Here is a 265553-nt window from a genome sequence, read left to right on the forward strand (position 1 = left end):
CCTTTGTCACCAAGCTGCAGCAGCGTGTTCACACTCAATAATCTCCATTGCCATAGCAACACATGCTTGTCAGATCAGGGCTGAATTCATGCAGGAGCCTCCCTGCAGAAATCTGCTAACCCTTAGATATGCAACTCTAGAATTCACTAGAGTTTCTTTTTACTTTTAGAAAGGTGAAATTATTATGTAATACAAGATAAACGTCTCAACCCATCTGATCTGAATCTCTGTGACTTGCTTTCTAAGAAACAAGAGTTCTAAAGTGCTTAATGCAGCTAGAAACAGAAATAGATTATTCAGGTGACAGGTTTTGATATAGTAAATTGTAAATGAAAATGGAATCATAGATTATGCTGACTTGGAAGGGATCATAGAGTCCAACTGGCCCTGCACAGGATGCTCCAAAACTCCCACCCTGTGTCTGTGAGCATCATCCAAATACTCCTCCAGTTCTGCCAGGCTTGGTGCTGTGACCACTGCCCTGGGGAGCTGCTCCAGTGCTCAAGCACGCTCTGGGTGAAGAACCTTTTCCTAATACCCACCCTAATTCGCCCTCCGGCACAGCAAGAAGAGATCGGTGCTGCTCCTCCACTGCCCCTCCTGAGGAAGCTGCAGCCCACGATGATCTCTGTCCTCAATCTCTTCTCCACACTGAACAAGCCAAGTGCCCTCAGCTTCCCCTCCATTTACCATTTAAATAATAGTACACAAACACTGCGTGTCATCCCCTTCCCTTTGGAGTCAACAGAGAGTCCTTCCCCTTTTTCTCTTTGTAGAAAAATGTTCACTTTCCACCTACAGTCAGTCATAAGACACTCAAGTTCCATTGCCATCATGCACAACTGGATTAAACAAGGTAAGGGTGCAGAGATAAACGATTTGTGCAAATTTGCATATAAAATTGGCATGAGAAGTATTGTTTTGCAGCTCTGGATCAGTTATTACTGCATTTATCATTATTACATATGCTACCATTTATATTTTCATCATTACCTGATTAAAAGAATAATAAAAAAGCAGTAATGAAATCTCTCAGTGGATGTTGCACATTTCATCTGGTTCTGGGAATTCACCACATAGATTGCTAGGCCTGGTTTTCACTCCACCATGGTGTGGTTTAGAGCCTTGGTACTTTTTTAATCAATCATGATCCAGCTGAGTTATCACAACATTCCTAATTCAAGATGTAACATAAATACACAATTTAAATGTTAATCTTTAGAACAGAGAGAATTTAAGGTTTGCAGTTAGTAATCTACTTCTACAGAATATTTCTTCTTTTCAAAAACATGTTTTGAAACCTTTAAAAATGTAGAGCTAATTATGAACTTAATCTATAGTTTTAGGTTTTCTAGTCCTGGGGTCTTATTGGTATAATTGAAATCAGTAAGTTCTACAATACATTTGTATCTGGGTGAGAAAAGATCCCAACCAAGTGTCCTGGGCTCCAAAAAAGTACACTATGCCACACACAATGTGTGTGTCTGTTTATTCAGGCAAGAAAAAGTATGTACACACACACAAATTTATGTTTAATTTGCTATACTTACATACCTAGGTTACCATGCAATAGCAATGTTGCTATGGGAACAGGTTTTAAAAAAAGTAGATCACACATGACAGGCAGCACATTTGTGGATGTTTTTTGTCCATATTATGCCAGGATGGATAGTAAGCATATCAAAGTAAAGGCTAACTTAAAGTCCTATATGCCCTGATCTACTGGGAGATTCCATTGATAATTTTGCATTATATTTTTTAAAGACTCTACAAAGCACTACTTGTTTCCAGGTGTGTAAGAACTCTTATCCCTGATCTTTATATACTTTATATTTAATTTGTCATTTCCTATCTTCCTACTAAGTCCTCTCCTTTTATTTGTTTTTCCCTAAATATGTTCATAATGCTTATTTACTCATTCATTCTTTCTTTCTTTTTCCACTCTTTCTCTCTCTGTCTCTGTGTATATTTTTCTCAGGATTTTGAACACTCTTCTGTGTATTTTGCAGTCTCCCTTTACTCACAGTGTTAACCCCAGACAAAACAGTCAGCATTAGCTCTGAGATGAAGGCCAGCAGATTCCCAGAGCCACTGTAACAATACTTAGAGTGGCATTTTTTCATTCAATAAAACTGGATAAGTGTTTCTTCCTTCCACTTCCTCAAAAGATAACATAAGAGGAAGAGTCACTTCTGCTTTTTGTTTTATGCATTAAAAGAACTATGGCAAAATGACATACACTTTCATTTGTTCTTTCAAAACCTCTCAATAAATCCATTTTTCAGCGTTTATTTCCTTCTGTGCAGAGTAGCAGGTGTGATGTTTTCTGTAAACTGATCCTAGTAGGGAGTTTCAAAAGCTTACATCCCCAAAGCTTTAAAACTGCAAGGTAACACAGGCAGCCAGCTGAAGAACAGCTAAAGACTGTGCAAGTGTAGCAGTATTCCAGAAATCTGTCAATTCCTTCTTTTTAAATGCCCACGAAAATGTTATTAAACATTTTTGTGCAAAGATTTTGACATTAAAAATGGTATTTCATGTCTTAATTTGACTTAATATGCATTGAAGAACTCTCTAGACTAATAACTTGCCTGATGAGCATCCTGTCCTGGGGTATAGAAGCCATATTGTGCTTCATTTGACATTTTGAGCAGTTAGTCAGACACCAGCAGTGTCAGGAAAACGTCATCTGAAGTGGAAGGTAATATATTCAGATCAGTTCTACTTTTCCAGCGTTCTGATTTCTTCCTGTTCCATGATTATTCTTCTGCATCAACATTTGCAGGAATTTGTAATTCAAATATAGAATTTTTCAAACACCAGCAGCCCAAGTTCCATCTGGGATTTGAACAGTCAAGCTGAGCTCCTTCTGCTGCACACACTACTTACACCACCACTGCCAATAAATATTGTGAAATTAGAATTCTGCAGGCAGACTTTCTAATGAACAGAACAATTTGCTCTTTCACACTCTTACTATGATTCTAATTATGATTCCCATAAAAACTAATTTTGTGAGGTAACATTTTTATATCCTAGTCAATCAAAATGTTAGTCACATAACCCTAAATTCATGTGCATACTGAATAAAGTTTAAAAAACTGTGAGTATGAGTGGCATGTCTATATGAACATGCACTGAAAGGTGTAGAGCACCAATTTCCTTGAGTGATAGTGAACTATGGGAATTGTATGAATCACTTTCGATATTTTAAAATTTTTTTGCTTCTTTCTGTTACAGAAAACACAGAAGACTCAGCATAAGCTTTTACAAAATTTAACATGCAACAAGAGCAGTGGTATAATTGTATAATTGGCTTATACATACAAAACCAGGAGAGATTTCAGAGTTACCTTCTTTATGTTTAATGTATTCAATTCATTAAAAACACCAAGATCTGCAGTTTTTTGCTGTATTTCAACTGACATTAATTTTAAAAAAAAGTGTTGCATTTTTGTAAGATGTACCATTTAATCATTTCCATTTATAGTCTAGTACTTCACCTCTGCTAACTCAGAAATACATTGATTCTGAAGCTCACCATCATAGTAAAATTACCCACTATGAGCCATTTCCCTTCTTCAACTACAATCAAGATAAAGTTGTATTTGTCTGGCAAGTACTTGAAATAGTTCCCATTTCAGATGAGATGGCTACCAGACCACAAAGCAAGCTGCTTCTACACTGCCTTGCCTGAAACTTAAAAATGAGGGTAAGCTAGAAAATCTACACAAGCGCAGAAAATAAATATCAGAAGCACAAAGAGCTTGACTATAGTGAATTTCTCCATTTTCACCTCTTGTTTTGAAGGAAAAGAATGACATCTAATTATGTGAATTATTGTGTGAGGTGGGAAAAAAAACCCTCAGGTATTTATAGCTTTGTAAAAGGTCTTTAAGCATACATAACAGACATACTAACTGCATGAAATCCCATCTGTTTGTAGGATAGAAGCACAGTAAGTCAATATTGATCAATTAAGCTTACTGAAAGAATAGACCATTGCATTACAAAATATATTGTGTCAGTAATCCTTACAAAATCTCGGAGGCTATTAACAGTTTTCCCTGTCCAGTTGTATGCATTTAGAAGCCCTTAGAAAATAGTTTTTCTTTATAATTCAACTTCTTTGTAAGTCTAGCATGAAGTGAGCACCTTCATTAAGGATGCTACAGGTATCAACAGTTCCTTAGGCATAAACACCAACATGCATGGCTGCAGCTGGGAAATAATTTTTGAATAGATGTGCATCCACAGACAACGAAGGGTTATTGAACAGAGCACGACATGACAAATATTAAACTAAACAGTCACTAAAAGCAGATGTAAACATTAGTTCTTTGTTGTTTATGCTCAGTTTATTCCTGAACACCCAACATTTCAGGAAATCCCAAGTGTGCCGTTGGTGAAGATTTTGCAGTGTTTCCCTTTTGGGGAGTGTGACACTAGATGGCACATCACACCATGAAATGTGTAATGAAGTGTAAGCAAATGCTGCTTGCACTAGAGCACAGTACTCATTTTAAAAGATCCTTTAATCAATTCAGTAACATTTCTATATCAGACTCGAGGTCTGCTTCTGAAAAAGGTCCTTGAAGAATAAATTTCATACAGTATTCATATGTAGATGTTTAATTTACTACTAAATTAATCTTAACAGGCTTTATTATATATTAAACTTCTATTACATTAGCTGATGCTAAAATACAATTTAATATCCACATGGGAGTCATAGGTATTAAGTTTTGCTTTTCTTTTAAAACCATTTGCAAAATAATACCACCATGGTTTAGTTTCACTAGTGATGAGTTACTGTCTAAACCATTAGTTTAATTCTCATAGCTTTGGGTGTAACTACCAAACTTGAAACTCAGAACTGATAGCAGGTCTCAGAACTCAGTGATTTTTTATGTATTAGAAATTACTAAGACTATAAGGTTTAGCTGTAATCCTCCAGACTTCATTTTTTTATAAAGTAATGTTGTATCACAAATCACAATGGATTCTATGGTCAAAGCTGTACAGCTCAAGGTCTGGAGCTTCCCAGGCAACCAGGATATTTTATTCATAAGGTAAATATTAAGTGTATTTTTAGGCCTGTAAATAAATATCCATGATTCACCTAGGTATTATATTTGTGATGCATGATTGCACAAAACCCTCTAAATTAGATCTGGATCTGTATTTCACATGCCTTGTAACAGCTTGGAAACATTTAAGTAGGAATCTAGCAGGCAGAGTACTTTTAAGCTACGTTGATGTTGGATGCATGAATTCTGTAACAAAATGGAAAAGAATCTCTGAGTAAGAATTGGCATGCACTTCCTTTAAGCTCCACGAATAAAAAAAAGAGAGCTTCTCTTTTCAATGATAGAAATAAAGGAAGGTCTCATAGGGAAATAATTCACTCAGTGGAAAACTGCTTATATTTGCCTTCATATGAAGGCAAGGAAGTGAGAACATTGAACAAAATATAATTTTTTCTGGAGAATAAAAGTAATTTTTATAACTATTTCAACTGAGTCAAAAGCCTAGAATGTTTTAAATGACAATGTAATTGAAAGAAAAAGAAGTTAAATGGTTGCCATGGCTGCCTCCAAATGCCTTCATATGCTTTCCTGTCTTTATTTTTAATCCCAACTCTGAATTTATGTATTTTACTGCCATATCAGCCATTTTTCTTCAGAATTCTATTCCACTGCTTGATATCTTTAACTGGTAAGGCCAGATAACTTTGGGATAGTAAGTCTCCAAGTCCAACATTTCAGTTCAACATTTTACATGTTAAAAACAGGACTGGAAAATAATACTTCAATATCTAGTTCCTCTGCTATGCAAAAATAACTGCAGTTAAACAGTTATATTCTTGTTTACTTTCTCAGCATGATTATTCTTGTCTCTGGGTAGATAGCCAGCCTAGAATAAGATTCTCTTGCTGTATAATATGATTTGCTCCACTTACATTGGTAAAAGAGCCCCTGGTGCTCTAAGCACAGCTGAGCAACCAGCACCCCAACCACGGCTATTTTGGTAGCAACAGCACCTTACAAAGTGGGCTCCACAAAGATAATGTGGTTAAAAGTGTATCACTCAAGGAGGTTAAATTGTCAAAAATAGCTTTCCCTCAAATGCAGAGGGAATCAGGCTTGTATTTGTATGTTGAAATTACAGGCAGTTTTGCATTGCAAACAACTTTGTGGCAAACCAAAAATACAGGGTTTTTTTTTTCCTTTCCCAATACCCACATGTTGATTTATGTTGTCCATTAGGTAGAAGGAAGTTTCCTCTGTCTTCAAAATAAAGCAATCCTTTAATAAAATGAGTTTGGACTTTGAAATGACAAAGTAGTAGCTGGGATAATGTAATCCAAAGACAAGCTCTCTCCTGTCATAATGCTGTGGCTATAACCACCATAATCCCTTGAATTCCATTATTTTTGAACAAAGATCCTGGCTTGTACTACCCATCAATGATGCTCTGTTTCCAACAGAATTACACCCTAATTCACACAGTTTAGAGTATGCCATGTTTTCCTCTGTAACCTAATGGGCAAAATGGAAGTTGAAAGACTGGTCAGCTTTGTCATGATACTAACAAATTATTAATGAAAAAGCTCTCTTTGCTGTTAAGTCATCACAGTGTGAGGGTGCTTTTAACATATTGTATATAGAAATCATGGTTTAATTGCAGCATTATGTAGCATTCCATCCTAGGATGGACAAATAAAACACAAACAATAAGCACTGGGGAGATCTATATTTAATCTCAGCCAGCATCCAGACACATATGACTACATAAACTGACAATTAATGGTGGGTTTGGGAAGACCTCATTTTATTTGTGTAATTTTAGTTAGTGATAGTGTTAGAATTAGAAGCTGAAAATCCAAGGATGCAAAAAGATTCAGAGATAACAACACAGCCCTGAACTAATGACACGCTCCTGTACTGTAAGAGAGCAGTTTAGGCTTCGAGGATAACAACCACTAACAGCTCTACAGTCACTGTAGGATCATGCAGGAGCACAACCTTATGCACAAACTTTAAATAGCAAAGAACAAAGAACATGAAACCAAACAACCAGATTAAAAGGCGACTCTTTCAAAAATCTCTGGGACTGCGTGCTTTGTACTTTACCATTTCAAGCCCAGACTTACAGCCTTGTGTTAGCAAAGTCTGCAATTAAAGGGAGAGATTCTTTAAAGAAGTCAGCAGTTTCCATTTAGGATTAAATGAAAGAGCTAAGTCTCCTAAACTTCTGCTCAACCAGCAAGTTCCAATCAGTTAACGTATTTTTAACATGTCACTATTGAATTTTGAGGTCTAAATAAGAATCAGGTCTTGTTAAATAGGATCTTTGATGCAGTGTGGAGAAGAGGTATTTGAAAAACATTTTCCTTTAAAACACAGTTTTAAAAAACCAGAACCACCCCAACTAAATTGTCATCCAGTCTCTTACTGCAGCCACAGTGTTGCAATGACTGTACTGAAGTGCCACCTTATTTGCAGCATCAAAAGCCCTACAGATCTGCCACCATAAAAGCAGAGTTTTGTGGTATGCCAGCTGGGTGTACTCCTTAGATTTGCATCCTCAGTACACACTAGGTAGTTAAAAATCGGGTAAATTTATCCTGACATTTCTGATTTATTTCTTTCTTTGTAAAGGGTATTTTTTAACATACCAAGTCTATACATCAGCAGAAAGCAAAATTTGCAAAGCTGATCACAGTACAAAGCTGATTAAGGAGGATATAAAAGAAGAAAATGTACATGCTTGGATCAGGAATTTGTTTGCAGTGGTAGATAATTTGTACATATCTCATCTACTGTATTTGAATTTATAGGAAATAAAGCCAAGAGCAGAAGACTACTATCACTCAGGAGTGTAGTTCATGAAGCTACGAAAGTCTGAGTACTTCTTTTTAGTGTTTCAATTTAACTTTACAAATGGTGTTCTACATTTTTTGCACTCATTGTAAACTACATAATTAAAAGACATCATACTCTGCCACTAAACAATTCTTTGTTCTCATTCCTTTTCCTAGAATAAATTCAAGTTAAGATACATTATTATTATGGATGTCTAGGAAAGTAGAATACATCTAAAGCTTTTAAGTGCTCTTTCCCTAATTCAGTTATTCACATTAAATTAAAAACTTTCACTTCAAAATGTGCAGTTGATATTGCTATGGCAACGTTAGAGGAGTGAATCCAATTTTTGGAAAGATTTGCTATCCAGATTTGTTGCAGTATGACAAGCCAGTGGTTCCATTCTGGGACCCAGTGTTTCTTACCACACTCAAGAACGGGGGATTAAAAGAACTAAGCAGGACGCTCTGCTGGACACTGCAGACGTTCACAGATTTAACAGTGGCCTAGCAAAAAGCTGGAAATCAAAGGTAAAGACCAGGCTACTGATACCTTACCCAAAACATGTCAGTAAATTCCCTCAGTATAGGACAGCAAGCAATGACAGCAGAAGAGTGAAGTCTTCCAGTCCTTGAGATGTCACAAATTTATGGACAACAGAGTAAGTCAGGTTGGATTGCAGTTTATTCCAAATTGAATTTATTACCAGCAGACGAGATTTGGTGTTTTCACTGTGCATAGCAATTTTTTCCAGTAACTCTCTGGAAAGGTTCAAGTAAACAGGAACAATTTGTTCAAGAAAAATCATATCTCTGACTGTTATAAATGTCCCATGTCATCTTCTTATCTACAGCAAATACAAAGGAAGAAATTTAAATACCTAATACCAGAAAGAGACTTTACTTAGACATATGTCAACTATACCAGGCTTAGCTGAACACCATATGCCATGGACACATGACTTACATTCATATCCATATGCAAGTTATGTGACATTTCGCTTCTCTATCAAATTAATATTTTAAAGGATATTGCAGAAATGGTGGAATAAGGGTAAAAATCAGATTATATAGGTAGATTAGTCTTTGGCATTCTCATTATTAACTTTAAAAATACTTTCATATTGGTCTGTATAATTTAAGAATAATTCTTTAAAGAATAGAAGCGAAGATATAAGGAAAATTTAGAAATATATTCCATTTAATAAAATCTTACCAGATCAAAGCCACCCTAGGCTTAATTTGAAATTCATATGTTTAAAACCACAGAATGGAAACTTCCAGTTATATTGAAAGCCATGTCCTGCATATAGCCTTTCCCTTTTGGAAACTGGAACCACAGCCTTGCTCTTTATTTACTGAACTTTCTCTGTACTTGCTCATCCCTGCAGTCTGTCATTACAGACTCTGCATCGTTCCAGGCCAAAAAGCAGAACTATTTCTGAACCTTTGTAGCAGCAGGGGTAAAATAGGGATACAAAAAGGAATTTAAGGCATGTGTTAACATTCAGGATCTTGAGCAGAATTCTTTAGGCAAACAAGAAGGCAAACAAGAACGAACTGCAGATACTGTGTACATTAGTCCTAGACGAACATATGCAGCAGAATAAAATGAGCTGTCATTCATTGACTTTACTTCTATTTTTTTCATTTTCATTTCCAAATGAACACCTAGTTTGAAAAGAATCCTGTTCCCTGATCTTCACTATGATTTGCCAAAACTAGAAAACTTGCTTGAGGTGTTTTCATGAGAAGTGTAGTTTAATTTTTTCACTTTTGTTCAGTTTTGAAGGATCAGTGAGTGAACAACAACATATAATTGCACATCTATCAGTGTGAGGGGAAAAAAGTAATATTTCTTAATAGTGATGTTGTAGCTATGCTGACGTAGGGATTAAGAAACAATGATTTTATGGTCTAAAAACTGCATGAACAAACAGAAGCTCAGCAAGTAGAAAATTGTCACTAAAATAAAAAGTCAATCTGGTACATGCTAACTAAAATCAGACATATTTAGCTGTTAATTTTGCCTTAGAAAGCACAGTGATTATCTATCCTTATCACAGCTCTTTTTCAGTTTACTGCTTACAACAAAACACTGTTTGTTAATGTAATATCAACATTATTACAGTAATATTTTATTGATGCATGTCTGTGTGTGGAACAGAATTCACTGGTTAACTATTGTTATGATCCTTCAGCTTTTTATGGCTTAACAAGCAATGTGTACTCACAAGTGTTCACAGCCTAACTGTGCAATCTCCTTTAAGGATCTTATTATTAGCTGGAATTTGATTTATTACTTCTAAATTTAAATTTAATTGAAGTTTAGAAGATTTCTAGTGTATTTGTATGTCAATTGTAACATTAACTCTTCATTCACAAAATTTTCCTTTTGGTGCCACATGTCTTTTTTTAGGTGGTCATCTCAGATGTTTAACATAAAATAACTGGGAAATTCTACATGGTTTGAGCAGGATAAACCAGCTTTTGTAGTTATAAAAGACCCTCAGGAAGTGCAAATGAACAGTTCTACATATTTTCCATGAACGAGCAAGCGAAATAACTGTGTAACTATGAAAAAATAATCCTATTATTGGAATTCCAAGAACAGCATAAGTAACCTACATTCCTTTTTTTCTCCATTCCACACAAATTCTCTTGATAATCTTCCTTCCATCCAGAGATGAACTATCAAAGGAGTAGTAGAGAACATGCATACATACATATATAAGAATCATCAAAATCCAAATGAAGAATGTACAGAGTACATTCTGACTTCTCTGTTTTTCAGATCTCATAAAATCAGATAACATAGTGTCATTATGTGCCTTAAACAGAGCTTTTTATTCCATCTGTGCTCCAGAAGAGGAACTATCTTAGGTGGATTTGAGTATTGCTCTTTTTCCATGAACAACAGCAATCTTAATTCTTCCTGTTCTATTTAAATAGTTTCCTTGCTGGCTCTGATGGCAGTCACGTAATCTCCTAATTCACACGTAATGTAAAATCTGGCTAATGAGTGGCAAGATTTATATTCATATAACTGACTACATATAAAATATGCAAATCTAGATGCTAGAAATATTCAGCATCTTAACTCTTACTTAACTTTTCTGATTTGCTCAGTTGAATCCCCTTAGAAATGGAGATAATATTAGTTGAATATTTCAGACTTTGAATAGAATGCTTGCTTATCATCTAAAATACAATTATTTGCATTTTTAAAGAAACATGTCTGTGTTCATCACTATCATTGCCAGTGCAGAGAGTACCTGCTTTAAACACTGGGAAGCACAATAAAAAAAAAAAAGAAAAAGAACTCAAAACATCCACATGCATTAAAAAAATACAGTTTAAATCAGCAGTGTAAGCCAGGGCTTAGAAAGGGGCATTAGGATACAATATGCTTTTGTATTTTATGCTCTACTGCAGTGACATGAAATTTTAAAATGAGCTGGAGGTTAAAAACTTCTCTAAAACACATAGCTATAGACACTCTTGGAATTATTATAAAGGCAAATGGTTTATCTTAGTTTAAAAAAAATCTTATGAGTTCAAGATTGCAGTTAATTATTGCATCTAAAGAAAGAACACCAAGTGACTGAACAGGATGTTTTAGCACAGAGCTCCAATTAAGTTCTCCTTTCTTTGTCTGCTGATGTCTGTAACATGCAAGGAAATACCAGCAGGCACGGATTAGTGTCACACTCCTGAAGCTGTAGGTAACTTGAAGAGAAATTCCATAATCCTTCACTCATGGCAGAGGATCCCAGCTCCAGAGGGGGCACTCTATATATTTAGCACATAATGAGGAGAGAGGCTTTGGGCAAGGCAAGTATGTAGGGAGAGGGAAGGTTGTAAATTATTAAATGTTTCAAGAATTATGACTGTTACTAAATGACTGCACAGTTACACATGATATATCATTTGAAAAGGGAGGTGATTATGAAACAAAGCAATATTAAAACAGAATGCTGAAATCAGTTTAAAGAACTCAAGAACAGTTCTCTCTTGACAGGTTTATACTGTAATATTAATAAAATATCTATAAAGATAGGCTTTTCAAAACCTATCAAAACATTTAGCCACAGCATTCTGCTACTAACAAACAAACAAACTAAATACATGCTAGCTTGGACAGGCTTAAAAATCCTGCAGTATAATAAACATATCCATGAACTAATCTCTTACAGAGTGTTAATACTTTGATGTTCTTCTGAGGAAGAAAGCTCAGAATATCCAACTGTTTTTCATATGATAGTTTAGACCAGGTGTCAAAACAATTACAAAATTTTTACTTGCTATATTTTATATTTTCTCATACTCTATTTTTTCTAAAGCTTCCACTTAAAATTATTTGTAATACACTGAAAAGAAGAATCTCCTTCAAAGAGCGCTAAATTGGGTATGTGTCTACATAACAAAAGTCAAAAATCAACATTCCAACTTGAATGTATGTTCTGCATCTCTTTGTTACTGGTAAAGTACATCTTACCTTTATCTGTGTGCATCATCTTAAACATTATTTCCTCTGAGAATTGCGGCTCTTTGTAAAACTGCAAAAAAATAGAAAAAAGCAATGGTCACATTGTACTTTCTTAAGGTCATAATATAATTTGTCACTCCTGTTACTATAGAAACAGAGTGGATTTCATCATTCTAATGCATGCAGTGATAATTGTTCTGCTCTCAGTCTATGGATAGGTAGTTAATGGTGCCAGTTGCTGTTAGCACAGACACAGACTATTGTCATCTAAGCACAAAGCTGCTGTCTCCTGTTCTGTCACTGTGAGCTTTCCTAACCATCAGCAATTCATAAGGGAACATTCAGGCAGAATGAAGAGCTGTTCACAGGCCTCCATTCTGCAGCTGAAACAGAATTCCCTGCAGGAATTATGTTTTCAAATGAGAATCAAATAAATATGACACAGCACAGAGTGCTTCTTCAGCTTGTCCTGTCACGTCATTGCACAAAAACTGTTTTCTGAGCTGTAGCTTATAAAATTTGCATTGTATTGAGAAAAGCTTCAGTTGATATCCATCTGTAGAGCAAGCTTTCAGTGGTACAGCCAGATACCATGAGCTTACAACACACATCTGTGCAACTGTGTATTTTAACCTTGAGACTATAAGCAGATCAATGGGTACTAAATGAATGAAAATACTACAGCTCTGGGAGATCACAGTTATCCCACAGGTGCTCAAATTTAGGCTCATTTAGAACATGCAAGTGGAAAGCAACACAAAGTGAAAGCAATATGGGATAAGAGCAAAGTCCAAATTCCAGCATGATCCACTCTCAATCCAAAATTTAGCTGCATCTCTTTTACAAACAGATGTACTCTAAAACGAGCAGACAATTGGTTGCTAAAAGTATTGTTATCATTTTTACTCAGGTTTGGCTTAAAATATGAAATATTTATTCTCAATCAGTTATTCTCAGTCCATGTTAATTTGGTGATAATTAATGGAAGTTATGGGGAATATTATGTCCTTATAAGAGATGCAGCTAATGTGTAGTTTAAATATTAATGAGCTTATTCTTTATAAGGATAACTGCAATGCTTAATATAGATTAGTCAAGCATACAGATGCTTTTCTTAAAACTGACGTGCTTCAAATCAATGGGGTTACAGGTTAACTATAAAACACTGTTTTCTCTACTTAGCCTTCCTTGCTCAACACCATGAAATCCATAAATTGCACACAGGATCATATTTCCCTCTGACATACGTCTGTGCAATTTGGTCCTGAAACTCTTTCATAAACCAATACTACATGAAAAGCAATTGGCTTTTCTTGTCAATTTTCCCAGTCTAGAACTGACAAAAGTGCTGTAATGAATTAGAGCAGTGTATCATCAAAAAACAGACATTTATACAAAGCACTATGAAAACTGAATTATGACTGGAATTATACTTGGAAAGGTCTGTTTAGAGGTCCCATCTGTGAACACAGAAAATTATAACAGACAAAATGTTGATGGTGGTATAATTTGTGAATACCTATAATGACAGTAGCTGTTGCTGGATGGATAAAACCACCAAGCCATACAACTCCTGCACAGTTCTTTTATTAATTATTTCTCCTCAGATTCTAAGACTTGTAACATACGGATTGTTATTCATGATATTTTATGCAATGTATCCCTGCATGTCTCTGACTCCTGTGGTTTTCCCAATTCCCCTGGGAATCATCTCTGTTATTCATACATATGTACATACATACCCTACTTATTTTGTATTTAGGTCACATCAGCTATGCGCACACAGCAGCACCAAACAGGTCACCATATGTCCAAAAATTCCACATATATTTGTTATGTATGTGCATTCTGAAATACATTTGATTTACTACAGTGAGCATATACATTTGTTCAGAAAAACAGTAACCACAATTAGAATTTTGGCAATATATCAACTACACCATAAACTCAGTCTTTAGGAGAAACATCAGGGTTACTGCATGAGTGCTCTGTAGTGCACATACACATACAACTTCCTCACAAATCTCAGGCAGATATGATAGCCTTGTGTTTTCTGAAGATTCTACTTTCCTGGCAGACAGCCAGGCTGAGAAGATTCTGCTGGAGCCCTATAAGCCATAGTTGGTAATATCTCGCTTCCTAGCGAGCATATATAAAACTAAGTGAGAGGAGAAACAAGGTTCTAATTCTGCCCCCTTTGACAAGAGCCCAGTGGAAAGAAAAGCAGCAGTGCTCTCTGCCGAGGTGGCTTGCTGCAGAAAGATGGAAATGGCTGTGACCATCATTGCTGCCCTTCAGGCCCTGTTTGCCCACAACCTGGCTCAGGACAGGCATTGAGCTGGGACTTGGAACAGAAACAAAATGTGATCAGTAAAGTCCTGTTGACTTTTTTTTAACAAGTGTTTGCTTTGAGCAAGTATTGCTAAAATAAATAGACCATAATAGGAAGAGAGTAACTTCGGCATGTTTCAGCAGCCAACGTGACTCCTGTAATTCTTTGCTATAGACAATATCAAATACTTTACCTTCATTAATGATATGCAGTGTATCAAAATATATTGTTTTCTAACCTGAAATTGAACCAGAATGCACCACGTGGCAAAAAGACAAATGAAAACTAAGTAAGAACAAATTACATATAGTGGTATGAAGAATAGCAGTACAATTAAAATTTGGAGAGCAATAGTCCAGCAAAAGTTGAATTCTTTTTATCTTCCAAATATCAGGTAGTGAGATCAGTACCTTGCAAGCAAAACTGAAGCATGTAAAGAACCTGTGCCATTTCAAGACAAATCACCTATGCAACTGCAGCATTTTTAATGATGAACAATACAATCATACAAGGCTGAATGAACTCCAAGACAAATCAGTTGGAAAAAGATCACTGCAAAATACATCTACAGTTCATTTGTGAGCTACTAAGATGAGACTGCATCTCTTCTTCAGGGAAAGCTCTGCAGAGAATCTATGTGTGTGATCCAGTTCCTTTGGAAATCCAGACAGATTTTGCACATGAAATAGTATCAGCTTGCTTTCTTACAGGTGTCTTTTGTATGCAACTTAATTTTCTTGATAGCTTTTGTGCTTTCATTGTATTTCCCTATACTTGGCATGGTGGGCAACACCACAACAAAGAGAAACATTCTCACATGTACCAAAATCTAGAGCTCACAGTACACTTACTAGAACTTTTTAGACACTAATATGGAATACTTCCAGGCCATGATCCCTTTACAGATATTAGAGAGGGGATTGAGACAGGAAATTACTTATTAACAACGTTTTAATGTAGGCTGCCTTGTTCAACAAAGCAAATTCGATCTAGGAAGAAACCTTTCCCTATCAGCTCTTAAAATAATTCAGGTAATATTCTGCCTGATCAAAAAGACTAACCAATTTCCTCCTGACCACATCCTTCTCTGTTCTGACAGTGAATGCCATGAAATAGAAGCCTGTTGGCACATGCTGGAGTAAAAATATTTTTAGATTTTTAATCCCCTGGCTGGATACAGCCATATTAAATATAGATTACTTTTTATGACTAGAGATAAAATGCAATGAAAATAAGAAAATTGTCACTGAATAAAAAAGAAGTGTGGCAATGAAGGCATATCATGTACTGTAGATAATAAAGTATAGAGAAAGTTAATGTAGATGTTCGTCATATGAGGCAGAACAATGAAGACAGTATTTCTGATGTATATAATTTAATGTTAATAATTTATAAATATATTCTTACTCTAATTCCATGACAGAACCATTCTTGAATTTACAGAGCCTCATTTTAAAACGTCCTTCATACAAAATGAGATTCAAGCCCTGCAACTGCCATTTACATAGTCATGTCTTGGGACATAGAGAAAATATAACCATTTTCCATTTTAAAAAATTCTAAAACTCAGTGATATTTGTACTTAACAAACAATAATTCAGTTCCTTTGGCTAGTCTTGCAAAACAAAACAGTCCCATTGCAATGAAGGATTGCAAATGCAACCTAGTATTATAAATAGTATGATGAGCTGACCTTTCAACTAGGTTTTCACTGTACTGATACAGTCAACAAGTTGGAGATTTCCTGTTATAATTATAAAAATATATTGGCTTTCCATTGAGGCTTCAGGATATGTCCTTCTGTTATGGATAACATTTATATTTTCTAGAAATACATCTGCCTTTAAATACAGAAGCACCAATCAAGTAAACCAGTCAATCCTCTCTGTGTAGCTGACCACCCAAATGCCAAGAATCCAACGGGAGGGAACTGTGCAGCTGCAGTGAGCAGTGACTGCTGGCAGGGACCACTGTGCAAATTGTGTGACTACCCACTGAAGAGTTTAGCAGCAGACAGGGAGAAAAACATTAAATGCTATGTTTTAAAATATCACTCCAATTTATCCAATTTATTGCAAGATTCACATAGCCAATCTTTCCTGTCTGGAGCAGAGTGCATATAGGATGGATTGGGGAAAATGAAGGTGTTACAAAGAATGGCTCATAACATTCGTGTTACCTGTGAAAATGCTTCTTTCACTATTCCAGAATCCAAATTTACTGAGTTAGTCTGGAAGCTTCCTTTCATTTATAAACTTAATATCTTTTTTTTGGTACATCTTAATGATACATATAAAAACCCAAGGGCAAAGAAAAAGGGAAAAAAAATCAACTCCCTACCCTCTGTGTATATTTCTCTGCTCTGGTTACATAAATTAGCTGTTTATAACAGGAAAAAAAGGAACTAACACCTTCACTTCCCATTCAGGTGGTACTTAACTAGACAGCCAGTGGGGTGGTAAAAGTCCTGCATTTTTTTTAAAAAAAACATTCTTTCATTTTTTTCCCTCCAAAATAGTATAATTTGTGTATGATTTGGTCTGGTTTGTTTTTGTTTTTTTTTTTTGTTTTTGTTTTTGTTTTGGTTTTGGTGGTTTTTTTGTTTGTTTGGTTGGTTTGGTTTTTTGGGGTTTTTTGTTTGTTTGTTTGTTTTTTGTTGGGTTTTTTTTGTTTTTTTTTTTTTTTCCAGAACTAGCTCTTTTCCAAAAATGTCATGGCAGACATCTGAAACAATAATCAACTGAGAGACTGGAAAAGTTTTTAGTGGACACAGCCCTAGCTAGAATTTTCACAGAATAAACACTGACACTTTAGCAGTGACTGAATTTAAGGGCTCTGCTCCAAAAATAATGCAGTACTCCAGTTTTGCCTATTTCATTGAAGGAAAAAACACTGGAGTTCAACATCTTTCTGCTGATGCAAAAGGGTTATTTGGGTTGAAACTCTATATTAAAGTGTAATGTTCATTTTTATAAAGTAAGAATCATTAAATAACACTGAAGCATCTATTATTGCACAGTGTTTAAAACATTTTGAACCCATAGTTTTATTTCTGGGTACTTCTTTGTCCCTGTTTGAAATTTTGAAATTGTTCACAGCTCAAAGAGGAAACTGAAGGCAGCCTTTAAATAATTGTGTCTGCAGATGAAAGATAACTAAATTTTGAAGATCTAAGGAGTCAAGAAGAGCACAGTAGCACAAAAACCCATTTTGATTACAGAGGGTCAGACTAGCCTATGTTTCATCAAGTGTTATACATTCTACTTTAAAAAAACCTTTAAACTTGTGGAAACTTTCAATATATTACAGTATGTAGACTTGAGAGCATAATCCTTCACCTCTGATATTGAGCTGTCTTTGCAGAATTTCTCTCTTAAAATCTCTTCTATGAAGAGTTCATATTAGCTAAAACTGTGCTCACAGAATTCTCCTCTTTTCATCACTCTTCCTAAGAAACCAGTGTCAACACACTAAAATTACTTCTGTTTGCAGCGGTGCCTGCCCAGTTGTGAGCTCCATTTTGCAACTTCTGCTATTTTATTTCTTCTCCTATTGGAAGATCATCTTCTACCATTGAGAGTCTGAAGGGAGGGTCATTTGGAAACCTCACCAGGTATGAGGGACATAATTGTGCTCAATTTGGACACTGGTATAAACCAGCAGGAGTCAGTAGCTGGGCACTGGCTCATTCCAGAGCTGAATTTGATACTTTGTGTTTACATTAATTGTTTCACCATTTCAAACAAATGTTTATTTAAAGCTGATTGAGGTAAGAGCTGACACAGTATGCCATTTATATCATCAGTGCCTTTGCCACTTCATCTCAGCAGGTTTTACTTTGAAGAAGCAAAAATAGCTTCATCAGACACTGAAAGAAAATCTTAACATTCTGGTTAATCAGCAGCAGTCTGTGAAGAAAACAGCAAAGTAATGAAATCTCCACTTCTGAATAATTGTACTTGGGAAGCAGTGAGATTCCAGCATAAATTAATTCTGAGCATCCAGCTCAGTTTTCAGCTAGAATCAATCAATCAAGTACTGAAAAGAAATTCACAGCTCTTCACAGCATACTTTTTTTGGTAGGATGCAGAAAGATTAAAAAATAAATAAAACTAAGGCACTAAATTATTTTTTTCCTACACAGGAGATCCATTATTTGTACAATAGAAATCAGTTACTGATGTAGAGAATTTTAATAACCTTATGTTCTCAATGTTCCAAATCCAAGTGATGGATACACTGGAAGGCACATTGAGGTATATGCCTCAGAATTCTAACTAAACATGATTTACTACTAGAGAAATATTAGCAATTTACTACTTGCAATTCTATCCTAATCCCCTGCCTCCTGATCTTCTGTTGCTTTACATCACATGCATCTTTGCACAAAGTTCATAAAAACCTCAACTGCAAATTTTGAAGAGGAGCCCACATTAGCCATGCTTCTCAGACTGAATTTATCATTCCAACAGCTTTCAAAAAGTATATTGAAAAGAAAGCAGCTAAAGGGCTATTTAAAATACACCATAAAACTTGAGGCCTTCACCACCTTGAGGTGACAGGAAAGGGAAGGAGCCCACAGCAGTATCTTGTACAGTGTACCCAGTCACAGAAAATGAGAATCGTGTAGATAGAACGCAAGAGTGAGGTGTAAAAATGACATCTGGGTTAGAACTGGGCTGCTATGGGTGAGCCAAATGGAGCTCTAAGATCATTCCACCTTAGCTAATCAGAATTTACAACTCACTTCAATTTGAGCCTCTGAAGTGCCTGAAAACATCTTTTTGTAATTTTATTCCATCACTGCACACATCTGTCTCAAAGCAAAAGTGTCCTTAAATCCATGAATATAACATATGCTACTCATTCCATTCCTTTGGGTACTTGACCAGTCTTCCAGAGCCCAGTGAAATTTAAAAGCCATTAAAAAAACCAGCAGAAATTCTAGACCGATTAGATAAAGGTTTGCTACTTTGCTAATCAAGGACAAAAATTCTGTGGAAGATTATTCTTCTTGTGGCTGGAATTAGCTAGAAAATGTCTCCATTATTCTGCTGTGCTTCAAGGAAAATACCTAAACCTTTAACACTCTTCAAAAAGTTTTAGCAATTTGAACTGTAATTTGTGTAATCCCTAGAACCTAGCATTTTTCAAAGTGGGATTTTTATCTGAAGAGAGACTCACTGTATTTTGTCTTCAGACTACAATTCAATGGCTTCTGCTGAGGGGCTTGTGACAGGTGAGTTCCTGTGGTAAAGAACAGTTCACCCTAGAGGTCAGTAATAATACCAAATAATTTCAATGTATATAACACAAACCACTAAAAAAGCACCCTGACAAAGGAGCATAAGCTGGTTTTTGCTCATCAGGACCATGTTTTCATCTAGAGAGAGGAACTGAAAGTAGGAAGGCTTAAATTTTCTAAAAATTTTATCAGTATTAGAAAATGCATTCCTTAATATAATACATAATTTTATATTATAAAATCATATTGTTTCAAATTTTGATGAATTAAGGAACGTCTCACTGTGTAGTAAGCTCTGCATCTTAAACAATTCATCTCCTCACCAATTACCAAATTACTTAACTAATCCTCATTTGCTTTACAACAGTAAAACAAAGACCTTTGTAACACTATGTACCCAGTGCTGTAGAATTGGCAATTTTTACTCCAGACTCTTCTGATTGAATTTTGTTACCTTGTGGGGGCAGGAAAATTATCTATATCTCTTCTACCCTTTACTGTAAGAAGAAAGCATCCACAATCATTTGCCCTCTGATATTTTTTTCAGTTAGAGATTGTTTATCTGCTAAAAGATATTTTAGACTCTATTTCAGCAAAGTACTGAGCAAATGTTACAAGAATTCCCTCATTTGCTCTTTTTCCTGTACCCTGCTGATGACCAAGGTGTGCCACAGAGACACAAAGAACCATAGGACACTCAACTATGTATCATCCAGACAGAGACAAAACATGCAAATACCCAATATTAGATGAGATATATCCTGTACTGTAAGAAAAAGAAATATCTAGGACTGCTGCCTGAGCTCCCAGTTAGTGACACAAACAGGGGCACTGATCACAGAAAACTAAAGGTGCCCTTCCAGGGAATCCCATTCCAGCCAAACTCTCTGTAGTGCCTCTGGAAGACAGACAGAAGGCAGACATTTTGATGTCCTAGAAGTATAAAAATAAATACTTAAGTAAATAAATACTCGAACACTTGGTTTTCTAACACCACCTTCATTATCTTCTACACGTGCAGCAGCCTCTGCAGGGGGAGACCTGAGTTTTGATAACAGCTCTTCTGGTTATTACAAAGGCAAAGCACAGGACCTACAACACAACCGTGTCTTCACATGACTTTCTAACACCTTCAACGAAAAGGGAAATAAATTAACCTGGGATTAAATCTGAAATTATCACATCAAAGAAACAGATCTGAGAATTAAACAGTTGTGTTTTCTGGAAAAATAACTGGAATGACTGTCAACAAGTAAGCATCTTCCTGAGACTTCTGAGAAATAAACCAATTGGAAGCTCAATAAATGAATACTGCTGAAAGACAGAACACAGGGCACATAAACCTAAATATGATGATTTTGCATAATTGGAACAAGGGTTGTATTTGTAAACTTTCCTCTGCTTGGCTCAGTATTGAAAGTCCTGCTGTAACTGTTTCTAAACCACATAAACTTAGAAGTTGACCAAATATCAATTGAGAGTTTAATGTTGTAAAATGGAGTGTAGTTTCCTTATTTCTCATCTCTCTCTGAAGGATGATGATTCTTCTTTCTCACAGCTTGAGAAGCTGAAAGCTCTCTGTTCATTTGTTATGATATCCCAGGAGATCAAGAGAGACAGAAATTACACTGTCATGACCACAGCTCTCAGCATTTGCTTTCTGACTACAGCATCTCAGATTTCAGTTTTGTTTTTAATGCTCGCCAGTGACCCACATCAATGCAGTTCGAAGACAACATTATTATGTAAAAGTCACTACAGAGTCCAAATTAAAGATCTCATAATTGATCTGAATGATGGGTCTATCCATAGCAGAGGGCTTGGATTGCAAGGCTTGCTTCTCCTTAAACTAATGGTAGACTCCTCTGTGGTCTCAGTTTCACTCTTTATTGCCTAAATTAGAAGATCGAAATACAGTCGTTAGCAAAGATGTTTTAGCCCACACCCATCTCTGAAATTACTCCTGCAACTTGATAAAGTAAAAGTAAGCATTTTTGCTTTAAAAAAATCACAGTGGAACCAGTGTTTTACTATGAGAAGAGCTAATTATTATTATACAGACAGACAGTACATTTAGAAACAGAAAAATAAAGCATAAGCAAAAGCAAAAAAGAAAATATTTAAAACATTGTCTAAGTAGCTGCTGGCCCAACAGATGCCATAAACAAAAAACTCCAACTGACTTAAACGAGTGGTTGTCCACCTTGTGGTCACTAGATCTTAATTTCCATGGTTTGGGAAAACATTTAAACTTGTTTATTTATGGCAAAGCTCAACATAACTGTGAAGGTGATGAAAATTATCATGAGCACAGGAAAAGCAAGGCAGTAAGACTATTGCATACTGCAATAAAATTCTATAAAGAAATGTAGAAATATCTTCCTCAGCAGTTGTTAGCCACAGGTCAGTTTGTCTCAAGCAAGATTTTGTGTGCAAATCTGCCACTGCAGTTGCTACTCAAACTCTATCCAACATCATTGTAAAAGGGATTTTACAAGCAGGAATTATTCAATGTTATAAGTGAGGCAGAACTTTGGCCCTTGTACTTTAATCAATAATGGACCACGTATCACAAGAAGAAAGATGTTGGTGCATCACAGCTGCTATGAGAACTAGCAAAATCCTGGGAGTAAGCAAGGTTGGCAAACTGTAACAGCCAGCCTTGTGATGCTGCCACAGCAGACAAGAACATAAACTTCTTTTTTAAATACTTGGCATTAAAAAAAAAAAGTAAAAATCTATTCCACCTGAATAAACCAGCTCAGCAAAAAATCCCCCTACCAAGGTTATCCATGACTCTTGATTGATTTCTGACATCCTCTAGGATTTAAAGAGCATTATATCTACATAAACCTATGCAGATAATCCTAAAACATCTCATCCATCCCAGTTATTTCAAGCTAGAGATGTTTTAGGGATTCTAAAGGAGGATTCCATGGTAATGCATCTCCACAGCTGTCAGCATCCAGTCAGTCAACAGATCCAGCACCAGGACCCAAGGAAAGCCCCCTCTCATGTCGAGTTGAATAGAACACAAATGCATAATCCCTGAACTGACATGAAAATGCTCCCTCAAAGTGAGTTACCCACGGGTCCCTGCATTCCTACTCTCTCACAATTATTTATTTCAGCTTCCTTCCCTTCCACCAGCACAGACATTTACAGTTAAGAAATCTGGGAGTGGAAAACTTCATTTTCACCAAAGACTGATTTTCTGAAAAGCACAATCACAGCACCACATATGCACCAGTGTCAGACCAGCAGCAGGTTGCAAAGTTCTGATCACAGATGGGTGGGCTTGGCTTCAGTCTCCTAGGAACTACAGCCTAAGTTCTTACTGGTTTGTGTCTTTTACAGTCCACTTCTATGTCAGTAAAACTAAAACCCATTCCTATGTAATGCTCTCCATGGTTTTAAAATCTATTTGTGTATTCCACAGATTCTCTGGTAGGAGCTCAGTGATCCTGCCTGAGGGGGAAAAAAAGAAATTTTTTTAAAGTTCACGTTTACTACATTCAAAATGATATGCTACTGATTTGCTAAGTGGACAGATTAGGCAAAGTGCTACTATGAAACATAACTGAGCTTTCTTTGGCTACTGAATACTTTGGAACAGTCTACAAAAACCCTTTACCATTAATGTCAAGAAAACTTACTGCAGTTCATTTAATCAGAATTCTTTCTAGCACAGGTTCTTGTCTACAAATACTTACAGGCCAAGAAATCACTTACTATTGAGTCATTACAAAACCTCTTCTGGAAATTACTCTCTCTGACAAAAACAAACAAAAACCAAAACTCAATTCTGTATTGTTTAGTGTCCTCTCAGAAAGAGCCAGCATATAAAGATTAAAAAAATTTCATGTGAATGATGAAAGTGAGATTTAATTTATGCTTTATTTTCAGCCTCTTGTTAAACAAATCTTTCATCTGTTTGTCAAGGGAGATTTCATCCTTAGGTCTATTCTTTATTACCATATGTAATCCTCATGTCAGATACTATATGGAATACACATTTGTCGTCCACCTATAAATTAAGCTAAAAAAATGCAACAGTTTTGCATTCTCACATGCAGATAGTTGTGAGTTTTAGTTGGCAAAACCAAAGAAATTGCAATACTCTTGTTATCTTCTGTGTTTTTCTCTAATTTCCGTTATATAATGGCAGAGATCAGAATTAGTCCAAATGATGCAAATAAAGTGACTTTAATCTCATCCAAACCCATACCAACTATGTCTAGTGCATTTATTTACAGAGTTCAGAACTGAAAAAAGAACTAGGATTACAGATGCATAGTGACTTTCCACTGGACTTTTCTTTTTCCTTATGTTATCTTAATCTATTCAGGGTGTCTGATGTTGTAGCAACTTTTATTTTACATTTTTTAGTATTTAAATACTGTTTAGCTGATATTTTATACACAGAGGATTAAGTTATCTACTTGAGCAAAGACTTCAAAATTAGTACTTTCTGATGATATTTTTACTCTACTGAGCAAGAAGCTAGAAAGACAAAAATTGTTATATTAGCTTGATTATGCCTATGATTAGCTCAGTCTTGTCTCCAGTGCTGTCCAATATCAGACACTGATTGCAAAAGCATAAGAATTTTGAATCCATTTTGTAGGCAAACTCGGGAGTTATTTTGTTAGGCTCCAGGCTTGCTGTAGAACTGAAAGTTTTCTAATAATTCTTAAAGCCTCACAACATTAATGCAGTAAAAATCATACGAAAGTGTACAAAGAGGCACTGTAAAAATTCTGTTCTGTAGATAAAACTAGAAAAACTTGGAAACCACACTTCCTAGGTCAGCTTGGAAGTGGCTCTCTTCCAGAGGGCTCTAAAGCCCATTTCTCAACTGTTTAGCAATTCTGCTTCTAGATGTTGGGAGCAATATTTTACAGATCACTAGATGGCCTGGGACCCCACTGAAGGGAGGAGGTAAAATGTTCTATTGGATTTGTGGTAGAAGAGAATTCCATGGCAGATTTAACAGGTCCTGCAGAACCCAGTTGGAATGAACACAGAAAAGTCACAAAACAACCAAGGAAGGTTTCAGAGAAGTGTTTGTAGAAAATACATAGAAAAGGCAATCCTTTCTAAACTGAAAAGTGGGGATGCAAAACTAAGTGTGAGGTTCTGGGCATGATTTTGATCCTCCTTAGGCTGTAATCATGGTGATACAACAGCATCCAGTTCTCAGATCCATCTTATGTGAAAGATATTTACATTATTGTCCTGGAGAAGTCAACACTAGGAGCTTAAATAACAAACTTTAAAAGAATTGCTCTAAGTGCTAATTTCTGTGAAGACTTTAGAGCTCAGACCTCTTTCTCCATAATGCTTGTAGATTATTCCCAGTTCCTGCATATGAATTTCCCAAACCTAAGACCTCATTTTAAGACACCAGAGAAACTCAATCTATTTCTGTTTTCTACTTTCACTATAGTAAGAGCTAGGCTAGATTTCCCATTATATTCTATAAACTACATTTGGATATACTTACCATGTTCCATAAACCAGTCTTTTAGCTTGATAAAACAGACAGAAGACCCTGGAATTGGAGAAATGTATTAGTTTGTTATACCAAGTGAAGTCAGAGTGCATATGAGTAGAGGGAGGGTAAAGAAAAACATGTCAAGGTGACCATCTTAATAATTTGTAAAAGTTTCTGGTTCTACAAATAACATAACCACTTATGTATTTGAAATTAGGTGTTTCTCGTGAATTCTTGTAGCAGCTGGTAAGATCCCTGCTGCAGGTCATGCATGACAGTACAAGAAGAGTAAACAAACCAGGCATAGCTTGTCCCAGTGAAAGGAGATGGGAACATTTTGCCCAGAGATTGCATTTTCATTTGATTAAAACTTCAGCACTTCTCATGGCATTAAACCATTTAATTAATTTACTGGAAGATTAGTTTCAATGCTATGCCTTTTAATAGAAACTTAACCTGCAAGCCAGAATTTCTGAAGTGAGCAAGACAACCAGCATACTTCAAATACCAAAGTAACTCTTATTTAACGAAATATGTATATAATTCTAAAACAATCCCATAAAAATCTACTGACAGCAGGACCATTGTATTAGTCAGGGTAAAGAGAGGAGTTATTATCAAAAGTGAGGCTGGCAGAGTAATGTTTTTCCTATTCATCAGTGTTCTGACGTGAAAAACAAACCATTGCAGATCACAATGACATCAAAGCTTTATATGTGCTCATGGGGTATGAGGGAACTCTTGTCTTGGTATTCACTGCTAAATTCAGATCCAAATCCTTGGCTTATTTAATTCAAACCTGCTGCTAACATCCAAGCTACTGCCCATCCATCCAGACAGAAGGTTTGCCTCAGTACTTCCTTCTTGATGGGATTTCACACCTGAACAGATCAACAAAGAAACAAATACAAGGAGCTGCATCCTGAAAGCAAATCATTTAGAGATGAGAGCTCAAATGCAAACCAGAAGTTCAGGAAAGAGATTATATTTCTCAACGTGCTGTTGACAATGGCTGTTATTAATTTTTGGCTCACAGGTAGTGATTTTCAAGAAATAATGAGAATTTGTTGTGCTCACGCAGAAGCCGTGAAAATACACCGTTGTCAAGATTCACACAGTAAGAAAGAATGAAAAAAAGGATATTTAGCAGAAAATTTCTCCAGTCTGTAGGACAAGCTATGTGTCTACTTCACATTCTCTTTGTTAAAAAACACAGATAAAAGGACTTGACAACTGTGCAGGGCTCCTTTACGTATGTGGAGAGCATATAAAAAATACACATGATTTAAAGATTTTCTGTCTGAAAAAATGTACAGAATATCAACTCTTTATGCTTGCTAGCTCATTCTTAAATCCATTCAATACCCAATTATTTTTAAATAGAGTGAAAGAAAAAAAGAAAACCATCACCAAGCTTTAAAGCTGTTCACTACCTGTGACTAAGAAGTGTTTCCAGAGGACTCCAAGTGTATTTAAACACTTTTTATTTTAGTCTCCTGACTGAAAATTTAATTTATCTTGGTCCTCTGATCTTAGTCTTAGCAGATGATGCCTAATGACAACATTCTGGTGTTTTAATAACAACAAAAAGTACAGCTATCTTATTTTATGACCTATGATTGGTTCTGCACCTCTTCTATATTACAGTTAGATTAAATGGTAAATAAATATATTCCTTGGCAAGTTTTCATATCAGGCGACACTGGATTGTGCATAAATAAATCCAACAAATGTTAACCAACTAAGCAAATCCTGTTAAAGTGCCATAGCATACAGCTTTTGGTAATGATGATTATTGTAATGAACAGTAAAAAAAATAAAATCCATTTTACCAGATTGAGAAAATAGAGAAATGGTTAACCTTATATTCAGTGTCCCAGCTGACTTACCAGAACCACTATCACTCTCTTGGATGGTAGCTTACCTCAGAAGAGCACAGCTCATATCAGAAGGAAGAGAGGATCAGGTACAAAGAAATAGTTTTTTTTTAATGAGGAAATAAATGTGGAAATGAGAATTGATATTGTGTAAAGCTAGTTTAGGTTTGAAATGAAAGTCAGATAATCCAAAGTTATGATTCTCATAATTAGAAATTTATTTACCCTTCTCTGCCATGACACTGCAAAGCACCTGATCACAGGAGCTTCACAGCAAACAGATGAGAACCTCCTGCTCCAAAACCCTCCTGTGAACTCCTAAACCAGAAGATAATGTTCTGCCTTTTATTTGCTGAACTTTGCCGGCATGCAGAGGAGACTGAAATGCACAGCTTCAGTGAGAGCTGATACGACCTAATCCAGTTGGAGTATCCACCCCACTGTAACCTTTTGTTCACATGAGCTCTCCAGAGCCCACGCTTCTTTTCCTGGGTGAGTGAGCACCGAGCACAAACGTGATGGTGCAGAGCAAAGCCCGTGGGTGTGTGTGCAGTTTGCACAAAGGTCTGCTTGTAGAATGGAAAGGTTTCTTTCTTTGCTCTGTACTCATGCTTTGTTCAGCCCTGAGGAAGTGACCGGGAAAGAATGAACTTGTGAGATGTGGGAAATAAAGTTTTAAAGATGCAAAGCACATAGCATTAACAAAAACAGAACTGCCAGGTGGTAAATAAGCTTAATGAAGAAATCATACATATCTTGACAAAATTCTTCTGGACACAATGTACAAAAACAAACAATGAATATCCCAACAGTTAGTCCACTTCTATAGGCTGATATTGAGCCTGCTCTCATTAAAAACAAACTTTTAAAGGAAACTGTACACTAAAAGTTTTAAAGCCCTGTTATATGAGCTAATGCTTTTTTCAGTTCTCATTCCCCCTCCCAGGAGAAATTGTCTTTATACTGCATTCAACAAATATGCATAAGCATGATCAAAAGAGTATATTTTATTTATTTCTGCATAAGTTACAGAATTCCCTTGCTTACTTGGGCACTCCAAGCATTTGAAAATGAAAGCTATTTCACTAATCTGCCGAAATAGGTGACAGAACCTTTGACACCAATGATCTAGGGGGATGCACAACATAAATTAGGCAGGCCCGTTGCAATAAATTGACAAATTGCTTTTAAAAAACTGCTCAGCCCCAAATGGTATATAGCAATTAGCAGAAGAGGTTCCTAGCACCTCATCAACATGAGGAAATTCCACACTTTGGATGTCACTGTCAGTGGCAGGGGGTTGGACTAGATGACCTTTAAATGTCCCTTTCAACCCAAACTATTTCAGAAATAAACACTTCTTCTGAAATTGAAGTATTGTATAATAAAATGTCTACATTTTAAGTATACAATTTGACTATTGGAAAGCTTGCTTTTAGCGGGAAATATTCCAATAGCAATGGTGATTAAACAGCTTAAAATTTCTGGCACTTCTACTGTCATATCCCTTGAGCTGTTGACTTGCTACTTTTCCAGAGCACATGTCTTTATGGAATTAGTGAAGTCCTTATGGAAGCCATTAGTGAATGATGGGGAAAAATTTTCCTTGGAGGAAACTGTGCCCCATTCCCTTTTCCCCTCGGCCCCCTCAGCCCCTCAATTCAATTCTTGATTCCAATTTCAGTGAAGATACAATTTTAAAAATGAAAAATTAGCTGAGAAGGAGAAATGAACAGTTCTTTAAATGGCTTGAAACAAAACCACATTTCTGTTCATTCTCAATTTCACATCTAAATGGCTTGTGGCAAATGCTCAGCATAGATAAAAGTTCATAATCCTTTTAATAACAATTTGCCTGCTGTTCAAATCCATTTTATTTTTTGGTTAACTGAAGATATTTTGGAAAGTATCATAAAATCATAAGAAACCAATTACATTGTTTTGTTGACACAATCCATTTTTTATGTCACAGGATGTGAAACTGCTAAAACACTAAAACTGGAAATTCAAGGACGAAGTCATGCAGAAAAAGAACTCTGAGAAATAAATTAGAGTGTTCAGTGTCATCTTCATATTCTTTTAGTTAGCAGTGGAGAAAGGAAGTGTTTAGCACAGAAATCCAGTCTGCAGCAAACCTTCAGCCTTCAGCTGGCATCCAACATGAACAAGGTTCTGAAGGTGAGATGATCTTGCACCTATTGTACAGTTTGAGGTAGCTCTGCACCTACCACACTGAACACTTTCAAAAAATGCACTCAAGTGCCTGCAGGAGATAAAAGCAAGGAGATTGGCAGTCCATCACTTGAAAAACAAATCTCTCTGATAGTAGAAACCAAAAATGTTTCACTGGAGGAGAATATTATATCAGAAAAAATGTTAACCTCTCTCAAATTCCGAGTCAGCAAGTCATTGGGATTTCTACCAAATTCATGTATTCAGGTTCACTCTCCCTCCTGACTCACTCGTTGAATTGTCCTTGGAGAAATTAAGATTTAAATAATCAGTAAGTTTTTAAAGCCACCTAGCGAGTGGAAAAGTCTTTAATCAAAAAAGTGTAGAATATATAGCTCTAAACACAAAAATCTTTCTTTCAAATCCAGAAAGAATCCCAAAATAAAGCCAACCAGCAAGATAACCCCAAGTAGATACTAATGTCTTCCAAGGCTTGCTTGTGGATTTTTTAGGTTTGCATTTTGTTTGTTGGATTTTGTTTTCCACCAAGAAAATTAGAAGGAAATAGAGAAGCTGTTCAATTTTTGACTTTGATCTGATCTTCTGATTTGTTTTATTATACAAAGTGTTAATTTTGTCTCATCTCTCTAATATTTTTTTCTCAGAGGTTTCTGTTTTAGCAGAAATTGAATTTGTTTAAATAGAGCTCACTAAACTTTTTCCTAACTTTTTATTACAGTCATTTTTTCACTAGATAGGCAGTATATGCCTTCAGTATGGACTAATACCTAATGAATCTTGTTTTAATCAACTTAATTCTTTTCCTCCTCCCTTTACTTCTTAATGATCTATATTCAGATCAAATATTCTTGAAATAATCTGTTATTCAATGTTAATCTGAGAATCAAAGTCAATTTTTTTACTAGAACCTAATAAGGCAAACTGTTTATGGCAATTATTCAATATTAAACTTATTTGAATTACAAAGCATTCTGAAGTTTCCCAACTTGGACGTCCAAATGCAGGCAGCTTGATCTATGCTTAGGAATCTAAATTAATGGTCTGCTTTTTCAAATATGCTAAGTATTTTTTTTTCTCTAACTTAACTAATTAAATCTAGGCTTAACTAATTAAATCTAGCACAAACGTAGTATTTTTGAAGAATTATGAAAGGGACAAACACTTGGGTTTCATTTCACAATGAGCTTGCAAAAAGAACAATGATATTTTAATGTTTTTATACTAAAAAGTAACATGATAAGTGGCTTTCTACTCCAACATAAATAAAACATTAAACAAAACAGTAAAACTATCCATAACATCAATGGAGTTGTCTTCTAAAAACCAAAACATCCAATTCAAATGAATAATGAAAGGCTTCAGCACAGTTTTTACGCTTACAGTATTTACTTATAGATCATCTAATTTCCTCCTAAGGCTAATGTGGAAACTGGAAGCTGCTACCATACACAATCAATAATCCTCTTAGAAGCTCAGTGTGAGATACAGGAGACACTGCCAAAAGTAGTTGGCCAGAAATTAAATTCATTTCAGTTTTGTTGCTGTTGCCGTTGTTTTAAGGAGAAAGCAACTCAGACATTTCCCAGCATCTCTCATTTTGTTTACTGGCTTTTCCTTGCAAAGGATAATGTTCAAATCTTCTAAAGCTTTGTCTGACTGGCTGGGCCTTATTAACACAATTTGAACTTGGAGAAAAAGCAACAAACCTTTTCGTGGTTCATGATTTCTGTGAAATGTTGATTACAACACAGAGGGCAAATACAGCATCTCAGTCATTAAACTGCTTTGGGCCCTGAAGAAGGTCGAGTCACTTTCTGGGGGAAGAAATTTTCTGGTTGACGTAGAAAGTGGAATTCCAATAAAAGATCACATCTGATGAAAGGCACACACATTCTTCCTAGGGACAGCAAGGAGCAGAACCAAGCAGACTCAAATATAAAAGATGTTGCACGTATTAACCAATGCTGTTCTCTGACAACATCAATACCCCAATGCTCTGTGAGGATCAGCCTCTTGCACGCTGAACCCATTTCAGGCCAACATGAAAACATCCAGTTATGTAAAGCAACTTAACTGGACCTCTGAATTTAACTATAGAGTCCAGCAGTATTTTCCAGTTTGTGCTCTTGAAGTCAAGAGCTACTCTTGTAGAAGTGATGCAGCCTGACTCGTTAAGATGATAACATTTTCAGAGAATGATCTGTATGGGCCACCATTAAACAGCTGCATCAGACACTCCCAAGGAATAAAGCCTTCAAAAGCATTCACTTTCTCTAGAGTCACTTAGATGTCTAAGTTATCAAAATATACATCCCAAGTGTTGAGTGACAGATCTGTAGGCATATTTAAGCTTTCCCAACACTGGGCCATCCAGAAAAATAAACATTAAGCATGATTTGGAGAGGTTTCAAGTCAAACGTAAGAACAAAATCTTAGATTCACTTACAAATTATTGCTTTAATGTTATTTTTTCAAGCTTTGAACAGAAACTCTGCAAACCTCTTGTCCCCCTAAGGCAAATTCAGACACTAAAAAGTGAAGGGAAATAATCAATAAAATGTGAGTTGTAAGGAGAAGGCAGTCTATTATTTTGAAATATCTGTAATCCTCAAAACTTCATAATGTTATGCAAGGGGAGAGAACTGCCAAAAATCAAGTTAGGAGATTGCACCTACTGCTTAGTATTACTTTCAATTCTGATTAAAAGGCAAGCCCAAAAATCAAGAAAGGACAAGCATTTAAAAAAAAAATCAACATAAACTAGTAATCACTTAAAGGACAAATCAGAAAAAAAAAGACTAATTAGAAAAATCCTTAAATTTAGTAACTGAGATATAAGAGTATTTAGTGCACTGTGCTGATTCTGGTTTGTTTTTGTTTTTTAATTAAGGTTCCCCTTTACTGGGGACTTTCATATGTTATATAAATCCAATATTGAAGGAACGTGTCTGCGTTCCCAAGGATGGACAGTGAATAAGAAGGAATACAGATGAGTACAGCTCCAAACAGAATGATCAAAAATTGGAGACATTTTTATTTGCCCAGAGAAACAAGGTCTGTAGTGCCTATTACACGTCATTAAAACTGTTCACAGGACAAGAGCTTGAGATGCCCTGATGGTTCTGGTTATTAGGACAAGACTAAAAGCAATCATCATCCTCTATTGCTCACTTGGAAGCTACAATTATCCTGGCCAGTAGGACTTGAAAAAGGATACCCATCCTCCCAGAAATCTGAAGCATAGTCTACTAGTCTGGATAATTGCACTGCTTAAATTGCAGATCCAACCATAATTATTCAATTTGCTGAGCAACAAAAAGATCTGAAGCTGGAAATAAACATTTGGCTCCTGGTTTGCTGTCTTTCATACATTCTACCTAGAAACATAAGATTAGATTGTGTCCCTTTAACCTAAGCTTATGTGTTTATCTGAATGATTGTCTAAATTTAATCCATCACTTTTACATTTTCTTCCACTAGGATCTTTCTAGATCTCAATATATTTGTCAGATGGGCTTTAAAATGAGATTTCTTAGACTTCTAATGAACAAACAAGAGAAATACAGGTCAAGAGAATGAAAAAAATAAATATCAGACTGCTTTCCAATCCTGATGAAGTAAAAACAACCTACCTACAAGCTTCAGAACATCTTGTTCCCTGAAGATATCCAGATACTGGATAAATCATTCACCCTCATTACCTTATGAGAGGTAACAAAACCTCTTACAATTTTGAACTCAGTAAATTTTTTGGCATCAGATATTTGATGATAGCTAACTAAGTTAAGTGTAATATTGCTGTCTTGAATTTAAACTCTGAGAGTTGAAAGAAATATTAGGTGAAAAAAAGTACAAGAAAATTGCTTTAATTATGCTATTTTTAACTTTCAACATTTTCTAAATGCAATCTGCTCTATGCAGTTGATTTGACTACAATTTATATTAATGAAACAATTCAACAGCATACTGCTATGCAATAAAAAGCATGTAGCTACAAGCACAGCACTGATTAAAATGAAGGTTTTGGTGGTGTTCTGAAGAAAGCTTTGTTGGGTTGCACCCAGTAACTGAGAGGGGTTGTGGTGCTTTTTTTCCCCCTACACGAAAATAGAAATAACCTGTCATGGTTAAAAATGATCTCAGACTAAAAGTATTGCATTTTTTTTCCCTGTTAGAGGAAGATAATTCTCACCCATACCCATAAAAAATTCCATCCATAAGTTATAGGTGGCCTCAAGCTAACTCATGTACCATAAATACCAAAAGAGGATACTCACTGTCAACTACCAGATGTCTTCATGTCTTGAACTATGGTAACTTGCCTTCTGGTTGTGTGGTCCAACAGGTGATTTAAAATAAATTTTGTAAGGCTGCAATAGTGGTTTTGTACATTGCAGGCCTTCAGCTCTTGATGGTAAGCTGGACTTAGAAGTAATTGTTACTCTCTTGTCAAGCAAATCCAAGTAATTTTGAAAGCCAGGGTTTATGGACATTATTCTGATTGCATTTAGGAAGAGGAATGAAATTATTTTATTTGTAAGGATTCAGTGTTTAATTAGCACACTTGTTTTACTAAACTCAATTGTAGGGATATGATATATTTGCCTGCCTTTTGGAAATTGACACTTGAAATGTTACTGTGCTAAAGATGTTGAACTAAAAGTGCAGCAGGAGATTAAGCAAACTTGCTTTTGGGGGACCATGTCAGTAAAATATTTTCATTATCAATACAGCACTAGAAATGAAAAACCTACCTAACTTTACTCTCCAGATCAACTTTCACCTTCTACTACCTTCAGATACAGTTTAATCATTATGAGACCCCTTTTCCTTCCTTGGTGACAGCAGGACAGTCAATAGAATCCCTTCTCTTTTCTTTACACAAAGCACATCTCCCTTATGATGAACAAGACGTAGAATTTTTTTTTCCCCATAGAAAAAAATATTTCTCCTTCAAGTTTCTGTCTGTTCATGTAGGCTTCACAGTGAGGGTGTCAGAAGCCACAGCATAAAGTTAGATTGGAAAAATTAATTTCCCACTCTGGATACTAATAAATGGAAGTATGCAATTAAATCAGATCATAACTAAAAAATGTCTATTCATAGCAGTTAACAGAACAAAAATTGCTGGCAACAATTCCAACACCTACCCTATTACTTTACTGTGCACTACAGATTGCTTTCTCTGCTTTTTTAATTCTCTACTTTTATTCCTTTATCTGACTTTCTTCCCAACAATACAGCTCAGAGATACTGCATTGTGCTCCATTTCATTTCTGCAAATATCACAGCTGGTGTCACCCTCTGTGAAGACCACTTGATCACCTTCGTGGATTCTCCAAATCTCAGAGAACTACGGAAAAAGATTGGACCATCTAATTAAAGTCTTTTAGCATTATTGTCTGACAATTCCCTGTCATGATTCTGAAGTCTTGCACGTTTACAACTATTTCACACTTTTTTTTTCCCTGGTTTGTTAACTGATGCTCTAAAATCAACTGCTTTCTCAGTTCAGTCTATTCTGTCTGTGCATTTGACATCTACGCTTAAACAGTGATAAACAAACCATTACAACTCCATACATAGAATACTGTGCCACATATCTCTTACTGATAAAACATTGAACCTCCAATGGCAGAAACATGAAAGACTTATGCAAGACACATCAAACCAAGTTGCAGTACTCTCTATGTGAATTGGAAGGTCTAAAAATAATTTCAAAGCCCTATTTAGGTAGTGACTACTTAAGGCCTGATCAAGGCTGTATCTATGAATTTTTAAAAACAGTTATATTTTTGAGTAAATACCTAGAATTTCTTCTTTTATATATAATTTCAGTTTCTGAGACTCTAACTGTATATGGCTGTGCCATTTATTTTAGCTATAACATTTGGTGCAATCTCAGCTTTTCTATTCTGTTAAAACTTAAGAGAAATTATTCTTACTTAATTCTGTCAGTTTATTTCTTTGCAAGGAAAAGAAAATTTTGGCCCTTTATGGTTATAATTTACTGAGGATGAGAAAATGGAGGTAGTGAGGGTGAATCATCACATCTGCTGTTCTTTCATTTAATAAGAACAAACCTTCGAAAGCATAATTGGGCAGTCCTTAGACAGAATGATCAGTGATCCTTCACTATGTCTAATTAAATGTTTACTAAGACCATCAATAAGAATCTGGATGTACAAAATCTAAAAAGAAGGAACACATTGTGGTATCTGTTGGAAATAACAGTAATTTTTTCTTGCTTTCCTCCATAAGATAGATGACCTACTGAGATAAATGCAGGGATTTCATTGAAATTGGGAAGAAATTTAATCTTCTATCTGGGTTTCCCTGAATCTATTTTATGTGTGCAGGAAAATGGGAGTCACTGTCTCCAGGGTAAGCAGATTGGTTGCTGCTGACAACAGCACACTACAGCTGCTGTTAGCAGAAACCAGGACCCACGAATCCAGTGATTCAGCTGTACTTGAATGGCTGATGGCTCCTCGTGTAAGATCTCAAAAAACTTTTCATATCAGATTTGATAAAGATATTCCAATTTTACTTCCATCTGGAATCAAGTGTAAGTGTAAAAACCTTAACCTAGCCAGATCTAATTGTAGATTTGAAGGTAGTTCTCAGGAAGCAAAGCAATGTTTGCTCTTCGATTTTGGTGGCCAGAAAGTTACAGTTCAGAACTATGGGTATGAAAGAGGAGAGTAGGAATGACGTGAGCATTTTTTTTTGCATCAATGTGAAGGAGATGCCAAATGGAAGAAATTGTTTTCCATAATTTGTTCTTTACTATATCAAATGAACATCTTCAATAATCTCCAGAGTCATTATTCAAAGTGAAGCATTTGGCATAATATTTTCATAAATACTTTCCACATCTACAAAAATGTTTCAGTCAAACAAAAGTTGTAATAAGGTAAATGCTGTTTTAAACTTATCTACTACACTTTGTTAAAACTTTTTAATGCTGAAAAGTTCAGCAAGGTAGGGAATGGAATATGTAATTCTGATCTGAGTGAGTCTTGTGGAAACACTGGGGAAGATACTTCAGGAAGCAATTTAGCAGTCAGCATGTAGCAAAGATGAGAATAATTATCAAACAGCTGTATATATTCCAAAGACTTATGCTGTGATTGAGTTAGCATGCTGGTGGCATAGAATGTCATATCATATCAGGCTTCCATTACAACAAATCTGGCAGCACTTTAAATCCATGAACCACTATGCAAAATGTAACATCAGTGTCAACTTCTCAAGTTTTCAGGACGGCAGCAGAAGAGATCTTCCTCAGTAGGGTGTAACTGTGTGATCCAGTTGCTGTCTGGGAAATCTATTATATTTAAGAACTATCCAAGAAAGCATCCCAAAGTGAGCAAGAAATCGTTGTAATATCCACCCATTGAATAAAAAGAAGCAGTAAACCTAACTCCTGAATCACTGATTCAGAATAAACCACATAGGGATGAAGACAACACAAAGGGAGGTTTTGCTAACACAGTATAAATAAAACATACTGCTCCTTTCATTTGGCTGCCCCAGATTTCTGTCATGTTTCTTGAAATTTGGCGGTACAGTTACTAAAACCTTCTCCTAGATGAGGGCAATGGTTGGAAAAGAGGATTTCAAAGCACCAAAAACAGGGACATTCATGCAGCTCACACATACCAGATCCTCCCCACAAGCCTTCACCATCTTTCAACACCACATTGAAATATGTCACAAATTCAGGGTGAGATGGGAGCCCAAACTTCTAAATTTACTTGTTTACTATTTTTTTTTAATAACACTTGAAAGATTCTTCTATCGTAGTCACTACCAAAAGAGTAAATGAACTTCTAAGTTAAAACTACACTAAATAATGACTTTCATTTTTAATGAGAAAGTAAATAGAAAATGCTTGGAAATACTGTACCATTTCATTTGTAAGCTAACTAATAACACAGCCTGCTTCAGAAAATGCTTCCTAACTACATGTAAAGCCCTGTATAAACATAGATATCAGATATGCCTTTCTAAAAGCCATCTGCAATTGGATTACAGGCTTTTTGGTTACATTTTCTGCGGTGTTTTGCTTTAGGTGAGGCTGAGTCCTGACTCTTTTCAGCTGCTCTGAGCTGCTAAACATGTATCATACAATATACAACATGTATCCTCTATTTCCGCATCTTGGTGGGAGGAAGGGAGGCAGCACAGCTTTCAGGATTCTCTCAAACACTGTTATACTACCCCTTGTTTTTTCTTCCCCAAAAAGCCCTGACAAAAAAGGACAGTCAAACGGTATGGAAATGTTCCCGATATTAAACCAGAAGAGCCAGAAAGACAATTGCTGGGAGCAGTAAGGCAAGTGTTTAAAATCAATTTGCTGTGACTTGCATGAGTTCTGATGCAATTAGAGGTTCTCCAGTCTGAATAGAAATACAGTACTTATATTCAGCGACTTGGCTTTTTAAAATTTTGAATTTTTTTTTTTAACACTAATGCTTAAGGTTCCGATATGTAATTCATTTCCAAGACACCATACATTCAATTTGTCTTACACAGGCTGCAGAGTAGCAGATTCTGTGCTTTACCGTAATAAAAAGAAGTTTTTTTCTGCCGCCACCAAAAAAAAAAATCCCAAAAAAGGACAGAACGAAACATTTCGCAAAGTCTGCACACAAAGCGCAGCGCCGCAGTGCCAACACCCCGGCGCGGGGCAGCCGCGGCTCGGCGGGCGGCGGGGCGGGCGGAGCTCCGGGCTGGGGGGCGGCGGCTCCAGGAGCTCTCCCGGGGGGCTCCCGCCGGGGCACAGGAGCTGCGGCCGCCGGCACCGGCCCCGGAGCGGGCCCGGCAGCGCCCGAGCGAGCCGGCGCTCTCCGCGTTCCGCCAGCGCCAGGACTACAGCTCCCGGCTGTCCCCGGGGCGCGGCCGCCCGCTGTCCGCGGGGCGGCCGGGAAGCGCGGCCGGTGCCGTGCGTTCCGCTGGGCGCCGCCCGGGCCGGGGCCCCGCGGAGCGCAGCGGGCGGGGCGGGGCGGCCGCAGCGCGGCGGGCGGCGGGCGGAGCGCGGCTCCCCCCGCGCCCAGGGGCGGGAGCGCGGCGCCGGCCCCGCCCGTGGCGCTCCGTGGAGCTGTTCAGCGCCCAGGTGCTGAGTCTCCCCGCGGCTTACGGAGGCTCCGGCGGCGTTCCCTTCCCACCGCTCCCCGGTGCAGCCATGGCCCCGGCGCTCAGCCGCCTCCGCCAGGCGTTCTGAGCGCCCGCCCGCCCGCCGCGCCCCGGCGTGGATGCAGCAGCTCCAGACGCCCCTGGCTCCGCGGGGGAAGGCGGCAGGTAAAGCCTTTCCCTCCCCGCCCATCCGCATTGCATCCCCGCCCGCCCTCCGCTCGGAGCTGCCGGCTCGGGGGGCTTCGCCGAGCCGAGAGCCGGAGGCGCGAGTTGTGTGCGGGGAGCGAGCTCGGCGAGGCGGACCGCGGGGAACAAAGCGGTGCGGTCCAGATGCTTTCTGAGTAGTTTCGCTATTTTAGTTTCCGGGGAGAGGGGAAGGGAAGAGCGGGATGGGTGGTTAACTGCAAATACCTGTACTTAGATGTAGGGGGAAAATACCCCCATGTATTTTAATTTGCTCATGGAATCACATTCCTATTCTCATGGTTCAGCAGGGTAAAAGATGTGTTTGTCATACAGGTAAGATAGTGCTGTAGTCAAGACTGCAAAATGGTTTCCTTGAGTACCCTCCTTAACTGTAATGCTTGTATAGATTTTGCACTGCAATAATTTCTTACTTCTTTCCGTGAGGATTGCCAGCCCCACTGAAGAGCTAGGACAAGCAGCAGAAGGTCAGAGTAGCAGCCACCGTGTTTCTGTGACAAGGTGTCAGAAAAAGAGAGGAAAAAATTCCACTGTATTTAAGGCCAAATGGCAAGTTGCATCCTACATGAAGTCATTTACAGCCAAGCATTGTGCTGTTATGCCTGATGCTTCAGGCTTCCTCTTAGTGCTGGGTGATGAATAGGGAATTGAGCAAGCATATTAACCATGCATAATCAAGCAGCAAGTGTTCTTCACTGCTTGTATGTGTAGTACCTTCTGTCACAGGATCAGCAAGTATTCCTGAGCTATCAAAAGACTGTTTCACTCTAAATTGAGTAGGATGCAGCTGCTCCCTTTTCCTGTTGTTTGTAAGACAGGTTAACTTACAGTTCTGAGAGTGGCAGGGGAAGGGGAAGCCTGGCAAAACAAAAACTCAGCACTTTTCTCAGGTGTAGATGGTGAGAAAAGTTTAACTGAGCAGACTGCATGGAGTCAGACCAGGAACTTGTACAGTTTCTGTGCTGATTTTCAAAAGAAACTGAAGGACCAAAGTAATATTTAAAAATTGCTCCCTTTAGAAAATCAAATGCAGTCTAATTAACATACTCTTAGCACTTTGCCTTAACTTACTTCTGCCCTGTATCTAGAATTTCTTTGTTTATTGAGCATCTCCTGCTCCCCATGTTACTGTATCATTGTCAGAAGAAAAGAGCCAGAAAAACAATTGCAGGGAGCAGTAAGGTAAGTGTTTAAAAGCAAAACTGTCGGACTCACATAAATTCTCATAATATTAAAGATTCTCCAGTCTGGACAGAAACAGTACTTTTCATTTTCATTGACTTGGCTTTCTTTTTTAAATTTTTTTTTTTTTTGTAGTAATGATTAGTGTTCAGGTGTGTAATTCATTTATAAGATAGCGTGCATTCAATTTGTCTTTTAGAGCTGCAGATTAACAGATTTTGTGCTTTAATGTAATAAAAAGAAGTTGAACAGGTTGAATGCAGTCTGACAGTCATCTCACATCCAAGAGCTCTCCTTCCAACAGGCACATTGGACATGCAGGGGCATAACATCTGGCTTTTAACAGTAGCCTTTTAGGGATCAATTGAGTTAATAATTACAATAGTGCTTTACTGTAAAATTAAAAATCAATTTGTGCACATGACTGTGTGCAAGGCAAGCTTCCCCTCACACCAGCAGAATTAGATTCCTGGCACAGCTCCTCCCTACCTCTGCCTTTTAGTCTGAGCACCATCGAAGCCTCAGAGCACGTGATCAGCTATGTGTGATTTAAGCGATGCTATTGAATTTTTTCCACAGGGAACAATTACTATAGAGTGACAAGTCAACCATTTTGATCTTAACAGATCCAGCTCTGTTTAGTGATGGTAACCATAGCATACTCTGCCTAACCCAGTCTGAATATCTCACTGTAGCAGTGTGCTTCTAATTTAAAAGGACACTGTTAAACCTTAAAATAGGTTCTCATTTTTGTGTAGGAATAAGTGGCTTTATAACAGAAGGACATTGTAGATATTTCAGCTCTATATTTGCAGTTGCTGCTGCCTGCAACAGCCCTCAAGAAGCCACTAAAATATGAGAGAAGCTAAGCAGCATGCTCTGACCACACCCCTACATTGCCATAATTCATACACCGACACTCTGTGCTTGCTGCCACATTCATATTTCTACCTGGTCAGTTAGGACAAAGACAAAGCTGCTTTGTCCTGATGAAGCCAGTGCAGCATGCTTTTAATAGAGCCAATGATCTGGGCTTCCCAAAATATATTAAAAAGGACTCTTGTATTCCCCAACATTGTTTATGCTAAAGGCTATTGCAAATAGAATATTTCTGCTAATTACTTGTATGTCAGCTTGGGCAATAAACAATCAATATTTTACTCATGTAGGATCCACTGCAACTTTCTGTTGTCCAGTTATCATGCATTCAGCACAGTAAATTAAATCTCAAGTTGCAATTTCTTTGTGGAAATGTTTATTTGAACTTCCAAAGGAGACTGCTGAAGTCATGGAAATGTTTCCATTACACTTAAGTAAAAGTGTATTTTTCAAAAAGGCTTGCACAGAAACCTGGCCTGGATATATTTTTAATGTTAGAGCCACTGCTATGATCACACTATACAGCAACACAGTAAGGGTAGGGGCTTTGTAAGGATTAAAAAAATCCTTATAACCATAATCTGTACAAAAATGCTATAGTTAATAATCAACATGTGCTATAGAAAAGCAGATACTTTTAAACTGCTGTCTGTATGAAGGAGACTGACAGGACACATACCTTTATATGATATGGATAATCAAAATACTCTGTATTGCCTAAACATCTTTTAAATATTGTCCTCTAGGTATGGCTGAGACGGCTTATGTATTCTCTACTCTCCAAAAAGAGAAAAAATAATTTTATGTATTGTATAGTGCCAATTTTCTGCTTCAATTCTAGCAATTCTTGGCATTAAACATAACTAGATTTTACTTATCCCCATAAATGCCTGTACATTTCATATGATACTCCCAAGTCTACTCTTTAAAAAAGGCATTTAAATGCACACTGCAATAAGCAATTATATACTGCTTCATTTTAGAAAGGGCCTGCTAACTAAAAAGCAGCAATCCCAGTGACTTCCTTCAAGTAGCAAGTAATATTTTCAGTGATTTTTGAAGGCATAGCTTCTAACTTCTACATATTTGACCATAGTGTTTAAGTATTTGTTTTAAGTTCTTCAAACACTCCACAACAGAAGAAAATTGTAGCTGCACCTCAGGCATTATTGCTGTAATCATGTACTTTTATGTCTCATAGGTCAAAGCCACTCTAAAATCTGGGAAAATGTTAGACTGTGATTGAATTGTGACATTGTTGTAAAAAGGGGCAATCCATAATTTGAGCTGACAGCACAATGCTGACAAGATTTGCAGAAATATTCACTTCCATTTTATTTTCTCTTGAACAAGTAGTTGCTGAGAAATGGGCAGTTTGGAGACAGTATTTATGTAGAATTGCAATGAATACAGGATTTTCCTCCTTGAGTAAATTCTACTCAGCTTTGTTTCTAGTGCTTGGGATGGGAGCAAGAGGAGGAAAAATATGGGACAGAGGGCAAGCCCTGCACATACAGTTGTGCTTATCCACTGGGAAGTCACCAGATTTTGGTGATTCCTGACTTGGTCATACATATCATCCTGCCCTTTGAGGGCTCTACTGTCACAGCCACTCAGCTTTTACTCTGAAAGGAGGCAGAATGCTGTCATACCTTAAAGAAGTGACCAGCAAACATCCTCCTGAGTCAAAGCAGGAGCAAGCAATTTCATGATTATAGAAAATCCCGGTGAATGTGAGGAGATGGAGAAATCTTTCAGTCTTGAATCTTGTGCTGCAAGTTTGAGGTTTAACAAGCATATTTAAAGAACAGAAAGCTCACTCAGTGTGAGCTGACCCCAGTCTCCTCAGTGGGAATAAGTGCCTGGGCAGAATGCCTGCTCCTCTGTCAGTGATGATTATTCTCTCTGACCTAATACCTGATACTTTGCATTCTTCACTCATCTGCTGTTTAACAGAGCAGAGGTGACGAACTTGGACTAGCACCTGTTTGCAAGAACTGCATGAAACAATTTGTTCTGTTATTTTTCAGATTTTTTGCCTTTTTTTGAGATGTGTCTGAGGCTGCTATCAAAAAATTACAGTTGGGTTTTTTTTAGATCTCTTGCTACTTGTCCTCAAAAAATGCATCTTGATGAAATTTGCAAATACAGACAGTATTTGAAATATTCCACATGAAACACACAAGACAAATTATTGAAAATTTCTGAAACAAACAGAATCTCCATTAGTTTCCATTTAAGATGGTTACACAGTCTTTGCTGTCTCAAGGAGTACAGTTAAGGAAGAAGTTTAACGTGGGTTTACTGTACAATCACACCCCCACTCCCTTGTCTTCTAAAAGGCATCAACTTGAACAGTATTCTATTACTGTTACATAATTTCAAAGTTGAACCACATACAGCTGCTTAAATCTGAAAGCTGAGATAATAAATGCAAGACAAGTATTTTCTGAGGTACTTAAGACTTCTGTTAACTACTGTTCTTCAAGTACAATCTATTCCAGTATTAACAATAGCAAAAATACCCTTTAAAGTGACAAGCCATATCTGCCACTCAAAAGTACACAGGCTTTAAAATATTTTAAAACTGACTCAAGTAAAAGAGAGATAAAAACTGGATTCCATCTGTCCCTTTTGACTATTTCGAAATGAGTTAACATTGATTAACCCTTTTGCTTTAACACAGGGTTTTGAGTTCTTTCCCACCTATACTGTGCTTCAAGTACAGTAGAAGCTTTTCACTTTTAAGTAGGATGTCTTGCTTCAATCTTTTCTCTGCCAAAGGAAGAATTAAGTGGTCATTTTATTCCTTTCACTTACTCCAGACACTGGCACAGCCATACTGGAAAAAGGGGTAAAATTCCATAGCTTTTTTTTGGGTAACTGCGTTGCAAAGAGGCTAGCAGTAAAATTCATGATCAGGAAGATGTGACACTTTGTTTTCTTTCTTTACTAAGGAATTACTGCCTGGAGAAAAAACAGAGTTTAATCCTTTGTGGGAAGAGATAATATCTAAGGAATGCAAGCAGCTATCTGTTGAGGGGCTTTAGCTTTCTGTACTGGCTACTCCACCCTTGCCTATTGCTAAGCAGAACTGTCTGTCATTGAAAACAATGAGAAATTCTGTCTCAGTGAGAAAGGACAAGTGAAAATACATCAGAATTATAACTGTGCCCTGAAACACTTCAAATATCACAGACTAGGAGGAAAAAATACTCAGTTCCTGACTCCTTCATCACAGTTACTTCTGTGAAATCAGCACTGCCATACAGATGAGAGATCAAAGATTTATAGCTTTTCCTCTAGGAGTCCTTCACTGAGCTCGAAGCTGAACTTCATTGATGACCCTATCTGCAGAAAGAAAAGAGAAGGAGAGTCTAGAAAACACAGCATGGACAGGAGTCTCTTATCCAAGCTAAGGAGCTAGCAGCGAAAATTGAAGAAAGATAAGAATCTTGTTAAGTTTATTATTTCTTTGTGGACTGGTATGTGTTAGTAGATCTAGCCAGAGGATAGAGAGCAGCTGGTGTTCTCTTGTTGCCATGAGTGAGAGGAAAGAAGGATAAAATCCCTCTCGGAATCCTTTAGTGCCTCTTTGAGAGAGAAAGAGAGGGAGGAAGGGACCCTGACAATATGAATTCCTGTGCAGGTGGGTACAGACACTGCTGGCACCGGCTGGAGCTGGGGGTCCTTGCTAGTCCCAGAGGATGCACGTACTACCCCTTTTTCATGACAGAGCTTTGAGCTGTTGTTACTCTGCAAGCATGGTAGGACAGACTCCATGTCTAAAAACAGCCCTTCATTGATTCTAGTCCTGGATAAACTTTTTTACTCCCACAGCAAAGCTGGAAAAATTCCTGAAAAAATCTAGTCCCGATAAAATGCAATTATGTAAATGACTCTATTTACTGCCAGGGTATCAGTTATATGATAAACATTCTTTTGAAAGGACAATGTACAATGGAAATGAAACACAAGAAGTTGGCTACCACAGCCTGGCAAGCCTAATTCCAATGTGTATTGCTGCAAACAAATGGGAATATCTTGGATATAGAACAATTTGTATTCATTGTGAGAAGGCCTGAACTTGCCATTTCACCTTTCTTGTTAAACTGTTAACTTTCAAATAACATGAGTGACAGAAGTAGGTATTTGCAACTTCTTAAAAACCAGTTTCCTGATAATTCTCAGAACCTCAGCTTTAGCCCAATATCCTCTTCTTTATGTCTTCCATAGCAAAACATAATGTAGCCAAGAGACATAGAGTGAAAAAGAGCAGGCACAGCTAAATCTTTATTGAACATAGGCACATTTATTGAAAGTTTCTCTGATGCACAGGCTGCTGCTGCACATAACTATTACTTCTCACACTATTTTTTCTTGCACAAACAAGTTTCACATATCACATGTAAGAGGAGGAAAAGAATTTTTAGTTTCTTTAGTTATTGTAAATAAATACATCCATTATGCCCATTCACTCCTTCACTTGGTGGTCTGCCAGCAGCTACCTACAAAGGGCTCTATAACACAGCCACAAAGAAAGTTTTCCTCCATGCAATCTCAGTTTCAAATTAATATATTTCCTTCCTATAGAAGCTGGGAAAATCCTGACAGATGGAAGAACCAGTAAACAGCTTCAGTCCTAGAATGGCTGCATATTAACTCTATGTCAAGAAGAGATTACAGCTCTAATTTCATAATCTGCCTCTGAAGAGCTACTTCTGACAACATTGCAAGGCCCAGCTCCAGATTTCTCCATTAAGAATTTACCTATAGTCTTTATATCTGTGCCACAACACAGCTGTTTTTACAGAATATGAAAAGTCACTTAATTTAGCTTCTTATTGAACACATTAGAGGTAAATGGAACAGCATCCCATACCCTGTTTTTAAAAGTATGAAAAAGAATAGTGAACTCTACACAGTGATGTTCCTATTACTTTAGGATGTTGCAATGAGCATTTCTTGCCAACTGGGTGTGACTTGCTCACATAGTTTTGATAAAATGTAAATCTATTTTATTTATAATGGAATGTAAAAACTATGATGAAACTAAAGCCACAATGGAAAGATTTTATTAGCCTAATATAAAAGTTAAGTTTTTATTCACTTCACACTTCCTTAACTATATTGGTAGAAATTCCAGCTGGTGTGTTAGCAGGAAATCTCTTTGGTAACTGAGATTATTTAAATCATAAAACCTTGAAATCTTGTGACTCTTGTGAGGCCTAACTTTTTTTTTTCCTAAGAGGGAATTAATTGAGATTCCTTTTAGTTAATAGCATGCTAAGTAGTAGCTAGCTCCTTCTAGCCTAGCATGTAAGTAGATTTTGTTTGCTCTTAAAATACCCTTCCAATCACATTCTGATGAATAGTTTCATTCTTCTAAAACCAGTTTACATATTATTTCAAGCAGAGTAAATTATCATAGGTGGTGTGTTCACCTAACAGCAGTGACATTTCTCAATGTTCATGAGCTAATGCTTGGTGTGAACTGTCTGCAGAGTATATCCTGGTAACAAGAAGGGAAGATAAATTGTAGCTCACTGGTTTCCTCTGCAGCTTTCTTGGATTTGGGTACTTGCTCTTCTTTGCATAAGACATCTGTAGCTTCACTTAATGAGGGAAAATGTATATCAGTTACCAGTTCACTGTTGAAGATTTCTGGACAGTTTCAAATTTCTTTTCCTTTGCTGGTTATATTTAATCATAAGACTTGCCATGATCACACCTGAGTACCTCACTCAATAGGGTTTTGGGGATAATCTCTGCTGTCACCTTCCTACTGGAAGTCACATTCTGGAGTTAGGAAGTTGATTTACCTGAGACAAAGACAGAAAAGAAATTAATTTACTCTCACTTTCTTCTATGCTGCTGTCTTGTTTGACTGTTTTCACTTTCTGTGCACAAAGGAAAAAAAGGCCTGAGCAATGGCAGAAGAACACCATGTAACTTAGTAAAACTTTTCTGTACCATTGGAATTATTTATTACACTGGCATAAATTCTGTTACCAATATAGTAATACAGCTTTAACTTTCTAGCCCAGAAGGGATGAATGTATTATGAACACACTTCTACCAGAATACGAGCATGGCACTGTGAGAAGACCTGTTTCAGTGGCAATATTTAGTTTGGAAACAAACCTTTCTCAGATGGACAGTCCCTCTTGAGAGGCATTAAATGACAGGTCTGAATTTATCCTGGAGGTCATAAGTACAGTGGGGAAATAAAATCCATCTTACTAATTATTAGTTACAGCTGTAAGTACACTCAGTTTTCTTTATCACTAAGAAACACTAAGTGTGGAAGAAATCCAGAAGATTACAAACAATGACATCTAACATGCAAATCAACTGGGAGATTAATCTTCTGGGGCTTCTTCGTTGTGGACAGCTGCCAGCTGCAGATGCTTGGCTGATTAATTGGCACTAGGAAGAAAAAATATTTGAGTTTGTCCAGGAAAGGAGCAGAAGGTCTGAGAAAGGATTATCAATATACATTAAAAAGGAGAAAAGCTGTTATGTCTCTATTGAAATTATTATCTGTGTGGTTCATTTCTACAACTGAAAATTGCACTAAAACCAAGTAGTTGTTTATAAAGCTCTCAACACTATCTAACTGAATCTTAGCTATTGGAAGATTATAAAGCAAGTATAGTGTACAAAAATAAACCAAACTGCTACTATAATAAGGAATACTATACTCTCAGGGCTTCATAAAGCAATTTTGCATCCAGGCCTGACAGGCTTGCAAGCAAATAGAACTTTTCATCAAAAAGATTGCTAGATTGTTTAGCAATATGCCAGCCCCTGAGCTACAAGGCAATCTATCCTATCTGTAACACTGATACCACCACAAAGAAGTTATTATCTGACTTATTGACAAACAGTAACAATCTTACACTTCTCAAGAGCTATGCCCTCACTCGTGTGCTCTCTGAAAGTACTTAGATCCTTCTTGCAAGTGATTGTAGAGTTACTGTGCCACAACAAACAGAACTGGATTAGGCCTTCCTTGCATTCAGACATGCAATCCCCAGATAGAATTCAGGAAAAAGTTGTCAAATGGAAGAAAATTACTCTAAACTTTCAGGAAAATAAATGAAGTGATAGACAAACAACTTGCAAAGGAACCTGGAAAAAGTAGGATGCAGAAGAAAGCAACCATTAAGAGCCAAGGGTAGGATACAGAAAATTGAAATACAGGATATTCATGTGCTGCAACAATTGTTTTAAAAGCTTCTGAATAAAAAATTAACAGCTGATGGCATACTCCCTAGGACTTACATCTAGTCTGAGAAGGAGAGCTGTTAAGATAGTGAGTGAGCCAGCAAGACAGATGGCTGGTGAAGGAACTGACACTGCAAGAGCTGGAACATTCAGTAGAGAGGAAAAACAACAGCTATACCCATGAAGGGACTGCTGCCAAGCACGTAAGTGAAGTGAGCAGAATCACACAACTTCAACAGTTTCTATAAAAATGTCGACGATGTGCTGAACTGCAAGCAATGTATAGGGAGGGCCCCAAGCTGACAGTTCTGCATCAGTGCAGAAGCAAATAGACAAAGGAATAATTAAAAGGTCATTACCTGAAAAAACAACAGCAAATAGCTCAGATATGTGAAATTATACAAGTTGAGTGAAAGAGATTTTACAAGTGAGGAAATGCTCAATAGGCATAAGCACTGAAGAGATAAATATATCACCTAGAATTCATTTGCAAAAACTACCTCTTGTATTCAAGATGAAAAAGTGTCAGAAGCTAAGGATTATGACATCAACTCACCCCTCCTCACTAATTTAAATCTGTCTCCTAAGAATAAAAGTTTCCACAAAGCTTGCATTTCTCACAGCTACAGATTTACTATCAGTAACATTCCAGACATTCATAACAGTCAACTTTAACACCTGCATCTTGAAACCCACTGAATGTTCGCAGTCAGGTTTCCACATACTTTAAAATAGTTTTAGCATACTCCAATTCTCTTTACACTGACAAAAAAAAAAAAAGCCCAAAAAACCCAAAACCAAAACCTGAAAAATCTGGCCATAATGTATTGTTGAAAATTGAGTGAATTAAATGCACAGGGTTTATGGGTTGTAGGAAGAACAAATGCACAATGAGATGTCATGAGGTCTCATGAAAATTTTGATACCATCATGAGGAGAAAATAAGTCTGATAAAAAAAGAGGGTTAGGATAATATCCCAAATGAGCACCTTATTAAAAAAATACTTTCTACACTGACTTCCAGTTAGCCAAGTTTCTCTTTTATATTACTTTTCCTTATTACTTTTCCAGTCCATTACTGCTGCCAATCATTGAGAACAAGAGGAAAACTGCATCCTTCTTTTGAGTTCTGAGATGGTGTTTCTGCATTTAGCATTTCCACACAGACATAAACTGAAGTACACTTTGTTATCATTAATTGTGCACAGTATAATAAGTGTTTAAACTGTAAGTTCAAGAAAAACAGCTCATTGCTGAAGACAGATCTCCAGAAATTCTTTAAGCACTGATGAGTCTATTACCACTACTGCAGTAGAAAAATGACTAAGGCATAGACAAGTAGAATATTAAAAATCATGTCAAATTTTGTATAGAATATTATTATCTTTCTGGTATTTGGGAAATTAGATTACTTTTCAAGATGCAAAAAGATTTTAATATAGAGGCCAGGCAAATTAATTAAATAAACAGTATGGGATGGCTCCAAAATATTATAGATCACACATTAATGCCAAAAGCCAACATAAATATGAAGAACTTAAGTCAGGCATCAATGAAGGTAGTAGGGCTTATTCATGATTATCAGTTAAGGCACCTTTTCCCTGGTTTAAGAACTGTGTTGTTAGAAGTTTGTTGCATACTATTAGAAAGACACAGGTAAGGTGAAGCGAGGCTATTCCTCAAGAGGGCACTGACACTTTTTTATTCTGAGGCCAACGTTAGATATCTCTGAACAAATATCACACTGAGGTGAGTAATACCCAGACCACACTTCATCTACAGGAGAACAGGGCGGAGGTTTCACCTTTCCCCAGAGCCCCGGACAATTTCTGACCAAACCCCCTGGGCCAGCACCGCCTCAGCGCCATGAGCGGCCCCGCCCCCGCACCGAGGCCCCGCCCCCAACGCCGAGCAGCCAATCAGAGAGCGCCAATCTCCGCCCCCGCTGCCGGGCAGCCAATCACAGCGCGCTCATCTCTGCTCTCGCCGCCGGGCAGCCAATCATATTGCGCGCGGCGGGAAAGCGGGGCCCGAGGTGCATCGCGTGCGGGCGGCTCCGTCGGGGCAGGCGAGGCCCCTCAGCGGGCAGTGCCCGCCGCCATGGCGCTCCTGCGCTGGGCTGCGGGACGGTAACCTTGCAGGAGGAGGGAGAATGAGGGAAAAGAAGCGAGGAGAAAGCCCGAAAAGCGCAGGAATAGCAGCAGCTGAGAGAGGCCGGTGGACGGGAGGCGCCGCCGGGGTGCCCGGATGTCGTGGGTCATCTCCCACCCTCCAGCGGGGCTTCTACTTATGAAGCTCTCAGTTCCCTTTCTCCAGCTTTGTCGTTGTGGAAATTAACCTTACTAGGCAGTATGAAGCAACAAAGTGTTTTAATGGCAGTAGCTTTGTTAAGTAATTACATACTTTATTAAGTAATTCGTTATTTAATAAGCATTGTTTGAACAGATGTTTTTCTGTCGGTGTGCAGATCCTTAGGCAGGCTGTCCCGGGCTGAAATCAAAGGCTGGGTGCAGTTTCTCTGGAAGGGCGGTGCGAGGTGAAGCTCAGGGCATATGTGTCATTCCCAGGGCATCTCCCGAGTGACCAGCCCAGCGCACAGACCGGGCACTTAGACAAAAACAACAAATGATAAATAAGTCTCGCAGGACAATGTCTTTCCTCTGAAATTACTGAGAAGTGATGGAAGCACGGGAAGCACATGGATCTGCCATCCTCTTCTTCTTAAGTGAGTGAACCTGTAAATTGGGTAAACACTCTTAATCCTCGAGGGTAGCCTTGGATGGCTCTTCTGTAAGCCTCCATCAGACTTTATTGAGGCTTTAGGATCTTGGGATCAAATTGATTAGCTATTCTTTGTTGTGTTTGCTCAAGGGACAGGAAGAGAACATTAAATTATGCCAACCTGATGTTACTTGCTAATGAATAATGTAATTATACACCAGGGTATTAGAAGGGCTTTACATTTAATCCCTTTTGTTTTTGTTTTCTCTTAAGAATCATCTATGTTTAGATAAGCTAGAATTAACATTGCCTCTTTACAGAGTCTGTATTTGTGACCACAGCAAAAATAGTTTTTGTTAGGAAAATAATATGTTTAAATTCTCAGGGCAGGTGGCAGAAGTAAAAAGCCAAGCACTTCATACACATGTTTTAAAGGCAAGAGTTCCTTAACAGATGCATGGAGACTTCTCCTCATTGCTCTGATCACAGCAGAAAAATGGTTCTTTTTCTATGTAACAGTTCAGGGAACTAATGCAGAGTGGCTTTCTAGTGTAATAACTATATGAATTGGCCAAAACTGTCATTTCAGTTTTACATTTGAACACAGAAACACAAACAACTGCTGTACTGCTAAATTCTAATATCCTCAAATAAACTCCAGTAACAGAACAACTTTTACTTGTGTATTTGGGACAAAGCATTGTGCTGAAGGCAGAATTTTGGCCTTGCTATTTCATATTTTATATTAAAGTTTAACACTGTGAAAGCTTTCGAATGTGTAATTCGATCTCAACACTTTCTTTTAGGAAGTGAATTCTGGGGTGTGTGTTAAAGCTAAGTGATACCATTCTAGCCCACGTAAATAGCAAATGATTATGTTCTCTTTCACAGCTGTATAAATTTACAGTTGGATGAATATTCTGGTTTTGTCTTTTTTTCCTATGGTGTGTAAACTGGGATAATTTATAGACATTGAACCTGATTTGATTACAGGAAAAGTAAGGTGTGAGGGATTGCTTCATTTTTCTTCAGGCCAGCTCATTGTTCTGGCTTTTACCTACTGTCTCTAGCAGCACCTCAGGCTGATATCAGTGAGGAACTGGCAAAAGGAAGATGTGCTCAGTGCTGGCTCAGAAAGACTAATATGTAAATAAAAAGGAGGCTAAACCTAAAAGTGGATGATGCCAGCAAATTAGTAGTAGTAAGCTTTGTGATTTCAGATAAATTTATTTAGTAGATTTACTCTGTCTGCTCTAGGTTGCCTCATGCTTTATTCCTCCCCTGGTAGAAAAATACTGTCAGGACTCCCTTTAGTGACTGCAGTGTTGGTTTTGAACATATGAAAATAGCTTTTTAAGAGCTTGGAGCCAGGTTTTCAAGTACTTGGCATCTATAATTGGGGCAGATTTTCAAAAGAGGTTAGCACTGACTGTTCTGAGCTCTTGTGAAGATTTGTCCATTTTGATTTCGTGCCTAACTGAACTGATTTGTTGAAAATCTGGTCTCTGTAGCTAAGCATGACATTCTTAGAATGCTGTGATGGCAGCAATAACACTTCCTTTTAAAGGGGGAAAAAAAAAAAAGAAGCTGTACAGCACCCCCCACTCAGTTCAGTACCCCAAAACTGCCACCCGGAGCACAGAGTATGAGTAAGGCAGGGTTGTAAGTTGGTGCGTGCTGCCAAACAGTTTTCTAGGATTTCACAGTGAAAACAAGTATGGTTTTGCTACTTCTGTTCTGGATGTGTTTATTTAAAGTAAAAGCTGTTGTGAAAGGAAGCTATAAATGGTAGTTATAAGAGTGCAAAAATGTCCTATGTGTTTAGGAAGCCACAAGAGGAAAATGCTTAATTAAAATTTACTGTAGGTGTTGTTAATAATATTGTGATAACAGCACTGCTTCTAGAGCTGTGCTGCCTTCTGACCTGGGGCCTGGGATAAACATTTTGATTGTCTATCACTCTAATCAATGCTGTAAGTTGAGTCCTATGTTAAAATAGTAGCAGTATGAACAAAATGAATGTTTTGTATTGGAAAAAAAGGTGATTTAAATCAGCCATTGGCCATCTTTTTACTGATAGAGTTTTTACAGGGTGGTAATATTGATTTATGTGGTCTTTCTGGCTAGTTATGTCACTTATTATTGCAGATTACTGCAGAAGATTCCTATTTCTGTTTTTGAATAATTCCTTTTATTTGAAATTAATTTAGTGTCCATTTCTGCAATGTTTTGGTCTTTGGTCTCTTAATCACTGTGTCTGAAGAATGAATTATTAATTGTTGCAGCTGAAGAAACAAACCAATAATTTTCTGTGGCCTTTTGAGGGGAAAAGACAAAAGAAACCAGAACAGAGGTTTGTTTTTACACACACTCTACTACTTTTGTGCTGCACTTGCACAGTTGAAATAAGGACTTCCAATAATCCAGGATAATCAAACAATAATACTGTCATTTTCATGTAGGAAGTATGGGATACCTGTCTACATGCTGTGGTTGCATTTCTAGAATAGCTGGGTGACCCTCTGATAAACAAATGAAAATAAACTAAAAATTACTATAACTGAGTTGATGACTCTCAGAGCAGTAAGATTCAGAAGCATTCACATAGAGGTGCTAAGGGAAAAGAGATGAGCTGTTGTTGAGACACCTGCTTTACAGACCTTTCATAAAATTGAAAGATTAAGGCATCATGCTATTTGTAGCTTGACAGTGCTGGCTAGAGTGTATTCTAGGCTTAAAAAAATTAATAAATTAAAATAAGATGGTGATTTCAGAGATTGAAAAAACTTACACGAAGGCAGCTGCCCATAAGCAGTCACTGTTCTGTGAGCTCCAGGTACATTCCTGATTTGCTTCCGTTTTGTCTGGGTGGTTGAATGGAGGTTCTATTTTACTTGTTACTTAACTGTCATGTTGTGTCATTATTCTGCTTTGTTGGTATCAGTTGCAAGTAAGTTTAATATTAAAGATTTTGACCAGGCTTTGAGAAGTGTTCTTGTGTTCCTTGTTAGTTATGGACACAAAGTTGTGGGGTTTGTTGTCCTTGTACTGTTGCATATGTGCACACTAACAAACACATGTGATGGGTCTTCTGAAGTCACTGTGCCATATAGATTCTGTATTACTGATACCATTCCACGTAGCAGTTGCTAATATTTCATCTCTTGGTTCATTTATGTTTTAGAAGTAGAACTTGTTCACTGAAATGGCAAAGCAGAGCCTGTCCTACTCTGCAGTTCCCAAAGCTGTTTTCCCAGGCACCTGACTGGATCACTGTGCTTTCTCTCTGTCTTTTATAGCATGTACACCGGGGTCACAGTGGTAAATAAACAGCTTGGGAAAGAGTACATTTTAAAATTATATTTTTTTACTGATCAGTTAGTATCTTTAGTCTTTGTGTTGAATGAATCTCAAGGCTAAAGAAGTCTCACAGCAGTCACAAACCTCACTTTGGACAAAGAATATTTGATGTTCTTATGATAGAAGTGAGCATCCTTTTGTCACACTTTTGGAGTGGGTGGATAACTTAGCTGTGTTTTACATCTTTGTCCCTTGAATGTCCTTCTGCAAACGAAAATTTAATTTGGTGAGGTTAATACACTGAATTTGATTCAACTTGCTCCTCACTGACATTGTGAGCCCATTATGGCATCATTACTATCCAATTACAGGCATAAAGGTGAGAAGTGACCTAGTAATGAAGGGTACACTCACAGAATGGTGTAGTGAGAATTTTACATGAGGCAAAAGGGAAAAAACCTCTGCTGCACTGATATCTGCCCAAAGGCTGTTTGTCATAAGTGACTGCTTTGAAAGAGTCTCCAAGAAGGGCTGTGCTGTTGCTGGGATGTATCTCAAGTGTAGATATCTACAATTTCTGTAGTTTTATGTACTGCATAGTATTTGTACAGAAACCAAGGTCAAGCAGTTCGTGAGAGTAATGTCTAAGCTACAGTTTAAAAAATCTAATATGGAATGAAATTTTCTGCTTCAGTGCTTAATGTTCTTTCAGTTTTGAAAAAAACCAAAACTTGGTGTCAAATATACTCTAGAAAACACAGATATTTATTAGCATTGTTATTTAATCAGTGTAATTGTATTCTGTAGTTTAAGATATTGAAAACTAACTTTGTCTGCCTTTCCAAAATGTTTTTTTCTTATGTGAGTAGAATTTTGTGAGAGTAACTGCTACGAGATCCTAAGGATACATTTTAGAGAAACTGCACCTGCTGTGGGATCACTTTGAGACTGTTCTGAATATGCTGCAGTAAACTGAAGGCTTGAGAGGAAGCAGCAGGATAATAAGTGTCAGTAGAAGGCAGAGTCCATGTAACATTGTATTGAATAGTTTGATACTACTTCAAATGGATGAGTATTTTAATTCACAGAGGACTGGTGGCCAGAGAAGATGGAATAAACCTAAGCAGCAAGGAAACAATTTCTGGTACAGCAAGAAGTGAAATACAAGAAAACTGATAGAAGCAGAGGCAAAAGCTGCACATTCTTTTCAGAAGATGCATCTGAAAGTTGAGGTCCTCTGACAGAGGAAGGTATCCAGTGGAATATAAACAGTAAAGCTGTCAACTGGCAGAGTAGCAAGTAATAGTGAGTTTCATTTAGATTCTTTTATTTTCCTTGTACCAATTTATCTACAAATAGTCACATGAAGATTTCAGCACAGTCAGCTGCAGTGTCATGTGCTGGTGTGTAGTACTTTGGGGATGCAGACCCATGCTCAGTTTCAAGATGATGAAAATCAGTGTTGCTGCACAGTTTTCAGCTGCATCAATTCCTTGGTTTAGTTAACTGTGTGGGGCTGCATGAGGTGCCAGTGACAAGTGCAAAAAATACCATGAAAACACATACAGCAGGCAGGGAAGAGTGCAAACCAATCCTTTCTGATAAAGGTACACAGTGGCCAAGACAAAAGTTCTGTGAAGAGATGAAAAATGGTCTTGCACATGGTTTAGTTACTTCTTGCCATTTGGAATATTTTATTAAATTATTAAATGTCATCTTGCATTTCAATTTGTCCAGCTTTCTGCTCTGGTTTGTTTTCTGGAGAAATTCACTGAAGTTTTCTAGGTGCTATGGAGACCATGCTGATGTCAGAAGTGTTTTCAGTGGGGGCCTGGAAAATGGAACCAGATGGCTGCAGTAACTGGGGAGCCTGGCTGGCTCTTGGTGCATAACCAAGCAGTGGAGTGCAGTGCAGAATTGCTGAGCTGGCTGTGGATGGGGTGAGTCAGACTGGCTGCAAGGTGGAAGAGCCTGCAGAGAGGCAGAGGCTGTGAGCTTTCCCCTGATGCTGAGGTCACTTCTTGCCCTCTGGTGTCCCCACAGCCACACCACATGGCTGCACTGGCTTCAGTTCACACCAGCTCAGGTGCCTCTCATTTGTAGATCTGGCCCAGATTACATTGCCTGTTCCACTCTGGGTTTTTTTCTGTCCCAGGAAATTATGAAGTATCTTTCTGGTAGTTACGTTGTCCTGACTTTTATAGACTTCTTAACTCGAGAGGCTTTTATAAGACCTCATGACCCAGGGATGAATAGACAGTACAGGTGTAGCTTGAAGTGTCTCTGTTAATGAAATAAATTCTTGAGATTTTTAAAGTATTGAACTCTTGGGTGATGTTAGACGCTGCTGCCTTAAAAAACTTATCACAGTATCTTGCACTGACCTGGAACAAAACCAGAAACAGTATCACCAAAATAGCTTTCCAAATTCCAGACTTCTCCCACACTCTGAGAAGAACCTCCTCCTCTGTGAACCTTGAATCCAATTTTGTGCAGCTGCCATCAATGCAGAACTCTGCTGCTGAGGTGGCTCTTGAGGCAGCCACGCTGCCTGGTTCTCCTGCCCTGCCTCTTTAGCACACGAGTGGTGGGATCTTGCCAGCTGCTCAGCTGTGGTCTGCTCTGCCTTATCTATTGTGTCACTTGCTTTTAGTTTCTATTCTGAAGTACAGATGAACAAAGAGTGGTGGTGGTTTATTTATCGAGCTTTCTAACAAGCCTCTGTTGTTTTAACTTTCCTTGTGTTTAGAAGAAGCTGCTTCTAAGTATTTCTTGAGGTCACCTTTCTTCCTTTCAAGTCCATTCCTTTGAAACTCTTATTTGCTGTGGTGCCTGTAAAGACTTTACAGTGATTAAACAGTGCTTATTGTGATGTTCACTTATATTTTCCAGTGACTGTTCGGTTATCTAAAAATAAAATTAAATATTCTGTAAGCTCTTCAGAGCAGAGACTGGCTTTTTGTACAAGTGTTTACCACAGCAGGGCCCAGAAATCCAGGCAAGGGCCTATAATACCACCTCAAGAGAGAAGAAAAAAAAAATGTTTCCAGGTATGAATTATTTTTTCATAGGAAATAAATGTGGAGTGCCTTCAGGGATCATTTCTTCATAATGAAATGTGCATTAAATCTAAGACTGTGCAATGATTTTTAATCAGGCTGACATGTCTACAATGGAAAGATCAAGATTTTTTTATCAATGGTATTCAGGACACCAGTACCATTTATGTGAGCTAGAATGGTCTATGTGCCAAAACGATTCTGCTGAAAGCTACAATTATTCTGTAAACTTCAAAATCCAGAATTCAAGATGAGAAGAGGCTGAGAATTTCTGCACTTGATTGGCTCAGGCTGAAAGCTGGAGAAAAAGCAGTTTGCCTTTTATGCATTCTGTCAGCTACAACAATGCTAACCAAAGAAAGTGTCACCTCCCTAGAGTCTCTTTTGAGACAAATGTGCTATAGGGCAATAATGAATCTTAAAAGAAATTCATGATCAGAAAAAGCAGTGTTTTACATATAAATGTTTCTAATGGAGCTATGAGCATCAGTCTTTTTTTCTATTACTTTGAAAAATACCCTGTGAATCCTTGTAGCTTTTAGTAATTCAAGACATGAAAGGTGTTATTTATTTTTATTTGTGTTGTGTTCCTTATAAAATATTAAATAATCCTGTGGCCAAAAGTAGTATTAACTCTTTGTACAGAAATATTATTCATAACTTCAAAAGCTTAAGTTGCTAATGGGTGACTTGGATTAGCTGTGATCAGCAGAGAGCAATTCCTGCTGATCTCCTAGAAGGGAGTCCTACAGGTAAGTAGGTTAAAGTTTATAAAGAAATTTATTTCTCTAGTGTTGTTGACCTGATGAATTTTTAAAGAACAAAGTTATACTTTAAAGCACCAAATAAATCACTTAGATTTTGAAAATTTTTCTCTCAGTTTTTGTGTCATCTGTCATTATGTTTAGGGCCTACACAGCACAGATTTCCAGCTCACCTTTTTAGCCATGGGGAGTAAACTCCCTGACTATATTTTATTTTAAGAGAATTAAGATCTCTGTAATTTGCTGGAACCTTACAAGAAAACAGTCCTAACTCCAACTATGTTAGAAGTTGTTAATCAAAAGTCAATTAGATCAACATTAAATTAAAAAGAATGTTAGACTTTTTTTTCTGTATTGCATGGGAAATTGATGACTGTTTAAATTGTCCATCTTCATGCCACAGCAATCCCAAACTCTGCCCACAGAGTGTGTCATCAGGAAAATGCAACTGTGCTGAGATTCCACTGCCACGGGTGATTGAAACAAATTTTGACACTTGGAAATTTCACAAGCACATATACAAGCTGAATTCTGTGCATAGATTTTTTTGGACCAAGAAAATATTTTCTGTCTGTACAATTTTTTCCAAATTTGGCTTTTGCAAAATGCTACTGCTAATATTTCTTTTTCATAAAGCAGGAATAAATGGTAAGCTGCACGGGGTGTTCTTGTTTGTTGTTGTTTTTCATCCTTGCAGAGTGCATCTCCAGGGAATGACTATTACAGGATGATCTGACTGGAAAAATCTGTGTTCCATTAAGACTTTGATAGAAGAAGCAATCCAGCCTATTTAGCAAATAGAAACTTTATCCCATTGCCTTGTCATTGTGTTCTAGTGGTGTTGCCTCAGTTACGATAAAATAAAGGGGATTTGAGTTCTAATAAGTGGACATAATGCCAATAGGTACTTTCCCGTGGTTCTGGAAAATACTGACAACAAGTAGTTTAATTTCTTTTTGAGTGTAACTGTGACCTGGTTGCATTGGGCATAATAAGTATTTTCACCAGTTACAGTTTTTCACTGGAAATAAACTTCTAAAATTTAAGTCACTGAGGAGTCCCTGGCACTTCTTGCAGCAGGGAGGGGGTGATAAATGCAAATGACAAGCCCTAATTGCTTACTGTGTTATGTTTTTCTTTGCTATTAGGAAGTGCTGTAGTGATGGCTGTTTTAAGGCTTGTGTGCAGTGATTCTCTTTTCCTGACATAGCTGGGCTCCAGCGGGGACTGCAAATATTTTTGCCTGAAGACAGAGCCAGTTCTGATGTGGCTTGTGCTGGTCAGTGCTTATTTTGCTAGAGTTTGGCAGTCAACAGTATCTGGTTACTGGCTGCAAAAATAGTGTAGAATCCTTGTGATGATAGGACTAAGAAGATTGATTTCAAGGTTTAATTCAAGTCTGAAACTGGGGGAAGTGCACCTGGTGGATAAGATGAGCAGTTGGCTCTGAGTTGCTGAAGTGTGCAGGCATTATTTGCTTTGCCATATGCAACTTATTTATCACAGATCTGAATTCCAAAATAGAGGGGTTTTTTACTTGGTTTTTCTCTCCTAGACTATTTTGATGATTTTTTAATACAAAGTTTTAAATAAAGGAAACAATAAATTAATGTCTGACCTAAATCTGCCTTTTGCCTTTGAAGTCAAGTAGTCGGCCAATAAAAACCTGCAAATAAGTGGTAATGCACTCCAACTTTCAGAGCCAGAGGAATTTGCAAAAGGTTAAAGGCTGCAAATACTTATATAAGTGTTTGTTGCTAGATTATATTTATGGATTGTAAGGTTATAGTGTTCTTTGAAATGTCTGTGGAACTGCTTTCTGTATGAAAAATCTTTTATGTTTTTCTCAGAAACATCGTGAGAGAATAGCAAACACTCTAGAGAGGGAGAGGAGAATACATGTGAAAATAAGATAGGCAGAGGTGGTTTTTTTGCTCCTGAGTATTAGAAATTCACTTATAACTGTATCAAAACCTACCAATATTTCACATTCCTGAATTTTTTGCCTATTAATAATCACCAATGTATTTTTCATTCTTTACTGCTGGCCACTGAAAAAGAAAAAATATAGGCAACATTACGATGGTTCTTATTGATTCTGATAACTTCAGTGTTTTGTTTTAGAGTCAGAAATGCAAGAGTTTTCATGTGTCACATCACCAGAGGAATCCTTTTCCTTAACATGTTATACCTTTTCTCACTTTAATAGTGACATCTCATAGAACTGACAGATTTCTAGTTACTCTTCAATCTCTATAGAAAAATAGAATTTACATGAGTTTCCCATTTCTAATCCCTATTTGAGATAGCATTCTGTGTAGCATTCTTTCTTTTCCTTAGTAAATCCTCTTTGAAAGATTTGGCTGGTTTCAGAAATTAGTTCTGCTCCATTGTTAATTTCACAATTCTTTGTTTTCCTTTGCTGCAAATCTGACTTCTGAAAAGATCTGTTGTTTTTCAGACAAAGGCAAAGTAATACTGTTTTTTACTACCTTTTGTGCATGGAACATTCATTCATACTATACTCCTTGTTATAAAAAATGGTGAGATTTGATTTTAATTAAGTTTTGAGGGAGTGGAATTTATTTCATTTAGACTGCCTTTGTGGTTAAACTGGTGTTGGTTGTACAAAAATGCTGAGGAGGCTTAATGTACTGATTGTAAGATTTAGGGACTGGGAGATCTGGATTCTTTCCCTGATGTTCCTTCATGTTTTCTCTATGTGTCAAGTTGGAATCTTGTTTCCTTTTGCCTTTAGAAATGCTTACAAATTATCCCTGAAAAATGTGCTGATTTCTGGATGATGGACAGTGCACACAATGTTTAGCTTTGGGTTTAGGTGTTTGAGGCCTTGTGCTGTCCCCCTCTTTAGAAAATTATTGTCTTTGAATAGTCTTAACTGCCAGTACTTTCTGAAAATCTAAAGACTTCCTTTAGATACTCAGGTGTTTTTCTTTCCATGATTGTGTTTTTCTACAGTTTAATTAGAGCTGAATTTTTAAACTGGCATGGATTTATCAGTACAGGTGACCTTTTCTGCCAGTATCTTCAAGAGAGCAAGGACAAAGAAACAGGTGTTCTGGCAGAAAGTTCAAAATAGAATAATTCAAAGTAGTTTCAAAGGCCAAGGGAAGCATACAGGTTACATTTCTGTGAGGAGTAGTCAGCTTGTGTAGCTTTGTGCAAGTACAGCATAAAATTGTTGTGTGCACAGCATCTCAGCTAATCCTCTGCACTTTTTTTGGTTTTTTTTTTTCCATTTTCCGTGGAAAGACATGGGCACTTTTGTGAGAAGTGTATTTCAACTTTGCAAGCCTGAGTAAAAATAGTTGCTTTGCAGAGGTCAGAGCAGTGTGCCCTGCTATGCCCAGAACATTACTTGGACATATTTGAAAGTAAAGGAGAGCACAACACTGGCTGGTTTTTTTTTTCACTTCAGATAATGTTTAAACTCAATATGCTCAAATGTAGAACAGTTTTGTTTGGAAAAGGTTTTGTCCACACCTAAATTCTTGTAAGAGATGCATTTGCTAATTCACAGCACAGCTAAATGACTGCCAGCTCCTCACAGGGACTTGTGGCACCAGCAAGACATGCTTAATTTATCACATGCACTTTATATTGCTTTAATTCCAAAAGTGGAGCAGTCTGTATTTACTGTCTGTATTTACTCCTTCTTGATGTCAGGTGGATGTTGATGTGTTGTTAACTCTGAGGCTTGTGCTAAAGGCAACAATTATTTTAAATAATCAGAACTCAAAGAAAATACAAGAAACAACATATCTAGGGAAAGAGAGTGTTGCAGTGTTACTTAAAAACAAAAGCAGATGTCTGATAAAAATAAAAGTTGCAGTTTGCAAAAGGTTACTCCTGACTTATTTGCTCAGGTGAGCTGTAATAAGAAGTGTAAAATATTATGGAAATTAGTGTTTTTCCAATCCTTAAAGACCATTAGAATTATGAATACCAAACTTTTGTAGATTGATGGTAAGGAATAATTAGTTTGCCAATCCTGTGTCCTGCTTATATGTCTAAGGTAAATATTTTACCATGTATTTAGCCTTAATCCAAGAGAAAGTAAACCAGGTTCATATATAAGCCAGTTTGGATAAGCACTGAAAAATAAAAATTCAAATACTTTAAAAAAATTTAACTGATATTTCTGTTGCTCTATAACAGAAGGCACACTGAAGGGTAAGTGAAACTCAACATTTCACACTGGGTAGGATGAAGGGAAAATAAACTGTAAAGGGTATCCATGTATAATCTAGTTACATAGACTGGCAAAGCAGCACCATCCCATTGATACTAATGTGATGTTGATTGTGACTGTTTTGGTGTAAAGTTGGGAATTTCCCACTGCAAACCTTCCATTTTTTAAGAATCAACAAGTAAGATGGTGTGATTTTGCAATTTATTTTCTCTTTTCAGAGTTGTGGGAGATTAGCACATCCTGTCATAGGGTGTGGGAAAAACTGATTTATGCATAGTTATATAGATTGGGCATATGCAATTAAATACATAGCAGAGATTTTAGATTTCTTGTTTGTTTGTTTTGTTTGTTTGGGTTTTTATTTTAATTTCTTAGCTTTAATCTAAAAGCAGTTGTAAGTAGCTCTTGTCAATAGGTAAAGGTATCTTCCAGGACATGTTGGTAGACTGTGACTATCCTGTGCAACAAAACATGAAAAAGAAGTAAAAATCCACATTAGAAATGTATGTTTTAACAGCACCTGAAGATAGGTGCCAATTTTTTTTCAGCAGACCTGAAGTTGAAATGAAGTGCATTGATAAATATTCAGAGTAGTTAAGTGTACTAATTTCTGTTATTACTGCATTACAAACCAAGTACTGGAATATCAACTGCAATGGACTAGTATCTCTCCAGTCTTTTTTGTTTAAATCTGAATAGTGTTTATGCCCATGTTTTGTACTACTGTTCCTGGATATAATGAATTTTGCCTTCATTGTAAGGAAAGCACATTTCAGAAGATAGTTACTGTATATATGCAGAATTATTCAAATAGATATGATTAAGCCTAAATAAAGTGTCAGGTATTTCTGTCAATGATATCACTCAGAAGCTACTTCAGTGTAGGTTAAAAACAAACAGAAATGTGTAGTCGAGCTAAGGATTTGGACTTGTGCTTTCATATTCCAAATGATGACTCAGTGATATTATGGTGTACTGTGGAAATGTGCTCTGACACATGGTCATCCATCACTGTGAGTCTGTGATCCCATAATAAGTACAGAGATTAATGTTTTATTACAGCAAGGTAGTTTTTACAATTCCATATGTAATGAGAGAGGGAGCAGGGGGATTGCAAAGTCTCCATCTTTCTAGAATTGATATGAAACTCAAATGACCTAAAAATGAAGAACATTATGATCCTGGAAAAATTAGCTGGCTTAAATTTCATTCTTCCCCCCTTCATGGCTTGTTAATGAGGAAAATCCTTTCCATTGCTATTTTGTACAAAGTGATATTCAGTGAGAACAGAGAGTGCTGATATCTCCTAGATGACACTGAACCCTCCCAACAGCCATACAGAATAATTTTATCTCTGCAATGAAATCTCTGTAGTTCTCACTATGGTTCTTTCACTGTGGCTTGTAGTAGTGAGGTAGATCCTTTCAAGAGTTGGTTGTGTTCTTCACCTTAGAAATTACTGATAAGGTAGGAAGAACAGCACTATGTCTGCTTGATTCTGCTTTCTGTCCTGCTCTTGGACTATCCAAATTCACAAGCATGATCTGGTATAGAAGGTGATTACTCCACAAGTCAATACTGTTTTCCTTAGCAATTTACAGTTATGAATGGTGGGACACTTTTTGATGTCATCTGTTTATTCCCTCAAATTGACTAGCACTGACTAGTAAAACCAGGTTTGACTTGAATATTGGAGAAGAGCAAGGTAAGGAAATCAGCCCATAGTGACCAGAATAATTCTATTTTGTTGTTTTTTTCTAATTCAACACCAGTTCTGGATATGATAAACAGAGCAACTGATGTGTAGCCTTTAAAATCTGGTAATGGCCACTGAAAGTTACAAGATGAGAATTATATACCTGATTAGGCTTGATTTAGTCACTAGCAGACTCATCAATTTCTCAAGATGCAACAAGACAACTACACATTCTACATCTGTCTCCTGAAATGTTGAGATCAATAGGCCTGTAAAAGGTCAGGGATTGGGGCAGTTTTAAATAACCAGACAAACCCAGGAACAATTCATATTGAAGAAGGGTCATGGATACTTATCCAGCCAGTATCACAGCTTATCAGGGACACAACACTAATGCAGCTAATCCATGTAAACCTATTATAGACAGCAACTAAAAATGGGGGGAAAGGCATGCTCCTGAAACCTGGGGGCAAGGAGAAATCCACCTAGTTATTGATTTGCTATGGATGGTACTTGCCAATGTCAGCACGTTGCAGGCAGTGGATAACTCAGCAGGTACCTCAGTGATTTTATAGCTGACATTTGGGAGGTGGGTGCCGTGGCAGTAATGTTCCTCAGGTCTGTTGTGTGTCACTGTATTGTCACTGTGCAGTGTAATAGGAATATGATTTAGGGAACAGCCCTAAGCTTATTGAAATTGGTAGGTATCTTGTTTATCTGCAACTGTGTGCTCAGGTTGAGTCCTTTAGTGTCCCATTTTGTAAAGCAGTTAAACATTCCTGAACAGTCTTCAAGCTTGTTGCTTCCCCCCCACTGAACTGCTGTCAGGAGAAAATCAAACATAGCATCTGTTTCTCATTGACAGAATTAATAAAATAGAATGCAGACAGGATACAGAGCAAGTGTAATTTCAGCACTGCTCTTATACATCATTCTTCCCAAGCAATGGAAGAGACAAGTTCAACCTGATACCCTGCACCAGCCCTCAAGGTGAATTCCTTTAAGGAAAGCTGTCAATTTCATCATTACCTCTCAAGTTTATATCAGAAGTTCTAATGGAATTATACGTAGCTTTTGTTATCTATTCTCTCACTTTAAAGAGAAGGGAAGGAAAGAGTCTGATGCCAGAGTTGCTAGATTGATGTCAGAGTTCCCTGTTCCACTTCAGGGACCTGCATGCTTGGTTGCCTGCCTGCTGTTAAATGTAACTGGGAACCTTAAAGGGCTGTTAAATTCTGTGGAGGTGCTTGCAGGGTTATACCCTCATTTTTCTTCTGCTCACTGCTTCACTCTATGATGGTTAAAACATTTCAGAACCTAGTTTGAACCATCTGTTAAATACATTTAATATTAAATTTTAGAACTGACTGGATCATCGAATGGGCAGATAATGTTTTGAATGGACATAGCAGCATGTTCAGACCAGGAAGGAAGAAGTGCAGTAGCGAGTTAGAGACTTTTGAGAGTCTGTCTTTTAATTAAACAACCCCCTCCCAAAAAGCAGAATATGCAAAGTGGAAAATTAAACCAGTTCACGTTAGTTAGTGCCTTACCACTAAACAAGTTTTTTTTGGCACCAGAACCAAACACTGTGGGAGATGGATACAAAGCAATTTCCACTTGGAATTTTATTTGGGTAGAGAATTTGAGATAATTATTACAAAATTACTGTGGATCTGTAGGGAAATAAGTCCATAAAAACTTCAGATTTACTGCTTTTTTATTAATATAATTGCTGTCTTGCTATAATAAAATATATTAAAATATTGCTTAAAGTATATCTTGTTAACCTCTCAGCAATCCCAGACATTTTTAGGCAGTGAAATCAACATTTGTTTAGAGCAAATAAAATTTTCAAGTCAGAAAGAACTTATAGAGAGTTACAAGCCATGAAGGATCATTTTTCATCCATTTTTCTTTTTTACCATAGTAATTAGGCAAGGTGCCAGACAGCACGATGGAAAATTTTCTTTAATAGAATATTTTTTTTTACAGACACTGCTGGACACATACAGACATCTCCTGTATTTTTGTTCCTAGTGATGCTCTCTCCCTGGTTGTATTTTCCATGGGAAAGACTTTAGATCATTAATTTCTTTCTAAGTTATCCACAGGCCATTTCGGGTTTGAGCCATGTCAGCTAGTGAGACAACTGCTCACACTGGCCAGAGTCTTTCTGGGGTTTTGTCTCTGAGGTGCCATGAGGATATTTGATGTGGAGCAATGGTCTGGGGTGCTGCACAAAGAACATTCTGCAATAACAAGTGCAGGTAAATGTCCTGCACATTTTCCAACAATGCAAGCATTTGCATGGCTCTAAGAATCCTCCTGCAGCTCAGGCACTCACCTCTGTAGCTCCCTCTGATTTCCAGCATGAATTTATGTTAAGAAAAAATGTTTTACTGCAGTAGTTCCTTAGCTCTTTGTTTTACATTGATTTTCTAACCTTGTAGGACTGGCTGTGTTTTCAAGAGTGTTTTCTTTGGCTGAAATGTTGAGAGCTTTTTTGCAGACAATCAACCTGCAGAGAAGGTTTTTTTTGTGTTCTGTCTCATTTAAAAGGCTGTAACACCATTTAACTCCTGTTATTGACCTATGGTACATGAGATTTCTAGAACCTTAAGTGTGATTTTATGGTATTTCTGATTTTATTGAAATCTAGTCTACATGTGTGGATTTGGTAGTGTCTGTTTTTCATCCTGCTACTGTAGTTCAACTATTAGAGTATGAATAATGAAATCTGGAGTTGATTTTAAAAAAATCAGACTCTCAACATTAGCAATTCACTTGGAGTAATTCAGTTGGAGGTACATTTATTTTCCTTTAAATATTTTTAAAGCCTAAATTTAAGCTTTCAGATATAAAATTTGAGTTGTTTGGAATTAAGTTGGTAGTAAACAGATAATTCGAGTTTAACCAGTTTTGGTGGGTTCGAAATGACCTTGAAAAGGTTTTGTATTGTAGGCTTTTGTCAGCACTAGTAAGCTATTTAGCAGAAACAAACCTCTTCTCTTCCAAAGTCTATTGTGAATCCAAAAGTCCTCTTCTCAGTGCTGTTAATCTTTTTTTACTGTAGTTCAGTGAGTTACTTAGCAAAAATATACCTCTCCCATTGCAGAGGCAGCTGCCTTTTAATGTTTATCGTGCCTTTCAATTGAGACTTCAGTCCCAGTTTGTGTTAATGAAGCCTTTTCACAAGGATACAATGCAGAATATAAAAATTTGTGTTAGATTTTAAAATTTTAAAGGCTTTTTGTGGGTTGAGCAAATTTTATGTTAGGTTTTAGGACTTTACAGGCTTGTTTTCAATGGAGAAAATTCTGCAACTAATTACATCCAAAGAATCTGTGATGTTGGTTACTGAGAGAGCTCCTTCTTTACTTCTCATTACTACAAGTGAAATGCAAACATTTTACATGATTGCTGCCATCTTCCAGAAAATCTGTGTTTCTTTTTGTTTGTGGGACGAGTTGAGTGGTTTTGACCATTTTATATAAGCTCTACAGCACTTGAAATCTCTTAGTCATAGCACAGTAATAAGTGCCTGTGCTAGACTTGATTTCTGTTCAGAGTCTGAATAATTGGAGTCTGAACAATGGATGTTGTGTGTATATATGATTTGATGTACTAATACAATAAATAGTAATAATAATAATAATAATAATAATAATAATAATAATAATAATATGCAAGCTGGTGCAGAACTCGGTCTTGCTGAACTAAAGGGAATTAACTTGAGGGTATAGAGGAAACATTTTCCTATGATTAATACACTGTGGGAGTGGCATGGCCTCATGAAGGATCCACAAAATTCCAGTGACAAAATGGAGCCACAGGGACAGGAATGCCTCCATTGCAGAGGTTGTGCTCCTTCTGCCCTGTGCTTGCAACAAGACCTCAACCCTTCTGTGAGCTGCATCTGAAAATGCTGCTGGGGGAGGATGAGATCTGTAGTTCCAGACAGTTTTCACTCTCTTCATTTCTAGTTATAATGCCAACTTCACCTGGTACACTTAGAGTTGGGAGAGTACAGTTAAATACAGGGTTTTTTTCAAAATTACTTTATTTCCAAATTTGCATTCTAGACATGTTTGGGTTTTTTTCCATTATTTTTTAATATATATTAGAATTCAAATAAACTGAGTGGGGAATTGAGGACATTTTTGTATGCTAAAGAAAGTGATTTTAGTATTAATGTTTCTAAGAGTAGGAAAAAATATCTACAGTTAAAAGTGAATTGCATATAGAAAACTATATTTGAAGTTGCAAGTAAAGAAGATATTTAAGGTTTTGTTCATGGAAAATGTAGCACATCTTCCACTACTTAGCTTCATGTGTATAATATACTGTTTTACTTGAAGATCTCTCTTGGGGTGGAACAATTTCTCCTAGAGTATACAAAACTTACTATTATTGTCTGGCACACATCCTGCTGAAGAACCTGGGAAGTGTCAGAAGTTTGGTTACTCTGGCTGAAATTTTTTCAGTTTCTTGCTTAGTTTCTAAGATCATATAGCACATGTTCTATAGGCATGTCTGTGTATGTTATATATCTGCTGACATTTTTTTATTGCAGAGTGTCTCCAGCTTCTTGATATAAAGTGATCAGATTGACTCCAGAAAAGTAAATTAAAATAGTTGTGAGTCATGTTACTGTATTGAAAGAAAAATCTGTATGTGCTGTTCAGCAATCTAATCACAAAGGCTTTTCCTTACAAAAAATAGGACTAATACTTGAATATTTTTTCCATCTTCATTCCCCCCCTACCATTTTCCCATGTTTATAGATGTGTTGCAAACCAAGTGTTCATTACTTAATCAACTTTTGTGACCCTTTCATGGATGACTTTCTGTTCCCTTAGACTGCAGCTGGCAAATGGGCAAAATGGGTCACAGCCATGGAAAACTGTTCATAGGCCCCAGATATCTAATTTGTTGGTAGCTGTTTAGAAGGCAGTGTGGTACTAAGTCAGAAGAGAAACTGCATCATTTTCTTCCATGGTTCCTCCTAAGGAGCAGTCTGAGAACTGAGATACAACAGCAGCTGCTGAACTTGTGGGCCTCAACACTGATGGGAGTTGTTCCCTCTTCCCTTCAATTCAAAACAGATAACTAACACATTCTGGTAATAACTTTTTAACTTGTAGTGACAGCACGTGTAGAGATATTTCATCTAAAAATTAATCCCAAATTGAAGCCCCTGTTAGGCAGCTGATGCTCGAAATCTTTGCTGCTTGTTTCCTCTTCTGCCTCTGGCTTTAAAATGCTGCTGGGAAGGCTCAGAGGCTTGGTAGTTTTCCAGCCAGTAGGATGAAGTGGTAGCTGCACTGGAGCAGTTCCTTAGCTGTAGTTTCTGAGCCCAAGGTTGGTGCATTCTCTTATTTTACTGTATTAGCTGGAAGTTTTGTACAGACTTAATACAAGCAGGAAGGACCTTCCCTATATAAAGAAGCTGTTTCATTATGTAACTTATAAAATAAGTCTTCTATCTATGTGAAATGTAATCATTTCACAAAATTGGCAGACACTTTAAAAATTATATACAAAGGTATTTTGTTATTTTAACTATAAAATATACAATTGGATTATTTCAGACACCTGTGAACCAATTTAAAATAGAAAACTAATAAGTGCTTTTCATTAAATCTGTTGCTATTTATTGACTGATAGCTATGTATGAATACTTACATTTTTAAGGGGAAAAAATTCTTTCCTGCTTTCATTTATTAAAAAGAAGTTTAATAATCTGCATTTGTTTGACTCAGAGGTGGCTCTTTTTATTAGAGATTTGCTGTCTCATTTTTGAAAAGCCCATTGTTTGCTTCTGAAAGGTTCTTAATAGAGCTTTAACAGGAGACTAAATTTGAACAGCCAGAAATATTTGAATAAAAAGTTTGCTCATTCTTGCTCTGGCTTGTTTAAATTTTGATCTTTAGAACTGCAGCAAGAAGCTTGAAGATGCCTGCACTCTGCCTCTGCTGCAACTTTAGCCTTTGAATTTTTTCTCTACCAACAAAATCTTGTATGTGCTACTGATTATCAACATAATTATTATTTGTTACTATACACATCAGAATTTTACTTCTGAAATTAGATATTAGGAAATGTAATTTCTTTTGACTTTTGTGGAAAAAAGTTATATACCTAGATATTTTACACACACTATTCTAAAAATATTTGAAGTACTAGATTGTTGTAATTCTTGTAATAACTTCTATTTGATCAAAATGATGTTGAGTTACACCTCAGTAACTTTGGGTTGCATAAATCTAATTTCTGCTTAAGAAAAGTTTTGGGTAAGAAACTTTTACAGAAACAAGAGAGGACTGAAAGAACGCTTGTAGCATCAATCTTACATCCTGTTTAGGCAGATTTTTTCACTCCTTTTCAAGATCTTGTGTAACGGTGCATGAAGAACAAGGCCCAAGAAACAGGCTGAGTTATCTGGGTTTTTTTTTCCTGAGGAAAAGATGTTTGTTTTATTCATAAATGTGAAAAAAAATGGATTAGCATTTCAGCCCTAGCTAATAGTTAAAGGAGGAGTTGCAAACACCCAGATTCTATCTGTGTTTCCTAGTTGGGGATCAGAAATTTGTCATTGCTTAGTAAATTTAATGTGCAGGGAACTTGTATGCAGTAAACCAAACTGTATGATTACATTTGTAGCAATGTCACTAATTCCATGTAGTGTGAGAATGGAATTGTGTGCCTGATTGCACAGGGGAAATATAAACCAGAACAAAGTCTACTGGTCCAAATGTTTGACTGTTCACCAGCTGATGGTGAGCAGGTGCTTTAGAGCTGTGTCTGCACAGCTGAGAAAAGCTGCACAATAGGCTCACAATTTTGAAGTATCTTTTGTGCTTGGAAACTATGATGCTTATGTGTAGGGAATCTTTTAATCTCTCAAAAGTTCACAGGCATTGTGGGCCTGGGTTGTCAATAATCAGCTCAGCCATACTCACAGTGAAATGTTAAAATTGTATTTGCAGGTGTTGCTTGCATAAAGCCAAATGTAATTGCTCGAGAAGTCAGCAGGAAATGGAATTCACTTGTACGTGTACCAAGCTCACAGGTGACTGCAGTGATGAGCAGCAGGACTCTTGTATGTCCAGCTGCTCCCCTGCAGAAAGTCTTAGAATGGTTCTAGAACCTGTCATCAAAAGTTTGTCCTATTACTGCAAAGGCTGAACTTCTCCCATGCAGAAGAGTACTTAAATCACTGTTGGTAGTTCCAAGCTTCCCATTTTCTTTGAAGTAAGATTAGACCAAAATATTAGCAACCAGCATGGCTTTTTCCTTTGCTTAACCACAGGGTACAAATCTCAGGTTTTTAACTGCTGCTAATCTGTTGCTGAATCCCACTGAGGAGAAAAGGTTGCTGCGAAATGATTTCCAAATGGGTCTTTAAAATTAGAAAGCAATATTTTTTATTGGGAAATTATAAAAGTTCTTCTTGTCTAATATTAAATATGAAAGTTTTGCATTAGAAATATTTTGTGGAGCGTCAGTTTGCCATGCTGCAGTGCTTTTCAGGCAGAAATTATTTTCAGAGTCCAATAGCATACTCATGGTTTTGTGAGGAAAAACTACTGGGGTTGAGAAAGTCACTTGGTTTTGTTATATTTTACAAATTTTCTCAAGAATTTGGTAATGGAATGTTTACACCAAGTAGCTGTGTAACCTCGATAAAAATATGTTGCTGGGAGGACGTTGTTTCTTTTCAGGAAATCTGTTTATAGCTTTTGAATCTAGAAAGATTGGTGCATGAAAATTGACTTGTGGAAGCAGAGATGACTATTTATAAGATAAAACCTGTGTTAGTAGCACTGCAGAAGCTTTTCCTTCCTTAAAGTTGTATATGAATAGTCATGTTACTCTTATGTGTTCATAATAATTTATATTCCATCTTTCTTCCATTAATAGCTGAGTATAGAACCATTCTCACCTTTGGCGTGCTGGTATTGCTAAAATCAGAAGTGTATGTGCTAGAACCTGGTGAGAATATTCACCTGTGTGATTCCTGTTGGTGTTAACAGAATAACAGAGCAAACCTTTTCAGGAGCCAGCTCCTCAGAGCAGGGAAGTCAAGAATAGCTGTTCCTGGCAGCCAGGGCTAGGAAGGTGCAGTGTTCTGATGTGGAAGTTCCAGGGGCTCTCTCCATGAGGACAGCAGGATGTGGCTGCAGGCAGGATCTCTCTGCAGAACTGCAATAATTATCTGTCACTAGCGTGAGGGGATGTGCTGAAGTCTGCTGCTGAAAGAGGAGGGCTCTGAGCACAGTGCTGGAAATATCCCGAGTTGGCTGCTGAAAGAGAAATGGACGAGGGTTTTTAAAAAAAAAAAATTCATGCAACAACTTCCTTAAACATTGTTTAGGAATATGCATATTGAATAGCCTTTGTTTATTTGTGAGATATAAATATTGTAGAAAATGAAGATTTTTAGCCTTTGAGAAGTCAATGTGTTCAGATACCTGTGGATTTAAGACATATTTGCACATCTTTTTTCTGAGTTATACAAAATGTTGAATCAGTCAGTGCCTCTGAAAACTGATGTGGAGGATATGTCTTTCTGTCTGGCTGATTCAGAATGAAGGAGTTCAGAAGCACAATGGAAAGCAGTCATTGTTTTGTCTTGTCACTTTTGTGCCATATGTTCATTTACTCAACTGAAATGGTGACTGTATAAGATTCTCCAGTCTTCTCTACAGGATTGTCTGGAGCTGTGTAAAGGGTTTCTGACAGGTGTTTGTAGTAACTGTTAAACTTACAACTCAGTTGTACATTTCATTTCGCTTCTGCTTTTGCAAGAAGTTTCTAAAGTGATTGGAGCATATTTTGCTTCAGAAATGTTGATTGTAAAGCCCTGATTACTGCAGACAGTGGATGAGGTGTTCAGTAATTCCAAGCTAAAGACAGCTAAATGTCAAGAATGAGGCACTGACTTAAAGTAAAAGCTTTCATTACCTGATTACCAAAACCAGCTCTAACGACCATGCTTTGGCACGTACCTTTCTCATGCTTTGCTTGGCAAAGGTAAATATATACAAGTCTAAAAATGCCACTGTTGTACAATTCTTTTTCAGCAGAAATCTGCTGTGTTTCCCTTGAACTTTCCTCTTCAAGGCATTGCTGAAATTTATGAGAGAATAGTAAATGTCTCATGTGAATGATAGCAAGGCAAGCATACTGGTCAAAATGTATTTTTTGGTTGAGTTTTTTTATGATTGTTATTTTGTCTGATAGTTTTAAGTCTATTGTAACTGTAAAATGCTGAATTCTCAGCTGTGGCAGAAATTAATGGCAGGGCTGAGTGATGCAGTTGGAAGTACAAAACAAATGTAATGCAATTTATTTGGCTTTGGTGACTTGCACTTCTCAGGAAAATCTGAGGTGTCTATTATGTGTGACAAATGTACTGGCAAATCCAGGCTTGGGAACATAACTTTTGATTACTACAGGGAATACTGTACTTGATTTGTTGGGCAAGATTTGCCAAGAGCATAATGAGAATTGCTTTGTCATTTAATAGATGCTTAAAAGATGCAGTGAGCTTGGATGAGATGTGAGGGATCTCTATTAAGGAAGTGGTTACTGTAAGCCCCAGTGATGCTAGGCTGCTAATACCATCTGCCCCTTTGTCTTCTGATTGTCTTATTTGCAAGATTTCTCTTTGTGTCGTTTTAGAAGCTTCTTGAATCTGCAGGATCTTGTAGCTATAATTGTGTTTTACAATATGGGGGGTGAATATTATTCATGTACCATTTGCTACCTGACTCTAAAGCATGAGTTTTTTAGTGCAGATATTAGTAGAACTGACCTGTGGAACATGTGATATAGATTTGCCAACTGGCATGCCTACATCAATGACAGTGTTTTCTGTCTATATGCATCCCTTCTGAAGGTTGTATGATTACAAGGCATATGATGTTTGACCAACTGGTGAGACATATATGCAGGAGATATTTATTAACTTTTGTATGGAAAATTCTGAGGCTTGGTACTAGATTTTTTTCAAACATTGTTGCTTGTTCTTATCTACAGCACACTGTATAGTGTGCCTGGCAGTTACCTGTGTTTTTTCTAATGGCATCTGAAAATGCTGTTATGAAGATACTGCTGCTCAGGAGCCCAAATCTAAACAGCAACCTCTAAAAGGTCACCTCTTATTCTTTACTTAAACCTACGTAATTTTTGTTGGTTTACTGGAGGGAATTCTCTCATTGCAATTCCAAAATAGAGTAAAGTTTGGATATTGATTTCAGTTTAAAAGGGAAGAGTAATAATAGAAGGGAGGAGGGCATTTCTGAAGTCTAAGTAACTGTCTGTAAAAGGACTGTCGAATTTCCAAAAGAATGGCATGCAGAGAGGTCAAAAATAATAAATAACAGACTTAAAAGATCTAATTAAGCAAGATTAAACCAATAAAATACCTAATGCAAAGGACTGGTGATTTCTTTTAGTCATGTTGGTAGTATTAGCAAATTTCTCATGGAAAGTCTTGGTCAGTTTTAGACATTGACAAATATTGCTGTTCTTTAAGCAGAATTTGTTGGGTACAGAGAACAAATTAGATTATTTATGTAAGCTTAGAGGTTTACTAATATGTAAATCACTATACATATTCCGAGTGATTTCACATCTATGATTCTGTGAAGTGTTAGAATTCTCCAGAGTGAAGAATGAATAAATAAAGTCAGCATTTGTTCCTGAGTGAAAATATCTCTCTCTGTTCTCCACGTGGCTCATGGGCTGATTAAACTGGTATGGGCTATCGACTCTCACAACAAATATTCTTCTTTGGAGAAGAAAAGGGAAGACACCAGGTGCAGGAGAAAATAGGGCTTCTCTTCTTGCTGTGACTGTTAAGTAATGAATGATGACAGACACAGAAACTCAGATACAAAGCTGCCATTGCACCTGTTGCTCTCCTGCTGTGGTATTTCAATGGTAGAAACACCTTCTAACAGTATTTGAGAATAATTTTGGAACCATGTGTTTCCCTTGTTATCTCAGTATCTCACTGTATTTACTGTGGCACTTTGTTGTCCATTTACAGGGATGGACTTCCTGGGAATTCTATTTGAGTCAGTGAAGTAAATTCTGGAAAAGAGCAGCCCTTTCCAGCATCTTGCACCTGACCTTTCAGAAGCTGAGATTCCAATTTCCTGATCCAGATGGTTGAGGAAATAGAATAAGTCCCTACAGAATCTTTACAGATGCAAACAGTTCATTAATAATTCAAATTGCCTGAATTAAGACAGTCATTCCATTCTTTATTCAGTGTCTGAATTAGTGTAATCTTATTTCCTTTATTTCCTGTACTGCCTTTACCAAATCTTATTTTGATATAGCATATGATTAGGCCATGCTATGAAATAATATGTTGGTTGTAAAGGGTTCTATTGAATGACTTTGGTCATAATATTTTAGACAGTGATGAGTAGAATGTATTTGAAAAAAAATCTTTACATAGAAGACCCAGAACAAATAGCTTGTAGTATTATATAATTATGTGCACTCATTTGCAGTTACATCTCAGGGTGACAATCTGGTCTAGCAGTAATTCCAGACATAACTAGGTCTTCTATTGAGTATATTCTGTATATCTGGTTTTATGTAATTTTGATGCTGTTTAAATATTAGCTGTTTTAGCATTCAATTTTAAAATTGTTCATGCTTGTTTTGTCTTAAAAACAAGGTAAAGTTATTATTGTTGCAAATGAGCAGCTCTTTGACGATTAGGTGTTTTGAAATTAATCATGCATTTCCATTTTGGCACTAAAGGTGTCCTCTCTTTCTCACACAGAGGGGTGTGAGAATTCTTAAAAATATTAAGTTACAAAAGGAAGTAGGTGATCCTATGAATTTAATTTAAGTAAATTTTATTAAAATAAAATTTAAAGGTGTTTCTGTCTAATGGGAATACTATGGAAATAAGTGGTAGAACTTAAAATTTATGAGGAAAAAAAATCCATTTTTTTTAAACTCTCGCTGTCCATATAAGAAGTGTTATGTTTAGATGACAAGTTCATTCCAAAGCTGCTGTACAGCTGCTGGACAGACCCCTGGGCCAGTCAGGCAGAAATAACCCATGCTGCCAAGCCTGGATTCTCACACTACAAGAATCAGCTGAGCCCTGCTGAGTGAGGCTTGTGAAGCTGAACTGAGCTCAAGTGGAGGTGAGATACCCTAGTGTCCAATCAAGAGGAAAAGCTCTTAAATACTGATTTGAGTTCTTGATTGGCTTTTGACCACACTTACTTAATCACTATGCTGCCAATAATCTTTACTAGTGAGAACTGGACTCTCCAGGAAAATAGGGATTGTGGATACTAATCAAGGCAGGTTTGCATTTTTTTTTCCCTGATAGTAAAATTGTAAATGCACAAAGCTGCTTCAGTTCTTCTCTTGTAAACATTTATTTTAAACGTAGATAATTCCTCTCTTCTAGCTTCTTGTTTTAATAAAAGGATTTTCTTTGAGAGGGGAAAAAATTGCCTGATTTAGAGTATTTACCTTTCTAATAGACAGGCTCTGTAATGCTATAGAATTGACTTGCAATTAGTTACATTTTCAATTCTACAAAATTAAATGGTAAAGTAACAGCATAAGATGAAAGGCCCAGATCACCCCTCTCACACCTGCAGTCATTAGAAATGCCATTTCTGCAAACATCAGGCACACGGCCCTGTGAGTGACAAGGCTTTCTGGCTTCTCTTTGTCAGGTAGCAATTGTTAGGTTATGTGAACATGAATACAGAAGGATTTCCACATCCACTAGTCACACTGATGATGGCCAAAGCATTTGGAATGCTTTTGTGAAAGGTCAGCTTTGTTGGTGGGAAGCAAGAAAGGGCAGTGGTTTTAGAGATCTAATGTTATGGCAGGTGAAGTGGAAGAACTGGAACGTGGGAGGGATCTTACAGGCAGCCAAGACACTTCTGTTAATTATATTGCTTTTAATTTTTTTTTTCTAAAACTCTAAGGAACTGGAAAAGAATGAAGTTGAGAGTTGATTAATGGTTGCCTAGACTGCAGTTTGAAAGAAATGGATAGAGTGCTTTTGGAATAGATTTGACTTTTAAAACAGAAAGATAATCTGTTATTGCTCTATTTCTTACATCATTGTCTGGCAAATGAGATACACTTTGAAAGAACAAAACATAGCTGAGATACCAGTGTGACAGCACATCTAATTCACAATCACAGAAACTTCCAGAAGGCATCAGAATCATGTTCTCTGTTTGTTTCTGCAAAAAGAGATCACACTACTCCTACATGTGTGGAGAGGCATTGTGTGCTATAGGTGCCTGTAATGCCTGGAGTGTCGTTTTGTTCAAAAATAAACATTTCCTAGGCACTGAGTAAACTCCTGCATATAGAAAAGAGAAAGTTACATAAACCTTGGGATTGACAAGACTACTTAATTCACTCAGTATTTGTCATGGGATATATCATAGCCCCTGGGAATCCCCATAGCACGTCCACTACAAGCAGTGTCCAATAAATTAATAAGATGTTGTTGTGCACCACGGGCCTTTGACTGGATCATGTCAGTCTGTATTGGGCAAATGGAATGTAGAGAAGGGCTGCACTAACAGGAAATCCTTCCTTGGTCATTGAGGCCATTCTGGAGACACAGGTTAATCTGCAGGCATTGTGATTTTGACTTTTTTTCTGATAGTCTTCTAATATCTAGTGTTTCATTAGTCTGCAAGTTATTCTTCTGAGATAAAAATAATGGAAGTATGAGGCACTCTTTTCTTTGTTTTAGAATTTAAACTGCCCTATAAAACTGTATATAAAATTGGAATTACTAAGATGATGACTGTTATTATGATGACTTATTTAAAGACTTTTTCCACTTCTGACCATTCTTCTGCTTTTCTACTAAAAATTATAATGAAGATATCAAATATCAGGATTTAAATATAGCCTATTCTGTCCTTAACATGACTCTGGTCAGATTGGAAAAGTTGTTGATGTATATATTTTCATGACACTGTTTTGAGGAGTAGGAGTATAAACATGTATATATTTTCTTTATGAGGTCTTTGGTTTTTTGTTTGTTTGTTTGTTGTTGTTTTGGTTTTGGTGGGTTTGTTTGTTTGCTTGTTTTTTTCACTCTAAGTTGTGCTTCTCCTCTTTCCTCATGTAGGATTAGTTGTATTTGCACACAAACCCCCTCTTCTATTTTTTCCCCAAATAAGTAGTGCTATCAGTCTAAATTTACCTGATCCTGAAGCTAACAAAAACTCATATGACTGCTAATAGGAAAAAAAAGGAAGACATAGAGCCTGCAGTTACCATGCCAACACTGTTCCCTGGGGTGTAGCAACACAGAGATGGATGCTGTGAAATTAAGATCTGTGTGATAGGTAGGAGGTACCTTTGCATGTGACTGAGCACTACTTGGAGCTTTCACACTGCACATTGTATTTTACCGTTTGTATTTTTGATGTTATGCACTAATCTGATCTTTATGTTGTTCCCTTCACTCTCTGTGTGCACATTCGTTTCCTATTTTTGTGGAATGAGAGAATTTGGTGTTTCAAAACATACAGTGTCTATAGTAAGTTTAATGAAAAATGAATAATAAAATGGGTAAGATTTGGTGAAGAAAGAATGGCTTCTGGCTTGAATTATATCTAGAATTTAATTGTTAAGCTGTTGGAGTGCTGCTCTACTCTCACCTCACATGTGCACAGTCTGTGGGAGCAACACAGGCAATAAGCAAAATGTTTCACAAGAGAACCACTAACAAAACTCACACATGAGAATGGCACAAGACAATTTTTCTGCTTATATGTGGTTTTTCTGTTTGCTTACAGCTGATCTTTATGTATTTGTTAAATATCAAAGACTTTTTAAAATGTACTTGATGTTTACCTAAGGCTGCATTATTTTATGAAGTAACAGCTTGTTCCTCACTACATAAGTACTCCTCCTTCCTTAGATTCAGGAAAAGGGCTCTGTTCCATATCCTCTCTCCCACTCTGTGCTTTGTAGGCTGATGGGATGACAAGGGATTAGGGAGTATAATTCTTAGTCAATATTTAAGACGGCCATAAATCAATAGGACCTTGATTAGAACTGTGTGTTACAATTCTACAATATTGTCCTATTTGAATGTTTTGATTTAGTTACTGCCTTGAAAAGCCCTTTTTTAATACCTTCACACACTTACTTTTTGAATCAAAACCTTTCTGAGTTAAACACCTCAATTTGTTTTTTTTTTCCCTGCTGCTTTATTTGTTTCTCCATCCTCCAGTCACAAATACATGCAAAGCAGAGGCAGAGCTGTTTATAAAATGGTGAGCTTGCCAGGTTGGTTTACTTGAACTTTTTTTGAAGACTCTGGATTGGTTATGCAATAGAAATTCTGTGGGATATTTTACTGACACTTTTTCAAGTCTCTGAGAGGTTACTTTGTGCACTAGAAATGCCAGTCTTGAAGACTGAGACTGAAAGCTGCAGAAAACTCATCAGCTCCTAAATTTAAAGTCTGTTTAGATTTTTTTGTGGGTCATATTAAAGATAACAGTCTTTAACTCAATAGCAGCTAATTAAAAATATTTAAATTGCAGTGTTTTTGCATACTGATTTTTGCTGAGGTCACAAGGCAACAAAGTGATATTCATGGTAACTGTGCTTATATAATGTCCCGATGAGGTTTCCTTCCTTCCAGGCCACAGCTACACAAGAAATGTTCAGCACAGCTGCAAGTGCACTTTGTCAGTGTTAATAATTAACATTCAAAATGCAGATAAAACAAGAACTCAGCCAGAAAGGTAACTAAATCTATTACTGTTAGTTATGTGGAAGTATAAAAGCAATTAATATATGTTGCAATGACATTTTAAAAGCTGATCTGCTACTGGATAGAAACTTATCAAACCAAAATCCATGGTTTGTGGTTTAGATCTGCTGGGTGCAGCTATGTGTACTGGGGACTTAGAAATTAAAATTTAAAAGTAACTGAGATACTAATGCATCTGTGTCCTGCCAACCAGTGGGTCCTTCTGGGAGTGTTTTTTTGAGGTGGCAGCTAGAGCATCACATTTTTAAACCTTTGTACTGAACCAGGCTCAGTGAAGCTGTTCTTGACATCTGCAAGCATCATGTCAATGAGGCTAAAGTATAGAAAGGTGGATGACAGCAGAAAATCTAATTAGGAGCTGCTGCATAACAGCTGTTACATCAAAATATAGCACAGATACAGGAACAATATGCAGATGAGGGGCACTAATTTTGTATGATTAATGTGTATTTTGTGTGTGATGCACATAATTGCCTGTTTTGGATATATGTCTGATACAGTCTGTCTTGGATTGCCTCGTTTGTGCAGTAAACTACTTCTCTGTGACTCCATATGGAGAAGGAATTCCTTGAGCAGTTGAGGCTAGTTCCTTGTTTGTCTACAAAATTTGCCTGTGAAAGCCATGAGAGTTGTAATTCTGACTTAATAAAGATTTTCATTGCCTCAGTTCTTTCCTGTAAACCTTTATGAATTAATTAAACTGAGGAGAAGGATCTGGAGCTATAAGTTACTAAAACTTACTCTTTTCATATTTTTAAAAAATTCCATTGAACATTTTTCAGGTTGTAGTCTGTAGGGGTTGTGTATTGATCAATGTATCAAAATAATGAACTTTCCCCTTGAAAATGTCCATCATCATGTATCAACTTAGCAGAATTTTTCTTGTAATCAAAAAAGCCTTTATCTCTAGTCTTACATCCTCAGTTTTGGATTTCTGTTGCTCTTTTGGCAACTGAATTACATAATGCCAAATTCTGCAGCTGGAACTGGAGTGAAACTCCTGTTGCCACACCGAATGACCACTTGACATTATTCTTGAATGCCTGCTGATATTGTATTAAAAAGAACTCTGCTATGTTTGTGACCCAGCTTGGAGGAAAACTGCTTTTCAAAAAAACTTTTATTTGCTCATATTAGCTAATGAGCTAAGCAGGCCTCAAATGTAACACATTTGTAAAACAATATGTATAAATTTACTTTCTGTAGAGAGTAATGCCACTTTTGCAGCTATGGGGAAAGGCCAGGAAACAGTGGGACATGGCAGCTAGATGAGTCCTGGGTACCTGAAATTAAACTGAAATTTTTAGCCCTAACTAGTGGGGTAAAGCAAAGCTTTTTGGTTGTGAATCACAGAAAATCAGCTCAAAGGGGATACTTTAATCATGTGATGTCAGGAAGAGCACCTGGAACACGATTTGAGTGGTAACTCTAAGTATGGCATCTACCTGCCTTGCTCTGCACAGGAAATGAGCTGGGTGTGTGATGCGTAAGTGAGAACATGCCTCTGGATTAAACCTGTCAGACTGTCTGAATGCAGAAGTTAACCTCCTGACTGAAAGTGTGCCTCCTAAATATTAACTCCAACTGCATTGGCAAAACAGAGAGCAGATGACAACATCTAGTTAATAAAGAGATGCCTTCTCTCCAGTGTGTCACCCCTTATCCACTCCCGTTTTCTTCAGGAATGTTTTCAGAAGGTTGGCACTTGACTTCTCCTGTAGTGGATTAGTTTGTCAAACAAAGACCAGAAGCCTGGGGTTTGCAGCTCGGTGTGCTCCTTGCTAATCTTCATCTGCTGAGCAGCTTTCTGGCTGCAGTCCTGAAAGATGTGCTTAAAATGGAAATTGTACGTTCCCAAATAAGCCTTGATTCGCAGAGTGAAAAGGAAAATCACAGTCAAAGAATGAGCGAAAAAGGAGCTGGGCACAGTTGATCATAATCCAGGGCTGGCAGCAGGGATTATAGTAAAAATATTACCATGTATGACACTGGCAATGGGGGTCTCTCCCAGGAATCTTTTTGCATATTTAAAGTCAGTGCAGCAGAGCTGTGTAATTAGGACTTCCCAAGATGATTGCAAAATCTGTTGAGTATCCCCATGCAATTCTAAAATATAAGAATAAAACTGACCTCCCTTAATTACTGCCCAAGCAAAAAAGCTAGAGTTGAACAGTATATCTGAGAAAAAAAAATTAATCATGACCTCTATAATATGCTTGTAATTCTGATATCATGGGAAAATGATTCTGAGTTTTGCTACGATGCTGCCTGACATGGTTCAGTGCTGCTTGTTTCCTTGCTTTTGCTGTTATTTTGCAACTGAATATCTTATGTTGATGTTGGAAATGGTAAGGAGGGAGCTGTACTTAATGAAGCACCAAATTCTTAAAATTATTTATTGTTTCCTTTTGAGAGGCACTGTCTTAAAGCTAGTGCTTAAAATTTCATTTTGGTAATGTTGGTTACCAGAGTACTTGGACATTTTATATAATTGTCACTCTTCAATGCTCTTGAACATGTTTAGCTGTGAAGAGTGTAGTGACTGTATTAAAAAATTAAAATAATGGTAATGCAGCTCATCCTGAAAAAAAATGATATGCAACAGTCTCACCATAACCCATTGACACACCAGGTAGGTTTGGTCCTAACATATAATTATTTCAGTGTGTTTGATATTGATAGAAATGTTTATAGCGTAATTTTATTAAACTGGAGCTTTATATAGCAGACGTTAAAAATATACATCAATAGCTAAATTAAATATGAATGATTGTAGTGGAGAAATAGAGAAGAAAAATAATGAAAAAATAGTGACTGTAAAAGCAGTATTGAATTTGGATGGGAGCTGATGAGTTAAAAGAATGAAGAACACAAGGTGATCAAGGTAAGGAGAGGAGCAGTTCAAGTGCAATCACATACAGCATCTTTGCCATAAAAAGAATAACAAATACTTAAGAGATGTTATTAGACATTCTCTGCTTTGTGTAGGGATTTTCTAAAACACTTCTTCATGAATGCACAGAAAGTGGAAGGGACCTTTGCAAAAAAAAAAAAAAAATCCAACAACATTTGATCTGAAAACTCTTCTCAAAAGGTTTTGTTTCACTGTCTGTTATGGTGTGAACTATCAAGGAGAGCTTCTGCTGTGGGGTTTTTCTCCTTTATGTTACCCTCTTTTCTTATACTCCTGTAGATTATTTTCCTTTAAGTTTATGTTGTGTAAGTGTTTGCAGGCACAGGTGAGCAGCCAGGCATGCAGGGTTCAGTAATAATAAATAATAATTACATTTTACTTTTGTCTGTACTGTAATAACAACATGTATTCGATTAGCACTCTGTTTGCAGTGCTCTTGTCAAGATTCCTGCTTTTTGCTGCTGGATTCTAAAAGTGCTTGATCAATTGATCTTGAAAAGTGCTGAACTTTTTCCCAAAGTCTTTCATACTTGCTATCATCAACTAAAAATTTCAGCAGTAAGTAAAGGTGGATGAATCAATAAATGTTTAATGATTTTTATTGAACTAGAGAATCAGGAATATATATGTAAGAGAAATTTCTTCTTTCTGCAGTATTTGTTTGTAAAATGAGATGAATAATACAAGGATCTCAATAGAACATTGGATGCTTTCCTTGCAGTCAGTAACTAAAAGTTTATTTTTTTACTTTCTGGAGAACTTCCTGTACTGTATGCTCTGCACTTACTCAATTTTTAAACTTGTGTATTGGTAGGAGGCTTATACTACGTGAGTCACAGGTTGTTTATTTTTCTGTGTTTTAACAGTGTATATTTAAATTTATTTGTAATAGCACATTTTTTTCATATATAACCATGTGCCTAATTCTACTTATAGCATCACCTTGATATAAAATACTGAAGAAGACAACAAATATGATAGGAAAAGCCAATGAATTTTTAAAATTTCCAAAATGTGAAAGGCTATTAGTAAATGGTGTGAGATCCTAGTTCAAATCTACAGTTGCAATGTGACAGTTCCAAACTTTGCAGCTGGTGCTTATCTGTATGTCTGACAGAGCAAAACCTGGACTTCAGTAACACACAGCCTAACAATTCAAGTGTTATTTAGTTTATAAATGCATTAACAAAGACCCTTTGCAGTTGGAGTCATTACTTTGCAATCCTTTTAAGGAGAGCTGTGAGCTTGCTGGTTCTCTGATCTTTATCCTGTTCCAGCCTAATAGGGTAAGAGTAGTTGGGTAAATGACAGCAAAAGCCTGCTAGCAGCCTTAAATAAGAATCAGCCCAAATATAAGCAGAGAAAAAAATCAGAGAAAAGTTGTGACAGGTGTATTTTGGAGAACCCTGTTGTTATACCTTTGTTCAATTTTCCCTGTAATTTGGGGATAGGAAGCAGGGACCTCCCATCTCTCTAAGTGCTTCTGCTTTAGTAAACTCTTTTCTCTATCCCAAATGGAGATTTTGCTTCCTCCTTGCCTATTTCTCTGAGTGATTTTACTGTCTTCTGCTGCATTTTGGAATTGTTTAGACTAATATTCTCTGGGAAGTGCTGTATAGTGGAGAGGTTTAGGTTAAAATTTCCTTGATCCTAAAAAGGACAAAAAGCTAACTGACCAGGTTGATAGATCAGTGGGAGAAGTAGGGAAATCAAATAAATCATTAAATAAATGACTGTTGTGGGCTGATGCAAGAGGATTTAAATAAGAGATGCTTAGAGGAGATTGTTTGAAAAGATAATGATGGAAGCTCTGTGAACCTTGCAAAGCAAAGATGGAGAGTTATTTAAGCTACTGGCTTCTAAGGAAATCAGAAAATCCCACCTTCAATGCTTTGTGTGGGGGGAATTCTTAATTACAAGAAACTTGTTGCTCTTTCTGTAGAGGAGAAACAAAGGACTGACTTGTAATGTTGGAAAAGTCAGAGCTGTAACACTAACTCACTTCCCTGGTGGCTTTCTATCAAAGACATTTTTAAAGGCATTTGAGCACCAAACTGTTCTTTGTGCTTTTGAAAAATCCCTTGTGTGAAAGCAAGGGTGATTTAGAAAGGCTTATCATTTGGAAAACCTTTGATAACACCTCATAGTGGTTTCACAATTTCAGGACAAACAATCTTAATTAATTCTTAATGCAAAATAGCAACCTGCTTACAAACTCACTGGTGCTTTCTCAAATGCTTTCTTAGTAATGAGAAGGCCACAGTGAATGTTTGGATACCTGATGTGATTCCCTGAAAAGGATGGCTTGTGAGCAGTGTACCCTGTAAAAGGAGCCCAAGGAGCAGTGCTTCAGATCCTCGTTGACTGTTACACAAATGTGTATTTCATTTTCCAGCGTGCATCTCCATATTTATTGCAAACTGGATTTGGTGCTGGTGCTTTCTTTCATGTTTCCTTCCTAGCTTTTTCCTGGCTTCTAAACCACGTTGCCTTGGAGCCCTGATGGAGTCATTTGTTTTCTTGGCATCACATCTTAGTGGTGATTTTGTGTAGTCAGGGTTGTCCAGCAGGTTGAAAGTTCATATCCATCTTGAGCTGCACATTAGCACATAACTTCCATGAAGGTTATTCCATGGAATATGCACAGGAACAAATGCTGCTCCTGGGGTACCAGCCTGGTTTCCTAGTACAAAATCAGCTGTGTTGTTCCCTTATACTGCATACCATATGGGGGGTCCCTGGCTGTCCCCCTTGGTGGGGCAGTAAAAGAGATTTGCTGCAAAAAGGTGTAAAACCTTTGAAGACAAGATGTAGACAATAACAATAATTATGTAAGTGCTCTTCGTGTACTTGTCAAATACCCATCTCCACACAAAAATAGATCTTAGTGACTATTTTTAGGATCATCACATCCAATAAAATGCCAGGTTTTTCTGTATTTCATTTATTTTCAATAATCATACATCTGCTGCAGATCTGGGGGAGACTGCATTTATGCCTCTGTTTAATGGTAAAACTAGCTTAATTTTCTGATTTCAGAGCTCGTTAACACAAACTGCATTTGGAAATGGTAATTTTCCTTTAGTGAAATGGCATTAATGGGGCTAAAACTTGCACGGTAGCTGCATGACATTTAAAGAATTCTGTGATTTTTGTGTGCCATGTGGCATCAGTTTACAGTACTCGGTGTCCTTTTTAAGGAATGCAAGACTGGAAGGGACCATCTGGGTTATCAAATACAAAGCCTCACAATTTCAGGCAGAGAGAAACAGACCTGGTGCAGAAAGACCTTTTTCTTTCAAGTATCCTCCCTTGCCAAATACAATAAAGTCATTCCCAAAACCTTAAAACAAAGTAAAAAAAATTAATTAAGAAGAAAGAAAACTACTGTGTCAGGTTTTATCGAGGCCAAGAAGAAAAGCTGAAGTGTAATGAATTGCATACTAGTTGGGAGCAAAGAAAGAGCACTTACAATAACTGAGAACAGGATTCAGAAGACTTGCAAATTTTTCCAGTTTACTTATTGCCAACTGCATTTCTAAAAGCAAAAATGAGCACTACTTGGCACACAGGTTGTGTGTAAATCTCTTACCAATTTGGAAGGGACACCAAAGCTATTGAAGAAGGTCTGTCCAAAGCACAATGAAACTGATTCTGAGACACAAGGAGCATTTCATTTTATAGTATAAATTATCCTTATCTTCAAGAGAAATATAAACTAACAATTATGAGTAGATAGTCTAGTAATGCAGCTATTCATTGTAAGCAATTTTTAGTGGGTTGATTTCAAGTTAATTTTGAAAAACAACATCTTTTGTTCAGAGAAAGGAACTGCATGTGTTACCATAACATTATGCAGATCAGCTGCCATTACAGTAGCATTTATTTTAATAGGAGGAGGTTTTCCTGCTGTGAGGGGGACAGGCAGTTGTTTAGTTGAGTGCAATTCTTTTTTCTATCTTAGTGTCTCTTGAAAGAGATATCCTTTTTTCCATATCTGTGAGACAATGAACAGGTGTATGTATACTTAATGTATCTGGAGTTTCTTCATCCACAGGGACATGTACTATATTGAATTAATCTCCAGAAGAGAGGTACACAAGGGAAATTCCTCTTCCCTGGCCCTTTCTTCTTCTCTGTAAAAAGAAGAGAGAGCTGTTCCTACTGAGGATTAAGTATTTCTTATTCTTTGCATATTATCTGTGATTACTTTAAATTCTTTTTTGTTGCTTTAGGAAGGTTTTGTATCATAAAAATAATTTAATACTATGAAGAAGCGTGAACTGACAGTATTAAACATACAACACAGTGAATCAACCAGTTTTTTCCTACAGCTTTTACATGAGTGATGATAAAATAGCTTAACAGTTCTGCTTATCAATATTAAAAAATGCAAATACATCCAGGAATGTTGGTGCAGACCTACATGCTCATCAGTTCCTATAGAAGAAGCCATGGGTGAGTGAAGTCAGGAGTGTGGTTAGCATGGTACAGAGTAAGTTCCCTCTTGAGGACAAATTTTCCAGTGCTCCTGCTTGGTTTTTGACAGATGTCCCAGCTCCTGCCTGTGACCAACTCCTCTAGCTCTCCTTTAGATATAGTTTATGTCAAACTTTCTTAACTTGATTAGAAATTTTGCCTAGCAGAGCTTGAAAGATTTGTTGCTATGTGTAGTGTTTAATTTATATAGTACCCATACTTATTCAATTTACAATGTAAAAAAATTATCTAAAGACTGTAAAAATGCCTTTTAAACATACTAATATACAATTAGAACAGTAGGGATGGAAGTTATTTAATCACTTTTTAGATGGAAACAGAAATTTTAATTAAAATAATTAGAGTTACCTCATTCTTCCATAAAGCCTGTGTACAATACAGGAAGTACAGAATAGATAATAGATAATATATCCCATAATTTAAGAGGTAGAAATTAAAAAATAAAGCGGAATATATAACAAAAATGAAATAATAATTTTAAAATTCCTGTGTATTTTTTCAGTGTTTGTGGAGCTCTGATATTTTTCTTCTTAATGTAAAACGTTTCTGTCAAGGCAGATTCTTCCCAAACCCTTTCAAAGAAATAGATTCAGATTCTGTTTAATGTCTCATGCACTGTGTAATTTCAATACTGGTAGAGTTTTTGCCTCTTACTATCTACATCTGGTTTTAAAACTCTCCTGTTGGAGAAAAAATTCTGACCAGCATTTCCAGTGCAAGCACATTAAACAAAAAATCTGATAAACAATGCACACTACTGAACATTTAAAAAAATGCTGAGGAGCATTTAACACAGGATTTCTTGTAACAGCATTGTTCCTGTGAAAGAAAGGCAGCAACACCCTGCTGGTTAAATAAGCAGCATTGCTGCTTTGTTGGGAGCTTCTTGCATTATTTTTGTGAATATAATATTGCTTGCTTCTTCTTTGAAGTTTCTCATTGTTTCACGTTGCTTTGCTATTGCATGCAGAGGATTATCTCTTGCTAAGTTCCCCTCTCTGTCTGCAGGAGACAAGGAGCAGCTTTCGGGAGTCCCTTTGACATCATGTAGTGCTGAATGCTAGTGGTGCTTTAAATTTTATCTTCGGTATCTCAGGGTGTGATACTAAATATGAGCTGAAGAGTTTCAGCACACTCAGACTGAACAAACCTTCTCTGGCTAAAAATGAAAACCCCAGAAGCACCTTTGAGCAGACAGAGCCTCTTCCTAGGAGATAACGAGGCTGGGATAAATTGACTCTTAACATTTATGTTTTCCCTCAGTAAGATAGAGAAAAAATTTGGAAGAATTAATTTATTTTCATTCCTTCTTCTATTTACTCTATTCCCACATGCAGTTAGATAGAATTAATTTTGAAAGAGTCATTCTGGATCTCTGCATTTGCACAATGGTCTCTGCTCGTTTGGTGGCTGAACTGTCACTGGTGAATGAGGGTTCAGTTACCAGGGGCATTATGAACCAAGGGATGATGCAATTCTGCCTCAAGGGGCTGGTCTCTCTGGGAATGCATTTTTAAGAGGGCCTCAGAAATTTCAGACTGAGAGGTGAAGATTTCCCTACAAGAGACAAAGCCTAGCTGAAGGAATATGAGAATTAATTGTAGCTCTTACCCTGCATGGATCTGATCTTTCCCTTAGTCCTCACGTCAGGACAAGTGATGCTCTTCAATCTGTTTCTAAATGACAATTCACTGGAGGATTCCAATGTGGGTCTTTACAGTGAGTAACATGAATATGCTGAATGCTTCCAAATGGTTCTTCAGGGTATGTGTACTTGTTTGCTTTGTCAGAATTTGTTTTGGGGAGTGGGAGTGGGAAGGGGAAATTAATGCAAAATAAAGTAGGTAACAGTATATGTCTTTAATGTGAAATTGTTATGGCTGCTGTGAGCTGCTGCTCTTGGTATGAGCCTTCTCAATGATCCAAGCATATCTCTGTCTTCCCTGTATTCTGTATTTGCACTGACAAAATGCTTCTGAACTTAGGATCAATAAGCTGAGAGAATTAGTCATTATATAAGAGTATTGTGGTTTTTTCCCAGAGAATTTAATCAGTAATTAATTTGAACAAATCTAAGCAGGGTGCAATGGGATCAGGAGCAAGAATTTATTCTAAAGAGTCAGGCAACACCTACAATAACTGTTCAGATTAAAATTAGAATTTGAATTAAAATTCAAGTGATACCCATTTGCCTTTAACGAATTTCTTGGAAATAATCACTGCTGAAGTACATATTAAGCCCTCTCTCATTAACCTCTAAAAGAATGTCTCTAAGTGTTGCTCCTTGGCTGAGATGTTAATATGCTAGTCATGCTGATGACCTGTTCACAAAAGCTGAATTACCAGCTGCATTTGCATTGATCTACAGATGAAGAGTGCTATTTCAGAGCTATGGTGTTCTCCAGCTACAACTGTATGCAATTATTTGAGTGATAATACAACAAACATTGATTATGTTGATGAAAATGCATCAATTTTTAATATGATGAGTATGAAATATATGATTTTATATAAATGATGGGAAATCTTATACAATGAATAATAATTTTTCCATCAAAGGCACCAAAATAGAGAGTTACTGTGCTCATAAAAGGTTATAGTGAAGGGGTGAGACACAGGGCAAGAAATCGACTGATCTCAGTGGGAAGAGTTGCTTGAGTAGCACTGCACAGATGATTATTGCCTCAGAAATTAAAATTGCCTATTTTCAGAGGACAGTTTTTCTTCTGATACACTGATTGCCTGAGGGTCACAGCTCATGGGTCTGGATCTCCCTAACAAACTGTGCCTAAATCCAAGGTCTATCCCAGCACAGAGCTCAAGCAGACTGGGAAAGGGGGCAGAGGATGAGGAAGGGCACACAGAGGTTCAGGAGCTCCTGCAGGGCAGGAAGGTGATGGATGCAGGGGCAGAACTTCACTCTGCTCTGTCTGTGCCCAGCTCCTGCTGCTGGGAAGTTCCTGCATTGCTGTGTGTGCTTGTGTTGTGCAGTGGGCAAGGGGGCAAAGGCCAGGTGGGTCTGAGCTGGGACCGTGGTGACACAGGTGCCAGAAATGGTGAAGCTTATCCCAAGGTTTGTGAATCAGTGCTTTGTCCTGTACTGCCTGCCATAACCGGTCATTCCTCTGGTCATGACGTTTATCTTCCTGCTACAATAGAAGAAAATAATGCAAATTTTGTAACGTTACAGTGTTGGGTTGCTGTGGAGAGGTCACCCTTTGTTCTGGCCTCACAGTTCAATTAATAGCAAGGATGGAATTAACTGTCTGTTTGAGATGAAAGCTAGTGATGACACACATCTCTGGTTCCTTCCTGTAATATTTCACTTCAATTTGGCATATCCAGAAGGTAGAGTTTTAAGCCTAAAAGCAGGTAGAAGTGTTATGTTGAAAGCAGACATAGGCTGTATAAAGACAAATAAGTAGAAACAAGGTGTATTAGCAGTACACACACGTTTGTGTGCATTAAAAGAAAACCGTGAAATAGGAAACGTTAGGCAGAGTTAAAAAGAAAGGTTTGTTGTAAGATTTGGGCTTCCTTCTATATGAAAAGCGAAGTATTTTGTTGGTGATTAGTTTTTTCTTGTGTAGTTTTACCTAACCTGTTCCTTTTGGGGAAATTTCCATAAAGTAATAATAATAACAATTATTATACTTATGCTCCCCAAATATGAAGAAATATAAGTAAATAAAGGGTTTTTTTTAAGAAAAAAAGGATGTGGTCATAGCCCATAGGAAAAAAGAAATGGGAACAAGTATGTTCAATACCTAGTAAATCACTAAAAACTAGACCCAATAGGTTTGTGTCATAAAGCAAAAACAGTTGAGTCACATATGCTATGTCATGACTACTTTTAGTATTTGATGGGAAAGTTTCTTACATTATCCATTTATAAATAAGATTGTTTTCATTGAATTACAGTGTGAAGTCTGCCCTAGCCTCACTATATGAAATTGCAGTGGCAATAGTTAACCCTGATCAGCTTCCAGCCTCCTGTATGAGGTACAGCATCAAATAATCCTCAACTGTCCCTCATTCAGAATTACTCAAGCCCTTTACTCTGAGATTTATCTTAAATATAGCACTGGTATTGTTGAGTATTAATCTGCTTTTTCAAACATGTTTCAAAACATATCCCAAGATTACAAAAGAAGGTTGTCTTCTGAGCCCCAGTGGGGAGGTTGCTTAGAAGGTCCATGCATGGGTAGAAAAAAGAAAAAAATTAGAAACATTTAAAATTACTTTTAGAAACTTCCCCCCAGAAAGCCAATAAACTTTTGAGTTATTTCAACTTTTCAAATATTATGCTAAGCACAACACAGTAGAGAAATGGTTTGGGTGGAGCTCTGTCCTATAAAATAATTGGTGTCTGTGCTGCCTGGAGTATTTTGGAGTTTGAGGCTCCTGATGTTTTTTTCTCTACCAAGTAAATTTTCCTTTGAAGTACTTCATTCACATGGCTGTTCCCACAAATAGATAGTATGGGTTTCTTCAGAGACTGACTCTGATTGTAGCTGATTTTGGCATTCTTGAAAAGCCACAGCTACAATCTGAAAACGGGTCAGGCCTGGCTGAATTGCTTGTTGCAAATCTGTTGTGTTGACTTGTGGGTATGAGCCATTGTAGGTGGACTTGGTGAAGAACTTTCAAAATAGGCTCCTGACTTAACATACACTGGGAGCTGTGAAGTATTTTACATAAAAAGTCCTGTATAAACATGTGTTACATAACTTGAGCAAGCAGCTGTAATGGAGCTGGGAATGCAAACAGGCTCTGAGGGGTCTGGGACCTGCCTGGAGAGATCAGTGCTAATTCCAAAAGCAGTTGTTTCCTCGAAACTTGTTTGTCACAGTTCTTGCAATTGAAAAGAGGGATGAATGTGATAAAACAAGGCCCTATTTGGTTTCCAAGAAATATTCACAAACATAGAATTAGTGCTTTTATTTGTTGTTGTTCTGCTTTGTTTGTTTTCAGATAATGCTGCAGCACAGAAAATACTGGGTTGTAGAAAAAGGAAAATCATTTAAGATTTCATTTTATGTAGAAAGTGGAAAATTATTTAAACCTGCATTTAAGTTACAGTTGACTTCAAAGAACACCTCTGATTCTGGAGGAGTAGGTTTGGAGCTGAAGTGAATTTACTTTGAATTTACTTAGCTTCTATTCATGCCTTCCTTTGTTCTGCTAGTTGTTTATGATTTCGTTGATGGATCTACCAGTGGTGTATATAAAAACATGGTATGCTAATGACATAATTAATATGCCAAGCAGCACATGAAGGCACCTTGACAGGTCTGTGGTTTACCAACACTGGTTTTACAAGATTAGGCTGGAGCTCTCCAACTGCCTTACGTGAGTTGTTTGCTCAGTCTCTCATAATGCTGAAAATCAAGTTATCAGCTGAGTGAGCAGCAAAGTGTTTCCATCTTCAGTGCTTACCAGTTGGGTTTCTTTGCCTTGGTGAGCCAGTCATAATTTTCAATTAGTTTAAGGATAATAAATTCAGGGAGCAATTTTGATCTCAGCTACAAAATTACTTCTTTAAGTGCTTAACACAGTTTGAGATACAAAGGAAAAAATATTCATAAATAGGAAAAAAAAAACAAAAAACAAACAGAACACAAACTTTTTAAAATTTAGTAGAAGGGTTTTTTTGTCTTTGGAAGGTTGAAATGGCTGGATCTTACAGCTTTTGGCCAGAAGTACAGTCCATCACAACAGATCAATAATCCTTTCCAGCAGAGTGAAGAGTGTAACCAGCTGTAGTACCTGTGCTCAGTGCTCTGTGCCACTTCAGTGATCTCAGCCCAGGTCCTGAGCAGCCTGATAAACACTTACTACAAAATGCAGCAGCAATATTTAGGGACTTGGTGGTTGTTTTGGCCGTAGGGCTCGAGGGTGAATGAATGTGGCTTGTAAATTAAATCCTTCTGTTCCCTAGGAGAAGGTGATTCATTTCAGAGTATTTCAGAGTGTGCAGTGTGCCTTGTGCTCTGCCCAGGTGTGTCTGGGACAGTCTCTGCTGCTAAGGCACTTATGGCTCCTGATCACATTGCAGGTTGTTGTCCTTCTGGTGTGAAAGGTTTGCTGTTTAATTGCACAGACATAAGTGATTTCTCATCACCTGTAGCCAAGGCACAGTGGAATTGGAAGTTCTGCCGTGTTTGCTGTACAATATAATTTTATGTCACTTACACAGGGCCTCAGGTCTCTTGATTTAGCAGCTTAACACCTGTCAGATTCATAGAACAAAGTCAGAATAAAAACTAATGTTCTCTTTTGTGAATTCCCTTCACTAGAGGTAATCCAAAGGCTTTATTTCTTCAGTTTTGCTGGTGCATTTACTGCACATAACAATAATTATCTGAGATAAAAATCTACTGTACTTTGACTCCCGTTGATAGTGAAGCTCATTACACCCCCATTATAATTATTACCCTCTTTATGTATACCTCGTTAAACACTTCAAAAGCTGGCATCCAGGGGATGCTGTTTTAAGAAACTATTTAAGTGATCAGGATGAATTATGTAAGATATTAACAGTATGTTCCTTCTACATCACTTCGAATCTTACAAAATTTGGGGTGCATAATAATCAGAATTATACAAATAATATTATTCTGCCTAACAGTTCTCTAACACTTTCCCAGTATGCATTTGCTTCACTAATGCAAATTTATTTCTGTGAGCAGTCTTACTAAAGGCAATATAGGAGTAAAAGCCATGGATAATAAACAAAGGATATCTCTGCCTGCAATAGTCAAGTAAATGTATGTCCTGAAAAGTGTAGCACAGGTTAGGGGCAGCCAGCAGAAATAGAAATGCAACTAATAGCTAATAAGGATAGTTACAAAAACCCAAAACTCCAAACATTTATCAGTGCTTTATCAGTGAAGCTGTACCTTCAAGACATGGACTCTTGGCTCTTAAGATGTGACAACTTCAGCTGTGTAGTGGGGACCAGATAACCCAAAGCCACAGAGATTACCACTATCAGAAATGTTGCTTTTCACAATTTACACCGTTTTCCTTGGCATTTCTTTGGCAACCGTTCTGTGACATGCAGGAGATAATGCAAACTTAGACTGAAATATGATTTTCATTTCAGTGCTGAAGAGCTTCACTTCCAAGAACACAGCATTCAATATGTGAAAGCCTGCTTTTCTATTAAAGACAATTGAATTTTTAGAAATGTATTTCTGCTCTGCAAAATGACTCTTAAAAATTGAATTCTGAAGTGAATCATAGGGCAAAATGAGTTTATTTAATAGCAGGACAAGGCTATGCTGGTTTGGAAAATGTAGTAAAAGTCTCTACAGTTTAGGCATTGCTATTGACAATCCTTCTGTGTGGGTGCTGTACTGTTTAGCAGTTGCATGAACCTAATAATTTACACAGATGTTTTACATACCTGTGGATGCTCTTTGTAAATAATGGACTGCACAGTTAGTCCAAAGAATAAAACAAACTTGACAAATGCATCAATGCAGGTCTTGTAAAACCAAACCCCTATTTAACTTGCTGTGGTAGAACTAGTTGTGCAGAATTTACTAAAACCAACCTTTTTAGAAATAGTTTGTTGCTTGTGCTGTGAATATGCATCAGAGGTTTAAAAAAAAAAAAGGCAATTTTTTGTTTTTCTGACCATATTTAGACCAAATTTTAATGCACTTAAAAAATTTTACCCCCCTGGAATAGCAGTATATATCCATAGTATTTTTTTGCTGAATTATTGTAACAGCAAAGCTTACCTGAGTGAGTAAAAGGAGCAATAAGATCTAGGATGTTTGCTTTGTATCCTAAAAATAATATTGAGATCAAGTTGTTTACACTGGATGTAGGCCCAGGTCTATTTTGGAGTCATCACTTCTGATTCTCTACAGTTTTGTTATTTGGACTGAAATGTTATTTAGCTTGTTTGATATTCTAGTGTATGAAAATATCATGCATGGAATGCCATGCATGAAAATCTAATCTGGAAATACCACGAATTTGTGCACGCAGCTTCTGGTTATTTATTAAGGAACAGATGTTTCAATTAAACATTTTACTTTTCATCACAATAAAAAACTAGTAATAGTTTGACTCAGTAGATATTTTTAAAAGCATACTAAATATTTAAACAAATTTTTTTCTGCTCATGGCTAAGAACATCTAATGCACTTCATTTGTTGGTGCTCACATAAGAACACTGCAGAGAGTCTTTTCAGATGTAAAACTCTGTCCCTCTTTTTCATTATAGTTCCAAGAGTAAATAAAAAGTGAGATGTAAAATGAAATACCTGTAGATTGCCCTGATCTTTACAAATGCATTTAATAACAGAAAAAAACTACAAACATTTTCTGTATTTTTAAGGAAATAAAAGTCCACAGAATAGTGAGGTGAACTTTGTATCCGTATATGCATACCCCACTAAAGTAGCTGCTCATTTGCACTCATTCCTTGCTTTTATTATTTTAGATTTTTGTCAGATTCTATTTCTGGGTTATGCTATTCTCTTGATTTAAAAGTGGTAAAATATTGGATATTTAGCATAGTTTCTCTTGCTTCTTTTCTATATATGGACCACTTTGAACAACAGCAATACAATTTTGATATTTCAGGTGTGTTATGGATTAAACATACATTTTGTATACTACAAAAAACGAGATTACCCTTTATTCTTGTTTTTCCACAGAGATCCAAAAGCTTCTGGCTCAGAAATAAGATTCCCCTCTCCCTACCCCACCTCAAATTTGGTGTTCACTTTTTTCTACCAAGTCCTTTCCCAGCTCAGGCACAAAAGCAGTGATGTCTGAAGAGTAGAAATCTCTAAAACCTGAACCTGAAATGTAGCAAGTGTCGAGGCATGAGCCAGGATCTGTTCTGCCAGCAGAAAATATGGGAGAGTCTTGGGCAATTTAGAATGCCAGAAACCTGGTTCTTATCAGGCAGTGTCAGAAGGCTTCAGAGGATGCTTTGTGGCTGAACACTGCTTCCTGTGCTGTAACAGTGAGGCATCCAGAACAGACCAAGCTTATTCTCAGTTTGTCAGCACGTCTTGGAGGGCAAAGAGGAAGGATCAGCATTTTCTGTGTAATGAATGGTTAATAAAAAGTGAAGGGAGTTTTAGGATAAGAGGGGAACATATAACAGTCCTTCTGTTGTGTGTTCTTGTGAGAGTCAAAAAGATTTTTTTTCAAGAATGCCATTTTGGTGGCAAACACATTTCAAAAAAACATTGCAGGGTTGTGGCATTCCACCCTGAAGGGAAGCACCCAAGATTTGTATATGCCCGTGGTTGAAAAGGAACCGCAAATGTCAGAGGCTTTAAAAAAGACAGTTTTATTGGTAAATTATACACTTGGCATGGAAATTGGTATGTTAGTCCCTTATCTTCTCGTGTAAACATAGTGGTGGATTTTGAATAAAGGGTAGAGTGAAAGAGAGAGGGAGAGACAGAAAGATCCCCAGTGCTGGCTGCAGCATTGATCCAGCACCCTGGATGTGCACACGGGGCTTTGTGGAGGTAGGTTTTATCGATTTCCTCACCCTGGAGATAACTTCTTCACTTTCTATGCAAGCTGTTGAGTATTTGAGAGATTCGTACTTTTGTAATATCTGAGCTAAATTTAGCTATGCTTTATGTAAAGATGACAACAAGTGTTCTTTTAGAGTGCTAAGTGATTGGATGGGATAATTTAAAAAAATCACATATTGCTTACTGTCTTCCTTTACGTCTTACTCTGTAAGAAGAAAATATGAGAGGATTGGCACACTTTAGTCTACCAGTGTATTACAGTGGCATGAATTTACAAATAAGCAAATATTTTTGCTTGAATTTGCTATCACATTTGAAAAGCTGTAAGTTGAGTGGTCTGGGTTGGTTTTTTGATTGGTGGGGTTTTTGGGGTTTTTTTTGTAAAGAGATTTTTAATAGATGTATGTTTGGCTGTATGAAAAGATGCAACAAATGTACTCAGCCTATCTTGGAGCAGTTTGATCATAAAAATCTTGGGTTTGAATTCTTGCATTTTTGTCAGAGTGGCTTGATATACAGCAAGTTTTGGGGGAAGGGCTTGGTATTTATGTGTTGAACTTTGAGCTATGCTGGTTTTTTATGATTACCACCATGCAATTAGATCTCTGGGACCTGGGGAAATATACCTTTGTCAGTAGAGCTGGAAACTGTGAGTTAAGGAGTCTAGTATTGGGGTTTCCATGAAAACTTACCCAAGTTACAAAAGCTCTGATTTTCCAATTTTCCATAAGTAGAATATGAGTAAATGTACTTTAATTTTCTTTATAAGGGTAGCTATGTTTTAATTCAGTCACACTGTATTTTAATTTCCTTTATAAAGTATTTTGAGAATTGTAGGTAAGCATTTTTTATAGAGGAACAGATATTTATTGGCAGGAATTTGTCTTGGATTTACTGTAGGTTAAGGTAACTTTTCTTTGGCACCTTTAAGAACAATTTCAACAGTATAAAAATATCCACTCTGGGGAAAAATGATTACTTTATACTTCTATTGAGCTGTCTTGGAGTAACCAGAAGCCTGGGGGCTCAAAGTGCTGCTTGAGAAAGTACAGCTTTTCATTTTACAGGGAGTCTGTGCCCCCTGATAATTTATGGGCAAGGCTTGGCTGTAGTCAGACCTCTGTAGGATTTAGATGGTGAAAGATGAGTAGGGATAATTTTATCTCCACTTCTGTCTTGTGCACCTAAAGCCAATATTGTTCCATCTCACTGAGTTTTGTTAAACAAACCATCTACAAGGATCAGATTTATTTAGCCATTATTGAATTACTCCAGCTCCTGTAAAATACGAGGCTAAAGCACACTAAAAGGTGATTTTGTAAATAGAGCCCATTCTGCTTCTATTGTATAAACAGAGCTTGGTGTCACAGATTCATGCTTTTGTAGGCTGCAGTTGTCTCACTACTGGAGTTCACCAAATAAGGTCTCAAAACAGAGAGTGTTTAGCTTTCCAGGTGCTGAGTGAGATCACCGAGTGGTCAGATGAACTTTTTTTGGTCTAAATCTTGCCTGATAGCAAAACTTCTCAGAAAACTTAGAGCTCTCTGTATTTGCATTTATTTTCATCCATCCATATGCTATTGATTCTACTTCTTACCAGTTCCCAAGGCCATAAAATAGGAATTGATAACTTGGAAATAAGTGATTGTCTCCTGTACAAGAAGAGACAGTTCTGCTGATTAGGATTTTTTTGGTATGAATTCTGAAGTACTTACTTTAACAATGCACTCAAATTTATGTTTTAAAGAAATGTCCTAGCAGATCAGAACTGACATTGGTTGTTGTTACTTAGTTTGCATAACCATGATATTTTTAGAAGCATTCATGGCATTGGCCCCTCTAAAATACAACAGAAACTGTCACTTTGCTTCTATTTCCACAGAAATAAAAATAATTGAAGAAAGTTTATGGAGTCCAGATTTTTAGATGAGTCTTCATGCCCTCCAGTGAAGTAGAACTAAATGCCCTCGTAAAAAGTCCCCACATGGCTTGTATTTGATTATTTAGCTGATGTTCACAGGCTGGTACTGGTGCACTCAGTAACAGAATGCACAAAGCTTTGGAGCTGTATTTGAGCATTTGGAGCTGGATTGGTGAAGTTTTCTGGGCTTGGGACAGGCCACCAGGGAGCAATTATTATAGCTGGTGTGTAAACACAGCATTCATTGCTGGGAGTGCAGTCTGTATGTGTGAAGTAAAGAACAAACCTCTCCTAGGCTTGAGAGATGTGATGTGTCCCTGCTGCATTTATCACTCGGGATGTAAGTTTTGAGCCTGTATAATCTGTTGTGTCAGGGTAGACTCAGTGTGTTGCAGGAATATGAAAGCTGATTGTTTTCTGCAATAATGCATCCAGCTTCAATTTTTCATCCATTTTGAAAAAAAAAGGGACAAACCTGACATGTTTTTAACACTTTTCAATGGGTTATAATTATTCAGATCTTTTTTTAACCTGTGCTTCCACAAATTAACATAAATGAATTTATATTTTTTAAATTAAGTTTAAAACATAACCTGATTTATTTAGGTAGCAGAAGGTGTGTGGGTATGGTTTTTGGCCTAGGAATATGGACTACCAAATTCAGCTGACATGCTTTTGGAAATGAGACTCTGTTGCCATGGCCCAGAGCAAGTTTTACAGCATGATCACAAATTTCCAGCACTTTGAGAGAAAAGCTCCCATTTGGGGTGAGGAGGTACACAGTGCACCAGGCCAGCCCAGTTTCTCTGCAGCTGCAGCCAATCTTTGGTCACATGAAGGGGATGACACCCCTCACATTGTCCTTTGGTGGCCACAGGAGCCCTGGTCCCCTCTGATCCAGCTGCAGCAGGATGGGCTCAGCCCTGAGTGACCAAGGGGCTCCTAACCCTGGCTCAGCTCCCTTAAACTGTGCTTAATAACAACCCCAAATCTCCTTCCATGTCCAGCTTTAGAGACATCCACAGAGAAGCATCACTGAGATTCCAAAGCCTCCTTAAGAAAATTTAGCCCAAGTGCTTGATCCCTCCTTGTTTCAAACAGAGATTGCATCACCACAAATCTACTCCCTAAATATGCCAGAGGCTCGAGCAGCTCCCTGAACTTGTGGGGGTGATTGGGGTTTTTTTTTCTGCAGACATGTGCTTAACTGCTGACAAAACACTGGCATTCAGTGAGACTTGTAAATTCACACTTCTTGGTATTTTATTTTTTACAGGTTAGTTCAAATAAGTTGGGCATCTTGTTTATACTCACTTCTTGCCTGATGGCCACCTATGGGCAGAGCCTGAGTGTTTGATTGCCTTCTTTAGACAGGAGGGAGAGACTTCAGGCAGAAACTGGTAAATGAACATTACAATGACAAGTCTGCAAAAACATTGTTCTCCTTCCCTTCTCCTCCTGCCAAATCCTTAGTTTGAATGGGTTCTGCTTTATTCATCAGTACCAGTGATTCATACCTGTGATTCAAATTCAGCTTCTCATACCAAAGGGGATCCATGTTTTTACTACATTTTTACAAATATTTTCCTAAGCTGTAAATTGTTATTGATTTAAGTGGAAGTTAAGGTGAGCCAGTAACTTAAATTCCTTTAGCCTGCATTATGAACTCCTTCATGGGATGAGTCCCAGCCAGGATGACAGGATTCCAGTTAAAACATCAGGCTGTGAAGTGATCACAGGGGAACAAGGAAACATCTTCATTAGAGCCACTGACCCCTTGAGATGGCTGCATCTCTGTAATTACAGTCGTGTAATCAGGCATGGAAAGCAGTTCATGTGGTTTTGGCCTTTTGGAGTAGGATTTTTTCTAGAAGGTTAGTTAGCTGTTGAACTAGACTCTAATTAAAAGCATGGATAAGAATAATCAGGGGAAAGACACTGAATAAAGGAAGGAAGATTTTATGAAGTGTGTCTGGGAGGAAAACCAGATGAGAACAAGGACGAAAGCAAAAATTAAGTTGTGGTTTGTGTAATAAGCCTGAATGATGTGAGAGCCTGAGTGAGAATTCCCTCAGTTACCTCAGCTCTTCCTTTCACCTGTGCTCAGTTACAAACACTGATTTTTGCTGTTTCACGTGGTATAGTGGGACCATTTTTGTGAGATTGTTTTCTCTGATTTAAATTACAGTGACAATAAGGAAATCAAGGCAACAAAAAAACCACAGCCTAAATAAATTGCTTTCCCAGAATTCATTTTTAGATCAATATTGCTACAAGTTTCACTGGAGACCAACTGTCAGGATTCAAGAAATACTAGTTTTAATGAATATATGTAAGCTATGATGTGAAGTTACCTATGGGGTAACTTTCCAAATCAGTCACTTCAGCAGTTTTATTCTGTTTCTAAACAAATAACTGTTCTGCCCGTGATTCACTTATAGTTTAAAAATACAGTTGATATTACTGGCACTTTTGAAGAAATTTTAGTTGTCTGAATTTGAAAGTGTATTTTAGTTTCTAAGCAGAAGGAAGCTAAACTTTTCTGACCATTTCTAGACTGTTCTCATAACCTTATTATTGCAAGATTTGTTGTTTTTCTTCTGTTTCTCTTATCACTTGTTGACTTGTATTGTCCTTTATTTAGTTTGCAAGCAATGCTGGAGCTAGAAACATCTCTTTTGATCTATGATGTCTCTATCATACTTCTGGGCATAATTATAATCATAAAAACCTTTGAAACCTTTCTGCCTGATGTCTTGTTATACTAAAGTTGAGATGTTCTACACTGCTGCCATAAAAAAAAATTAAATAAAGTCTATTTTTAGCCTTCAAACACTCACAAAGTAATATAAACCACCAAACAAGGCTGCAGTTTACGTCTTTGTAGCATACAAAAATATCTGTTTCATTGCAATATCTTAAATTCTCCCTTAATCTCTCAAACCCCTATGAATAAAGCATTGGATTACCAAGTAATACCCTTCATCACAAGGAATTAGGCACTTTAGCTTTAGGCTCCATCTAAACCGTTGCATTAGGAGAGATGTTACTGACGTCATGTTTTCCAAGTTCCTGTTGACTCACATGGTGCCTTCCCTCACCCTTTAAGATCTTGTCGACATCAAATCTGTCTCTCGTGGCCCTCTTAATTCTCTTTTCTTTTGGGTGGCTTTGAGGCACTAGCGTGCATAGGGTTTTCTAGCAAGGAGTAGGAAAGTTAAGTTTCTGTTTGTGTGTGTGCCAGTGAGTCTGAAACAGAGCTTTGGCAAGTTTTGTGATTGCTTTCATCTGTAAATTTAGTAAGTCAAGACAATAATTTTCTTGCAAGAAGAGGGTTTTTAATTAGGAGCTTGACGTGTCTATGTCTTCTGTCTGCAATATACAAAATTTTAAAGGACATCCAGATAATGATTCCCTCTTCCCTTTTGTCCAGCTATTATGTGTTAAACCCTGCTGTGGTACCAGAGTTTTTGAACTTCTGTGCCAAGAGTTGTGGGAATTCTGTTAGAATTTATGGAATAAAATGCATGGAATACAAGTGTGTACTCAAATCCTTATTGCCTTCTCACTTCAGCAGGCTGGCAGTGAGGAATGCAGCTGGCACCTGGTCAAAAACTCCTGATTTTGAAAGATCCTCTCCCTTTTTAAGACAGAGGAAGTGTAGGAGTCACCAATGTGGCCTTGAACCATCATCCAGCCTTCAGTGTTTACAAAGAACCACATTCTTGCTAAAAGCTGTTAAAACAAACCTCAGTCCAAACCAATTTGCTTCATGACGTGTGCTGTGCAATCTTATCCCATGAAAAGATTTGTGATTGCTTTATTTTTTCTTCCATTTTTACAAATACTCAATAGTATGTTGGATCTACAGTAAGCATGAATTCCTTTTACATAGCATGTCCCCATAATCTGGATAATTGCTTTTGTGAAGCTGTTTTAGTTGGGTGTTTCATGGTTTGCTGGACAGCTTTATCTTGTAGATTTATCTTGTAGATAATTGATACTGCAGTCCATAACAGAACTGGCAAGAGTTGTATTGAACTGTTTGGGTTTTTCTTTAAACTTCAGCACATCACCAAGCAGGCGTTGACTGCTCTATCTACAAAACTGTCCCTTGGTTTCAAGTTCCCCAGGGAGCTGTAACATCCTGTCATCATAAACACCTATTGAAGACCTAATTAGGCAACTTTTTATGGATCCATTGTGCTTCTGCATTTTCTTCTGGTGTATTATTTTAAAATAGTAGAAGTCATTATATTGTCTCATACCTTATATTCTGCAACAGTACTACACCTTTCACTGGGAAGGTTGTCAGGCCGAAAGTTGGAATATAAGGTTTGCAGTCTGTGCTCACTTCACAGATCCCAAACACAATGTTCTGTTTACCCTTGGCACTGCTGTAAGCAAGAATCTTTCTGGTCTGCTGAGTAATTATGTAAATAGGGCTTTTATAAAGCATTTTAAGCACCCAGTAGAACAGAATAACTTCTTTGGAGTTTTTTCTTTTCTAATGGTAATTACATAATTGGATAGGTTTTAGGTAATTTTTTTCTATCTGATATGTAGATGCCAGAGTCACTTTTGAGCATTTTTACTGAAAAATCCTAATAATCATTCAGGAAAACAAATCTGCCAGGCTCTCCCCTATTATCAACATCCCAAAATGCCTTTGGCAATGAGTAAATGTCAAGCATTTGTTATTTGGCACTTGACTTGTCCCTTATTTCTTTGAACTCAAACATGTTGCATAAGATTGGTAAAGTTATGCTGAGCTAATAATTGAAACAAAACGAAAAAACCCCCAAATTCTTCCTTGATCCAACCTTTCCAGTTTCCATCTAAAAACGCTATATGTAATAAGCTTTTAGAAAAACTCAACCTGCTTTAAACTTCCAATAAGTGTTACTTAAACTTCCAATATGTTTTGTCTTTTGTTTCTGCAGATTCCTGTTTTGCCCCTGGAGAGTTTCATTATGGCAGCCCCCAGTGAACGATGACATCCTTTGACAAATACAGATGCCAAAAAGCCAGACGAAAACAGTGGCCTTGTTTCATTTTTACTCCAACACAGTGAAATGGTGCTCTTAAAGTTTTGTTATTGACTCTCACTGGAAAAAAAACCAAACTCCTGACTGGACCTTTTTAACCCCCAGCCCTCTCCCCGTGTTCTTATGGATGGTTGACACAGTGACATCATGTAGTAGGCCCTGAAGCGTTGGCATAATTAAGTTGCAATGGTTTTATACACTTCTCCATTTCCCAACAGCTTTCTGTCAGTTCTGCATTCTTTTTCCTGGGGCCTGATTTTCCCATGTTACTGGCTAGCAGACAGGCTCGTGGGCTCTTTTGTTCCAACCACCTATGAAAAACGTCAAAGAGCAGACGACCCATGCTATTTTCATGCACTCTGCATCATTATCACCACTCCCATCTACCTGGCTCTCTTGGTGGCCTCTCTTCCTTTTGCCCTGATTGGCTTCTTGCTCTGGTCCCCGCTGCAGTCAGCCCGAAGGCCCTACATCTACTCCAGGCTGAAAGACAAGAACCATGCCAATGGAGCCACACTGCTCACGGAATGGAAGGCTGCAGGCGCTGGGAAAAGCTTCTGCTTTGGCAGTGCCAACGTTTGCCTGCTGCCAGATTCTCTGGCAAGATTTAATAACGTTTTCAATACGCAGGCCAGGGCTAAAGAGATTGGCAGGAGGATCCGAAACGGGGCGAGCAGGCCACAGATTAAAATATACATAGATTCTCCTACCAACACATCCATCAGTGCAGCGAGCTTCAGCAGCCTGGTGTCCCCCCAGGCTGGAGATAACCGCACTGTTAATGCTGGCATCAAAAGGACAACATCCATGGAGTACAAAGGAGACAACTGTGGCTCAAACAACGGCGAGGAGAGCAGAGAAGATAAAGGTGGGAGTGGAGAGCCACACGAGGGAGAAGAAAACAGTTGCATTGTCCGTATCAATGGAGAGGAGAATGGCCACATGTCAGACACAGAAACAGACACCGTCAACGGCCAGGCTCGTGCCAGTGGCCCAGCAGAGCCCTCACTGGAAGGTGATGCAGAGATCTCAAAAACACCGAACCACAAACAGAAGGAAGGAGATTCTGGGAGTTTAGACAGCTGCTCTGCCTCACGAGAGTCCCTAGTCAAAGTCCGTGTGGGAGATGGTACAGTGGACCAAAGCACTGTCAACAACAAGCTCCTCTACAAAGCTTCAATCATGAAGAAGACTTCAGTGCGGAAAAAGAAACACACGGATGAGACCTTTGATCATGAGATCTCTGCTTTCTTCCCTGCCAACCTGGACTTTCTGTGCTTGCAGGAAGTGTTTGACAAAAGAGCTGCAGAGAAGTTGAAAGAGCAGCTCCATCACTATTTTGAATACATTGTCTATGATGTTGGGGTCTACAGCTGCCACGGCTGCTGTAGCTTTAAGTTTGTGAACAGTGGTCTACTTTTTGCCAGCCGCTATCCTGTTATGGATGCTGCCTATCACTGTTACCCCAATGGAAGAGGAATGGACTCCTTGGCCTCCAAGGGAGCCTTGTTTCTCAAGGTAAGAGCCTTTTTGAAGCTGTAAATATTGACTCTGTATATGTGGCAAGTTATAAAGTTGCATTATTTTTTCATTTCTTTAGACCTCAACAGAGGTAATATTCAGATATAGATTTCCTGATACAACCTAATGGGTTATAGATATAATCTTTATGGGATTTGTAGCCTGAATACTGTGTTAAAATGATGGATGTGTCTGAAATAACGAGGGACTTTTGGAGGTAGAACTCAAGTATAATTTCAAGACTCAAAATTTGAAGTGGTTTTCATGATATTTTAGTTTCTTTCTTTCCAAAAATCTCTGTAATAAAATGCATAAATTCTGAGCCTCATAATATGAGTACAGTACAATGGGCATTTCTGTTGGAAACCAGCTTATACTCGTTGTGTGTTTGTCTGGCAATCAAAAGACAATCAAAGGTCTAAATGTCAGTATAATAAAACTGAAAGAATTGCAGTGAAATGTATGGCTACTCCACTCTTGCTTGCAAAAGAATTAGTAAGGAGAGATATGAAGAAGAATAAACAAGACAAACGTGCCTGGGACACTGGGGAGCACAGAGCTTTTTTGTGTTATTAACACAGTTTACTTAAATTAACTAATGGTAGAGAGAACAGGAAGCCTGGGGTTATGTATCTGTAAATCACAAAAAGCTGAAATGAAAGTCTGCATGCAATGATTTGCTTTTCCAAGACCTACTGGCTGCTCATGCTTAATTCTTAGGAGTATCTGGCTGTGCTCTTTCTAAACTGGAAAGTGGGCTTTTCTAATCTGTGATTAATCAAGAACCAAAACTTTTTGGCAGAGATTCAATTCTGTAGACCCAAACCTAGAAAGATCTGAAAATGTTCAGAATACTGAATTTCAGATTTTGTGATTTAGTCACAGTTTGGAATGGGTTTCACTAGCTAAATCCTGAACTTCTTTTCTAATACTGGCAAAGTACATCAGATGGTCAAATTATATGTACTTTCTAGTCACAAGTCCTCAACAAAAGCCATTAACAGCTGTTGAGAATGTGGACTGTGAATAAGGATCAGTGGGAGGCTTTGTACTCTGTGGTTTTTAACCAAAGCAAAAGCTTTTGGTACTGTGACTTGTGTCAAATATTAGATTTTTGGTCCTGATAATAGTTCAGTATTTCATGTACATTGACATAGACAAAAGCCTATCTGAATACAAGTTTCCAAAAACTGTGTCTAAGCTCTCTATGTTGCACTCTTATGTGTTTATAAACAGCAACAATTTATTTTTTCATCACAAATTGCTGCAAGCGAAGAATGAACATAGATCTTGTGCAGTATAAATATTTCTGGGGTCACAAAGACTACCCTTGAACATATGCATATATCATGGATTAAGAGATTAAACCCAATCTGTTTTTAACTGCCCATTGCTGAGTCATTGATTTGCACCCTGCTAGGCAGGCTGCAATGTCTCCATTTCTCTTGCAGAAAATTAAGCCTCTTTTCAAGATTCCACTGGGATGATGAACTTAATTATGGATCCACGTTGTTAAATAATGTTACAGTTGAGCAGGGAATAGAGGCCAATTATTATGAAGTTCTAAAGATGACTCCATTTTTTTGAATATAACAGAATTCTACCCAGCCATAAGCCTTTTTTTCCTCCTGTTTGTGTCATTCTGATATACTTTTCTTCATACCTAAAATAATTTTCATTCTGAGTTAAGTCTATCTTAACATAAATTTACTTTCTCTCTTAATTGCACATTGAATGACAGATTGTACATAGGTCATTTCTTTAATGACAACAACAACATAGAGTAGGAATAATTATTTAATTTTGTCTTTGAAATAGAGTAGATTTAGAGGTTGTTTTTTCTTGATGTGGTGACTAGTCAGCAACTGGGTGGGTGTGGGCTCCAGAAACAAAAACTACATGCAGGAAGTAAAAGCCTGGCTTGTTCCTGAAGTCAGTGAGAATCAGAGCAGTAAGTTCAGAAGCTCGAGCTGCTCCACTGGGGCAGCTGGCAGAGGGTGGCAGGTGTTGTTCTGGCCAGCACTCTGCCATCCCAATGGACAGCTGATCTCCCTGCTTCCAGGTGGGACTTTTACTGGCCTTACAGAGTTTTGAATGTCTATAGCACCAGCCAGTCCTACATTAGAGTTTCTCAGGTTTTAGAGAAAGTAAGAGAGCCTTGCAGAACAAGAGTGTCCTAATTGCTTCCCACTCCATAGGGGCATGGAGTTGAGCCTCTGTCCTATGCAGACCCTGGGTTTTTAAGTTCCTGGCTCCTGTGGAATGCAGTGTTCCCAGTTATGAAGTAGAAAAGGCATCAGTTGAGCTTTGTTTTGGAAGGATACATGCAAAGACTTCCCCTTGCACAGCTTCCATCTCTGAGTAAAGGAGCAGTTGCTCTCTACATTGGTTAAAAACCAAAAGTTGTGCAAAGCCATTGAGGGGAGAAGGCTCATATGTTTTGAGAATATGGATAAAGCCAGTTAATGTTTCCACTCATGGGGAGGATGAAGCCTTTATTCCAATTATTCTGAACCTTAAGAAACACCCAACATCAAAATTCAGAAGAACGTTCAGAGAAAGAATCTGATTGATGTTTAATAAGTACGATTGTCTCCTTACTACAAATAGAACAGTTAAGGACATAAATTAAGGGTCTCAGAACTAAATATTTAAAGAAAGTTGAAATAATCTGAAAATGACAAAACTGCTTTGGGGCACTCTGACACAAAACAGATCCCTACTGCCTTGATTCAAGTGTTTTGCACGTTTTTTCATTTTAGAATGGGTTCTGCTTCCAGTGAATGAGAAATTATTTTCCATTGCCCTCTTCTTCCCTGCCCTATTTTCACTATCTAGATTGTAAAGTTCAGGTAGAGATTTGGAAGGATTTGAGAGATTTGCTTAGTCATACAAAATTATTTTACCTGAGAGACTTACAGAGCTCAAGGATTATTATTAGTAGCTCTAATAACAATCAGCTCTTACCTACTGCTTTTCATTCCTACGTCTCAGAGTGCATAATGAAGAAAGGTCAATATCTGCTTAATAGAAGGAGAAACTAAAGTACAGGAAGGTAAAGTGATTTGATTGTGGTTTAACACCTAGGGTGTCACAACCGAGGAGCCAAGTTGGAAGTAAATTACAGAGGCTTTTAGCACAGTTTCATGCTACCAGGCAGCTATCTGGAGACTTGTGCAAAGGAAGTCTGCCCCTGTTCTCCTCCTGAGGATGTCTGCCACAAAAGGTGCTACTGCTGGCACTTTCCTGACAGAGATCAGATTGCTTTTTCCATCTGTAGGGGCTGATGCTTTCCAGGTCAGGATGAAGACATGAGGATGATGTAGTTGTGAGGAGCCATTGTGTGAAGTCCATTTTCTGCAAAGCTGGAGGACTAATTTGCATTTGGCACTTGGAACTCTTCAAACTCTACCAGTGCTTTTGTCTCCAATCTGAGGGTCTCATTGGGATGTACAAAAAACACAGCCACAGAAAAAAATAGCATAGATGAAGGGGGGAAATGTCACATCCAAGTGACAATTTCATGTCTGAAGTGTTAAACCATAGTTCCTAGTTGCCACGAAAGACTCAGAGGAGAAGTTGGCAAATCCATAAATCAGCCAATCCATTTTCATACTTGGGCACTCTGGGCCCTTGGGAGACTGTGCTGTGACTGTGTTCTGGCGTGGCATTTCACATTAATTTAAAATGCCAAAGACAAGGGCCCTTGAGCCTTTGTAGGCTTTATAGCCCCCACTGTCTCAGCTGCTGCTGGGCTGCAGAGCTGGGAAGTGTGCCTGGCACAGCCCCTGTGCTGGTGGCTGGCACTGCAAAGCTGGCTTGGGCTGCTCTGTGTGCAGCGTGGTGCAGCTTGCAGTGCTCTCAGCTCCTGTGCAGCTGCAGCTTTGGCACACACATAATGTTAATGCACCGTAGTTCTGATGGATTTAAAGGGAGTTATAAAATACACATCCTTCTCAGAAACTGGATGTTGATTTTACAAATCAGCATTGTCAAATCAAGTTTAAAAGGTGTCAAGGAGTGCTGAGCAGAGATTGTGTAATGCATCACCAGCCTGTAATTTACTAGAAGGATTCAAAATGTCAATGTCCCTCTTTAGACAGAGGATCTAGTGTGGAGCCTTAGTTATGCTGTGCCAGGGATGCTGTGTGAGTTTTGGACAGCAGTGCAACAAAACTGGAAAGCGTCCTTAACTCGACCTGCTGGGTTTGTGCATATTTTTCCAGGTGTAGCAATCTAATAAAACCTCACTTTTGCTGACAAATTTTGCCTCTCTTCTCCTTAAATTGTGATAGTTGTAACAGTAATGTAAATCCAGGCTATCCAAGAGATGTAGATGCACACTCAGAGCAGGGAGGTGAGTGAAAGAGGCATCATTTTCAAAATGGTTGATTGAGAGAGAGGTTTTGGAGGCTCCTTCCTCCCAATGGGACTGGGAGATACAGAAGTGTGGTGTGCAGAAGGCTGTTCTTCCTACTGCTCCTAGTAGGAAATTATTCTGGGTTGTGGCCTCTGCCAACAGAGTCAATTTCAGCAAAACTAAGAATTCTGAGTTAAAAGACATAATGAACATAATGCAAAACTATGGTCTGATGTGGGAAGTTCGAACAGTTAATAGTATTCTTCAAAATCAAAAGGAAAAAGAATGTCTTGTGGATTTTGCTATATTTCTGGAAGAAGTTGTGTTTAATTAATATTAATTCCTAAGGTTATTAACAGATTTACTTTTCAAATTCTCTGAAAATGAAGGCTGTTCTCAGGGAGTACAGTAATTGTGCAGAGAACATGTTATTATTCATTGCTTAAAGGAAACCTAGCAACCTTTGCTTTGTGTGCAAAGCTCAACTTGTTTTCCAAAGAGCTGATATGGTGGTAACAGATGGTAGAAGGAGCAGCAGCTCTGATTGCAAAACTGTTTTGAAGCACAATTTTTACTGTTTTCCCCTCTCGAGGAGCCTGCTTTGTGTGAGAAAATGAGGGTTCCCTGAATTAACCTCTGTGATTCTCCTTTTTGATATTTCTGATGCAGATGCATTTCACCAGGGCAGTTTTAGCTGCTTTGCTGTCCCAAGCCAGCCAGTGTGTGCTGTGCTTGCCTGGGCAGCTGCTGCAGCTCCTCACTGGCTTGAAGGGAAGGTTTTGGACCTCAGGAGTGCACAGAAAATGGGAATGGCAAATTTCTGACCCCAGTTAAAGAACACCTAGAGTTTTCAGTGGTGAGATACCCTTGTCCTTGATCAGCTGTCCAGTACCTACAGTTATCCCAAGATGTATAAAAGAAATGTCTAGTGCTGCTCATGAATTTGTTTAGATGACTCTAAAGCTGTGCCATTTAAGGCAGGAAGGTAACCTAAACATTTTCCACATGCTGAGTTTCAGCTGTAAAATGTTAATGCAAGGATTGGATGAAGTCCAATACACGGAGACTTATTTTAAAAAAGAACAAAAAAAAAAGACTTTACCGTGGCACTGTACCATGTTCCTTCACTTTGATATAATTAATGTTATTAATCACGGTCCTTTTCCCCTTCGTTAATGGGGATAAATAAAAACTGTTGTGCAGAATAAAATACAGATTTGAGAAAATGTGAGTTGTGGGCTTTATCCTCTATAGAAGAGCAAGAGCCCTTCATTTGTGGCACCAATTCACAGCCACTTTCCCTCATATATAAGCTTAATGAAGATTTGCCAAATAACAAATTCTCTGAGTTCATGGAACAGTAATTGTTGCACATAGCAGGTGGGAAAAAATAGTATTCTGAAATAATCAAGTGCAAATGTAGCTAGAAAGAATTGCAGAGCACCATACAATTTTGAGCTGACTTCTATAACATTTTAAACTTCTTTAATATATTTAAATAACATGTTTATTATAATAAATTAGGGATTTAACTAATGTGTCTTCTTTAGAAGCTACTACATATTTCTGAAGGCAAAAGGCAGAGCTGTTAAAGGACGGAAAATAAGATAGATCTTTTTGCACCATGTCTAAGCTAACCAAAAATACATCTTTCTTGGGAGTTATGACTAATCTAAGTCATCTCTGTGGGACAGGAATGTTTGAGGTGGGAATGGGAGCAGCTGCAAGTTTTCCTTGGCATCTTCTCTTAACAGTAACAGGAATGAGGACTGGGGCACAGTTTGGCTGTTCCAGTTAGGTTTTTAATGCAGACTCTCCTGCTTGTATTGGAAATTTGCTGAAATGGGAAAAAAAGTCCAGGAGCGGTGGATACAATTTGGAAGATTACAGAAATGTTGTACTGGAAAGAAAACAATTTGTATTTTCCATTTCTTTCTTTTCCCTTCCTCACTGTTAACTCATCATAATTGCATTGGGTTACATAATGCCATCCCCACTGCAGTGGAGTGGGGAGGTGCAGAGCCTGTCACCAGCACATCTCAGAGCAGCAGCCCTGCAGTGTGTGTGGAAATATCACTCCCTGTGCATGTGCACCTGCTTTAGCCACTGAAATTCAGCTGAATCTCAGGCTCTTTTTAAGGGAGTTTCCCTTGAAACAATATTGGCTGCATATGGTAAAGGAATATTTCTGTGGGAGTAAGTCGCTGTCACATCGACTGTAATTCTGTTCCTGTGCCCTGCACTTACTCTCTGTCTGAGGTGTTTTATTTCCAATAAAAAAGTTACTCAAGGCCCCTGTGCAGATGATATTCTTTACAAATGCCATGTTCATACTTCTGTTTTTAGGGAGAGAGGATATTTTTTCCCCCAGAGCATGCCGAGGTGATTTCAGCCTGGTTAGTTTTTCTTCATAATATGACCATCATTACTGTGGTTCCTGTCATGACTGAATTCATTTCCTGCAGAGCTCTGTGCCTTGGTGACTTATCCTCTTCAGAATAGCAATGCAGGGAGCACTACTGTGGTCCACATTTAATTCAGTGGCAAAACTGACACCTCCATGGTCACCTAAGTGGATGAAATGGATGATTTTGCTCATTTACAGCCCAGGATGTGATTAAGCTGCACTGGCTGAGGCTGGAGCTAGGCTGTGGAGATCCTAATTTACCTGGAGGAGTCTCAGTGTTACAGACAGGTTATTTTTACCTTTCCCAGCTCTGGCTTTATTGGCACATGATGATTCTGGGGTGACAGACTTTGTGAAGAACTTTTCCCATGAGTATGCCAAAATTTTAGCTCTCGTCTGGTTTGCATAGCAGGATTTGCTTCCCCTGAATCAAATCCTGCAATGGCACATGCTTGGACTTGTGTGTAAATAAATCCTTTGTTTTAGAGGGTACAAATTTAAGAAACTATTTTATTTTGGATATTTTTGGATGGCTCTCTCCTGGCAAAGTAAAGCTTCTAGAAAATGTCGCTAAAGATTAAGTTTGCCTCATAACAAATGTTTTTGTTTTGTGTACATACTATTAGTCAGTATTTGATACTCTAGATTGGTTCTTTAATCAAGTGACATTTCTCATGCATAATTGAAATTTTTAATCATTAAAGAACATTTTCTTCAAAGCACCTGACGATTTACTAACACAACAATGAGCTGTCTGAAGCTGTTTTTCAAGGTGGTAAAGAAATACCCCAGTACTGAAGCAGCATTCTCATGGGTTTTGTTTAAGTACCTGTTGATGTTGATGTTTTTCTTGACATCCAGATGTGATAGAATTGTTTTGCACTGCCGGAACAGATGTGTGTAAATATAAACTCTTAAGAGAAAAGCTATTTGTCAAGTTTTGCAGCTTTGTATACTTACTGTGCTAGCATATGGGAAACATGAGATGTGCAAGATTTTCCAGTTAGCCCAGGAAATTCCCATGGCAGCAAGCAGTGTGATTAAATTTAAAGTTATTTTCCCTTGCTGTAGTTCTAAAATTTCTGTTCCTGCTACTCATTAGTTGTTTTTTTTTTCCTATCAACAAGAATCTTTCTGCCATAACCTTGTTGGCATGATTTCTTTCATGAGCCATTTATTACCTGATACCAGTCTCAGTGGAGGGTAAACCACTCCTCAGTCATGCAGGAAAGCTTTTGCAAAACAATTCTAGGAATATCCCCAGTCTTGCACAGCACAGTCCCAGCATGGTCTCTCCAACAGATTGTACTAATGTGCTGTGGCATTGAGATGAAATCTTTTAATAAAAAGTACTTGATGTCAAGTACTTTTGTGTGCTTGACACAGCCAGTACTTGGAAAACAAAAATTCAGAGTGGTCATTTTTGCACTTATTTATTTCATTTACAGGTAGGGGACAAATATAAATATGCAGCAGCAGAAACTGGCATCTTGGATTCCAAACACACTCTTAGCAGGATTTCTCCCTTAAGGGAAAAAATTCCCTTTCCCATCTGTAATGAGCTTTTTATGCTCCCCTCCCAAGTGCAAACAAGACGTAATGGTCAGTGGGTGTAATAGGGATCTATATCCACTCTTAGTTTCTCAATGTTTGACTAATTTACTTATTGCAAATCTAGTGAGAATTGGAATATATATATTGCATATTTCAGTATAATTGTGAAAATGCTAATTTTTTATTTGAAAATTATATAACTGTACATTTTATTAAAACACAAATAAGTTCTGTCAATTTTAATTTTACCTCTAGGCAACACTATTGTTTAAGAGGTTATCACATACCTTTTTCCTCCTGTAATAATTTTAAAATAAATGTTTTAAAACATTGGGACCTTATATTTAGATATGATCTTCCTGTACATTTCCATACACAAAGAGTTCACGGCACAACCACGACTGTAAGACGATTTTTAGAAAGCAGTGCCTGAAGTAGGTCCCTACAGAAGCATGATTCAATAAATGTGTTATTGACACACAGCTACCAATGCAGAGCAGCTGAGGTGAGCTTAAGTCAGGCTTGTGGTGACAGAGCCACCCTGGCTTATTTGCTTACATTTATTTTCTTTGTAAATGTGACTGTGGATGTTTCCTCTGTATTAAGCAGCTAAAATTATGTTTGTGAATTGCTGACTTGGTGTGCTGGAAGCAGAGCCTGCCTGCCAAGGTCCACGTTGGAGGCTGAGCTGAAGGCTCAGCCTTGTCCTCCTGCCACGTGGCTGCCCCAGACGAGCCACCACCATCCAACAGAGCCTGGAAAATGCAGCAGCCTGAAATAGCTACAGTGCTTGGCCACACTAAAGGATGTTTTTATGCCGAATTGTAGGGCTTGCAGTATTTCAGAGGTCAAGTAGGTTTCCTGTCTGCACAGCCCACAGTCCTTGTCCATCTGTGAAATACCAAATTAGACTGAATAAACAGATTTTTCTTACTGTTTTACTTCAGATTGTGCCTCTGCTGTAGCTGGGAACTGTCTAGGAGGATGCAAAGGTATTTATTTACTCTTCTAGTAGCTGTCACAAATATTTGCCTCCATTATGATTATACACCAAATATACTCAGTTTAGTGATTGCCATGAGTACTGCCTCTCAAAAGAAACTACAAGCCCCTAAAAGTCAAAAAAGCTGGAGGAAACGTGAAATCTGGGAGATGAGCTGCTTTGGATCCACTTCCATGCTGGCACTTTCCAAGGAAATTCTAATTATGTTAATGTCTTCAGCTCTTGCTTTTGAGCTTTATTTTTTTAATTAGCAGAGTGTTTATGAAAGCCCCTGTCCTCTCCCCATGGGGCTGTGTGTTCCAGCAGAGCCCTGGGGCACCATCCCTGTGGGAATCTGCTGTGCTCAGCCCCCTCCATCCAGCACAGCCAGCCTTCATCCTGGGCCATTTCTGACAATTCTTTGAGAGCAAAAGATCCCAAGTCCATTTCAGCACAGATCTGTGCTCACAGGCACACTGAACAATGCACATTTATTTGTGATTAATGGAAATTAGTATGATCCTATGCACAAGTTGGTTGAGCAGTAAAAGGCTTTGTCAGGCACTCCATTAAGGCTGCACGGGAAATTCTAAAGCCAGTTTGAGCTGACTCTTTTTCTCAATTGGGCTATATTTTATGTTTGGATGTTCAGCTTTTACACTTAAATCTTTTCTGCCTTTTGAATAGAAACACTGGAATGATTCCATCTGTTTTTGTCAATACGGGGATTATAAGGAGCACATTCCTGCTGCAAGGCAGAACACTTTATGTGCAGTATTTTCCTTCCAGAGAGGTTATGGTGGATGATGATGAAAGGTGTGTGACATCCACACTTGCCCTCTGCTGCAGGAAACACTGCACATTTGCAAACAAGTGGAGACTTTTTTTAGTTTAGGGGTTTTTCTATAGCACTGAAGAGAAATCCTGGTTTTGAATTACTGAGTTTGGAAAATATGGTTCATTCACATGCCTGCCCTAGACAGTAGAAGGAATAAATAAACTGTTTCTCACTTTTCTACTGGAATGGTGTATGTTGCATAAAAGAGTTGGAGAGAAAGCTCCTTGTGATTAGCAGTGGCACTGAGATGCTCAGGCAGCCCCAGGGAGGAGGGAGAGGTCTGTGCAGGGCAGCTCCTGCAGCAGTCCCTGCTCCAGCAGAGCTGCCCATCCTCTGGGGCTGCTGCAACCCTGTGAGCTCAGGGGAATCTCCTGCCAGGGTGGATGCACCAGGGGTTGGCTGTATTTGCCTTGTCTCCCTCTGCCTCCCTGCAGCAGGTTAGCTGAATGGGAACAGCAATAAGAACACCATCAATATCCATTTGTAAAACTGTCTAAAAAAAGGACTGAACAGACTGAGGACAGAATAATGCCAGTTGTTTATTACCTACTCCCCTGGCTGGCACAAACTCTCAAAGTTAACAAGGCATTGTTAAGTACAAATGACTTCCAAATTCACTTACTGCAAAGCTGTCTTTTCAGTTATAAAATGAATCAGATGGTTCTTGAATAGCTGAAAAACAAGAAAACCACCCAAGCTGACAAAATTGTGTCCATATGAAATGGAGCACTGCTTGTTATTTAGAGGTGTCAGATAAAATTTGAGCCTAGCCTTGTGAAGCAGAGTCATCTGTGGTGGTGTTTTCTGAGCCCTGGGTACAGCTTTCCTTTGTGGGCATTTTCTTTAATTCATGCAGTGTTGCCACATAAACTGTCAACAAGAAAACCATGCACTCTAAATAGTTTCTTGCCACAATCCAAAACTTACCCACTTATCATTGGGAATTTTGACTTGCAGCTAAGTCCTCAACTGCCAAAATTCTCAACAGAGTTGAAAACCTAAACCAGAACTTGATTTTAAATTGCTTGTGTGTCTACCTGCAAGTACATTTTTAAAGGATTGTAGCTTAAGATATAGATGAGGAATTATAGTACATTCCAGCTTCCCTGGAAGCCCTTACTCTTCCTTCTCTGTAAGAGCAGGATTCCATGTAGGTTTTTTGTCTGCTTGGCAGGCATGGGAATGCTGCTGTGGGCTGAAGGATGCAAACACTGCTGAAGAACACCAAGGGCCCCAACACCTTTGCAGATGAATGTAAACAATCCATCAAAATCCAAAACTTACTGTGGAATGGAGAAAACATGATCAAAACCAATATTTATTTCGTATTTCATCCTTTTCCCTAGATGCCCTTGGCATTTTTTTCCTTTTACATTCTACTCACACACAGGTAGCAAGAATTAGGCTGCTGGTAATACTGGTTTTATAAGGCACTCGAGTGCTGGGCCTGAATTGTACATAGGAATGAGAGCTGGGACAGGGAACTAGTGGGACTGTGAGCAACAGGAGAAAGTAAATTTTTTTTTACGTGTTGCAGATCAAAATCAAAGCACTGAACATGGTGATGTGCAAAGGGTTGGTGTGCTGGCCACAAGCCCCAGTAAGACCAGTAAGCCTTAGTGTGTGTCTCTGGTGGTTTTTTTCTGGTATCAACATGGAGTTGACTGGAAAGAATGGTAAAAAGGCTGCACAGATGGGCTTGGAAGTATAGTTGTATTAGCTCTTCTATTAATCACCTTTTTATTTCTTCCCTTCCAGGTGCAAGTGGGAAGTACACCTCAGGACCAAAGAATTGTGGGATACATTTCCTGCACTCACTTGCAAGCTATTGCAGGTACTGTCCTATGATTCATATCTTTGTCACTATTTCCACCCTGTGGTGCTATTTGTGTGCACAAGAGTGATGGTGTTGTCCCTCCTGTGTTTCTGACAGTCAAGTGCAGCATGTGCTGCAAAGAGTGGTAGATGAGTATCAGCCCTTCACATCTTCAGTCTCAGAGTAATTATTATAGGGCACACACAGAAACTGTCCCTTGGGAACTTCTCTTTGCTGCCTCTTAACCAAATACTGACATTTTAGAAGTACATTACTATCGTTGTTACTCCACGGCATTTAACAACCCATATTGTGAGTATCAGCATATAAATAAAAATTACTTTGTACATAACTGGGGGATAATCAGAAGATACATGTTGGGACCGTAATTCTAGCTGCTGATTTCTGGTGGGAAAAGCTGAAATTCTCTGGCTTTGGACCTGCAAATTTCGTCCATGAATGACTAGCAAGTTAATATACTCACTGGAAAATTCTCTTGGTCACATGTTTAAAAGCAGTTCTGTACTTGGAGTAGATGTAGTTAGAAAAGCAAATCTACAGACATTTACTTTGAGTATGACCAGCACTGGGTTGGATACCCCTCATGTATTTCATATGACTGTGGTTCCTGTGCTCCTGGCTGCTGGAAGCACGACAGCCCTGCCAGACTGGCTGCTGCCAGCCCCTGTGCTGGGACCAGGCAGGCAGGGCTGCGGTGGATGGTGGAGCTGTGAGCCCGTGTGCTGCTCCCTGCCTCAGCCACACACACACCTGGGGACAGAACTGCCAGCCCTCAAGTCCATTAGAGACACTGGGTAGTTCTAAAAAAGATGAATGAATTTTTCAGCTACTCTTTAACAATGTAAAAGTTTCTGCTTCCTTCCTTCTCTGCTTTTCTATTTTTAACTTACGGCAATGTACTGTGAGATTGCTGAGATTTATGGCTTCTCCAGTTTAGTTCAGGTTTTTGGGTTTTGTTTCTAGTTTCAGTCCTGTTCCTTTTTTTACTGCCTAGTCATGTATTCTCAGCTAGTCCTTGATAACCACATTGTGAAATCCCTAGAATATTAAAGAGGAAGAGGGAGGAGGGAAGAAGAAAGGGGAAGTAATGTTCTATCTTCAGAGTCAGCCTAAAGTTTGTTCAAGGGTAAACCACAACATTTTATTTTCCTGCTTCGTATTTTTAGGCTTATCTGGTTCAAACTACATTCAAATAGAGCAGACAATGATTTAAGAGTCTGTCCCTAGATATATCATATTTGTTTATGTAATGAAATGGAAAACTGAAGTTAGTAAGTTCGGCAGAGCTGTGCTTTCTGATTTGCATCATTTGATTCATAACATTCATGCGTTAAACAAATTATCCAAAAACCCAGTTTAACGATGTAAAGATGTGTATCTATAAAAACAAGCAGTGTTTGAAAGGTCAGCCATTTAAATCATCTTGTCACACGTGGCTGAGTGCAACCTGGTTTCCCTTCTAGGATACATAAACTTACACTTGACAGTTCTGATACTTACATAAGTATAAAGTGAAATGATCCAACTGCTTATGATCAGGGACCAGCTACTAATGCTTTTCTCAAGGTATGTGCTGGCTCAACTCTGTTCTGAGCAATTACTGTTTGTTCAGACCTGACCCTCAACTTCTTCAAGAAACTTTAGAATTAGATGTAGCTTTTCCTCTCAGGTCTCTGCCTGGTACTGGAAGAAGCTCTTTATTTCCACTGTGGAAATAGTTGCATTTCAGTGACAAATGAAGGGATCTTTTAATGAGATTTGATGTAATTATTTTCCAGGGGGCTGTTAATTCTACGTGCTTCTTTCATGTCTGTTGATTAGTCAGTGATTAATGCTCTGGACAGGTTTTGCTGCCTTGAATCCACCCACATCCCAAGTCCTGTTGAGTCACAGCTCTCAGACACCCCACCAAACCATCAGAGTAAGCCCCAAGCTACTCCAGCCCCATTCAAGTGAAGTATCCTGCTGGATCTATCTCACAACTGTTCACATCCCTGTTCTGCATTCAGTGTCAGTGTAGCCACAGAGCTGAAGCAGAGCTCAGCATTGAGAAAGCTCTCTGAGGGTTTGGAATTGTGGTGGTGCAACCAGGAGTAGCTGCAGTGCAGAGCATCCTCAGGCAGTGACTGCACCGATGTTCCTGGAGCAGCAGAGCCTGTGTATCCACAGCAGGGCAGCCTGGCCTTCCCCCTCCTCTCAGCTCTGCTACCCCAGCTGTCCTAACTCTGCTCTACTTGGCTGGGGACCTGACCCAGCTGAAAAGGAACCCAGCAGAATAAAAGGGGACTTTGTTCCTTTGGGTTCTTACTTTGGTTTATTCTTACTTTGGTTTATTTTATTTCCTCAGTCTAGCCTGGATGAAGTGTTACAAGTGCAGGGGTCTGCACACAGTCAGGTGTGACACAGCCTGTCTCACAGCTGAACTGAAGCCTTTGGTTTGTGATTTGGAAACAAATTTCCCCTTGTCATTAGGCTTTAGATCCTACACTTTGCAAGTCTTTTTTTCCCTCTTCTTCCCCAAGCTTCCTGCCAGTATATCCCATACTGCACTGCCTCCACTAGATCTTTTCATGTCCTGTGACTAGGCCTGGATCTGCTTTGTCCTACAACCATAGTGCTCCTTCCAATGTCTTTCAGAATAGGACAGAACAGTCAGTGTGTAACACTTGCCTGAGTTCTAACTGAAGCCAGGGTTTCACTCGAGTGTTTTCAAAGTGAATGGAAAGGGCAAGTATGATTATTCTACAATGAACAAAGGTGAAGTATTTATTTATGCTGGCTGAAGTTTCCCCTATTACCCTTTCATCCTTCTGCAAGATTTGAAGCTGAAAGGAGCTTTCAGAGAATTCAGAAATGCTGGCTGCAGGAACCCATCACGACACAATTATGTGTATTTTTCTGGGCCAGTTACTGAAGAAAAGAGTGCAGAGCAATTAGCACAAATCTGTATTCTTTGGCTAATCCCTGGTAGCAGTCAGATCACTGATTCTATCTGAATGTTTAAGAAGTTGAACGTTTGTTGGGAGTTACTATCTAGTTCTCTTCTGTTAATATTTACTGAACTGTCTGTTCCCCTGATGTGCTGGATGCAACTTTGGCTTCTCTTCTGCTTGGGTGTCTGATGAGCTAATTTATCTTCATCTCCAAAGTTATTGATCATTGGGAGGCTCGGGTCTGAGTAGTAACTTTTGCACATGCAGTACCTGCTGAAAGCTGCAGTGAGCTGGATAACACTAATGTCAGAAAACAATTGCATTCAAGTCACTCATTAGAGGGATTCATTAGAGAGATCCCATCTTGTGTCCTGGAAGTGTAGCTGACTGTATGCCCCTGCTCCCAGTGGTGCCCTGAAGAGCAATAACTTCCATGACCTCTAGTGGGGATATCTAGTCAGGGATGCTGGGCTGCCACAAGTCCACCCTTTGTTAAAGACAGATGGAAGTCATGTTCCCAGAGCTCCAAGGCCCCTGTTTACCTGTGGAGCCCTGAGGTTAAAAGCTGTACAGGGCTGTTACAAAGGCTCAGCATCCCCAGAGAGAAATGTATGTCACTATGCAGTTAATGCTTTTCTAGTGACAACAATGCATCTTATCAGACACATCATTTTGCTTGTGTGTATCTTGTTTTTCTCAAGGTTTTTTCTGTTGGAGAATTTTGCCTTTTTGTGTTTCAGTTAAGTGGGTTTGCTGTATTTTTCACACTGATCTAGGACAGGTTGCTGCCTGAGTTTTATGTCCATGTGGTAATGGCCCTGTTATTTTATTTCTCATTTGATGAAGCCATGCCAGATGGATAATTCACAGAAAATGAGTAAAAAATCCTTGGCCATTCAGGAATGTAAAAGCACATCATAGAAAATGAAGCAATTTATGTAATTGGGATTTTGTGGGGAACGAGATTTTACTGCATTCTTGTCAACAAGCAAGTTATCTTATGTGGAAACAATGGCAGGTCAGAAAAAGTACAACCTAAGGACAGGAGACAGGAGAGGAAGATTCAGATGCTGCTAAAGGAGGACAGTCCATGAATCTGAATGAGCTTCACCAGGAATGAGAAAGCTGGGACAGCTTCAGGTGGAGAAAGCTCTTGTCCAAGTGTAAATACCTGATGGGAGGGTGCAAGGAATGTGGAGGCAGCCTCTCCTCACTGGGGTTCAGTGATGGGACAAAAGGCACTGGGCACAAACTGAAATGCCATTTAAACACAGGAAAATGGGGTTTTTTGCAAGGATGATGAAGCATCAGGACAGGCTACCCAGAGGTTATGGAGTCTCCACCTACAGAAATTTTCAAAACCTGACATGGTCCTGAACAGCCTGCTGTAGATGATCCCTGCTTGGGACTGGATGATCTGCAGAGGTGCCTTTCACAAGCTCCTACATTCCATGAATCTGTGACTTCTCCCCTAAGCAGGATGGGTCTCTTAGTCACGCACACCTTTTGTAGTGAGTGTCACCTGCTCCAGGCTTTATTTATTCCACCTGACCTATTTCCTGTGCTTTTGTTCAGCTCCATCTTCACTGTGGGGCTTTCTTGTGCTGTCATAGCAGGGGCTTTCCCAAGAGTGTCAAGCTGTGTGAGTAGGGTACAATGGGAACCTGAGGTACCAGTAACTAGAAACTGTAGGTTAGGGAATAGATCTGGAAAACACATCTGCTTTTATATTACAGCCCAGCTGGTAAAGGTTTGTTAGGAGTAACACAAACAGAAGAAAAAGATCAGATTTTTTGCTGTTGGAATTACCAGTCTGAAGACATGAGTCAATGTCAGAGCCTACTTTAAACCCTCTTTCCCTAGTCATGGTCTTTTCAATATTGCTTTTAATTATTTAGCATCATATCAAATAATCCTTGGTTGAACATTTCTGATTCTGTTTGTATTTAACTGTTGCTTTAACACCTTCCTGCTCACCCCTGCCCTGAGATGATGTTGAAATTCCAGCCTTTCACAGGGTGAGAGTGGTGGGAAGGTGAAGCCCTAATGGCTGGAGCCTGTGTGTGCTAAAGCAGTGACAGTGCTAAAGCTGCAGAGCTCACTTTTCAAGAGTCTCTAAAGAGTCCTGGTGACAGCTGCAGTTGAGATGAGTGTTTAATAAACTGTGAGGGTGCAGACTTAAATATTCACCATCTCCACTGTGGCCTCTGAAAGCAGCTCTGGACATACATAAATAAAGAGTTTTTACAAAGTAGTAAATTATGTCAAAGTAAAATTCTACTCAGACTAAGTAATTTTGGGCTTGCTGCTTTTCCTTCTGATTCTGGCATTTGAAAACAAATCATTTCTTTTGAAGAGAAGTAATGTTATTCTGACTTCATGTATCTTTAAAAGTCTGAAACAAGCAAAAATATAGCTGTTAACTCTAGGGATAGTGAAACCAAAACAAAAGGAAAGACAATATGGTAAAGAATTGTTTCGAGAACGGATCTTTCTGCTCCTTTGTCCACATCAAAATGATTTGCTGTAATCATTGTAAGAGAGAGACAGTAATAATTTTTTATTGGACTTTGTGTCACCTAATGTGCTGGAAGTTAAGTGTGGTTAGTTGCTGTAATTAAAGAGCTGTTTGGGGTGTCAGATGGTTCCGTTTGGCAACCAATCAATCTCAGCCCTTAGAACAGGGCACATCCTGGTGCAACTCTGGAACTGGTGAACAGAATCTGGTTCTTTATTTCTCTTCCTGAACATAAACAAAACCCTTCCTCAGATGGACTACCACAGTATAAGTAAGATGAATGTACCATTGATGTATATTTACTATTTACACTTGAAAGCTAAACCTTTCCTTTTCAAAAATCAGAAAGCAAAGCAAGATCAAGTGATTTACCTCAGAACATAATGTCTAGTTCTGTCTGAAGTAGGGTTTTAACTTTGAATTCCTGATTATAAATGTACTGCATCAGATTCTCCTATGACAAGAAACATCATTGTTTTGGGTGGTTTCTGCAGGGCCCTTGTTTCTCATTTCTTCAGATGTGCTTGACTCCAGAAAGAGATATTTAAAACCACCAAAAGTGTGGTTCCCAATGGAGTTCCTAACAGGCTCAGCACTAGGAGTCCCCTTTTGGCCACACCATTTCTTACCTTGCAGCCTTTTTCTCAGGATGTCTGCCAATAGCTCAGCAGCTCATACATGGCTGAGTATCATTCTAACAGGATTTTGGTTGTTTGTTTGTTTGCTACAGGAGACACTACTGTTCGATGTGAGCAACTGGATATGCTTCAAGATTGGCTGTCTGAATTCAGAAAATCTACCTCCTCCTCCAGCACAGCCAATCCAGAGGAGCTGGTGGCTTTTGATGTACTCTGTGGAGATCTCAACTTTGATAACTGCTCCTCTGGTAAGACAAGGCTTGCATTTCCTGGTGTCGAGCAGTCCTGAAAAGGAATAGGAATGTTCTTGATCCCTGTGGGCTATAGCAGTATCTGACTATACACTAAATTATGACTGGCTTTTGCTAGGAAAACTTAATTGCTGCAGACATTTCTAAAATAGGTATGAGCTTTGGGTGTGAGCTACTCCCCTTGGCTCATCCCATGAGCTCTGTGGAATTATTAAGCAAGATGGGTTTTAAGGCAGAAGAGCAATAATGAGGACAGATCAAGTGGTTTAGCTTTTCTTGAATTAGGTAAATATTTACTGTCCAACGGTTTTAGTTACTGATGAGAGACATGTATGGGACTTTTGTGGATAAAAAGTAGTAAATTCATGCAGTTAAAAATAATTTGGAAGTACATATATACAGACATAGGAGACTAATGCTGCAGAGAGAATTCAACATTGCTGAATCAGTCTTGGGAAAAATTAACTGATGCTATGTACTTTTGGGGTTTTTTATTTAAAGAAATTTGTTTTTTTTTTCTTTTAATTGGATGCTGAGGGTACTAGAAAAAGAACTCCACAAAACCATAATTAATGGGTGGTGAGTTCACAGAGATGGAAGCTTCTTCCAAACATGAATATTACACTGTGTAACAGTTAAATTGCCAATGTGGAGTGCAGAATGTTGTGTCTGTGTATCCTCTGTGCCTCCCTCAGCACCCAGCAGAGCTCCCTGGATGTCGTGGATCAGTGTCTGGGGCTGAGGGGCCACATCTGGAATGCTCCACACAGAGGGCCCAGGGCAGGTACAGGGAGGGCTCATCACAGGGACAGTGCCCAGGGGAGCTCCAAAGTGGGATGCAGCAATTCAGATCAGGGCTTGTGGATGTACAGGTGAACTTGGGAACAGCACCCAGTGGATTCTGTAGTCTTTATAAGTGTCAGGTAACTGAGACAGAGAGCAACTGCTGTACCAGAAGCAATTTTAACAAAAAGCATTGTGTGACCTAAAAACCTCCAAACTGTTATCTCTAATCTCATTACTTGTATCAGATATAAATGGAGGATTTTAGCAAAGTTTGGTAGAAAAGACCACCACCCAAACCCCAGCCCTTCTCTCACTCGTTTTTAACTCATATATACAAAGAGTAAATCCATCACAACTCAGGCTCCAAACTAAACTCAGAGTGGTCCAAGTGCCCTCACTGGTGGAGGGGAGCAGTAAGTGGCAATGGCTACAGAATGCTGTAGTCAGACAAACACACCTCAGGGTGAAGAATAATGCAGCAGTGGTAGTGGTTTTTGAGGGAATACAGGGAGGAAATGGTCAATCAGAGCTGCCCCACAGGCTGAGGAGGTGCAGCAGTGCCAGGCGAGGGAGGCAGAGCTGGGGACACAAGCAGACACATCTGCTGTGATTTGAGCATTTCACTTGCAGGATTGTTGGCTGGATGGAGTGGCCTGGAGGCAAAGGTGTCCATCAAGGAAGTAAACAAGCTGCTGCAAACTAAACGGGAGAGTGGCCAGTCAGATCACAAATGGAGAGTGAATGGGCTCTGCAGCACGGGCAGAGGGAGATGGCAGTGAAGCTGTGAGGCAGAACATATGGTCAGGACTCTCCACCTGACAAGTGTTGGCTCTCTACCCAAGATCTTGCACAAGAAACACAGAGCATAATTAATGCAATTCTGAGCTGTCTTTTTAATGAAAAAGCAAAAGCAACAATTTGCTTTTGCAAATAATAGTTGTAAGCATTGTAACTACTTCTAAAGAGGATTGAAAAATGGGTTATAAAAATTAATTTTATCTTTGCTATCTCCGACACTTATTTACATCACCCTCCCCTCTAAAATGCACCCAGCCTGGAAACTGGAATTAAGCTGGCTATTTATTTTTTTTATTTTCAGATTGCTTCCTTTCCATATGTACTAAGCAAGATTAATGCAATGTTCTAAAGTTCTCTCTTCCCTTTTTACATTACTCATTGTTTTAGGGACATTTGTTAGCCTTATAGGTTAATTGAGTATCTTAAGGTTTTTTTAAGCAATAATCAGCTTCCTGTAATTCTCTTTGTGATTTTCTGTATCTTTTCCCACTCAACAGGCTGATACAACAGCTAATTAATGTTTCAGTGAATACCAAGCTTCTATTCTTAGTTATATTGACAGTACAGTTTTCTAAGATCTTTAGGTCCATGAGTGACCTTATACTTATGACAAATTTTCTGCAACTCAGTTTTCCCCTCAAGCTTTACAGAACATAATGGCAACATTTGTACAGGGAATTCACATTTAGTGGGAATGTTATCAGAAAGTTACTTATTGTCACGTTGCTTTGGACTGACTTGTGTAAAAGTCTAGTATATTTTAAAACCTTTTATCATAAGAAAAAAAGCCTTCCAATCAGATGGGTAAAATTTTGTGTCATCAGCTGTGACTTGCCATGGTCATCCCCACAGCTGTAAATTAATATTTTTTAATCTGTCTTGGTTTTGAGGGAGATTCTGTAGACATATGATACAACAAGGGAAAACTTGGAGAAATGAAAAAATGACAATGATTTAATCTTCTTCTTTTCCATAAACATTAAAGAAACCAATTGGCTGCTCAGACAGAAAGAGCAATTCTTTGTGTTGCCTACATGGCAGAACTTGGGGAGGATCAGTGCTCCAATCATCTGCCCCAACTCCAGCACTCCCTGAAAAATTAGTTTTTCAATCTCCTTGCAGTTCTGTGGACGTTCTCAAGACTGAGAGCTAGCTGGAAAGATGTGATGAGACAGATGAACTGTCAGTCAGCTGTACTAAAGACTCTGAATAACAAAATGGCAAATGAGCAGACAGCTGTGAGCACAGCACCGCTGCTCTCCTGCTTTTTGTTCAGCAGAGAGATCAGCAGCTTCATCAGTGTTTTACACGAGGAGATTTGATGTGATCCTTGGTGTGTGAGATGGGCTCTGTCTAAGAGACACAGCTCACAGTTCAGAGTTTTGTTTTAGACTTTATTTCCTATTTTTACACATGCTCTTGGCATAGACAGTGACAAATACACAACAGCAGCAGCTCCAAACTCAGGTGAATATTCTACCAAGAGAGAGCTTTCAAGTGTGGCTAAGATGTTCTGGCCTTGTAAAAGGTGCAAGTGCTGTGAGGAAGTTTTCAGGAGCTGTTTGCAGTTTCTTTACCATTTAACAGTAGAATTGTAGATGTTGGTATTTTCAAGCTCCAGTTTTTTCCCTGGTTATGGTGACTGTGCTGATAAGCAGCACACACAGAACTGGACCTTGCTGGTTTGTTCAGGGTCTGAAATGCTGGTGTGTGCAGTTTTGTGGGATTTCTTATCAAGTGATCCTAGGAGCTTGAATTGCTGTATGCTTTCAATGCAAGGAGCACAGTAGCAACGAGGAAGAATTTAATTTAAAGTTTGATAGGTCATGCTGATTATGTTTAGAATGGCTTTAATGCTGTAGATAACATCCCAAGCAATTATCAATTGCCCATCCTTTCTCTTATCTGTTATAACTTGGAAAACATTCAGTCAGTGAATTCTTCTGAAGCAAAGAAAGCATAAGGTTTTATCTTCAAACTTACTGAGATGTGTAAATATGCCCACAAGCAGGCATTTCCTTTGCCATTGGGAAGCCAGCCCAGTCTCCTCTGGGTGTTCTATCTCAACAAGAGTTTTGTGCTGTGTAAGCAAACAATGGCAGTGACAGAGGGAAGAGATACACTGGAAACTTTCATTTCAGCTTAGAGCTAAAAACCACCCAAAATATCTTCCATTGAAAAGACTTTGTAAGAAAGCATGGGAAATCATGGTTAATAGCAAGCATGTGCTGGAATTTCTGACCAAGGCCAGATCCTGCTGCACAGTAAAGCTGTGGCTGAAGTGACTCAAATCAAACCCAGGTATTTAGGATTCTTCTGCTGAGGAGAAACGAGGGCTTGGTGTTGTTCCTGGGGCAGAACACAGAGCTGTGCACAGGGTCACAACCAGGAGCTGATGTGCCTTTTCTTGGGGCTGTTCTTTCCCTGCAGAGGACAAGCTGGAGCAGCAGCATTCTCTGTTTACACACTACAAAGACCCGTGTCGAGCTGGTCCTGGGGAGGATAAGCCTTGGGCAATTGGTAAGACCTTCTCCAGCTCCCAGTGTGGGAACACTCCCCTGTCTGTCACCCACAGCCAGCTCTAAGCAGCAGCTGCCTCAGCTGGCCAGCAGTGAGAGTTTGGTGAAGGACAAATATTTATAAGGTGTATTTTTATACCATAAATTTCATAGACCTTAACAATAGCTGGTGGAATGATAATTAAGAACCAAACAGATCTTGAACTGCAGTCCACATTCTAGAAGTCACACATCAAGCCACCTGAATGCCTTCCCCAATATTCTACTCTTAAAATAATCTCTAGATTACTTGGAGGAGGAGGTAGCCAAATAATTGTTTCTGTACTTTGTGCATGCAGTGAAAGCAGCTTCTGCTCAGAGTGTTCCATTTGGTGCTCAATAAATACTGTCAGTGAGGATGTAACAAAGCAAACCAACTCTACGAATTTGTAAGGTTTGTATTATAAAAGATTTCCTGGAACTCTGAGATATTAATACCTGGTGAGACTCAGTTGAACTTGCTGAAGTTTTAGAACAGGAATTAATACTTGCTCCAGAGGAGCTTTAATAACTGTGAAGATACTAAAGATAAGTAGACCTTTTTAATAATGAGACTTTATTCTATGGTAGGAGAAAAACAGATTAGAGTCATGGGGGCTGAGAAAGTGGAAGTGTGGAGACATTTGCAAGGTGTCAGGCAGCAGGGAGGTCTGGAGAGAGAAGTGAACACGCTGAGCTCTCAGAGCAGTCCCCTCTCTCCCACACACCTGTGCCTCTGCAAGATTCCCAAGAGGCACATCCCAGGAGCCGTGCTGGGACACTCACATCTCCCTTTCTGTTCACAGGTACCCTGTTGGATCCTGAAGGATTATATGATGAAGAAGTGTGCACTCCAGATAACCTACAGAAGTATGAATTCCTGACCTTTCCACATGTTTTAGACAGTTCTATAAAAAGCAAATTAATTGCTTGCTATTTAACATTTCAGATATTCAGACTGAGAGGTATTTTATGGACTGAAAGGAAACAAATAATCAAATTTTTACCAGGGGTGTTTGGGGAAGAGGATAAAAGGGGCAGGAAAAGAGGCTGGTTCTCTAACTCAAATAGGGTCAAAAACAAACCACCAAAACAAAACCTAATCCCCTTCATCCCCTAAGAAAACCAAACCAAAAACAAACAAAAGAAACAAAACCCAAACCAACCCTGTGTTTTAAAGTGACCTTTTCAGGCAATGTGTCACAAAATTCCTTTTGGAGTATTATGTTTTATTCCCTGAAGAGTTACTCGTGTTCAGTAATTGCATTCCACTGACAAATACATGACTGATTAAATAGAGAGCCATCAAATAATCAATAACAAATTAAGAATACTACTTCTGCTACCACTGGGTATGCACAGCACCCCTGGAAAATAGCCCTAAGTGCTGGGAACAGAATATACATAAGGCTTCTTGCCTGCTAAATGTGGTTTTCAATTTTCTGCCATGTGTTCTAGTTCTTTTGCACTGATGAAATAACTTTATATGGGACTGTGATTTCCCCAGGCTCTTTCTGCAGTGGGACAGGGCTCTCTGCATGTGTGCATTCTGGGGAGGTGCTCATGTTTTGGGAGCCATGGTTTCCATGAGAGGCCAAGGGACTCTGTCCTGCTGTCTCTGCAAAGCACTGGCAAACAGGGAATGTGCAAAGAAATCCAGGGAAATTTAAAGCAGTTAATGGAATCTGGGCTTTAAAGCCAGTTAAATGTTAAATAGCACAGTGGCTGTGGGGGCACTATCTAGCTAACAAATATTGTTCATATACACATCAAACCAGGGTACTGCATAGAATTGGTGCAGTCTCAAATTTTTCAAAAATAAACCTTGATAAAGCATTACAGACATTTAAATTGGCAATGTCAGCTATCCAGAGAATTATTTCTTCATCAGCACTCTTCTCTGGTTTATAAATAAAATTAAGTATTTCACATTACTAAAATAAATAGGCCATAAAAGCAGCAGAATAATTCGTTCTCAACTATCTCTTTTGTGTTAAGCACAGTGTACATAAAACATTAGACTAGAACAACAGACTTCATACAAATAATGAGCAAGTCATTTATAATTATCAAACAATTAATTAGCTAGATGTAACAACCTTGGCCCTGCCACAGTCCTGGTAGCCACACAAGCTTCTGCTCAGAAAGGCTTCAAGAAATGCATACAAATAATCCCATCTCACAGAGATGATTGTCATCTTTAAGATAAGCACTGGAGTAAGGTATTTTTATCTCTGAACCTGGACCAGAGGCAGGCCTAGGAGAGCACATTCCAGCATAGCTAAGAAAAAATTTAAATGCAATTTTTTTCCAGTCTCCACTGCTGGACAGGAACTCACAGTTCTGGGCTAAAGGCTTCAATACCAGTGAGAAAAATCTTCCTCAGCTCAGGTGCTTCTGGCCAGATGAGAGGTGATCCCTTGAGGTTTGGGATGAGGGAGTTTTGCTTTATGGCTCCCTTGCAGTCACTGCTCTTGGTGCTCCTTTTCTGGCTGCAGCTGGGTCAGCACCACAAAACCACCCAGCACAGGGATGGGGCTTCCACTCCAGCTCTGGGGTATTTGGGACTGAAACCCTGTCAGGGAAAAACAAAGTTCCAGTTGTTTCATTCTCCCTTTTTTTGTGTCCTATGAATCAAGACAGTTATTCTGAAAATTGAGGTTTAGTTGTGCAACTCAGTCATGTTAGAAATGTTCCCTCCAGTTGTCAGTGTTTAAGTGCCAGCAGAGCAGAGCCAGCTGTGCTGTACCTGTGTCAGAGACAAACAGCCAGCCCCTGTGCACAGAGAGCTGCAAGTGCTCAACAGCAGCACATGCATGCACATTTACAGTTCCATGTATTTGAAATTAATATTTCCCTTCCATGAGCATTGTGCAGGTTAAGTGAAAGCCCAGCACTCACAAACTTTTTAAAAGATATACCTGAAACTGAAAAAAAATCAAGCTTTAAATTAATGCAAGTAAGATTTTTTTGCAGTAGTGCTGCAGAGCTAATTAGCAGTTTCTTCTATTTTGTTACTTAATTATCTTTGCCAAATATAAATACAATTTTTGAAAGAGGTCAGTACCATCAAAGAACTTGCTTCCTTGAACCTAGAAAAACAATCTCAGGAAGTGAATAATTTGCAAGAGCTCTTTGGATAATCAAAATGGGATGCAGACAATAAAGCTAATTTAATGTGAGTTATTGAAACAAAGCAACACATAAAAGAAAGTTTACTTTCATAAACCGATTACAATAAGCTCTAAGAATCTTCAATACCTCCCTAAGTCCAAAGAGGGGTTAAGAAAACTTTGGATCAAATGACTACATGATCAGAGTTTTGTCATTGTTATCTGCTGCAGCACATAACGTGCACCTCAAACGTATTAATTGACCCAAACTTAGAGATTATAACACTGCTGAGACCTAATCGGCTGTAGCCAGTGCTGAGTCTCCTCTGCCACCATCCAGGTCTTTCCAAAACCCAGAATTTGACAAAGCAGCCATCTGAATCTCACATATTAAAACATATCACTTGTCCCTTGTTTTTCCTTCGTTCTGTACTCTCACATGTATCCATTAAAAAAATTCCTGAATCCAGCCCCATAAAACCCATCCAAGTCAAGTCTTAAAAAGCAGTTGATCAAAAATATTTTATTCCAAGGTGAAATTAAAGGCTTTGTGCCTGCTAGGACCCAAGTCCACGGCTCAGTGTTTATCCTGCAAGAGCTGATGATGCAGTTTAATGGTGTCATCAACCCTTACAAGGGAAACCACAGAACTGTGAGCTCAGGTTTTGGCAGGTGAGCAAAGGGAGGAGATTTTTGAGGAGGTGGTTTAGAAAGTTTGTGTTTTAAGACAGATACAGCAAAACCACAGCCTGAGCAGCCCCTGTCTGTGTGGGCTGTGGCACTCACCTGTGCTGGACCTGATGTCCCCCTGCACAAACCCCAGCACGGGCAGGTCCCAGTCCAGTTCACTCTCACAGCTGGGGCTGTTCCCTCGGTGCTCCTTTGGCAGAGCTTTAAAATAGAACACAGGAGGGTAAAACAAGCTTCCTTCAAAATCCAACACAGCAGCAAAAGAACACAGAACAGCACAGGATTACTGTAAAAACAGAGTGACAGGACTCTCGTGGGGTACCTGGTCCAAGGTCATGTTCAAAGCTGGGCTCAGTTCAAAGTTGGATTGGGGCCTTAACAGTCTTCTGCTTAAAACCTACAGGTATTGTTTAAGCACTCAAAATGAGTAATGGGAGAGAAGCATCTTATTTCCTTGAACACAAGATTGGTCCCTAGAAAACGAATTCTCAGTTTTGAGTGCTCTGTATGTGGCCTTGGGCTGGGTAATCTCTTTGCAAGGGGGGCAGTGCTAACACACCTGCAGAGTAACTCCTCCGTGTGGGGGAGTTTGCAGTGCCACATACAGGACCAAACAAATTCGGCTGTCATTTCTAGAGGAGGAAGAGCTTGGGGTCCAAGACACAGTAACCTGGTGCTGAAACCTGCTCAAAACCACCACCACATGCCCAGTTGTGTGTTCCTGCAAACCAGTCCTCACCCATGCCCTGTCTGTAAAGCTGGATGTTGTAATTTCAGGGGTTGGTCTGATCAGAATGGAGAGGTTTGCATCAAAGTGCTCAGGTTTGTACTAAAGCAATCCAGGAAACAACTTCCTCCTGTGCCCGTTCCACCAATGCTGGAAATCAACAGAGGGGCTCTGAGCTGCCTTACAGCAGTGAGAGCAGGGTCCCCTCTCAGTGTTTGTTCTCCTGGTTTCAAGGGAGCTCTAGGACACCAGCAGCAGTACCAAGCCTGCCATAAGGCTTTAAGAGCTCTGTCAGCAGTTAGAGCAGCCTCAAACTGGAAATCACATTTGGAAAAAGATGTGCTTTGCAGGTTTAACAGGGACTGACATTATCCTTACCAGGGATATGGAGAGAACCTTGGGTAATGCATAAATGGCCAGGACGAGCAAACATTTGAACATTAAAACTTGTTTTGTTTGTTTTTTTAATGAACTAGGGTGCTGGAAAGTGAAGAAGGAAGGAAAGGATACTTAGTCTATCCCACCAGCAAGAACCACAGTTCCAGTCAGAAGGGGAGGAAGGCATCACTGAAGGGAAATGGGAGGAGGATTGACTACATGCTCTACACAGAAGAAGGTCTCTACCTGGAATGGAAAGTGGTGAGTTTCAGAGCTGCCAAAAAGTCTGTAACTTGCACACACACTCCTTTGAATGGCACTGCAGCCTGTTCTGCTTGGATTAACACCCATTCTCCTGGGAGGACCTGCTGCTTTGCTATTTCCCACTTCTGCATGTAGGTACCATGTTTGTAAAGCTACTACATAACAAAGTTGAGTTTGAGGATTCCAGGAGCAGCACTGGTAGATGTACTGCTCTTCTAAAAAACTAACCAACTTTGATTTCACTCCTTTTAAACGTTTTCCCAATTGTTTTACTTGATGCTTTTCCCATGCTTGCAGTCCTAACATTTTTTAATCTTTTCAAGTGTCTGGGTGTCCTTTTATGCTCATATAAACCTACCCCAGTTACAACTCTGCAATATGTAGGCAGAAGCTGCCATGAGCTACCCAGAGGGAGAATTTGTAGGGTGCAGTCTGCTTCCTAGTGTAGGGCCTTGCCCTGTACAGAGTTCCATGATGAAAACAAGGAGCTCATTCACATCTATTTGCCATACCATGGATCAGCTACTGCAGCACTGCAGATGGGTCTGTCTGGAACAACAGAGATGTTACTGCAAACGGAAAGAAAAGGTGGAAAATGGAAAGATTTCATCCAGACCAGCTCAGTTGGGTGCCACCAGTGGCTCACCCCATCCTCTGCAGCACACTGCCATGCTCTGAGTGGCAGCTCCCCATCAGCCCAGCCAAACCAGGCTGGTCCCACACCTCTATAATACACTAAGGCAGTTCAAACAGGCTGAGGTCTGATGTGTGGACTGACAGACTGATTTCTTAGCTCCTTACCTTGCTTTTGTTCTCCTTCTGCAGGAAGTGGAAGAGTTCAGCTTTATTACCCAGCTGGCAGGCCTGACAGATCACCTACCAGTAGCAATGCGCCTCGTGGTGTCCACGGGAGAGGATGACCCTTAAAAGTGACCAGCTCTGAGAGATTAGAAGAGGGAAACACGAATGATATTTCAAAAATATCAGAGGATAAGAATGAACTATTCTGGTGCCACGTTAGGAACGATGACCAGACCTGACCTGGGCTACTCCCAGAAAGTACCAACAATGTGGATCTAAAAAGGGAAGAAATGGAAGGGGCTGTGGCCAAGAGCCACTGTGACAAGTGGCTCAGGCAACAGGGCAGGCCTGTACTACAAAGCTTTCACTGTGGACCGAACGGAACCAAGATGGAAGTCCTAATTCCTTCTGAACCAGTGCCATTCTTACTAAAACATGTTTTTATACTAATATATAGCACAATTTAGTTTGTACTTAGTCTGTGAGTTAGTGCCGCTCAATGGTTTTTTGCATCATTTCTTTGTCTAACTCGGAAGCTGCAGCTTTTTCTCTTTCTTTAGCCTGTGACAGTTGTAGCTCGTGCTTGCAGCCGCCGCATGCGCCCGCACTGCATGCACCGGGAGAGCCGGGGAGCAGCCTGGACAGCAGGGAAGGGAGGGCACACACCAGCCCAGCCACGGCCTCCTGGCACTGGAAACCCTTCTGTCAGCACAGGTAGACCTTGAACCAAACAACTCTCTTCAATTTGCAGACCGGTATCTTCCTGTCTGATGTAAGGATAATTAAAAGATTCGGAATTGAGACTTCAAGAACACAGTCCCACCCTTATGCCAGCTGTGTTCCCACTGAAATTATGAACTGTTTTGTCTGAATGATGACTCAAGAATCAGGCCTTCAGCTTTCTAAATGCAACTTATTCCCTTAAGAAGAAATAGTTTCCCTGTAATGTCTTTTCTTTCCCACGTGTGGGACAGTTCTGAATTATGGTATGGGATATGTATGTTACAGTAGAGTGAATAGATTCCTGTAGTACCAGTGGTAACACCAGAGCCAACATTCTGCCTTAGCTAGAAAGGGTAAGTGGGAAATGAATTGTAAAATGCATGCTAGATATAGAGTAAAAATAAACATAAGTGACATTTGGGGGGAAAAGGTGTAGAGCAGTGTACGATTGATAAGGCAGAATAATCTGACAATTTTCTAAAGGAATCAGTATACTTAAAGGGGAAGTGGAACGTGGCCAGCAGGAGAGTAGAGAATAGAACTGTGACTCTTGGCCTTGGGTAACTGCTTCCCAGGAACAGAGGCTGTTTTGATGTCTGTGAGACACAATTCTCCATGTGTTATCCACCCACAGACTTGAATGGGGGTCTTGCCATCTGATTCATAGTTCTTTCCATTAAAGCTCTTCAAATGTGGGGCTCCCCTCTGCCATCTTGTCCCCATGACCTAACTTAACCAGCCTCTGTAACCTTAACAAAAAAAAATGAAAACCTGAGAATCAGGTCCATAATGAGATTTTTTTTTTAAGGATTTAATTTCAGAGGGTTTGTGTTGTTGAGAGAACAATGAGACCCCTTCTATTTTAACCATTATTTAGTTTCTTCTGCCTATCTCCTGTTCAAGTTTAGTGTTATTTCCTCTTGTATTACAAATTCCCTGTGTTAAGAAGAGTTAACCTAATGTTAGATGTACTCCATTAAATAACCTCTTTTAGTTACGCTGCCCACAAACTCCTGAGGACGCTCTTGTTTTGGTTGAGTTTACACCTGCTGTGAATCAGCTTAAGCTAAATCAGAATAGATCTAAATTAGAAATCTCAGTCTGCACAGCCTCTGATATTGCTTAGTTAGCTACAGTAAACAACAGAACTTGTACTTAGATCTGATTTTGCAAATAGGGAAACTCGTAACAGTCATGAGAGTACAGGACTAAGAGTATTGGCTAATTCAAGGAGGCAGCAAGGCCACTGCTCACTCTCCCTCTGCACCTGGTCTTGACACATTTTATGCCTCATTTTCCAGTCCTGGGGTTCCTTCAGCAGAGACTGCCTCTTAAAAGTGTACTGTGCCAAACCGTGGGGCTGTCTGAAGTGTAACCCATGGGGACTCAAAAATGGAACCAGACTCAGCTCCCCTTTTTATAAAATTAGGAATTCAAGTTTACAGAATCAGAGACTTTAGTCCCTGGTGTACCCCAGTGCACCACCAATTTCCCACTTTGTATGTCTGTCTTTATACAGAGGGTGCACATATGTGCAATGTGTTTTTCGGGTTTCTTATTGCTCCACTCAATTCAGAAAAACTTGTACCCAAACCAATGCTTTTTAATCCTGTTTTCTACCTTGCTTGTATTTTATTAATCTTTTTTAAAAAACCCAAACAGTACCAGTAGCAATTTGTGTGCTGTCCAGCAGCTATTTCTCAGTAGTAAGACTAACTACAAAGTACGGTATTTTTAATAGTTTTCCTAACAATGTAAATTACAATTTGATATCAATTTCACCAAGTATCAGTTGCAGGAGCTGAATTTGACACTGTGTGGGATACAAACATAAAACTACTGCCAAACAATGTTACTTTATTTACAGTAAAATGAACATGGTCCAAATTAATTTAAAATTTGTTCTGTGGCTTTGTGCTGACTGAAAAATCAGCCATTTTCATCAACTTTTTGAGATATGCTGAGAAATGTTTTTTCAAATTTGAAGTAAACTGTTTTAGATTTTGACGTTCCTAGTTCCTCAGTGCTCGAGAACTGGCTAGTTGTAAAATGTTCTCTTACACAATACTCACACATCTAATCAGTGTAAGTAATTGTTTCTAATTTACTGTCTTAGGGATGTGACTTTGCAAGGCAGTGATGCTGAGAGGTTCAGCATTGTGGCACCACTGTACAGATGCTCCTGGTTTTTGCATTGATCCTGTGCCTTCTGATGCCTTGGCCATGCTTGCAGGGGTCAGAGAGTGTCTGTAGCAGCGAGCTGGAATGAACAGGCTTCACCTCCCATGACAGTGACCTCCGAGAGGAAAATCAGTTTTGCCTACACCACTCCAGCCACCACAGTTCCATCCAGCACCCCACAGAGAATCCTCTCAGACAATGCCTGTCCTGGCACGATATCAATCATCACAGGCCTTAGGCAGACACTGTAGAATAAAATATTTGCATTAAAAAAAAAGGGGTGGGGGTGAAGAGAACACACCCAGGACATCAAACCCTGGAAGGCTTTTTCAGATGTCAATCCTACTTTGATTATGGATAGCATGACCCAATTTTAAGTAGAATTTTAAGTATTTATAAGAAATCAAGTTAAGCTTACTCTACTATGCTTATCCCACTTTGCACTGGGATTTCAAGCATCTTCAAGAAGTGAGTGATAAAATATGCTTGGTTTATTACCTGCCCTCACCAGGGACACTGCTGATGCAGATGAAGTGTTATTCTTTATAAAAGCCAGATAACATCTTCTGTTTCTCATGTTCAGTTTGCATTTTACAAGAGCACTTCTAGAACAAGTGAACAAAAAGCCAGAGAGGACAGTTGAAAACCAAGCATTTCCAGAAGTTTTGAAGGTGTCAAGTTGGTAACTTTAGATCACTTCAAAAACGCACCCTAGAGATGGAGCCACTGAGCCCAGGGAGGGAACACCCAGCCTCATGCTGGGGGAAAAGGCATTTGACTCATTCCAGTGGTGCCCAGTTTTATTCCACCCCAGCCTGGACACTTGGGAGAAGCTGCCAAAGCACCCAAACAGAAACTCCCAGAGCCTGGCTCCAGGAGAAGGTGTGTCCTGCTGGCTGCAGAAGGAGTTTAGCTGCCTTGTGCCAGAATCATGACAAAGTTTTATCCCCAAAACACTCTCAGTTAGTCTGGCTATACCCTCAGGCCTACATGTTGGGTAAGACAGTAAGATTTAAGGAACATACAATTCCAATGAGGATTTTTTTTTTTTAATGGCCTTTGTTTGGTGGTCCAGATGAAGCCAGTCTGACTGTCCCCAGTTTGGTGTGTGAGCTACCCTGGATCACACAGCAGCAAGCAGTGTCAGCACATATCAGCAGCTCAGAAATAAAGCAGTTTTGCCTCCTCCTGGCACTACAGGACGAGGACAGAAATACAATTCAAGCACTTTGAAAACCTCCCAGTTTTATCCATTATGAGGGTCAAATTGTTACTGAAGGTCTCACTTTTCCATGCCATTTTGTTTTAAATATAATCTTGATGCTTTTAAAGACTTGTATTATTGCTGAGGTTTAGAAGTCCTGTAATAAGAATAACCTTTTTTTATTTCAATGATTTTTCGGTATTGTATCCTTCTGGAACCTAATGTTTTTATATGGTAAGCACACACCTTCTGACATTTTGTTATAAATGTATTTAAAAAAAAAAGGAAAAATTTAAATATTTTCATTGGTTTGTTTACCTGCAAGAAAACCACAATCACAGACCTGATAAAAACAAGGTATTTTAAACAATATGGAGGGGTTTTTGTCTTTTATTGGTGCTGAAAGGAATAACTGGTTGATGCAAACAAGATAATAAAATTTCAAGGCTCAAATGATTCTGTGCAGTCACTTTCTCTGGTTTTGTGATGTGGAGTCTGATGTCACCAGCAGAGATCTGACTCCAAATCACAGTGTGATGGGTGGGTCAAGTACAGCTCACTGTGCTACACCTGTTCTAGTGAACTTGCAGAAAATCCAGGATTAAATAAACGAGTCCAACTCCCCATCCCTCCAGTGCCCCAACCGGCCCTGCACAGACTCCCTGAGCAGTTTTCCAGGGGTGCAGCCTTCCTGCAGAGCACTCCCTGTGCATCTCATGCCAAGTCCCTGCTTTAAGGACAAGGCTCTGCACTGGAGCCTGGCCCCAGACTGCAGAGCAAGGCAGAGCACAGCAGGGCACCACAGCAGAGATGTGGCCCTGGGCTCAGGGACAGCAGCTTTTTATCTCTGTGCTGTCCAGGCAAAGATAAAAAACAAACACCACACCCTGTGTACAACTGTTGATTTAACAGAACAACGTCAAGAGAAAAGAATCCATTTAACCGGTTTAGTCTTCCTGAACATTCCTACAAAAGCCAGGAGGGAACTCCTCCTTGAAGAATTTATTTTTTCCACAATTTTCCACAGTTTCAAGGAAGGATGAAATCGTTGGAATGCAAATGAGTAAGAAAAAGGACAGTGCACAAGTTTCTTGTCGTTGCCTCAGGAAGGCACCACCCCTCCTGTGAGACAGGACATTAGACATGGATTTCTGCAGCTTTCTCCATTGCTGCACAGGTGATTTTTCTCTGCATTCTAATACTACCACTGCATTGTACTTTGACAGACTTGATTTCCTAGTGGCAGATTCCTAGACTGCCTCTCTTGCAATACCTGACCCATTTTCCCATTGCTGCAGTTGGTTATTATGTGAGCAGCTCATGAGTGGGTTCCCTTCCATGAAGTGCTAAGGAGCTACGAGATAAAAACACAGTAATTTCTTGGATATTTGCATACTGCAGACAGTTATAAGAACAAGTACAGAAGACTGCAGCTCTTTCCTGTTCCCTGAGCCAGGAGTTGCAGTGTAGCTCATGATGAACTCATGCCCACAGCTGCCTGTGGGTCAGCAGTGTAACAGTGCTCTCTGTAACATCTGTCTCTTTGGCTATTTTACAGACTTCCTTGGCAAAGCCCAATTATGAAAACACAAACCTCTCTATCCCACTGAAATTCCTGCTCAGAAGACTGCTAAAAACATTATTCTTGTAGCCCTTTCCTTTGACTATTTAATACTTTGGTGTAGCAATTCTTTTTGCAGGAAATTGAAGTGGCTCATCTACATTTTCATGACATTTCAGAAGATTATTGCAGATTTCCCATCTACCACTCCTAAATCTCTATGCCCATTTTCTTCCATACTTTCCCTGACATTTAGGGAACCCTCCAAGAAGCCACTTGTGAAATCAGTGTGTGGGGCTTGCTAGGAAGACTGGGAGGAAAACAACAATCCCATTTCTCATATTTTACATAATGGTAGATTTGACCACTGCTCTTACAACCATTAAATGTGGACAGGAAGAAATATGCATTAATTGAAGGAAAGATTAGGAGAAAATGGGAGGAGGAAAAAAAATCTGGTGTTACACAAAAAGGTGGAATGTCCATCAACATTTAACTCAGGATGTGTATTCCTCCTCCCCAAACGCCCTCAAAACTCCTTCCTGAGTCTGATGAGCATTTTATACTAATGCAGATCACATGAGCTGCTGAGGTTGTGCTCAGCCACTGATACCTCCTCTGTGGTACCAAGAGTCACACCTGAACTAATCAGCAAAGGAGATTAACTATAGATTAACTAGAAAAATGCTACAGCTTTCCTGTGTGCTTTAAAGGATGAGATAATTGAATATAACCACAAAATAAAGGGGCATTTTCCACATGTTCCTATTAACACACCAGCTTTCAGCTGGCTCCCCTGTCTGTAAATGATGGAATTCCTAGAAAACAGCACTGCTTACTCTGCCCCTCTGGAAGTGTCTGTAAGGACCCTTCTGCTGCTCCCACAGGAGCATCTCACCAACTCACAGAGTGCCCACCACTGCCAAACCCTCTCTTCCCCTTCTGTAAGTAAACCTTTGATGTCTATAAAGCCAAACCCAGCAGAATAGCTTCAAAGTGCTTCAAGTGCCACAGTATTTGGTAGCCAGGTGTGTCAGAACATCCTTTGTAAACACTGCAACAAAAGCCTAAAGCTCCATACAGCTTTCACTGTTACACTACAGCTGATACTCCAGGGGTTTCTGCCAAGCTCTGCTAAAGCTCCTCAAGCCACAGCAGTTCGTGTCCAAAGCAACCAAAAGCCTTAAAAGTCCCATTCCTATTTGCAAATGATTTGACCCTTCCAAATCCCAGCAACGAGATGCGTCAGCGTGCTGAGCTCAATAGAGACCTTAATGTGATCCTGAATGCTGGGCTGTCATTAGGACAGGGAATATTGATATCCCTGACTGCTCTCCACCCAGCTGAAATGGAATTTGCCTCACAGATACACACATTAAACACTGTATTAGCTACTAACTGATAGAAATCCTTCTGCCTTAATGAGACCAAACAGAGGATGGTGGCCAAGACTCTGCAGTGCCAGACCAGGGAACCAGAGCTGCCTGCAAAGATCAGAGTCTGCAGGGCAGGGGGGACAGACCCCACAGATGTGACCTGGGACCCACAGATGCTGGCAGGACGACTCATGCAGAGCTCAGGATGCAGCTGTGCTAGGAACTGCTTTATTCCACAACAATACTACTGTAATTTTTAGATCCTGGATTCAGAGGTGTCCCATCCCTGGAAGTGTTCCTGGCCATGTTGGATGAGAGTCTGAGCAACCTCATCAAGTAAATAACATCCTGCCCATGACAGAGGGGCTGGAACTTGATGGTCTTTAAGGTCTTGCATTCCAGCCAAAGTCATTCTGGGATTCTGTGGATTCAAAGACCTGAAGGAGTTTCCAATGCTGCCACAGATCACACGCTGCAGTGGCTGCTCAGAAGCCTCTGAACAATTTAGTAGTGTGATGTGGGAGATCAGAACCTGGAATTCCCCAGTGTATCTAATCTCACCACAATGAACAGAGAGATGAGCATGATGAGGGGAAGATGACATCTTTCTACATCAAAAGTAATTAGGTACCTTTCTTCTCTTTAAAGAGGTTTGTGAACTTCTAAATGAGCAGAGAATTCTCAGTTTGAACACCCAGCCCTGCTACACTTTGGGTAATGTCCTCACTACCTTTTCAGACCTACCTAGGTGTAATTGTTACCTTCTCTGTAACAGGTAAATACCTTCTAAAGGCCAATTCATAATTCTGAATACCAGCAAAATCCAGCTGAATCTTTCTCTACATTTAAAACAATTTTCCTGAGGTCAATTGCTGCACTACCACCAGCTGCAGCAAAACCAACACAGAATGTCTTACATTGCTTTATATTGGGTATCAAGGAACAAAAGGCAGCTGCAAGGTCTGCAGGACACCAACCAAACAAAAGTCTCAGACCTAGCATGGTGCCAAGCACTATGCTAAATATATCTCTAAGGAAAGGTGTATCACACAAGACAAACTAATTCTCAGCATGCAACCTGGTCCATTAGCTCAACCCCAAAATCAGACTGTTATGAAACAGGTATTTAAAACTCTGTTTTCTGTTATTCCTTGGTTACGTTTAATTCCTGTTTTCCGCATTTGCCAACAAAGTTTTTTATAGCCACAACATTCTCAGACTTTTAACCAAACTTGTCTTGTGTGCCACAATAAGCACATAAGAAGCTGCAGCCACTTCATTATAAGTGTTCCTGAAACACTGAGCCACTTCTGAACTCACAGTGCTTACCTGGTGAGATCCTTTTGCCCACAGCTGACCTCGAGTGTCCTTTCACCTCCCTGCAGAAACCTCAGCATGCTGCAGCTCTGTTCCAAAGTCAGTGCAAATTAGAAGCTGTAAAATGCAGCATTTATTATACACTGGCAGAAAGAAATGCTGAGTCTGGTCAAGGGCTGGGCAGTGGCTCCACACCCAGTATAAGGAGTGCTTGTCCAGGCCTGGATTCCTGGGCTGACAATTAGAAGAAGGTTTCTGACCACAAGACCAGGAAAGTTCAAAACCAGCTTCCAAATGACCACAGTGGAATGTAAAATAAACAAAAAAAAAAATCCTCTCTGAAACCCCAATGATTTTAAAACAGAGCTGAATGTATTTTTACAGAGATTCTGTGCTTGAGCCCAGCTGCAGGAAGGGATGATACAGAACAGCCCAGAAGGTCCCACTCAGTCCCATGTTTGGTTTGAGGACAGGGGGAAAGTACAGAATTTCTTCTGCTTCTGGGTTATGCTTATTTATAAGGGAACCATAACTATCTGTTTGGGACCTTCAGTTTGTTATTTAGAAAACCCCAACACTGCTATTTTTACTCATGTTTTAAACGTGGACAGAACTGGAGCTTACAAGCAGAGATCCTTGAAGTATGAATAGCTGCTGTCAAGGCTCTGTGTGAGAAGACTGTACTTAAAGCACAGGGGCCAGGAGGGAATGGAAGGAAAATCAATGGGAGGAGATACTGGATCTGCAGACATACTGCAAAGATAGGAGAACATCTAAAAGGATTTTAAAAATGCAACAAAAACAGTTAAGTACATTAAGAAAGATTAAATGGCCCTTAATTGCTCAGGAAACATTCCCCAGAACACACACTGCTGACTAGTTCTGTTGGTGACAAGCATGACTACACTTTGCCTTTATTTTTAGACATGCTTTTTTGTTAAATCTTATTTTAAACGTAATTATTTGATTAGCTGTTGCCCAGCCAACCCAGGGAATGCAAATACAGACTGTCTCAAAAAAGAGAGTCACAGCTCTCAGCTTCTAGGGGAGGTAAACAATGGAGCAGTGTGTCTTTCCCAGCTAGAGGCAGGGACACAAGTGGAATATTCTCCCTCAAGCAAAAGGATATGGGCAGCAGCATCCAAGAAAGCAGCAGGAAGCTGGCACTAGATGTAAGGCACTGCATCAATCTGAACAGATGATCTCCTGTGAGAAAATCCCAGCATTTATTCAGGGCCTGCCTGCCTGGCTGGCACAGGGACACAACAAAAATGGCACCATTCTAAATGGGGACACATCTGCCATGAGTGGGATAAACAGCACCTGAAAGGGCCACATCACATCCTCACCAAAACCTGCCACTGATAGCTGTGCTGCCACTCTGAACCAGGAGCACACTGCCAGCCAGTTCTGTACATTAACACAGCCACAGGAGCTCAGCCTGGGCACTGCCCTGCTTCTGGAAGCTCTGCTGAGATGTCTGAGGCGCTGGTGCCCCTTTTGGAAAGGAAATGCTGCTTATGCCTCTACCCTGCTGCTTCATTCATGTCACCTGTGAGCATGACACAAACCCCTGAGCCTGGCAGCACCACACACAGGTGAGACTGGCCTCGAAGTGCCTCGTGTCTGTGACGAGCACAAAAGAAAACACATAGAAATTAAATGTTTTGTCAGTAAAGACCCATGAAACCTGTGGAGAAGAACACCCTGCTACAACAGACATAAAGACTACTTTGTATAGAAATATGAAGACATAATCTTTCCTAGATATTTCTCCACCTTCTTCCTTTTTTGAAGACTTTTTTAATGTATATTGTAGGGTATGTGTCAAGATAATGCAAGAAAAGATAAAAACCTAACATTTAACACAGAAGCTGACTTCATAGTTCATTTATTCTGCTGTGCAACACAGAAGGAACTGCTAGTTTTTGTTGAGCACTAGTCAGTATTAGCAAAAAGTAAAGGGGCAGGGCAGGAATCTAAGCCCCTGAAATCTATAAAGAACTTTATTTAATGCATGAAGGAGAAGAGATGCAGCTTCCCTAACAGTTTCATACAAAACAGAAACACATACTAAGCCATTGTAATGCAATATGCCAGCACAGTTTTCCACACAGGGCCATAAGGTGTTACTGCCTGCAGCAAACCCTCCATCCTTTGGCATGCAGTCCTGGACACTCAGGGTCAGAGCACTCTAATGACACACAGGCTGCACCAGAGAGCTGCTGCACCTGCTGTACCACACCTTCCCACAGCTAAAGCCTCTTCAGTGCATTCACATAAAGCTTTGAGGTTGTGCATCAATTCCAGAAGCACAAACTTCAGATGGAATATACTTCTAGGCTCTAGAAAGAGCTTTTGCTGAAGAGAGGTTCAAGTCCCAAATTCTGGGAGACTTCCTGGCTTGTTTTCCCATTGGCTTCTGACAGTCCTGCTCTGCTCTCAGGAGCAGCCTGGCCAACAGAGACACAGGAGCTGCAGGAAGGACAGATGGGACTGATTCTAAGCAAGGCCAAAGCTGAAGAAGAAACAATGTCAACAGGGTCACTTAAGGGCCCACCACCTAAACTACACTGACAGAATGAAACGAGTTGAGCCCAAAGATCATTGTTACCCAATAGAAACAGGCAATGAGAAGCATTATGGAAAACTCTTAAACAGCATCAACTCAGGAGGGACGAGACACAAAACCCCAGTGCTGATGTCAGACAGCAGGAACACGAGCAGTCAGTATTAAAGCCACTGCCTTGGCCCTCAGTACCATGTCCCAGCATGCCAGGACACACACGTGGCAAAACAGCCAGCAAAATTATATGGTCTGAATATTCTCTTCACACCAGTTCATTACCCCTGTGTGTTCTTGGTTCCCTCAGGCTGGAAGTCACACAGATACAAACTCAACTCATGAACTTTGGTTTCTCGAGTCCCACAGTTGCTCACAAAACACAGCAAGCCTCCCGTCCAGCTGCTCTCTCCCTGTGGGCTGGCAGCAGGAGCTGCCACATCTTATTTGGGTAGGACACAGCCCAGGGTGCTGGGATGCACAGGGAGGGGTGAGGAGAGCGTGTCCATCCCCATCTGCAGCTCAGCCCCCAGGAGCCCGGCAGGAAGGGGTGCAATGGCAGCACAGGGACATCCCTGGCCAGCGTCCCCCCGGGCGAGGGTTCCGCGGAGCAGCCACTGCATTCCCAACCCTAGGTGCACTCCCAGCCTTTCCAGCCCTCTGAGGGTGCCTATCCTCTATCACCAGCCCCTGGGCACAAGTGACTTTGCTGCTGCCTGTCACAGGCAGATGAGACACGCAGATCCCTCCAACCATTCCTAGAAACACCGCAGCTGAGCAGGGATATGGCATTTCGGAGTGCCGCAGTGAAGGCTGTTTGTGCCTCCCTCCCACCTCATTCATCGCTGCAGCTTCATTTATTTGCTGATTGTCAGCAGTGTGAGTAATTGGTTTCTTAGATACCCTAACAGGAAGCCAGAAGGCGCCTTATGTGAGGACAGATACAGCAGGATCCAGCACCCTGCAGAAGCAGCAGCACCCTCAGTAACCTCCAGCACCCACTCCTTCTCCCAAAGCACGAGTACATCATTTCCCAAGGGAGTGATGTGCAAGGCAAGAGAGAGCAGAGGCTGTGGGAAATGACAGCAGTGAGAGGCACAATCCACAGCAAAGGGGCTGCTGCAGCTCGTCATGCAGCTGCACTTAGCAAAACCCTGAGGAAGAACCAGAGGGTTCATGGCCAATCTTGTGTAACTGAAGGCCAAGATACCCTGGGACTGTGCCCACAGCTCTGTGAAGAGCAGCCAGAGCTGCAACTGCAGGGCTTTCCCTTGGCACACAGCAAGATCATCAGCTCTCATTCATTCATTAGTGCCCTTGCCCACAAAAGAGGCATCTTCAGGACTCTCACATCCTAGACAGAATCCTGCTAGGGGGGAAAAAAAAATGGGTCATCTTCATGACAGCTTTTGAAAACAAAACCAACACTCTATAGCTTTGTAAATATATATATATACACACACATATATAAAATATGTAACTTCTATATAGTATATTTCATGTGTGTGTTAAAACCCAGGTGGTTTTAATTACTGAGCTATCCAGGGATTTACTGCCTCTGAGTCTTTATCTGCTGCATCTCGGTCAAACCTCATAAGGTTGCATCTGAAATCACACTGTGCTAAGAAAACAAATGATTAAAGCAGAGCTAGGGAGACAGGGGATTAGTCTATTCTGCATGGCCTTGAGCAAGTAATTTTTAGCTCTGAGGCTCTAATCTTATAGTGAGCCTGGGGCAGATGAAACACTCACACACCCACACAAACCACACTTATTTTTTTTCTCATCTGAAAAATAGAGATGACACATACTTCTCTGAGAAGCATCTTAATCACTAATCTGCATTAAATGCTTGGAAATGTGAAGTATTACAATGATTAAGTACCAAGGCAAATTCACATTTTGCAGTGCTATCAGAGTCAATAAGGTAGAATGACAACATAAGCACCCATTGTATTCAGCTCACAATCATCACTGGAAAAATCCAACTCTAGGAAGCTCTAATAGTCTCTTCCCCCCCTAACAACCAGCTGTAACTACAAATAGAATACAAAAGATGAGTGACTAAATGAATTAGTCCTGAACTGCATCCTCTATCTTGTTAAATGCAGGAAGCCCACACAGAGCAGTTTCAAAGGGACTAATGAAGGAGAAAAGCAAGCTCCGGGATCTCAGTCCTTGAACTGCTCAGCTTTCAGACAAAAGGTACCAGTTCTGCAAATAAAGGAACAAATCTTGCAGCTGCCGTGATTTAGAAAACACCCTTTAAAATGCAAGACTTGTCCTTCATTAGGGCATGACAACTTCACTGTCCAAGGAGTACTATTCACTCTGTATTTAGCATGAGACAGTTTGTTTCCTGCCTGCTTAACAGTAGGTGCAGGTCTGGATTAGATTTAGTAGCAGTTATCACTTTTTGCACTAGTTTTCCACTTCTATGCATGTATGTAGAGTGCATCTCATAAAACCACAAGTGTGATTTGCACGAGAAACTGCATTGCAAGCCTGTGCATTTTCCTGATTTATTAAGCACTAGAAATTTAGAAGTGGGTTCTCAGCACCCTCTTGTGGAGCTGTGCTGTGGTAACCACCACACCACACCTTAGTAAAATTTCATTGCAATTCAAAACTACAGAACAGTTACTTCTGCAGTAAAGCCAAAATTGGGAAGTTAAATGTGAATGGCAACACTTGGTAGTTTATTATGACTTTTAATACCTGACTAAAACCTGTGTCTTGCATTAAAAAAGCTGCCCAGCTATACACTGGCTCTATTGCAATATCTGAACTGTAATACTGTTAGTACAGTGCTGGCAGAGCATCCTGTTTCTATTAGAACGTGCATCTGTGCCTGCAGGCCTAGTCATGATCAAAGCTGTTGTCATTTAGAAAAAAAATTGCCTGTGGTGGCAGAACCAAATAAGTTCCTTCCAAGAGAAAATAGGATTCTTGCTCTGCTTATTAAGATGCCCATAGCCAGCAGCTCTTCCAAGTCAGAACATCACTGCAATGCTTCTGTCAGGTCTGGGAACAAATGGGAGGCTGACTGCTGCTCCTGGCTAATGTGTATTTTTGATAAAGTGGCTTTCCTCCCCCAAGTGCATGCCTGCAGTAAAATGCCCTGTGGAAGAGGACAGAGAGAGAAGCAGTGTTTTATTTTGTTCTTGCACACATGTATAAGAAATGGCCAGTGTCCCTCTGTAAGCAGCTGTTTTCCACACAATTTACAGACCGCATTAGGTTTTCAAGCCTAACCTGAAGAATTTATGTAAGTCAAGGAAGATTCATACATACAATAAATAGCCCTAATTACACACACTTGTGGCAAGGGCTTGCCTCAACAGCTCCCAGCAATTTTAACCAAATCCTTAAAGCAGTTGCAGTGCCTGTCTAAATGCACAAGCCAAACCAGCAAGCATTAGTGATGTTGGTAACACTCAGAGTGAATTAGAACATATACAAGGTTTCTTGAGCACATCCATCAGATTTTGCTCCTCAGATTTTGCTCCTCTAAGGAACCCACGGGTGCTAAAATATGCTCAACATTCCATCTTTCCAGTGGTTTGGTTGGTTTTTTGATTTTTTTTTTTTTATTTATAGCAGCAATGTAATTTCTGCTCCAGGCATGCTGAAATTTAAGATGTTCTTCCTTATATGCACACAGCTCACTCAATCCTGGGAACACAGTTCTGCAGATGGCTGCTACTGCATCCAGCCTCTGTCCTTCCCTTTCACTGCCTCCACCTGAGAAGTTCTACAATTCCAGGTCTCAAAACACAAAAAGGGTTTAACAAGGATGCCCCTCAGTCAACATCCCTAATACCCACTGCAGGGACCATGGAACTTCATCATGTGTGTAACACTGATAACAAAACACAAATTCTCACCAGTGTGGATTTCTTCCCTTTGGCATTTTAACAAATTTATTTTTTCTCAGGAAGTACATTTTAGGCATATCCATACACACTTATTTTTGAGAAAGTTAATACTACACAAGAAAATACTGTGAATTTGGTTGTGGTTTTTTTTCCTATTTTATTTTTTCAAACATACAAATTCTAATATATTGCTACTAGTTTTGTATTCCCAATGGAACACTCTATTCTTTTGCTGGATCCAGAATGACTTGTGCAGTTAAATGCCCTTTCGGAAGCTATTTCTACTGCAGAACAAGAACAGCAGCTCATGCTTTCTGTGTCAGGTCAGACACAGGAGTCACAGGACACAGCCAGGAGAAGAGCAGCCAGTACAATGCCAGCCTTTTTCAGCCTTGCACAACTTTTGTGTTGTGCCTTTAAAAAAAAAAATTAAGGGGCAAGCTTCTACTGTTTGAAAGGCTTGGCCATATTACTGTTCCCTTTACAACTGTACTCTGTACAACATGTAACAAACAGATTTGCTACCATACTTTCTGTGGGCTAGGCACAGTGTATCAAAACAAGAACAGTTGTTTCATGAACAGCAACCTATATATTCCAGCAAAGTCTGTAAGAGATAACAGACTAAAGTTAGGCATCTTAAAAGTGCAGTTTTGAAAAGTGAAATTCACAGACCTCAGCAGGAGCTCCAGGGTTTCTGTTTAGGAAAATGGATCTAAAAATATAGGAATGTTTCAGATGGTTTATGGGCCTATAAATATGATCACACTGTTAGGAAAAGGAAAAATTTTTACTCACAAGAATGATGTATTATGGTGACCGCAAAGCAGAGTAGGGGAGGCTCCTACTGCCTCGTGGCTTCTTTATGATATTCCTTTCACTTTGCTAGAAGTGCTGCTCAGAGGAAATAGGAGCAGCTTTGGTAACTGTTATCCCTGTGGATGGCTGACACAATTTGGGACTGGCAGGACATTGATTTTCTATCAAAACCTTAATAGGTCACACACACAAAAGAGATACACCAATTGATTGTTCATCTAAAGCAGAACCCATTTGACACAATGCCATTGTTGCCAACGTGACCTGGAGAGCATCCAAGAAAACCTCAGAAGTGGACATGTGCTACTGCACAGCACCTTACAATTCAGTCAGACTGGCAGGTATTATTTATGGAATAAATGATGGGATGAGTTTAAGGTCACATTTTTATCATATATTGAATATCACATATCTCATAAAGATTTGCTACTTAGACAACAACTCTTCCTTTTGTTTCTGGACAGACTACCATCTGTTTGTTCACTTCCAATAATTTGAATATATACTATTTGAAAATAGAGTATTTTCTAATTTCCAGTGACAGCTTTCCAGATTTTGGGCACTTTTTGGCAATGGACTCTTCAGAAATGCAGCATCTCAGAATATCAGCTGCAGCAGATCATCACTGCACCACAGTTTAATTCACTGGCCATTTCAGCTTAGAACCAGCCACAAATTAGACAAGTCTGAGAGCAGCTAAGCTGTTTCCTTCTCCTTATTAAGTGTACTAATATACATATGTAGCTTGGGATTTTTTTTGTGCACTCTGGAGATTATTTCCCATTTTACAGTGACAAGAGCACAGTCTAGAAATAGATGTGTTTAATTCACTTTTCTCAAATGTCAGTGTAAAGCCTGGTGTCCTCATCCAATAATATGCCATGAAATGAACAGCTGCTATTGTCATATCAACTGTTTTGCAGCCCCTTAACACTATGTGAAACCCTCAAAGAGATGATTAAAAGCATGTGTATATATGTATGTACATATATATGTCTATAAACCCTCATAAGAATACCTGTCCCCAGGAAATGGTTCCTCTTTACCTCACTAACTGTATTTTGAAAACAAATCCAAAATGGTTAGAAGTGTGTTTCAGAACAGTTTGCTCTCTGAACACAATAAAAGAAATCCTCTGGTACAAAAAAAATACTGTATGTTTATTATAAGTTAGGAATATGAGCAAAAGGAAAATATTTTATAATAGCTTAAAATCCATAGCAATCTCTCCTGTCTTTGTGTCAAAATTTATAGCATATGTGACAGCAGTAGGGTCTGACAGAATTTCTGATTCAATAACAGAGCTGAAGAAATAAACAGCTTGCTTGCAGTGGGGATTCCATTCACAGTTTCCCTACAGGAGAAAGTTAAAAGTGAAAGCAGTCAAAATCTACAATATCATTATTATACAGTAACAATGCAGTAAGAATTCTTGCTCCCAGCTGAGCACACAACGCTCAACAGTTATCATTTACACTGCCATCCACTCCACTATGGAACACATAACTTGAAATCCCATCTGCTACACCACACACTGAAGTCACGGAGTTAAAAATGGATTTGGTCAAAGAATATTGAGATAGAATACTAAAAACACTTACTCCTTCCCCTCCAGATTTTTGCTTTTGTTAAACTGAGATTAGGTTATTTGTATCAAAAAACTCTGCTTTGACTTAGCATCCCATTTTAAATTCTGAATTTGATTCTAAACTAGGGAGCATTTGGATGCAAATCAGACTCTCCCATTTTAAGGTACATCCCCTGCTCCCCACAAAAACATGAACAGGTATTTTTAGCAATTCTGATAACACAGTATTCAAACAGTGTTAGAAGGGGAACCACACAACCCAAGCATGGCCAGCAGAGACCCACTGCAATCCTAGAGACTTTGACATAATAAATTAAAATGAAGATATACCTTTTCATTTGAGATTTGCATCAGTCCTGTGCTAACAGAGATATCAGCAGTAAGATGATATTCCATCCACAGAACTGCTCCGTGGCTCTTTCCTTTCCTGGGGAGAGATGCAGGACAAAACCTGTTACTTTACACAATCCTGGCAGCTTCAACACTGCACTAGTGTTTAAGTGAGAGCTGCAAAAGCATGACCAACTTCTTTCCTTGAAAGAAAGCTGAACAGCTGACTGAGTTGGTAATTGGGGGCAGAAACTTTAAAGTATTTGCAGATATGAAATCTAAAAAAAGGCAAGAGAACATGTCATAACTACATCTGCTCAGCAGCACAGCCACTTAACCAGCACTGAATAACATGGCACGAATTGCACAGCATATGCTGAGAACTTCCTTTAGAGACCCCAGTTTCTACTGACTCTGAATTGAGAGGAAATATTTACCACACACACCGTGTCACCTCAAGTGCCTGCTCCACAAGAGGCAGAGGTCATGCCACTGTGCTGCCTGAAAACACAACTGCTGCAAAGGCACGGAGACCCCACACAGATGGCTCTGGAGCCTATGAAAGCTTGAATTTTACTTTGTTTAAAGAGAAACATAGCAATGTTTGAGCTCTAGTTAAAAAATAAAACTTTCTCCTTTTTTAATTCTTAGCAGCATTTCCAGTTTGAACAGAATTAAGTACAATCCACAGTTATACTGGAAAGTGTCTGAGATGTGGCAAAATATAAAGACTGCCAGGATTATAGTTAGAAGGAAGAATAGCATATACATTAGAAGCTACTAACACAATAATTTAAAGCTATTAAACACAATTATTTATTAATTATTAAACACAGTAATTTGACAAGCTAAGTAGAAGCTTTATCTGCAAGAACTCAGCCGTAGGCAACAGAAACATTAAAAACATCCAGGTAATGTTTTATTTTCTCTAAACTGCAAATTAATCTATTTAAATTTTAAATCATGGTGAGAGCTAGTAAAATGTTATTTTTTAAACAGAGGCATATTATCTAATCTAATAATAATTAACATTATTGTGCTACTGTTAGAGCCTACTGTGAATACCCACAAACTTGTGCCAGAGCAACTTTCACAATCTTAGGTCAAATTATTAAAGACTGCCAAGTACATTTGCACCAGAAAGGAGCTCTAAACTCAACTCCTCTAAAGAGCCTGAATAGGAGGTAAAGAAATGGATGATGACAAGAATATTTATTGCAGTGGGAAAACTGACCGTAAGAGCTTTAGAGAGCCCTCTGTGCTGAGACAGTGCTGTGGTACAGTCGTTGTGAAGTCAAATGTCAGAACTTCCTGAGGCTCTGAGAGTGACTTGCAGGGATATTCCCACAGTGGGTGAGGTTCTGCTTCCTTGGATTCCCTAAAATTCAGAGAATCCTGAAGAAAGGAAGGAATAAAATTAACTGAAAACAACAGAAATGCAAACCCAGAGTACTTAAGCAATAGAGCTGCGAGAGGGCAGGACTGCTCTTCTTAGGCAGTTTCACACACGTGAAACCAAATGCTGTGACTGGAACCCTCAGCCCTGAAACAGAAATGGGCACTTTCAAAATAGAATGCATTGAAATGTTCTCCTCCCTCGAGATGAATTCCACTCTACAACTGCCTGTACTCCTGCACAATTAATCTAGAGCAGAGCTCTAGAAACTGATGCAGCTGAATCTCACACAATGGTGTTCTGCCTAATACACAAGTTTTTCAACAGTCGTTAAATGCTTTATTAAGCCAAACTGAATTTTTGTTTTGCTAAGACTTGTGCAGAAACTGTTTTTCTTACTTTAATCATATCATCCATAATCTGGACATCAAAACCTTCACAGGTGCCACATGGACTCCGGATTCTCCATAAGTCCTATAAAAAACAACAGGATTTTGATGGGCTTTATTAAAGGAAACAGGAAATCTTGAAGTAATTTTAGCTGTAGCTTAGACACTTGATAGCAAGCCAGATACTATGTATATATGCTAAACCATTACAACTACTGCAAGCATCAGAAGATAATTGTAGAAAAAGGTTTTTTTAAGTCAGTTAATTCTTTAATCACTGTTTTCAACTCCTCTGAAAAACATTTTAAAAAATTTCTGTGTGTAGTTTACTTTAGAGTAGGTATGGATTTGCCAAGATCTAACCCTTACAGCCCCTCCACTTTCACTATCCAGCACAGCTAAGTGCTCCCATCAAACATCTCATAGCCTACAAGAGAACCACACTTCCCTTTAGCCCCACAAAGTGGAGTGAGATCATTTCAGCCACTTCATGCCATGCCTCTCATTGACTTTAGCAACTCACTGGACACACTGACTCAGTTCAACATTTACCTTTCCTTAGACCTCGTTAATGGTCTCTTACTAGAACACAAACATTCATTAGCTGTGGATATATACATTTTATTAACTGCTCATTCTCACACTTCATCTCAAATGTTCCTGCTTTACAAGCTGGCAGCGAGACTACTGTACATTTACACAAATACTGTTATAATTTCTGCCTGACTACAGCATGAACTAGAGTGACTATCAAGTCTCTGAGTGGTACACCCAGCAGAACTACCAAAACAGACAGGCAGCACCCTGCTCCCTAAATGAAATTATGGATGAAACAAGTTTATAATTGAAGTAATTCCATCAATTTTTTTCTCCTGGATCCAGGAGAAAGCTAATTGCTTAACCATGATGACATATCCATTCTGAGAGGACAGAACAGCCTACAGAACCAGTTCTGCAGGAGACCTTGCAACACTGTGTCTGCTCCCTCTGTCTAAACAAGAACTGGTCAATTCAGAGGTTATTTTTAAAACCCCACAGATGCCAGTCTTTGAGTCTAGATTCACCAGTGAGAGAAGATAATGTAAAATTAAAGCAATAGCTTTGGCGTAGCCTACTGGAAGAAAATACAAGTTAAATGTTCTACCAAAAATTTTATATAGAATCATCTCTGAACAAATACTGTACATGGAAGTGTAAAACTGAAGTTTAGGTGACATGAATGTTACTCTACATTCTGCTGATTGCTGAATAATCTTCAGTCATCACTCTGCATGCTTTGGCTTCCTCATCTAGAAAATGAAGACAATAATGCTTACTTCCTTAGAAAATGCTTTGAGTTCTAGGGAAGTAAATCCTCTAGATAAGAGAGCATGGAATTAAAATTTACTGCTTATTTTAATCTGATTACTGCTGATTACTCTAAATATCTGCTCCCTATTACAGGATTTAGATCTACCTTATTTACTCAGCACATACTTAAGCTCTGTACATTTTTGTAGAAAACTGAAAAATGTGCATCACAGTTGATTAGTCCCAGAGATGGCAGGGCCATTTTCACACGCATAAATCAAAGGCAAAAGTAAGAGAACAAGGTTAAAGAGCATCTGAATAAAGAAACTGTTAGGGGAGAGAAGGCTCAGACATAGAAACCATACAGCTGGTGAGCCAGAGGGGAGGAAAAACTACAGAAAAGACCTGGCATTTCTAACAAATAAACTGAAGGCTATGTTTATGTGAAAATTCGTTAGATTATAGGTGTTTGTATTTAAAATATGTGCATTTATTTACACAATGCCAGAATACAGAGTTCCCTCACTTAAGCTACTGGACTTTGCATATCAATGATGAAAGCATTAAATTTCCTTTTTCATGGTAGGTAAACACAATATTTTGTTACAAAATTCTCAATAAATGAAAAAACTATGTTTATAACTTTGTACAATGTCTGAAAGATGACTTTTCAAAGTATTTTTAAGATGTGCTCATATTCAGAACTGTGCACAGCCTGAGGCAGTTAAAATCCACATGCAATTAGGAATCCTGCCTACAGTCTTACAAAGCCTCATTTCAAAACCTGGTATGTTGCAGAGTATCTACTTTATATGTATATTTCTATATTATATATAAGATACAGTACCTAATTCTATAAATAACTACAACTGTAACATGCTTCACCAATCTCTAATCTAAATAAATACCTTAAAAACATGCAACCCTTTCATTTTAAATGGCAAAACTACTTGAGCTGATTTGCTGACAAGAGACGGCTGAAACAGCAAAATGCACCTTCAAATATTTTTTTCTCAGGTGGTAAGTACAGAACATACTGGACAGTATTAAGATGCAATGAAGCAGAGTACTCAGCTTTAAGTGGATTTGTGTAAATACCTGAACAATCTCACCTGGAACTCCACAATCATCACACGCAAAGAAGCAGACTGAGGGAGGACAGTGACACTGCTGGCAAGGTGAGAGCTCACAGCTGTCCTGGCATACCAGAAATACAGGTTATGCCATGGCAACAAACTCGTTGTGAAAAACGGCTCTCCCACAAGGACAGAAATCTAGACAAAGAAGAGAACAGATAAAAAGTGTTATAATAAAGAATAACAACTCACAACACAGGCTGTTTAGGTTTTCCAATAGCTGCCAGCACAATATATTAAGTGAAATCATCTAGATAAAAACTTCTACTGCTCCCTAGGGATTCAATCACTGTTCACTGCACATACTGGACATTTTTCTGTGGGTTTAGTGACCACATTTTATATTGAACTTTCCCACGACAGTTTGAGAGAAAATATTGCAGTTGGAGTTTGGAAGGCTTTGGAATGAGTCACAGAATTCTGGAGTTCTGGAGTATGTTATTACTTCCAAATAGATTGCAATCTTCTTGAGTGGACTGTGAAAGAGCTACAGCCTTGCAGAACCAGTTAAACTGCCTTAACTACTGTGGAAATTATGCAGTAGGGAAAGCCAGACCCTTCAAAAACAAAGCAACAACCCTCCTACAGTCGTTAGTCTCCTTTAGTTTTAGTGGCAGGTGGTGTGAACCATTTACTCATTACATTCTATATGAATTGGGATATAACAGAATTCATTGTGGTTACAATTCATTTTTACCTTCTGTTCCCTACCAACCCCTGAAATTCAGTACAATATAAAACTGTAACATACCTTTTTATCTTCCAAATGAGAAGGCTTCAGCAACTCAGGACGTGCTTCTATTATCTTAATTTTATCTTCAAGATGATTTGCTTTCAAAAACTAAAATCAAAAAGTAACACACTGCCTTTGTCAAAAGCCACAGTTGAGACCAAAATAGTAATTTTACTGAAACTAAATTAGGAAAAAACTCCAAGCAGACAGAAGAAGTTTTAATAAAACTGCCTGCCATAACTCATGAGGATGATATAAGTCTATTCTTGAAGGGTGCATGCACTTAGAGCCAGTGTGTCACACCTAGGGAACTAAAGCATGTGCCCTCAGTATTCTTTAAATTATCTATATAAAAAGGCAGATAACACAAAAGCTGCCTCACCTTTGTTCATTTGTACTTTGAAGCATATGAGAAGGATAATTAAGAGAGGTAAGAATCATTTCACCTATGTATACAATGTATATTTGGCTTTTCTTTGAGACAAGGTTCAAGTCCTCATTTGCCGACCATCTGGTTTTGTACTTCTGAGCTACAGGCTGAGCCAGATCTCTTTCAAATACACAGCGTCAACCAAAGGAGCCCCAGCCCCATGCTGACTCCAGCAAGCTGCTTCCAGTCACTTCTTAGGCCCCAGCTGTCTCTCCTGAACAGCCTCCACTCCACTGGCAGAGCCTTCTGTGCCCTTCCCCAAGGCAGAGCAAACAGCAGAGCAGGCATTCCCAACCTGTCTGAGCTGCAAGACAGAACTGCTGGATGCTGCTTGCCAGACTGGTGCAAGCTTTGGGATGCTCTCACTAATCCTCAGAAACAAACCTTAAAAAAACTGGCTTTTATCACCAAGGCAATGGCAGCAGCAGAGCAGCTGCTCAAGCAGACAAGCCAAGAGGCATCTGCAAGGAGAGATCCAGCTTTAACAGAAAATGCAATACTCACTTTTTCCATGACAGAACAGGACACACCAGAGTTTTCTAATGTAAACACCTAATGAAAATACAGTTAGTCAAACTAGCTTTATAGTTTTTAATTAAAAGAATATGTAACTGAAGAATGAAGGAACGTTTTGATGCCCTAGTGAACAGTTCATAAGAACCATGCATCTAATTCCAGAGCCCACTATAATGAACTTTTTTGACAACAAAACACCCCCCAAAACTACAGGCTAAATAATTCTGTTTTCATAGCTATACAAGAAAAAAAAAACAAAACTCAATGGAATGCAAATATTTATTTTCCATTTTTAAGTTGCACACAGCATATTAACATTTGTTCTAACCACATATTTACTCATGAACAAATACAAGCACATTACCAGTGTGCCAAATTTTAAATACTGTTTAATATGACCTGATTGTATCAGCTGGAAAGTGCCCAGAAGCCTTTTGCAGTAAGAAAAAAATTTAGCTTTTATCCAAAATTGATGAATTGTTAGGCAATATGCTGCATTCCTCAGGACTATATTACATTACACATTCCCAGATATTCAGTTCAACTCTAAAAGATTTTAGTTTAAAATCTTGCCCCTCTCAAGCAGGGCATTTATGTATGTGAGACAGCCAGGCAGCTCTCAGCTCTCAGTTACACACAGACCCAGTGTTCTTACTGCTTCCTACTTGGCTTTTACAGGTCTTCCACTCAAGACTAGGTATTAAATGTAATTATGGAATTGCAAACATAAAAGAAAAATACCCTGACAGACATTTAGGTCCATAGAGTGTTTTCAAAAAAAAAACAAGATACAAGATGGCAAACAGGAAGCAGTAGGGAATGAGGAACAGCACTTTCCCTCAAAACCACACATTGGTAAATGCCAAATCTGGTAATTATTATCTTCCTTGACTTCAGCTTGACCACAGATGAATTTAACCTCCCCTTTAACACAATGTGACCCTACTCCTCACTTGTGAAGAGGCACTGCAAATAGTTAAATAATGAGCTGGAAATGAACATATATGAGAGAAAAACACCAAGCTAAAATGAAAAGATCTGAAAAAACAGGACCAAGTACTGTACCTGCTTTGCTCCAAGATAGTGAGCCAGCACAGGCAGCAGACTGCCATCACTGATGCAAAGGCAAATACTATCTGTTTTCAGAACCTACAGAAAACAAATAGTCATTGTTATTCTTACTCCAGAGGGAAAAGTTTTCCACACTTTACACACTTTAATATTAAATAATGGTAAAAAAATTCTCATGAAATGCCCTTGGCTTAGGTCTGAAAAAGTTTGCTCAAAATGTATTGGACATTTTATTCAACTACCAATACTATGTCTAACAAACACACAGAGCTGCTACAAATTCTATGCAAAAGTGACTGCTTACCATTTAAAAATTAAATACTAAAGTTTTCAAGACAAAAGTATAACTTCTATCTGCTGATGGAAGAAAAATACACTTTGTGATTAAAGTCCCTTGCAGGGGACAAACAAATTCCATAAGTAATTAAAGCAAATGAAGCAGTAATGAGAGAAGCCAATAAAACCTGCAGGCAACAAGCACTCACTTTCCCCAAGGCCTTGATGTATTGGCGGGTTCGGTTCTGATCGTTCAGCTCCCCAAAGCGGGGCCTGGTCCACAGCAGGTGAGCACGACACCTGCACACAGGGCTCTCCACACGAGCATCTGCTTTATGCTCCTCTTCACCTGCTTTATTCTCTCCTTCTCTGTAAAAAATTTTAATGTAGTATCAACTACAGCATCAGTAACACGTTTTTGCAAACAGGCACATTATACATTTTGGCTGATATGCATATTAATGAATACAAACTCTGCTGTCACTTTTTTGAAGTTACTGGTTCTCCAGAGACATTTCTGTAACTCTGCATTTCCAAATGAAGAGTGATGAAAAAGAATCCTCACCTTCTTTAAAACAAAACCAAGAACCATCCCCCACTTTCCCACTAACTGTGATAGTACTTTAAGCTTTGCCCTTTCAGCAAACAGTTACTTGTTTGGATGTTGGATTCCTAAGTAAAAAAGGCAAAGCAAATTCAGACATTTTAAAGCTAGCACTGGTTTTAAAAATGTTTGCTGCTACTATCATTACAACCAACATGATTAAGCTCTTTTTAATCTGAGCAAAAGGCAGTAATCTCAAAAAGAGAGTGATGACTAGGAAAATAGAAAATGGAAACAGAATGGTAATTATTTCACTTCTTTACCTGTATGCCACTTCAGCTGTGCTGTATTTTAGGATTTCCAGGAATCAAGCATTGAGTGTTTTATGCTTCTTTGTCAGATAATGCAACCAGGTGAGAGGCAGAAGCTTGCAGTCCAACTGAGTTTTTATGCATAATGTGTATTTTCCACCTGTGCATTGCCCATGAAGCAGCCTTTAATATTTTTCTACTCTTTAGGTTCTTATCTTGCTCTTCTACAGAAGGATATTCTCTAAGAACAGCAAATACTCCAGCTTGGAGTAAGATAGCCTTTTTCACACAGAGATTGTTACCTGGCTTTCTGCAGGTTGTACCACACAGAGTACTCGTCACGACAGGCAGTCAGGTACAGCTTCTCACCCTGCAGAACTGGCTCCTCACGTGGAAGAAAATAAACACACTGCATCCAGTGATCTCTCCACTGAAAAGGGTTGATACACAAAACATTAGGAACTCACTCATAAATAGCAAGTGGAAAGTAAACAAATAGCAGGAAATCAATTAGGAAGAATGGGCACAAGTTTGAAAATGCATGATTAATTTAAAGAATCTTGTTCAAGTTAGCAAGGTTGAATAAAGACCAATAACACATACTGAGTAATACTGGTTTCTTGAAACAGAATTAAGCCCAAGACCATTGGCTTGCTCACTGGCCAAGCTTCTATTTCAACCAAATGAAAAACAACCCAAAATTGCTTTGCATTTATTAATGCTGCTTCACTTTCCACAGTTCACTTCTGTTAGAAACCTGTATCAAACTGCTGGCAGCCTCACGCACCTAGAACGATGTCACTTAGTGTCACTCTGATCACACACAACTATTTCGTGTTTCAAACAGCTGGTTTTTGCACTGCAAATATCCTATGCTGATCAGTCATTTAAACTGACTCAACATCTTCAATTTGGTAATTTCAAATTTTATTCTCAAATATTGTAAGTGTAGACAATCAATCATTTTGAAGTTCATCCTACTGGTAAATACATTCACACAAAAACACAAGAATCTGACTTAATAGTGATAGTATTTCTGTAATTATCCATATCAATCCACCACTTTCCTTCACCAGCCTCTTTTTTTTATGAGAGTATAAATACACTACCATGAACATAACACTTACTTGGAAATTTAATAGAAGAACTACATGGAGGCAAACCAGAGACTAATATTTTAACGAGGGATAGAGACTAGTTATGGAAAAAGATATGGAAATCTGTATTTCTTGAACATAAAAGAAATAACAGTATCTGGAAGACAGCTTCAGTCTTTAAGCTTTTCATAAAAGATTACTCTTAACATTTAACATTAAAGAAAAGCTAAAATGGGCACATACCATAGGTAAAATTTCTACAATTTGCTTATTTAGCATCTTCCAATACATTAAGTCTACCAAAGTTCCTAAACAATTTAAGGCAGAGCTGCTTAAACTCCCCAGTACTCCAAGGAGTTGCTCAGTGATGTGACAGTGGTATCTGAAGGCTCAGGATTTTACCTGCAAAGCAGAAGTGGGATTTACCCAGTAGGGAGCCATTGTGCAATTTATCATCCCAAGGGGGTCCATGTCAATATCCCACCAGGAAAGTACAATTTGTGCCTTGCCAGATTTCACAGGCTCCAGCTGCACTCTATAGTAGGTAGAAGCACTCTGTACTGGCTTACTGAAATCCACACTGCAGGAAGAATGAAAATTGTGAAAAGAATTAAGAGAAATAAAATTGCAAAAAGAATTCTTCAGAAATTCTCACCAGTTTCTTAAGCTGAATGCACAGCTTAAATGAAAGGCATAACAGGATAACTCTGTTTTGAACAGAACAGTGTCTCCCTTACCTGAACATTGTCACCACATCACTGAGGGTACTGAAGTCACTTGAAGGCATCTGGTTCAGTTGGATATCACAAACAGAAGGAACACCTGGACAGTTCTCCATTTCTGAAGGCGGAACAAGAATTTTTTCACCATCCTCTGTTTCAACATGAACAGGAAACAGTTTCTTCCAGGACCACATTCTTCTGGATTCCACTAACTGGACATACACTGTTGCCCTGTGAGGCACTGCCTCACATCCTTCCTGAATGTTCAAAACAAAGGGTAAACCTATTCAACAAGTGTGACTTATTAATATGAGTGAGAATTAAATCAATTGAAATGCAAACCCATTTAAAAAAAGTTGGACTGAGAGCTTTGAAATCTAAAATACAAGTCATTTTAGAGACTTTTGTAACATCCCAGAACTTTGTCTCTCTGTGAAATAGAATACACATATCTATCCTGCCAGTGTGGTTCAGCAAGGCCAGATCACTTCATTAACCATGCAACATTATCAGTTTACTAGCCTCAGTTAAACCTGCATTTCCATTCTTGTTCTAAGAGATCTGGCCTGAGCTTCTCAAGGCAGGAAGCTACTAAGCTATCAATAATAAAAGAGAGTTGCTGATTGCAATGAGAAAATAAGAAAAATAATGGCTCACATATTTATGCAAGGACAACTTTGTATCCATGTTCAAAGAGTGGAAAACAAACAAATTGTCCTAAAAATCCCAGTATGAACTAAGAGCCAACCATGAAGTCCAAACACAATGCTTTCACAGAAAAATGACTAATTGCAATTTAGAGTTCTATATGGAGAGTTGTAAAAAATTATGGATTGCTATTGTCTTTATATGGTGTCTTTTAAACTGGTGAATAGAAACCTGGAAACCTAAATAAAGTTCTGCCATCCACATTTTAACTTAGGGAAAATATCAGAAAATGTAAAAGAGAAAGCCCTAAAATTATACCTATAGATTGTAAGTAAAAAAAAAAAAGGCTATCATTTAAACACAGCATTTAAAATATTTCCACATGAAAAAGGCATATGGAGTAGTAAGAGCACAATAGGGAAAAAAAGCCAAAAATGAACCAATGCCTAAATTGGTTGAGGTGAAATGAGGTGAAACTCATCAAATTGAGGAGAATTTTTTAAAACATCTTGGAACAAAGTTATTAAGGAGAGCTTCAAATTAGAACTAGATGCCTTTCTGAAAGACATTTGTTAACCAGCAAGTTATTGGTTTCAACACAAAGAAACCAGGTGTAATTTCAGAGCCTGTGATATACAGTATAAACTCAAATAGCTTTATTCTAGGAATTAATCTAGTAAATTACTGACTGAATAAGAAACTAGCAGAGCTGATGGTGTATTTACCAAGGCATACAGAAGCCTAAATTCTGTATAATCTCTATCCCACTTCAAAAAAAGGCAGAAGAATGTCTCTACTGATAGGTGTGACACACTTCCTATTTTCTTACCTGTACAAGATATTTGTGTGCATGCTCATAGGATGGTAAAGCTCCTTCTCCAATCAGCTCTGTATCAAATAATTCTGTTACCAGGATGTTTGCCCGACACTGCATATCTCCATCTAAAAGGCACAAATTAATATTGCAATGTTAAATCTTTATGTAGTCTTTCAAAAAGATGCTATCCTGAATGCACAAATAACTAAAAAACTTATTCCTGTTAGAGAGTCTACTGAAGACTGGAAATTATTTTCCATTTGAAATACAAATGGCTACTGAGATATTACCAGAACACTCTTTCGAAGTAGATTTCCAGTGTTGCTTTCTCGAATGTAAAGTATCACAGAATCCTTAAGGTTGGAAAAGACCTGTAAGATCAAGTCCAACCACTAACCCAGCACCATCACCATGATCCCCACTAAACCATGTCCCCAAGTGCCATATCCACGTTTTTGAACACTTCCAGGGATGGTGATTCCACCCTTTCCCTAGGCAGTCTTTTCAGCGCTTTACAATCCTTTCTGTGAAAAAAAATTTCCTCACCTCCAATCGAAACCTTCCCTAGCACAACTTGAGGCCATTTCCTGTCATCTTGTCACTTGCCACCTGGGAGAAGAGGCCAACCCTCACCTGCCGACAACCTCCTTTCAGGCAGTTGTAGAGATGTCTCCCCTGAGCCTCCTCTTCTCCAAGGTGAACCCTCCCAGCTCCCTCAGTGTTCTACAAGCACTTGTTTCAATTTAAAAAGTATAAGAAATAAGAGTAAGACATATTCCTTCGTGGTTTTCAGGTACTTGCCAATTTTTTCAAGCCTAGCCTATTTTTCTCACCTGGGCCAACTGTGACTTCAGTGGAATGTTTGTTTATTATTTTGATCTTGTCAGAAAAACCATTTTTCTCCACTATCTTCACAGCAACATTAGCCATGGGCTTGAATACCTGTGAACACAGCAAGAGTGTAACAAAATCGTACCCCTCAAGTTGGCTTTCAAAAACAAAATGCAGTATATTTAGTCATGAAAAAAATTAACATCTTCTGTATCTTTTCCTATGTTTGAAGTTCACTACCATGAAACAAGGCAACAAGTCTCACTTGAAAAATTCAGAGCTCTACTGTTAGAGAGTTATCAGCTGTCTCCAAAATCTACTCAAATTTAACTTTTGAAACACAAAAATACACATTAATATTGTAGCATTTATGTTAAACAAGCTTATTTCTTTGTAAAAATAAAGATATATATACATATATCAACAGCCCCTAAAGCCCCTAAAGACTTACACGTGCTCAAGACAATGTCAATGAAACCAAAACAACCAGCATTGACAGTCACTGAAGCGTGTCAAAAACCTGCTTGTAGTAACAGTGTAGTTGTGAAGAAAATTTCTTTCATTCAGAACAAAAATAACAGAGATAGCACATAGCCTGAAAAGAAGAGTATCACAAAGAACGTGTTGAACATGTGCAACCCCTAACAAATGCTCACCTCAATGGCATAGCAGAAATCTGCCCCAGCTGAAGCTGCCATCATGGACAGGAGTCCTGTGCCAGTCCCTATGTCCAGCACAATTGCTTTCTCACCTCTTTCTTTTACTCTGTTCACTGCAGCACGAATACCTTGGTAGTATTTCACATTCTGTGGAAAACAAAACAAACAAACAAAAAAATCAGCAACCTTTTACCTATTTGTGTTTTTAATTTTTGTGCAGAAATCTTGCATTCCTTGACCATGAATTTATAATCAGGAAAAGGCCTACAGACACTCTTTATGCCAAACAGTCACACCAAAGCCATCTTCAGCAATAACAACTGTATCTGTCAGGATCAGTCTGTTTAAAGTACATCAATATTTATCACAATGTTCATATTACCATTGGTCAATCAGCTATTCATAATATATGTATGATTTCCAAATGTGATACAGTTTCCCGAGCAAATAATAATCAGATCCATGGGAGATACTGCAAGTTTTCTGATTAATTTTCCCCAGCGAGACCACTCAAATATTCATATTTTCCCTTCAGCAGTACAAGACTGAAGTATCTTGGTTTAAATTCCTCTCTTCATCTACTGACAAAGGTTCATACATGAGAATCAACCTGTGTAAATCCTGGTTTTTGGTTACAGGCCATTAAACGGAGCTATAAGCACACCAGCATCAACAACAGCAAAAAAACAAATTCTGTCAGCCACAAGATATAGATTGACATATATGCTTCGATTTCCTTTCTAACAACCTACTTTAAGATATTCCTTTCCAAATGATTTATTAAGCCTTTCCAAATAATATACAACCTTTGAACATTACACATTTGGAAGGTTTGCTGGATGGCTTTCTGAACAATTCTAGTCAACAGCTTTGATGCACATAATTCCAGCAGTTGTTTTAATCACTCAGACACAATCTGCTGTCTCTACACAGCTTATTAAATGCCTGATCCCACTGACATGTTTTAATTCAATATGAATTCAAGACTTATCGTGGAGCACCACAAAAATCTTTCAAAACATTGTTGATGGAAAGCTGACTTACTGGCTTACTGAACTACTCACTCCAGACTCCATCGTGCCTGTACATATGGTAGAAACAACACAGAAGAATAGACTTTACTTACACTCCTATAAAAATTAAGAAGCCCAGTTTCCCTTTTACAGCCTTTGAAATTTCATCTAATGAGCTCTCTGTCAAAAATGTTAAACACAGAACAGCAAAATCAGCTACTGAATATAAAAATGTTCTGTAGTAAACAACAGAACACTAAAGTTAGATGTAAAAAGGCATCTGTTGATCTAAGAGCAGATCTGGTCTGGTACCTTAGAGAGTACAAAAATGTGATCATTTAATCTTTCAGAGAAACCCATATAATCACACAGTGACAGCAATTCAGGAGAAATGCAATGGCTCTTTTCCCACCATTCAAAAGGGTTTTGCTTCTATACTTACTCTGTCCTTATCATGAAGCATATCTGCATAGCGTGACCTGCAATGAAAGATATTCCAGTTAAAACACTCCATTCTGCAAAGCAACTGGTCCCTGCGGCCCACAAATGCACATGCAACTGACACACTCTTTGAGGATTTACAAATGTAAGGGATAATGTAATTTCAGTGGTCTGGCCACGAGCATGTGAATCAACTCATGAACCACTGGCACAAATCCTCTCCACAGTAATGGACCCCAGGCACAGACCTATGGACTAACACCTGTGAGGCAGTACCTGAGACAGACACAGTCATACAGGGCAATGAAAGACAGACTACTAACAACTTATTTTTTACCAAAGCTTACTCTGGCTCCCATTTCTTCATGGGTTGCACTACTCCAAAACAACCCAAAATATATCTTCCCACCTTCTCTGGCTATTGTATTAAGCTCTTAAAAAGCTAGAACAGGGACAGACAACTGGCATTTATATGTTGCACTAGCATTTAAAATAATTTTAGTCAATACATTTTGTCCCAACAAAATTCTACATTGACAGCTCTGCCCTGTACACCACTGGGTACATTTACTGACATTTAGACTATCCTACAGTCTGTTCACCTCATGCCCTTAGAACTTCTACAAAGACACCCAAACTGCCATTAAAATAAAGTTGGATTTCCTAATTTTTCAGAGTCCTTTAATGGAACAACAAGCTACTTTTCCAAGCATACCTTGCAATCTCCTGGTGATAGTCATAGTCCTCCCCCTCTTCAAACCACTCCATCGAACCAGTGGTTGGATTGGCTCTTCCACAAAAGGTCTTCATGATCAATCTCAATTCGTATTGTATTACTTATGTATTGTGTGCAGATTTGCTTTCGCTTCGGCTGTGAAAAAAACCAAACCAATCACAAAACTTTTAGTAAACACAAGTATGACTTTAGCTCTTGTATATTTCCCCCCTCTACGTCTGCCTTGGCCAGAAGTACTGGTGACCGCTTTATGCTTTTTTCACGAGGCCGTTTTAAGCTAAAATCTGTCACCTAGCCCTAGACTGAAAGGGGACCCTGAAGATCACCTGGGTGTAACCCTGAGAACACAGCGCAGAGAAGAAACCAGGACAGCAGTAAATGCTCATGTTACAACATCCCCCAAGTGAGCCCGTCGGGCCGGGCCCGTCTCCCGGAGCCCCCACAGCCTGCCCGAGGGCAATCCCCGCGCCGGGAGCGGCAGGGCCCGGGCCTTCCCCACTCAGGAACGAGCAGTGATGGGGCACGGCCAGAACGCTCTCCGCCATCCCCTGCCCGGAACGAGCGCAGCGGGCCCGAGAGGCCGCGGGCTCGTCCCTCCTCAGAGCCCCGGGCCGGCAGCTCCGCAAGCCGCGTGTACTTACCCCGGACACCGCGTGTGCCTGCCGTGGACACCGCGTGTGCGGGCCCTCCCCCGGATACCGGGAGTACCTACCCCGGACACCGCGTGTGCCTGCCCCCTACACGGCGGGCCCTCCTCCGCCGCCGCTGCCGATCCCGAGCCGCGGGCCCGGCGCGCCCCGCGCGAGGGCGGTGCTGTGCAGTGCTGTGCGCGCTGGGCAGAGCGGTCGTTCCCGGCGCTGTGCGGTCGTTCCCGGTGCAGAGCGGTCGTTCCCGGTGCACAGCGGCCGTTCCCGGTGCACAGCGGGCGCTCCCGGCGCGGTGCGGGCGCTCCGCCCCTCTGTCGGGCGCCATGGCGGGCGCGGCCGTGCTGCGCGTGCGGCGGAAGCGCGGCGGCCCCGAGCCGGCCGAGGCGCTGCTCCTGGCCTGCAAGCGGCGCCGGGCCGAGCCCGTGGAGACCAACCTCTTCAAGCTGGTGGCCACCGTGTCTTCCAAGGTACCGCGGCAGGCCGGGCGGGGCGGAGTGGGCCGGTCGGTGCTCCGGGAGGGGTTTGGAAAGCAGCGGCTGTCCCTGGCTGCTCTCGCGGGTCTTTCGGGCTCCCCTGTGCAGGCGGGGGTGTGGAGAGCAGCGCGGCCCCGGGCAGCGCTGTCCTGTCCCGGTAACCGAGGGCACGGCGGCTCCTCCTGCGCTGTGACAGCCGCGGCAGGGCACGAGCAGAGCTACGGGCCACAGCACACAGTGAGCCCCGGGACAAGCCGTGCTCAGCACTCGCTTTTCTACACTTAGAGACTGTTCTTTGCTTGGAAACTACACAACAGGCTATAAGTGAAGCTTAAATTTCTGCTGCGTGAGATGCTGAAGCTCAGGCCCACAAAGATAACAACTACCATCCAGCCTTTTATATTGAATAAGACTGTTCTATCTGTTCTATCTTGGGAAATGGTCTTCTTAGGACATTGTAAAGGATATTACGGCCTAAATCTAGATCCATTGCACTTTCAAAGGCATGTGATTTTGTTTGGAGGGTTATTCTGTACTACAGAGTTGCTTAAAAATCAAAATGGAACAGTCTTAGGACTTCTGTATTGTCTGCTTTCCTCTCCTCATAACAAGAGAATATTATTTCTGGGTTGCTTAAACCAAAAAGAGAAGTTACTTGAGTATTGTTAGGATTATTGGTACTGCCGTTCTTCATCCCTTCTAGGAAAGAGTATGCCTTGCTATGTTGATGTTATCATTCTATTCCTCCTCCTTTTTGTTCCTTTTCCCCAGAACGAACCAGTTCAGAAGTATGTTAAAGATGCCATCACGCGAGACAAGGCAGCTCAAAGCCTGCGCCCCTCTTTGGGAAGCACTCAGCGGATCGTCCAGGAGCTGCGTTGTGCCAAGCAGGCCAAGAGGAAGGAGAACCGGTACCGGGTGGTATCGAGCCATCGGCCCGACTGCACCGGCTCTGCTGCACCTGGCACGCACAGCTCTGAGGCACAGCAGGATGCTTCACCAGAGGAGAGCAGTGCTGTCCATCAGAGTTCAGACTGCTGTGGGAAATTCCAGCTGTTTGATATTGTACAAGAAGAGGAGACAGTGGGAGATTCCAGTGTAGCCACTGCAAACCCACAGGTCAGCTCATGAACTCAGTGTGCTTGAAGTACTTTGGTACATGTGGGCAGACTGCTATGGGAGTTTGCTTGCACCATAAGTATTCCACTGTTTAATAGGAGCTTTAACTAGATTGCAAGTTGGAATGTTCCATGAAGATCCTATGTGCACTATGTTGAAACAGTGTGTGAAGCTGCTGCTTAAGGAAGGGCTTGTACCACCCCATTTTTTCTTTGCCTAAGTCTGATGTGTAAGTTCTCTTTTCATCTGAAAACTGTTGGCTGTAAATAAGACTTGGCATGACTTTAATGGAAATATGCATTTTTTACTTTTTCTCAGCAGAAGAATGATCCAGATGCAATTCTCTGCAATGCAGTAGAGATGATCCGTGAGCGTTTAAATGTTTCTGAAGATGGTAAAAAAGAACATGGTGGCAAAGAAGATGAGTACGTTTATGACATCTACTATAAGGAAACATCAGCCCCTGATTGGATTGAAAATATCCTTTCTGTACAGCCCTATAGAGAAGAATATGAATGGGTAAGAGTGTGGAAAAAGCAATCTTTCTCAACTAAAAAGATCACAAATAAAAGATGTTTAAAGTCCTGCTGTTAAAATGCCAAGGAAGGTCTAAGATAGACACTGCATGTATGCTCCGTGACTTCTGTGTTTGGCCTTTTGCAAGTGCCAGTCCCATGTTCCTGCAGGTTACTGTTGATCCAAGGACATCATATGACAAAATGGAAGGGATAGTGCTCATGTAATGAGAAAATCTCTCTGGTTTCAAACTGCCAATTACATTTTGGCACATGAATGTAAACTTGAGTAATTTGTATCTTGCTTGTGATTAGGAGGCATCCATTAAAATGTCATTGTAAATATGACTGAATGAAAAGAGCAAGGGGGGAACACAACTTTTTCAGTATTTGAGGACTTGACTTAAATCTTCATGTGAGATATTTTTTCGTAACAGATTGTTCTTCAGTGACTGTGGAGTTAGGAAGTTTAATGTAAGGCTTAGTCTTGTGTTGTACAATTCTTGTGATCAACATTTGTATTGGGAGCCTGAAACTACTTTCTCTTTTCCTTGATCTATTACACTGCTGCTGAAGTGAGTAGGACTAAGTAAGACATTAACATTGAAATGCTGGAGTGTAACATGTACATATGTGACCTCACTGATTTTTCACCTAAAGCAGTCTTGAGGTACTATGGTAAATGTAGTGACAACTCTTGTGAAGTGTGCCCTGTGTCACTGCAGATTTTCTTCTGCCTGCCATCAGTATTTCCTGGCTCTTTCTGATCTGTACAGTATTGCACAGGTGGATGAAAACCCACTTAACATTCACTATAAATACAGATATTATGTTTTGTGTTTACATGCAGGTAAATGATGATCCTGGTCCAGAGGAAGTATATGAAGATGAAGATGATGAAAATGATGAAAATAACTGGCGTAATGATTATCCTGAAGAAGATGAATTCTTACCTGAGGAAGATGGAGAAAAAGGTACACCTGTCATAAATGCTGTTTGCTTTCCTGCTGTGCATGTGTACATCCTCTCTTTTATTACATTCTATCCCTAAAAAAGCAACTTAACTGAGTGCTGCTCTTACAAAGGTGAAATCTGCATAGAGGAGAATTGTCTTTCTTAGAACTAGAAGAGAAATTAGTGTTTTTGAAAAGACAAAATTGAGAAGTCAAATTGAGGCTGCTGCAATTGCAAAGGTTTGCTTGCTTACAGGAGCAATCCACGACTTGGGTCCACATGCTTGTGAAACACTGCCTCTGCCTTCTGAAGTCCCTACCCCAGAGTACTTCAAACACAATTCAAACCTCAGCTCATGAAGAAGTTGTTCAGACTTCATTAGTTTCTCAAGAAGCTTAAATTATTCTGATTAACTTAATTTTTTAAGTAAAAAGAGGGGATAATCTAGAATTGTTGATGCTTTCTCTACAGACTCTGAAGAGAGCTTCAGTGATGAGGATCAATGTTACAGGAGAAGAACATGGGACAAATATCGACAGGAGGTTTTGCAGGAATTCGGATACGATGAGATTGAAGATTTGGGGTCTGACTAACAGCCTGGCTTTGGAGATGAAATGCATACTGAAGGTGAACGTCTGCTGCTGTAGGAGAATACACTATCTGAGCAGCCAACTTCAGCTGGTGGATATTAAACAGATGGATGTGACTATGGCCACTTTAGAACACAAATTTTTTTCCAAGCACAAGATGCTCTATGCTTTAAAATAGAATTTTCCACCCACTGTGTGTTAAGGTTTTGAAGGGACCTTTTATTTATTTTTGTTTTCCCAAAGCTGCATGCCCAAGAGTTTGTACCTGTAGCAGATGTACAGATATGGAGGAAGTGTTGGCAGCAGCCCTTCTGGTTATGGCTAATATATCAGGTTTCACAAGAAGATCGATGAGTCTGCCCTGCTGGCAAGTGGAAGTCCTAGAAAAAGACACCCTATCCTACTGTTTTGTACTTCATTTGTTCCTAAGTGTCAAGTGACTTTCATCACAAGTGTTGAGCATATGAAATGCCTTGACCAGTCTACTACTCTCCCCGCAGTTCTAATGTTGACCAATGTGCATTTAAATTGTAAATAAAAATTTTTTTGACCAAGTTTTCTTTAGTCATTTAAATACCACAGAAGTTGGTACAGCTGAACCCAGGTCACCATTTTAACTTGCATTTGTACATCTTTAAAACACATCTATTGTGCTTGTTTGGACACACAGAGTATTTCAGCTCACACCCCCCTACTTGAGTCTGTAAAAACTAGCTAATAGGATTAGCTCTTAGCTGGTTAATGTCATTCATGAACTGGAGGCTACAGCAGTACTTAGGCCAATCAGTTTTGCCTGGTAATGTGGAAGCAAGGTATTTTTGTTTGTTTCAGAGAAAGTTTTAACATGGCAATGCAAAAATCCAAGTATTCCCATTATTATTCAAGTCACTGATGCAACTGTGGTGCACCCTTTGAAGTGTGTATTACTTCAGCCATAACCTTGTAATTACAAGATTTAGTTCAGCTTATATGCACAAAACCATACATGTGGCCAAACTCAGGTCAATAAAGATAGACATTCTGAACTAAGGTAAAAATCTCAGGTATGTTTTAGAAGTACATCTCACTTTGGCAAACAGGCTGGCTTCTTGTTGCCTTTTGCTGCACCAAAATTCAGTATCAAAACTGTCCTGACTTTAGGCTTACAGCTTTGGAATTACATAGACTACCAATTAGCATCTCGGTGCTGTGGTAGTACCTTTTACTTCTGTTTTTATTTCTAGTTTTTCTCCCTGCTACTTAGCTGTCAACATCTAGTATCTGCCACAGAAATTCTGCTATAGAAGGAAAAAAAAAATAAAGTGGTTTCTGGGAGGTTTTAGATGGTCACTTTCTAGTGAACAGCACTGAAATTTATAAAGGGAATTTTCTGACTTCTGAGGCAACTCAGTTACTGTGTCTTCACTGAAACAGTTCACAAACAAATGCTTACAGGCTTCAAACTGTATCTTTTAATTTTGGAAGTTTCATGAAACCTAGCAGAAATTGACAAAGTACTAACGAGTTAACAAGAAAAAAATCAACAACCGTTAATCAAATCTTTCGTGCCAAGGTGCTTTGCTGATTAAATCCTTGTCACAGTCAGATACATTTCCATGTAGCACACAGAATAAAATCTTCAAGGGAGAAAGGTTGGTTCAGTCTATAAATAATGGAGCAGAACTTAATTTATCATTAGGAGCAGAAAAACGAATGAAGTGGTTTGTTGTGACCAGTTTTCTTCTGGGATAAGAACTGAGCACAGCAAATAATTTCATGCATATATCCATCAGAATTAAGCTGGAAATGACTTAGTCTTTGGAGTCAAAGTGGGTTTTATCTAACTTAATAATGCATCACTTCACCACCTGGTTCTGCAGAAATCTAATTTGATCCATTAGCTCTTATCATTTTCAAACCAATTCTGAAGAAGAAACAGTATTGACACACAGCTTGTGTGAGTAGGTAAAGGGTAGGTCATCATCATCCAATGAAAACCTGCCCTGAAAACATGCCACACGTTAGGATGACACGAGGGCATGATCCACATTGGAGTCCATCTGCAAGTAAGAACATTTTCAGCATTTCTGAAAGACCACCGAACAGTTTTTCTGTGTCTGCCAGAGTTCCACCTCTTCCCTTTCGTTTGTGTAATTGCTTTATCCTCTCCTGCTTCTTGTAATGGCTTTGAACTTTAGTTGGATTTGATTTCTACCTTCTTTTCTTCATCTGGGTCCATCTCTGTTAAAACACAGTAACAGAGCAGCTGCATGTATCGTGTGACTGCACCTGCAGAGAAATTGGAGACAGATTAGAACAACAGCCACCTATCTCAACTCTAATCACAAAACACATCTGACTAATGAAACCTGTCAGGAATGCTGTCTCACTTCTCTTTAGGGAAACAAACAATAAAGTTAGTACAATAACTGTGTCCCACTCTTCTTTTTTCAACAGATAGTATCTTAAACGGTTCTGTTGGTATCCTAAGGTGTTTTACTTCTTAGGCACCCTGCCAAGTAACTGAAGGAAAATAATTTTTCTCTATGAGTGTAAAATTGGTGGAATAAAAAAAGTAAAATAGCACAAGGAAGAGCTACAAGATTACTGAGTATTTACATATATTCTACTTCTGCAGCACCACATCCTGCTTTCAGGGTAAGGTTGTGCTAGAAACCTTCCTTACCACATCCCTTATCATGGCTATCTCACAAAGTAACAATAACAAAAGGGCACCGATGGAAAAAATTACTGTAATTCAAGGGAAAGCAAAATTCCATTCTTTACTGACATAAAATCTATCTCCAAATAACCGATTCAGTAAAGCTGGACAGTTTGTGCTACCAAGAATGTTCACACTTTTTACAGTCATCAATCTTGCTTAACATAAAGACTATTTTCTGATGTTTTGGCTATTGCTGAACAGTGTTTGCACAGGTTTCTTTTCTTTCCTCTTACTCTGCTTTTCCTGCAGCCAGCAGGATGGGAGAAGGCAGGAAGTCTGGCAGAAAGATGGCCAGGACAGCTCACCCAAACTATGCAAAGGGCTATTTTGTGCTATCTGATGTCATGCTCAGCAATAGAAATGAGATGAGCAAGAAGTGTTTGCCTGTGGGAGTGCCTTCCCGTACAGCTGTTGCTTGGAGACTGGCTGCACACTGGACTGCCTGTGAGATGTGTGACTCATAGCTCTTGCAGCAGCAGGGTTTTTCCCCCACTTCACTTATTAACTTTCTTTGACTTCACCACCTTTGTTCTCCCTGTTCTGCTGGGGGTGCTGGTGAGCCAGTGGCTCCCTGGGTACTCAGCTGGGGTCAGCCCACCACAACCCTTCCCATCAACAGAGCAAGAGTCACCTATTTACTCTTCCTCCTTTCTAACAACATCTCCAGCTAACAAAGAAACTTACCTATAAACTTGTTAATAAATTGAGGTCTCCTTGATGCAGGTAAATAGACTCCCAAGAAAAAGAATGGAATTCCAGATAAAGCAATGGCAATTCCAATTACTGAATTTAAAAAGTCACTATAGAGTGGCACTACCACCAGAAATACTGTGCATAAACAGAATATTATTGGGAAAGCCAAACTCAGCTGCAGACAGAAAAAACAGAATACAATGTTAATGAAATATTCATTGTCTATAGTTACAAACATTATGATACAGACTTTTCTCTCTGAAATCCATTTTGTAAAATTCCCTACTCTTCCTCTCATATACCTGGCTATTTAGGATCATAAGCAAATTGCAGAATTATTCTTAACAGAACTGTTGCTATAAATTTCAAAAGTAGTCAAGTATGGTAACTGTTGTGCTGAAAGAAAGTGTATGGTGGCATGAAGTGTTTTAGACAAAACCAGCAAAACTTGGGAAACAAGAATTACTGACTTTTTTGAGTAGAGTGTCAACTTAAAGTATGAGAAGGTTACTAGAGGATCAGATATCATCGGAGCTAAATGTGGTCCACAAACAGAATTACTTCACTTGAGCATTTCCAATCAGAGATTTCTGCTGCTAGATAAAAGGCTAACTACTATGTCAGGCTACTGAGACATCCTCCAGTGGGCAGACAGAAGGGGTACTTGATGAACTCTCATATACTGATAGAGCATACTGACACAAGTCTCTTCTCTTACCTAGCAGACAAGCTAACTTTGATGGTACAACATCAAATGGAAACCACACTTTATGTCCTGATCTGTAACCTTTAGACTTAACTTGTATGGTCCAGATTTTAGACAGCACTTTTATACTTTATGGAAGACAGGGAATTTAAAGAATTGTGCAATAAATATTACCTTAAGAGGTCTTGGCCGATCTGGTTCTTTCCAACGTAGATATAACTGCCCAGCAATGGACAGACCAACAAAAAACCAGTAACTGAAGCTGAAGTAATTAATTAGCTGGAAGACATCTTCCACACACAGGTAAATAAGCGTCATAAAACACTGTCAGAAAAGAACAAGAGTGAGAATCTGAACCCAAAAGTTTGAAACTTAATGTTCATGCTGGTTTTTGCCTTTAAGTAACACCTTATGTTCCTTGGTGTTTGGCATAATTTTATGCCTCAAAAAAATCACTCTGTCAACAATTGCATTGACCACAGTACATTTTGTCTCTTGTGATTTTTTTTTAAGTTTTCCCTTAAATAATTCATATTCTTGTTCTGGAAAAGTTGTCTTAATTCATTGACTGATCCCAATATATTACATTCTGCTTCAGGGGACTGGGTTTCTCAGAGCTGCATTTAGATGCAATAAGGATCTGAGAAAAGATCTTTGGATTCTAGGAATTATTTAGGCTTGAGCAGCAGAAATCTTTTATATACAATATGTCAATTATTAGCTGCAGTTTCAGTTGGCTGAAAATGCAATCCATTGTAATCCATGGTATACAGAACACAGTTCTTATGGCATGGCCTTCTGCTAAACTGATGTTCTGATTTCAGCATGAAATAGAATATATACATGGACTAGTTCTTTTATTCTTTTCTCATGTTATTTTTTTATACATATATATTTGTGTACATTTATCTAGCCCTGTGAAGAAGCTCCATTTTGAGGGAAGCTGTGCTGTGTGTCCCATCTAATCAGTTGAAAAGAAAAGCAATAACAACTTGCATTGAAGAGCAGTGCTGGCACAGGTGTGAACCTCTTTATGTGGATCATTGACAACAGATCAGGGAGGTGACCTTCCCGAGATCCTACAAAAAATAGCCTGAAAAAAGCAGTAGAACACATGTTGAGATCACGGGCAAGAGAGAATATATTACAGAAAATCAAAGAATAACACCAGTCAAAATAAATATTTACAACACTGAATTTCTGCCCTTTAAACTGGAACTTGGATTCAACCCTTCTCATAAAGATGTACTGTAAAACACCCATTGAAAAATAGATAAGCTCTTAGAAACATGCTGTTAACAGCCATTTTTTAAAAAATCATCCTACTTGTAAAATAGACAACATCTATAGTAACTGAAACAAATTTCTATTGTTTCACAAAATTCTAAGAGCCATTATTGAAGACATTCCAGCTTAGGGAAGAATAGTTTTCAATGCTGACCAGAAGGGATTCCCATGTCCCTAAAATAATGGGATCACTCAACTACACGCTCAAAAAACAAACACACACAATTTTATTATCTACTGTTCTATATTGACTGCTTCACCAAATGATTATATTTCTTCTCAACAGAGGCATTGCAAATTCATTCAATGGACAGGAAGAATATTAAAATGCCTGAATAAATCTATTTAAAACTTTTGCTAGTTACATCAACAATCCTTGCTAAAAGAAAAGGTTCTACACAACATCCTAAGGTTTCTGATTGCAGCTTCATAGCAGTAGCAAGTTTTTCCAAGTGCAGAGTTTTAAAACATTGATTTTAAAAGGTCAGTAAGTTTTAGATAAATACATTTGAAAATACAAACTTGCTAGAATTATGCAAACAATTAGAAGGCCTGAGGACTCACCACACAGACAAAATTAATTTGATCTTATAATTATGCTCTGCATTCACTCAGAAATGCTTTGGGGAAACAAGGCAGTGTTAAGGGTGTATCTACACACACACACAGAGGTTTATTCAGATCAGTTGTTCTATTGTGGCTATTCATTATAGGTTCAATTTTAAAAGTATTTTTGCCTCTCTCATAATAGATCAGAAATAGTAACATGTAAAAAGATTTACGAATATTTGTCAAACTGAAGGAGATATGCACTACCTTGATGATGCTAGAATTGAAGCATTAAGTCCACCAAAACAAGAAAAGGCTACAGCAATGGGAATTGTCCAGCTGAATATACCAAATACTCGGTCAGCAAATGTCTGATGAAAGGGAAAAGAAAAGGAAACATGAAAATATCTGCAAAAAAAAAAAATGTGTAAAACAATGACACCAGAGCTTTTGTAATATGCTTGGATGGAAAAATAGTAACATAGTAAGGACAGTTCATAATGCAACACAAAGAATCACACAGCTTTCTTATTTATTTATGAATTCTAAATAAGCACAAACTTCTTTAGCCAAGCATCTGAAGTCACATTTTCTGCTCACAGAAATAAGGCTCACAAAGGAAAACAAAATGTTTTGAGAATTTTCTTCTCAATCCTAATATATTTTATTACTTAACTGACCTACAGAATACAAGTGAACATTTTTGGATTACTAAAAATATTACCTAACCAAAGAGGGAAGTGTCATATTGCAGTGAATAACTACAGCCAACATCACACCTACTGTTCACAGATACTATTCTAACAATCTATTTTGTTTTCCTTTTTTTGCAGTTTCCCAAGCAATATCTTTCGTTTAGCTCCACTGGCAGAGTCCCTGGGCTCTATTCTCACAGCTGGGCAAATGAAAGAACAAGTTATCAGCTTCTCAATAGTTGATGTTGCTAGACAATACTGCAGGAAACTGTGGTGATTGTCCATGGTAGAGCTCTGAAACCAAGAAGTCAGGAACATCAAAATTTCACAGCAAGTGGTAAGAGCCACTGATTGCCAGCAATCTTGGATCTAAAACAAAAATGGCTAATTTGCAATATACTGTCCTAGTCTATTCTGTTCAATCTCCTGGACGGAGAAAAAAGGGAGACGGACATAGAGTATCAGATAACACATCTGAAACATGAGGAAATGTAATTCATGCAGACTGACAGGTATTCTACCTCCCATCTTGGTCGGAGCATTGTACATATCTGCACATTAGCATCAAGTTAGGCACAAATTCCCTCACGCTGACTTCAGAGGACATGGGTGGAAGCCTTCCTACCCATCCCAATTCCACCCACACAGAACTAAACCTCTCCTATGATTTCTTTCACAGAAGCAAACCAACAGTCATGGTAGCAAAAAAATCATGTCTACATTAGACAGCATGAAGTCACTATTTAAGGAAACAGAAAGGTACAGTCTCATGTATAAGCAGTGTTCCAACAAAGATCTGAACACTTCATACCTTAGCAAGCAGCAGTAATCTAAAGCTTTTATGAACCTTTCTCTAAATCACTTTCTTATCTCTCTCTTGCTTTATACATTTCAAGATCCTCAGAAATAAAAAGCATAGATAGTAATTCAGCTTTCTGCAGGTTTGTCTATTATAAAAATTTTCTTCAGTTTTTAGTATTTTAGTATTTTTAAACACCTTGCCCTTCACCTCCCCTTCAATGCACTGGTCTTCATCATAACACTTATGAGCTAAGGAGCTCCATCAAAGGTGATAAACACTCAGAACTGGCCTTTATCTGTACCATATGAAGTTATCTCTATTTAAAAGTGGTCAAATTTTGATGTAATTACTTCAGGAACCAGATCATCAATAGCAGTGCATTAGGATCTGTTTTCTTAGTATTTTCATAGGTCAAAAAAGCCTAAGAGACTTAATATAGTTGGTTTGGGTTTTTTTTGTTACATGACTGTTTGATTTTCATGAGAAAAAACCCTGTATATAAGATCAATCTTTAAGCCTCAAGAATGCTGAGAAATTCATAAACCAAGGTTTGGCCAGCCAGTTTCCTGTTCTTTTGTCTGCATTGAAAAAGTGCTTTGTCCAGAACATTATCCAGGTTTTGGGTGAGAATCCAACTCTGCTGTGTACCATCATTTACATTAAAATGCAGAATGTTCCATCCTTTTGTGTAATTTAGTCGAGCCTCAAAGGCAGACAGGATTTCCTGCTGCCAAAGGACAATGCAAAATCTCCACTTCAATGGAACCTTCCCTAAAGGCTCAAAGTCAATGCACCAGCTGTGTCACCCTGCTTCTCAGAAAGGCACCTCACTTCCCGAGCACTTTTAGTTTATCCATCTTAGCACAGCTCCCCTCAAAATGGAGTTTCAACACAGGGATGGAAAAATGCACACAGATTCCTACAGATATTATAAAAAATAACATGAGAAAAGAATAAAAGAACTAGTCCACGTACGTATTCTATTTCATGCTGAAATCAGAACATCAGTTTAGTATTAGACCATTCCATAAGAAATGTGTTCTGTATACCAAGGATTACATTTTCAGCCAACTGAATCTGCAACTAATAATTCACATGACTGTATATAAAAGATTTCTGCTGCTCAAGCCTAATTAATTCCTAGAAACCAAAGATCTTCTCTCAGATCCTTATTGCACCTAAATGCAGCTCTGAGAAACCCAGTCCCCTGAAGCAGGATGTAATTCATTATAATCCAGTCAATTAATTAAGACAACTCCTCCAGAACAAGAATGAGGACAAGACGAAAATTCTAATAAGCAATTATTATAATATCTTAAAGGAATATTTAAACCTGAACTGCTGATTTCTGAAGCCAAACAGTAAGTGAAATTGCCAGCACAAAACTCCTGGAGGATTTTTTGGTTTAATATAGAAAGTTAAGATACAGAACAAGATGTTAGAGAATTAAAATGTTTAGTAAAATTGCCTAAAGGATAAGCATTTAGATAAATAGTATTAACAACTGAAGCTAAAGAAGAGAGAAAAAAATCTATGAATGTAATCTTACGCTGAAGGATGCAAATTAGCTAATACATAATTTGGAGAATTCTTTCCCCCCAAAGATGTTATTTACAAGCATTTTCCATTTCCTTTTGAAACATCTGGTAATGGGCCAGTGTGAATGGCAGGTGCAGGACTAACTCAAAGGCTATTTGCATCCTGTAACCTATATCCAATTGTTCTAGGATATGCTAATAACTGTTTCACACATCTTGGAAAACAACAATCGTTCATATGAACAGTAAAACCCACAAATTATATACAGATCAAAATGCTACAGATTCAATGTATTCTGGATGCAGACTACGTTCTACCTCAACTTTTAGGCTTTAATCCAGCTCAAAGCCTAAATAAGTGATTTCTCTAGAGCTGTAAAGGTCAGACTCTTCAAAAGAGAGAGTAATGAATGTAGTGACAGTCTCTAACAAACACTGTCATTTCCAATGTACTTTCTAATGTTGTAGTTGGGATTCCTGACAGAGCAAAGGGTGGAGAAACTTCAAGAGCTAAACTTGCAGTGAGGCAATGCAAAAGATTATTTTAATTGAGAATCATTTAAAAAAAGTTCAGTTGGGTTTGCCAAGTAGATCTGCCTGCAAAATGATTTTTCAGCAAAACAAAGTTGAAGGGTACCTAAAGTTTGGTTAATCTATCTATTGATATGAACCAGCTTAACATGAACATAAAGACCCACCTACCTTTAGGCAGGTGTTTTCTGACAGGGTTTCACCTTCATTTATAACAAAAATCAGCCAAGTTCAGTACTATTACTCAGACACTTGAGTATAAATTTACAAATCCTTCAGTACCCTCCTTTCAACAGATGCCAAGAAATGTCTTCTCTAAAGCTCAGCTACAGTCTCTTGTGAACAAAGATCTCCACAGTGTTTTTTGCTAAAAGAGTTACTGAAGTCTAAGTAAAAGCAGCCACATTTAACATTCACTGCATGCATATCAGAGGATTATTTTGAGTAAGAAGGCAGGGCAGAGAAAAGTACAACCAGAAATCAAGTTATCAAGCACACACAATGAGTGCGCTGCACCAAGAAGGGAAGGGGGGAGGGAAAAGTAGAAGAGTTAGTGGCACCTTTCTGCTAAAACCACAATTGTACAGTCGTGGATCCTCCACAATGAGCCAGGCCTGGGCTCTGAGCCGAGCTTCTCACCAATTCTACTTTAACTACCACTACTTCTGGGCGTTGTGAAGTGTATTTACAAAAACAAATGAGCTGGCAATGGAGGAAAGAATGGAGCATTCACAAAGGTATGCGGAGGATGACAGAGGAGCCTACCTGGAGGCAGCTATAAGCAGAAACATTTAGTCCACCATAACAGGAGAAAGCCACCACTATGGGGATGGATATCATCTCAGGATTCTTCTGAGAAAGTCTAAAGAGCAAGAAGGATTAAGAGATTAAATTGTCATCTCTGCTATAGTCTGAGAAGTCCTGTAGTCCGGACTTGAATTATAACTGCTTCTAACAGCTTGGAAACAGAGAATTCAGAGAATTGCTGATGTAACACTTGCAATTACAGATAAAGTTCTTTTATGCCCTCCCATCCATCGAATATGTAAGGTATACATAGATACATGCACACTGTAGGACATGCACCTGGAATTGTTCTCTTTAGTTCTGATTTTTTTTTTCAAACCATCATCAGGGAATAATGATGAAGAAAGAGGCCTTCCAGCCATGCACTTCTCAGCTGAACTGCCCTTATTTCATCATGACTAAAATGTTACATTACTCCCAGAAGAATGGTCAAAAAACTGAGTTACTGTTTTGTTTCAAGGCATGAATGACTGATTAAACTACATTTTATTTTTGTCTTGGGTTAGTTTGATCTCATGATCATCAGCTGGTAAATTGTGAATGGTTTGCAAGAACACTTTTTTGTCCTTTTAAAGGTCCAAACAACAGCTCTGTACAAACAGGTTGAACTAAAAGCAGCAGAAATTCAAGCATCAAGAGCTGCCACAACAAAGTACACAGGCTACTGCCTCACACTCAGTAGTTCAGGCACATTGATGAGTAGCAAGACTCACATTCATATTACAAATCACAAGATGAGAACTGTTTCATTCATCACACTTAGCTGCACACGAGAAGTGCATTTAGAAGCACACAGGAAATGTCAGACTACTCTGAGAGCATATGGAGCCACAAGCACATGTGAGGCTGGGAAAGCACCAAACAGTATTGACTGGAGGGACAAATGGAGAAATGCAAAGAGAATGTAGCCTAACATGAATAAGAAACTTATACCAAAAAAGTAACCAAAGATTATGAGGTGCTTCTATTAGGAAAGTTTAAAAAGCATCTCCGGAGCCGCTTCATGTAACTCTTTCCAAGATCTTATTGTCCAGGAGCTTTTCCAGACCAAATTCTATTAACATTCTTACCCTGAAAATCACACAGAGCAGTAAGGGGATATAAATATGTATATATACATATATATATATATGTATGAGTGATATGACTGGTATTTTGGAAACACAACTAATTCTGCTTCGACATTTCTCTTGAGGTGAAGTATAATATATTCACACATTACAGGAAGATCTGGCAGTCAGAACTACAGTGTGTTTTCTTAATTTTGAGCTTCTGAGGACTCTAAGGTGCTATTGCCTAACAGAAACAAACTCTTGATTTATGGCAATCAGGAAGCTGCACATGCGAAAAAAAAAAGCACCTGAGCAGAAGTTTTCTCCCACTGCCATAGATTACATTGTCAGGATACTGTATGACATCTCTCCCCACTGACCAAATCAGATTTAATGTCACATATATCAAAAGAAAGGAAAGAGTGCACATCAACCAAACCCAGAAAACTGTAAAGGTGCAAAAGAAAACAATTTAAATGTGTCTTCTGTAATTCTAGTTTCAGTTACCATGCAGTTGATCAATTCTACTCAGACATAATTCTCTCGTATTATTGGCAACGCCTTTGCTGGGAGAAAAAGGTACCAATGCAGTAAAAGGTCCAGCATAAAATTTCCACTTCACTTTTAGGTCACTGAATACAATCTTATGGCAAGAGAACCAGCACTACTCTGCTGCATTAATATAATGCATCCCTATTTGCATGTAAGATGTCTCTTCTGTACAGCCCACATTAAAATTTCCAATGTCAGCTTCAACAATTAAACAGTTCCATTTATATTTTCATGGAGGTGCTGAAGATATTTAATCTAAACCTTCTCAGGTGTTTATCCTCTTCTTAGTATCTCTCATAGCTAGCTGTAGAACAAGAGTTCAGTGTTTGTCAAGTCCCTGACCCATCTCATACTGAAAATATAATATAGATAGCATTCTCTAGTTCAGCTCAGCTTTTCAGCTTGGACTCCAAAGCCAGAGAATTTCCGTGTAGCTGGCATCGGGAGTGTTGCATTGGCAGCGAATTACAGCCAGCTCCAAGAAAGAAGGCAAATAACCTAGTGAACAACTCTCATTCTAAAAGTAACTGCCTGCCCCTAATGAAGAGCTCTCCAGTTGTAAGGTATGGAATGTGCTCTTCATCCAAAGAAACCTTACTGGGAAGTGCCCATGGAAGCAAAGAAGAGGAACACAACAATGATGGCTAAGGACAAGCAGATTTTCCTCTTCAGAAAAGAAGCCAGTGAAGCCAATGAAAGAAGAGAATTAGTACCCAAAAGGTCTAAGAAGAACTAAAAAACTTCTGTCTGAATTCAGTTAGAAAAAAGATACTCAACATTTATTCAACTATACACCAAAGAAGAATAAAACAGCTAAAACACACAGCCTCCCACATTGCAGTTCATTGAGGGAGCATGGCAAAGCAAAGCAAGCCTGCTCTAGAATACGAGAGCACCAGGGTGAACTGACTGATCCACACTGCACTCACGAGATGATATTCAAAGATGTAACTGAAGTCATCCTCTTTATCCCCAGTTTACTGACAAAGTTTTACAGCTCCAAGAAAGATGACAGCTGGCTATGCAGGACAACCCTTTGCTTCAACCAGTTTTAGTTCTTCCAAGTAAAAGAAGTAAGCTGCCAAATACCAGCTATTGTAGAACTCAATCAAGACTCACAGATATGACCAAACAGGAAGCAAGTAACAAGCTGTGCACTAGCAGCCAGTACATTTCCTGTCACGAGACAAAACAACCCAGAAAGTGCTTATGGAGAAAGTGGACACTTTCACAAACAAAAAACACAATAGCAGTCACAGATAACAAAAAAAGGGTTGTTCAGTGACAGGAAAAGATGAGATAAAATGTCTGCTCTTCTTTATTTGTGTTTGGGCTACAGAGTAATTTTCATGTGCATAAAACTTAATAGCAAAGGTTGTGATGGCTTGCATAAGGAGGTAAAACAGAAGTCAACTGTGAAACTCTGACAGGAATCATTGAAAAAGTGAGTGATTTGACATGAGCAACCATCTGAAGAGCATCTGCAGAACTTTTAAGCTAACTGCTGGCTGTATCACTTAAATTTCTTCAACAAAAAAGCTTTAAAAGATCAGTTTCTTAGCCCCAACACTGGGACTATACCACATGAAGCCAGTGATATAAAAGAAGGACACTTTATCTTCTTTTTTCCCACATAATCCCTTGGTATGATTTCTTTTGCCTCACAGCCACCAAGAAAAAGACCACACAAGATGATGTAGAAAGACATACTCATACTTCTTTTACTCAGAACTTTTAGTCCATTCGGGAACTGGAAATAGCTTCATCCCATCTCTTCACTGAAAAGGAGAAAGCTACTTCATTCTTCCCAAAATAGCAACAAGGAGGATGAAATGTAACTGCTGCTTGACTACACCAGAGACTCTAAAATGAAGAAATATTACTGCCATGTTTCTTTAAAAATTCATTAATGTAATTTTCAGCCTACACCAACTTTCACCAAGTATAAAGGGCACTAAGTAATCTATATCTTGTATCACATGTAGAATATCTGAACAGATGAAAGTTGCTCATTTTCAGATTTTTTAATAGCTTAATTCTCACCTCCTTTCTTTCATTCATCCACTGAATAAAATGCCCTAAGTCTTCTTAAAGAGTCCACTGAGGATAAAACTCTCTTCCACCACCCAGAGAAATTTCACCATCACGATTTTTACATTTTTGTGTTATAGGAGGCTTTTCAAACACAGCCATTAGCTCTTCCCCTCCTCTCCCCCCAGTTAAGTATTTGAATTTGAACTGCAAGTGCACTTTTGAAGCAATTCTCCAAATTACTGCCACTTACTGCTTTTAGGTTCACATAGTTTAGCTTCAGCACTAAAAGGAGCTCCCCTTTCAGAACAGGCTAAATTAGAAGATGAACTACATGAGCACACATGCTACACTCCCCTGCTGCAACCCAACCTCACTTTGCACATAGTGCAATGTACATGTCATGCACATATCAGGTCCTCAGTGTCAACTCCTCCATTCAAGACATCCTTCCAGAGGACCCCACACTTTGCTAATGTCTTAGCAGATCAAGTTTAAAGCTGGTTTCATTAAACTGGGCAATTGTTTATATCAGTGAGAAGGAATCTTCACGTGTTAAATATTAAATTTCAGCTGCACTTTTACCTCACCATTCTAAAAGAGATGAAAGTAGCAATCAGAAGAGCATTGTTTGCCAGCTGATGAGACATCTCAGTAAAAATGCCTTTAGATAGAGCCTTAGTTTGGCTTTTAAATTCAAGTATTTGCCAAACCTGAGATAGCGTGAAAAATTAAATGTTTAGATTTCCAGAAATCTGTAACATTCTTGAAGTTCCATTAAAATTAGCCCAACAAATAAAACATCTAAAATAACTTTAGAACTCACAAACATACTTTTTCATTCATATTGGTCACTCAGCATATCTGTATGCAATTAGATTGACTAAGGACTTTACATAATTTTTAAGTCTTCATTTTTTCTCCTTAATCTTCAGATACATCCCATAGCAGAGAGGAAAATCTGATCTGTCCAGTTCTTAGTATGACAGTTTCATGTAAAGCTGCACAGCATGTATATATACATAAATGTATACATGGACTCAAAGATAAATATATACTCACTCGTGGTAAAAAAACAATCTCAAAGAACAACTCAATGAAGCATACAAAAAATCACAAAAATTTAGGCCCGGGCTTCACATGTGCAGTAAGGTTCGTGCATTCCATCTCCCTTCCTTTATGTGGGCACCAATGCTGCTGCAGTGCTGCCACTTGCTGCGTTCAGGAAGATGAGGTGGGCGGGCCCCCAGGGAATCCCTCCCTCAGTCTGCCACGGTGGGTCACTTTTCCTGATCCCATTCAGCATCCAGCTGTACAAACCTCTGTGAGGAGAAGGGCCAGGAGCAGTAGAGCAGGCACAGAATGTTCTTAGTGGATAGGTTGGATTTCATTCATTTTTTTAGTGGATAGACAGGAATTTCATTCCTGTCAAAGGAGCCTATTTTCCAAATTTTTTTAGGGAAAACCTTGTGTTGCTTTACAGAAATCAGGACAGACAGTGGACTGTGATTTTAGTGGCTTTTAGATTTGTCTGGATTAAGTAACTCCTCGAGGCCTGACCCTTCGCCCGCTGGGAGATGCAAAGGCATCTGAAGTGAGTACATGACCGAGCTCTGAGGGGAATTCTTCACAGGTACCATGTTTGCACTGATTCCTTCTGTCTGAGTGCACAAACGTGCACATATGCAATAAGAAATCTGGGAGAAATACTGCTTTCTTAGATGTTTAAGTACCTTAGATATCTCAGTATGTTAAGCCTGTAAGTAAGGTTAAGTTATAAGCTAAGTTAAATGCTGCTAAGTGTTGTTCTTTTGTTAAATTGCTGAATCCGACCTAGAAGCAGTAAATTAGGCTAAGTGCTGCTAAGTACTATTCAACTGTTAAATCGTTAACGTTAAGTTAAAGCTGAAGCTTGAGGTGTAAGTTAAGTTAAAGTACTGTTATGTCTGAGTGCTGTTAAGCTTCAGGGCTGCATTCCTTACCATCCTTTCTTCAAACTCACACATTCACACACACAGGCACCTGGATAGTTCTCGGTTCATTTGTTTTGATTGCTGGATTGTATTTGGTTTTGTTGTCGCTTGTTTCTCCTTGGTGTGCCTTAACTATCCCGTAAGTAATAGAGTGAATCTTGCCAATAAACTTAGTGTGCTGATGCTCAATACTGAATCTGGTTTTTGCTCATACCCTTACCAATGATATTTTAAGCTATCTCAAACACTCGTTTGTAATACTTGGTCAACTTACCACTGCAACAGCATCACTAGAGAGAACAGCCTGAGCATCCAGCACCGTATAGTAAGCTATATTGGTCATAATATAGATAATAGTCACAATTGGCATAGACACTGCAATAGCCAGGGGCAAGTTCCTGTAAGACAAAAAAAAAAACAAACCAAAACTCCAAAACCCACAACTGATTAAAAAGAAAAATTCCATTAGTCAACAGATTAAAGTTATTTATTTGTATCATTTACAATAGATGTAAAAGTAATGAAGCCAGCATAAAGATTTCAAAAAAAGGTATCTCTGGAATCAGAGTTTGGTTTCTTTTGTAACTAGAAATTCTAATACAGAACACTGGGGAAAAAAACCTGATTGTTATAGTAATGTAAAATCTAAATTATGTGTAAAAAAGGATTCTCTGCAGCTGCTCCTCAAATTCTCTAACTTCAAGGTTTCCAGATCTGTAGTAACAGCCTTCAAACTTATATGCTTTAAATTATTTCCTAATGTCCATGTTAATTACCACAATTAGAACCCAAAGAGGCAGAGCTCTGAGGTACTGCACTTTGTCCCTGGGGAATGAGACCGTCCTTACAGCACTTACTTCAGGAACTGATGCAGGGAGATTTATTAAACCAAACCCCTGTTCTTCTCATGTGCACTCACCACTGCAGAGAACAAACGGCTGCACAACAGAGATACAGATCTAAAACTGCTGAACAGCTTTGAGCTCCAGCATGTATCTTACTAGCAAACACAAGTCTAGAAAGCTACACAAAAAAAAAGGCAAGAGTAACAGGAAAACACTGCTAACCCTGAGATGTGAGCAGATAAGTTAACTGTGAGATAAACTCACAGCCCTGAGTGTGCAGCTCCACAGACAGAAACTACAGAGCAGAAACAGATTTTTAATGTTAGGTTTTGGCTTTTCTCAGCCTTATTCTTTCCTCAAACCTCACAGGAATATTCAAACGTTTCAAAACGGGAAGCAGAACTGAGAGTGTTACTCTCACATTTGCCCAGTTTGAAATCAAACACAGCAGGGTGACATTGATGTGCATTTGCCATGAACGTTGTTTTCAATAACAACAAGAATAAAACCTTCAAAAAAACAAAACTCTAAAGCATAAAAATTATCAGTGTGACTAAAACTTTGAAAGTTTCCTCAAAAACTTCCTGAGGCCCAGAAGTCCAGCTGTTTCTGTCTGCTGCCATGGAAGCAGAACAACAAACATACCCCACAATCCTCCATATAAATCAGTAAATTAGTAACTGGGAGTTCTGACTCTTCTTTCAGGTTGCACACTCACAGTAAGAGACATGTGAATGCCAGCACAGAGAAGAAAAAGAAACAAAAAACTGCATTTAATTCAGAAATATTACACAATGTAACAAAAATCTGAAATAGCATTTTAAGGGCTTCGCATAATCCAAGGTTAATGTCAAGGGACGATGTCAAATGTAATTTGTGGATTGCAACTTTTGGGTGGACAAGCATGAAGGCACTACCAATCAAGTAAACATGAAAAATATGTAATTCTTGTAGTAATTGTGTAGAAGTCTGGAATACCTCATTATTCCCAAGAACTGTCAATGCAGAAAGCTGAAATTTGAATCTCACTTTACTAGCTACCATTCTACCAAGAATGAAGCTTGTATTAGGCACTGATACCTATCTAGAGCAAATGATCATGAAGAAATTTTCATCAGCTAAATATCCTGTGAGAAAAATTGCTTTTCAAAACAATACATCTAATAGAAGAGCTATCAAACTCGTAACAGAGAACACTACACTAATTTTAAAAAGAAGAAAAGACATTGCAGCAATACTCAAAAAATAAGCTTTTCAGCAGAAAAAAACGTGATTTGAAGGACCAAATTACTGATAAAAATACAAAATATATCTTCTGAATATGTGTATCAAATTTTTGCAAGAAGATTTAAAGAAACAAACTGTTAATCTAGAATTCAATTTAACTAAAAATACTTAGGTTTTTTTAAAGTACTTATTCACTATTTTAATAGATAAATTTCCTGGTTAGATAAATGGTCAGCATAAAACTCAATATCCAACATAGAAGGGAATAAACAGCAAAAGTCAGAATCAGTTGAGAGAACCAAAAAAACCAACTCATTCATTCTTTATCATTCAGCTACAGCAATGTGAGCTGTTGCTTACAATGGGATGTAAAAATTATCAAAGGGGATTCTATTCTAACATAAAGGTGTCAGCTTACAGACTCACAACTGGGTAAGGTTAGTCAGTCACATTTCTAGAGCATAAATTAATGGAAAATATTAATACTCTTAAATATGAAATCAGAATGATTGCAGAGGTAAACACAGATAATACTTAGGTACCTGTTCAACTGCAACATTGACACCTATTATAATAAATAGTAACAACATCTTGATCTGAAAGCTTATCTAGCACTGAATACGGCATCCTGCAACCATCTACACTTATTGGTTCTTATGTTTTAATTTCTTTTTCACTTTTAATGGAGTTTAGTAAATCTTTGCTAGTGGCCATCCACAGCCTCACCAGTAGAGCAGTTCTACTCATTTCTGTGTAAGCTCAGAATTTATTAGTCAGTAACATCCACAAACCCATCAACCTGGGAACCATCCACATTTAGAAAGCTCAAACTATTTACCTTTCTGGGTTTTTGATTTCTTCTGTTACATAATTGAGGGTATCCCAACCAGAGTAAGAAAACAAGGCAGAATATAATGCAAGGGAGATTTCTCCAATATCAGTAGAGGATCCCGCAAAAGAGTTCTTAAAGTACCATGTATGTCCTGTGTGGAAAAGGTGCAATGAAGGACAGGATAATAAAATACAGTAAGTAATATTTTGCCATGTGGAACACAATTACAAAAATACCTCAGAAACCCTAATTCCTTCAAATCTGCTTATTAAGACCTTTTTCCAATTCTACTCCATGTTTTAGCCATGAAAATAAGCATATCATTTAAAACTACTGAAAATTATTGACTGCATATGATATTGTTCTACAATTAAACACCTGGTTTGTCTACAGTGGCACAAGAAGTTCAGGAACATTAAGACTAAGCTATAAACAACTGGCAATGATAGTACTCAGGTTAAGTATGGGGGTTTACAACCTATATATTTAGAAAATAACCCACTCTATTCTTCTATATCCTTTTAAATTTTCTAACATTTAGCCTATGCAGAAAACAAAGATTACAAATTACTTTAAATAACTATGACAAGAAAACCCCACATAAACACCTACATAGATGTTTAAGGTTTTGCTACTAAAAATAGAAAACTGAGAAAAATTAACAGAATAAAGTATTACTGTTAAGATAAAATTTTCCCAAGCTAAAAGTGTATGTAAGTTTTTTGGACCAGTACTTGCAAAAACTTGTGCCATCTTTTGACTTTAAGCAAGTCAAGACAAGTTCATCACCCACAGTTTATATATTCAGACTATGTATATATAAACACACAAAATCACCAAAAACAGAAAGGCAAGTTACTGTGTAACTCCAAAATATGCATCCTGAAGTGTTTGGACTCCATTAAAACTGTAATATTTGAGGCCTCTAAAATATCTTTACTTATTTCTCTTCTCTACATTTTATCCCAATCAGATGTTGCTGCTCCCTTGGCACAGACATAGGTAGAGTAACTGCTGAGTTAGGAACAGAAAAAGGACACAATGTCCAGGAAACTAAGATGTGAACAAGCTCGGTATCTGTGATACAAGGGATGGGCAGATGTGCTAAGGATTAAACCTGGTGCTCACACATGCATATTCTTGATTGGTTCACAGTAATTATCTTGCTCATAAACTTTTAACAATAACTAGTTAGAGCAAAGGGCATAAATTGTCACATTGCCAGGAAAGACAGACCTTTATGGCAGCTGTGAAAGCAGGATAATTTTCTCAAGCTAACACACCAACAAATTCTTCCTAAAGGAAGGGCTAAAAACAAAACTAAGTTCGGAATTTCTCTTAACTTGAAGGCACAATGCCCAACAAACACACTTTCTAATTCTCCACAGCTATATTAGAATTCAGGCTTTGAGCAAAAACAGAGCTGTAGCTTCACAAATCTACCTACATATTCTTTAGCATATTTGTGCTTTAAATTCAGACACATTCAGACCACAGATTCATCTTGTAAAAAAAAATCAATTGATCTCACTGTAAAGTAGCATGTTCCTTAAAGAAATTTGTAACTTTCACCACTGCCACTTATTTTGCTGTCTCTGTGTATTGCTGTTTTCACTTCCTTTTTAATTCTGTACTGCAGGCTGTGAATAACACAACATTGCTGAGCAATGAATTACCTTCTTTTACCAAGTTCAAAGTCAACTGAGATAGGATGAATATCTCATGACATTGTTTCATGATAATGTGTAACATTGGTATTACTGGTATTTTCAAGGTGGCTGTATTTTACTTTTTTTACTGAGGCATCTTATTAAATATACAGAGGTAGTTTACAGTCTTTAGATCAATCACTCAATTTAACTGATAAACACAAACCTTTGCTTTAATTTTACAAGCTTACCCTGGAATATTTCAACAAGTCCAGCAATGATGATGGCAATAAGAGCAGCAACTTTAGCGTAAGTAAATACATCCTGCACACGTGTGCCCCACTTAACATAGGCACAATTTATAACTGTTAAAAGACCTAGGGAAGGAAGAAAAAAGAAAAATTACAAGACTACTTGAACAACGCCCAGTTTAACTCACTTTTCACAGCTTTTAATTGTAATCTAAATATGCACTTACTTGTTATACCAATACTTAGGCTAAACTAAGCCAAATGCACAGGTACTGAAAACACACTGGTTCCAACAAAACAGCAGGAAACAGATGTTTTAAACAGTTTCAACGACTGAAGGAAAGATCTTCCTGTTCTCTGATTACATACCCATTTTCCTAATGTTACCCCTCCCCAGCTGTACTCTGCAACTACCCTGAAACGAAAGAAACTGCTATATGAAATAATTAATTTCAGTGTACCACTATTATTCTAATAAATGAAAGATTATCTAGAAATTCCTTTGGGCAAACATATTAGAAGAGTGTTTGAGAAAGTCTTTCCATGGTTCACTGTTAGGTTGAGGATGAGTTCAACATCCATGGAGTAGCTACAATGCTAAGTAAGGTTACAGGTGGTTCAATACTCTTTTCCAGTTCTACTGAACTGTATTATGAAGAGAGAATATATCGATTTTACAAGGGCATGTACTGAGAGGACAAGGGGTAATGGCTTTAACCAGAAAGAAGGTAGATTAGGTTCGATTATTAGGTTCGATTAGATTAGATTAGATTCGATTAGATTAGATTAGGTGTCATGAAGAAATTCTTCCATGTGAGGGTCATGAAGCACTGGCACAGGTTGCCCAGAGAAGCTGGGGGTGCCCCATTCCTGGGAGTGTTCAAGGCCAGGCTGGATGGGGTTTGAGCAAGCTGGGATAGTGGAAGGAGTCCCTGCCCATGGCAGGGGGCTGGCATGAAATGATCTTCAAGGTCCCTTCCAACCTAAACCATTCTGTGGTTCTAAAGAGCACATGCCTTACAGCTAATACAACCTTAGTCTGGATTTTTACAAACTGGTAGGAAGTAATGGATATTCTGAGTATTTAGTTCTCTATCCCAAAATAAATTAGTCAGACCTATTTCACAATATTGCAACGAAACTTGTAATGAGACTTTCAGATCTCACAAATATTTTGCAGCTGCTGACTAAACTTACTCACATGATCAAGCTCCCCAAGACAGTTCTCGTGACTCTCAACACTTTGCTTTTGCATTCACTACCTTCCTCTGAAGTGGAGAGCCAGACAACCTCTGCCTGAACTCAAGGGCTTTATACTGAATAGGATTCAGTATCTTCAGTATTCTTTATTTAACAAAATCCTAATTTGGTACATATTTTTCTTAGCCAAATTATCAATATATTATTGAAACTTCTGTATTAGAAACAGTATTTCCCCCAAATCTCACTTTTCTCTCGAGCTAGTGAAAAAGTGTTTCTATACTACTGCACTTTTTATCTCCACAGAATTTTCTTGTACAGTGTATTTTAAATATGCATATGAATAAAAACTAAACTCGATTGTTTCAGGAGTAAAGTAGCAGTTTTTTGTTAAAAGAGATGTGATATATTATTTCCTTTCCCATAATCCATGATATTATTGAGATAAAAATAACCTTAGCACAGTTACCAAATTGAAAACAATAACTCTTAAAAGATAACAAAAGGAAGGTAATGATCAGACAAGTATGGTACTAGTATGTTAGACAGTCTGGACAAGCTGGATGAGGTTCAACTGAGCATGGCAAGATGACGGGGAAAGAAACCTCAGTTGTATCAAATTTCAAAAGTCAGGACTGTTGCAGCTCCTGAAGAGCCCTCAGGAAAAAAAAACCTCTCAGTCTCTGCTCTTCAGTTTCAGTGACTGGAATATTTGCTTACTGTGTTTATTTCAGTCGTATTTTTAAAAGCAATTTTCATTGGGATTAATTATTATTAGGGAGTTAGGGCTTGGTCTCTACTTCAGATGAAATTATTCTCTGATACCTTATAAGGAGAAAAAAAAAAAGATAATATTCTGAATAAGCCACATCTCTCTTTCTTTTGCTAAAAAACCTGTTTTCTTCAACTTAATTATTGTTTAGCCACTTAAAGTTTCTGAGAGCTGTCAAGTTTAGTTCTGTAGCACCAGATGACACCCCACTGCCAAAATGATTGTCAAAGTAATCTCTATAACACAAAGACTGTTCTCAAACAAGCTCTATTGCTATCACTAAAATTAAAAAAACTCAACAAACAAAACTAAAAGTAAACCCCACAACAAACTCACTCAGTGTCACATACAACCTGTACCTAACTAAGTGCAGACTTCCACTCCCAGCAGCTTTATTATTAAGGGATTAATCATATCCAGAGCTAAGGATGTGACAAACAACATCAGCCATGCCAGGACAGGGAGAAGTCTAAGCTTGAACAGCTAAATGAAGCTGTAGAGCAGGGGTGAGTCTTAGCAATGACACTTACAGCAGGGCAGAACAAGCATTTAAACCATAAAACAGACTGTTAAAGTAAATTGTTCCACCTGCCTGAGAGTGATCCTGCTGTCATGTGTCTCCACTAAAAAAAGAGGTGCTAAATCCTCTTTATTAACAGCAAATGTAGAGGACATCACAGTGTTTTTCCATACCTACTGTATAATAATTTTAATTTAATCACTTTGTCTTAATTTCTTGCTTTTTAATAAACTCCTTTTCATAAGAGCTAACTGCCTTCAGAGTAAAGGCATACCTTAAATGGAAGAGCAGATTCTCCCACACTCTTGAATTTGTGCCAAGGTACCTTGGGACAATATCTGTTTAAGGAATGTGAACATGACATTACAGGCCCTTCACTCATTTGGAAGGAAGGAGGGAACAGAACTGACTAAACTGATAGATTTCCTGGAAGAAGCTTGTGATTGTTTTTCCCCCTACCTCGACCTCAGCCAGCATGTTAATGCTTTCACAACAGTATCAAATAACAAAAGTGGGAGGAGAAGCTGCCATCATCATAGCCAGTTATAGAGGTGAAATATCTGCTCTGTTGTTTTCCTTTTCTTATCCTTTCTAGACAACTATAATAAGGAACACTGAGCTCTTCCAAGAGATGCCTCAAAAAGGAGTCAGCAAGAAGCAGCAGATATCCTTGCAACATATTGTTGGCAGTAAAAGAGTCCAAGTTCTGTGTTAGCTTTTTGATACAAAATCATGTTAATACAGGTGACAGACTGTGCAGAGCACACGCCTATGGATCAGTACATCACAAAGCATTGTCCTACAGACTTGATGAAATACAGATTTTGCTGTTTACTGGAAATGTTAAATATGTATATAAACACTTTTAATAGGAAACACCTAAAATTAAATAAGACAAACACAATTCAATCAGAGTTTCATTCTTTTGGTACAGCAGAACACTCCTGGTTTGAAGTGTGTGGGCAGCTGTTGCTCTACATTGACTAACAGAAGTGGCTATATGAATACAAGTATTTCAATATTTTATGTGCATGCAAAATTTCCACTTTTCAGAACAGCTTCACCACACGTACTGCTCTACAGATGTTACAGTTAATCCCAAGTATAAAGAATAATCTTGAATGAATGATTTTTTGAAACCAGAGTAGTAACTGAACTATGTAATCATTGAGAAATTATTGCAAACCAAATTACACCAGAATTTATAGCATAAGAGCCATTCTGCAATAGCTCTTGAGACCACACCAAGAATATCCTGAGGTTTGCTTTAAAATAATTACCTCTCTCAAGGGAAAACAAATTTTACAGCCATTTTTTCCAGGTAAGTAAGCTTGGAAGAATTCAATACCTTCTTCTGCTTTCAAAGGAGAAAATGGTCATTCACTGACTGAACACCTGCACGTTACTGATGTGCTGGAATTGTTCTTTTCCCCTCTGTAACTCAAACCACTGCAGATCCAGTACACAACTCTGAGTGTAAGATGTTTTAATAAAACATACCCTCATAAAAACTTACCATAGTAAATTTCAAGAAATACTTACATTCACAAGCAGCTGCTAAGAGACGACAAGCCATATACGGAGGGTCACAAGTAGGGAAGAAAGGCTGAACTAAGTAGTTAGCAAAGGTGATGGCAATGATTGCCTGACTAGTTGGTTCAACAATTAGGAGTGACGTCCACAAACGAATAAAAGCAATGAAGCTCCCAAAAGACTCCAAGATATATGCATAGCTGGCTCCTGACTTTGTAATAGTGGTTCCAAGTTCAGCATAGCAGAGAGCTCCAAAGACTGAAAATATCCCTCCAATTGCCCAAATTATTAAAGACAATCCATAAGATTTGCTGTAGATGAGAACTCCTTTGGGAGAGACAAAGATACCCGAACCAATCATGTTGCCTACTATAAGGCTTATCCCATTTATTAAAGATATTTCTTTCTTCAGTTGCATTGTATTTTGGTCTCCAGCCTTCTTTCCACTTCGATCTGTCCTTTTTGATTTATTGACGGGGCTGTATTCAGCCAGTGAAGTTTGAGATTTTGTAAAATCTGTCCTTTCTGCCATTGTGGAAATACTGTGAATTCTCCACGATTCCAAATCACAATCTAAAACAAAATATAGACAGCTGAAATCATTATAAATTTTTTTTTATCCCAGGACATTCTTGCAAAATCTTCTTTCCACCTTTTTACCCCATGATTTACAAGTATAAATTAAGATATTTCCTTTTGTTGCTTCGTGTTTGCGGTTTTTTTCAAAAAGTCAAATTCATGCACAGTTAAACAGCAGAACCAACACAGACAAACCAAGAGACAAATTCCTATTTAACTTAGGATGAGAGGGGAACTTCTACCACTAGGAAAACAAACAAATGCAACTATAGGAAGGACAGAATTAAAGGAATCCTATCTTGAGAAGACCAGAAGAACAGAAAGAAGGAGAGTGAGATGTTCTAGATAAGGAAGCACCACGAAACCAAGATGGAAGTTCAAAGCATGAACATAGATGTATTGCAATACTAAAATCACCAATCCAATTGCTGTGCTTACACAGGTAATTTATGAGTGATCTCATGACATGTTATCAATGTCCTGAGGGCTCTTGCTAAGGACCACAGGCAGAGGGACTCACTCCACAATGCCCTTGAGCCAACCCTTGACTTTTGCCACCACAGTTTGCTCCCTCCCCAGAACTGTTTCCAGATCTCACTGCCTCCTTACCCAGTTATCTAGAAGTACAGACTGTACATAAAAACTCATAGTAGTTTCAATACAAATTCCTCCATTAGCAGTTGTATTTATCAGTACCTAGGGACATAGAAATTAGAGTTTTTCCTCTGCTTCAGAACTGACTGACTGGAAGAGAGCCACTTCTTCTGAAGTCTCCAGAAAATGCTCCCATGCCTTCCAAAAGCAAGTTACTGCTAATAAAATCTCTTAACTCAAGAAGATACTGATAATTCGGAATAAGACTCATTAGAATCATTTTACACAAGTTCAAGATTACTAGCTTATCAGCTGCATAAAGAATAGGCCTGATATCTATCAGAATTAATTTCATGACTATTCATTTGTCCACTGATTAAACCTTGAGTGTATACTTCAGCCTTTTACTACAGAAGAGAAAAAAACCATTGAAAATCTGAGTCAATTAGAATAAAGCAGCTAATCTAGTGTGGGGAAGGTTTTGTTCTTTTTTGGAGGTAACAGTAATTTTAAAAAAGGTTTTCTAGTTGCAACAATAAACTTGTCAACTGAGAGAACAAAAAACCTGAATACAGGAATTTTGAAAGGTCAACATGCAGTCACTCAAACTACAAGTGCATTTAGTAACATATGAACACACAAGCTCTTGCAGGCACACTTTTCTGGAGTGAATACTCCTCCTTTCTCATAAAGCAAACATCTGTATACTAAAGCACAGAAAATCTGACCTGACATCTCTGAACTAGAATGAAGACATGAAAATTATAAAGATTATTTTCAGTCAATTAAAAAAGTAACATCTACTGAAATGGAGTAAAAAATTTTTATTGAAAAATATTACATCATTCATCTCCACCGCATGAATCTTTAGAAACTGTATTCTTTTAAATAACGCAAAGTGAGATCCTCAATCTGTTTAGCTGGATGCCTTCTGGTTCATTTTCCCCTCAACACTCCAAATAAACACTTTAAAGATGCTTAAATACTAAAAACACATTTTATCATGTATACGAGTCAACATCTAGTATCACAGATGCATCAGAAGACATCAAATTTCACACTTATAATTAAACAAAAAATTTTCAAACTTCCAGGAACTAAGCACTGCCATTTCAGAACTTAAAAGCTTGAGTATTATAATGAGGCACCTCCAACAAAATTAACTAGAAGAGAGGCATCCCCACAGTTTCTACAGATGAGTGTCAGCAAAACTGTAAAGGAAAAGCAAAGTAAATTTATCACACCAGTTTTTCCCTGCTTCTCTTGTTATTTATTCTTCCATCTATCTTGTGCCAAGTTCATTTGCAACCACTTACCACATGACTTTCTGTTAGTGGTGTAGTAGAGTTAAGTCTCCAAAAATATATGTGCTCTAAAAATTCCCAACATTATTTGTTTGCTTTACAAGAGGAAGTTATTATCTGCAATTGCATACAACTATTAATTAATTATAAATATGATGCAATCATCAGAAATCTCTGCATAACAGCAGAACAAATAATCAAAGCAGATGTTTCCATGACTAATTTGACTGTAGGAAGTGGATTTAAAAGAACACTTAAGAAAAAGAACAGAAAGGGAAAAAAAAAAAAAGAAAAGAACACTTGACCCAGAAAAATATTAGTCAACTTCAAACTGAGTCTTTTCATTTCCATGAAAAGAACTCAGGATAGGTCACTAGTTGCAAATGTTTTTCCGAAGGCAACAAATGTCAGCGGAAGAAACAAGAATACTACAGCTATTATTATGACATCCAAGTGCCATTTGAAAACACGCCACGTTCATTTCCAGCCCTGACAGCAAAAGGACAAAACTGCGTAAATATGTTAAGAACAGACCAGGAATGTAAAAACACCGTTTTGGTGGTAACTGCACAGCTTTATGATTTCTAACTCACAGATCCTAATCATTCCCATTTCCTCCTGAACATCTTCCAAAGTATAAATTTATCAGAAGCATTCACACATTACTTGGAATGCTTATGCATTTTGATGATTTAAGTCAATTGAATAAATCAAATCACATCAAACCTGGTGTGTTAACGCCGAGCCAGTTTTGCACGAAGTGTAAGCAAGATTTACCTCACGGTCTGGAGTTCAGAGGGGCATTTAATTACCTGGGACTCAGTCACGTTCATGTGCCTCCACCTCAATTAACAGCACATGACTGCAGTTCTATACAGTTTTGTTACTGATGACCTTCACTCTTTCTTGCCCTACTATCTCCACCCAGGAAAGAACAATCACGGTATCTCTCAACCTAGCCTGCTTTGTCCCCCAATTCTCCTTCTTCCCCTCCAAGCCTGCTTTTGTTATTCCCAATTTTGGGAATCTGCTAACAGCTAAGATTTGCTCGAAGGTGTGGACGACAGGTCACCGATGATTGGATACTTAATTCTCTTCTCTAGGCTTGTTTGTTTTATGCGCCTTTTAAAGCCTTCAGGGCGGGAATTGCTTATTTACCTGAGTCACATGATGCGATACATTATACCACTTCTGACAAAATCCAAACTGTCGGCAGGATTTTTCTTTCAAGTACTTCACTTAATCTTAAGTGAAATCAGAATCTGCAGCTTTGACCAATTGGAAAAAAACTTACCAAGGTAGAGAGAAATCAGACTAGAGAAAACTGAAGCTATGTCAGAGAAAAAACACATATATAAAAATCCATGATTCTGTCACAAGATCATTATTTCATTGGAAACAGAAGAGAGGCTTGGAGGAGGAAAACCAGAGATAAATAGTGCACATTTTTTAACATACAATAATCCTTATATATTGCAGCTAAAAATACTATCAGAACAATCTCTAACGCTGCCAAAGCCCAGCCACATGAGTGCTATGGCTAATGCAGGATTCTGCCTTCACACAAGCTAACCAACATGTGGATTTCCTCATCGCTCACCCTTGTGCAACACAGTGTCTTCAACTCTGTTTTTGCTGATCACTGCAACTGTGAGGAATCTTTTTGCTGATACATGTAGATTTATTTTTTTTTACTGAAATGACTCTGCTATTGATATAAAAAGCTATGATAAGAAACCAGGACAGTGACCTGAAGCTAGGATCATTTCACTTTCATCAAAAATATATCTTCTGGTAAGGCCTATCATACTGCAGCCAGGTACCAGAGGAGCTGATGAAGGTTAACATGCAATTAGCAATGTACCAATACTGCATTACAGGGTGGCTCTTCTTCAAGGGGAAAGCAAGAGGAACCATCTGCCAAGATCCCCTTTATCCCACTGAGCAGAACAGTCCTCAGTTGCTCGACCTGAGATGAACCTGCAAGTGATTTATGACCAAGGTGAAGTACCAAACTGCTAAAAGCTTACTGTGTTTGCTGTGCTTTTATACAATACCTGCTCATTAGCAAAGATTTCTGGTGTTCTTGCTTCTGTCTTCCTTAGTTCTTGATTGCATAAAACAACTCTCGTTGTAGCACAGCTTACATACACACTTTGGCTATTCACATATACCAGATGTAAGACTCCTATTTCTGAACACAATGATTGGCCCTATGAGCAAGATTCAAGATTGCTCTATACAGGCAAACAGCATCCAAGTCTCCACAGAGTTAGGCACCAACAGAGCAAAGGCCACAAGTCTCAGAAATACTTATTCATTGCAATGTATATATTTAGGCACCTCATAGTCTGAACATTTACATGGGAAAGGCTTATAGCTTGTCTAGGATACGTTTTTTTCTGGTGAGAGAAGAATCACTGCCCTACCATACATATGCTTAACAGACAGGAAGCCCGCGCTACAAAAACAATTCCCAATGTAAAGATCTGCTCTGTTCAACCAACTCTTTTGTGCCTGCATATACAAACACACCATCTTCAGCACAATAAAAAAAAAAAAATCCTACCAAGAAACTTTTGATCAAACAGAATTGGTTGTAGCATCCGTTTTTTGAAAAAAAGGACAAGGTATGTTTATCAAGAAAACAGTATGAAAGAGAAGTTACTATGACAGATTTTTAACTTGATAGTTTATCAGGATGGTAGTAAATAATATATTCCTATTTTTTCATCTTTTTCATTAATTTCATATTTCCAAGGAAAAAAACAGAAGTAAGCTCTTTGATCAGTCTTGATTTAGGTTGGGAGTGCATGAAGCTGCTGCACTGAGAGGAACATCTGGTGAAATTTATACAACAATCCCCAGGTAAAGACAGAAGGAACAACAGTTTGTTAAAGTAATTCACCTTATTTTTCATGCTGGGGCAGAAAAGCAGAAACCTCTTAAAAAGGGGGGAAATTATGCCAAAAAGGCACATGCTACACCCATGTGTACTCTTTAGGTGGCACTTATAGCCGCACCTAATCAGATCGCATTTAATACGCTTCATTTAAAAACACATACAACAATCAAAATCACTCCTAAACGCCAGCAAGCAAAGGTGTGCTGGCCTGAGGGTCTCGCTAAGCCCACTTCAGTGCCCTGCACAGCTCGCTAGCAGAGCACTTCTAATTACCTGCACCCACCACCAAAAAGCACTACAGGAACACGTGGCTTCCCAAAGCCACCCTCGAGTCGCCATACGCGTGACCACAGGGGCTGTCGCCGCCGGCCTGAGCCCCTGAGGGGGTTCCCCCGAGGGAGGGGGATCATCTGCAGAGAGGTCATTTCTACCTCTCACTCCTTATAAAAACAGCGAGCTTCACACAGATTTCTGCCTCCTGGACAGCCCCGGGAAGGAAGTAACTGCAGGCACCCGCCTCAGACGGGGGCTGTCAGAGTCAGGGCGCGCTTTAGAAACAATACAGCAACACACAAGGCATTTTCCTTGCTACCACTGCACACTTGCAGCAGCCCGCCTCGCCAAAGCCGCCGCCCCAGATGCTCTGCCGGCAGTCCCTGCCCTGAGGCCGCTCCCTGCCCGCCTTCCCTCAAGGTGACGGGAACAGAAGGAAAGCGGGAAAGGAAGCAGAAAACCTCACCCGGGCTGCGCCGGCCGGAACCGCGTAACCTCCGCTCCCGCGGAGCCTTCTCGGGATGCTACCCGCCCGTTGGCACTCGAAGCGATGGCGGCCCCTCCGCCCCGCCCCCCCGCCGCATCGCCGTCGCCGCCTCCCCGCCGCGTCGCCCCGGCACCGCCGCCTCCGTCACCGCCTCCGTCCCCTCCTCGCCCCTCCCCGGCAGAAAGCCGGTACCTCCCGCGTGGTCGCCCCGAGGGAGAAGCCGCAAGGAGCGCACCGGCTCCGCGGGGCTTGCGCGGGGTTCTGCGGCACCCGCTGGTGCGCAGGGAGGTGTTTGCAGGGCCCGAGCTCCCCCCTGCCCCGCGGAGTTCGCGCCGACCCCTCCGCTACCGGTGGGTGAGGAGAGCCGCGATCGCCTCCCCCGCCGCAGCCGGAGCGGGAGACCAGCAGCCTTCCCCTTTCCCGGGAGGGCAGGATGGAGAGCAGCCCTAGCGCTGACGGTACGGCTCCCTCCCGGCCCGGGAAAGGCACGGCGCCTTCCCCAGCCCGGGCTGGGGGGCCTGCCCTCGCCCCGCGCTCCCTCAGGGCCCCGGGGACACGGAGCTCTCCTGAGGCCCCGGCGGACGCTGCACAAAGTCACATCCACATGAGTTACACCCGCATGGGTTACACCTGAAAGACGCTCAGGCTCGAGACTGAGAGGGTGGAAACCCGAAAATCTGGTGATATTTTGGGTTTCTACTGCAGAGGTCCTATGTGCCCGTCATAGCAGATACGGAAATGAAAATAGAACGGTACCGTCGGTGCGTTCCGGCCTCCAAGAGCAACACAGCTAAACCCAAAATTTGGCTCCGTTAAAATACATATAATGGACTGACCAGAATCGTTATTAAAAGTGCCCCATGGTGCCTGAGTGTAATAGTAAGGAATTGGCCATTCAGCAGCTCTATTTGGGGTGTAATGAAAGCTTTCTTGTCTTCCTCTAGCAGATTAATAGTTTTAACCTGTCCAAGCCAATGAACCCGAGGCCGCAGCCCCCTCTTTATGTTCTTTTATAGCGTTTTTGCTGCTCCCTGTGAGGCAAAGGGAAGGTCAGAGCCTGGAAAGACAACAGGGCTCAGGGGACAGGATAGCCTCACTCTGAACAATTTAATTACTCCTCCCTTCCCTGGTCCAAGGTTATTATCTATATCTGACACAGATAAGCCAAAGGTGAAGATTTTCAAGAGGGCAAAAATCTTAGGGGCAAATAAAAATATAAGGCCATAAAAGAAGAGGGTAAGGCAAACTATGCACTGTAATACCCGTAACTATGCTAGTAAGTGCAATAGTGGAGTCTAATTCTATTGCCACAAGGTTTACACTTCTGATTTTCATTCTGCTTCCTCTCTCAAAGGTTGTGTGTTTCATCAAGGAGTTGTTTTCCTTCATTGTCACAGAGACAATCAGGCTACCAAGCAACTGCTTTGCTCATCTATATCTCCAGATATTCGTTACATTGTGTTTGGATAAAAATGAATTAAGAAAGTGTAATTTTTTTTGTTAAAAGTTGGCTTTTTAAGTGCACATGAAGAAGATAATTACATTAGATTTTATTTCTGAACTATAAAGCACCATAGCAAAACAAATTCTCATTTGCAGGAGCCTGATCATCTCAGCTCTTTAATTATGTTTGTCTCAACTCTTTGTTTGGCTTTTGTCAAACACAAGCTGAACTAAATCTATTACCTGCTAAAGCTACTGACAGTGTTGCAAAGCAGCAAACAAAACCAGTCTGCTGCCTTCTGGGAGCTTAACAGCCCTGATAGGCGACTTCTTTGTTTTTAAGCGACTTTTATAGCACTGACAGAAGATAAAAACGTAGATGACATCTCCAGAATATAATCAAATCCTTACAATATGAATCTGATTGTTGTTACAAAGATAATGTGAACCAGAAAGCAGTCGTTTAGCCATTCTACAAATGTGCTAGTGCCCCGTGTTCTGTAGTACAGGATTTTCAGGTAGATGGGTTTTTGCAACAGTCGTCTCACACGTTAGTCAAAAGGTGGATTGACTGTGAATGGAAAAGATGCAGCTGATTTCAGTTGTCGCTAGACTGCATTTTAAACTCCCTCATGATTGAATCTCCTGCAGACAGCATTAGCTCCTCAAAAAAATGGACTCATAAAATGTGAGCTAATTATAGAATTGCCTTTAGGAACAAGAAATAGATGAGAACTATCAAGGCATGGGAAACAAATTATTAGGCATATACTGGAAGTATAGAGAATGACACTTTAGAACTTTGAAAAATATTTATTAGAAAAAGTGCCCATTTGAGGGTTTCAAAATAGAAATTCACGACCTGAATTATGAGAACTTAAAACACTGTAGACATTGGTGTGAGAGATCATAAGGCTAGACAATGCTTCTGAAATGTTTGCAAGTTAGTGGAAGCAAACCTCAGAATAATCATCCAGATAGATATTTTTGTTCATTTTGGTAAGGTTCATATTTTATGAATTACTTTTTCCATTTTACCATGGAAGTGATATATAAATCTGGATTCCTTTATTTCTTCTCTTGTTACAGATTACATCAATTGTATGCTTCTTCCCTAATGCTCCACAAGTGGCCACTGGTAAGTGTGTATTCTCTAAGTGCTAGCAGACAAAAACAGCTAAAAAAGATTTTGTTTCCACCAGGGTTTTATCTGATGCTAATTTAATCAAGTTAAGATCTTATCTCCTTCAGCTAATGACAACCAAGTCAGATGAGTTTTGGTTAACTCTGTGAATTTTGCCTTATCTGCTTTTTGTGTCTGACTAATATTGCCACTTAGATACATCTTAGAAAATGTAATGAAACTCAAAAAGCTTGAAGAATAAACCAATTAAATACTCCTGAACAAACCAAATTGAAATAGCATCAGATTACAGGAAACCAAATCCATGCGATATTCATTAAATGGTTTTAGAACGTGACAAAACCAAGGTAAAAATTGCTATTAAATCTAAGTGAATTTGGAACCTTATACATCAGCTTTGTGCTTGTTCACAAGTTCATTCTGGTGAGTTTAAGCATATCCTTACAGCATAAGTCCCCCAAGAATGTGTTGCTCATGCACTTAATTAATGGAAGAATGAGAGTGTGCTGAGCTCCTTAAGGGTCAGCACTGAAGGGGTGCTGTGTAAATGTGAGTAGTACCCATTGCAGCTTGGAACCTGTGATGGAAATATTGCTTCCAGCCATGTGTTTGGTTAATGCTGGTTCCTTCTGATATTTTACCATACAGAGTGAGTCCTGGGACCACTTTGATGTTCCTTTTGAAATGTACATTCTGTTGTCACATGAGTTATTCACGGGGGTCATGAAATTATTCAGGACAGTAAATCTGGGAGTTTAGCCAGATCCCAGCAAACGACAATTTTTATAAGTACTTAAAAGCAGAGATTATTTTTGGTAGTTTTTCAACCTTAATAATTTTAAGCAACACAGTATCAACCATGTACTTCAGGAAAGAGAATCAGTTCAAAAATAAATGCAAGTGCACCTGTTTCCTTTCTTTGGTCAAAGCTGAATGACTTTGTTTACAAAAACAAATTCAATGATCTTTTGCCCTTTCTTTTTACCTTCACCTTTCCATCATACAAATTTCTGTGGTAGGTGGTTTAAGCAGTAAGTGTGACTTACAGATGCTACTTGCAGATCTACAACCACCAATGTGCTATGCAATTAAAGAAAAAGGTCTAAATTTAGGCTTCTATATTTACCTTCCCCTGCTCCTAGCTGCATAATCTCCTCCTACTTTAGTAGCCTTCAGCATTTCTGGCACTGGCACTTGCCCAGCCCCTTCTGTAAGGCAATTCTGCCCACCGAGCTGGCAGAAAACAATAGTTTTATGAAGGTTGGCTTTTAGCTATCATAATCACAAAAATACAAATGTGGAGTAAGCTAGGAGCAGAGGAGGGGGGAGTAGAAAATATCCCTTTAAGGGACAGAAACTGTGGGATGTCTCTGTCTTGTCCAGCTGCAGTTATTTAAATACTCTGAAGATTAACATTAGTCCTTCCTTTATGGAAAACTTAGCTTCTCTATACTGATCTGTAAAATAAGCTTTGACAACCCATCTTTTAATTTTATTTGTTCTGTCTGGTTCTGTTGCCTTTCAGGTACCTTTTTCTTTTCACTGCCTTATCTACTCTCGCCAAAATTAATTATTTGCTTACATATACCTTTGTTGCACATTCTTGCAAATTGTTTTTGTTCAGTACTGTTCGTGCTGCAAAGCAGAAGTGGGAATAGATATCTTCTAAAACATGGAGAAGTTTTCAAATGCTAACATTGCTAGGAGGGCAAAGAAACAGCAACAAAAATATCTCCATCTTCAGGTAAACTTCAAAAGTCTCCAGGACTCTCTTACCACTATTTTGATTAATGTCACAAATTTTATATTTTAATTCTTCATTTCTCTTGTTCATCTTGTAATCTTCTCTATTACAAGGGGAACGTGCAGTACATCAAGTTTTCCCCAGTAAATTTTGGGGGTTTATTTGGAAAAAATAATCCCTTATACATATACTTGTTTTAAGACAGATGGTTTGAATTAATGTTTTAGATAACTAAATCATTCAGCTTTGAGACCCTATCCTTTGATTATACAAATTATCTTATCTATGTTCAATTAATCTCATGAGCATCTGGCTTGTTATTAATGAGAGTGAATGAATCACAGTCTGTTTTCCTGGAAATTACATGGGAGTTAGAATAATTGCTTCACGAGTCTTATAACACTGCAGAGATTTTTAAAGATAATGCTCTTTGTCCATGTCTATTTTGAAGGCTATTAAAAGTGATTATGTATAAAAAAAACTAAGGAGGATTTGTAGCTGTAAAAAATAGCATCTTAAGAATAAGTATTTTTTTCTTGTTTCAGGTTCCAAATTAGGGTACTATGATTGAAGAATATGAAGTCCTTAGTTACAATGTTTGTAACCCAGTCCAACAGCATTTAAATAAATTTCTTCTGGATGAGACAGTTTAAAGACATCTATTGGGTTGGGTTGTTCTTCTATCTTAAGTAACTCTGGCCTTCTAACACAACTGCTCAGTCTTTCTTCAAAACAGTAAAGTTCTTTTCTGTTATAGATTCCCCTGTATTATTGTCAGTCCTTTGTTGATATACTTGTGGTACCTGTCTCTCTCTCTCTCTCTCTCTGATTAAAAGCAGGAGTATGAAGGTTAGAAGACTCTGATCATACTCAACAGGAGTTACATTGACACTCGTTTTGCAAGCAGCTGGTTACTAGAGGCTGAAGCCAATGTCATCATTTTGTTTGTATTATCATGCTGAGTCCAAACTTTGCCATTTAAATACAACCAGATGTTCCTTAGCAGAGCCACTTTGAATGCAGCATGTTACAGTACAACCCCATCAGTGCTGATCCCACTCTTCTATCTTTGCTTTTAGTGCACTCCTGTTACTTTTATCTTAATTACTGAATTACCCTGAAACACTTGTACAATACAAATAAACTTGGACCTTAAGTAAAAGTTCTGTGCTATTTTATTTAGAGAACTTATAATAACACAATACTTTACAGTGCAGGAACAGTTGTTGGATGAACAGAAGTAAGGACAGCCTTTATTCCCTAAACTTTCAGACTTCTGGGGGATTCTGTGTTGTATTTGGTCCAAATATAGGTTACTATTAAAAGTAAAGTTTTCTAAAACGTAATTTCAAAGACCTTTTTGTAGGGATTCTACACAGTGTATACTAATCAAATATGCCAATGCGTATTCATCTCATAGATTTTGCCTCCAAGGGGATGAGACTCGTGTACATGTGGTCAGAGTGACAAATAAGTTCTAATTAGCAAGCCTTGTAAAAGAAAAAAAACATGTTGTTTCACAAATATAATGTCAGAACAACTTTGAAGTTTTCACTCAAGTTCTTGCCCAAGACTACATGTTCCATAAGGAAGATTTTAAGGATGTCTCACTATTTAAAAGTACACCTTAAGAATTGAGATGTAAAATATCTTAATGCTAAAAGAGCCTTTAAGAGTAGGGATTTATTGCCAGTCCATTTGCCTTTGCAGTAAATAGGATAGACCTATTAATGCATTTAGTCTTTTGTCTGCCAGCATAGTTCCAATTTCAAATCTATTCTTAGCTATTATTAGAAGGCATCCAGCCCTAAAATTAAAATGATGGTTGACTTTGCTAACTTTTCAGAAATTATTTCTCAGCAGGCTATTTGTGAGTGTTTTGCACTTTGCTCCTTTGTTCCCCACTTGGCTCTTGATTACTTGGTGTGTGCAGTGTCCCACAGAGCAAATCGTAGTGGACTAATTAAGAACTACCAAGAGTTTCCCAAGTTATGCAAGATCCCCAGAACTATGAAAAGCCTTCTCAGCTTCCCAGTCACATACTGTGAAGTGCCATAAATCAAACTTTTGAAAACACTGAAAGCTGTGCTTCAGACACTTATACTTTAGTTCCAGAGCAAAGTGTTTATTGTTGTTAAAGTTTACTGCTAGGTTTTTTAGTGCTGTTTTTTCTTGGTTGAAATCCCACAGGCTATGAACATTCTGGATACCAGTAACATTGATTTAATGATACATGATCACTTTTTGGTGACACTGGTGACATTATTGTCTTTACTTTTATATGAGTCTGGAAGACTTAGTGAAATGAGAGCAAACAGTTGAGCTTTAGTGTTAGAGCTTAGGCAGGAGGATAAAGGAAACTAAGCCTCGTGTGTCATATTACACTCTGGAGGTCAGGGAGTTATTTTTACCTCAGTGTCACTCGTATGGGAAAATGTGGAAGACCTCAGCTTATGTTGAAACTATAGGAGATGGCCAAGTTATTTGTTAAGATGGGTCATAGTGTCATCTTGTGCAACAAATGTTATGTTTGGAGTCCTGCAAGTGTCCTCACCCTGCACATCGGTCACTTGGTCAGGCTGCTCAGTGTCACACCACGTGAACAGCTCTGTATTTGTCCTTACTAAAAAGGACAAATTTTATTACTGAAGTGTTGTCTCCTTAGGGAAATTGTTATTTTGGATTATTCTATGCTAGAATGACATACATTGTAGATAACCATGAAGTTGTGTCATTAAAACAAATCCCAAATATTTAGATTAGGTGGTTGTACTGAAACAATCGGGAGGCAGCTACATTGCATGCTGCTGGAGTTAAATCCAATGTATAGCATACAGTAAAATTACAGCTGGGAAATCCTGATAATTGCCTTTTTCGTTCCTTAAAAGGCTTCCTTTGTCCAAGAAAAACATCTAAATAACCATCTGTAAAAAAAAAAACAACATGAAAAATCCTGTCTACATGCCCAAGCATATCTTGGAAGTGTCAGATCTGGAGTGCACCTTTCCCTGCAGCTGTGTCTGTGCACAATAACAGTTAATTGGCATTGTTACAAGCAGGAGAGGCCTGGCCACAGGCTAGATGCTCCTTCCCTTGCTACTGAAGATGGACATAAAAAACACTGAACAAGAAATGGCACCTTTCACTGATGGGGTCTAATTTGAGTGAAGAAGCTGACAATTACCATGAGATTTAAACCAAAAGAAATAGTCTCAGACTAGCTAAGAATGCAGTGGACTTGGCAGTGTTAGGTTTACAGTTAGACTCAAAGATCTTAAAGGTCTTTTCAGTCTAAATACTTCTCTGATTTTAAGAATTAATTAAATTGCTATATTGATATGCTAATAAATGGAACAGGAAAACATTCTTACTAAACACATCTAAATGCTGAGGAGTTAAAATGCTGTTATAGATCTCACAGAAAATTAAATGTAATTTTCGTTTTGAAAGACATAATATAAAACAGCATCCAAATCTCTTGTACATTTCATGAATTCTCTACCTAAGTGAGAATTTTCTTTAAACAAATCTGCAGGTTTGAATACCAGCATATAATCGATGGGGTGGAGAGAACAAGCTTTAGCCAGAGTTGCCAGACTTCATTTGAACCAGCTCTGCAGGAGGCAGAGCAGAAGGGAGGAGAGAAGAGCAATGCCTTGTTTTGCAGAAAGCCTCCCTGAGTTGCAATATTTATTTGGTTGTAAATCTTCTAGTCTCATAGTGTTTAATTAAAACCTGTCTGTGACATGCAATCTATCAGAAAAACAATCAAATTTCTGTGTGAGGTCATACCCGTTCAGCACAAGTCACAACCTAATTTTTTTTTCTGTTCCTTTGTTTGCATTTTAACCTTACATGTCATAAGAGGTTCTTTTTTAATGTTTAATGTTCCTGTGGCTTCATGTGAAAAGAGGGAAAAAAATACATGAATGTGAAGTAGCTCTCTCAGCAAACATTTAATGGACTGACAGAAATCTTTCTTGATAAATATTGCATTTTCATTGTATTTGAGAGTAGATGACCAACCATGACCTGCTGAGAAGCAAAAATATAGGAGAGCCTTATTTTCTTTGAAGAATTCATAGCAGCACTGTAAAGGGTGGAAATAATCTCCAGGTCTCTTTAATTCAAGTTATCTCTATTCCATTGTCCTGACAGCTGACCTGCTAACAGGCCCATGACTTCACAGGTAGGTGTTAGTGGAATAAATAGTGATTGAGTTACAAGGTAGTTATAAATATTCATGTTATTTAGTTCCAAGCAAAATCATTTAAATTTTTCTCTTAAATAACTTCAAATGCTTATAACTTGCATAAATAAACTGAACAGGTTGAGGGAAAAGTTTTAGTAAATCACTGTTGTTTGCAGGAATTTCATCAGCTAAAGAACTCTTGATCAGGTAAAAGAAAGTTCCATGAATATTGCTAATTTCTCTGGGTATGGGAATGGAGCCTGTCTTCATGATGTCCTTTAAATCTTTTTTAAGCCTCTACTTGAAAGCCAGTCCAGAATGACAAAGCAGAAGAACAGACCAGGTGCTGTTTCCTCACTGCATGTTCCGTGCCTGTGCTCCAGACTCTTTTGTGTGCCCTTCATCTCCTGTTTGCTAGACCAAACACACACAGTTTTATCAGCTTGTCCCTAACATGAGGTGTCCTCACTGCTTATCAGCTTTCCTCTCTCCTGGGTTCTCCTCAGGCCATGCTCAGAGCTGAGCACAGTTCTGATAAAACACTGCCTGCAGGCAATGGCAAAGCAAGGGCTCCTTTGGCACCTTGCACGCACAGGTGAGCACGGCAGGCACTCACCTCACCCTGCTCCCCTTCCAGTTCCTGTTCTGTGACAGGAGCCTGTCACAGCACGTGAAGTGGCATAAAGACAATTTTCTCAGGAACATAGTTTGCAGCTGTTACAAGGTCCAAAGTCTCATACAATTGGGCTTTTTTATATTTTCCAGGTGTATTCCTTAGTCAACTTTCTCTTTTTTTTTCCCCCGCCAGATAAGATTCTAATGAATTGAAAAAAAAAGCTTTGGGCCCTTTTTGCCCAAAAGACAACAAATTTAATGTTAGTATTCATTCTGTTAACAAATATGGCACTTTTTTTCTTGGTATCTAAAGAAAGAACTAACTATACAGAACTTTCTGGAGTACAGCCAGGTTACTTCTGAAAGGGTGAAATTCAGGCATGCTTTCTGCTTGTATGAATATTGCTTTTGCTTTGTGGAAAGTTCAAGTACAGCAGTTGGATGTAAGTATTGAGATACTTCGGCATGTTACCACATTTTTAGGGGCAACTTCTCATTCTAAATTAGTGCCATTTAATTCATCCTGGTTGAAGGAGTCCAGAAGTTCTTTAACTGATGCTTGTCCTTTCTGAAAGAAGAAAGGTCATTCTTAAAGCCCAGGGGAAATGGCAGTTTGAGGCTACATATTTCTGTAATATTACTTGGCACGTGTTCTTGGCAAAGAGAAATAAAGGCAGAAAATAAAATACTGATCACAAATCATTATCAGCACAAGAGCTGGAAATTGTGTATCTAAGCTTCTGATCTACCATTTTTGCTGGGGTTAAGTAAAATGCTTACAATTAATATGTTCTTGCAGCTGTGCTGAATTTAATGTAACCCAAATAAATCATGAAATATGTTCTTTTCAGACCTCGTCAGGTAGTTTAATTTATGGTGGACTTACCTTCAAAATCCAGGAGTTTTGTTTAACTCAGCTGACATACCATCTGTCAAGTCAACTATGTGCTCAGTTAAGGGAATGAAGTTCCAGGCAGGCAATGAAGGAATTGCTTCTCTAGAAGAGGAACAAAATCAAACTGTGCTAGGGCCTTTTGAGCACCAGTAAAGTATTTTGCAAAGTGGGGGAGGGCCAGGCAGGGCTGTGTGCAGGAAAAGGATTAAAGACAGTATAGTGCGAGGCAAGATTTCCTGAGGCATAAAAGACCCCAGCAATCCTGGAGACAATATGTATTACTGGAGAAGAGCATAATTAATAGCTATATAGCTCTGAAATCAATAAATAGCAATAAAGAAATCTAAATTTTCTGTGCCTGCCTTGATGATGTTTGGGTCCTTTCCTAACATACCAGGCCCACAAGTATTTATTTATGCACTTAACCTTCCTTACAAATCTTCACATGTGATTCTTAAGTGACTAAATCTGGGCAAGCATGAAAATTTTACAAGGTTATGTAGGATCAGACTTTAAACAATAAAATAAGAACCCTTGAGGTTTAGTATGTTTTCATTACTGCGCTTTAGGTTTTGTGCATTTTAGACTGCTTATGTGGTGTAAAATTCTTCTGTATATGTTAGCAGTCCATTAACGCATTTTTTTAATTTTTTTATTAGTGTTTTATGAATACGCACTTGTTATCTTCCTCTGATGTTCTCTGGAACTGTTTTTAACAGGCACTGGTAATGACTTTTGAGTGGTATTTATAGCTTTGTTTGCCTTGCTTCCTACTGGAAGGACTAATCTCTTAAACACTTCATTCCAGTACCTCAGATTAATTGTCCACAAATCAACTTCAAACAAATTCTCGTACAGACATTCTTACACTGCTGAAACTATCCCATCTCAGATAAAAGCATGGTGTAGTTAGGACAAAGGGCAAGGGCCAGTCATCTTTTTGCAAATCAGCAAAAGATAGCTGATAGCAACCAGTGCCAAGAAGAAAATTACATTTCAATACATCAGAAAAATAAACATCTGCCTACTTACTATTCCTTTAATAAATTTAAATAGCAAAAAATTGGCATAGCCTGCCAGGCAGCACATCTTTCACAGGAGTATGCAGCAGAACAGCAAGTGTCCAGCAGAACAACTAAATAGAATCATTTTGAAAGCTGCTATTAAGTTTCAACAGTATTGCTAGTTTCTCTTTTAAAGTTCTGTAACTATTTCCCACAGGTGAATGTTTATCTGTTTTACTGATTATCTTATGCCTTCTAAAAAGGCAAAACGCCATGACAGTAGTTCTTTTCCTCACAAGCAAAATATCCTTTCTTAGAAGAGACTGTTGAAATTTAAAGTATAGATTTTAATGTGAAAAAAAGATTCAGCTGTGAAATAGATATTTAGCTCCTTTAATAAGCAAAACTATTGTCAACATATTCAGATAGACATTGCTTTTAATTGTAACAATATTTTAATTCAAGTCAGTCTCAAAGTTCAATTAAATTATGTAAAAAAATGTTTATGGTTCCAGCAGCATTGTAGCTGGAAATTTTGATGTAACACATTTCTTATTTCTTGAGTGTGCCTAGACAGCACATCATTACTGCATTTGCAATCAGCCAAACAACTGAATTCAATGAGAACTTTGAAACTGCAGAGAGAACAAAACCAACATAGGGAAACAACATGGTTTTGCATTTGAAAAACCTGTAGATGGTATAACAAATTCTCATGTTAATCTGGTGCCATGAAGCTGGAAGAAACCCCACTGGGCCTTTAAAAATCTAGCACCTTATATAATTTTTTTCATTGTAAAGAAAGTAATCTTATTATTTCCCTTTCAAATTATGCTGGTTTGGCTGGGGTAGAGTTAATTTTCTCCATAGGAGCTAGTAGGGGGCTGTATTTTGAATTTGTACAGAAAACAGCATTGTTTTGTTATTGCAGGGATGGAGCCCTGCTTTCCTGGAGATGGCTGAACATCTGCCTGCCCATGGCAAGTGCTGAATGAATTCCACGTTTTCCTTTGCTTGTGTGCAGCTTTTGCTTTACCTGTTAAATTGTCTGGATCTCAGTCAACAACTTTTCTCACTTTACTCTTGGGGACCGCAGTTGTCCACTGGGGTTAAACCACAAATGTTGTTTCCAGCATCCAATGTGAGGCTTGAAGGGTTCAAGGTAACAATAGATTTGACTGGAATGTGCTGAATCACATTTATAGCTGCTGTTGCTGTTTATCTGTTGACAGACTCTTGTGCTTGCCATGGGACTTGTTTGCCTTCTGTACACAAGTGTCTGGTGCTCATTAGTGGCTGGTTTGTTGCTTTCACTGCTTGCTGTACTTATCATCTTACTCGGCTGTGCCTGGGGACATTCCGAGAACAGCAATGTTTCTGTGCTGCTGTACTGGACAGACTGGAACTCCATGTGAACTCAAGTCAAGGGGTCCATGACCTGAGGATGAGTTAAAGCAGCAGCAGGACGCTCCAAAGCATCTGTGACACGGGTGAGTCCAGGCCAGAGCAAGAAAACCTCCCAGTATTGCCCAGGCTGTTTCCCATTAGAGTAAAACCATGACAACAGTTCAGCAGAGCCACCATTTCAAAATGATCAGCTTGGCACCTCTTTTGCCTGGTTTAGTTTTACATTTGAACTGCAGACATGTTTAGAGAGATACTTAGATGTAAAATATGAACATTTTTCCATTTAATGAGTGCTCCAAGTCTCACATCTCCGAAGTACTAATGGAAGTACTGCTACATTTTCATATGACCATTTGTGAGGAACATTAAGTAATTTATATGCATAATATAAAACTTCCTTACTTAAGACCCTACTGAAGAAATATTTCTTGATTCTCTGAAGCCTCTCACTCTAACAACTGGCTCAGATATGAGTGCAGTGAAAAGCAGTAAGTGTTTTCTCCTCATCCAGTATTCTGTTGTTCATTATCCTTCTTTGGAAGTACTTATAAACAGCCGTTCTTCCACGCTGTGACCTCAAAAAGTCATGATTCTTTTTCATTCCTTCTACAGAAAAATCAAGGAGATAAGGTGTCATCTCAATTGAACATTGTTTGCTGTGGCACATATGGCACTTCTCCCATCTCTGAGGTCCAAATTGGAATTTGTTATACCAGTCTTGGCAATTTCTGTTGGCAGCAGTTGACTCGACCTTTTAATCCAGTTAGCTTTTTCCACTACAGTACTCAAATAATGCTGTAGGAAGAATTGCCTTTAGTCGATGGTTGTGACACACTAACGTGAATGTTTGCCATCACAAATTACTAAAGCTCAGATGCATACAGCAGACTGTGAAAAAATCAGTCACAACAGCCTGTTTATCTTAGAAGGACAGTGAATGACTTGTCCCAGAGGACTACATTTGTTCACTGAAAGTGCAGTCACTACAGCTTGTGCTGCCCTCTCACCGAGGCAGAGGCAAGTGTCCAGCAGTGCCCGTGCACGGCCGGTCACTGTGGGGTACGAGGTGATGCTTTCATAGTCCACTCGGGACAGCGTTTGCTGGGAGCGGAGAACGTCCAGGATGTGGTTGAGGCGCCCTTCTGTCATGCAGCTCAGTATGGTCTGTCTCTGGCAGGCAAGGATATGACAGCAGTTTCCTCTGCTGCAAAGACCTTGAGTGAAAGGAACACAAAATGAGATAAACCGAGTGTTTTTTCATCCAGAAATCAAAACTCAGTAGAGGAAGGAAGGAAGGAAGGAAGAGTTAGCTTGCTTGCATTCTGTGTTCGAAACTAGTCCAAAAGTATTTTCATCTCGTGTTTGAAACTCACGAAGATCGGATTACAGCAAATAGATGTCTCTAAACCACTGAGTGCTCATATTGTGTGAGGGGACACAATTGCCCAATTCATCTAGCATGTGTATTTAACTTTATGCAATACATCTTGGCTGGACACAGATGAGAAAGCTGTCTCCTATAAAGGTGGAAGGACAAATAACAGGTACTTCAGGGTAGCAGGAGTGTTTGAAAAATGTAGTGTGAAACTGGGAAAATGAATATATGTCCAAGCCAAACTAAAAACAAAAGTAATACTCTTGATAAAATGGTTGAGAGCTTTGGGTTCTGCCTCTTTTCAGGAGGTGATTAGAATACCTAGTGCTGACAGTAGGGCTCTTAGTGTACAGTAAATACCATACACCAAGAGAAAATTAATAACCAAAAGCCATGTTGCTTTGGAGAACATGCTTCTGTCATTCTGATTTCTGATTGTTGCCAGGAGAGTTCTGTGATGAACTTTTCCTGCATGATCTAGTCTGTTGATTTATCCAGAAATTATGTCATCACTCAGGTAAATTGCCATGCAGAAGGACAACCAGCTAGGCTGAGAATTGTTGTAGGGCAGTTTGCAAAAAGTTGGCATAAAAACCTCACAAAGCTTCACCCACAGGCAGAGTCTTCACAAATCAGAAGCTGACCCTTTCTGCCTCTGTTCTGCAGGACGACCTGAGATGATGTGAGGGGATGAAGGGTCCCCTGTCACCTGTTTCTCTAGTTAATAACTACTTTTGCAGAGGAAAGCAATACACAGCTTATGATTGCAAAATCATAAGATTTTACAGACCTAAACAACTAATGTATTTCACATTCAATGTGTGCTATGGTTTTTGTATTTTTATTACTGTCTTTTCAGAACTGTTTTCAGCCTCACTGTGGCCCTGGAAGAAAACTAAGCCAATGTTCTGAGTGTTCAGTGCCTGAACAGAGAGCCTGAGAACAGAGGAGCAGCTATACACAAATAGAGAGACATTTTGTATCAAGTTAGAATCAGCTATTACTCTAAATAGCTGGAAATGTGCACAAAATTTAGAAATATCTGTTTCCTCCAAATTTTAAACAATTTAATCACTAAGATCTGGCCAAGGTGAATATTGCCAGCTCAGAGTGGCAATGGTGCCTTACCTGTCACTGCTTGTCCAAGGTGCACTGGTTGTGGTCTGTGCATAAGAGCCAGTGGTGGGGAGTTATGCTGACTGCTCTCTTTGCCTGCAGTTATACCAGATGAAAGAGTTGTGCAAAACGAGCTTGGTTTTCTTCTCTTGGAGTTTGGGTGATCTAGAAAAAGTTAAAGATGAGCAAGATTAGATCTTTGAATTGAACAACAAGAAAACATTACACACATATCAGCCACTACAGGAGACAGAAACTGACTTGAGATTACTTTGGCTCTTGTTAATACATCACTATTCCTAGGAAAACTTTGGCATATATTACTACACATATCTGACTTTTTCCAAGCTGTCTATAGGAATTTGTTATTAAAGATATGGAACATTTTATTCTGTCCATAAGTCTGATGGCTATTGATCAGAACTAAAGTGCTTGGAAATGCAGATGTTGCTACAGGTGAATTGACTTCTGATGTCTCAACTTTTATACCTGAAGGCATGAGTAATACAGGCAATCTCTTCTTGACACAAATTTAAACACTTAGGACAAACCCACATTGGAAAGGTAAAGAAAGTTATCTATATAGGAACAGTGATTATCAGGAATTATTCATACATTCCTGGCAACATTGCCTTTTTAAAACATATCTCCCTTTCTTAGCAGATTACAAAAAAAAAGCAGTTATTCCTGGTGGCACAAAGCAGCTTGATTCCCCGGGATTTGTTCTCTCAAAAGGAACAGGCAGTGTTTGATGTGTAAGAGAAAGGCAGCTCTGGATTTACAGCTCAGTAGTCTAAAAAAAATTAGTAAAATTTTTTTTTGTCTATACATCTAAGTGGAAAGCTTTGTAGCGTCTCTGGTTTCCTGCAGTGAACTCATGCTTCAGATGATACCAGTAGAGAGCACAGCTTTACTCTGAGAAGTGACAATTTTACATGAAAATTTACATTTCTATATGGAGCAACTAGTAATATTTGTCCTGTCCTTATAACAGCTGGAGCTGAATATAATTCAAGACAGCGACCTTTTGTTGCTGTTGCATTCTGTGGGGTAGTATTTGACACATCCATCTCAATATTATCTCTTCCTGCTCTGTTTCCACTGCTATCAAGTAGAACAGTTGACAAGCTTGGCACTACAAGAGGAATTTTCTTGCTGATTAAGCAGTTGTCTTTTTGTGGACAGATGATCTGAAAGAGATCAAAATAGAGAAGAGTTATCTTCTTGGAAACTTCTGTTCCAAAACTTTTTCTAAACAGGAGAGGTTCAAAACAATCCTTGAGAGGAGGAGGTTGTTTTTGCAAGAGCAACGTCAGAGCGAGCTGCTTGGAGCAAGGTATAACAGTGGGTTTTGTTGGATGGAGCTATCCTGGTTAGGAACATTTTGCCCAAGTGTTTGCATTATACAGTGTCAGGGCTGTCAGGAGAAATAAACAGCTGATGAAGAACTGAAAAGTCCTGTGCCACGGACTCACCTCTGTATTGCAAGTGCCTCTCAGCAGTGTGTACACCTCTGAGCCTTTGCATGCATTAAGCGCTCTCTCCTGGAAGAAGGAAAGCACAGGAGCTGCAGTAAGTGTACACATGGTTTGTTCCATTCACAGCTGCCAGGAGCAACAATTTATAGTGACATAACTTATACTGGCAACATATATATTATACTGCAAGGTACACTCCTGTATATTAACAGTGAACTGCACAGAGCAAATGGGCATAGAATCTGACAAAATCCTTCCCTAATACTCTTTCCAGTGTTTCAAATTTATTTTAAAACCAAGTGTTGAATCATGCAGAGGAAGGTGAAAACAAGCTTGTATTAAAAGAGATTGGGCTAGCTAGAACATGTTTGCCTTTGAGTAGCCAAACAGCATGGCCATCCTGTGTTCAGTGTGCCAAACTGTCTGCAGTAAGGATGTGTCAACACTTGTAACTTTTTTCCAGCTTGTACATCCACAGCAGATTTCTTAAACTGTTTTTTTAGATTTTATGCTTCAATTGTAAATCAATTTCCCAGAAACTTCAGTATAATTTTCAGAGTAATTCTGGACTTTTCAGTTCAGTTGTTTGAACAAAATATATTGCTCACTAATAAAATAAATCTTCACAATCTAACAAGTTAAAAAAATAAAACCTTGCTCAAGGGAGAGCAAAGCATTAAATTATGGAATATTTGGCAGCACAATCTTAAATAAACTTCAACAGTAGTAAAAATTACTTGGACTCTAACTATGCTACCCATTAAAACACTGACTGAGGCTGTTCTATAAGCCCAGAATGTGATTGCAACACATAGAAATAGTCCAGCATGCATCAACATACACAACAAACAGTAATGAAAACAACAACACAGCGTGGGTTGTGTAACTCCAGCTAGTCAGAGTCCTTGTCCAAGGGCCAAAGCACGTGTGTCACTGTTTCCCTCAGTGCCCATGTTAACTAGCTGGGATGTAGCTGTGTTTGTGACAGTCACATTTGTGCCAGATTTCCCATGGCAGTGTAAGCAGATATGGAGTTAGCTCTATCCCCTCGGTCACTGGCTGTTCCCCATCTCCTGCTGGGGTATTAGAGAGCCACTGAGAGCCTGGGACGAGAAGTGTCTTTGCCTGAAACCTGGAAATTTAGAAGCAGTGAAGGGTACAGAGAAGTGCTGTTACTGCTATTGCTACCACAGGAACAAAAGCTGTTCAGTACAAAAAACCTGTCCTTGGTTCTGGCCCTAATCTGCAGTATTTGAGCTGATGTTTGTTCTCACTCACATGAGTTCGCCAGTCTGACTACAGGTGCTGACTAGAAATAAGTTGTATTTTTAAAATAGCAGGTAGCAATTGACTAATTTTCTAGAGAACCTCACAATGTATATTCTACAATTTCTGAATGAACCTGAAGTGCCAAAAGGTACTCTCCAGCTCTCTGGCCTGACCAGTAAAACAATCAAGACAAAACCTTTACTGGTTTTGGGTCAGAAAGATTGCAATTGACCAAATTAAGTAATGTTGTTGTAGGAGAACAAAAAATTTTGTACTGACCTTTGCATCCATCAAATTGTAGATTGCTGCAGAAATCACCTCCTTATTTATACTAGTCAAAACTCCATTTAGAAGGTGCACACATTCTGCAGGGGTAATAAAGCATTTTAAATACCACATTGTGTATGAAAGCACATATGCATTTAGGCATCATCATATTGCAACTGACTTTACTATTATATTGAGAAATTAGATGAAATAGAGGAAATTAGTTTAATCCAATTTGCACCTCATACTTTATAGTGAACAAAATTTTGGAGACAAATAAGTCGGTTTCTGGTAGGAAGCTTCAGTTAGAGGAAACATCTAAGGTAGTCTTAGATGACCAAAAGACCACTTCCACTTCAGTTGTTCAGAGTGCTAGAGCAATGTTCCTGTAATGACTCCATTACAAATCTTGCACAGAAAGAACTCCTGAATGTTACCTGCAGTATGTGGTCTGTAATCTGGTTCTTGATGCCAGCACAGAGCAATGAGGTGCAACAGTCTGTTCCTCTCAGGCAAATTGCTTGGTATGAACTTTTCTGACAGGCCTGGCCGCAAACTGTTGCGGATTCCTCTCAAAACATCAAGGGTTGTTTGACCTACAGTTTAAAATAAAATGTCACTGCCAAAAAATATTAAAGACCTTTCAAAATTACATCCAATGTAAGTCATATTGTGCATTTTAAAACAAAGACTCCTTTTTTAAAAGGAAAAATATATTAATGCTCTTGTAAGTAGATATGCTAGCCTTTAACAATAGCTATAGCTGCTTATTGCAATAGGACCTTTCAGATAAGGAACTCTGTCCAATACTGAATCACAAATGGTTATGCAAACTTGTACTGTGAACTACATGCACAGATACCTCAGGAATACATGCTATTATTTTGAGCAGAGTTTTTTATAAAGCCTTACACTTGCATTATGAGAACAGAACAAAAGAATTGTAAAATAAAGGAATCTACTGAGCAGCTTCAAGATGGTAGCCATAAGCTGTATGGGCATTTAAATATTATTCCATGCAGTATTTTTTTAAGGTCCTGAATCTGTAAAATACAGGAGTCCTTCAATCAGTCTTGCCATGCAGAATGAAGCCCATAGCAAAGAAGCCCTTACTGATCTCCACTTCCATGAAACAGGGATTGTTCCTAGATGGTGACAGTTATTATACAATGCTTTGTAAATGAAGTTCTCTAAAACTGCTCACACTTTCATTTAAGAAAGTAAGACTCCCTGCTTCCTTAAGATAATTCATCATGAACTGACATTCCTGGATTGCTATTTGAAACTCACAGCAACCTAAAATTAGTATTCTGCTCATTCAATTAGCTACTTGTCACTGATTTTAAAATTCCAGCTGACAAATATGAAGCGATATTCCTTCTCACTAAAGGTACATAAAACCCAACTCAGTGACAATGCTTCAGCAAGCACAGATTGATGATACTAGTGGGGGAAGAAGCTCTGCCTTTTCCCTTCAGAAAGAGCAGCTTCTTTGGAAACATTTAGGATCTGGTGAGGAATTGTAATATTTGCATCCTGTAATGTGGGCCTTTGTGCTGTAACAGGAAGAAAAGGCAAAGGGACATCTGAAAAGATGGTGTTTGTATCATAATTGCACTACAATAAGGGAATTTGTGGACAGGATGTGGACAGCACAAAGTCTGGCATGAACAATAAATACCTTCGAAAGGTTTCCGTCTGCTGAGGCTCTCCCAACACAGGATTCCAAAACTGGAAAAAAACCAAAAAACAGCAAAACAGTGAAAGATCATTCATTCGTTTTCAATCTGTATCTACACTCTCAGTTTCAAAAGCAAGTTTATTTCTTTAAGACATTGGAGTTTTTCAAGACAAGCACATCAGTTAATCTATAAAAACTTGATTCTGGTGCACTAGGTTTCTATTTTCTTCAGCAAGTTTTGATGGGGATCCAAATACCTTTTGCCTTTTCCAACATCATAGGAATAATTGCAGTGGGATCATAGAACTATACATACAACCCACAACTCTGATGCTATAAAAAACAGTGGTTTAATAAAAAGATCAATCTTCAAAATCAGAGGCAGAAAAGAGCGTTCTGGATGAGAAAAAATAGTCTACAGATAAGTCAGAAGCAAAGCAATCAAAAGGGGAAGAAGCAGTTCTAGGATAAACTAGGATATCTGCTTATTTATATATCTTGCTGTAATGATTACAGTGGTTAGAAGAGCCTCCTCTTCTGCCTTACTTTCACATAAAAATCTGGAAAGTATTAATGTAATGTGGACATACATGTAACTTAAATGTACTTTGTATTTCATGTATGACACAAATTTTTGCTTTCTCTGTTGCACCATTGTATGGATGCACACATATCTCAAGCGCCTGAGTCACATCTCAGCATATTATTATATAATAAATGTACACATTAAATCATATACATGAATGCAATTTTGGCAAATTAATTATGCTACCCGAAAGTAAGGCTCCACTTTTCCTGTGCAAAACTTATGTTTGTGAACAACATGAGATTAATCACATCATTTATAGGTCTCCTCAAGTGTATGCATTATTTCACTCATCTTAGAGCCTGCCTCTATGACAATAAAGCAGGAGTTGAAACTTGCAGGTTTCAAAAAAGTTCAGAAATCGGGAGTGGTCTCCTTAAAAGTTATTTTAAATATTATTCCACAGCTCTGTGTGCTGGTCATGATGATGTGTGTCCATCCAGACCAGTGGCACCCAGAGATCCTCTCATTTATCAAGGCAGCCACAATGCACATAACATACCCAAAAGGAATATGTGGTAGTGAGTAATCTCTCTCCTTTGTATAAATCACTTTGTTAACAAGTACAGGTGCTTTAGTGGCTCAGTAACTTCTCCCAGCAGAGATTCCATAGGATCTTAATGGGACACTATTGAGGGAAAGGTCTGTTTTTTACCTGAACCTGATCTGGGCATAAACGATTCTTTCTGAAACTAAAGCCAACACAGTTCACACTTCTAAACAGTTATGAGGCTTCTAAATATATCTGAAAGTTTTGGCAGCTGTTACACTTCTAAAACATTTAGGTCCATTATATAAATATTTATATGACTGACTTTGAGAACAGTATCTTATTCACCAAATATGGGAATTTAAAATTTAATTCACTGCTGCAATTGGCCTCATGTGCCATACTATCCTACTGCATTTTGTATGTCTGGCATTTTTACTGTAATATCTCTGGAGATAAGTGTTTTGGCAGCATTGTAGAGCACAGCATGGACTAGGTATGACGTGCCCTTAGAAACTCCATTTACCTGTAAATATCACCTTCCTGGGAAGGGAGGCCTCCTCCAAGTATTTCAGGAGGAAGATACACTAAATCCTGGCAGTTTCTCTGATGGCAGCTCTGCAGGTCTGACCTCAGTTGTTGTTTCCTCCAGTTGGTTAGGCCATAATCTGATATCTATGAAAATGTGAGTGAAAGTAATTTTAGTAACAATATAACAAGTTTTGGTATCAAATGTTATCAAATGACTATTAAGATCAATATATGCAATAATAGTACAATTATTGGATTTGACATTGATGGACTAAGAGAAGAAGCTCCTACCTTGGCTCTGTACTGCACATCCAGAAGCACATTGGAAGGTTTCAGGCTGCAGTGGCAGAGAGTAGGTTCGAGGCTGTGAAGATGATGCAGCCCTTCAGCCACATCCGACAGGACCCTTATGAGTAAGGGAAAGGGAAGTTCTGGGTACAGCTGATGCTGAATAACACAAAATACAGGTTTTGGTACCTTGAAGTTGTTACTATCCTACTTTCATTTGACAGCAAACAGAACTACAGTTTGGAAGCACAATGCAGAAACTGAAGAACAGATTGTGACTACTGTCTATGATTTACATGCTGATCGTTCTCTGATCTGGTAATTAATTTTGTCACCTCAAAGATGGCATCTTTTATCTACCTCATGGATGAGGGAGTGGAGGGATCCATTGTTCATCCATTCAGTCACTATCCCCACAAGTCCATGGTACTGGTAAATCCCAAGGAAAGGCAAGAGACGTTCAGACTCACAGTGTCTGACACTTGCTATGTCCTGAAGTAGCAACTTCCACTCCCTGTAAAAAATAAACAAGTCAGAGGCAGATTAGACAAGGAAACTTCAGCAGGAGGTGAGTATAGCATGTGGAAATGGGACAGAACCATATGGTTGAGCACAAGCTCATATTATTTTACCAATAAACCCAGTATCATATAATCGTCCAAACAATTGTAAGAACATGAAGCAGTCGTAGTGTAGTGTATTTTTCTAATATAAAGTAAATTTATTTCTTCTAATATAATATGAAAGACCTCTGATTGCTTTAATATGAACATAAGAACACAGTTTGAAGCAGGATTGAAGTGTGAAGGCAGGAAAAAGCTGGAATATATGAAATGCTATATTAAGAATAAAACAAAGATTTTCCTTTACTGCTCCAAATAACTTGTATTCTTTTGCTGTTAGTGACATCCACATTTGTAAGGAAATTATGTGTTTCCACACCTTCCATGCACATCCCTCTGTTGTATAATCCTGGCAATTACCTTCCCTCATCCCATTTCCTCTGCTCTCATCTGTGCATGCTGATTTAGATTAAATTCAACTGAGGTCTCTTTAAGGACTTCTAGAAAAATAACACCTTAGCATACTGGTATTACTGATCCAGATTTGTAGACTTTATTACAGTAGATTAATTGACTTCAGGATTAAGTTCTACTTTATAAAAAATTGCAAAGAGCCATAGAGCTCGTTTCTCACTAAAACTGCCTCCAAGTTGCCTCTTGGTTGGTGAGGATTTCCAGGAATGGAGATGTGCTTAGGGATCAGGTGATCCTGGAGATGCCACAATTTGTTCTGGTGCCAGCACTGCAGGTCTGTGCTGCCCACCTGTGTGGTTAGCTGGGCAGGTAAGACCCATACCTGTCTGTAGTGTCCTGGCTGGTCAGCAGCTTCACAGAGATGGGAGTGTTCCAGGAAATATGAAAGGCTTTCAGTGCAAAGCCTGAGACTGTCCTGGTCAAGGTGAAGCTTTCCAAATCTTCCTGGGCGACCACAGGTAATGGATTGGCCATTTCTTGATGGCTGACTTGGGGGAAAAATGTGGCAGAAAATAAAAAAATAAAGGGTACTTTTTTTGGTCACAATTACCAAAGCACAGTGAAGTTGCACCACCCCTTACTTCCCAAATAACAAATGCAACAGCCTTCTTTTCACCACTCTGTGTCAGGCTTTGCTTACAAAGAGAGGAAAAATGCACTAATTGCAAAGGAGTGTCTGGACCATAATTTGCCATCTGAAGCTGCAAGGTGCTAATTAATTGCTCATCATTATTTCCATCTGATGCCTTTGAAATAGTAGACCAGTATTTATAATATAAAATGTGATTTTAAGGTGATACTGAATTATGTAGACAACAAACTAGCATCTTACAGTAGCATGTCAGGCAAATAATTTCTCCACTTCTCTTTAAAAAGGCAATTATTCAGTAACTCATGTCAGCATGTTCTGCATCATTCTTGCATATCATCTTTAATACATCATATCCAAATGCAAAAGCAAAGAGAAAAACAAATTTCCTGCTATTGTGAACTGTCAGACTTCTGCTAAATGGAGTTGTGCCACTAATTTGGGCAGTACAGTGTTTATGCAGGACCTCTCCAGGGCCAGCTGCACTTCTCAGACCCTTTTCATTGCAACACACACGGATTAGAGACAAATCACCCTGCTACTACATGAGTAACACTTCTAGGAACATCTGTGAAGCTCCATTAGACTAGAGATAGCCACAAAGGGAGTGACAAAGGAGGAAAACAAGCAATCTAAGATAACAGATGGCATAAAACAGGTGGCATTGGTAAGGATTTCTGCAAGATCAGTGGTCAGAGAGTCAGAACTCCTCAAGCTGGAAGATTCCCTTTGGGGTCCAGTAGACCAGGGCTGGAAAAGGAAACAATGAGGGAACTGAAGTGACTGTGAAGGACTGTTGAATGAGAATTGTGTCCTTTCAGATGTGCTCCTGGGCTACAGAAGGCCTCAAAGCCCAGATAACCTTTTCTCTAGTAAAAGTAAAGTTAAAAAAGTAAAATAAGTTAAAAAAAGTAAACCAGAAACAAAAGCCTGAAGATAAATTTGCCTGTGATCTTGCTTCTAGTTCATGAATATTTTATTGTTAGTTAATCTCAGTCTTGTCCTGCAGGCACATTCACAATGTAAACTCAGTTTTGCCTCTAACCACAATCAGAATGCAAAAAGCAGCAGCTGTTTTACCAGTTGAGCTTTAACCATATTTGATTCTGGTAGGAAAGCACAGTTGAACTTTTTGCATTTTTTTAGATTATTGTAGTTGGAATGCAATAACTGCCTTGGGTGCTTCTCTAAAGTTTCTTAAAGAAGAGATGAGGCTGGGAGGTTAGCAATTTCACAAAATTTGAAAAGGTTCCTCTGAATGAAGATAATTTTCTAAATGAGCAATTTATTACTTAAAGTTGCAAAGACAGACTACACGAATCTAGCAATCCTGAATGTAAAGGAGGTAATCAAAATGCTGGCAGAAGCAAAATTATGACTCATTTTTATTCTAAACAGCAATAAATAATAATTTAAATGGCCAAAAAATTTACTCAACTCCAACCATAGTGTAAGGAAGACCAAATAATGGTTTTACCACCTAAACTATTCCTGAAAGTATTTATTTTTATTTAAAATTGACTCAAGTAATAATATAAGCATTTTAAAAACTCTTGCTAACCGGTTACTTAGACAAAAATTAAAGCCAATCATCAGCTCCTATTCGTATTTGCAAAATCTAATAAAATTGGAGAGTTTTAAAAATCGAAACAGAAACCACTTCAATTTTTATTTTACAAGCCATGTCATGACATACTAAGCACCATTCTCCCTGTGTCTGAGTTTCTACATCTTTGTATTGCAAGGTACCAAGACATTCTTTCAATAATTCCGCTCTTTTGAATGCTTTTTCTCCCATATCCTTTAAAAATCTCGTTATCAGCCCCCAAAATCAATATTCCAGAGGTGACCTATGCAAGGAAACAGTTTGCATTATTTTTTAGTACAATGCTAAAAGTCGTGGATAACTTTGCCATCCTTGCCCAGCTGTGCAGGCAGGGGCATGAAGAAGACTGCTATAAAGCCATTTATTTCAAGATTATAATTATAAGGTAATTTTAAAAAATTAATTCATAGTGAAGATATTTCCTTACCGTGAGAGAAACAATGTTAATATACAGATGTCTCAGGGAAAGAAACTGGAAATAAAAATCAACTTACCTCTGGAAATAGAAACATAAAACTGTGGAATGATGGAATGAAACTGCTGTGATACCAAGTGTGAGTCGGCTTTAAACTACATTCAAACACAGCTGTAGATTTCCTGCCGGTGAGTGAGTCAGCCTGGTTGTTGATCTCTCCTTTTATTGGCTGCCTGCAAACATTTCACATTTCCTGGTCAGATACACAAACTGTAACTCTTTAGTGACTGCAGATGAGAGCAATTACAGAAAGAGAGGTTGGACAGCTGCTTCTTCCACATCAAGAAATACCAAGAGGGAAAGTGTATAAATATAAAAGTGTAAAATACCATATTGGATACAGCCCAGGTAGGGAATTATGTGGAGCTGTGCTCACACTGTGCAGCTGATCCTGATCTCTGCACAAATTAAAAACCCCGAAAACATTTTAAGCCAAGCTGATCTCAAAACAGAAAAGAAATGCTGGGTTTCTGGTAGGAGGGTGGGCAGACGTGGGGTAATGTTGTGTTAGAGAAGTCAGGTTCAATTGGCTGTCAAACAGCCCTGCTGAAGAAGATGGAGGGGTTAGGGTGAAAGTCAAGCTGGTCATGAGCCAGGAGTGTGCTCTCATCACAAGAGGAGAAAATTACATGCTGGGCTGCATTAGAAATGCAGTCAGGAAAGTGAGATAAGCCATGGTGCTCAGTGCCCAGAAATGGTAAGGCTGCTGCTGAAATACTGGAATCAGCTTTAAGGCCCTCAGTTCAAAGAGAGCAGTGACAAACTGGAGAGGACACAATGGACAGCCACCAGGATGGGGCCCTGGGGCACGTACCTGGAGAGAGGCTGAGAGAGCCACCCGTGTTTTGGTGGCTGCTGCAGGCTGAGGAGATACCAGCTACAGTCCTACAGCTGTCTGAAGTTAGTTATGAAGATAAAGACAAATTCTTCTCCATAGTGGCAGATAACCACCAGTGGCATAGGCAGGTGTCTCAACCTCAGAGGTTTAAGCCAGATGCTAGAAAAGAAATTCACCAGATGAGTAATGCAGTTCTTCATGGGCCACTCAGGTTTCAGAGCCTCCATCCTTTAAATATCCTCTAGACTGCACTGCTAGCCTGCCTTTAGCAGGAGGCTGGGCCAGAAAATGACAAAGGTTCTGTATACTTTTAATTTTGTGAAAACCTTACAGGGCCTAATTGTGTTCCTGCTAGGTCCCAGCATACACATTGCCACTGAAGCCTGATGGGACTGCTGGATGCAAGATGGAAACTTAAAGACAGAGCAGGTGTTTCAGTTGATCACATTTTATGCAAACTTCTCTGTTTCTAGAGTCTGACTTAAAACCAGTGTCAGTCAATGAGATTCTGTGCACAGACTTCTGTTGGTTTTGGATCCAGTCCCAAGCTCCCCCTCTCTCAGGCAGGGAGGGAAGGAGCAGTGAGGCAGTGAGCTAATCCTCCTGTGATCACAGGAAAGTCCCTGATATCATAAAATCATGTGGTCGGGGTGTGTGGCCTAGGAGGAAGCACACTATGAGTGGGAAGTTCACAGTGTGCTTTTGCTGACCAGCACCAGCTTTCTCTGCCAGCACAGCCCTCCTAAAGAGAAATTTAGTATGAAAGAGCAGAAGCAGCAAAGGTGAGAAAAGTGGGCTGAGTAAATCCATGCTGGAAGCATTTCAGGTTCTGTTGCTGGCACCACAGGATGCTCCTCCCCTTGGCTTTGATTTCTCAACAGCACATTAATTTTTGTCCATATTCTATACTTCTGTAGAAAGTACATTAAAAATATTTTCTTCTATAAAAGGTGTTGTCCTGTTCGGTTCAGACTGTGCTGCAGGGTAATCACAAACTCTTCAAAATCTATACTAAAAAGCTAATTAAAGAAAGTTCTTCAGAGAAGCTTTACAGATAAATTTGAAGGACTTAATTTTACAGAAATTCTTTGACACAAAGTAGTTGTGGGTACTTCTGTATTTTTAGAATATCATGTGATGGGGAAACAGAGTACTAGAACAATCCCACATTTGTTTACTCCTTTTGACTATTATTTTCAGCTTTAAAAAAAACCCTTAGTACAAAACAAGAAAGCTTAATTTTAATCCATATGTGAAGAAAGCAGAAATTTACAGGTCAATTTGCATTACAGGTCTGAGCTAACTAAACATTGTTACTAACTGAATATGTTAATTAAAAAAAAATAGGTATTTTACCTAAATATAATTTATCCAGAGAAATTTAAACTTCCCACATAATATGAATGCTTATAAACAATGGGCAGGGAAATCTTCCATAGGCTCCCACAAGGCCTGTCTCATGCAGAAATCAGACAGTTAAGAAAACAAAAGTTTAGTTTGACTGTAAATTGCTGAGTTTGTTTGGATTTTGGTTTTCCTTGTAATAATGTAAAACACTTGGAATAAGACCTTGCAGCAAAGGATAATGGATGGGTAAGACAGACATTGAATCGTTCTCATTTATGCACAGCATTCCTGCATTGCCATACATGCAGCTAAACACACAGGTGCTAGAGAAGGATGGACACCCCTGCCAGAAACAGCAGCTGCTTGGTGCCCAGAGGATGTGTGCTGTTCTCAAGGACAGGGAGAGACTGAGATCCTTTGGAAATACCACTGAGTGCACTTCCAGCCATATGGAAGGGGAAACAACAGTGAACAGAAAGGTAAACTGAAGAGCAGCACTTAAAATGATCATTATGTGAATGCCTGCAGGATTCCTTCTAGTGAGTGAATCCAGCCACCACAGAAGGTTTGGCAGAGAGCATCTGGCTATAACTGAAGGAAGAATTCTGAGACAGTAGATTATTTCTCATATGTACATGTGGACACATTGTTAGAGAGCTAGGAAAATTACAGCCTGGAAAATCACCCTCAGACTGGAGCTTCTCCTGCCCTCTCAGCTCTGTTCCCAGGCTGATAGCATGTTCAGCTTCAGTTAAGAAGATTTTCTCCCAGGATAACTTGGTCAAAATGAAATGGAATTAACAACATTAGATTGACACCTGTTTCGGTGTGTGACCAAGCCTGGGAAAGAAGTGTCATTTTCTCTGACATCATCTCTATTCTGTCCTTGAAGTTACAAGTCTTTCTACTTAAACAAGTGTATTTCTGAATAAAGTTGTCTCTTTCCTATCCTGAAAAAAACCATATGTGTGTCTTATTTCTGCCACATCTAGAGAGTTAAATCCTTAACCCAACAACTACATGTACATTCATGCTAAATGACAGCACAAGTCTTTCAGCAGAGTCATGGATCTAAAAAAACGCAGAGACTGATTTTTATTCCATTCAGAAGACAAAGAAAACTGACCCTCATATTGTCAAATAACAAGCAGTTAAAAACCATCATATTTATTTATTTAATTTTTAAAATATACAAGTAAGGTCTTTTAAAGCCTAACCATAACAATGCAAGAAGAACTAGAATTTTTGCATTTTTAACCCAAACTTATTTTTGTGACTCACTCACAAGCTAAGGCAGTTCATAGGGAACATAAATGTGTTCTTAACAACACCTTAACATTCTCAAAGCAGGAATAATAATGATACCTAAAAAATAACAGTTTAATACACAAGTGGTTTATAAGTCTTCCCCTCATAACAGTCACAAAGAGTGGACCAAATGACAATCAAATTTAGAGCAAAATGGAGGTTTTACAAGCAGCAGCATTAAAGGGCCACAGCATAAGACAAAGCATGAATAGAGCGAGTGTGTACAGTGAGAGAATGACACAGGACCAGAAGAGTGAAGCTTTGAGATGACCCGAATACCAAAGCCTCTGATGCATATTCAGTACATGCTACACTTGGATATTTCAGAAGAGTTCCCAGCATCACTTCTCAGTCTGGCTATTCCAGTTGAGCCTCTGGACAGGATAACTTTTGGCAAAAGGTTCTAAGATGCCATTTTCTTTGGCATCTTGTCTATTTCAGGAGGACTTACAAGAAGATAGTGTTGTAGGTTTTAGATTTCCAGGATTCAAATGCTATGTAGTTCAGCTTTATAAAAGCTGAGCTGTAGTGCATGAGTGCAGCCAGTGATTTAATCATCTTGCTCTGGAGGACAGGACTCCAAAAAGGCACAATACTCACTCACTGTAATGGGATGCTTTAAGATACAAAAAAGTATGGTGTCCCTTTGCCATTTCATGGATTTGCAGTTGAACTAAGCCTTCCTTTTCTATTTTTGTTTGTTTGTTTGTTTTTGTTTTGATTTGTTTTATTTTGCTTTGCTAAAGAATTTGTTTCTTCAAATGCCCATACCACGGTATTTTGGGAAATATTCACAACATTCATTTTGCCATTAGTGAGATGACTAAACAAAGGTTATCACAGCTTCTGGCCTTAGGCAATTTCCATAAAGTGAGTCGTGTCAGGCACCTCTGCTAATTAAATTCTACCAAAGAAATGTATTTATTCTTTACCAATTATTTATACAGTGAAATCTAAAACAGGTAATGACACAATAATTCATGTAAATTGGAACAAGATGAAGAACACTCAGACTGCAGAGAGCTTAGGGGATCATACTTGTTACAAGTGCCCTAGTCCTCATCCCTAGCATATGTGATCTGTTTTGGAAAACAATGTCCTAAACAGTATTTAGACAGGGTGGAGGAATGCTAAACCTCCAGGTCTGTCAATTATGTTCCTGCAGATAAGTAGTTCTAGTAAGCTAATGGTGAAATGTCAGAGGCCTGCATTGGGTGACCTTGCTGTGAATGTGTGGCAGAGGTGAGGCTTTATGAGCAGCTTTCAAAGCCTTCTCACATACCAAACAAAACCCCAGCTCTTCTAGGCAAAGACATACTGAACACTCCCTGCTTGCTCCCCTAAGGATACCTGGCCCAGGGTGAGGAAGAGTGCAGCCATATTCACCAATCCCCAAAAGAAGTCTTTCCTCCAGGACGACATCACACAAATGTATTTTCCAATGCCATGCCTGTCTGCTGGCTTTTTCCACCAGAAAAAGGGCAGCGTTTTAATTGGCTTGATTCTAAGTGTTGCCTTTTCTCTACCTGGCAATTCTGGAGTATGAAAATATGCATCTGGGCACAAATTGTCAACAACAATTTTTTAAAATGTCTAATCTTGACCAAATGCTGTTTTTCTGTTGCAGGGCTGATTTGGGTTCATTTGGAGATTTTTTTGTTTGGTTGGGTTTTTTTTTAAATTGCAACAACGCCTAGATTGAAAGCATCTGAAACATACAGATTGCTGCTGATTTCCCATAAATGTTGGTACAGTCAAGCCTGCTTGGAGGCCACTTGGATGTAGTGCCATGGAAGAAAGACTTCTGCATTGCTGCAATAAACGTCAGTGGGCTTTCAGTCATCTAGCAAAACACTCTGCTTATGGTGAAATATATTCTTTGAATTTGGTCATTAGCATACTGAACTGGAATTAAATCCAACACAGACAGAGATGAGAACTTCCTTCTCTTCTGTGGAAAGCAGCCAACTAACACAGAGGACGTAAAAAGTGGAGAATTTACCTTGATTTCCCAACAGTTTTCCCACATCAGTCATATATCCTTTGCAGACCAAAAGAGTCTTTGTCAACCTTAAAAATTGTTTAAAATTTAGCTGGGCTGGAATCTGGCATGAGTGATGTGAAGAGACAGCACCTAAAAACGTGAAAGGCATTTGTATGCAAAAAAAAGAATTCTGCTCATGGAATTTCAATCTAGTTCAAAAATTATTAATAAAGTAGTTTTAACTTTAGATCTTGCAGTAATCAAGAGGCTAAGTTTCAGCTTTCATTTGGAAGTTGCCAAATCAAAACCATCTGAAACTATTAATTACAGACCTAAAACCTTGGAAGACAATGAAAAGAACACAAGACATTTTTTATTACACATAGTCTCATCAAATGCATATTAGTTTGAATGGCTGAGTTTTTGAATGTTTGGGTTGGTAACATTGCAAACAAGCTCCTCAGAGGAGGGTGAGCAAAGCAGTTCTTTGACTTCTGCTTAGCACTTCCTTCTAGTAATTTTTTTTTCATTTTAAAGCTGAAAATAGCACTGTGGCATGAGTGAGCATAACCTCTACTGGGTGGACTTTGCTCTGTTCTTTCCAGGAAGTGGCAAAAAAAATAAATGACCTGTTGCAAATTCCCTGATTGTACTGCAAAATACCAAAAAAAACCCTGAGGCTTTTCCATGTCCTCAAGTGACATATACTCCCATTTCCACTCAGCTTCAGTGGTACAGGAAAGCAGGTATCAAAACAGACAGCTCTGTGGCAGACATTGAAAAGGAAACATTTAGAATTTGTGCAAAAGCTGATAACCTCTAACACTGGCAAGTCTGGGGAAAGCCGTGGTTTTCCCAGCTTGTGCAATGCCAGCTGCAGGCTCAGGTCCATGGCTGTGAGAAGCAGCTGGCATGAAGTGTATTTGCACATCTCCAGGACATGTTTTCCTCTCAAAGCAAAGTGCAGCCTCAGACATTTGACAGTGTGTACACCAATCTCAGACTCTCTGCATTAATAGTGGGTGTGCTGCCCCCCAGAAGCAGCTCAAGAGGACAAAGGGAGGCACAAACAGGAGTCACCAATGAGGGTCAGAGGGGAATGTCCAGTGCCACAGCCCAGAGGGTGTGGGAATAACCCCAGGCACCAATACATGCTGGCAACAAGCAGGTGGAAGGCAGCTCTGCAGGGGAGAACTTTGGGGTTCTTAGTAGGTAAGCAGCTGAATGGGAGCAGCAAGAGCCTTTGTGGCAGATGAGGACAAGAATCCTGGGCTGTGATCAGGAAAACACTGCCAGTAAGTCAAGAGATCTTGCTCAGCACTGGTGAGACCACATCTGCAGTGGCATCCCCTGCTCTGGGCTTGCCTGTGCGTGATAGACATGGAGTAAATCTAGCAAGGGGTCAGGAAATTGATCAGATCATTGGATTATCTAACATGGGAGGAGAGGCTGAGAGAATAAAGATTGCTTAGCTTCATGATAGAGCTCAGAGGGATCTTTCTGATGTACATAAACCCCTGGGAGGAAGCAAAGATGGAGCAAGACTTGATGTTGCCCAGTGAATGCATAAAAAACAGAAGAAATTGAAGTACAGGAAAGTCTTTAAACATAGGAAAACACCATAAAGGTGATTGCACAGTTAAACAGGTTGCCCAGAGAGGTGGAAGTCTCCATCTTTAGAGGTGCTTAAAACCTAGCTGGACATGATCTTATAAGCACAGATTGATTGAATTCTTCGGGTTTTTTTTTAAACTTTCTGCAAAATAACTGTGAAATGTTGCTCGAAGAAAGGATGTGACATGGAAGATTTTCAATTGCTCAACATTGTTTTTAGCATTGAACAATTAGGAAAAACCTCCACTGGACCTGTTGACCCCATTTGACTTGAGTTCTTACATATGACTCCATCAGATAACCAAAATAAACTTATCTAACAGCTTTAAAAATATTTTTTCCTGCCCCATGACATTATGAGGAAATTGAGGTCAGAGGCTCGTGGGTTTCATCACAACTTTTTCTTGCTTGCCTGCAGAAAACAATTGCTTAATTTTCCTAATCTCTAACAGGGTCAAAAATTGTTAGACTTGTGCTATACCTGGTCTTACTTAGCAATGGAACTTAGTAATGGACTTTGCTATGCTACTGTAACTGTTAAAACTCAGTTCCTGACACTTTCAACATGTGCAGTAGATTTTCTCTGCAGCTAAATAAACGGGAATAAAGCTATCAGAAGTGGTGATGATAAGAATATTAAGTCCTGACACACCAGAGCACATGGGTGAAGGTCCCAGATGAGGCTGATGAGAGCACTGGGGGCTTCTTCTTGCTCTCAGGGCCTTAACAGAAGATAAATCCCAGTATGGTCACAACTTATCTTCCCTTAAAGGTAGGCCCTTTGAAAGTACTGTGTTTGTATTGAAAGGTTTAATGTAGATTTACTAGGTTGTAATGAATTTTTAATCTGTAATTGTTCAGTAGGCTTTGGTTGGATCTCTTTCTGAATGTCTAACAATAATCTCGAAAATAATTGTAATAGCATTGTAAACCATAATGCTTCCTTCTTGCAGTCATTAGATGTTGGCCACAGGTACAGAATTGAATACTGAAATTCTGAAAAAGCCTCTGATTTAGTGCTCTGTCTTCTCCCTTCTCTTTTTGGTGATAAGCTTAAAAATTTATATTTTGACACACTGGTGAATAAATTTTGTTCCTTTTAGCACAGGGAGTGCCTCACAGACATTGGAAGTTTCAAGTCTCTAATTTCTGTCTAGAGAAAACAGTTTTGATTTATTCAGAGGAGCTTCATCAGCTGGTAGAAAACCATGAGGAAAGTGGCAGAGAAAACAAGTTTATTGAAATAATTTCTAAGCTAGCTTGTTCCCAAAGGGGGAGTTAAGTCTCCTGGAGACCAGGAGATGAAGATTTTGTTGTTGTGCATGACACTAGGTCTGGTCAGTGTGTAAAATCACAAAAGCCACGCCTAGGATCAGGTTTGGTGTGAGAATGGTGTCTAGAAAACTCTTCCTGTGACTGTTTGCCAAAACTGTCTTCAGCCTTCAGTGCTGCTTTGCAGATGGAGAAGGATTGAAGGATTCCCCTTTGCAGGAACCTTTCTGTGCAGGCACACAGTGGCCACTCACTAGAGCCTCCTGGCCACCACTGACCCGTGGTGCCAGAAGTTAGATACTCCCTGTACAGGATGAGTATAATGAAATTAAAATTAATACTTAAAGGTGAATAAAGATGCTAAAAAATAAACTAACCTTCTCGTGTGAATGTACTATATTGAGATTAAGATACATTATATCCCTTTTGCTGTTCTCTTTTGTCTTTGAGAAAACACTGAAAAATCGGTGTAGATGCTGGTTCTCAAAGACAACAGTGATTTAGTTTCATGAGGTCACATGTGTCCGTTTGAGAATTAAAAAACTTTGCTTATTTTTCAGGCCACCGAGTTCACAATGGTGTATTCCACAAGAATAAAAGGTGTTAAATGAAATTGATTTTATCTCCTTACAAATTGATATAATTTGTCCAGCTGCCACATTACTACTACTTCTCTCTCATCCTTTGAGTACTGGGAAAAATGTGGTTGTGTTACTTTTCTGCTATTTCGTAAGTGGGGGTTTTGGGTGAATTTTTGTAGCCCAGCTTGCAAAACATCCACTTTCAGTTCTGAGCATGAGGGAGCTAATTTTAGTTTCAGTTTAGAGGAAAAGCTCTCCCTTTCAGCACAGGGGAACATAATTGCTTTTCCTTTTTACCAGTTCCGCTTACAAGTTGAATCTCAAGATACTTAGCAGTGTTGCACATGTAAGGTGGAAAATAAGGACTCTTGCAGTTTAAAAAAACAGGTTGGAAATCTGTTGGTTCACATGTTGAGAGCAGCGTCTCCCTATCTGGGCTGTATTTTGTAGCTGCTGTTTTCTCTTGTTTTCCACAAATTTGCTTTCTCTTCCCTGGTTTTACCTCATTCCTTGGGAAGATTATAAACTGTAGCTGAAGCAAGGCTGATCTGCATTTACAGTGCTTAGCACAGGAAGGCTCAGATCAGAGATCAGAGTGCTGAACAAGTAGGTTAAAATGAAATGACAGAGATTCACAAAGTGGAAGGCACTATCAATAGTGGTAACAACAGCGAGATTTGTAGGGGAGGGGGAGTGACATGATAAACAAGAATATGGTATTTTCTGACATTGTCCAAGGAGATACTTAAGCAGAGGGGCACGTGTGAACTGGATTTTGAGAACGTGGACTGGATTTTGAGCTCACAGCAGAGTTGTTTGGTAAGGAAGGGAGCAGAAATCATCACTTCTGAGGTCATTTTTTTAAGGCTGTAGGAGGCAGAAGGGTTGGAGAGTTCCAGCAGCATCTGGGTGTGGGTGTGGGCAAAGGGCTGACAACAGCAGGAGCCTTAAGGGACTGAGATCAGCATGGGAGTGAAGGATCATGAGGGGATTGTGTCCCCCCCTTGTCTGGATGTCAGAACAGGCTCCCAGTGTCTCCCCAGCCTCTGCCCGTGTGGCACACACAGCTCACGGGGGAAGAGACTTCCCAGGGTAAGGATGGAAATCATCCCCTGTGCCCACAGCAGAGGTGCTGGCTGTCCTGAGGACTCTGCTGTGCACTGCATTCAGTCCTGCATTCAGGCTGATTAAAACCCCCTCCATGTGCTGCAGGGTTGGATAGGACTGCTGGAGTGGGCAGCTCCAACCTCAGAGGATGAAAAGGGTACATTACTCTGTGTGATCCAGTGTAAAACTAAAAAAATAATATTAGGAGGAAAAGGCAGGCATGTCTCATTTTAGTGATGGCAATGGCTTATTCTTAGATGTGATAAAATAATTTGTAATTCGGAAACTGGTACTAAAATCTCTTTACAAATCAATTACTCTGTATTGATGGTAAAAGCAGGAACCTGATTGCCTGTATAAGCTGAGGATGAAAAAATACATTAATCCTGAAGTAACCATGTAGAGACTATTAAACAACGTCAGCTGTAAAGTAACATTTTTCGTTTGACTATGAATCCTTTGCAACTAAAGTTCTCAAAAATGCTGCTGAGGAGATCTTTAATCTCCAGATACTTCATTTTGCCAAATGTACTGGTGATAATGCTTTTGTTGACTAAGAAAGATTTAGTATTTTTTTTGTTGTTTCAAAAAGTCAAGCAGCTATTTTCTGAGCTCCTAGAGGAAAGATATAAGCTGAAAATCCACCAATTTACCTCTTACTCCTGGAAGAAGGATGGTATCACAGTTGCTGCTATGAACACTACACTGACACCAGGCATGAAGGAGACAATTCCATGGATCTAGCAAGCTCAGCAGGCACATTTGAAACTCATTTAGAGGACAGCATTCAGGAATGCTAAGTGAATATACTTACTGGTACAGAGTATATGCTTGGTATTCTTAAAATAATATATTTATCCCAGATTTCTGAGTTATTTTAACACTTAGCCCCAAGGAATGTTACAAACCCAGTGCCAGTATGGCAGAAGTACAAAGCATTCTAAACATATAAATCCAGATTATTATTTGGCTCAACCATAAAATATGTTGCAAGCATGAAATGTTTTGTAAAACTTCCAGAATTTTGTGAAACCAGAAGAGTGTTGGTGCCAAGATTTACAAAAGGTGAATCCTGGCTGCCAGGATTCAAAGAGAAAATGCAATTACAAAGGAGTTTGGTTGAGGTAAGTTGTGAAAAAAATCATGGGAAAATGAGGAAAGGATTCAGCTGAGAAGCAATTAGAACATATATTCACAGAGCAGCTGCATAGATATACATTGTTAAAAGTTTTACTATGCCATGGCATTTCAAATAAAAGGTTTTACAAAAGTAAAGAGGCCTTTACAAACCTTAAGCAGACATGAAGTGGAGGATGAGCTGGTTTGCAGGAAAACCTTAGGAAGCAGGTGTTGGGGAGAAATGCCATTTATTGCATTTGTCACTAGTGGAGCTTCACAGCAGTTAGTGGAAGACTGAGAGTGAATGTGAAAGCTGATAAAATTTTGTAACTGATGCAAAAAAAGTGGTGAAATATTAAAAAGTGATACAGAAGAGAACTAGGTTGTTTGCTTGCCAGGCTCATTCTGGCAAAAGGCATTTGTCATAAATGTAGGGCTGAAGCTACTCCACATGTAGGAAAAAAAAGTCAGCTTGCCTGGACAATAAGACTTATCTTGGAAGTCAGTACCTCCAAAACAAAATGAAGGCAAGGGAGAAAGGAACAGGGTGGGGATGTTTGTGTAGAGAGCACCAGCAAGGTGGAAATCCATACACAGCTCCAGCACATTTCTGAAAAGAATGTAAAAAAACTGAATAAAGCAAAGAATGGTTTGCCAGAAACCATTAGGTTCAGCAAAAACACTTCACAACAACAAACTGGAGAAGGTTATGTTTCATTTATCAAAAAGAGAACAAGAAAGAGCTTGTTTAGGGGGTTTAAACGAGAAAGGAAAATGTGACTTTTACAGAAAAAGTAAGAACATAGTAATGAATAAATTCCTGAGACAGAAACACATTGTGAAATAGATACACACCATTTGAACACACTGTGATCGAAGGTTGGAAGGTTCGAGTGGAAGTTGGCTGCTTGCTGCAGCCTGGTTTCACCACACAGGGTCAGTGTGAGCTCACACAGCTCTGCTCTGTGCCAGCTCTGAGGTTTTGAACTGGGGGCAGTGCAGGAATTCTGGGCCAGTGCAAGGGACAGACTCCAATTGCTCATCATGAAATACAGGATCCCTTGGAGGACTGAGTGGAAAGAGAAGATTTAGTCACGGCAGGGAAGGAGGAGCAGCATTTGCCATGCTGTCTCTGCTGACTTGGCACAATTTGGGGCTGCTCAGGACTCCATGGGGATGCTTTAGGACATTTGTATTCTCACATGATCAAGTGGAGTCACCAGCTGAAAACGAGCATCCTGTTTTGCCAGTTTGTGTTGCTTTTCCTTGCCACATGGATGGTGTGGAGTGTAATGTTCAGGCATTCTGCTTTATACAGTGGGTTGAGATTCCTCTGACATGACACTGGAAAGGGAAAGTGTCATCCTGGGGTGAAGGGATGGGGCTTGAAGTCATTATGTCCCCTGAAAATGATGCCTCTGCCACTGACTTTGCATGTGACTGTGGGCACAGCACCCAATGGTTTGTGCCTCAAGTTCCTTCCCAGTAAAATTAACAGAAATGTTTTTATGAGGGTAGCTCAGGGAACATTTAATGCTAATACTATCCTCAATAACCAGTGAAATAATTCAAAATAACTTGTGGTATCTTCATGCCAGTAACTTCAAAATCATTCTTCTGGGGTTTGAAGCCCTCCTCTTTATTAGGAAAGAGAGGAATGTTCTTAACTTGAGGCAAGTATGCTTGGTTTTGAAAAAAAAATAGTATTAACTTACCTGAAAGTACTAACAGCAGGTTTAATTTAGCTATGAAATAGCATCAGCCGTGCAGCAGAGGTCACTGCTGCATTACTTGAATAAATCCTACCATGTGCCTGATAGGCCTGATCAAAAGCATTTCTAGTTCACAAGAAATATTTGGATTTCACTGAACTTAGTATTTCCCTGAAATTTTTATTTCTTTAAAACAGAGGATAAGCACCAGGTGAGCTGTATACACAGAACTTGTACTGCCAGGATTCTGCAGCTATTTGAAAATCCCTGGAGATTTCACAGACATATAAGGAATTCTCACAGGTAGATATTATACAGGCAGATATTTTCACATCATGTCTTTCACTGCTAACACACAGAGAATTGACATGAATCAGCTTTAGAGAAATCACCCCAGGTTTGTGTCTGTGTCTGTTCTGGAGACAATAAGTTGGAGCACATTTAGGAGTCTACCACAGAAGTGAGAAGCTGGGAAGGAAAAGAATGAAGAAGAGACAGATGAGTGATATTCTTTTGAGCAATCAAAAAAAAAGAAAAAACAAAAACAAACCAAACAACCAGAAAACTACCCTCACAATATTTTTCCTTTCCAATTAAAAAATTCTGAATGTCAAAAATAAAAATATTATTATAAATAATGCGAAAGGACCCCATCCCTGGAAGTGTTCAAGGCCAGGGTGGATGGGGCTCTGAGCAACCTGGCTCAGTGGAAAAGGGGATTGGAACCAGATGGTCTTTAGGGTCCCTTCCAACCCAAACCATTCTGTGATCTTTTTCTCAATGTACACACTGTCAAATAGCAAATTAATAAAAAACAGCTCATGTGCCAAAAATCTGCACTTCATTTACTCCTTATGTATTGAACCTTAATAATAGTTAAAGTTTACTTATTCACTAATCCTCTCATAGAGCCCTGCAACACCTCAGCACCATTCTGAATTGAGGTAGGATAGAAGAGTCTTAACCTGTGGTGTCAGCTCTGATGCTAACTCAATAGTTATGTTTTTTTCAGCGTGTCTTGATGAGAATTCCACCCAATATTTTACCCTGCACAGACTAAAGAACCTGAAAGTAAGATAAAGAATCTGGTATTAAGCCAGTACTTTAATTTTCCTCATTTAAGCATACCTTTAAATTCAAGTATGTAAATAAACATTTTGAGGTAATCCTAAAAACAGTGAGCCTGGTGCACTTTAACAATTTTTCTTACTGGTATCAGGGCTTATTTATCAATTTAATCATGGATTTAGAGGGTATTTGGAAATGTGATTAACTTCCTCAATAGAGAAATTGAATGAATGGCCTTTTCCCATTAAAAGGAACAATAATTAAGCACAGCACCAGATCTCTCCGTTCCCAAACATAATCCTATAAAAACATAGCACAGGTAGGAGGAAAAAGAATTTTGTTAAAGTCCTTTGTTCCCAGAGAGCAATGCAGAATAGATTTGCCTCCAGAATCTGGGTTGTGGCAAACCTAAGTGACAAAGCCTCACTGAAATGAAAGGGGTTGTGTAGATTAAATCTACAGCTCTGACCAAGAGCTGGCAGCACCAGTGCCCAAACTATTTCTGAGCAGTCATTGCACAGAGATTATTTCCAATCACTGCTGAGCCAGGTTAAAGTAAATTTCTGGGCTTTATTACACAGCTCTATCTCTACATTCTGGCTCCAATCTGGGAGGTAATTTCAGTGTGTCCTTAACTCCCCTGAGGAGGGTTGTGGAATTCAGGAGGTGCATTGTGAGATCAAGATTTGAGGTCTCAAGAGAGGCAAGACCAGATCTGCCGTGGGCATTTCTGCATCCCATGCTCAGTAATCCAAGCAAGACTTTCTTCATGTGACTGATTCTATTTATCTACTGGTTAACAAAATTACATCTTTGACATGTATTTTTCAGCAGAAAGTTCTGGATTATTGGATCCTTAGCCCTTCAATACAAGTCACAAGCTTTCTCTTGTCTTTGAGTTAACAGTTTACAGCTCTGTTTGGTACTGTGAGTCCTCAGGCTCCCTGTAAAGCCAGTCCAAGCTATTTATCAAATGAGCTATCAGCACAGAGAAAAGTATAGCCATAAACCTCTAAAATGGATCTGCCCATACCACTGGTAGTTCTGCAATGGATACAGAGGATAGATCTCCAGTCATGGATCTTGCTGGATTCAGTTCTAGTTGAACATTGTTAAGGCAGGATTGAATATGGATTCCGTCATCAGTTTATACATGGAGCTTGTATAACTCTTTCCTGGAACTTCACCAGATTTTAGATAGTAAGTGGATTTTTACATACTATGATCACACATAACCGTTGGCATGAGATAAAAATTCCTACAGTTAATAAATAAACTCAAAATGTCCCAGGAGATCATAACATAAGCACTGTTTCAGAGTGATTTTGGCAATTCTCCCTGGCCTTAAAAGTCCCTTATACTGTTCCATTATAGTCCGTTCTGTTCCTAATTATTAAAGAAATGGAGCACCTTGGATAAATTCCCACCTGATGCTGTTGGGCAAGGGCTGTGGAGACCTTTACATAACAGCCCTTCAGCTGTGAAAGACAGCAAAGATTAGCAGCAGAGGCTGGAGAGCAGAGTGAGAGTTTTAATCAAGAATGGGAATAAGTGCAAAAATGTGCTGGTGATTCAAGTGAGTTGCCCTAGAGATGTGCTGCAATCACGTTCCTGTTAGCCAGGAATGTCTGGGGCAGATGGAGCGTTCAGCTGTCTGCAGCACTGACTCTGCAAAGCAACAGAGATGAGCTTTTCTAGAAGCATCTAGAAGGGACTCGTGTGTGCTCTCTGAAACCTTGCCCAGAAACTTCTGTGTGTAGGAAACACTTGAGCTGTTAAAGATGATTAGTGATATAAAAACAAACAAACATACCAAAACATTGCTTTAATATTTCAGTTAGCTCTTAAGTAAAACAAAAAATGTAAGATATTTCCTGAGTCAATAGCTGTTCTTGCCAAAGGCTACAATCAGCACTCAGTCAAGAGTGGTACTTCATCCTCATGATCCCTGACCATGCTGAAATACTTTTAAAACCTCCTGCTCCCTTGCCTGTGGTGTTTTCCTGTTTGTTCACCTTCCTTCTGATCATTCCCCTTGGTGTATCTTTAGTAGTTCTTCCAAATCCTTTCTCCAGTTTTCTGTATGTGGGAGGCCCAAGTGTTTTTCTGCTCTATTTTTTCCTATGATTCATATACAAAATTATCCACCATCACCTGTTGAGGACTAAGAAAACTACCTTTTCATTTCTGTCTGCCATCCAGAAGACAGCCTTAGCTAGAAGTTATTCTTGTGAATAATGTAACCCTGTGTGAAATTCAGCATTCCTGACCAGAATAATGTAGGCTGAAAGAGCCCTCTGGAGACCATCTAGTCCAACCCCCTGCTTAAAGCAGGGTCAACTAGAGCAGGTTACACAGGGCCATGAGCAGTTAGGCTTTAAATATAGGCAAGAATAGTCTACAAAGCCTATTCCAGTGTTCAGCCACCTTTATCATAGGAGCAGGGCTCCACTTTCTCCCACCTTCTGCAAGTAATTGTATTCAGGTCCCCATGGAGGTCATTGTCCTGCAGGTCAAAGAGCTCACTTTGGGTTTAGACTTGGTCTCTAGGTTCTCACTCATCCTTGCTGCAGGACAAATAGAATAGCTAAGACTTATCAAGACTCATTCTCCAACTGAATTCTTAGACTGAGATATTTTCATCCTTTTCCCTGGTAAAAGTAGGCTGGGCAATCCAGAAAGGTTTATGGAAATGTGTTTCTTTTAAAGTCTTCCCAGCCTGCTAGGCTGGATTAGTCTTACTCTTTTCTGTCAGCTCCCAACCCATGTCTGCTTCAGTAAAAGTGCAAAGTGCAGAATAAAGAGCCAAATCAAGAAACTGATTTTACAGCATTGTCCTATTTGGTCTCCACAGAGCTCTGCAGCAGCCTTTAGTGTTTTAACACTCATTATCATCCCTCACCCTCTTCCACTCTGGAATGAGCAATCCTAATTCTTTCAATCATTGCCAATGTCACACTCTTCTCAGTTTCCTTCTCCATGGAATATACTGTATTTTCTGTATATTTATTATGTATAAACAGCATGTGGCTTGGTTCTTGAAAGTGGCAATAATCACTGATTTGTCTCATGTTTTCTGGATAGATTGAACAGGATCTGAAGGCAACTTTAAGAAACCATAAGAAATTATAAAATGGAAGTTCTTAGAGTGAAGTTTGGGAGACCATTTCATTATTCTTTGTTCTGCACTAAGCACACCAACTATTCTAGATTATCACTGATGATATCTAGAGCAGAACTGACCTTTTCATTCCTGCTGGAAGTTTGTGGTGTTTTACTTTGAAACCAGCATATAGTTAAGTCTTTGTGGTATCCTGTGCATATCATACTGTATGGAAAAAGCTTGCACTGGCATGTGAGTGAGATCATTTGTGTATTTAAATGCCAAATTCATGTCATGAGCTATAAGCAGTAATAACAAAGTACATCTATGGGCAGATTTACTTAAGTTTCTCTGGACAGGTTTAATGTTGGTTTTCCTGTTGTCTACAAAGTGCTACATACTTTAAGTGACTAAAAAGACTTTTTAAACCCTAGTAGTGAATCTATGGCGTCTAGAATACATATCCCTAACCTGTTCCTGCACCAAAGTCCCAAGCAGAAAGGTGGAGAGAGCAGGGCAGTGAGGACCAGGCTGTGCACAGCTCAGGCAAGAGCTGGCAGCAAGGTCTGGAGCTTAGATGCAGTTCCTGGGCCAGTGGACAGACAGCACCTGCATGGACTCCCCAGATGATGCTGATGAGGGAAATTAGGACCTGTTGGTGCTCTCAGGATCATGACCCATTCCAGCAGGTAGAAAAGACTTGCACAAAAAAAGATTTTGCTTTTGTAAATAGAAGTCATGTGTTTAGCAAAGGCCTAAAAGAATCATTAGTTGAGAGAGCAGAACCAAATCCGGTCCATGGTGCCAGAAAAGTTTTGTACAAGGGGGATTTGTAATTTGGAATGTTCCAAGGACACATTGTTTTGGAATGCTTTGGAACAAGAAAAAGAAGTTATTTTTCTGTGTGGTGGTTTTGTGTTTTGCAGGGTTTCTTCCCTTCAGTTACCTAACACTATCTTGGGCGGGGGATGAACTTAAATTACCTTCTTTACTGTCTAATTCCTGCAGGAAAATTTTTTACATCTATGTTTTCCCTTTTTGCTACATATCTACATCATTATAAGTATATCTTCAGCTTAACTCCACAATACTTTTACTTGGACACTGGTCTTTGAAAACAAAAAGGATATTGACTGTTATTTAGCACAGTACACTAATCTGGGTGGTTTTTATCTTCCACTACAGTAAGTATTTAATGGATAGTAAATAAGACTCCTAACTAAACAAACCCTTGCAATGAGGAGGATGTAAAAGGATAATGCTCCAATATGAGCTGAGCCAGGAACAGCAGTTATTTAAATGTTTGTGTGCTGTGGGAAAACTCTTCCTCCATCTAACAAATTTTATTTCTCAAAAAACCTGTGCATACTCTGGTCTCGTTTAGAATGAATATGAAACTTCTTCAATAGAAAACAATCCATGATTTCACTGGTTACTGGAGGGTACAAACACATCTCCTTGTACTGTGCTCAAGTTAACAGATAGAAGTTAAAGAAGCTGGCTGTCAATTTCCCCAAAACAAAAGGCAGCAACAATTTCAAAACTACTCTGTGAAGAAAAGCCAATTAAACTTATTTGAACACAGAGTAACAAAGCCATTCTCAAGCTAATTTATTTTCAATTTCTATTAAAACATGTGCCTGGCAGCACACTGTTCTATGAATCATGGTAAAAAAAATCCAGTGGAAAGCAGTTATCTGCTTGCAGCCCCTTCTGCCCGTAACACTGGCATTGAGATATAAATGAGAGAGGAAACTTCTTTTTCTTCTCTAATAAGATCAAGTGAATGTGTAAATCTTGACTAACAGATCTTTTTATTACAAATCTTTGGACTTTCTAGGAATATGGTCTTTCCATTTTCTCTCTGAAGGTAAGCAGAGATCTAAGCTCTCTGAGGATGTTCTGGTGGACCTGGAGGAGTGATCTCCTTGTGGGTACATTGTGCACCTGAGAGCAGAGAATTGCAAACCCCTGTTACACTGTGTGTCTTCACAAAGAGTCCAAATTTTTACTCTGGCATCTGATAGAGACAGGGTGCAAACCCACTAAAAAAGATGAAGCTAGGTAAGGTTGGGTAAAGTTCCAGCACGCTGAATGATCTTTCAGTCAGAAAGGTTTTACATTTTGTCTTCCATTCCATTAAAATTAAATGCAAATAATACAGTAAGAAATTGCATATACCTCACTGTTTTGAATGGATGCAAATTATGAGGTTGTAAAGAGAAACCTTCATGACAAATCAAAGTAGGAAGTATTTCTTAACAATGGATATACAGCCTATTTAAGCCTTCAGAAGAGCAAATGATGGTTTAAACGGGCAGAAAAATTCTCAGAAGGAACAGAAATTCATCTGAGGCACCTTGAAATATTTGAGTTTGACAGTCAATGCCTGTGAGACTTGCCTGGAACTCCAGGCTATGGAAGTTGCAGTCCAGAGAGAGCTTCCCTTGGCACCTGGGCACTGCTGCTGCTACCCCTAATTTTTGCCCTCTGTGTATAGCAGCTGGAAGAAAGGAAGTTCTTGGAGGTGCCAGTGAATGAGTCTTAGGAATTCCTAGTGCCAGAAAATGTTTAGAGGACCAGACGAGGTGATAGGGAACAGCTCATCCTCACATAGGCTTGAGGCATTTTCTGCCTCTTGAGAATAATTGAGACCTTCTCAGTGTTTGGTAGCTTTGTCATGTGCTCTCTGCTTTGCCCAGAGGACACGTCAGTGGAAAACCCGTGGGAACTGAATTCTGTATGTTTTATTACAGGAAGCTATACAGCCAAATTCAGTCTCCTCTTGCCCAGAGAATGATACCATGCTGTGCCAAGCAGCCCAGTTTTCTGCTTTTCTGTTGTCTGCTTTAGGAGAGTGATGTGATGAGGTAATGAATGCTAACCTGCTCCTGCAACTCAGGGACCTGTCTTACCTGTCCCAGAATCCAGACTTCAGAACTTCAGTGTCAAGTTTATGTTTAAAGTTTTTTACACCCAAAATTACAGCTATTACATTGTTCAGAGCACTGACAGGGCAGCAGAAAGCACTGACTAGAGTCAGCTGAAGAAAATTGACTTTATGTTTAGAGCTGTTCTGGAGACAGTTAAATCTATTTGAGCTGAAAGAAATAATAAAAATCCTAAGTTGCTCCTGAATCCAATTCCAGCATGCTCTAGTTTCTGCCACAATTATTCCTTCAACAACTTCTGTTGCTCCTGAAAACCATGTTGTCTGTGCTGCTTTCAAGGGGCAGCAATCAATACTCAATTCCACAGTGCTGAACCCCAAATGTTTTGTTTATGTCATGCTACAAAATTTTTAGGGACTATTACTCAAGAAAATCTTTGACAACATCTCTTCCCTTTCTTTTGTTCTTCCTTTTAGCTTCATTTAGAGTTCTGAGACATGATTCAGATTGAAGTGAATAGATTCATTTTTGCTGATTTTATTCAGTTAGGGCCTGAGAACCTGAGTTAGATGCCAGTCTCTCCAAAACACATGTATGTATATATGTGTGTGCATTTATAAAACCAAAACTTTTCAGTGTACATTAATAGCCATGGAGATGAAAATCATCTGTTTATCCATACAACACACAGCAAAATGAGGAAAAGTTAGCCACATTCTCCTGAATGGGCTTATTTTGGTATGCAAGAATGAGTTCTAGGGTATTAAGATGATCTTAATAAAGTGATTTATTTCTTTGCCTTCCTGGGCAGACTGATAAGAGTCTTGATGGGGTCTCTTACTTTTATAACTGTGAGAATCTGAGTATAGGATTTAATGCCTGGGCAGCCTTACCTGGGATCTCCATGGGCCCAGGAGCCCATTTCAGTTCAGTCCTGGTCCCTGGTAGATTTGTTATTTTCTGTGCCACTGGTGCTTGCTGCTCCTGACCTGGGGAGTGATTTTTTTCCCCTGTCCTTGTCACTGTGGTCCTGTTTATCAATCTCTGCCCTGCTCCTGACCTTGGTTATCCTCACTGGAGCCGAGCTGCACATTGAATTCAGTGTTTGACCTGTGACTCACCTGATTGCCATGAGCCTTTCTCATGATCTGGGCTCTCAGATGGCCCTGCCTGTCCTCCCTTCACCTGCTCAGAGCTGCCTTCAGGCAAAGTGTCAGGACCATTTTAACAACTAACTAGTGATTTTCATGAACATCCTTGATATTTTACTGTTCTCACTCAAGTTGGAGTCAATGAAGTATTAATCATGAGATATAAATTTGTGCTATGATGACTGCTATTGTCATTGGAGCCACAGAACAGAGTTAATTGCTGTTCACTGCCTTAGAGAAGATGCAAACAAGATTTTCTTTTTAAAAAGGTGTTTGCTCCTGATTCTAATTGACTGTCACAAGAAACAGTGTGTTGATACAACTGAAGGCAGAGAGTGGGTAGGATGTGAAACCACTGACAGGTAAGGTGAACAAATAGAATGTCTTAGCTTTTTCTTTTGCTGATGGTTTGCATTGTTAAATCATGTTCTGACAATTCAGCATTTGAGAGTAACAGTGGAACACGGTTTATGGAAATGATTTCTGAGTTGAGATTTTAAGGTTGCTCACAGTGGGTATGGACATGTACAATGAGATTAAATTCACTGCAGGAGCACAAGGAAGTTGTTGTTTCCTCTCAGTGCCAAGGCTTCTTCATTTTAACTGCAATGCTGACTTGATTTTTAAATATAAACATTAATTAAAAGCAAAGTAATGGGGGTTTTTTATAGCATTATAGTACAAGATCAAATAAATATAGGTCAAATAGTTCTTGAAACTCATCTGGAATTGTATAGGAGTGACATAATCTGTGTCAGCATAATTGGATCTGAATCTTCTGCTGAGTGATCTTCTCTATAAATAAGTTTTTATTCCAGATCACAGGAGCTGAAATCAAGCCTTAGATATCAGTGTTAGTTAGTGTTGCAATAGCATCCAGCTGTCAGTGGCACTAAGTGTAGTACTAATAACAGAAGTGAGACAAACCCTTCCTTTCTATGTGAACACTCCAGTTAAGCTTTAAAGCAATGTTAGGCAGCTGTTGTGAACAAAGTTACGATTTTCTAGTTGTATCATTCTGCCAAAAACCTGGGAGTGTGAAGTGTTGGCAACTTGAAACTCTTGCTTGCATTTTTGAATGAGAATGCCTTATGACAGCACTGGGGTTTGCTTTCAGGCTATTTTTAAAAACAATTTATTCAGTGATTCTCAAAGTACTGATTATATTGGAATCCCTAACATGTGCCAGTCTCTGAAACTAGCTGAAGATTTTCCCAATTAGGTGACTTGAAATCACATCTTTAGCAATGTCTTTATTCACTTAGTAATGACAAAAAGCAAAGGATTCCTGGTAGTTGAGAAGTGAAATGTGAGATAATACAAGGTGCTGCAGTGTAAAACATGCTGATCTTTCTAGTATTGCCTCATGTCTGAGGTAAACTAGTTAGTTATCTTTGGAGTAGTGTGTGTATATTTATGTTTGGGAATCATAACAGCATTACTACTGTGCCTGAGCAACAGTGATATCACTGAAATGAGCACTCCTGATATTGGACTGGAATGTTACAAAGTCCTGTAGTATTGAAATGCAGACGTAGTAAATTTTTTTTTCCTGGAACATTACTGTTATCTCTGTATATTTTTTTCAATTGTAAATTTAATTGCGTTTCTTGCTTGCATTTATGTTGCATGGACTGGGGTTGAGTGTATTATTCATGCTATAGTTATGGAGCCAAGTCCTGCATTGATGCTTTCTTGGGAACATTGTGGGCACAGAATTTGTTCTGCCTGCTGTAGCTGATGCTATATTATTTATATTATTTATATTATTTATATTATTTCAAATGCAAATTCTCCTACATAGCATCTGTTATAACAGTACCCCACAGCAGCCTAGAACTCTCTTGTCACACCACCTATTGTTTGGGGAGGGAAAGGGGAGGGGAGGGTTAGCTCTTTTGGCTGCAGTGGAATAATTTCTGATTAAGCTGGGCTCAGTTAACCATCTTCACAATATCTATGTATCTGTAATGCAAACAACACTGGAGCAAGAGCCAGCAACTTGTTGAATGTTGCTGTATTTTGTTAAGTCCTCGGGCTGTAATGATAAAATCTGAATTGGACCATGGCATTGTATCTGAGTTTCTCTTGTAACTGGATTAAAATGCCTTCACTGGCTCTTTCAGCTGCCAAGGTCTCCCAGTAGCTCAGACTGACCTTCCACATGATGACCTTCCACTTCAAGCATCCCCATGGAATCCCTTCACTACTTAACACCAGATGCATTATACAGCCCAGTTTGTAATATTTCAGTGTCTTAAAGCCTGGAAAGAGGATGGACATCTGCACCCTCAGGTAGTGACCCCAATGCAGTCACACTGTAAGCTCCTCCTGCTCAGCTTTGTGCTTGTCACACAGCTCTTCTTGGAAATTGCATCTAGATGAGGCTTGGTCAGTCCTGTTGGGAAGCTGTGTGAGATGAAAGCTGCAGGAGGTGTGGCTGCAGGCCACTCCACACACACATCAGTCTTCTGAGTGTGTCAGCTGGAGTTCACAAGGACCATGCTGGGTTTAGAGGAATGGCAATGAAATACCACTGGAAGGGAGGCATTGTTTTTATGGAGGATAATGTATCTTATTGATGCAATACTAATGTAACTGTATATAACTTTAAAAGCCCTCAAGAAACCATGAATATATAATTCTGGAATATGCTCAGTTTCTTTTGTGGTGTTAATATACCAAGTGCTGAGATTTTCAGATTGCTCATCCAGAGTCATGAGTAATTTTTGAAAGAGGCCTCTAATTATGTGGTAAAAAAATCAGATGTTCTTCATTATATGTCTGTAGAAATGATCTGTTTAAACTGTTTGTGTTAGCTCTTGAAGCTGTAAAAGGGATTGTGATCTCGTTTTTCTCAGAGCTGTATAAACACACTTTGAAAAATATTCCCTGTCTATGCAATAGAGCTGCAATCAGAGGACAGGAAATTCAGAGAATTCAACGGCGTTTAAGTCTGGAAATAATAATCTAGGTTGTTTTTATCTATCAGGTAATGCTTTTGTTAACTAACAATGTAAACTCTTCCTTTCACATAGATTCAATAGTCAGGAAGTAACTCTTTATGATAGAGTGATTTTGTCAAGACATAGGACTTCTAAATCTTTCTGCCCGTTGCTTTTAAATCACATTCAGAGTTAAAATTAACACTTTTATTATCTAGGTACAGCTGAAAAGTGCTCTGGAGGGCAGGACAGACAGAAGCAAAGCTTCTTCTGCTACTGCAAGGTGGCAGTGGTAGTGTTTGAGTGCTGGACCGTGAGTAGAAAATATTCAGGGAGTTATAACGAGCTGTTCAACTGACACAACCCCTGATAAGGACAAAACCCTTTTTCTCCCTCTGCTTAGTGCTGCTCTCACTGAGGATGCCCAGGTCAGTAGGAGACCATGGCCTGGGCAGAGCAGGTGCTCTGAGCCATCAGTCCACACTGCCAGACCAAGTGTGCCATGTTCCTGCTCTAATACTGTTCTCTGTCCTGGAGAGCTGGATGCCTTTGCAAAGTAACAGATCTGTTCCATTCTTGAATTCTTGGATAGGAGATTTTAATCTTTGGTTATGTAGTGAAAGTGAACTTGGAAATGGGGGGAATGTGACTGCAAAACTGTGGATACTGTTGTCTTTATTACTGTTGTCTTTATTGAGCTCAGCACTACTTGCAGCTCAGCTTCCTATCTGAGTTGCCTTACATAAGTTTTTTCCAGATCTTTCTGCACGCTTCTTTTTTTTTTCCTAGCTGATAAAACACTCTGTATGGGGCAATTAGAATGAGAGTAAAAGTAAATGGAGCTTGCTGGCAGACATTTAATGAGTCAGGGAGGAGGAAGCCAGACAGAACACAACTGTTCAGTATGGTCTTATCAGCATGGGTGAGGGCAGCATCCCAGTTTTATCAGCATGAATAGAACCCTGGAGCTGAAAGGTTAAAAATGTACCTGCCAGGCTCAAACTGGCATGTCAGAAGTTGTCTGCCCTCTTTTGTAAGGGGCTAAAAATGTGCAGATGCTTGGGTGGAGAAATTAGAGTCCATCTGTGCTGCTCTCAGCAGCAGTTAGGGAATTTAAAGAGCAGCTGAAGGCGTTTCCAAAGCAAGAAAGGGATCTCTGAATGTGTGTTTGCACATAAATGGACACAGCATGTGGTGGACTGAAGCAGACTGTTCAGATCAACTCTGAATTATTTGTGCAGGCTGCTGCTGTGAGCCAGAGGAAGAAAAGGCTTACAGCTACAACTTAAAGAAGCTGCTACCATAGATACAGCTACAAGCTCATGGAGGTTTCTCTAATCTATTTGGTTTCATTTATTAACTCAATGTTTTGCACAAACCTTTAATACTCTTGCATCATGTAGGGCTGTATTTACTGTGTGAGCAGTTGTGCACCTTGTTGTAGTTCTCTTGGTTTCTGAGAGGAGTCTGAAGAGGTTATTTCAGGACAGGCTAGGAGTGCATCCATAAGAAATGGAGAGAGACTGGCAGTCCACAGAGGTGTAGCTTGTTTTTTAACTGGTTACTGTTACTGTGTTTTACCTCTGTACATGAGCTTATAAAATTTCTGGGCATTCCTTTGATAGATGCAGGATGGAGAGATGCTAGTCTAACTTAAAGCTCTCGAAAAGACTTATGCCCATTTTTAATATTGATTTAGTTTTTTCCATGCTTGGAAACTCAATATGTTATTTAGGAAAATGTAAAGTCCTACTATAAAAGCAGCAATCTGATCCCAGTTTGATTAATCCTCGCTTTACCAGGTTTCTTCCTAAAACTATGAGATTACTGCCTTGGTGCATGGAAAAACATTGTACCTTCTCCTATAATAAAAAACCATCATGACATATCAATTCTACAGGAAGGCTAATCCAAATGCCCTTGAAGCTAGTTGGAATGTTTACCTTTGCTTCGACAGGCCTTTCTGTTTAGTGTGGTGTGATTTGGCTCAGACTCCTAAAAGCAAAAACCACAAGATGTTCCAAAATAAAGGTTTTGGTGATGTTGACAGACACCTTACCCACCAACAGCCTTCCTTGTGTTAGTGTTTCAGATGAGGAGATTGAAGTGAGTAATTAACATGTATGAGCTGTTTTCAATGCTGAAAGCTTTATTGTTTTATCCCCTTAAAGACTAACTGCCTTGCTCAACCGTGAATGAAACCTGTAAGAAAATGATCCTAGCTTTTGTGACAAATGTAAGGAGGTAACTGGGTAAGGTTGTATGTAATTCTGGCAACTATCTTATGGTATCTCAGCTAACAAATTCCCTTACATCCATCACTGATACTCAGCCAGAATGAACTCCTCTGTGATACCTGACACTGGATTGTTATTTCATGTATTGCTCAGACACTTCTTGTATGTTTGGAGTTCTTTCAAAGCAGCCTCACGTTTGTAAGGTTACATGAACCAGCATGGTTTTGTACAAATTACAGGGAGGTGGGACATGCTGCCCCAGCAGGTGATGTCCTCAGCAGACAGGAAGGCATCTCTGGAGGTGTGGGGTGCTGTCATTCAAATGCGAGACACCACGATCTGTATTTGGCAGTTTTAGAGTGACTCCGTGGTGAGCAGGGTCCTGTGGAACAGGATGTGCTGTGTGGCACCTCTGTCTGCTGGTGGGAGCTGGTTGCTGCTGAAACCAGCAAGTTTCCTCCAAGGAATTATTGCACCTAATCAGCTGGAGAAAGGGGTTTGTTTCCCCTCAGGCTCTTTTTCTCCCTCTGCCAGTCCTACCTGGTGAAACTGCCTTCCTGTGCAGTTAGACATGTCTATTCTCATGATGCACCAAACATTCCTGCAGCAAGTTGCTGAAATATTCGCTCTGCACCATTGAATATGCCAGTCTTATTCCCAAAGAGGTATTGGGCAACTGATTTCCAAAGACTTTGGCAGAACCTATAGAAAACTGGAGTTGAAATAAGGCAGGAAAGGTCTGACATGAAGTTTTGCCTGGCTCAGTTGTTTCATTTCCCAGCAGAGTCTAAATGTAAGCTCTGTGCTTCATACCATGTTACTTTTGACAAGCTTATACCTGTACCATGGCACGAAGCCATCTTTGGCAAGTTTTAGAAAAGAATGTTGCCTCTTAGATGAAGAAATAAGGAACAAGAAAAAAAAATAATTTGGCAAGTTTCAGTGAGGAATTTTTGTAGGGAAAAACCCTTGGAGGCAACATAGTTGCTGTATGTGAGTCATCTGAAACACATAACATGAATTGGGTAGTAAAGTAGTTGTCCCCATCTCAGAAAATTAAGTTAATTATTATTTCTCGATGATTAGAAAGAGTAGGGGAGAACGGATAGATGTTTAACAAGTTGACCTTCCAAAGTTCATGGGAGTAATTTCCCAGTACAGGCTGAAGATAAGATCAGAAGCTGTGAGACAATCATGCCTCCAGAATAAATGCAGCATACAAAGAATTTTACCACCACGTCCAACCAATATGCAGGAACAAACTACTTGTTTTAGCTATTCACATATATACTAGAAAATAAATGCTTGTATATTGGAAAATATGCAAATTTTCTGTAGAAACTGCAATTCTGTGGGAAATTGCAACATCTTGGAGGGATGTGAAACTGAGAAACCATGTAGATATAAAGATGCAGGAATATCTGTATCACAGACTGTGCACAGGGGTCGTTGGGGGTTTTGGCAAGAAGGGCTGAGTGCTGTGAGGTGCACTCTAGCCTAGTGATGCTGGAGGGTTTGGCCACTGAGCAGAAGAGATGCCCTTTCACAGAACATGCCTGGACAGAGCTTGGGTGTGTTCCAGGCTGCTGCATGGCTGAGGGGACTGACAGATGTCTCAGCCCAAAATGAACCCACTGAGAGCTGGCAAATGTGAATTAATTCCTGGGGGATCGTGTGCTGTAACTAAAAATGAATCTGTATGGTAAATAACTACTGTAAATCACTCAGTCCATTGACTTAGAAAGATTAGCACTCCTAAATGAGGGGGTCAGGACTTGTGATCAGGCGACACAGGTTGGTCACCTGTAACACAGCAAGAAATCTGGATAATTTTTGTCCTACAGCAACCCTGTGGCTGAAGCACAGGCCAGGAGATATGAGTTCATTTCTCTCCTCTGTTATGGCAATGAATAAGCAGACATTTAATCTCTGGACCGTTTCTGTATCTTTAAATGATTAAATGTATTTGTTGGATAACCAGTCACACCTAGATGTGAGTCAGATGGGACAGATTGACACTCTGTTAAGATTAGAGCTGTTCTTTATATTATTTCATTCTCTTATTGTTTTGTAAGAGGATTTCTGCTATTACATGTTCGTTTGTGTGCCACTTGGTTATTTGATTGGATGTTTTTCTTTTTTGCTACCCTTTTGTGTATTTGAAGTGAACGGTGCAAGCTGAGAGCACTCTCAGGATGCAGCTCAGTAATGACACTCCAGCTCTTATTGTGTTCCAAGACTAACAGCAGTATGGTGACAGCTGGGCAAGTTTGTTTATGCTTTCCCAAATGTCAGAACAAGGAGAAAGCCATCAAGGCTGTATACTGAATGCACGTCATTTGCAAAATATGAAAGCACTTCAAAGCTGAGTGGGACTCAAAGTCCTCTAGCAAGGCTTTATGGGAAACGAAAAAAAAAAATAAAGCCATTTTCTAAAATTGTGTTCCATTGTAATAGTTTGTATTAATGACAGATTCAAAGGTGTAAAATTTCAGAAAAAAAATGGAGGTAGGTACGGCCAGCTTGCATAATTCTATAAATAAGTGCAACTAAAATTATTTTCTAAAGTTACTTTTTTCTCATTCTGTCTCTAGAGTAATGACTAACATAATAATTGACTTCATGGTTGATACTTTTATTCACAAGCTGAACTGATGAATTGAATGAAGTGTCAGGTGTACTCAGGTACACAGTGGTAGAGCATCAAGAGAGCACTGCTGTGTGGGTAGCAGAGAGAGAAGCTTTGCTCTCCCAGGCCCAAGAGTCTTGTCTATATTTCCCAGGTACAATAAGCATAGGGAGTCTTCTAGAAGTCCTGGGCATTATCTTTGTGCTGCTTTATATCCATTGTGCCCATTCCAAGTGAGGGAAAGGTTCATTACACACGGGCACTATGGCTCCTGTACTTTGTCTCTTTCAGATGTGTGTGAATAATCTCCACTCCTAAGGCAAACCCAGAAGAGACTTTGCATAAGCACCTCATGCATGCTTTATTCAGGTGAGAGGACAAGAGCAGATCAAGATCAGGCCAGGGGATGGAGTGCAATAAGAGCTCTTTGAGCTTCTCTGCTGTGTTTACCTAAGGCCACCTCCCTCCCGAGGTACCAGGTGAGAACATGCTTTTTCCCACATACATGCCCTTCGGTTAGTTTGTTGAGGTTTCTTTGTGAACATTGAGTATCCAGAAAGTCTCCAAGGTTTGCCACTTTGCTTTTTATCAGGCATGTGGCTGACTGCATTGGTTTGAAGAAAAATGTGTGCAATGCTTCTGTACTGTCCTATTACTTCACACTTTTGCACAATTCCTATGTGTTTTCTCATGCTCTGGCACAGCTCCAGGCAAGGAAGCTCAGTCAGAGTAGGGACAAGCCTGAACTTGAATCTAAGGTCAAGAAAAATAGTCCTGTGGAGCTGTCAGCTCCATGCTAACTGGTGGTGAAGCAAATTAAGTGTTAGGAAAGGATGAAGGCCAAACCAGATGTTGATGCATAAAACTCTGGTGCTTAGATTTCAGGATTATATACTGTTTTTCTCATCTCAGCATATGTGATAAGGAGCTGGAGAAGGTAAAGCAGGTATAGAACAATTTCTGTATTGGGAATAAGAAGACTGAGAAATATAATAGACATGTATAAATACGATGCTGTGGATCAGTTGTGTAATCTCCCGTTAGTACAAGCACTAGAGGCTACATGTGAAATTAATGGGAACTAGAGGAAAATAGATGGAAGGAACTAGCAAGAGAACAAACCTCATCAGAATTCAGCCAGTTGGCTCAGCTGCAAATACCTGGAGGCAGGGGAAACAAGACAAGCATCACACACTTGTCCTGTTCTCTCCTCTGGGTGACTGCTCACGGCCACAGCTGAGAGTGGGACACGAGGCTGGATGGACTTTTAGGGTCCTTCTGGCCTGAGCTGTGCGTGTCCCAAGGGGCAGAGCAGGCACAGGGAGCTCTGGTTTCCCAGTGTGGCAGCCCAGGCACGCTGGGCTCAGGCACAGGGAGCTGCAGCAGCAGAGACAAGGTCACAAGTTTCTGTGACACGGCAGGGTAGCTCTGATCTGCAGCTGCTGCTGACAGCCCTGAATGTTACCCTCCAGGGTGACAGGAGTGAAAAAAAGGGGTTTAGATAATTCCCTGGTCAGAGCTCCCAGGGACAGGCACCAAAGATAGCCCACACTTGGGTCACCTTGGTGCCACATCATCCTGCCCTGCCGAGCACATGTCAGGCTGGGCTGATAAGCAAAGCCACTCAGGTCCCTCTGTGTCACAGCACTGCTGCGTGGCTTCAGCCTTGAGGTAAAGGGTCACCTCATACTCCAATCCCCAGGCTCTTTGGCAGAGATGATTCAAACTTAACATTTTCACAATCAAGATAAATATTGACCAGGCAATGAGAAACACCTCCTCCTTTTCATCTGTGTTTGGGAGGACTCCTCTGTGGAAAAAACAAAAACTGCAGCTGGCCTGACAGCTGCCAAAAATGTGAGTGGATTAAAAATAATTTCTCTTGAAAAAATATTTATTTTGATAAAATATTTATTATAAAATATTATTTCTCTTGATAGAATAATCGACAAGGGTATAAGACTAGTCTAGAATCTCTTATCTCTACTCTTGAAATAGCTGCTTGATAGACAAAAAATACAGCACACTAAAAAAACCCAACAAAACAGCCACCACAAAAAAACCCAAGCCAACCAACCAACCAAAAACCCAGCAGAAGAGTAAAAAGAGAACATGAACTAAAGTAATTCAAGCAAAAATACACCTGAAACAGAAATCATAAATTTTTTTGTTAGAGTTGCTAGGGAAGAGAAACAAGGAAGATATTTTTAGTGAAATTTCTCCAAAAGCAGAAGTACAACTTGAACAAGATCTTGGGGAAATTGGATTTTAATCTGGTACAAGGTGAGTATATATAGACAGATAATTCAGCACTGTACACTTGTTTCACTGACCTATGTTCAGCTTGAAGCTTTGACATGTGCATAAATGAGTGTCTGTCAGTTAAATGCGGAATTATACAAATTGTGGTGTATTTCTAAACCAAATGCTTTGGGGAATTAGTTACTGAATGGCTTTATTCTTCTGCAGAAATCCTGCCTCTTTCTTACCTGTAAATCCACTGTGCAAAATCTTTTCAGACCTCACAGTGAATATTTTTTATGTTCCTAAGACACCGAAATGACCCCAGAATATATGCATGTGTTTCAAAATAGGACATTCTGTTTTACAGGAAGTAACAGCTCATTTCGTTTTCCAGCCACCTTAAGCTAGCCTAGAAACAGCTGTCAATTACAGGTGAGAAACCCTGACCTTTGAAATAATTTTGTTACACTTCAATGCATTATTATATTGTTATTGTTATGATTGCTGTTATTGTTACTGTTATATTGGGACTAAGTGATAAGACTATCTTTGTAAAAGATACTGGTTCACCTAGTTTTATGCAGAATAGTCCCAAGGGACTTATTTCACTCCTGGCAGTCAGTGTTGGAGCTACTGTGAAGGGAATTTTGGGTCTAAGGAAATGCCACTTAAATTGACCTTTTAGTGTGCGTGAAAGGACTCTTAAGAGGAAAGAACTTGCGTGCAAAAAAGCACTTAGAACTTAGTTATGGCAGAAAGGAAATGTTGCAAGTCGAGAATATCAGATTGGCTAACCTGGATCCAAGCCGTTGTTACCTCTGATAGAACCAGGTGCTTTAGAAGAAGATGAAAATAATCCCTGATGGTAGGAAGCTGCAGGATAGCTCTAGTCCAGTCTTTTTCTAAACCTTCACAGCTAAAAACTGTTGTGCTCTGCTGCAGAAAATCTTATTTTTCTTTGACAAAATTGAATATGCTGGCTGTGTAGCTCTGGGTGCCCTTAGCTGTACATGTTTCAAAGCCTTTCAGGATTGCTACAAAATCCTTTATCTTGATTAAGTGATTCTTGGTAAAGTAGAGAAAACTGAAGTTGGGTTAAAGAGCTGCCAAATGGCTTAAGCTGTGCCAAAAAAATGAATGCAAGAAACTCCAAAGGCTTGCTGCAACCCTGCTTATGAAAGTTTGTGTTACTGAGTTAAACGAGCTCATAGCATCACATGCTCCTTTTCCAACTTTGAATTACTCACTTGTATTTGGAAACGACAGTTTTGCCCTAAGGGCAAGCATGTACAGAGAAGATGCTCGGTGCTCATAGTTCAGCTGTACCTACTACTCCCAGTTTTCTTCTCTGTTAGTTATTCCACTCAAGAAACAATGAACATTAACTTTTGTTGGATATTTTGTGCTTTGGGACATATGCACACACCACAGTACTCTACAGCAGTTTATTAAATTAATCAGTTGCTAAATGCCCATATAGACTAAAAGAACATAACTAAACAGTGACTGTAAGACTGTAGAAGCTAAAGGCTGTATCTTCAATTCATGCAGCTCTCCAGAACTCATGTAAATATTTTGAATATATTGACATTTAGATAAAAAGAAAATTCCCAACCAGTTTCATGTGTAGTTTAATCTTTGACTAGGTCATGGCTGCAGTTTGTTTGACATAAAAGTGCATGTGTTTACTTTTTCCCCAAAACATCAATGTTGAGCTCATGATGGAGGTCTGGGGGCAGAGCTCATGAACTGAGCTTTCCCCTGCCTGTGGCATTTGGGGAAGGAAGAATCTGCAAAGATGCAGTCCTGGGAAACATGCATGGCTGTTGTCCCTGGAGCTTAAGGACTGCACCTCTTTGAAAGGAAGCATGTGTGCTGGGAAGTAGAAGGCAGCCTAGATTTGGCTATCATCCAGCCATCCAGGAGGGAAATGGTGATCCTGGCCCGTTTGCTGAGGAAATGCCTGCACAGCCACTTGGCACTCCACAACTTCTCTACACAGATACTTCTCATGTAAACTATTCTTGCAAAATATCCACTGTTGCCTCCCAGTATTGCACTGGGAATGTCTCTTCCAGGGTGTGCTTGTAGGGACTCTCGTGAGCACTGCCAACACTCTCTGCTATTGCTCCCTGAGCACGGACAGACAGGAGGACAGTGGAATGTCCCAGTAAGGCACTGGAGTGCACACTGTGAGCTGGGCACAGCTCCTTGCTGCAGAGTAGCCAAGGGTGTGACTGTGAATGCAGACAGGAGAGCTTCATAGCCCTTCTGGGCAGTGTGGCTGATTGTCACCTCCCCAAGTTTATTTCTTAAAGCTGTTTTTAAGACAAGGTTGTGGAATGGCTGATGCCCCTGGCCAGTGAAGGGTGAAAATCTTTGGTTTCATCTCATTGTAGGAAGACAACCCTCTTCAAACAGATGGGGAATGATTTCAAGGTAATGAATTGAAAGCAGGGAAAAGCAAAAATCACCATCTTAAAATAGTTCCAGTAAATTGTAAGGGTTTGCATTTTAATTTTCTCAAACGATTTTGCAAGTTACTAAGACAAAACCGTTCCAATCATTTATTTGACTGGGAAGTCAATGTTCCTGTGAACAACAAAAGAGTGCAGTGAACCTTTACTTCTCTTCCCTTGGACCCAGCTGCCTAAACAGTGCAAAAAGGGGTATGAACACTTAACAGATATGGCCTTGGCAGGAACATGGGAAAGTTGGGACATGTGCTCTGGTCCAAATTTTTCTTTAGGGGAAGCCATGTGAAAGAGCAAACACATGTAGGAAGTCACAAGTTTAACTGAGAGCAGAACTGGGTTTCATACGTGCAGAATTGCCTAAGCTGCTTTTTCTGTCAGGCCTAGCAATTGCCTGGGATTTTCCAGGCTTTTTTACCTCTGCCATATAGCAGAGCAAGTCACATATCTCAGACATCCAACTGCTCTCAGAGGTGGCATGGCCACAGCTTGCTGCTGCTCATTGTGGGAGCCACAACACTTACAAGGAACATCTTGCTGGTGTGGTCTGGGTTGTGGTGTTGGTGACAAATGTAGGTTTTCTTAGTTGAAGCAAAAAGAAACCAGGTAAAGTGTCACAATATTGATGTCAAACCATTATCATTACATATGTGGGTCCTAGTTTTGGTACATCAGCCAACAATATAGCTCTAAGTGTAAGCTTTTCTGGGTGATAAAGGCAGAGATGCTGTAGGCAGCAACAAAGTGAAACTGGGTTTTAGCTTCTGCACAGAGACCATATGGAACTAAAACACTGATCAGATTTTCCAACACTTGATTTTGTATTCTGTCTTAGATTAAATGCTGTGCATTCTGTGTGTGAGTGAGTGAATGGAACACTTAATATTCTCTTAGGCAGAAAACATGCAGAATTTTAGATTTCTGTTTTACCATAATTGGAGAGAAACACCAAAGCATCAAAGCACTACTGTGGCCCATGGAGGATCACATTGGGAGTGATCCTCTCATTATGGAAAACCAACAGAACATGAAGTTCTCATGAGTGAAACAATGTCGTTTGTCAGGATTATTTAGCACAGAGTCTGGTACACCTTAAGGCTGGCTAGAGGGAAGGGTGGGTGCTGGAGAGGTGCTTAGGAAAGCAATGAGTTCTGACACCAGAGCTTAAGCTCCCCCAAATCAGGAGGCAGCAGAATCAGGGTTATCTGACAGGTTTCATGAGACAGAAAGGTAGAACTTACATAACCTGAAGTGAAAAGTCAATAAGTAACAAGGAAATTTCTTTCTAAGGAAATAGAGGTTGGTTCAGGTGCAAAGTATTCTCCAGTACAGTGTTATGGCTTTGTCCATAAATGTGTGCATCAACAAAACGGCTTTGTCAGTTCAAGAAAAAATTAGAAGTGAATTGCATAAGTTTGTAGGTCAAGGGCTGGCTTCAAGGCCAACTACAGATTGCTTAATTACTTCTTCTAGAAAGTTTATCCAAAGTGTTGGGCTGAATCATTTGTTTGCAGTCAAGGTACACAAGGAGAAACAGTTACTTTATGACTATTCCGTGTGATGTGTTTCTTGGGATAGCAATAAAAAAGAAGTCCCCAGATTGCTACGTTCAGCGGTCTTATTGTACAAGCAAAGAAAGGACAGTGGGTTATTGTACGTGAACATTTTCCTGTAAAGAATTGTGCTGTGAACAGAACTATGATAGAGCTTGTGGTTCTGGAAAGACATCCTGGTTTTATTTGCAAAGGTAATAGAAATTCTAGTTTTATAAATTTTAGTAGGAAATAGAGAAAATCTTCTATTTTTTTACAGGGGGTAACTTTATTTCTGCAGACTTGCACACATAGGAAGTATTCTTTATTTTCCTTATTACAAAGCCAGCCAAAGCATCATATATGGTTTTGTCTTGTATCTATAGTACCAGCAAGTATGGACTTGAACATCTTTGTTCTACAATGTTTGACACGCAACGCTGCGATATATTGAAGACAGATTTGAAAAACCTAGTAACAGGGCAGTCTTAAATCACCTAAGCAAACAAATGCCATATTTTCTCTGAAAGCTTAATTTTTCCATGGCTGACATGGACACATTGGTTACATGCCAATAAATATCTGAATAATGCACGTAAAAGCCTTTGCTGTCAAAAAATCACTATGAGTTATTTAAGAGCCCTGTGCAAATGCTTGGATAAAGGCCCAGGAAACTTGAGAGTCCTTACCCCTCTCTCCCCCCCTTCAGTCTGACAGCATTTACTGAGTCAGATTTTTCAAAGGATTGACTGGGTACTAAACTTTGATGAAACAATGGCTTCACATTTATTAAAACAACTTATTCTGGTGGAATTAAGGTAGAGTATTATATTAAGTATTCTGATCTGACGAGGTCGTGAGAGTACAGAAATCCTTCTCATGAGCTACTTTTATCTTTTAGATCACATGAATGAAAGTATGCATCTAAACTGTGTATCAGCAGTCCTGATTTCCTGGAAATTGTGGTTTCCAAACAGATGGCCTCAGAGATAAACATGTGCTGCATTTACTACTTGAACTGAGCACTTTGGCATAAAGCTATTTCATTTGTGCAGGGCACTTTAAATTTAGCAAGCCAGATCGATTATTCCCTGAATTGAGTAAGATACCTTGGATGAAACTCCTGATGTGTTCTAAATTTTATGGAAGCAGTTTGACTCATTTTACTGCTACCGTGCAAAAGGCTTATAACGCTTTATCTCACAGAAGAAAAAGAAATACCAACTGAAATCAGTATTTTCAGACCCACTATATATCTGTGATGTCCTGAGGGTTAAAAAAGGGAAATATTTGTTCAGTGCAGGACTTCTGACAAGCATGAGTCTGTAAGTCTGCTTTTGCTGCAGTCACACAGTCAGCTGAACATTACTAAGGACCTTTCTCTTCATCATTCATTCAGGAGCCGGGAAGGGAAATATTCCTGCTGACTCACGCTTATTGCTATTTTCCTTGCTCCGCCTCCAGGCATTTTGGCTCCTCCTCTCCCCTCTTGCTGCTGGTTGCCTACTATATTTAAACAGCTGTCTTAGAGCACAGAGAGGATTGCAGGCTGGTAGTTTGGTTTGCTGTCCTGACTGTACAGTCACTTTCATAAAGATCCCACCTCTCATCAGACCTGCTGCTAAAGGTAAGAAGGCTCCAAATAAGTACAGAGAGCTCTGTCTGGTGTACCCTAACATCAGCTTCTGAGTATCACAGGGGTCTTTTTAGAAAGGTGTGATTATGTTCCACAAAGTTGCATTTTTTCCACATAGTTTAATTGTGTTTGGGAGGTAACTGGCCTGACAGGTAAGAGTGACGATACAAGGAGAGAACAACTTCTGAAACTTGAAGGGAAGTATAAAATATAAAAACTGTCAAGGTCTCTGCTTTTTAAAAACGTACTAATTAATTAAATATTAAACTGGTGAAACAAGGGAGTTGATGAGGAAATTAAGCTGAAGAAAACTATTGTTGCATCTGTGTTAGAATTGTTCTTTAAAACGGAAAGAAAGTTCTGGTGCCTCGTTTAATGTCCCCCAGTGTTTATGCCCCAACTGCATTGCTCTTTTGAACTGTCCCCATGTGCTGTTCAGGCCACACGTGGGGATTCTTACTTTAGCAATATCTCATGGCTCTTACAGGGAGAGTTATCTGCACATGGCTGATGTAACCTGGCTGTTTTATTTCTCCAAGGATCACACAGCGTCCTTGTCTTGCTAAGTCTATCTTTGCTTTTTCATTTTCTCACTTAAAACCTGTTTCAGGCTTGCAGCCTGGAACTAGTAAGAGCCACACTGACTGAGTTTGTGAGTTATAGTCCCTCTAGACATGAGGCTGTGTCAGGAAGGTATGCAGAGCTTGGCCCAGAATGAGCTGGGTGCTTTTCAGCCAGAAACAATTATGTAACATCACGCAGACGCTGGAATGCTTTGGAAGCAGCAAGAAGCCAAGTTGTGAAATTTGCTGCATTCTCCCAAATGAAGAGAAGGAAAGGGACATCTATTTAAAGTAGGAAGCTCAAAGCAGGAGCCAAACTCTGTGTCACTTAAGCTGAGTAAGTGTGAGTGCCCAGCAGCCTACACTACATAAAAGGAGGGTGAGAAGAGCAGTCTTAAGTTTCTTGCTGTCTCAGGCTTTTTCCTGGTGCTAACTAGTTCAGTGTAGATTTACAATGAACTTCAGTGTTCTGTTGCTTTCTAATAGCCTCTGCAAGAACAGGCTTTCCTCTGCTGCACTGTGTTAGCTGCCCTAAGGAGTCTAAGAATGAAAAAAAAGAAAAAGTAAAATAATCCACCTTAATGTCTAATGGCAGGAAAGATGAATGTTTGGCCTGAAACTAAAGTGGCTGAGATGCTCTGAGCTCAGTTTTACCCCCAGAATTCAAACCTACCTTTAGCCTTGGATGGGAATAGCTGTAAACTGTTTCTGCACCTGATTCACTTTCTGCTTAAAAAGAAGAATTAATAACTACAAATTATAGAGATGGCAGCTATAGGACGTGAAAGGGACTTCTTCCATTTGTAGAGATGCTAGGATGGTTAAACTTGTGTTGATAGAATTGTCAGTGTCAAATCTTCAGGAAACAAAGTGCGTAGCACTGAATTGTCATTAGGGGTTTTGTGAACCCAGGTACTGAATAAATCCGTGGTTAAAAATGGTCACATATGTGCACAGATCCAGTTTCATCAGACTAACAATTGTGCTCCTCTGGCTATTAAAGTTTAGTTTAATTCCATAAAATGCTCCTCTTTGATGTGTCAAAAGGTACAGAATGGAGGGGGAGGGTGAGAGGAGCAGGGAGTTATCAGTGAGCTCGTGGCTGCTGCCTCTGTGCTTTATCAGGGTGGAGAAGGGTGGCAGTGTGCAATGGCCAGGAGCCAAGGCAACCTTCCTCTAAAGCAAACAGGACTGCCAGGCTGTCTTCTCCTGGCTTGTGCCTTTTTTTGTCCCCTTCAGGCTCCCCCAGATAAATGCTGGCACACAGTGCCCTGACTCTGTGCTCGTGCCTGACAAACGTGCTTGCAGGCTCCTCATGTCTGTGCTGGCTCTGCTGCTGCCCTGGAACTGCTGCCATGTGCTCTCTTGGGTTGGTTCAGCACTCTTTGCTTCCAGCAAAAATCCCACAGATGTGCATGCAGTTTTTCCGTGCATGCTGCTGCAGGGAGCTGTGGAGCAGAAACCTGGAAGATTGCTTCCAGAGATCTTGCTTTCCTCTTGCAGGATCCCAGTAGTTTTACAGAAACAAGATGTATACTCTGTGTTAGGAAAAATTGATGAGAATTTTTCTTGTGTAATACAGTCGTGGAGAGGGGTTTATTTGTTATCATGGAGAAGAAACTTCTGCTA

At 39.0% G+C, this 265553-nt stretch overlaps 7 protein-coding genes and 1 long non-coding RNA gene across 16 annotated transcripts in view; 4 read left to right on the forward strand and 4 right to left on the reverse strand.

Moving 5' to 3' along the window:
- Window positions 1-6744: 6744 nt before the first annotated feature.
- LOC148222370 (uncharacterized) lies at window positions 6745-26895 on the reverse strand. Its single transcript, XR_015806303.1, has 3 exons — window positions 25440-26895; window positions 12366-12426; window positions 6745-11659 (listed from the first exon to the last, which is right to left on the reverse strand). It is a non-coding gene; the product is annotated as an uncharacterized LOC148222370 (long non-coding RNA).
- An 11786-nt stretch (window positions 26896-38681) lies between these two features.
- On the forward strand, window positions 38682-138113 carry SMPD3 (sphingomyelin phosphodiesterase 3). The gene is made up of 8 exons (XM_014880825.2): window positions 38682-38806; window positions 103515-105137; window positions 117040-117115; window positions 123300-123455; window positions 127473-127562; window positions 128386-128449; window positions 132586-132748; window positions 133577-138113. The coding sequence occupies exons 2-8, from the start codon at window positions 103806-103808 to the stop codon at window positions 133676-133678; spliced, it is 1983 nt and encodes a 660-aa protein (XP_014736311.1). The 5' UTR covers window positions 38682-38806; window positions 103515-103805; the 3' UTR covers window positions 133679-138113.
- A 12200-nt stretch (window positions 138114-150313) lies between these two features.
- PRMT7 (protein arginine methyltransferase 7) lies at window positions 150314-167129 on the reverse strand. 3 transcript variants are annotated; one of them, XR_015806304.1, is made up of 18 exons: window positions 166790-166887; window positions 166128-166283; window positions 165414-165450; window positions 163956-164105; window positions 163302-163410; window positions 162481-162593; window positions 161019-161260; window positions 160684-160861; window positions 159487-159614; window positions 158539-158698; window positions 158048-158131; window positions 156971-157018; window positions 156055-156144; window positions 155266-155441; window positions 152888-152962; window positions 152327-152487; window positions 151093-151189; window positions 150314-150528 (listed from the first exon to the last, which is right to left on the reverse strand). XR_015806304.1 is itself a non-coding variant. In XM_014880824.2 (18 exons), exons 2-18 carry the CDS (start codon window positions 166220-166222, stop codon window positions 150373-150375), a joined length of 2085 nt encoding a protein of 694 aa, XP_014736310.2. In that variant the 5' UTR covers window positions 166223-166283; window positions 166861-167129; the 3' UTR covers window positions 150314-150372. The 3 variants fall into 3 exon arrangements, 2 of the variants coding, with proteins under 2 accessions (XP_014736310.2, XP_088028021.1); XM_014880824.2 differs by having other exon boundaries at window positions 155280-155441; window positions 166861-167129; XM_088171895.1 differs by having other exon boundaries at window positions 155280-155441.
- Window positions 166956-171000, forward strand: SLC7A6OS (solute carrier family 7 member 6 opposite strand). Of its 2 annotated transcripts, none has more exons than XM_014880790.2 (5): window positions 166956-167262; window positions 168040-168387; window positions 168709-168906; window positions 169753-169876; window positions 170328-171000. In XM_014880790.2, exons 1-5 carry the CDS (start codon window positions 167119-167121, stop codon window positions 170447-170449), a joined length of 936 nt encoding a protein of 311 aa, XP_014736276.1. In that variant the 5' UTR covers window positions 166956-167118; the 3' UTR covers window positions 170450-171000. The 2 variants fall into 2 exon arrangements, with proteins under 2 accessions (XP_014736276.1, XP_088028026.1); XM_088171900.1 differs by having other exon boundaries at window positions 166958-167262; window positions 168706-168906.
- An 874-nt stretch (window positions 171001-171874) lies between these two features.
- SLC7A6 (solute carrier family 7 member 6) lies at window positions 171875-201429 on the reverse strand. Of its 4 annotated transcripts, none has more exons than XM_088171898.1 (10): window positions 201317-201429; window positions 195205-195768; window positions 191171-191296; window positions 189277-189421; window positions 180717-180813; window positions 176653-176756; window positions 175546-175642; window positions 174724-174873; window positions 173835-174018; window positions 171875-172714 (listed from the first exon to the last, which is right to left on the reverse strand). In XM_088171898.1, exons 2-10 carry the CDS (start codon window positions 195725-195727, stop codon window positions 172620-172622), a joined length of 1521 nt encoding a protein of 506 aa, XP_088028024.1. In that variant the 5' UTR covers window positions 195728-195768; window positions 201317-201429; the 3' UTR covers window positions 171875-172619. The 4 variants fall into 4 exon arrangements, with proteins under 4 accessions (XP_088028024.1, XP_014736274.1, XP_088028023.1 ...); XM_014880788.2 differs by lacking the exon at window positions 180717-180813 and adding an exon at window positions 186641-186764; XM_088171897.1 differs by lacking the exons at window positions 180717-180813; window positions 201317-201429 and adding exons at window positions 186641-186764; window positions 198831-198961.
- On the forward strand, window positions 198192-206830 carry LOC148222371 (uncharacterized). Its single transcript, XM_088172254.1, has 4 exons — window positions 198192-198233; window positions 201031-201795; window positions 203870-203918; window positions 206214-206830. Exons 1-4 carry the CDS (start codon window positions 198192-198194, stop codon window positions 206237-206239), a joined length of 882 nt encoding a protein of 293 aa, XP_088028380.1. The 3' UTR covers window positions 206240-206830.
- A 5921-nt stretch (window positions 206831-212751) lies between these two features.
- LOC106855833 (receptor-interacting serine/threonine-protein kinase 2-like) lies at window positions 212752-226721 on the reverse strand. 2 transcript variants are annotated; one of them, XM_014880781.2, is made up of 12 exons: window positions 226589-226721; window positions 224222-224387; window positions 223223-223376; window positions 222866-223021; window positions 222570-222718; window positions 220968-221017; window positions 219724-219882; window positions 219299-219384; window positions 217748-217816; window positions 217297-217462; window positions 216285-216437; window positions 212752-214995 (listed from the first exon to the last, which is right to left on the reverse strand). In XM_014880781.2, the coding sequence occupies exons 2-12, from the start codon at window positions 224371-224373 to the stop codon at window positions 214685-214687; spliced, it is 1605 nt and encodes a 534-aa protein (XP_014736267.2). In that variant the 5' UTR covers window positions 224374-224387; window positions 226589-226721; the 3' UTR covers window positions 212752-214684. The 2 variants fall into 2 exon arrangements, with proteins under 2 accessions (XP_014736267.2, XP_088028022.1); XM_088171896.1 differs by having other exon boundaries at window positions 224222-224383; window positions 226589-226708.
- Window positions 226722-263210: 36489 nt separating this feature from the next.
- Window positions 263211-265553, forward strand: part of OSGIN1 (oxidative stress induced growth inhibitor 1) — a 10801-nt gene continuing 8458 nt past the window's right edge. Inside the window, exon 1 of one of the 2 annotated variants that reach the window (XM_014880821.2) lies at window positions 263211-263352. The gene's annotated coding sequence lies outside the window, so the exon portion shown is untranslated. The remainder of the gene's footprint in view (window positions 263353-265553) is intronic. The other variant, XM_014880822.2, reaches the window with a different exon arrangement.

This window comes from Sturnus vulgaris, chromosome 12 (assembly GCF_052056855.1).
Source record: "Sturnus vulgaris isolate bStuVul1 chromosome 12, bStuVul1.hap1, whole genome shotgun sequence".
Taxonomy (NCBI): domain Eukaryota; kingdom Metazoa; phylum Chordata; class Aves; order Passeriformes; family Sturnidae; genus Sturnus; species Sturnus vulgaris.

What these genes read in the sequence shown, in the direction of transcription:
- SMPD3 (XM_014880825.2), top strand. Translation starts at nt 103,806, where the DNA reads ATGGTTTTATACACTTCTCCATTTCCCAACAGCTTTCTGTCAGTTCTG. An exon ending in GGATAAGCCTTGGGCAATTG is followed by an intron (nt 127,563 to 128,385) that starts GTAAGACCTTCT and finishes TTCTGTTCACAG; the next exon opens with GTACCCTGTTGGATCCTGAA. An exon ending in TCTACCTGGAATGGAAAGTG is followed by an intron (nt 132,749 to 133,576) that starts GTGAGTTTCAGA and finishes CTCCTTCTGCAG; the next exon opens with GAAGTGGAAGAGTTCAGCTT.
- PRMT7 (XM_014880824.2), bottom strand. Translation starts at nt 166,222, where the DNA reads ATGAAGACCTTTTGTGGAAGAGCCAATCCAACCACTGGTTCGATGGAG. An exon ending in CACACAAATATCTTGTACAG is followed by an intron (nt 161,261 to 162,480) that starts GTAAGAAAATAG and finishes TTGAACATTCAG; the next exon opens with GAAGGATGTGAGGCAGTGCC. An exon ending in CCTGTTCTGTCATGGAAAAA is followed by an intron (nt 156,145 to 156,970) that starts GTGAGTATTGCA and finishes TTTTGATTTTAG; the next exon opens with TTTTTGAAAGCAAATCATCT.
- SLC7A6OS (XM_088171900.1), top strand. Translation starts at nt 167,119, where the DNA reads ATGGCGGGCGCGGCCGTGCTGCGCGTGCGGCGGAAGCGCGGCGGCCCC. An exon ending in TGGCCACCGTGTCTTCCAAG is followed by an intron (nt 167,263 to 168,039) that starts GTACCGCGGCAG and finishes CCTTTTCCCCAG; the next exon opens with AACGAACCAGTTCAGAAGTA. An exon ending in TGAGGAAGATGGAGAAAAAG is followed by an intron (nt 169,877 to 170,327) that starts GTACACCTGTCA and finishes CTTTCTCTACAG; the next exon opens with ACTCTGAAGAGAGCTTCAGT.
- SLC7A6 (XM_014880788.2), bottom strand. Translation starts at nt 195,727, where the DNA reads ATGGCAGAAAGGACAGATTTTACAAAATCTCAAACTTCACTGGCTGAA. An exon ending in GAAATCAAAAACCCAGAAAG is followed by an intron (nt 186,765 to 189,276) that starts GTAAATAGTTTG and finishes TTTGTCTTACAG; the next exon opens with GAACTTGCCCCTGGCTATTG. An exon ending in TCAATTCTAGCATCATCAAG is followed by an intron (nt 175,643 to 176,652) that starts GTAGTGCATATC and finishes TGCTTTTTTCAG; the next exon opens with GCTATTTTTTGTAGGATCTC.
- LOC148222371 (XM_088172254.1), top strand. Translation starts at nt 198,192, where the DNA reads ATGTTAAGAACAGACCAGGAATGTAAAAACACCGTTTTGGTG. An exon ending in GTAAAAACACCGTTTTGGTG is followed by an intron (nt 198,234 to 201,030) that starts GTAACTGCACAG and finishes TTATAAAAACAG; the next exon opens with CGAGCTTCACACAGATTTCT. An exon ending in TGCTCCACAAGTGGCCACTG is followed by an intron (nt 203,919 to 206,213) that starts GTAAGTGTGTAT and finishes TTCTTGTTTCAG; the next exon opens with GTTCCAAATTAGGGTACTAT.
- LOC106855833 (XM_014880781.2), bottom strand. Translation starts at nt 224,373, where the DNA reads ATGGCCAATCCATTACCTGTGGTCGCCCAGGAAGATTTGGAAAGCTTC. An exon ending in AGCCAGGACACTACAGACAG is followed by an intron (nt 223,377 to 224,221) that starts GTATGGGTCTTA and finishes TATTTTTTACAG; the next exon opens with GGAGTGGAAGTTGCTACTTC. An exon ending in ATGTGCAGTACAGAGCCAAG is followed by an intron (nt 222,719 to 222,865) that starts GTAGGAGCTTCT and finishes ACATTTTCATAG; the next exon opens with ATATCAGATTATGGCCTAAC.